Genomic DNA, 288,358 nt, shown 5'->3' on the forward strand with positions numbered 1-288,358 from the left:
GACTTGCCATAAGCTCCTGAAAATAAAATTATACCAGGAACTAAAGTAAGGAAATTGTTGACTACTCTGAATGATAAACATAATTATGTAGATCACTATAGAAATCTTAAAGAGTATCTTTCTCTTAGAATGAAAATGACAAAAATACATTGAGTCTTAAAATTCAATCAACTGGATAGGTTGAAGAAGTATGTAGATTTGAATACAGAAATGAGAACTAAAGCAAAAAATGATTTTGAAAAAGATTTCTATAAATTAATAAATAATTCAGTGTTTGGAAAAACGATGGAAAACATAAGAAATATAGAGAACATATTGTGTTGTGTTATCAAGATATGGACTATATAATATTTATTGTATTACCAAAGTAAAAAAGAGAGTTTTAGGAAAAATGAAAGATGAATGCAGTGGAAAAATAATGCAAGAATTTGTTGGTGATAAAACAGAGAAAAATGTAAAGGAGCTAAGAAATGTATTGTCAAAAATGGAATAAGTTTAAATATTAAGAAAGTTGTTTGTTTAACAATAGAGAAAAGTACAAGAAATGTATATAATACAAAGTGAAAAACATGAAGTCTATACAGCCGAAATAAACAAGAAAGCGTCGAGTCCTCATGATGACAAAAGATATGTTTTGGGAAATAAAACAGGTAGATTACTATATGGACATTACAAATTATAAAAAAAATTTAATACAATTTTTCTGTGTGCATGGAGACTCTAATCAAGAAGATCAACAATGCAAGTATCTCGAAAGAGATTAAAAAACTAAGTGAGTTAGAGAAAAATGTATTATATAATATTACTGGATGTGAATATTTAAATAATAGATAAGTAAAAAAAATTGTGTGGAACTTAATAATGAGTTTAAGATTATTTTACCAGATAGATATTATATTTTAATTACTGACTGTGATTTTCAATTAGCTGAAAAAGAACAGATGAAACTGAAATATAAAAGAATGAAGAAACTTAAAAATAGAAATAACAGATCTCATGATGTGGAATTCACTCTGTGAAAATTCATTAAAAATTTTATTTTTTCCTATTACATTTATAATCTTTAAATAGACAACACCAAACAGCTAAAGCAGTACAGTAACTGTCTAGAGAAAAAGAATATTAATGAATTTTATAAAGATAAATATCGCGAAGATGGATATTGTTGGATTTTTAAAGAACATAAAAAATATTACCCAAAAATTAAAGTTATTTGCGAATGTGATAGAACTGTAAATAAGCTTATCTCAAGAAACGTTTACAAACAACAGTTCATAAAAATCTTATGGTTGCTCAAGGAGATAGAATTAGAAAAATTTTTAGGTAAATAATAGAACTTATAAAATGATTTTTTTCTCTTTTCTTACCTTCATCTTTTTTCAGAACATATTGAATTTATTTTCTTACACTCACTTTTTGTGAAAAAAATAATTGTTTTGTAATAAGTGAAAGTGATAAGAAGAAATATTCATTTTTATAAAATTTTCTAAGTAAATTGTACTAAAACAGACCTTGTAAAATGAAGATATGTAAATTTTGATTTAGAAGTGTGAGTATATTAGATAAGAACTATGGGTCCTGCGTAATTTGTGTCAGTCCTGGCCTGAACTAGGACTCTGAGCCATGTGAGCTAGGACCCATACTTTTTATCTACTGTATTGCTTTGCATCGATTCTGGCTTTTGATTGAAATTACCCGAAAGAAACATCATATGTTACAGTCACATATGAAACAACTAACGTCTGTCAGTATTACAAGGCTACTCAAAAAGAAGGAACAGATTTCTAACGCTTATTGCTTCCAAACTAGAAATGTTAGAAACACAACTCCAAAGTTACTGGAAAGCATCAAGTGTTGCATGAGAAATATCAAAATTGTGGCTCATTACTTGCCATACATGATGGATACATGAGCTGGTCTCTTGTTATCGTATTCACAGCTTCAACAATGCGATGTCACAGACTTTTAAGAGTGTCAGGCATAGGAAGGAGAAAAAGGGGATCTAAGCTCAAGATTAATTATCTAAGCATGTCTGGTGTTACCTGAATGACACCATTTCAAAACGTTGGATTGGAAGAGGAGGAACAGAAGATCAACTTCATAGCCGGTGGCCTCCCAGGTGTCCAGACCTCACATGTTGTGACTTTTATCTGTGGAGTTACGTAAAAGACCGTGACTTAGAACACTATTTACCTACGACCGTTCACAACAAATATCTCCATACCACAATCATCAGAGGACTTCCAAATTATGTGTGATGAAACATGTCCGTCGATTGACAACCTGTTTTGGCACCGTCCTCTAGACAAACGAAGATTTATGCGACGTAGTCCATTCCCTGCCTCATCTTGGGCGTAAATAGAGTCTTTACTTTCACTACGGTGATTCTAAGTAAGTGGCAGGTGTTTGTGAGGTACTGCAATACCTGTGTATACATCTGCTTGTTAGAAGCCCTATTTACAGAGTTAGTGGCAGCGTGGCATGCAATTTTACACACCAGACACTGTCGCTACGCACTTGTCTGTTTCCTCATAAGAGGCACTCTCTGTAGGTGACGATCATTTTGTAAGGCTGATGTGAGAGTAGTATAATATACGAACCGTGATTGGATGTCAACAGTTGGTGCTATACACTTACAGAAAGCTATATTGTGCATGTACCATAAAGAATCGATGCTTCTTTCTTTGGAGTAGATGGAAGTAGTTTTATCATCTTAAAGTTTGTAACCATAGTGAGTGGGATAGAAAGCTCACAAGGTGGATGTACGTCAGATGTTGGACATACATGTCCAGCATTACAGTATTAAGAGCGTTGCACTACCCATGACTAATATTTTGGAAACCACCTGGCATTAACATCACAGTGTGTTTAAGTGCAGAACCATTTAGCCTTAGGACAGCATGTGTTTATGTACTACAACCATTTCTCTCTTACCGAAACCTTCTTGGTACCGACCACAGACACTAGAACAATGCTTTACAATTGATAGTGCAGCTGATTTATGTAAAACGCTTCAAACTCCATCCATCTGGAGCTCTATCACGCATAAACCACACATTTCTTCTTAATCGTCTGTTATATTATCACAACACTCTCGTATCTACTGTTTACCGATAGGGGTGCTAAATTCCTCGACGTCTGTAGAGATCGTGTGCACTTGTATGGGTACGGTGAGTAAGACTGGTGCAGAACAGTCTTTGGTGAACAGTAGTTACAGACTCGGCTCACTCCGTTCCTTCATGAGACATGGAATGTAGCACATATAGAACCTTCCTACTTCTGGTCAGCTGCAAGCTAAATCTGTGACAGTGTTGCAGGGAGGAGGGTTGCTCATGGGGAGATCTTTCAATCTCCAACTTTATCTTAAGAATGTGAGAATGCTCTGTGACTCCCATCAGTGTATTGAAACGTTACAATTGTAATCGATATTACACACTTTGGTCAAAGCACTAGAAATATAGAGATTGGTTAGGACGCTGTCTGGTATACTTTGGTATAAATGTTTGAGAATTAACAATGAATGGACATACTGCACAGTCATCTATCTACATTCTAAATCTAGTTGTAGGTGGCTACTATTGGGAGGTGTGGCAGATGGATGGTATGTCAGGAGGCCCTCGCCCAGATCGCCACTGGCTGGTTCCTCAGGAAAGAGGAGGTGATTGTAACCTGTGTACGCCATTGGGTGCAGTAAAGGAAGAGTGACATTTAACCATTTATTTCTGAAAATACATCTCTCCTTTAGTTATGCTGTGGCGGTCGTCTGCTGCTGCTTGTCTGGGTGTGCCGTGAGTGGCCGGCAGCTACTCAGGAAGTGGATGCTGCATCTCCATCCTCCACATTCGAAGAAGGTGATGCATGTGTATGTGGCTTACACATGCTGGCCTGGGAAGTCCTCGAACCTCTCTCGCAACTGTGGCTCATCTCTTCTCTGAACCACAATGACGGTTGGCATGTGGTCTGCCATGCAGGTAGGCCCCGTGGCTCCGCTGAAGTGTCTGGAATGCTGGTGTCCTGGACCAAGTCGACACAGAAGACCCCCAGGCCTTCCCTACTGCGTTGGAAGCTGTCAGGAACGCCGAACTCGTGACTGGTGCTTACGAAGAGGAAGACATCTCTCCGGCAGCTGTTAGTGGTGTTGAGTACGAGCAGGAAATCTACAAAAGACTTATCCCAGAATTGATACCATGTCAGGGAATCGAGTACGTGCGTCCTGTATTCCATCGATCCTTCTGACCAACTCTCTTTTGAACTCAAATTCTGGAGTATCTGTAGTGTGAAATATCGGCTGGTGTTGACCCTACATCACTTTTAATGACCACATAGGCTTTCCTAATACGAATGTATCAGCGATTCATAGCACGCCCTGTTTGCTTACCACATTTGTTATACCAAGAGGTTGGTCTGTAACGATATTCAGTATGCCTTCTTGTGTTAGCGACACGGCTTCTTACTTCACGTAACTAGGTGACGTGATACTTCTCAGCTGTGTTGCTTTACTAAGCTTCTGCTGATGCTAGTTACCCAGTTTGCGCAAAGTGGTGATGTCCTACTTTCTGCATGACTTGGTAACGTGATGAAGTGCTGTCGTTTCGTGTCGCTCTTGTTGACACTTCCACAAGGAACACAAAGTTAACGAGGTCTCGTAATTATGAAATTCTGCAGCCAGCTGCCTGATATAGGGTTGGTACATAGCATGGTATATGGTACTCGCAAAGTAGTGGAGGCGTCGTTTAGCGATGATAAAGGAACTGGGAGGCATGCTGTTGTGTCATTGGTTGGTGTTGAAATTACAGGAAAACTGGTAAGATTGCTAAAACTGATCACACTATCAACTGTGGAGCTTATAACAGTACATTGTCCCATACCGATGGTGTCTTTTCCATTTTATCCATCCACTGGTAGACTGTTGATTACCACATAATGATTGACTGACATCACTTGTTTGAGGTGGAGAGAGAGTCTTGGTGGTAGGAACAACTTCTGGGGATGGCCAGCTCTGAAACACTGACTGCTTATGTGATTGCAACATGGGGAATCAATCGAAACAGAACACCGAGACATCTGCTATCCTGTCACTGTGAAAGATGAGATTAAATGTAGAAGTCGTCATCTTCTGGCAGCCGTTTGGAAACTCGTTGCAAACACTTTCAGATTCCATATATTGCGAGGTCTTCCGCATTTTTTGTCATCCTGTGTGTTGTGGGAGCAGCAGCATAGTTTACGTTGTGTGATGTCCAGTTTTCTGTGAGAGCTAATCGATTGAAACGTGTTAATGTTGATTAGCACCCGGCACAGACCTTGAAGTCGTGGTGGAAAAACAAAATGTATGGTGGTGTACAAACCTGTAGTTATATACTGCTTGGATGTCTTACAGCACAGAAAACAATGTATCAAATAACAACACAATGACCCTCTTTTCCTACTGTTCACGCTATGATACCTTATGCTGGCGTATGGAAATGACTTCACTGGCCATCTGTTCCAGTGGACCAATAAATGTATTTTTAATGGGATCACCACATATGTCCAATGTCAACATGCAGACAGTATTAGTTTCCCAACATATTGAAAGAGAGAGACGTGGTAAAATCTTATCGAGTTTTTATAGTTCATAGATTTTGTCTGTTGGATGGTACAAAATAACGATGATACAGAGAATGTTTGGGTAACAGACATGAATGCACACTATAGCATGCAGATCTACTTTGGACTGCAGTACCTGTATGTAGTTTGGAGATGCACTGTAATGCAGTAGCAAAATCCTTGTTCTTCTTCCTGCTGCAGTATGATGTGGAGTCTTCCTAATTTTCACAACAAGAAACACCACACCACAGTGTGCTCCCTGCCGCCGTTGGATAAGCAGCTGCCAGCAGCAAGTCGTATACTCTTAGCTCACTTATTTGTTACATAGTTTAATTCTTAATTACTTTGCGTGTTTTTGGTACTTGCATTGTTTAGTTCATTAATTTCTGGCGTATTATAGTATTTGAGAGTGTAGCATCGCGTTTTAGTACCTGAATAATGTAAAATCGCGTAGTCTCCTTCCGCCGCCGAGCAGTGTGTCAGCAGTGCGCAAGTAGCAGCATTACTGCATATATTAGGCAATCTTGTATTTTAATAACCGTTTAAATTTTGTGTCGAATTGTTTGTGCTCTCTGTAGATAACTCAGACGTTCTTTGCACAACAGTTTTTAGCATGGATAGGGACTGCAACTGCTGTGTTCGGATGCAGGCTGAGTTGGCATCCCTTCGCTCCCAGCTTCAGGCAGTGTTGGCTTCGGTCACACAGCTTGAGGCTGTTGCCAATGGGCATCACTGAGGGGGTCCGGATGAGGGTTTGTTGGGGACGGCCAGGTCGTCCCACGCATCCCCCGATCGGACTACGACTGTGGCTGCCTGGGATACTGCACACATTGCGGCTGATCCCTCACCTGTGGTAGAGTGGGAGGTTGTCTCGAGGTGTGGCAGGGGGCCAAAGACATTCCGGAGGGCCGAACGGAAGGCCTCTCCAGTTTGTCTGACGAACTGGTTTCATGCTCTGTCTCAGGGTGATACTGATCTTCGGCCGGGCATGGCTGCTTGTCCTGTTCCAGAGGTTGCCTCTCAGTCTGCAAGATATGGGCGGTCGCAAAGGGTGGGCTTACTGGTAGTTGGGAGCTCCAATGTCAGGCGTGTAATGGGGCCCCTTAGGGATATGGCAGCAAGAGAGGGGAAGAAAATCAATGTGCACTCCGTGTGCATACCGGGGGGAGTCATTCCAGATGTGGAAAGGGTCCTTCCGGATGCCATGAAGGGTACAGGGTGCACCCATCTGCAGGTGGTCGCTCATGTCGGCACCAATGATGTGTGTCACTATGGATTGGAGGAAATCCTCTCTGGCTTCTGGCGGCTATCTGATTTGTTGAAGACTGCCAGTCTCGCTAGCGGGATGAAAGCAGAGCTCACCATCTGCAGCATTGTCGACAGGACTGACTGTGGACCTTTGGTACAGAGCTGAGTGGAGGGTCTGAATCAGAGGCTGAGACGGTTCTGCGACCGTGTGGGATGCAGATTCCTCGACTTGCGCCATAGGGTGGTGGGGTTTCGGGTTCCACTGGATAGGTCAGGAGTCCACTACACACAGCAAGCGGCTACACGGGTAGCAGGGGTTGTGTGGCATGGACTGGGCGGTTTCTTAGGTTAGATGGCCTCAGGCAAGTACAGAAAGGGCAACAGCCTTAAAGGGTGCGGGGCATGGTCAGGACATGCGGGGACCAAGCAGCAATCGGTATTGTAATTATAAACTGTCGAAGCTGCATTGGTAACGTACCGGAACTTCAAGCGCTGATAGAAAGCACCGAAGCTGAAATCGTTATAAGTACAGAAAGCTGGCTGAAGCCAGAGATAAATTCTGCCGAAATTTTTACAAAGGCACAGATGGTGTTTAGAAAGGATAGATTGCATGTAACCGGTGGTGGCGTGTTTGTCGCTGTTAGTAGTAGTTTATCCTGCAGTGAAGTAGAAGTGGATAGTTCCTGTGAATTATTATGGGTGGAGGTTACACTCAACAACCGAGCTAGGTTAATAATTGGCTCCTTTTACCGACCTCCCGACTCAGATGCATTAGTGGCAGAACAACTGAGAGAAAATTTGGAATACATTTCACATAAATTTTCTCAGCATGTTATAGTCTTAGGTGGAGATTTCAATTTACCAGATATAGACTGGGACACTCAGATGTTTAGGACGGGTGGTAGGGACAGAGCATCGAGTGACATTATACTGAGTGCACCATCCGAAAATTACCTCGAGCAATTAAACAAAGAACCGACTCGTGGAGATAACATCTTGGGCCTACTGATAACAAACAGACCCAAACTTTTCGACTCTGTAAGTGCAGAACAGGGAATCAGTGATCATAAGGCCGTTGCAGCATCCCTGAATATGGAAGTTAATAGGAATATAAAAAAAGGGAGGAAGGTTTATCTGTTTAGCAAGAGTAATAGAAGGCAGATTTCAGACTCCCTAACAGATCAAAACGAAAATTTGTGTTCCGACACTGACAATGTTGAGTGTTTATGGAAAAAGTTCAAGGCAATCGTAAAATGCGTTTTAGACAGGCACGTGCCGAGTAAAACTGCGAGGGACGGGAAAAACCCACCGTGGTTCAACAACAAAGTTAGGAAACTACTGCGAAAGCAAAGAGAGCTTCACTGCAAGTTTAAACGCGGCCAAAACCTCTCAGTCACACAGAAGCTAAACGATGTCAAAGTTAGCGTAAGGAGGGCTATGCGTGAAGCGTTCAGTGAATTCGAAAGTAAAATTCTATGTACCGACTTGACAGAAAATCCTAGGAAGTTCTGGTCTTACGTTAAATCAGTAAGTGGCTCGAAACAGCATATCCAGACACTCCAGGATGATGATGGCATTGAAACAGAGGATTACACGCGTAAAGCTGAAATACTAAACACCTTTTTCCAAAGCTGTTTCACAGCACTGCAGTTCCTTCTCTAAATCCTCGCACAAACGAAAAAATGGCTGACATCGAAATAAGTGTCCAAGGAATAGAAAAGCAACTGGAATCACTCAACAGAGGAAAGTCCACTGGACCTGACAGGATACCAATTCGATTCTACACAGAGTACGCGAAAGAACTTGTCCCCCTTCTAACAGCCGTGTACCGCAAGTCTCTAGAGGAACGGAAGGTTCCAAATGATTGGAAAAGAGCACAGGCAGTCCCAGTCTTCAAGAAGGGTCGTCAGCAGATGCGCAAAACTATAGACCTATATCTCTGACGTCGATCTGTTGTAGAATTTTAGAACACGTTTTTTGCTCAAGTGATGACGTGGTCTTCAGTCATGAGACTGGTTTGATGCAGCTCACCATGCTACTCTATCCTGTGCAAGCTTCTTCATCTCCCAGTACCTACTGCAACCTACATCCTTCTGAATCTGCTTGGTGTATTCATCTCTCGGCCTCCCTCTACGATTTTTACCCTCCACGCTGCCCTCCAATACTAAACTGGTGATCCCTTGATGCCTCAGAACATGTCCTACCAACCGATCCCTTCTTCTAGTCAAGTTGTGCAACAAACTTTTATTCTCCCCAATCCTATTCAACACCTCCTCATTAGTTGTGTGATCTACCCATCTAATCTTCAGCATTTTTCTGTAGCACCACATTTTGAAAGCTCCTATTCTCTTCTTGTCTAAACTATTTATCGTCCATGTTTCACTTCCATACATGGCTACACTCCATACAAATACTTTCAGAAACGACTTCCTGACACTTAAATCTACACTCGATGTTAACAAATTTCTCTTCTTCAGAAACGCTTTCCTTGCCATTGCCAGTCTACATTTTATATCCTCTCTACTTCGACCATCATCAGTTATTTTGCTCCCCAAACAGCAAAACTCCTGTACTACTGTAAGTGTCTCATTTCCCAATCTAATGCCCTCAGCATAACCCGACTAAATTCGACTACATTCCATTATCCTCGTTTTGCTTTTGTTGATGTTCATCTTATATCCTCCCTTCAAGACATTATCCATTCCGTTCAACTGCTCTTCCAAGTCCTTTGCTGTCTCTGACAGAATTACAAATGGCTCAAATGGCTCTGAGCACTATGGGACTTAACATCTATGGTCATCAGTCCCCTAGAACTTAGAACTACTTAAACCTAACTAAGGACAGCACACAACACCCAGCCATCACAAGGCAGAGAAAAACCCTGACCCCGCCGGGAATCGAACCCGGGAACCCGGGCGTGGGAAGCGAGAACGCTACCGCACGACCTCGACATGCGGGCGACAGAATTACAATGTCATCGGCGAACCTCAAAGTTTTTATTTCTTTTCCATGGATTTTAATACCTACTCCGAATTTTTCTTTTGTTTCCTTCACTGTTTACTCAATATACAGATTGAATAAAATCTGGGAGAGGCCACAACCCTGTCTCAGTCCCTTCCCAACCACTGCTTCCCTTTCATGCCCCTCAACTCTTATAACTGCCATTTGGTTTCTATACAAATTGTAAATAGCCTTTCGCTCCCTATATTTTACCCCTAGCACCTTCAGAAGTTGAAAGAGAATATTCCAGCCAACGTTGTTAAAAGCTTTCTCTAAGTCTACAAATGCTAGAAACGTAGGTTTGCCTTTCCTTAATCTAGCTTCTAAGATAAGTCGTAGGGTCAGTTTAGCCTCACGTGTTCCAATATTTCTATGGAATCCAAACTGATCTTTCGCAAGGTCGGGTTCTACTAGTTTTTCCATTTGTCTGTAAAGAATTCGCGTTAGTATTTCGCAGCCATGACTTATTAAACTGATAGTTCGGTAATTTTCACATCTGTCAACATCTGCTTTCTTTGAGATTCGAATTATTATATTCTCCTTGAAGTCTGAGGGTATTTCGCCTGTATCATATATCATGCTCACCAGATGGTAGAGTTTTGTCAGTACTGGCTCTCCCAAGGCCGTCAGTAGTTCTAATGGAATGTTGTCTACTCCCGGGGCTTTGTTTTGACTCAGGTCTTTCAGTGCTCTGTTAAACTCTTCACGCAGTATCATATCACCCATTTCATCTTCATCTACATCCTCTTCCATTTCCATAATATTGTCCTCAAGGATATCGCCCTTGTGAAGACCCTCTATATACTCCTTCCAGCTTTCTGCTTTCCCTTCTTTGCTTGGAACTGGGTTTCCATCTGAGCTCTTGATATTCATACAAGTGGTTCTCTTTTCTCCAAAGGTCTCTTTAATTTTCCTGTAGGCAGTATCTGTCTTACCCTTAGTGAGATAAGCCTCTACATCCTTACATTTATCCTCTAGCCATCCCTGCTTAGCCATTTTGCACTTCCTGCCGATCTCATTTTTGAGACGTTTGTATTCCTTTTTGCTAGCTTCATTTACTGCATTTTTATATTTTCTCCTTTCATCAATTAAATTCAATATTTCTTCTGTTACCCAAGGATTTCTACTAGCCCTCGTCTTTTTACCTCCTTGATCCTCTGCTGCCTTCACTACTTCATCCCTCAAAGCTACCCATTCTTCTTCTACTGTATTTCTTCCCCCCATTCCTGCCATTTGTTCCCTTACGCTCTCCCTGAAACTCTGTACAATCTCTGGTTTAGACAGTTTATCCAGGTCCTATCTCCTTAAATTCCCACCTTTTTGCAGTTTCTTCAGTTTTAAATTACAGTTCATAACCAATAGATTGTGGTCAGAGTCCACATCTGACCCTGGAAATGTCCTACAATTTAAAACCCGGTTCCTAAATCTCTGTCTTACCATTATGCAATCTATCTGAAATTTGTCAGTATCTCCAGCCTTCTTCCATGTATACAACCTTCTTTTATGATTCTTGAACCAAGTGTTAGGTATGATTAAGTTGTGCTCTGTGCAAAATTCTACCAGACGGCTTCCTCTTTCATTTCTTACCCCCAGTCCATATTCACCTACTACGTTTCCTTCTCTCCCTTTTCCTACTACCGAATTCCAGTCACCCATGACTATTAAATTTTTCGTCTCCCTTCACTACCCGAATAATTTCTTTTATCTCATCATACATTTCATCAATCTCTTCGTCATCTGCAGAGATAGTTGGCATATAAACTTGTACTACTGTAGTCGGCGTGGACTTCGTGTCTATCTTGGCCGCTATAATGCGCTCACTATGCTGTTTGTAGTAGCTTACCCGCATTCCTATTTTTTTATTCATTATTAAACCTACTCCTGCATTACCCCTATTTGACTTTGTTTTTATAACCCTGTATTCGCCTGACCAAAAGTATTGTTCCTCCTGCCATCGAACTTCACTAATTCCCACTATATCTAACTTTAACGTATCCATTTCCCTTTTTAAATTTTCTAACCTGCCTGCCCGATTAAGGGATCTGACATTCCACGCTCCGATCCGTAGAACGCCTGTTTTCTTTCTCTTGATAACGACGTCCTCTTGAGTAGTCCCCACCCGGAGATCCGAATGGGGGACTATTTTACCTCCGGAATATTTTACCCAAGAGGACGCCATAATCATTAACCATACAGTAAAGCTGCATGCCCTATTGAAAAATTACAGCTGTAGTTTCCCCTTGCTTTCAACCATTTGCAGTACCAGCACAGCAAGGCCGATTTGGTTAGTGTTACAAGGCCAGATCAGGCAATTATCCAGACTGTTGCCCCTGCAGCTACTGAAAAGGCTGCTACCCCTCTTCAGGAACCACCCATTTGTCTGGCCTCTTAACAGATACCCCTCCGTTGTGGTTGCACCTACGGTACGGCCATCTGTATCGCTGAGGCACACAAGCCTCCCCACCAACGGCAAGGTCCATGGTTCTGGGGTGGGTTTGTGCTCGAGTATCATGTCGTTTTTGGAAACCCAGAATCTACTCTGTAGGAATCAACATGGATTCCGGAAACAGCGATCGTTAAGATCCAACTTGCTTTATTTGTTCATGAGACCCAGAAAATATTAGATACTGGCTCGCAGGTAGATGCTATTTTCCTTGACTTCCAGAAGGCGTTCGATACAGTTCCGCACTGTCGCCTGATAAACAAAGTAAGAGCCTACGCAATATCAGACCAGCTGTGTGGCTGGATTGAAAAGTTTTTAGCAAACAGAACACAGCATGTTGTTATCAATGGAGAGACGTCTACAGACGTTAAAGTAACCTCTGGCATGCCACAGGGGAGTGTTATGGGACCATTGCTTTTCACAATTATATAAATGACCTAGTAGATGGTGTCAGAAGTTCCATGCGGCTTTTCGCGGATGATGCTGTAGTATACAGAGAAGTTGCAGCATTAGAAAATTGTAGCGAAATGCAGGAAGATCTGCAGCGGATAGGCACTTGGTGCAGGGAGTGGCAACTGACCCTTAACATAGACAAATGTAATGTATTGCGAATACATAGAAAGAAGGATCCTTTATTGTATGATTATATGATAGTGGAACAAACACTGGTAGCAGTTACATCTGTAAAATATCTGGGAGTATGTGTGTGGAACGATTTGAAGTGGAATGATCATATAAAATTAATTGTTGGTAAGGCGGGTACCAGGTTGAGATTCATTGGGAGAGTCCTTAGAAAATGTAGTCCATCAACAAAGGAGGTGGCTTACAAAACAATCGTTCGACCTATACTTGAGTATTGCTCATCAGTGTGGGGCATAGTCGTTGAGATCGAGTTTTTCAATAGCTGGTCACTTATAAGGCGGTTACGTCTCTTTTCCTAAGACAGTGGTACCACACACAAGAGAAGCAAGCCGGCCGAAGTGGCCGTGCGGTTCTAGGCGCTGCAGTCTGTAACCGCGAGACCGCTACGGTCGCAGGTTCGAATCCTGTCTCGGGCATGGCTGTGTGTTATGTCCTTAGGTTAGTTAGGTTTAACTAGTTCTAAGTTCTAGGGGACTGATGACCTCAGCAGTTGAGTCACATAGTACTCAGAGCCATTTGAACTATTTTGAAGAGAAACAAATGAGGCATATCAATCCATCGCGGATTTTCGCTACATATTATTTGGTGTCACCAGCATTAAGTTATTGGCGAAGTATTGTACTTGGTGGGGGATGTGTGGCAGATTCGCTGTGATCAGCAGACTTATATGTATTGGGGTGTAAAGTTATTGTGGTCATTGTTCTGACATACGTAAAGAAATTGACTATGTCCTGCCATGAAGAAGGTATGGATTTGATATGGGAGCGCATCAATAGCCGTAAATTTGGTCCTGTCATAAGGAGGATATTGATACTGATATTTCCAGTACAACAGCCATCAGAAGGAGGTATTTCCGATACTTCGCTCGTTGTCGAATGTCGTCATATTGGGGCTACAATCGTAATATTTAATTGCAATTACGTTGATAAATATGTGTCTGGCCTCCTAGGACGATTCTGCCTGGCATGCGGGTTTGTGGCAGAGGTAGCCAGTGACCGGAACGAATTACCGTTTCCGGCTTACAGCGAGAGTCATCGCTGAGCAGCCTGAACTGAAGATGTGGGGTACGGGAATGCAGGTGACCTAATCATGTCGCCTTCTAGGTTGGTGAATAGCGAACGATTACTCAGCATGTGCTGGACAGCCTTCGTGATCGCGTGTGTTGCGAGTATTCTCCGTGGAAATTTGAGAAGACTCAATATGGCTAGTGTTTGCGCTGGACAATTATTCCCTCCAATGTAAATTGACCGGTTGACTGCTTGTACTGCCATTCTACACGTTTCTGGTCCTTATTTGGTTAATAGAACAACTGTTCCGGCAGAGGTTCGAATCCTCCCTCGGGCATGGGTGTGTGTGTTTATCCTTAGGATAATTTAGGCTAAGTAGTGTGTAAGCTTAGGGACTGATGACCTTAGCAGTTAAGTCCCATGAGATTTCACATTTTTTTTGAACAACAATTTTGATATGTGTTGTTTGCATCTAGATGGAGAGAAACAGGTGGAACAGACATTTGCTGGTTCTCTAGACGGGAGAAACACATACAATTCTATGTATTAAAGCCTTAGATCACTTTGTAAAGTACAAGAATGATTTGGAATCTGTTACATAATTGACATCGGTATTCGTTAAAAATACGAATGGAACTACCAGTTTCCCCTGTGTTTCGGGTTTTCACGTAAAGATCTTCGCAGACAATATAAATTTATAGTTAGTCAGTGGCTTGCTGCACGTCTCACATAATGACTTCGCTAAAGTTTAGGGTTTCTAGACACACAATCTGCACCCTTTGTCTTCAGAATCATACTGTGCAAGTGACCAGTAGCATACTGCTATATGGTGAATATCGAGAATTACTGCATATGTAGTATGATATTCTGGCAAACCATGTGAAAATACATATGTGCTTGTAACCCAGAGCCTAGAGATGATCGAAGAAACCATTAGACCAAGCAGTCCAGATTTAAAGCAATACCATTAGCAGACGCCTTTTTACTGGGGGAACCAGCCTAGCCCTTGTACACCAGTTCAGAGAATGACTGCTGTCCGTGGAGGGCACTCTGATCGCGCATCAGGCCAGCGTGTGCGGCGGCAGTTGCCTTGTGATTGTTGGCCGCAGTGAATGACCGACCACCTTGAACGAAAGGAAATATCTGCATCGATGTGGTATGTTGGTACAATCATTTGTGGTGATATATCCTGGTTGAAGATCGATTTCCTCGAGAGCAGTGTAATTGAGGAAGTGTCTTTGGCGATAGTTTCCATATTTGATGATCTGCAGCCCATTTTGCAGTGTTTAACTGTCAGTTTAATATGACTGCTGTACAAAATAATTTGTCACTGAAATTCTAGTCGCTTGTCCGTCTGCAGAAAGTGGCGGACAGGCTCCGACACCGGCAGCTGCAATTTGGTTGGTAATTTAGAGTTCTCCACTCACTGGAAGTTCCTTGAAGTGGGAGAGTCACAAGACATTTTATATGGGGCGTAGGAGCCTCTACAGATTGATTCGAACAAGACAGGGGCAAGGTATCCACGGAAAGTTCCATGACGTCTGAGAGTCATGTGAACTCTTCTTTGTTCGAGTGTTCAGAGCCAAGTCCGAGTAGACCAGTCTCTTCTGGTTTAGACAGGTGGAATGCTGCCCCCCATCCACCGTTACGGCTTTAGAGCATCCCCAGACCAGTAGTTGTAGGACATCGAAAATTCACCGAAAATTCCAGCCATCTTTCTCGTCCGTAGGGCAGTGCTTCTTATTCTACTTGTGTTTTCTTTTCACGATCTGTTGTGGGATTCGAAATGTGTCACGAACTTTTAGATACGTAATTGTTCTGATTTTCCCATCTGTGCTTAGACATTAGAATGTGCTTCGAGAAGTGAGGAAAATAACGTCCGTGACTCCAGCTGCTAATATAAACTAAGCCCCACTATGCGATTCAGAAAAGTAACGAACAACACAGGAGCTATAGAACTCAGAAATTTTTGTCTGTTTGGGACTGCCTTCAAACAAGTAGTTAAACCTCGAAATGGGGTGGGCGTCTTGTTTAGAGTTACAGAAATATTTATTTCTACTTTCAAATATCACCGGTTTGGTGTGTAAAATCGGATGTTCCAGCTGATATCGGTAAATTAATTCTCGATTGACAAATCATTTCTGACACTGATATGGCTTAGAAAGTAAATAATCATGTAATTATAGAGTTTGGAGATGTCACAGTTCCAACTACAACTCTCACAGCGCTTTGTGTGGAAGTGTGATCCGATTAGTAGTTTTGTGATACATATTCAATTTGCAAAACGAATTGTTTAATAAAAATTTCCTGTGGTACATCTTCTGAAGCAGCAGAATTTGCAGAGTTTTGTGACATCTACAAGATATGTAAGTGACAATATTCTGCACTGTGCTTAAACACTAGATTTAATGACTCATGAAGCAGTTTGTGTTCAACAACAAGGGGTATCCAACCATGTGCCACAAAGAAAGAAAGAAGGTCTACATATTCCAGCGTGACAGGAAGTGCCTAGCATAGCCCCTGCAGTTGCCAGTGGCCAGCAGCCCGTGTAGAGCAGCCCAGTGCATAGCTTCTTACAGCGACTGTGACTCTGATGCATGAAGCCCATGTGAGAAAGTTTTTAGATATGTTTAGCACAATCAGTGACAGTGTAATTACTTGGTTCCTTTTACTACTGGGATAAAAAAAAGTACCACCATTGTTTAACATTGTCTCAACTCTTTAAACACAAACGTTAGTTTTGAGGCTTACTGCGACTACAGAAATAAATAAACAATATTCTTAAACAAATTGTTTAAATAATACCTTGTGCACGCTATATTAGCCAACTGTTGTGAAGTTCCCCTAGTCCAGCAGCTCGACATCGACTGAGCAAATTTCCCAGCATTTTTTTCCCTGGGCCAACATCTTGGATTACATGACAGGAGGTGTGGGGGAGTGGAGGGGAAGGTGGGAGAGCCAGCAGCGCTCTCTGGTGGTGGTGTCCTGAACTAGGTCGGTTGGTCTCTGGACCTCAAGGTGAACACACTGGAAGGAGCTAGTGTCTAATGCTCGATCAATGGCAACTGAGAAGAGGTTAGTGGAGGTAGCCCAACTGACCTATTTTCCCGCCAAAATTTGAATATATGTGCCCAGTAGAGCACACAGTAGGTGAACAACAATCACTATGGGTGTCGATGGTAGGTAGAAATGAGCAACCAGCAGCAAGACTATGATTAGTGTAGTGACGGGAATGAGGCTGGTACAAAAGAGGAAGGAAAGTATGGCGTGGCACTTCTGGGCGCAGCTGATGACACAGTAGCTGGGATGAAGAAGCATATTGAATGCACGAAGAACCATTGAAAGGAGGAGCCTGTATGCAGGAAATGGGAAACTAGGTGAAGTTCTAGGAGATACCTAATATGGAACTGGAAACGCGGGGTTAGCTCAAGTATTAACATACTCACTGAAAAGCTGAAAGAAGAGCAACTGGAATTAACATCAGAAAATGTGGTAAGGGGAAAGGTGAAAAGGTCGCTGATAATATGCACATAAAAATCAAGAATTTGGAAGTGCAAAATCTTTTAGATTCAGAAAGTGATATTTCTTCCAGTTCGAAAGACCTGTATGAAAAGTTGTTGAGAGTTGGAAGCAAATTTGTACGTTTTCTCACAAATAGAAACAAAATCCTAGTCCCAATTGCACCAAACATATTTGTGAATTGTAAATTAGGAGCAGGCTGGATGACAGGAAGTTGAGTAGAGGTTAACTTTGGAGGAAACGAAGTAAGAATTCGGAAAGATGTGAGAGAGCAAACAGTTACTTTTGAAGAGAAGACTATAGAATCTACTGATGCTTTTATGGGGATATACTGTGTTTAACAGAAGAAGACTATGGAAGGTAGCACAAATGGATTACGTAAAATATTTCACATTTAACCAGCACCGCAAAATAGAAGAACACACAATGGAAGAAAGGTAAATCAACCAGAAAATCGAGGGAATAGAAGCTACCTGTAGCCACTCTGCTGACTGAGTATAAGAAAGTATTTACCGGGAAGTCGCTGTAATCAAAGGACCACCATGTAAAGTAAAATACAGCTGCATCAACATCACTTTACAAAACTGTACCTGACACCACAAGCCAAAAAACTGCAACAGAGAAAGAAATACAGAAGATGCCTAAACTGGGTATCACAGACTCTGCCAGCTAATATAACCAAATATAATTGGCGAAGTAAGAATCGCGTCAGAAGCAAAGGAAGTAAATAAAATGGCAGAAGGGATAGACAAATTTCATACCCTTTTTTGGAGCTAACCAAGTAGCACTGCTAGGGCAAAAGGACTTTGTATGTGAAGAGAAATGAGGTGACTAAGGACACGCTCCCCCCACCCCCCCTCCAAATTACAGTCTGAACTCCGGTTTGTTACCAAGACACATAGGCCCAAATTGTTTTGATTCACTATTTATAAAGAGTGTGGAGCTAAATGCAACTACATGCCCAGACGCTATGCAAGTGTAGGTGCACGGCAGTCCAGTTCATCCCCACTACTACTCCCATGCTTGGGGGGGGAGGGGGTCTCTGGGCACAACTCTATATATGATGTATGGGGTCCCTCCAAGCTGCCAGCAGTAGTCAGCATTGAGAAGCAGTGACTACTTAGTGGTGACATCCCACTAACAGACTGAGGTCACTAACATACAGCTGTGCTTGGCACACTCACACTTTACCACGACAGACAGCTAGAGGAATATCAACACAGCCTCAAATGTAAGTGTTTATGTGATTCCATTGGATTCAGTTTTCGTTCATGAGGTGATTCTCGTGGGCGTGAACATGTCAGAAAGCATAACACAAAAAACGTCAAACATTTGAATGTCTATATTACTCATTTTCCTGACCATTTTCAGGAGATTGTCGAGATATATGAATACATTACAGTAAACTGGAACTGCTAATATTTACAGAACTGACAGACTGTCAGAATGAAACATAGTTATGCACTTTTTACAAATTTATCACACACAAAATACCTAATCTTGACTGTTGTGACCAAGTACTGTCAAAACTGAAATTGAACAGTTATTGTTAATTAAACTAGTCTAACAGTCCCTGTTAAATTATTCATTTATAGAGTAGAGGGAGTTTCCAACCAAAAAGTCTTTCAAACTCTGTTTTAATTGTGCTTTATCTGAAATCTGTTTTATTGGTTGCTGGCAATTTATTGAAAATGTGTGCTCTTGAATGCTGGACTCCTTTTTCGACCAAGGTAAGTGATCTTAGATCTTTATGTAGATGGCTCTTCTTCCTAGTACTAGAATTATGTATTGAGCTATTGTTGGTAAACAAAGACATGTTATTTGCAACAAATTTCATTAAGGAATGAATGCACTCAGAAACAGTGGTTAGAATACCCAATTCCTTGAACAGTTTCCTACATGATGTTCTTGAATTTACAAGACAAATGTGTCTTATCACATGGTTTTGCGCTCTAAAAAGTTTTGTTCATTTTGACGAGTTACCCCAGAATGTGATCCCATATGACATAATAGAATTATAGCAAACAAAGTCTGCAAGTTCTTTACCTTTATATCTCCTACATCTGACAGCATTTGCATTGTACATATAGCCTTCTTTACGTGCTTCAGTAATTCTGTGGTACTCCCTTCCCAACTGACTTTATTATCGAGTTGTAAGCCCAGAAATTTAACACTGTCAATCTCTTCTATCTGCATATCTTCAAATATTATACACATGCTGGAAGAAAATCTCTTACAGTTTCTCAGTTGCATATAGTAGGTCTAAAGTTTCATGACAGTGAATCAGCTTTAAACCATTTATTAATGGTGACAAACTGATTAACAGCCATTTCTAAGTCTGTACTTAACTTGTTATTTATTGCAATGTTTGTATCATCTACATACAAACTTAGCATCTGGCAATGAAACAGACGAAAGGTCATTAATGTAGAAAAAGCAATGGATCCAAGAAAGAACTTTGAGAAACATCATACATAATTAATATCCAATCAGATGAAGACTGATTGCCTACTCCACAGATATTCCACAACGACATCCTTTATTTCCTTTTAGTTAGGTAAGACCAGAACCATTCTGCAGCTCTGCCAGTGACATCATAATATTCTGATTTAAATGAGAGAATGCTGTGATTCATACAGTTAAAGGTTTCCGATAGGTCACAGAAAATGCCAGTAATGTCTAATTTGTTATCTAATGAATTAAGTACATTGTCACTGTATGTGTAAACAGCCTTCTCTATATTGGAAGATGGAAACATAACTGTGACTTGGACAATATCTCATTTTCAGTCAGATGCTCAAAAAGATGCTTGAATGCTACTTTTTCAAATATTTTTGAAAAAGTCAGCAAAAGTGAAATTGGTCGATAGTTTTTTGGTATGTCTTTATCCCTAGCTTGTAAAGAGGCTTAAATTCGACATAATTTAGCCAGTCTGGAAATGTTCTGCTGATAATAGATTGATTACACAAATGACTTAAAAAATAACCTAACTCACATGAACACTCTTTGATTAACTTCATTGATATGTTATCATAACCAATAGAGCACACTGAGTTTGATGATCTTATGATGGCTGTTACTTCTTTGGGAGAATTAAGTGTCATTTCCATTTTACTGAAGTTATTTGTAATCTTTCTAATGCATTAGCTGTTCCTAGATAGTAGATAGAGTTTCCTTTTTGTCCCACATTATATCATTATTCCTTGCATAATCCATAGTTTATTTATAGGCTACTGTTTTATTTGAATTACCTTTAGAGGAAAACGATTTTCAAGTGAGGAAGTAACTTTATTAATGAATGCTTTGTATTTTCCATTTGAGTAGGAAGTATTGTAAACATCTGTCTAGTTCATGACTTCGAGCAGTCTCCTAAATTTGCGTATTTCTGACCGATATTACCCTCTTGTACTCAGATTTAATAGATTTTGTATCCTGACGAGTTTCAACATTTAACATAAGATGCTGCATGTCACGATCCGGTAAGTCACTTAGTATTGTCTTTGTGATACGACTTTTTCCCTAGATTTGTCTACAAAGATACTGTCAATAGCAGTCTCATAGCATTTACATATCCTAGTGGCAAATTTCACAGTAGAAATTAAATTGAATGACAGTGTTACTGATTGCAATAATTGTTCATCGAGAAAATTTTCAATAAATCCACATTAAAATCATCAGCAACAACTATTTCCTGATTTTTCTGTGAATGGGACAACAGAGCTTCCAGATCTTTTATGAAGAGGTTAAAGTTTCCTGAAGGTGCACTGAATGTACTTACTGTTGTCACATGAGCTCAAGTGCCAAAAATGGATGTATTTCATATTATGAGCTTTCTTTTTGCCAGTTCATCTACTGTTTCCTTTCAGTTGATGGATTTTAACTAAAGGCAGAATGTGACTGATAACATAAATGCTGTGGAATTGAAACATTAAGTGACTGATGTGTTATGTCTAGTGGGGTGATTTAATGGTTAACCTCATTTTATTTTTTATCTATTTACTGTATAAAAAATCAGAGAACACTGAATCACGTGACCAAAACAAGTTTAATTAGCACATATCCATGTATGCATTTATAAGGGTTTGTATTAGTACCACACAATTAATGAGTTGACTATAGCCATACTAGTTTGTAATGCTTGCGAAGTAAATCAGTTTGTGGTACTGGTTATATGATTATAATTTTATTACCTCCAAGCTTTCACCTATTTTTATTTGTGTTGTTTTCCAAAATTTTGCCATATTTGAAAAATATGTTGACAGGAAACAGTAAGGTACAGCCATAGTACTTGGCTCTCATGACTATCACGCATACAATTTGCTGCTGTTCTCTGGTGCTTAAACCGAGAAATGATATGGTGCAAGTATAAGGATAAAGCGTATACATATGTACCTATTATATGGAAAAGAGTAAGTTTCAGAATAAGAAATAGTGTTTTGACAAAAGTGCTGCTTACGAAAAATTGTTTCTTTCCGTCTTATAATTGTTATATTCTACGATTTTGTATATAAACATTTGGTATCTACGACTTCCTGAACCAATATACCCTTACATACTACTTTCAGATTTTCTGTTGCTCAGTCACAAGGTGGGACGGACGTACTGGATTCTTCACAGCTGTTCACAGATTCTGTAACATTGAAGGAAAGCCATCTCCAAGCAGAAGATAGATCTCTGACTTACATTGTTTTTTGTAAAGAGTCGCTGCAACTGTAGAATTTATGGGGAATGTCTCCAATCTCATTCCAACTACTTTCAGAATCTGCAACATTGAAGGAAAATGCATGAGTAATCAGTATGATGTCAGCTGCAAGACAGACATTAAAATATAAAGTAAAAAACATTTATGAATTTTCTGATTGTTAATCATAAAATAAATATTTGTGACACTTAAACATTTTGGTTCTGCAGGAGCTAAAACGATGTCAACTGGCACTGTGATGATAATGCTGATGTCTCTGATAGTGCAGCATCAACAACAAACTTGTTAGTGAGTCTTCCAGATCTTATGCCCTAACCTCCTTCCAATCTGCAGAGAGGGGATTCCCAAATTTTCTTATGTGTCAATGAACTCTTGCTGAATCATAGCCTGTTCATGAGAGTTTTTATATTGTGTGAAAGCAGGCATGTTCTGACAAGTGAATCACCCTTCTTCTCTTCCTCATTTCCAAGAAACATGATCTCCAGAGCATGTGTGTCCTCACATTACCTCTGCCCAGTGAGAAGGAGGTGGCATTCTGCATTAAATTTTGAAAATAATAGTGGTGAATCATGTCAGACCAGTTTCAAAACATCAATATTTATTTTTATTACATGAAGAATTATGGATTGTGATGCTTAGTCAGAGTCCAGATTCTAAAAAAAAAGTCTAGGTGTGTCAGCTGAGAAATCTCTTGGTAGGCAGTCTTTGCTTGTGTTCTGCTGGTTTTCAGGAATTTCACATCGCTAGCAATAAAGAAGGCTTTCGTCTTTCGTCTGCAATCTTTTCTACTTCTGTCGTTGTTAAATTGGTGAAAATGTAACACAGCTGATGGGAAATTGCCGAAGCACTTAAAGGAGAGATCTGAGAAAGATGAGATGCTTATATAAGGCAGCAATAAGCACAACCTTTGTAGTAAAAACGAAAACCATTTTAATTTTTTTGAAAGCAGACAATTACGAATATTTATCTATCATGATGATTAAAATCTCAAGAAAGATCTGATCATTCTTATCTTCATGCTAGCTCTAATTACGTGGTTGACATACCACAAAAGATTCATTATGATACAAGGGCATACTGAAAAGTAATGCCTCTAATTTTTTTATGTGGAAACTCTTAAACATTTTAAATAAAACAAACGTTATTAAAATTGTACATCTACATTCTGCATGTCTATGTATTTAATTCTCAATACAGTCACCCTGGCGATGAAGACTTTTTCCCAATGAGAGAGCAGTTTGTTGACGCTATAGAACGTTTGACTTTGTTGATGGTGTCACAACTTCACCTGTACTTGCACCACTTCGTCACCACTGAAGTGAATTCCTCGAAGGTGTTTTATAAGTTTAGGAAACAGATGAAAGTCGGATGGAGCCAAGTCGGGATTGTATGGAGGCCAATTGATGACAGTGAACCCTAGCTGTCCGATTGTTGCAGATGTCACAGCACTCGTGCGTGTTCTGGCATTGTCATGTTGAGGGAGCAGGTGCTCCATGTGAGGCTAAATTCTTCGAATTCCTGCTATGAATTTTCTGGGGGCCTTGAAATATGTTGCAGAGTTTACGGTGATGCCTTTAGGCATGAATTCTAAATGCCACACTTTCAACATCCCAGGACGCCATGAGCATGGCTTTGCCTGCTGACGATATGATCTTGAACTTTTTTGTCATCTGTGATCCTTTGTGAAGGAACTCCATTGATGTGTCCCTATTTTCAGTGTCAAAATGGTGAACTAAGCTTTCACCAATGTCGTTAAGAAACCCATCACACCTACGATAAAAACGAAAAACAAATTGTTGACAAGTGTCCAATCTCCTTAGTTTCCTGTCAGGGGTGAGCACTCCAGGTTCTCATGGTGCACACAGTCTTCTCTACTGCAGTTCTGAAAATATGACCTGTACACACTCCTGTGATACGCTACACTTACCTGAGAGCTGTGCCTGTGTTATGCAACGATTTTCGCTGGTGAGTCTCATTGGCTGCTATTTGTGATCATCCACTCTGAGCACTGTCACACATGTTGAAATTAATGCCACTGTATCCTTCACTACAAGCATGAACAACCCAATGTTGCACATTACTGATGTCGATATAACATCACCATTCACAGGTTTCAGTTGAAAGCATATGTTCTGCAGTTACGCTATTTCTCATGCACTGACATAGTCACATTACACACCATCATGTTGTGTACTACAATTCAGAGTCCTGTAGTGGCAGAAAGCTACAACTCTTGTCAGCAGAGAGGGAAAGTTGACTGGGTAATATACATGAGATGTAACATCTCAACAAATATTGAGGACTGAATAAAAAATTCGAGGCACTAGTTTTCAGCAATTAGTCGCAGACAAACTATATCACACATTTTATCAAGCAGCCTATGTAACATGTATGTATATTTCACTTCCCATTTTACCAATGTCATCTTCTTAATATGTAAAATTCATGATGTGCTACATCATACTACAGAAATTGAGCTAAAGCAGCCATTGAAATGATGTAAACAAATCCAGTTGCTAGTAATCATTGTGTAAATGCTAGTGTTCTAATTTTAAATAGTAAGGAAAAGTGGCAACCGATACATGTTCTAAGTGTAATAGGATGACTGGAGCGGGTGACATTGTCGGGGTTGCAGGGCGTGGCTGGGTAGAAGAAGGTGGCTGTTTTTAGCAATCTTCCTCTTTATTGTTGGTTCTTCCAATACATTTTCGGGTAGCTCAGCCCCACCGCTCGTGTCTTGGTGGAGACATGCTGATGCGCGCAGCCCGGGGAACGTGACGCAGCACGAGGCCTGGCCTAGCCTGCCTCCTGCAGATGCTGCAGCTCGTGACGACCCCGGGAGTCGCTGGTGCAGCAGCGGGCAACGCCTTCCTCCGGCCGGTCCTCGGGGACAGTGTCACTGATGACGACGACGTAACAGCGACTGAACGCCCAATAGGTCGAACCGATGCCGACGCTCACCTCCGCATCGCGCACTGAAACACACTAAATCACAATTTCGCACCATATTTCCTAAAAATAACCCCTTGTCCTCTACATAAGTTTTCGATTGATGCTAATGAAAGTTGGAACAGCAATTTAGTGTTAAGTGCACCTTACCCATAAATTTAATGCCTATGTACAAATGCTTGCACCTAGATTCTTGTTTATTATGCTGTTTAGCTTATGTCAACAAAAACAGTGTATGAAAAGTAATATGTCAAAATTTTGCTTAGTGGCTTTTAATTATATAATGTGCTGGGTATTTGTGTCAAAAAACAATAACATAGTGATCATAAACAATGCTCATGTTCTCTTCTGTTCCCTCTAGTGTAAACACTTATACAAGTGAAGTGTGGTGAATTATCTTCTGGTTTGCTCAGGCATTAGAGGAGTTAGCTTCTATTATTGGTTAAAATTTATGTTGTCTCAATTTCAGTTGCCTGTGAGACATTCCATCAGTTGAGAGACATCTGCAAAAAGTGCATTTTAAAATTATGAAAACAGTTTTTTGCATGGGATTTTGGAGCATGTGTCGGACTTTAGGTGAGATATCATCTTCCTTCCACAGAAAAATTGAAAATATAGCGCAAGTAATAAGCAGTACTACATATGCAGAGTACAGCAAGCAGACTCCAGATGGTTGCCATCTTATTGCAGGAAACAGGAGACTGCAGACTAGTCTTGCCAAGTTATTTGCACACTTTAAGAAGAACAAAAATGCAGCAAAAATATTTTTACTATAAAATTCCATCACAGAGATACGAGATCCAATAATCTGTTCCTTCTTTGGAGAGATTGAGTTTCTGGCCTATCCTGGAGCTTGGATAATATTCCTTGCCAATGTAGATCATTTTGTTTAAGAAACTTACTGACTCATGGTTAATAATCACATTTACCATGCTGAGTCAGTATAATAACTGACACTAGCAGCATTGCCATTGTCCAAGGCGCCATCATCATCATGAACAGTCACCTAGTAAACTGTCCTACCTAATAGAATAAAGGCTTGTCGTGATAACCCTGTAAGCTGGCCATCATTGCCCAACCCAATATGACTTTCAATAAAATAATGAAACTTGTCGCCATTTTTACACATCGTAATACTATATGCTGAATAAATACCGAGGTATGTATATATACAGAAATATCTTTCATTTTCAGAGAAATAATGCATATCTCTGACTTTCAAGTGAAATTTCCATAATTTTTTAATGGATGCCTTTGTACTTAGCCCCAATTTTACCCCCACCTCATTTTAATATTATACTGAGATCGGATGGAGAGGGGGATATGGTATGAGGTAAAAGCATACTGGATAAGTTCCACCATCTTGAATTCTTTGTTATATCTCCTGCCAGCACAATTGGTCTGTGATTGGCTGGAGAGAGGGGAGGTTCTAAATTTCCCTTTAGGACATGTGGGGCGATGGCGCCGTCTTTTATAAGAGTCTGGAAACTATTTCTGTGGTCAGTGAGAAAGTGATGGAGAACATACTGACCATAGTTTCCAGTCTGCAAGTTCATATTCTTGTCCAGCCCACTGAAAGAAATGTTTCTATTCTCTATTTGCTCATCAGGGTCAGGTACTACGATTCTAAATGAAAATTTTGAGTTCTAATAGGTAGATATATTTGATAAATTTTCACTCGCACGACGTGGTAATATGATGTTAATACTAATGATGTTAATACTAATAATAAATTTGTCTAAGCTAAATAGCACTATGAGCAGTTCAGAGGCGACCTCTACAGTAAATTACCATTAAATGGTCTTTTGCCCTGACTTCTGGTAATTAAAATAACTGCTCTCCACAGAAGTGGAAAATAAATGTCACTACTTGCCATGCAGATTTGTTAACATTATGGGTGGAACACACAGTTACTTCTACGAAATCTAAGCGATCCAGGATGGTTTACAGTCCTCACAAGTTCACTTTCAATTATTACTGAAAATATGCGTTTAGTAACAGCCTGCTCTGACACGTATGAGGTAGCATGTACTCCGGCGTTTGACTGACGCGGATTGTACAGTAGCTGGGTGCAAAGTGAAGTGAAGTCTTGCCTCTCAAGCTGTATTTATATACTGGCGCAGGGGATGGCCATGGGAACACCAGCTTTTATCCACACTATGCCCAAGGTAGTAGCCTCTAAACGGCTGCTTTTTTCTGACACACAATACCTTATAACATTGTAATGAATCAATTTAGAATCTTCATAATTTTTGTATGAATGTAACTAAGTTATCTATAATCACAGAAAAAGATTTAGCTCGCCTGCATTTAAACTTTCGCGTCTACAATTTGTAGAACAGAACTAACAGTAGGACATGACCTCTGATCTACAACTTTATGAGGCCTTGTTTTAGTTGTTATTAATATCAAGGTTTTGAAATTTGTTATAGCTCTATTATTTAATAGCTTTCATTATGTGCTCTAATCAGAACTTTCTAGCATTAATATAACAGATACTTAATCTACTACAAGTAAGGACGTTTTTATTCCAAATTTAGTTTTCAGTAAATTACTCTAAAACTATTAGAGGTAGCTTAATGGGGTCATGTAGTTCCTATTTTTATGTTGAACTGAAGCTCTAGACAAGTGTTTGGCTTTCTAGCTTTATTATTTAGCATCACCTATTTTTCGCAAAAATACAGATTCTGACTAAAATTTGTTCCGATCAAGTTGATACTTGTAAGAATTGGTTTTCACATATATTTGCACATTCTGACCAATTTTCGGCCTTATAGCTTTGTTATTTGGCACCACTTGTTTTTTCGTAAAACCATGTATTTCATATATGTATATGTATATTCATCTGATTAATCTAAGATTTGACAGTTTAAACATTAATATACTGAAGCAGATGTTTCAAAATTAAGAAAGGCAACTTTAACTTTTAATTTCATTCTTAAATTATGGTCCAATACTTGTGTGCTATGCACAGACCCTTAAAGGAACGTGACACTAGTAGCAGTGAACTGGGTTAAGTCTCTGCACACTTGGTTGCTTGTGTATCTCTCAAATGATATAGTGCTTGTTTCACCAGAGACACTTGGGCTGGTTCTGCAACCTTGCTTTTTTAAATTTCCTACAAATTTTCAAATTTCCCACGATACATCATCTTGGATTGTTAAGTCTCCCACTGATTACAAGTTTAGAAATATGTTCTGCACATTCCAGAATTTATAGTATGAGAGAGACGAAAAATATCTTTAGAGTACACAGAAGAGCTTCATTACATACAGTCCTGTAAATAAACTGAAATTAGTACATCTTAAACTTGATCAGGAGAAGATAACAGTACAGCTAATGGTTCAAACTTTTAGTGCTTGAGGTAGTAACGCCCTACAACACTTATTTTGTGATTTAAAATTACAAGTATTTCAGGGGACTGAAGGAACATCAATATTTTCTCTTGTTTTTGACCAAATATTTTTTGTCTCCGACTCCAAAAATCCGTTGTTTGAGGAATGCAGATCACTTATACATGACACCAATAAAAGTGTTTCAGAACCTATTCTTGAGGAGTAGGATGCTACTTACCATCTTTCAGAGATTCAAATGGGAAGCTTTTGTGCACAGGTAACAGAAAGATGGCAGTAGTTAGGATTTTAGCTTTTTGGGACTTTGTGAAAGGGTTGTACCATAATGCACTAGAAACAAAAAGGGTGACCCATTTGCTCATGTACAAGTTTAGCCAGGATCATCTGAAAATGCATTTTTCTTTAATTAGTTCTAGATTAGGATGGAATAACAACCCATCTTATCTCCAGGTCAGAGCACTCTACAAATACCTTCTACATTCAAATGACTCTAAATATAAAGCAAATGCTAGGTGTCAGGTCCAGACTAATACTAGTGCATGTCTCCTACCTTGGACTGAGAAAAGTTATTTGGTTTGCTAAAATCATATAAAGTTCTGCAGTAACAGAATATATAACCAAACTGATTAAGGAAATACAGCACCTCTGTTTGATCATTGTCCTCTCATATTGCCCCAGAACTGAACTGAGTGAGCTAGCAATGTAGTTGTGAATACTGCAAGTCTTGTTGTTAGTAGTATCATTAACTTGCATAAATAGTTAACTTAGTGTAAAACACAGTAAGTATTATGATTTATTAAGGACAATTGATAATGATGACTTGAGTATGCCAGCTGCATAAGTTATTATCGTTTACAGGGAAACTAATATTGCAGTCACCAAATGCAAATACGTGCAATGTCAATTTCCACAAAAAGTAACACTGACCAATAACATTCTATTTTATAATCAGTGATATGTGTAACACATAAAATAAGTTAATTTATTAAAAGCAAAACTATTTAAAATTGTAAAACAGTATTGTTCTTCTGCTATTACAGGTCCAGTATTTTACCTTAGGTGTGTAAATAACAGTAATGAACAAAAGTGTAAATAGTGTTTTTCTTTATTGTTTATTTTTTATATACTTGCATAAAATCAGAGAAACTAACTATGCAAACTAATGGCTTGAATGTGGTTGTGCCCCACCCCTCCCCCTTGAACTGAAATATCGATTGTGATGACAGACTGATCTGTAGTGTAGATGAGGTAAAGTTTAGGTTGGAAGGTACCAAGTATGAATGTTAAATTGAAGGTGTGATAACAAATAGAGCAATAGTGTTGCCTAATATCTATTTATATTTGCTATAAAAAAACCAAATCTGCTAGATATACTCACATGCTATTAGATTACAGACATAAAACTTTGATGAGCATTTGATTGCATAGTATGTACATATATCATACATACGCTATGAAAGAACGAAGAAGAGCATTATGTAACTTTCACCCAGATTAACATATATATTCAACGAATAATTAGGTTCATGACATACTATATGATTAAAAAGTAAATGTACAATGTAAAGATAGGTTGAGAAATCATAGCATTAACCCACTTACATAACCGTCTGCCTGATACTGTTTGCACTTGGTACATTAAGTCAAATATCTGGCAACATACTGCATATGCAATCACTCAAGAGATGCAATCCCTATTAGAAACAAGTATGAGAATGAATTGCCTGGTTAAAGCTGTACTGGAGATCGTAATTATTCATGGCCATCAAACCTAGGCAAGTTGAAGAAAAAATATAATATACTGTGGAAAGGAAGGTAGACAAAATGATGCCATATGAAAGTAGGTATACAACACAGACACAGAAAATGTGTCAGGAAAAATTAAATAAGAACTTAAAGTGGAAAACTTAGTGTACCATAAAATAAACTCACTCTGTTCTATTCATAAGTTTCATGTAACTGTCTTGAATCAACAAAGGGCAATTCGCAGTTGTCGTCATGTCATGTCAAAGAATTTCACAATGCTTTTTAAATGGCGACACGCCCTCAATGACACTGAACAACATGTTACACCACATCAATCACCATCAAGGTTTCTCGGGGAGAAAGTTTTCAAGATAATGTTGGTGGGGGAAATATGTGCCATAGTCTCCAAAAATCTGAAGCTGGCTTGTTTTCGCCAACTCACGCATGCTTTAGTAGTGAATTTCGTGCATTTCTGTCTATTAAATGTTTGTTTTATTATTTTGCTTTGTTTGCTTGACAAATTACAAATGTTACTTGACAATTTTTCCCATTGAGTGTTCTTCCATAAATAAGGCGAGGTGTCTGAACGTGAAAAAGACAGAGATTGTACCATAACAGGACATAGCAGGAACTGACACTGCTTATAAATAAGAAAATAAATTCTTGAAGCAATTTTTATTAAATAACAGTTTGTTAACTGAAAAACTGAAAAATACAGTTGTTTATGACATTACACACTATCTAGGGAAAAAAGCATGTTGGTTAAGGTAAACAGGCTTTATGTTTATTTATTTATTTATATTTCTTTCTGTGTGTAGACATCAAACGATTGCTTTTGCAAACATCATATTGTTACACAGATATAGTTCAAATCATATTTGTATTCAATATATATAACAACTACAAAGGTAAATACATAATAAACATAGCTTACAATTCATTTCAGCGAGTACAAACATGTATTTACAAGAAAAGTATTTAATTTTGTTAAAAACTGATTCCCAATATATGTTCTTATTGATTCTAGTAATTTGTTGTACCAAATTGAATCACTGATATATCGACTGTGCTCGGTTGCTTTTAATCTTGTTCTTTGATGGAAATAATGTTCTTATTTCTTGTGTTGTGATAATGTGCTTTATAGTATTTGGATATGTCACACTGATGGATTACAAAAAAGATGATAAGTCTATATACATGCAATGAGTATACACTGAGGTATTTCTTCTTGATAAGGGTATCATGACAGGTTTCCCACTATTCCAGGCCATGTGTCAGCCTAACAGGTCTCTTTTGTAGCACCAGTATTCTGTTCAAGCACACATAAGTGGCAACCTTCACAGCTCTGTCCCATAAATTATAGATGGGAAAATTGCTACATGGTAAACTGTGTTTGAGCTTTTTTACATACAACCAGGCTAAGCAAATAAAACATACTCAATATTTTCCTGCATACATAGCTACCATGGTTTTCCCAGCAAAGAACGCCATCTAAGTGCAGATAAAGGAATTTAAAGTCTTTATTGTCTGCATAAGAAATTCTACAAATATCTCCTACACACCTGTGACATGAGTTGCCTGCTTTGAACACCAGTAACTGCGATTTTGTGGTATTACTGTTAAACCTTGGTTACTAAATTATTTAGTCATGTCAGATATCCTGTGTGTTGAAAAATACATTATCTCCTCCTCATTGGCACCATAAAACAGGAGAGAAGTGTCATCAGTATGAGTAATTATATGGGAATTAGAAGGATGTATCATGTCATTTACATACACAAGAAAAGGAAATGTTCCCAATATTGACCCCTGCACCACACCCCACATTATGGTTTCAGTCATAGATTGTATGTAGATTTTCCTCAGCTCATTTTGAAAATTTATATTTGTGCATTGTTTACATTTTGTAGGTGAGTAGATAGGAATTCATGAGACGTGTGTGTGAAACTGTATACCCCCAATTTCTGCAAGAGAAGTGATGGGTAATGAGATGAAAAGCTTTTATAAGATCTAAAAATATGCCTACAGCATGCTTCCTCCATCTAGGTAGCTATATACTAGATGCAAAAATTCTGTGTCAGCTGTTGTGCTGTTGTTGTCTTTTCAAAATTTGTGTTGGGTTTCTGTGAGGAGGAGACTGTGTTTTGTGAAAAAGGTACTAAACTGTAGTTTGATCTGTAGTTTGACACTTTCTACTTTGATCCTTTATTTATGCACTGATTTGACAATGCTCTATTTAGTGCATTAGGAAACACACCTTCTTTGATGCCACAATTGATGAGATATGTTTTTCGATTGACCACAATATTCGCACACTGTTTAAATTATTGTGCTGGGAAGGCCATTCCAACGTCCTGAGTGTTTCTTAGCTGTATAGTTATCTTGATTATCTATTCTTCGTTTACTCTCCCAAATTCAAAGCCCTTATCTGTTGTGTAGTGTTTTGGGGTGTTGAATTAATCTCTGTCTGAAATTATGGGGCTACAGTTTGTGAAGAATGTTACAAGGAGTTTTTTTTTGTTTGACTTTCATGTCTGACATTTATTGCTTCTCCTTCTACGTTTGTACATGTTTTATTGCATTTGTTAATGAAATTCGAGGAGACATGACTTCCATTTGTTGACAGTGCTATTGTTACACTGTGAACATATTTCCTAAGATTTAGCAGTTTTCTTTGAAAATGAGTGGCCAGTTGATTTGTACACTATAGAGGTCATTGACATTTTTCTAAGCTTGACTAATCTAGCTGGTAGCTTTAATTTAATTCATTTTTTTCTCTCTGACTGAGAATTATTTTTGTTTTAATTCGAGAACAAGTATTAAAATACCTCAACAGAATTGAATAGAATTCATCCACTTTATTATCTGACTTATTAACTGGTAGACACTGTCCCTATTCTCTCTGCATAGTATATTTTTTATTTTTTTCAATTTTATTTCAGGCTTCGCTTATGCTGAGTTGTTTTCACAATGTAGGTCTGATGTGTTTGTATGTATATATTTTGGCTAGCATATAAATGACAGTGTTTCAAAATTTTGTTTCGCTTCTCAGAAATCTACAAGAAAAAAATTGTCCAAGAATATCTGTTATGACGTTTGCTTTGCATGTAAATAAACTTTATCATTGTTATTTTCTCAGTTCCAACAGTATACCGCTACAGATGGTGTCTCTTAACCCTTTTCTGAAGTTCGTTAGGGGCTAAGTGAACTGATGTGATGACATACACTCTAACATGTCGTTGAGGCGACTTGGTGGTAAGTTAATGTCGAATGTAATTTGGCTTTGTCACTTTTCGCTCAAAAATGTCAGAAAGAAACGCTCCATTCTTGAACAGGTAACTGTAAGGGCAAATTCACGCTGTCTGTCATGGTACCATAATGTCACAGCATCATCACCTCAAGGCACCAGCGTATGGAGGTGTATTTGCACTGTCCATCACGTCACAGCGCGTCCAGTCAATTCAAGTTACTTGATCTCAACTCGCATGTCTGCCTCACGTGTTCTTTTCGCGGAAATTGCGCTCTCTTCAAGATGGTTATCGACTGTTTTTATGCACAAAGTGCATGTACACAACATGGTAGTTCATGTACGTGGATGCTGGAGTCCACATTTGTACGAAATAGACATTTATTGGACTCAGATGGTGTACAGTTTGCAGCGATATCACGCATATTAGATAAAGAAAACAGAAAAGCATATGTGAATAAAAAAATGAAGGGTCGCCAGTCCAATCAGGCAAATTAATTTGCAAATATATGTTTAAGAAAATTGAACATTGGTTATTAAAGTTACTTTCCTTGATATTTCCCTTTTGAATAGCGCACAGGACGCTCTGAGCTGTGTGTAGCAGCATTTATCAATAATGCACTCACCAATAATTATGGGAAGGAAATTTGCACCAAGCTCATAGTAACAACTACACTCAAGATGATTACTGAAACCAATACTGAAATGTTATTGCATCAAGTGCAGAACTAAATCTTGACATGAGGGGTTTCTATCTTAACAGACATATAAAAACACAAATAGAGATAAATAATATCATAAATACACTGTTTATACTCCTCTACAAATATCAGTTTTCCTTAGCTGCATTAATAGTCCAATTATCTTTCTAATATGTGGAGAATACGATGGGCACCCATAAACTAGTATACTGTCACTAGTCAAACTCAATGATTATTTCAGTAATCACACAAAGCTAATCCTTCACTTCAATTGGAGTAGTTCATAATTTACTTTACAAGACAAAAAATTCAACACAGCTCAATTAACTTCGAAAAAGGAACCATTCTTGACAGAAATCAAAACACCACTAATTTTAAAATGAGCTTAGCTTATTTGTCTTTTTACCACCTGTGAAGTAGGTGTTTTAGACAATAACATTTACACAATCTTGCACTGTATTCCTGCAAAACTCTACTTTGCAATAAACTAAGAGTACTTTAGCAAAATCCTATCTAACTTCACTTTTGTGGTTATAATTGAACTTTTACTACTTGACAAAAAAATCACTTTGAAACTCTTGAATGCCAGAATTGATCATGCAAAACAGGATACTCGATTTTAGTAACACTTAAGTGAGGACCCTGGATAGGTTCATGATCAGAACAGAAAATATGGTTCCAGACACAGATTTATAACATATCTATTATTATTAAAACCACACACACAACTTAACTGCTCCATGCCATATACATAGCTGGATGCATGAAGTTAGTAGAGCAGTGGCGAAGTTTTGGTGGCAAGTGACGTGATGGCTAACTGTACTCACGGCTCTTGATGTTCGAATGCTCTACAAAATTTCGTCTTGGAGTCAGATTTTCAACTTAATACAGCCATTCCTTTTAGCCGAAAATACGATATAATACCCAGATCCACATTCGTGGCAAAAATCCTTTGCAAAGCAGCTTCCAATTGCCTCTCTTACCACTGTTGAAGTATACCGTGCTATGGCTAGACACTTACTGCCTACCGTTTACACCAAGGGGCCGCCCAGTTCAACCGCCAAAACCACCATTTACATCGCGCCTTGCCACTTCCGTTGCAGAGGGACTTTCTATGTCTTTTATATATATTACAAATACAAGTCCCCTAAACATGAACCAGCTTCCAATAAACATTGCCTTTCTTATAAACATACACATATATAAAAAATTTATTATTTTAGTAAATCATTTTGCTCTTTTCATATATACATTACACAACTCTAAATTTCCTGACACAAATCAATGACTTTAAATAGCAAAGAATACACACTCCATAAATGCAGATACACAGTTACATAATATAAATCTACTTCTAGTCAATATAAGTGTTACAGTAAGACTCCTATAATCTGAGCTATACTGTCCGTGACATGACGTTATGTGAACCAGCCTTAACTTCACGTCTTTTGATGTGGATGTAATAAGAAAAGTAGGAAACTGCATTCATTTAAGAATAAGTTTAAGGCAGCTTTAACCACTCAGTAGGCGTTGTGAATCCAACACGCCTTTATTTTGTTTTTACAATTTTCTTTTGTTGTCTCTCATATCCTTCAAATGACTGGGCCAGTCATTCTGTGTAAATGATGTTGGTTAGATGCTTCAATTCGTGAACAGTTGCCTCGCTTCTCCGCTATGACGTGGTTGGAACTTTTTTCACACATGCACCTGCAGTGCCACAGCAGTGGCGTCACTTAAGTGCTTCCGTGAACAAAGAGGTAGCGTGAAATCTGGAATTTTCTTAGTGAAGGCGAAATTTTAAAAGTGGAAAGAGGAAATGGAACGTGTTACACAATCCAGATTCCTCAAAAACAGTGACATTACGTTTTTTGATGACTGCTCAACGTGTATGTATGTTTGTCATCGTTTAAGTCAGTGAGTCTCCAAACGTGAAGGGATAAGACACCTAAAAATGGTAGGTGGTGACAAAGATAATGGAAAGTGCTCCACAGGGATGCAAGTCCTCCACAAGGAAGGAAGGAAGGTGTCTTTTTAAATTTGTGTTGGCTCATGTTGAACACAATCTAGGCTTAAGTCATTTGAATCTGACACAACAAGAACCTGGGAACAAAGCTACAGACATTGCTGTAGGATGTTACATGATGATCTGTTTTGTTTTTAGAAAACAGCCTCGTCTGTGGCACATTTCTTTCTCTTGTGTCTCCTTTCTGGGCTAGTGAAAGAACAACTATGGGTTCAAGCAGCATCTACTTTTGCCATCGATGATATCACCTTTTTTGGCTAGGTAACATTCCAGCAACCTTCAAATAATCTTTTTCTTTTCATTTGATAGTGCTCCCTGGGTATCGAAGTTAGCATTTACAGTTACTTGATCTAAAACTGCATCCCTCCCATTAATCACAGACATATCTCCAGCATCAGTAACAAGTGCATCTGACAATTCATGATTTTACAAGGGATTATCACCTCTGCTCTTCAATCCATTTGTGAATGTGGTTACTCATGTTTAATACTGTAATTAATGCATGTGCAAGAATGCCAATGAATGGATACTTCACATTTATTGCACACTAATCTACACTTACAGAAGACATTATTGTCTTTCACAAGATAAACTTAAGATGATCTTGAAGCAGGTACTTCCCAACCACTGCGTACCTTAGTAATGAAGTCGCCTACTAAAATAAATTTGTGTGTAATTTAATGTCTTTTACTTTACTAGTTACTGTTCCTTTCACGATCACAATAAGCATATCAAACAGCTTCACTGTTAGAAACATCAATGCAGATATACGTTTGTCCATTCATTTCACTTGCTTTGCATTACCATATATGTATTTCAAAGCCTTGTACATACTCTCCAGGTGAATGTTTGTGCTGAGTGCAGCTTGCATCCCGTGACAATATGCCCAACATTTCGCATTTTTTTCATAGTAAGTCTTGAAATAATGATCAAATTCGGATGTATCTGGATCACTACAGAGCTTCCGGAGTGCTTTTTGCAGGAATTCTTCAAACATAGCAACTTCTCTCACCTGCGTTAATTTCTTAACAAGCTTGTACGCCTCATTTCTGTTGTCCTTGTGCAGAATTTTACTTTTGGTGCTGTTCCTCCATGCTCTATCCACCTGCCAGGTGCAGAGAAGTCTCATTTTAGGAACTTTTATCATCCTGTTCCAAACAATACTGTAGGTCTCTGACAAATCTGACATGAATACCTTCAGGCAAAGCTGTCCAACCGGAGAAATTATATAGTTGAAAAATATAGTCAACACATCCCTGTCATTTTCGTCAGAAATGAGGAAAGTGTATGGAAATCTTTGCCTCATATCATCCAGTACTAGTATCCTGGTAAATTCAGAATAATAGCCATTTAGACTGAGAGTCCCATCAACACAAATATAATCATTTCCGTATTTTGCTAATAATTCATCATGTGCATTATTTATTATTACTAACATGAAATCTTCGCTTCTTAATCCCATATACAGGTTACTATGGCTTATTGAAGCAGTACACATGGATTATGACATTGCTTAACTTGATGTATCTATGCTTTGATGGTATTGCATCATTCATGCGCAACTGACCAAGAAGCCAAATTATAAGAAGCTGCAAAGTTATGCAACTCCTGCATTGTTGTGAGATATAACGTATCTAAGTTTGAACCCTGCATTGCTGATCAAATTTTGTCAAGAACAATGGGAAACAGGAGTCCTACAACAGCATGAGCAGCAACGATCTCCAGTTCTTTTGGTGTCAGATTTAGATACTTAAGTCTAGGTCATGTCCAACATGAGTCAACCAAAAATTATCAAGGCACTTTTGTTCCTTATAGAGGACTTTCATCTCTGCACAACACTATCCATTGATTTTGTTGCTTCGTAACATTTTCAGTTCCCTTCACCTTTGGAGATAAATTGACCTGAACAAAGGCAAACATACTTACAAGTCGAGCAATCGTCAACAAATTTAGTGGCATGCTGTCTGACGAATTTGGGCTGTATAGCACATTCCATTTCCTCTTTCAGCTTATGATCAATCCAAAAATTTTTAGAGTCAGCTTCAAATGTGTACATCACACAGTTCAATGTTTTCTGTCGTGTTATGCCATGAGTGTTTTGATGGTGGCGTTTTAATTTGTTTTACAACTAAAATTCTCATCAATACTCAGCACTAATAGTAATATGAGGATACATTATTTGTAACATGAGTTATGATTTCGTTCAGCTGCTGTGGGTTCACTTTGGAAATATGCTGCCTCAGAGTCTTGCAATAATTGTAATAGTTTCCATAAATTTCACACTTAAAATACTCATTTTAAATGCTTTTCATTACGCAAAACTGCTAAGCAGTATAGGGTGGTGACTCTTCTGGAAAACCTGGAATTCTCGGGGAATTACATTTCACTGGGCAAATCTCAGGGAATTCCAGGAATTTTATAAAATTCCATAGAATTCTGCATTTTAGTTTAGCATTGAAATTGAATTTTATTAATTGCAAATTTTAAAATACTTAATATTTCAAAGTGTGTTAGTTGTATGGATATTATTTCACATAAATTATCGATGATTAAAAACTGTGTTTAAACTACTACTTATGGTTGTATGTAGTGTAACTGAGATAAAAGAAAAGCCATTATTGTTGTTTTCTGACCCCCTTCCTCTCTTACCATTACTTTATCAGCAGTATGTTGACACAATCATCAGTCTCACACTTGGAATTCTCAGGGAATTTTTTTCCAAGTTTGAGTAGCCACACTGGAAGTAGCTTAGCGCTATTAAATTATTATCATCGCTGTCATGCGTTATTTTCTTTGGACTGAAGAGCTGATACTGTTAAATTGAAGTATATCTTCAGGAGTTGCGGTATTCCTCAATGTAATTTGAAATACAACCTGGTGGTGAAATACAACCTTATTTTTAGCATTTGCCTTATACTTTGTTGTTTTGTATGATCTTTACCAAGAAATACTGGTTTTCAGTTTTAGATAATTGTATTTATGGGTTTTGTAATTTGTTTCAACCACACTATTATCTGTGTTTCGCCAATTAAATTACTTGGCTCTCTTCAAGAGTAATCACACCGAATTATCTTCTTTGTTTCAAAGGAAAGCCTTTTGAGAAGGATTCAAATTTTGGATGCAGTGAGAAAAATGGTTTTTGTTGTTGTTGAAGTGTTCAGTGTGTAATATTTCATTTTAGTAAGCACATTTTAGTAAGCACTTTTAATCCTCTATGATAATCGAATGTGAAATCATTCCTAACCATTAAACTTTGTCATTGATAAACTGTTTAGTGCATCACCCTACCAAATCCAGTTGATTGATTATTTTGAACTACAGATATCCGATAGTAGGTCATGTACAACTTATTCTCACATCTGTTTTATTCAGATGTCTATAACAGTTATAAGAATATCACTGTCAATAAAGGTGTAGTCTTCCAGCATTTGTGTCTTGTTGATTCTTTGTCCATTTTACATAATCGGGCGCTGATGACCTTGCAGTCGAGCACCCCACAAACCATACATCTTCATTATCATTTTACACAATAAGTAATTACCAATTGGAAATATGAAGTGGTACCATTGAAAGCCTATCACTTATTGAGGTTGATAAGTATTTATTACTGAAACTGTCATCCTAGCAATGTTATGTAGTGATTTGCACCTTACAAATGGTGCTGCATTGCTTCTCAGTAAAATTACATAATGCATGGTCCCAGCTCTCACTCATCACAAAAATCCGACTTTTGTAGTGTGCTGCCTATATCCTTAACGGTACTTGTGGTTGCCTAAGTTGTGTACCAGTGTTGACAACTTTCAGGGCTATCTCATTGTGTCTCTGCTGTACATAGTTCTTAATGTGTAATTCTTCACGTAATGGCTAAGATTTGATCACAAGGATTCTTTCTGGTTAGCCAGACATGCACAGCAGTGTGAAAATACTTTAGAAATTGAAATCAAACAACAGAAAATTCAGGATGGAATAACAGGATGTAAATGCCCCAGGGCAACCGGGAAAAATCCAGGAATTTTTTCATCCAGAGAAAACCAGGAAAAACCAGGGAATTTTTTAGAATTTCAGAAATGTTCATTGTTTTAGTTTTCAGTTAAATTTTTGTTGTTATGACTGGTAAGAACTGATACTCTAAAAAAGAATTTCACTTTAGGCCACTGAAAAATAATACCGCAGCAATAAAACGTAGATGAGAGGAAAAAAAATAAAACTTATGTTACAAAGGAAATTCACCAATTGGAACAACTAAACACAGTGGACACACAAGCGCCTACCAACAGCAAAATGTGTTAGAGGCTTTAGAATGAAGACTATGCAATACTTCATAACAACGAAGTGCCTCTGGTGAGCTTGACATCACAATGGTTTGCATTAGGTTCGTTTGAGCAGTTGCCAGTTGGCTTATGCATATGTTCAGTAGTGTCGCATATGAGTAGTACCTTCTCCCGTTTCTGGCTGCTTGAACTGCACTTCTTAGCTATATCAGCAATAGTAACAAGCAGGAAGATGCTGGTGCGCCCAAGCTGCCAAACTTGCACATGCACCAAGCAGTCTGAGTTGTAGTGAGGTGAGGAGTAGTCTCACATCAACCATGTTTACGTTTGGTGATTTTGCTGTTTCCTCTTTGGTCACAACTCTCAGGCCAAATAAAAACAAAACCTGTTTCTGTGACCAGAAACTATAAAGCGAATTAAAATACATTCACATAACTGCAGAAGGTTAAAGTATGTTAGTTTCAGTTTTCTGATTTCATTTTATTTTCAGGTTTTTGGCTGTCAGACATTAATTTCCTTGCAGAACAATGAAATTATTTTTGTTGATTTCCAAAAAAATGGCTTTAATTAATCTTTTATGCAGAGGCAGTCAATTTATTTGAAACGCTATTGGCTAGTGTCAACTGTTTGTGGAATTTCAAGTGGACATTTTTATCTTCTGGGACGTATGGCATTATTCCATAAAAAAAAGAGCTAAACATGAAATAATAACAGTACTAGTTCTCCAGGAAAGTTGCATCCCAAAAACCACACTGAAAAGTTTAACATCAGATTGGGGCCTAGTTGTTTGTGAATCTGGACATACAAATGTGCATTTTTCTATGGTTTACGAAGTTTCGATGCTCTTGGAGAATCCTCTGATGTCCTGTTTCGTCTATGACGTAATGTAAGATCTCTTAACGCTATATATGTACGAACATAGGGGCTACCTACATCATCGTAGCTGCGCAAGCACAGTAACGCCGTTTTCTGGCGCCCTCAGACAACTGCTGGAAAGAATTCTAACAGGTCGCGGGAAAATATTGTGATTGGTGGTTTGAAAAGCGTTACTTTCAAAGTACACTTCATTTTATGCAACATGAATTATGCTATGTGTGCAAACGCGCTTTGAACTTCTTAAATCACAGAGTGTTTGATTCTCATTTAAAGCTTAGCACCTTGAGGGCCAGCCACTTAGAAGAATTTCGAGCTGAGAAAACGAGACACTTACGTAATTGTTTAAAATTTCCTGGTACATTTGTGTGATGTATCTAAGAATAACACACCCAAAAAAGATAATTGTTTTATGCGAAAGTTTTCAGAAAGTGCATCGCAATCTCGATTTCAATACTTCAGAAACTAACGTTCTGTGTTTGGTGGCATTCGACAATATACACTATGTGATCAGGAGTATCCAGACACCTGACTAAAAATGACTTACAAGTTTGTGGCTCCCTCCATTGGTAACGCTGGAATTAAATATGGTGTTGGCCCACCCTTAGCCTTGATGACATCCTCCTCTCTCGCAGACATACGTTCAATCAGGTGCTGGAAGTTTTTTGCGTAATGGCAGCCTATTCTTCACGAAGTGCTGCACTGAGGCGAGGTATCGATGTCGCTCGGTGAGGCCTGAGACGAAGTTGGTGTTCCAAAACATCCCAAAGGTGTTCTATAGGATTCAGGCTAGTCCATTACAGGGGCCGGCCGCTGGTGGCCGAGCGGTTCTGACGCTACAGTCTGGAACCGCGCGACCGCTACTGTCGCAGGTTCGAATCCTGCCTCGGGCATGGATGTGTGTGTTGTCCTTAGGTTAGTTAGGTTTAAGTAGTTCTAAGTTCTAGGGGACTTATGACCTCAGCAGTTGAGTCCCATAGTGCTGAGAGCCATTTGAACCATTACAGAGATGTTATTGTCGTGTAACCACTCCGCCACAGGCCATGCATCATGAACAGGTGCTTGATCGTGTTGAAATATGCAATCGCCATTCCCGAATTACTCTTCAACAGTGGGAAGCAATAAGGTGCTTAAAACATCAGTGTAGGCCTGTGCTGTGATAGTGCTGCACAAAACAACAAGGGGTGCAAGACCCCTCCATGAAAAACACAACCACACCATAACACCACCGCTTCCAAATTTTACCGTTAGCACTACACATGCTGGCAGATGACGTTCACCAGACATTCGCCATACCCACACCTTGCCATCGGATCGTCACATTGTGTATCATGATTCTTCACTCAAATGGTTCAAATGGCTCTGAGCACTTTAGGACTTAACATCTGAGGTCATCAGTTCCCTAGAAGTTAGAACTACTTAAACATAACTAACCTAAGGACATCACACACATCCATGGCCGAGGCAGGATTCGAACCTGCGACCGAAGCGGTTGCGCGGTTCCAGACTGGAGCGCTTAGAACCGCTAGGCCACACGATTCTTCACTCCACACAACGTTTTTCCGCTGTTCAGTCGTCCAGTGTTTACGCTCCTTACACCAAGCGAGGCGTCGTTTGGCATTTACCAGCGTGATGTGTGTCTTATGAGCAGCTGCTCGACCAGGAAATCCAAATTTTCTCACTTCCTGCCTACCTGTCATAGTACTTGCAGTGGATCCTGATGCAGTTTGGAATTCCTATGTGAAGGTCTTGATACATATCTGCCTATTACACATTACAACCACCTTCAACTGTCGGCAGTCTCTGTCAGTCAACAGATGAGGTCGGCCTGTACACTTTCGTGCTGTACGTGTTCCTTCACGTTTCCACTTCACTATCACATCGGGAACAGTGGACCTATGGATGTTTGGGAGTGTGGAAATCTCGCGCACAGACGTATGACACAAGTGACATCGAATCGCATGACCATGTTTGAAGTCCGTGAGTTCTGCAGAGCGCCCTATTCTGCTCTCTAACGATGTCTAATGACTACTGAGGTCGCTGATATGGAGTACCTGGCAGTAGGTAGCAGCACAATGCACCTAATATGAAAAACATATGTTTTTGGGGGTGTCCAGATACTTTTGGTCACATAGTGTACTTTCGTAATAGGAAGTATGCAGCATATACGTTGCTGCACATCAAAGATCTTTCCAAAACGCATTTTTTTTTCCTGCGGTTCGTTTCCTAACGTGCCATTAAGTTCTACGCCAGTGTATAAAACTTTAAACATTCAATGGATTGATTAGTTTTACAGTTCCGAGGGAAAGTATAATGTCACTTAACATGGAAAAAGTGTATTTTCACCTGGGAGAACGTGTACTTTTAACCAGGAGACCCAGGAAAAATCCAGGATTCTTTTTCCTTGTCTGCATATACACCCTGAATAACAATGATATTAAGAAAAGGATAGGTTGATGATATGTAGATGAGCTGTTGAGTTGCTGAAAAATACAACAAAAATACTGCTATAGATGTGTACTTGTTGCCGAAATGTCTTCTTCTAATGTAGAAAATACACATATTGATGCAATCAAAACTCTCCCACAAGTGAGGACTATGTCTTTCTGGCTGAGTGCTCACATGTGTAGCAGTCTTTTTGTTGTGCCTGCCTCAATATCTCATCCATGTGGTGAGCTGTAATGTAGCCTTTTCAAAATTAAAATATTAGACCCCATGCAGCAAACAATTTGTAAAATTGGAAGTGTTGTGGAGATATGTGAAAACTCTTACACGAGACTTGAGAACTCAAAGCCGTTACAGTGAACTTGATTTTCAGTGATTATTCAACTGTCAGGAAACAAAGCTAAAAGATTCTTTGCATGAGAGGGGGGACCTTACATTAATGAGGTACAGTAGGTTAAGTGTTTGCCTGTGAGTATTGATTCCGCATAAAATTCCATTCACAATCTGCACAGTTTTTATAGCCACCTAGTGTCACCTTCTGCATCTAGCTGTTGGATATCCTTACAGCATGCTGTTATGAAATACTCTTTTATGTATGCTACAATAATCATTCACCCACACGCACAAATTCGTAAGGCAAGTGAATCCTTAACACAGTGAAGTAAACAATTTTCGCCGGCCGAAGTGGCCGAGCGGTTCTAGGCGCTACAGTCTGGAACCGCGCGACCGCTGCGGCCGCAGGCTCGAATCCTGCCTCGGGCATGGATGTGTGTGATGTCCTTAGGTTAGTTAGGTTTAAGTAGTTCTAGGTTCTAGGGGACTGATGACCTCAGAAGTTAAGTCTCATAGTGCTCAGAGCCATTTGAACCATTTAAACAGTTTTCTCAAAGTACATTCTGTTCTGTATTTTTATGATTATGATGTGTTCTCTGGGCGACATACTATTTTAATGTGGCCATGAATAATGTATTCCAGCTTTTATTAACCAAGGACAAAACACATTTAATTATGTGTTGCAGCTTCTGTTTTGTCTCATTTCTTCAGTGTTCGGAGAATTCCAAAATCTATAAACAAGAGTTTTATTTCACAGTATCAAGAAAACGACTGATTGCAAGTCAATGTAAAGATGACACAATGAGCTGCAGACAGACACACCAAAAAGACTGCTACACATGTGAGCCACCTGGGGACAGCGCATCTGCAGTGATGGTACCCCCTTGCCCGGTACGCTAAAGGTTTCACAAAGACCTTCACAGACAGACACCACCCCTGTGCAAAGTCTATATGGAGGATCTGCCCAGTCCACTAGCTCTGCACTTTCTGTTCCAGTCCTGTCACAGGCTTCTCTTACCCCATAAAAGAGGTAAGGCCTCCTTTGAAAGCAGCTGTTACATATAACAGCTCTGCTGCAGTCATCGTTCAGCTTTTTATATTGGTATGACTGCCAGCCAACTGTCTGCAAAGATAAATGGCCACCCCCAAACTGTGACCCAGAACAAAGTGGATCATCTTTTGGCAGAACACGCAGCTCACGTACATTACTTGATTTCAATAGCTAATTCACAACCCAGGTCATCTGGATCATTCCATTCACCACCAGCTTTTCTAAACTACACAAATAGGAGACATACTTACAACAGCTCTGAAATCATCCCATCCCTGACCTACACTAACCTACTGACCCCACATCGTCCATCAAACTGTTTCCAGCCCCCTCTGACCTGTCACCTCACCCTTATTTTGTGCTGTTCCCTGCTATTGCATCCACTGGTCTTTCTTCCTTCTCTGCCTTTCTGCTTTCTGCTCTCATATTTTCCCTATCTTCTCCCTCCGGTGCTGCATCTGTCATCTGTATCTTGCCACCTCTAGTCATAGTGTGCTCCGCCAGGCATCACCAATTCCTGTTCCCTCACCCATGTCGCACTGTCCCTCACCCTTCCCTGCCCTTCTCTGGATTGTTGCTCTGGTTCAACACGTTTCTTTTGCAGTCTGGCTGGAGGTAGCGGTCATGTGTGTGAGGTGTTCTAGCTCGTGTGAATGTGTGTGCGTTTTTCTTTTCTGAGAAGGGCATTGGCTGAAAGCTTATATGCACACACTCTTCATTGTGTATGCGTGCAACTCAATGTTCTTTATGGAGAGTGGCAATTTACCCTTTCATAATATTGTTGACTTTCCATTCTTAGATTTTTATTTGAAACATGAATGGAAGATCAAAGTTGTGAACTGGCAGGAGTTGAATGCAGGTACCTCATTATCTAGAGCAATGCACTCACCAGTGGGGATACTTCAGTCTTCCCATCAATGTTTTCAGAGAAAATGATTTCATCTGTAGGCAAGAGAACTGGAACAAAAAATGCAAGGATACCAGTACACGAGAGAAATGAAAGAGCTAGGTTAGTGGGAAGAAAAAAATCAACTGAAAAGTGTTTGTGTGAGGGAGTATACACAAGAAAAAAACACATTTGTACATAATCCAATTTAGTTATCTGCAGATGAACTGAAGAAAGCACACTCTACCTTGTTACTTTACATGGAGAATCTGTCAATACTGCAACTTCAGCTTGCTGTCCTCGTGGTAACATATTTATATTGAAATGAGCTATTACATTACGAATCCCCTGACAGCACAAACAAAACTTAGTGTACATTATAAAGCTACACAAATGTGGACAGGTGTTTGTACATTTTTGTGAGAAAGAGCCCTCTTGGACGCAAATGGTTACTAGTGAGTAATGTAATAGCTCTCTGGTTTTGTTCTGCATAAGAAGCTGTTAGAGTGAAAAATATTTTTATTTGAATCATTCGTATGTAGGTGGTAGATTCTATGAGAGCAAAGGTTGATAGCTAGTTAAAATAAGTTTGCGGTGATGGTGATGCGGGTGTGTGTGTGTGTGGGGGGGGGGGGGGGGATTATTTGTTTGATTCTGAGGGAATGGGATGAACAATCGCACATTGATGGGTCATTTTCGTAAACAACACGAAAGGAAAACATTTTCAACTTAAACGTCTCTGATTTGCTACATTCAATGACCCTGGTAAGAGATGGCACACACCTACAAATTTGTAGAGGTGCATGACAACTCGGTGCAAAGTTACAGGTTTGTAAATTCAGAAACAATGAAATTTGCTCATATGTCTCAAGATAAAGTATTAAATTTTGGTTCTAATGCAGGTGCAGCAGCATAAATTCTGTCAATGTAAAATAAATTACTGTAGAGCTTTACATTATCAGGTAATGTGACCTCACTTCCTACAGCTACTTCCTTTCTCTCCCTACTTCAGGCTGTTGCCAGACAGCTGTCAAAGTGGCCTGGGGTACAATGATACCTTTTTTAATATCAGTGTGTTGTCCGCTGGTGACTTCCATAGAATGATATAGAAATGTGTATATATTCTCTTTACAGTTTCAGCTGCACAGTACATACGTCCACATTAAATTATTTTTCTGTATGCAGAAAATCCTCCATATAGTTGCAACATTTATTTATTCCTCCAGGGATCATATTATAACAGGGTGTATATGCTCTGGGACAATCGGGAAATCTGGGAAAAACACGGGAATTTTTTCATCCAGGGAAAATGGGGGAATTTTTTGAAATTTCCGGAATTTTTCATTGTTTTAGTTTTTGGTTCAATTTTTTATTTGACTGTCAAAATGTGTGAAATACCTCAGGACGAAGACTATGCAATACTTTGTATCAACAAACTGCTTCCGATGAGTTTGACATCACAACTTTTACATTAGATTCTTCTCAGCAGTTGCTCATATGCATTCGCAGTTCAATGGCGTATGAGCTGTTACTTCTCCCACTTCTGGCTACTTGAAGGCACACGCTAACGGGAAATTTTTTTCTGGCGCACCCAACCTGTCAGATTCGCGCAGAGCAGTCTGAATTGTAGTGAATGTAGAGGGGGTTAGTCTTCATGCGACCCATGTTTACATTTAGTGTTTTTGCTGTTTCCTCTTCGTTTATATTTCCCACTTTAAATGAAAACAAAATGGATTTCTGTGGCTGGGAACTGACAAGTGAATTGAAATACATTCACATAATTACGGAAGGCTGAAATACATTATTAGTTTAGGTTTTCTGATTTTATTTCCACGATTTTGCCAGGTCAAAATTAATCGCCTTACGGAATATTGAAGTTATTTTTGTCGGTTTGCTAAAGAAATTTGTCTTTTATTAATCTTTTTCGCTGAGGCAGTCAATTTATTTCAAACGAAGCATTTCATTCCATTATATAGGCTAGTTCCAACTGTTCAGCCGGCCGCGGTGGTCTAGCGGTTCTAGGCGCTCAGTCCGGAACTGCGGAACAGCTATGGTCGCAGGTTCGAATCCTGCCTCAGGCATGGATGTGTGTGCTGTCCTTAGGTTAGTTAGGTTTAATTAGTTCTAAGTTCTAGGCGACTGATGACCTCAGAAGTTAAGTCGCATAGTGCTCAGAGCCATTTGAACCATTTTTGAACCAACTGTTCACTCAATTTCTAGTGCACCTTTTCATCTTCTGGCACATATGACATTATGCCATAATAAAGTATCAAACAGGAGGTGCTACAGTAATGGTGTTCCAAGAAAATGTACATCCTGAAAACCACACTTAATGTCAGATTGTGGCCTACTTCATTGCAAATCTGGACATACAAATGTGCACTTCAAGCCGAATTATGGATTTTAGTACAGTTTATGAAATCCTCATGCTATTGGAATATCCTCTGATATCCTGTTTCTTTTATGAAATAATGTATGATCTCTTAATGCTTTATACGTACGAACATATGGGTTTCCTTCACCATCTTAGCTGCACACAAGCAGTAACGTCTGTTTTCTGGTGCTCTCTGGCAACTGCTGACTACATCACATGTCCTATGCTCTGAATATCTGCCGTTATTAGCTGGCGAGATCCAGTAATATGAAAGTATGCAGTGTATCGTTCTACGAATATATGCAGCATACATGTTTCTGCACATCAAAGAGCTGTCCTTTTTTTTTATTTTCCCTGAAGTGCAGGGAAGTTCTACACCAGTGTACAAAACAATAACCATTCAATGACTGCTATGTTTTATAGTTCCATGGGAAAGTATACTGTCACTTGACACGGAAAAAATGTATTTTCACTCAGGCAAAAGAGTATTTTTCACTGAGAAATCCGGGGAAAATCTGGGAATTTTTTTCCTTGTTCACATATACACACTATATAATGATATAGAATTTGTCATTGTAATGCAATGAAACTAAGTAGCTCAAATTTACTGCATAGACAAAATAACAAATATTGATTGTTGTGACCAAGTGCTGACAAAACTGAAATCTAACAAACATTAAAGTACAATAAGATGGGTTGGAATGACACTGACGAAATTATGAATAAATGTTTTAACAAAAGACTAAGAAAATCAACAGATCAATTTGCAAGATCGTTTGCAACGACGTTACAACAGCTACTATAACATTAATTTATCACACAGCAAAATTTACAAATCTTTCAAACACTAAAGAGGAAATCAAAGTAAAATAATCTTGTGGTCTGCACATGGAGTTTACCTCCATGTGTCTGCAACATGCAAGTTATCACAGGGGTTCAGAAGTAAAACTTCACCCATTGCAGATGAAATGTATCATATATAGAAATGTCTTACTTCTTTCATAAGGATTTCTACATTATCTCACACTTATATTCTTTCAGTTTGATGAGATAATCAGAAATAAATCTAGAAAATGATTTTCATGTATGCACAACATTGACTTTAGGCAGTTGAGATGATACATTGGGTCCTTGGCGATACTACGTATAGATTTTCCCAGCAGAATTCCTTATATTAAGTGAGTTGATCGAAACTGGCGCTCACTACAATTAACAAATATCAGATTTTTAAGATACTGCGGAAGAAAGCTCATGAAACAAAAAAGATAGTGTGGATCACAGTTTTATTTTTGTTTTTTTATTGATGAAGTTTTCAATTTACGTATTCAGTATAGATATTTATTTGTTTAATGATAGGCTATTTTCACAATCGTACCACAAAAACTGAAATTCGTAATTACTGATTTTATCCCTCGCTTTTGTGACTGGCGAAAAAGTTGCTTGAACGCCCAATCATAATCTCTGATCCGGAAACCTGTGTGAGTATGTGTACTGTTGTTGTTTGTTGACAGTTAACGAAGGTGCGAAAATGGTGTTATGTGATGAAAATCGACTTCGGCAGCTATTTAGAAGCCTTGGTGTGGAGACGCCTAATTTAAAATCGGATGCTGGAGGAAATGTAACGGTATGCTGTCTATATTTTCTCAGGTGTATTTTCAAGACTTTTCACATTTGTCTCTTAGTACTAGCCCAGGTTCACTTAAGAGCTGGCAGAATGTGTGTGACTGTGCAGTAGAATCCAAACAGGGATAAGTTTTTTAATTGCTTTCCATTGTATTGCAGTTTAGAGAGTGTATTGAAGGGTACTTAGCTTACACGAGTTGAAACCACATGCAGTGTTTCTAATGGAATTGAAGTGTTTTTTACGTTGTATAATAATCACTTGACAGTTAACTGTGAAGTACTCTCCGAAAACAAAATTGCAGATTTTGAGATATAGCTTGATAAGCTCTCTCAGGAACAACAGAGAAATGATTGGGTTATTTGCAGATGCAGTTATTGCTCCCGTACTTCATTCGAGAAGTAACCCCAGTCTGTGGTATAGTGGGAAGTACCCTCTGCCTCGGACTTGGGGAGTCTGGATATACATGAATTCTGCCTCTTAGAATTCTTTCACTTGCGAAGACAGCTTGGATGGGATTGCAGTGTTGTAAAATGTAGACAGACATATGCCTAAGTAGTCTGTGTCGTCGATAAAAGCAAGGAATACTAACTGTCGAAAATAGATAGGTTTCCTTCCAAATGTTGTTAAGAGGAACATGATAACACAAACATTTGCAAAGCGCACTTTCTTCATTGCTGCTTACGATTTGTTGTGCTGCTGCGCCTGACTGTCAAATATAACAAGGCCAGTATTTGTTTCCAGTATTGAAATTTAGGCTATTACTTCTAGTTCTCTCTGTAATAATTTCCATAAGCAAAATTTGTACCCCTTCTTATGTAATAGGGAACTTCACAACAGAATTTCATCTGTGTTTAATGCAGTAAGCTCTACATGCATTTTAGGTACAATATCAGATGGAATTGTTTAGGGTCCAGTTTAACTGTGCAAAAATAAACCCATGACTGGTTTGGATGCTCCAAAGTGTATGTATCCCATATCACAACGAGAAAGTGGGAAAGGCCTCATTTAAGTGTTCATATATTTTAAGTCTCATTTCACATTGTGTTTACTGTAGTGCGTAATGAACTCATGTTGAAAGTAAGGACCAACAGATAAAACGGCTGACTACAGTAAACAGTTTGTGCCTCTGCAGTATAGTGCACTGATTCATGAATAGATAGTTTCTCGGAAGTGTTGTCTGACAGTGAGTTAAAATGGCAGCAAAAATGTTGATTATAGTCCTGCTAAATGTGAATTGCTGTTACTGGTTGAATTTCTCAGTGCAGAAGCATAAATCACAGCTGAAATTCACCTTGAGCTGTGTCATATTTGAGGCTTCAGCAGAGAATGAAGGAAATGTAAGACAATTATGTTATGATGTCAAGGATCTGAGAACTGAGGTGGATGGTAAACACAAACTTCTGAAATTGAGTGTGTTTTTGTAAGTTTCATTTTCATAAATCTGGGTCTTTTGTGATCAATCCTAGTTAGTTTATTCTTCCTTTTTTAATGTGCATTTTGATGTATCATAATAGGAAGCTTCAGCAATATTGACATTTTTAGATTTCTGTTTATAGCTCTTAATTAAATTATGACTCAGCCTATTTTTCTGTAATATGATGGATGGTATGCTGGTCTTTACAGATTAGTGCATCGGATCTGAGCAGTGGAAGACTACCAAATGAACTAGTAACCGGATTTGGAACAATTGCATTGTCATTAGCTAAGAAAGCAGATAATTCACTGCTAGGAAAAACAGCAGAAGAAGAAGCTTGTGTGAGACAGTGGGTTGAATATGCAGTTTGCTACATTAATTTAATGGATTCCCCTGGCGTGCAGCAACGTGTACTAAAGGTGAAATTTCTGCACTGTAGAAGTAGATACTACAAAACATTATGTTGTGGGGTGCTGATTCCTTTTATTGTATATCTTTTGTCTACTTTTTTTCTTTACTTTAGAACATGTTAAACACTCCCCATTTCTAGTACTCCTTGTTAGACTATGCAGCAGTGCAATTTACTCCAGAGACTGTCAGCTGACAAAATGCTGTATAGGGTCAGAAATTTTTCAAAGTGCTGCTGAGACCTAATTGTTTCTTTTGCTCATTTTGTCATTCTTGTATCTTGGATATCGTAGACAAGTTTTTTTGTGTGTGATAACTGTCTTTCACTAACATAGTTGCCAGTACACAGTATAAGATGTCAAACTGAATGTGAAGCATGCTTCTACAGATGCAGTAGTTGTATATAATTAACATAATTTAATAACTTCCCATAAATAACAGGTATGCTCGCGTGCACAGGTCTGTGACTGCAAAGGGGACAGTTTCAACTGGTTGTGACATTGAAACATAAATTGCAAATCATCTGTTATAGATTTTGGCATATGCCAGGACTTAACAGTACTTATTGTGACTTAGAGCATTGGAAAAATCCCGTGTGTGTCATTAACAAGTTTCCATGTGGTGATTTGGGGGGAGGGGGGGGGGGGGGGGAGCCAGACCTCTAAAGTCAAAATTATGCAGATATGATAGAGGAAATGGAAGTAATGGTAGATATGAATATAGGCAGTATGAGATGTTGCAAGAGGAATGTGGGTGAGGTACACATGTAAGCTGCTTTTGTTTTGCAACAGATAACAGCCTGGTAGTCATTGATGGTGCTATCTAGAGAAACTACATAGTCTTCTGACAGAAAGAAACTGTGAATCAGACTAGTAGCCAGACCTATTAAATTGTCTTCCATGTGCAATTACGGGTGTGCTACCTGGCCTTAAAGCACTAATTCTGCTAGTAACACTCTCATACTTTCTAAACATCACGGAAATTCTTCTGCAAGCCTTACTGGGCTAGCACTCCTGGAAGAAAGGATACTGTGGACCAGCACACAGGAAACAGAATGGTCTCCACACCGTACTGGAAAATTAAGTATCAAGTTTACGTAGTGATAATAGTGGTATTTAAAGTTCATGACTGACTGTCAAATATGACAGTATTGTTACAGGAACTGAGACATTCAGCTAATAATCTGATCAAAATAGCTTTTGCACCACTATCATGACCCAGAGAGTTTTCATATTGAAAACTTCATTTGCGATAGTCAATGCCTAAGAAAATCACTATGTTCAGCAACCTGAGTGGTGGAGGTAAAGGGAAACATGCTTTCGTAGAACAGTTCAATAGAATGTAGTGTAAATGATAATTACTTGAAAACCCTCAGCAGCCGATAGGTGTTGTTGACATACCTTGATGGGGTAAGCTGAAAATTTATGCCCTGACTGGGACTCGAACCCAGGATCTCCTGTTTACATGGGAGATGCTGTATCCATCTGAGCCACCGAGGACACAGATGAATAGCGGTATTGCAGGGTCTTATCCCTTGCACGCTTCCCGTGAGACCCACATTCCCGACTGTCCACAATCTACATGGGTAATGTTCCTAATAGATACTTTGCCCATCCACTCACTACTCACGCCCACTTAAGATGACGACACACGTAACAGGACATTGTTATCAGGGGAAAGAAAACTGGCATTCTACGGATTGGAGCGTAGAATGTCAGATCCCTTAATTGGGCAGGTTGGTTAGAAAATTTAAAAAGGGAAATGGATAGGCTAAAGTTGGATATAGTGGGAATTAGTGAAGTTCGGTGGCAGAAGGAACAATACTTCTGGTCAGGTGAATACAGGGTTATAAATACAAAATCAAATAGGGGTAATGCAGGAGTAGGTTTAATAATGAATAGGAAAATAGGAATGTGGGTAAGCTACTACAAACAGCATAGTGAATGCATTATTGTGGCCAAGATAGATACGAAGCCCACGCCTACTACAGCAGTACAAGTTTATATGCCAACTATCTCTGCAGATGACGAAGAGATTGATGAAATGTATGATGAGATAAAAGAAATTATTCAGATAGTGAAGGGAGATGAAAATTTGTCATGGGTGACTGGAATTCGATAGTAGGAAAAGGAAGAGAAGTAAGCGTAGTAGGTGACTATGGAATGGGGGTAAGAAATGAAAGAGGAAGCCGCCTGGTAGAATTTTGCACAGAGCATAACTTAATTGTAGCGAACACTTGGTTCAAGACTCGTAAGAGAAGGTTGTATATATGGAAGAGGCCTGGAGATACTTGAAGGTTTCAGATAGTTTATATAATGGTAAGACAGAGATTTAGGAACCAGGTTTTAAATTGTAAGACATTTCCAGCAGCAGATGGGGACTCTGACCACAATCTATTGGTTATGAACTGTAGATTGAAGCTGAAGAAACTGCAAAAAGGTAGGTATTTAAGGAGATGGGGTCTGGATAAACTGACAGAACCAGAGGTCGTAGAGAGTTTCACGGGGAGCATTAGGGAACGATTGACAGGAATGGGGGAAATAAATACAGTAGAAGAAGAATGGGTAGCTTTGAGGGATGAAATAGTGAAGCCAGCAGAGGATCAAGTAGGTAAAAAGATGAGAGCTAGTAGAAATCCTTTGGTAACAGAAGATATATTGAATTTAATTGATGAAAGGAGAAATATAAAAATGCAGTAAATGAAGCTGGCAAAAATTAATACAAACGTCTCAAAAATGAGATCGACAGCAAGTGCAAAATGGACAAATGTAAGGAAGTAGAGGCAAATCTCACTAGGGGTAAGATAGATGCTGCCTACCGGAAAATTAAAGAGACCTTCGGAGAAAAGAGAACCACTTGTATGAATATCAAGAGCTCAGATGGAAACCCAGTTCTAAGCAAAGAAGAGAAAGCAGAAAGGTGGATGGAGTATATAGAGGGTCTGTACAAGGGTGATGTACTAGAGGACAATATTAAGGAAATGGCAGAGGATATAGATGAAGATGAAATGGGAGATATAATACTACGTGAAGAGTTTGACAGAGTACTGAAAGACCCAAGTCAAAACAAGGACCCGGGAGTAGACAACATTCCATTAGAACTACTGATAGCCTTGGGAGAGCCTGCCCTGACAAAACTCTTATCATCTGGTGAGCAAGATGTATGAGGCAGGCGAAATACCCTCATACTTCAAGAAGAATATAGTAATTCCAATTCCAAAGATAGCAGGTGTTGAGACATGTGAAAATTACCGAACTATCAGTTTAATAAGCCACGGCTGCAAAATACTAACACGAATTCTTTACTGACGAATGGAAAAACTGGTAGAAGCCAACCTCAGGGAAGATCAGTTTGGATTCCGTAGAAATGTTGGAAGACTTGAGGCAATACTGACCCTACGACTTATCTTAGAAAATAGATTAAGGAAAGGCAAACCTACATTTCTAGCATTTGTAGACTTAGAGTAAGCTTTTGACATTGTTGACTGGAATACTCGCTTTCAAATTCTGAAGGTGGCAGGGGTAAAATACAGGGAGCGAAAGGCTATTTACAATTTGTACGGAAACCGGATGGATAAGAGTCGAGGGACATGAAAGCGAAGTCGTGGTTGGGAAGGGAGTGAGACAGGGTTGTAGCTTATCCCCGATGTTATTCAGTCTGTATATTGAGCAAGCAGTAAAGGAAACAAAAGAAAAATTCGGAGTACTAATTAAAATCCATGGAGTTGAAATAAAAACTTTGAGGTTTGCTGATGCCATTGTATTTCTGTCAGAGACAGCAAAGGACCTGGAAGAGCAGTTGAATGGAATGGACAGTGTCTTGAAAGGAGGATGTAAGATGAACATCAACAAAAGCAAAATGAGGATAATGGAATGTAGTCAAATAAAATCGGGTGATGCTTGAGGGTGTTAGATTAGGAATTGAGATGCGTATTAAAGTAGTAAATGAGTTTTGCTCTGTGGGGAGCAAAATAACTGATGATGGTCGAAGTAGAGAGTATATAAAATGTAGACTGGCAATGGCAAGGAAAGCATTTCTGAAGAAGAGAAATTTGTTAACATCAAGTATAGATTTAAGTGTCAGGAAGTCGTTTCTGAAGGTATTTGTATGGAGTGTGGCCATGTATGGAAGTGAAATGTGGACGATAAATAGTTTGGACAAGAAGAGAATAGAAGCTTTTGAAATGTGGTGCTACAAAAGAATGCTGAAGATTAGATGGGTAGATCACATAACTAATGAGGAGGTATTGTACGAGGGTCGGTCAAAAAGTAATGCCTCCCATTTTTTTTCTACTTAAAGAAATTAAGTTAAGTGAAAAATTTGAATTTGGCGCCATTCCTCAAACCTTCTTCTGCAATCCACTGCAGTAGTAACTTTCTGTGTCAACAGGTGGCAGCACAGCAGAAGTTTGTAAGATGGCCGACATCGATGTTCGTTTGAGACAGCGTTGTGTGATTGAATTCTTGAATGCAGAAGGTGAAACGCCCATACGCATTCATGAAAGACTGAAGAAGGTGTATGGTGTTGTGACAGTGGATGTCAGCACTGTTAGACGATGGGTTCGTCGTTGTAAGGAAGCTGAAGGGCAAACACCGTTGACTGACGAAAAGCGGAGCGGCAGGCCGGTGAGTGCAGTGACTCCACACAACATTCAGCAAGTTGATGACATCATTCGTGGTGACCGTCGGGTGACTGCAGATGAAGTGTGTCGCATTATTTCTCTTAGTAAAGGCAGTGTGATCACGATTATTAAATAATTGGGGTACTCAAAAGTTTGTGCACGGTGGGTTCCAAGAATGTTAACCGATCAGAATAAAGAGGCAAGGAAAACAATAGCCTCCCAACACTTGCAGCGCTTCCGTTTGGAGGGAGATGAGTTTCTGAAAAAAATTGTGACCGGGGACGAAACATGGGTGCATTTTTTTGAACCCGAATCAAAGAGGCAGTCAATGGAGTGGCGTCACACAAGCTCGCCGAGGAAGAAAAAATTCAAAACTGTGCGATCGGCAGGGAAAGTTATGGCAACAGTTTTCTGGGATACAGAGGGTGTGATTCTGGTTGATTTTTTGGAGCAGGGATGCACAATAAATTCTGTTCAATACGTCACAACCCTCAACAAACTTAAAGCACGTCTTCAGCGAGTTCGCCCAACAAAATCAATGGCAGATGTTCTTCTTTTGCATGACAATGCAAGACCACACACCAGTCGTCACACCTCTGACGAGATTGTCAAAATTGGATGGGAAGTTTTGCCTCATCCCCCATACAGCCCTGACCTGGCACCATCAGACTTCCATCTGTTCGGGCCACTAAAAGAAGCTCATCGTGGGATTCATTTTGAAGATGAGGAGGCCGTCAAAACATCCGTGCGTCAATGGCTTAGGAAGCAGAGCTGTGATTTTTACCGTGCTGGGATACATGCCCTTGTTCAAAGATGGACCAAAACTGTAGAGATGGGCGGAGATTACATTGAAAAATGACAAAATGATCCTCAATTTTGTGGTTTTCAACCTATGTAATTGCGTTTAAATTTCCTGACAATTAAACGTAGAAAAAAAAAATAGTAGGCATTACTTTTTGACTGACCCTCGTATAGAATTGGGGAGAAGAGCAGTTTGTGGCACAACTTGTCTAGAAGAAGGGGTCGTTTGGTAGGACATATTCTGTGGCATCAAAGGATCACCAATTTAGTATTGGAGGGCAGCGTGGAGGGTAAAAATCGTAGAGGGAGACCAAGAGATGAATACACTAAGCAGATTCAGAAGGATGTAGGTTGCAGTAGGTACTGTGAGATGAAGAAGCTTGCACAGGATAGAGTAGCATGGAGAGCTGCATCAAACCAGTCTCTGGACTGAAGACCACAACAACAACAATATCAAAACGTGTCCGCAGCTAGTAGTGTCACATTTCCAAATCTGTCTGATTCCTCAGCATTGCCTGAATTAATTCGACTACTCTCCATTACTCCTGTTTTACTTAAGTTGATCTTATTTTCAAGACATTATCCAATGTGTGCAATAGAACTTCCACATTCTTTGCTGTTTCTGAGTGAATCATAATCTCACTGGCAAAACTGAAGATTTTTATTTCTATCCCTGAACTTTGACACCCTTTTCAAATTTATTTTACATTTCCTTTAGTACTTAGTGAGTGTGCACGCAGTATAGGCTTAATATTGGGTCTAGTACATTTTTAGTTTATTTGCTGGTATTTGTATGCGCATCTGATAAACATTTAAATCCCAGTGCCACACTAGTGTAGCAAATTGCTTGAGGAACCTAAAAAAGGTAGGGGGGGGGGGGGGGGCACACAGTCCATTGACCATTGATGAAGTGAAGATACGCTGTGCCTATTTGTTTAGGTGTCTCTAGTGACGTGCTAGGCCACTGTCGTGCTGGTATTTTGATGTATACCCAGATTGCAAATATGTATCTGCAAACAAACAAACAGTAATTGCATAACTTTAATTTTTCAAGGTGATAATTAAAACAAAATGTTTATGCCTTGTACAACCCTGTCTCACACCGTTCTCGACCACCGCCTCAGTTCGACTGATATCTATTGTCTGGTTTCTGTACAGTATGTAGATAATCTTTTGCTCCATGTGTTTTATTCGTGCCACCTTCAGTGTTTAAAAGAGTGTATTCCAGTCAACATTGTCAAAAGAGTTACCCAAGTCTAAAAAAATTCTGTAAATGCAGATTTGACTTTCTTCACTCAGTCATCTAAGATAAGTATGAAAAGTTTTCATGTATAGTTTTTGTTTCATTCTGTGTCAAGCTTCTGTGTCTGTTGGTTTCTGTGAACTGTGATTCAAGTTTACTCACCTGCCATTGTTGTAAATTAACATATTTCTTCAAGTGCAGATAGTGTCCCTTCGTCTCTACATTCTGGTTTGTTGTCTCAATGTTTCATATTCCTGATAGCGCGTCTGCTACCAGATTTCTTTTGCCACTTTTGTATACAATCTGATAGTCATACTCAGAGTTTGAGCCTAAATTTTAACAATCGGGATGAAGGATCTGATACACTACTTATCCACAACAGTGGTTTATGATCCGTACAGACAGTAAACTTAAGTCCAAACAGATATGGTCGAAAGTGTTTGACTGCCCAACATATGGCTAACATTTCCCTTTCGATTGTACTATTAATTTTTCTCTGCTTTATTCAAAGTTCTTTATGCATATGCAACAGGTAAATCACTTCCTAACTTACCTTGTCATAAGACTGCTCCAAGCGAGGTCTGATTTGCGTCTGTGGTGACAATAAAGTCCTTACTAAAATCGGGGTATTGTAAAATAGGGGGCTTCAACAATTTTTCTTTCAGCTGTTGAAACGCCTCTTCTTGCTCATTTCTGCACTTATAGACAGTTCCCTTTTTCAACAATTCGTACAATGGCTTTGCTATCTTACTATAATTGTCCAAAAATCGCCGATAATAGCCACTTAATCCAAGGAATGCCTTCAACTGAGTTGTGTTCGCTGGCCTTGGATACTGTTGCACAGCTTCAACCTTACAGGGGTCTGGCTTCAATCCATCAGCTGTAAGTACGTGTCCCAGAAATGTAACTTCTTTTCACAGGAATTCGTATTTGTCTATCTGCAATTTTAAATTATACCGTCTGAGTCTCTCAAAAACCTCTTCTAGCCTGCGATTATGTTCCTCTAATGAAGAACCGAAAATTATCACATCGTTCAAATAAATGAATACCTTCTCACCTTGAAGTCCCATTAAGACAGTATTCATTAACTTTTGAAAAGTATTTGGAGCCGTTTTGAATCCCATAGGCATCCTTTTATACTCATAATGGCCATAGGGAGTGCTAAAAGCAGTCTTTTCTTTGTCTCGTTCATCTAATAGCACTTGATAGTAGCCCTTGGCTAGATCCAGAGTGGAGAAATACTTTGCTTTACCCAATCAGTCTAAAATTTCATCTATCCTTGGTAAGGGAAATACATTATTAACTGTTAATTCATTCAATTGTCTGTAGTCCGCTACTACACGCCATTTTTGCTTTCAGCTGGTGTCCATCTTTTTGGGCACTATTATTAAAGGTGAACACCAGGCACTATTACTGGGTACTACAATGTCATCTTGTAACATCTTATCAATTTCGCCGTGCAATACTTCTTTCTGTGCCTGTGGTATTCGATAAGGCCTCATGTTAAGTACCTTTCCCTTGGCTTCTGAAATTAGCGTAATTTCATGCTTAACAGCCTCTGTATAGGTTAACTTATCTCCGGGCAGTTGGAACACATCATTGTAAGCTAAACGTATCTCTATTATAGCTTTCTTCTCTTCACTATTTAAGTGATTTACGCGCAGTACTTCTTTTAAATTACTGGCTCTGGATTTCCTATCTGAATGTACTTTTTGTACTTGTCTTGCCATCGCTTCTTCCACCAGAGGTAGCTCCTCGGCTAACAATACAGGAACGTCTAGCTCAACTTTCTTTTCATTAGTATTTAAGACACTTATCATACACTTACCTTCCCTTACAGCAACTAATGCATTGTGTACAATTAAACCTGTCTGTAATTCTTGTCTTGGAATGATCACTTCCGATGCATCCGATAAACTTACTCGCACTATTACTATCTTTTCTTCTGTAGGGCCTACAATTAACGTACACTTTTGTTTCATTGTACATCCTTCACATCTCACAGAAGGCTTACTATCATAACAGTTTTCTAATTCCGCAGCTTCAACTGCAGCTAAATCGACCTTCGAATCTGTGTTGTGCAACACCTCTACATAACTTCGTCTAGACCTTTTGCCAGGCTCTACCTTTACTAACTCGGCTTTTACCGAAACTGAATTATTACAATTTTCATTTCTTGCCTTTGCAAAATCTTCTCCTTTTAGGCACCTACGATTACACCTTTCCTTTGTGGGACTCATCAACCTCTTACAAACGTTTTTCTTATGTCCAGCCGTTACCGCCATAGACTTCTTTCTAACATTTTTCTCATACGCTGCTTTTACCACTGTCGAAGTACTCACTCCTTCCTTCGACACATCTTGACTTCGTTTCACGGTTCCAACCGTAAACGGATAAACATTTCGCGGTGTGTCTATCCCGCTAGCACCCGCGGTACTCTTCACGTTTCTAGTAGCGCCTCCGAACACTCTCTTAACGACAACTACTCTTACGCCGTTCGCAACTTAAATCGTTTCCCACAAATCATAACATCTCTTGTACCATAATCTATAATTGCCTTATGCTTTGCAAGAAAATCTCTGCCTAAAAGTCCATCTAATGGCAGATCCACTTCTGCTCCTATTACATGGAATTGGTGTCTTACAATTCTGTGTTCAACCTGTAACTCAATTTCTAGGGCGCCTTCTGTTTTAACATCTTTACTAATACCTTTAATTCTAATACTCTGAGTAGGATCACTTTTCTGATCCCCGTACACTGTTCTTTTTCAACAGACTTATTTGTGCCCCACTATCTATCAAAAGCCTCATTGGATTCCGTATGCCCTTTTCACATCTTACCGTGATATACTCATTTCTGTTAGTGCAGTCTACCTTATATACCTTGCCAAATAGGTCGCAATGCGGCTGCCTCATTGTGCCTCCTCTTAGTTTCCCTGTGCCACATATTCCCTTCGTATTAACGGCCATTTCTTACAGTTTCGAGCGTAATGACCTTTTTGATTACACTTAAAACACATAATATTTGTCATTGGGTCGTGATCTTCTTCATAAACCTTACCTTCTTTGTGCTTTTCTGCAAAACTTTCTTTGTTGCCCTTTTGTTCTTTTCGCGGTTTCATCTGTACTGGTACCGTGCCTACACTGCGTACCATCTTATTATCAGAACACTTGTTTGCTATGTGCCCCAGTTCTCCACAGTTAAAACACTTTTGAATTTTATGAGATTCTATTTTCTGAGCTCTCCTTTCCTTTGGTTTCTCTCATGCAGACGCAATCGCGCTTTCTTCTGTTGATGCAATATCTACTGCTTCGGAGAGAGTTATTGACTCACCTCTGGCCCTTACTGTTGTCTTAATATTGGTGTCATACAATACTGCACGACCTAATTTGAACACTATGCAAGGCTGCCTGCTAACTCTGATTCCGTCATCACCTCTTTTATTGCTTCACGGAACTGGTGCTGAAGTGCATCTATTCCCGAACCCCATTGTGCTATGTTTTCCCATGGTTCCTGTCTGCTCGCGAACATTTTGCAAGCGTAATAGTCTAGCGTTCTCTTGCATGCGTAATTTTCTACTAAGATAGCTCTGACTGAAGGCCAAGTAACAGTTAAATCTCCCACTAGCAATTTGCTTCTAGCAGCCCCAACTATACGTGCTTTTACAAATTTCAACAAAACATCATGCTGCTCTGGTGCTACCAAGTCAAAAGCACTGTCACAATTGTCCAAAAATTCATTTAATTCTGCCTTATTTCCATCAAAAGGATGCGATAGCAATTTGATCACCTCACTGAGGTTAATATATTGCCTTGTAGGTGCGGATGGATTTGCCTGACCATCACAAACATTTTGTTCATTAGACATGATGTTATTATTAAACCTTTGTCTCACCTTCTACTTTAAATTTTCTTCTGTTGTTGTTGTGCGTCATCGGCTGTGGCAGACTTGCAAGTCTGTCTTCTTGGCGATGTAGCTGCTACTGATGGACTATCTTGTCCACCTGATGGCCTCAGATGTCATCGTCTTCCGTGGGTGGAGTGGATGGAATGGCGTGAGGGCGTAGTCAACCTGCGATGCAGGGGCCTGGTCGAATTCGCTCGAAGGGTGGGCCTCCTTAGCCCGTCTGGTCTTCTTCTGCGTGCCTTGCCTCCTAATGTCTGCTCCGACTAATTTCTGTCTCTAAGCCGTCAGTCAATCTCAACTTCGGGTTGAGCTTTATCCGAAATAAGAAGCTTCTCACCTATTCCTCAAGTTTATGGGCTGTAACTAAATGTTTGGCAAACCTATGCCAAATCTTGTAAACCGATGCCCAAACAGCGGCCCAAACACCTGTCCAAACAGTGGCCCAAACAGCGTACACCTGACACCAAATTTTTATGTCGTGTCTGAATGGTTTCCTGCGAGCGGATCAGGAAGAGGGAGCTAGACACTAACCTGGCTGAGGCGGAGTGGGCTTGTCCAGCTTGTAGTTCTGGAGCGGAATCTGTAAAGCTGGAATAACTTCTAAACCAGGGAACTCGGTGTGATTGTGAGTAAGCTTCTAATGAAGAAGAGAGAGAGAGTTAGAGTAAACATTACTCAAGCTTACGAGGCACTGACACCTGAACCAAACTGTGGGAGGTGTAAGTACTACTCTGTGCAACTAGATGCCGTGAGTCTAAGTCCCGCCCCTGAGGCAGAGTAGTGCAGTGACCACGTCAGAGGCAGAATACTAGCGGAATCCTCGACAGGCTGTTAAGCTACTGTTTATATAGTCTCCTGTGACGTTACTATGATGCTTGGGGAATCTTCCGTCGCTCTGGCTGCCTTCCGATCCCAGAGTCTGTCACATAGCCGCTCTGAGTGGAAGTTTCCTGCTACCCCGCGTCGGCTCTTTCTGTTGTGTAGTAACCTTGTGTGGAGGCTTTCCATCTGTCGAAGCACTTTCATGCATATAACAGTGGCTCCTACTGCTATGTCACAGGACCGTAACTTCACAGACAGCTTAACATATGCCTGTTTGTAATTTATTCGCGACACCTTGTTAAACTGATCTACATACATAGTCCGTAAGCCACTGTACAGTGCATGGTGGATGGTACCCTGTACCACTAAGTCATTTCCTTCCCTTTTCCACTCACAAATAGTGAGGGATAAATGACTGTCTACATACCTCCATACCAGCCCTAATTTCTCTTAAGTATGTAATCCTTATGTGAAATATATGTTGGTAGCAGTAGCATTGTTCTGCAGTCGGCTTCAAAAACCGGTCCTCTAAATTTTCTCAGTAATGTTCCTCGAGAAGAACATTGCCTTCCCTCCAGGGATTCCCATTTATGTTACTAAAGCATCTCCATAATGCTTGCATGTTGATTGAATCTGCTGGTAACAAATTAGTGGTCCCCTCTGAATTGCTTCGATGTCTATCATGAATATGACCTGGTGGAAAGCCCAGGTATTTGACCAGTACTCAACAGTGGGCCGCACTAGTGTTCTACATGCGGTCTCCTTAACAGATGAACCGCATTTTCCTAAAAGTCTCCCAACGAACCAAAGTTGACCTTTCTTCTTCCCAGTACAATCTTTACATGCTCGTTCCATTTCATGCTGCTTTGCGTTGTTATATGTAACTATTTATTCTACCTGACTGTCAAGTAGCGTGCTACTAGTGTGCGTTTGAATGTTACGGGATTGTTTTTCCTAATTTCCTGAATTAACTTAGAATTTTCTACATTCATCACACCAACTAGAAATTTTGTTTAAGCCTTCTTGTATCCTACTGTTATCACTCAATGATAACAGCTTTCTGTAGACCATAGCATTATCAATGAACAGCCACAGATTGCTGATGGTTCAGTAATATTCACTGCTGTCAGCATTTGCTTTATTTGTAGATGGAATTATTTCATTCTCTTTGAAGTCTGAGAGTATTTCACCAGTCTTATATGTCTTGCATACCAAGTGGACTAGTTCTCTCTCTCTCTCTCTCTCTCTCTCTCTCTCTCTCTCTGTCTGTGTGTGTGTGTGTGTGTGTGTGTGTGGTGTATTGTTGACAAAGGCATTAATGGCCAAAAGCTTTATTTGTAACAGTCTTTTTGTTGTGCCTATCTGCAACTCAGCATCTCTGCTATATGGTGAGTAGCAAATTGCGTTTTCATAATATTGTTACATTTCATCCTGGATTATTCATTGTGTGATAAATTATGCGTGTGCAAGATACTGCTGGGTGGCTTCTCCTGACACTGCTTGCCCGCAGTCTGTGGTATCCTACTACTTTTCCTTCTCATCCTTTATATACTGTTGAATTCCATGTCTCCATAACTATTAATTTTTCAACTTTCATAATGGTTTTAGTAGTTTCATTTTATCTACCCTCCCCCCATGAGCCATGGACCTTGCCGTTGGTGGGGAGGCTTGCGTGCCTCAACGATACAGATAGCCGTACCGTAGGTGCAACCGCAACGGAGGGGTATCTGTTGAGAGGCCAGACAAACGTGTGGCTCCTGAAGAGAGGCAGGACCTTTTCAGTAGTTGCAGGGGCAACAGTCTAGATGATTGACTGATCTGGCCTTGTAACATTAACCAAAACGGCCTTGCTGTTGTGGTACTGCGAACAGCTGAAAGCAAGGGGAAACTACAGCCGTAATTTTTCCTGATGGCATGCAGCTGTACTGTATGGTTAAATGATGATGGCGTCCTCTTGAGTAAAATATTCCGGAGGTAAAATAGTCCCCCATTTGGATCTCCGGGCGGGGACTACTGAAGAGGACGTCGTTATCAGGAGAAAGAAAACTGGCATTCTATGGATCGGAGTGTGGAATGTCGGATGCCTTAATCGGGCAGATAGGTTAGAAAATTTAAAAAGGGAAATGGATATGTTAAAGTTAGATATAGTGGGAATTAGTGAAGTTCGGTGGCAGGAGGAACAAGACTTCTGGTCAGGTGAATACGGGGTCATAAATACAAAATCAAATAGGGGTAATGCAGGAGTAGGTTTAATAATGAATAGAAAAATAGGAGTGCGGGTAAGCTACTACAAACAGCATAGTGAACGTATTATAGTGGCCAAGATAGACACGAAGCCCATGCCTACTACAGTAGTACAAGTTTATATGTCAACTAGCTCTGCAGATGACGAAGAAATTGAAGAAATGTATGATGAGATAAAAGAAATTATTCAGGTAGTGAAGGGAGACGAAAATTTAATAGTCATGGGTGACTGGAATTCGACAGTAGGAAAAGGGAGAGAAGGAAACATAGTAGGTGAATATGGATTGGGGCTAAGAAATGAAAGAGGAAGCCGTCTGTTGCACAGAGCATAACTTAATCATAGCTAACACTTGGTTCAAGAATCATAAAAGAAGGTTGTATGCATGGAAGAATCCTGGAGATACTAAAAGGTATCAGATAGATTATATAATGGTAAGACAGAGATTTGGGAACCAGGTTTTAAATTGTAGGACGTTTCCAGGGGCAGATGTGGAGTCTGACCACAATCTATTGGTTATGAACTGTAGATTAAAACTGAAGAAATTGCAAAAAGGTGGGAATTTAAGGAGATGGAACCTGGATAAACAGACTAAACCAGAGGTTGTACAGAGTTTCAGGGAGAGCATAAGGGAACAATTGACAGGAATGGGGGAAAGAAATACAGTAGAAGATGAATGGGTAGCTCTGAGAGATGAAGTAGTGAAGGCAGCAGAGGATCAAGTAGGTAAAAAGACGAGGGCTAGTAGAAATCCTTGGGTAACAGGAGAAATATTGAATTTAATTGATGAAAGGAGAAAATATAAAAATGCAGTAAATGAAGCTAGCAAAAAGGAATACAAACGTCTCAAAAATGAGATCGACAGGAAGTGCAAAATGGCTAAGCAGGCATGGCTAGACGACAAATGTGAGGATGTGGAGGCTTATCTCACTAGGGGGTAAGATAGATACAGCCTACAGGAAAATTAAAGAGACCTTTGGAGAAAAGAGAGCCGCTTCTATGAATATCAAGAGCTCAGATGGAAACCCAGTTCTAAGCAAAGAGGGGAAAGCAGAAAGGTGGAAGGAGTATATAGAGGGTCTATACAAGGGGGATGTACTTGAGGACAATATTATGGAAATGGAGGAGGATGTAGATGAAGATGTAATGGGAGATATGATACTGCCTGAAGAGTTTGACAGAGCACTGAAAGACCTAAGCCGAAACAAGGCCCCCGGAGTAGACAACATTTCATTAGAACTATTGACAACCTTGGGAGAGCCAGTCCTGACAAAACTCTACCATCTGGTGAGCAAGATGTATGAGACAGGCGAAATACCCTCAGACTTCAAGAAGAATATAATAATTCCAATCCCAAAGAAAGCAGGTGTTAACAGATGTGAAAATTACCAAACTATCAGTTTAATAAGTCACAGCTGCAAAATACTAACACAAATTATTTACAGACAAATGGAAAAACTGTAGAAGCCGACCTCGGGGAAGATCAGTTTGGATTCCGTAGAAATATTGGTACACTTGAGGCAATACTGACCTTACGACTTATCTTAGAAGAAAGATTAAGGAAAGGCAAACCTTCGTTTCTAGCATTTGTAGACTTAGAGAAAGCTTTTGACAATGTCGACCGGAATACTCTCTTTCAAATTCTAAAGGTGGCAGGAGTAAAATACAGGGAGCGAAAGGCTATTTACAATTTGTACAGAAACCAGATGGCAGTTATAAGAGTCGAGGGGCATGAAAGGGAAGCAGTGGTTGGGAAGGGAGTGAGACAGGGTTGTAGCCTCTCCCTGATGTTATTCAATCTGTATATTGAGCAAGCAGTAAAGGAAACAAAAGAAAAATCTGGAGTAGGTATTAAAATCCAGGGAGAAGAAATAAAAATGTTGAGGTTCGCCGATGACATTGTAATTCTGTCAGAGACAGCAAAGGACTTGGAAGAATGGAATGGACAGTGACTTGAAAGGAGGGTATAAGATGAACATCAACAAAAGCATAACTAGGATAATGGAATGTAGTCGAATTAAGTTGGGTGATGCTGAGGGAATTAGATTAGGAAATGAGACACTTAAAGTAGTAAAGGAGTTTTACTATTTGGGGAGCAAAATAACTGACAATGGTCGAAGTAGACAGGATATAAAATGTAGACTGGCAATGGCAAGGAAAGCGTTTCTGAAGAAGAAAAATTTGTTAACATCGAGTGTAGATTTAAGTGTCAGGAAGTCGTTTCTGAAAGTATTTGCATGGAGTGTAGCCATGTATGGAAGTGAAACGTGGACGATAAATAGTTTAAACAAGAAGAGAATAGAAGCTTTCGAAATGTGGTGCTACAGAAGAATGCTGAAGATTAGATGGGTAGACCCCATAGTTAATGAGGAGGTATTGAATAGGATTGGGGAGAAGATGAGCTTCTGGCACAACTTGACTAGAAGAAGGGATCGGTTGGTAGGACGTTCTGAGACATCGAGGGATCACCAATTTAGTATTGGAGGGCAGCGTGGAGGGTAAAAATCGTAGAGGGAGACCAAGAGATGAATACACTAAGCAGATTCAGAAGGATGTAGGCTGCAGTAGGTACTAGGAGATGAAGGAGCTTGCAAAGGATAGAGTAGCATGGAGAGCTGCATCAAACCAGTCTCAGGACTGAAGACCACAACAACGACAATCCTGTGCTTCAATTGAGCTATAAGATATTAGGACTCAGAGAAGCACTATATTTAACATGGTGTTTGAAATATGGATGTACGTGATATGTTTTCCATTGTTTTCTCTGTTCTGCGTCCCTTTGTTTCTGAACATTTGTCTTTGCTTTTAAATCTGTGCACTACATCATCTCTGGTAACTTCTGACATCATTGGTCAAAGCTGATGCATTGTATCCCATTCTTCAGTAATCCCAAATATGGTTCGGATTAGTAATTCACAACAATAAATATAACATTAGTACGCATTTTTCTGAAATCTCCCAATTATGAGTATGGCATCCATCTTGAAGTAAATAATTTATGATTCTAAATTATTCATAATCTTAATTAACAACTGACTTAATTAGCAAGAGGTGTTGTCTGATTCAGAAAAAATACAGCAATGAAATTATATTGCTGAAGTTCACCAACTAGCATTAATTAAAGCAAAATAGGCGATTGATATTTTGAGGGTCCGAACTTTTAATATCAGTTATTTCATAAGTTAATTAATTTCAGATAATTCCAAATATGTTCTCGGAAAGTCGGGAATGTCTGCTTTTGAATGATTGGTAACAATGCCTCCTTTGCTGCTTATTTGTTCACAATGTTTTATCATCATATGATGATGTCTTAACTTCAGGTAGCTGCATATTTTACTTACTTGAGCTTCTAGTAAAACCAATTGCATCACTGTATTCAGGAATATAAATATAAATAACTGAAATATAAGTGTAATGGAGATTGGATTGGATTGTTTGGGGGAAGAGACCCCACAGCGAGGTCATCGGTCTCATCGGATTAGGGAAGGATGGGGAAGGAAGTCGGCCGTGCCCTTTCAAAGGAACCATCCCAGCATTTGCCTGGAGCGATTTAGGGAAATCACGGAAAACCTAAATCAGGATGGCCGGACGCGGGATTGAACCGTCATCCTCCTGAATTAGAGTCCAGTGTGCTACCACTGCGCCATCTCGCTCGGTGTAATGGAGATTTTGCATAAAAATTTTACATATTCCTGTACAGATTACCTGTAGTTTATGCAGCTATATGAGATAAACAAGTAGAATTGAAGGAGCATAAAATTCTAGTTATTCTTTGGTGCAGAAAACATAACACACGGATTAGATTCCAACTTGCTCGTTTCACATTCTCGATGGACAGCTGCAAGGAAGCTTTGAGCGAGGAGGGGGAGATACGCTATTCAATCTGTCAGTGTGGGTAACATGGTCATTTCATGCTTATATCATTCACACATTGTTGCTTTATGTCACAGAATTTTGAATTACATATATATTTTCACTTTGCATGCCACCATAGCGCATATGGCAGGATTTGTTTTCTTCCTGTTCAATTTATGGATGAGATACTGAAAGGAAAGTTGACAAGACTGCTCAGATTTTTCAGTTTTACTGCTGTAGTCGTTATAAGATCAATATGTTGGAGGAAGCAAAATGATTCTTGAATCATGTTTGAACATGAGCTCTTGGAGTAAAAACAATAAAACTGTGCCTATATTGCAAACTAAAATTACCGCTGTTCATTCATTACATGTTTTGCTATATGCCGTGAAAAATAGAAGAAAAACACTTATAATTTTAGATAATATTATTGGGAAACAGTGATCTGTCAGGTAAGTAAAATAAGAAAAAACAGTCTCGATTACACAGTCATTTATTAAAAGTATGACTGGTTTCTACCTGTAGTAGTAGGCCACCTTCAGATAATACAGGGGAAAGATAAAAACTAAAATTGAAAAGAATATATGTTAAAATGATGTATCATTACCCATCTGGCTGATGATGAAGCTTGGAACAGCTGTGCTGACCCCAGTTGCAAAACTGCTGCTGCTGATTGAGCAGCAGTGGGTGAACAAGATTGAAAGAGAGCACACGTGAGCTGCATGATGTCAGTGTCAGTCAGTGGCATGTGATTTATATCTTGTATGTTAAGATTTGAATGTCAGTTTTTCAAAATGCGCTAAAATGACTAATAGAGACAAGTGAACTGCTGAAACAGCAGCAGGTGTAGTGATTCTTCTCAGAGAAATAGATTATGAGTTTTTGTGGCTTTTAGAGGTGTGGTTTGAAGTGTTAATGAAGTTGGCCTAAGCTAATGAAGTGCTGCAAAGAAAGTGTTCTACCCATGATGTAGCATCAAGTTAGTTATTTGGTTTCACAAAGAAATATTTAACATTTATATGATGGAGGAGTGCAGAACACACAGCCATTTTCTTAGCAACGCCTCTTTGAGAATGGATCGAGTGGTTTTATTAAGATTTTATAAAATACTGATTTTATCTCCTTCAGATTAGGGATGTATTTGCTTATTGTTCAGCAGCACAATCTGTACTATGTTTATTGGACCCTGTATTCTGTGATAAAGACTGTCAAATGGAGCTTTTCATGTGGGCTTCCTCGTGAAAGCACGCATCGCTTGTCTGAGAGTATGACATTCGCTCTTCTTGATCAACTATGTGGTCACTGTCAACCAGCAACTGGAACACGCTTGATACTCCCATTTTGTTCTGAAATGACAGACTCCAGCTGCTTTTGAACCACCTCTGAAACCGTAAACCAGCTGAGGTACCATTTGAGGGCTTGTGTAGAGAACTCCCAACTTCCTCCACTTGCTTGTATGCGAAGAACCACATCTCACTCCCATGTGATATGTTCCTGGCCAGTAATAAGGATGGGCATGCCCTGTGGCACCAAGGGAATTACAGCAGAAATCTGTATACCATGAATATCCAGCTAATGAAATCATATGTACAGGTGGCTCTTAGGTCAGTGACCATGTTTGTTATGGCTGTGTTGATGCAGGAGTTTATGAGCAACACTGTCTTCTGAGTGTGTGTAGTACACTTACTGCAGAACTGACGGCCATATTATGAGATCTCCAACATGAGACTCTCTCAAACGGAACTTCGTTGTATGTAGTGATTCCTTGGGCAGACTACAAGCAGTAGACCAATGCTCTCCATGAAATGTGCTGGTCTCCAACATTCATGACCTGCTCTACAACTGCCATGGAGCAGGAATCTCTCCATCTTTTCTTTGTACACTGAGCCACATAGGTATCTTAGGCAGTGAACTTGCCGACAGACTTGCTGAGCTTGCAACCACAATGGAAACATTGCAACTGAGAGCCTTAGGCACTGATTTTTTGCCACATCTCAGACACTGTATCTTGAGGGCTTGGGACACAGAAAGGCAATATACTGCATGGACAACAAACTCTGGATGGTCGAATAGGCTGCTAAGAGTGGCGAACTTTACTCTAGGCACCTTGCAAATTATCTGTTCGTCTTACATGTTGGTAACCGCCAAACTGTCTTGCAACAAGAGGACTCCCCCCTCCCCATTGTGTGTGTATGGAGCACCTTTGATGGTACTTCATATACTCAAAAAATGCACCATCCTAACTGACCTATGATGTAAACTGAAATTAGATGTACCTCTGTCTCGAATTTTGTGAAAGAAAACATTGTCGGTAGTAGGCTGTGTAGTTATCTTTAATAAAAAAGGATAACTATAGAGTGTATTACAGGTAGTGTTTTCTTTCACAAAATTCTTGGAGACTGTGGACCCACATATGAACAAAATATCTACCTCTAATGCGTGCTGAAGACAACAGCTGTTGGTTTCTTGAGAGAGAGAGAGAGAGAGAGAGAGAGAGAGAGTAGATACTGTAGTAAAATCTAAAGTCTTAGTCATTGGACTGGCATATCAAACTATTTTATGCATGTCCCTCATATATTTTGTGTAGTGTTCGTGGTGGGCAAACATAGAGGGGAGAATAATTTACTGCCCTGAGGGGCACGTAACTTCGCCATGACACACATTGTCCCCTTTCCTTCCAGATCTAACAATCTTCACCACCACTGCTGGGTGTACTGCTTCTCCTTGTAATCAAACTCATGAAAATGAAACTTGAAAGATATTCAGGATGAGAAAATTATTAAGATTAGCAATCGGACAACGTATTTGTACCCTGTTTCACAGACTTCAGCTGTATAGAGATACTATACTCTCGTAGCTGAGTACCTTTAAGTCTTTGTTATCATTGTCGTCGTCATCATCTTCATCTGCAGCATTTTGTGAACTCGGTTTCAACAAGTTAAAAACGATAAAAAAATCTGCTTATGGTTGACTGTGGGTAAAAGAAGACTGCAGAATTTAGCTATATTACTGATAGAATACGACACAGCTGTCAAACTTGACTTCACATGCATAATCAATGAATTTGCTTTGGTCAAAGCAAGGAAATGCCAAGTAAAATTATAATAAATAAATTTTCTCAATTCTTAATTGTAACACATTTTTTTAATTTCTTATTAATAATTGTACACTATTAGTAATTTATGAGGAGCAATTAAAATCTTTTCTTCATTATATGTCATACAAAACCCAATGTAGAGTAGCTGCCATAAAAAATAAGATACAGTTTTTGTTTTAACTTCAACATTTTTAGAAAGTTTATACAATTTTTAGTGTACTAACTGCAATGATATATTTCATTTGCTGCATGCAAATATTTTTTCATCAGTACAGTTGATTTAAGTAATAGTGTTCAGTTTGCTTTGTTTTTATATAACCCATGAAAAAAATTATAAACTTTTCTGAATCCATGTAGTTTTATGAAAGGGTGGGGGTCAGCAGTTTCAGCAGGGGAATAGGATGAGCTCAATACAGTTTTGAGTGGAACACATTAATTATTGCACCAATATGATTCCTAACAAATATGAGAGAGACAAATATAATCTAATTAAAAATAAATGTAAAATGTCTTGTTTGTACTTTTCATTGTGTGGTACATTTGTTAGTCAACTGGTACATGTTGTACACACATATTTATGTCAATATTTTTTCAGGAATTGAATAGTTTCTTGGCAGACAAAACATTTTTTGTCTCATATCATCAAACTTTAGTGGACAAGATGTATTACCATCTGTTGTATGATGTTATGGTGAGTACTAAACAAAAATTACTTTAATTTCATCAGTAGAATAAAGTCCTTGGATTAAATGTTTCGTGCACACTGGCGACGGTCGTGTTACTTTGCATGCTAGTTCTGAAACACTGAAGAAGCTAGTGAACACTGACATTATTTTGTTTTTGATAATTATTACAGATACTGTGTTTGCTTCAGTTGAAATCTTTACACTTCATTCTTGTATCTGCTGTTAGAACAATTACCTGTGCAAAAATAAAATGTTATCCGTAGGATGTATTTTATAGTCAATAGTTGCCGTATCCAGAATAATGTTTTGAGAGAGATGTATGATGAAATAATGGACCTCAAATAAAGCAAAGAGTAAAGCTAACCACTCTACCATGTAGTTGATGTGTTGAGCAGTCAAGATGCACTTAAAAATATGATTGAAAATGTGTCTGAACATTTAAGCAATGGACAATGCCTGTTTTTGGAATTGATAATACCACACACACACACACACACACACACACACACACACACACACACACATATCTGGCTTACAGTCAGGAGGTGACGGTCCCAAGGTAACAGGATAGGAATGTGGTGAGCTCAACCTGGTGCAGACAGAGGGACTTAAGTATGACTAGATATATATATATATATATATATATATATATATATATATATATATATATATATATATATATATATAGAGAGAGAGAGAGAGGTGGGGGGGAGGGAGAGGATGAAGAGGCGGGGGATGAATAGAGTTAGTGCTCATCACAGCGACACTAGATGAACACCGAGCCACATGGTGATATTAATTAATTAATTATAATATCATTGTGAAGGAGAGCTTTCAGGATATAAAACAAGTCACGTTAAATTAATAGACAGAAGGGGCCACTGCCAACTACTTCTGGAAAGTATACAACAAATTATGACCTATACTACCTACTCATACTGATAATTATTATGTCAAGTACTTTCTCATTAATTTACATATTAGCAGAAAACCAGCTACTTTGAAAGAAGGCAGTGTTCCTTCTCAAATACACTGACAGAAAAAAAACTGCAACAACAAGGGGCAGTTGTGATACATAAATGAAAGTTGGTAGGCATATTTCTACAACTAAAAGGTGATGTCTATTCAAATTTCACATAAGAAAGACATTAGTAGCGCCACTATGAGGATGCAATTCAGATGTGTATGAATTACATGCTTTAAGATTGGATATTGTGAGTTGATGTTAGTCAAGACTGCATTTAAGGCGAAAAAGATGTTGTTATCAGCACATCACTGGGTTTGAACAAGGTCGTGTAATAGAGCTATGAGAGGCTGAATGTTCGTTCTGCGATATTGCAGGAAGACTTGGCAGGAATGTAGCGACTGTTCACGATTGCTGGCAGCAGTGGTCACAGGAATGTATGGTTGAAAGAAGACCAGGCTTCAAACGGCCATGTGTCACTACCATGTCACTGCTGAGAGGGAAGACCATTGTGTTCAGTGTATAAGGGCTCTGACACATTGTACTGTATCTGCAGCAGCAGTTTGAGCAGCATTTGACACTCCAGTGAAATGATCTGTTACAAATTGATTACTTCCAGGACAGCTCCGAGCCAGACACCCTGTGGCATGTGTTCCACTATCCCCAAACCATCACCATTTGTGACTTTAGTGGTGTCAAGCAAGAGCTCATTGGAGGGCAGAGTGAAGTCTGTTGTTTTTTCTGATGATGAACGCTGGTTCTGCCTCAGTGCCAGTGATGGCCGTGTTTTAGTTAGGAGGAGGCCAGTCTAGAGCAGGGGGACGGTCTCGGTGTGCCAAACTGCACGCGTGTACAGATGTGCTGCACGCGTGCCGTCCAGGACCCGGACCACCTCGCCACTACTCGGCTTTCCTCGGTCTTTCGCGGCACTGCTCGGCACGGCGCGACATTAGACTAGCTGTGCGATGCGACATCTTTTCATCCGGCATAGGGTGCATTAGTTGATTCGTAGTGGCAGCCATGTTTATTCCTCGCTATTTGTTAGCGATTCGTAGGAAGTTTTAAGTACTGTACAGTGGTTGCTGCAATGGAACACACGCTCACAAAGAGGCAGGGTAGTGACACGACGTCACGAGCCTTCAGAGCTGAATGGGAATTGCAATATTTTTCCGAAGAGAAGGATGAAAATTCTTGGTGTCTATCATGCAGTCGCATACTCGCCGGCCACCGCAAATTTGCAATAGAACGGCATTATAACACCACACACAAAGGACTCAATGATTTAGTTGGGTTCATAGATCAAACAACTTGGCGGAATTAAGAAGACGTAGTGTTATGCAGCGTGACGGACCGAATGCGAGTACCACTTACAAATATTTGTGTTTCTGATTTTTATACTTGTACATATTTGTTGTTAGAATTCGAATTTAGAGTTCACTCAGTTTTTGTTTCCTTTCTTTAGCCTGCAACCAAACGTAGCGACCTGTCTTTAAGAGCAAGCTACAAAATAGCGCTCGAAATTGCAAGAGCGAATAAGCCTTTCAGTGATGGTGATCTCATCAAGGAGGGTATTGTTGAGGCGGCGGAACTCTTGACGCCACTGGAAGTAAAGAAATTTAGTGAAATCAGTCTTTCCAGACAGACAATAGCTCGCTGCATAGCTGGTATGGCAGCGGATGTCTACAGGCAGTTAATTGATAGTGCCTGCAAGTATATTGCATTCTCGATTGCTTCGGACGAGTTGACCGACATTTCGGACACAGCACAACTAGCGATTTATGTTGGTGGAGTCGACACAAATTTGCATGTGACGGAAGAACTGTTAGATTTAGTACCAATGAAACACACAACGATGGGTACCGACTTGCTAAAAGCAGTTGAAGAGGCAGCTGAAGCCGTTGGCCTGAATTGAAAAATGTTAGTTGCAGTCACCACTGATGGAGTGCCAGCAATTCGAGGTGCTCAAAATGGGCTTGTAACATTGTTTTGTAAAAAACTAGGACGATCGACACAAGATTTGTACGGAATTCATTGTTTTGTCCACCAAGAAGCTCTTTGTGCTAAGTATGCTAATTTGGAGCACGTGATGGAGTTGGTAGTCACCATAGTACATTTTTTGAAGTCGCATGGCTTAGTACACCGTCAGTTTCAACAATTTCTCATGGAACTAAACGAAGAGTACGGATATGTTATTTACCACTGAGAAATACGTTGGTTAAGTTGAGGATCATGCCTCGAAAGATTATTCAATTTAAGATTCGCTATTGTTGAGTTCCTGAAGGAAACAGGAAAGGCAGAGCCAAAATTAGAAGATCCAAAATGGATTGCAGACCTCGCCTTTTTAGTTGATCTGACTGCACACTTGAACGCTCTCAATAAGACTTTGCGAGGTGAGTAGCAGCTTATTTCTGATCTGATGAAAAAAGTGGATGCATTTAATAAGAAACTCGCATTGTGGAAGGAACAACTCATGAAAATGAATACCGCCCATTGCCCTACGCTCTCTAAAGTCAAAGAGAACGCAACTTCTGACGAATTCGTTTCTGTGTTGGAGGAACTACAAGCACAATTTTCTAGACGCTTTCAGGACACTGCCAGTCTGACATCTGTTTTTGAACTATTTTGTAGACCCTTTGCCGTTTCAGTTGAAAGTACTCCAGTGCATTTGCAAATGGAATTGATCGATCTGCAGTGTAATTCCGGTTTAAAGGACAAATTTTGTTACGTAAAAACTGCCCAGGAATTTTACGAAGGTTTTCCTCGGGAAGAGTTTCCCCATCTCCACAACGAAGCTGCAAAAGTTATGTAAGTGTTTGGATCGACATACGTGTGCGAAAGGTTTATTTCGATCATGAAACTAAATAAGTCAGGATTACGTGGCAATCCGAGTGACGAAAATATGAGAAACTGTCTGCGTTTGTGTACCGTCAGTTTGTGCCGGATATGTACTTTATTTTGTCTACAGTGAACCAAAAATAATTAAATTAATGGTGATAATTTTGTTGTATTTGTCATATGTTTTGTTGAGAATTGTAGTTAATGCAAATTTTGTACAGTAGTTCCAGAATATAAAATTTGCTTGTTTTACATGTAGTTGGAATCAGTTATTCCACATCATACTGCATGCTGTAGACTACTTTCAAGTCTGTTTCTATATATCAGCTTAAATGTTGTAAGAATTTTACGAGTGACGATGTGAGAAGCACGATATTGTTGGTGTAATGCAGTTTCAAAACCCGCGTTATTGTTATTTTTCTGTAGGTGTACGAACAGCCAACAAAGATTCAGTATTGCTCAACATGATGTGTTGTACAGAGCTTAATATTATCAAATGTCGTAATATGAAACTAAGCCACATGCTAGCAGGGTGGTGTTCCTTACGCGAATGCACTGTCATGTGAGGAGTGTTTGTAGTTCCGCGCATGCGCCCGCAGTCAGCTGGTGCGGGAGTGGGGGACGTGTGACGTCAGAAGGGAGCGATCCGCACGCGTGTGAAACTTCGGCATGCGTGTCGCGTTCTTGGCCGTCCCTGGTCTAGAGCCTGCAGCCAACTTGTCTGCATGCTAACACATACTGGACCTATACCTAGAGTTATGTTCTGGGATGTGATTTCATGTGACAACAGGACCACTCTTGTTTTTATCCCATGCACCCTGATTGCAAATTCGCATGTCAGTCTGTTGATCTGACCTGTTTGCTGCCGTTGATGAACAGTACTCTGGAGATGTTTTCCAACAGGATAATGCTCGCCCACATACCATTGTTGTAACCAAACATGCTCTACGGAATAGTGTCATGTTGTCTTCGCCTGCTTGATCACCAGATCTGTCACCAGTCGAGCACATATGGGACATCGTTGGACAATAACTCCAGCGTCATCCACAAACAGCATTAACTGTCCCTGTATTGACCAATCAAGTTCAACATGCATGAAACTCCATTCCAGAAAATGACATCTGGCTCAGTGTATTCCCAAAATTTCAGTACTCTACATTAATTATTTTTTGGTGTTGCTATTTTCTTCTTTCCATCAGTGTGTTTCTCAGCTGGTATTTTAATCTAGTATGTTAAATAAAAAAAACCATGTATGTAGCTTTAGACAGAATATAATCTTCTGTCTATATGCTGGCAAAGTCAAAATTTCTTTGCTTCAGACATTAGAGTTGTGTGAAATTTACACCCTTGAGTCCAAATATTGTGATAAATTGTAGGAGTGGCTGATGTGGTGCCCACTTATTTTGAATAGCTAGGGATCTGAAATTTCCTGCTCAGTGTGGTCACTTTGAAATAATATATCAACAAAAATTTTTGTATTGTTCGAATAAATTTATTATAGTGTAGTTCATAGAGATTGGTAGCAGAAGAAGGAAGTTGTTTCTTTAGATTGATTGAACGTTAGAGTTTTAGAATCATAAAACAAAACTGTTTTACCTTTTAAAAGAGAAAAAAAAAGAGAATGCAATATATGCCCTGGTGCAGTATAATTGCAATAACTTGTATCACACTGTTCCTCTGTAATCACTTTTCTGGACAGTCACAGAATAAATTTACACATGTGTGTAAAGTGACTTGCAGAATATAGATATAGATGTAGAATGTCACTGTGTATCATCTGCAGTATTTTTGCCACAGATAAAGTGACGACATTTCTGAAAACATGTTTTTCAGTTATATAATTATGGTCAGAATACAAATGTTTTATCCTAGGAACATTTCAGTGAATTTTAATTGCATTGTCATAGATATCAACTCTTCAGGTGTTTTTTGAAGAAATATGTGCACACTGTACAGTTGGAAAACCTCTCTGCTATTGGGATAGAATTAGTTTCTAACTTGCATTATTATGTTCATTCTTTGGCAGTACATTTATGTCTGAGCATTTTAGTACCACTGTATGGGGAAGATTTGAAGCTTTGTGTGTTGGAACTTTTTTTCTATTTTTTTCTTTTTTTTTTTAAAGTTAAATAGCCCTGTGAGTGAATATCTTGAAGATATATTCCCATCATTGTTCATTCTAATCTTCCTCTGCAAATTTATACATGTATGCAGTGAGTGATGTGAAGCAAGACTAATTTAAGTAAGAGAACTGTTCACCAAAAACCATGTTTTCAATGTGATTGTATTTCTGCTATTAAAAGATAACCCTGACATGATAACTATAGCTTCTTAATGTCCTTTGGAAGTCACCCTTGACATTTATTTTGTCTCCAGCAATGCTCATCTCTCATAGATCTCTTAGATTACTTAGACTGTAAAAAATGCCAGAATTTCTTAAGAGATACTCATTATCATTGTGCAAAATGTGCACTCAGAACAGTAACATTCTCTTTTTAATTGTTATTGATTTCAACTTGCTGTATACTTATGTATTGGATTTCAACTGACCTTGTCAGTCAACTAATCTAAAGGTACATTTAGACAGGCTGTAAAAATAGCATATTGCCAATAGTTTATCCCGATAATGTTGTGGGGGAACACTAAGGCAACACAAAAATTGCAGCCACATGTACGACAATAGCCACAGTTGTCTGACAATATTTGCGGCAATACATTTCCACGTCAGAAGTGTTTACGCGGGGACACACTGTTGGCACAAAATGGAAAATCATGAGTGAGTGTGGCTCTCTTGCTTTTACATCACACAGATAATAAATTTATTAGAAAGAAGAACAAGAGAAATCAGATTTTGTGGGAGTGTTGAGAAAGGAAATCACAGAAGCTAGTCAGTTACATGTCTGTATTCTATTTGTCGTTGTGGCACAATGAGACTCAAAGCAGATTTCATAATGTTTTACTAACATAACGAATCATATTTACGTAAAATATTGCATCATAGTACCTAGTAAAATGTTAACACACTGAGGTTAAATAATAGTGTTCGTGTGCAGAATTTTCTGTCATTTTACAGCTTAATTAAAAATTATAATTTGTTTGACAATTTGTTTTCATGCATATCGCACAACAAACTTTATCATCATGTAACTGAAGTCACAACCTGTTTATTAGCATTTTGTTCATGTTAACAGGCCATCCTGGCATTCACTTTCTTCATTGCCAGGTGCATTAGCTGTGGTCTTTCGCCAGTGCCATGCTCTGCCCATGTTGAAGCCAGGTCTCGAGTGCTCCGCTCGTGCTGCAGCTCTGTCAGCCTCTGTGATTCATGTAGTATGGGCATACACAATGAAGCGGCCCTCCTGGTTGCCTCTATATAGCATCAACAGATTGACTAATCTTCTCGTTTTGTCACAGAATAGTCCTGGTCCACTACAGGGTTGAATTAAGGCTTCCACAACACTAGAAAGGATCAGTGATTCCTATGATCATGTGTCAGTTCTACTTTCACAGAAACACAACACAAATGTAGGCTGACAGCCCCATGAAAGGAACGTTGGTCTTTTTACCCTGCAGCGCTTGTCATCCCTTAGGCATTCGAAATACTCATTTGTTCACACTCGTGGCTGACTGCCATGTTATAGTGCCCACAATATTTTCTTTCCTTCTTCTGCAATGTCTGTCCCTCATGCTGGCAGGGTCCAGTGTTTTGACTCTGTCACTATTTTATCCAATCTTGTGCCTGTTCAGGGTGCAGCCCTGATATCTTGACATCTTTGTGGCAGGGTATCGAGCCATCACTGTCTAGGTTGTCCTGCTGGCCAGTTACCATTTACTCTCAAACAAAAACTAGTATTCACCACTGTTGTTGCATCTGCTCTAAGAATATGCCCGTGCCATCATAGAGAACTTTCAAATGTTGGCACTATAGAATCCAGGGAACGAAGCCAATCAGTATGTTTTGACCACACTGAGTATGTTCCTGTAAAGTGCAAGTAGACAATTATTTTTGGTTCTACCTCCAAGTATGTTGTTGGTTCTACCTGTAGTGGTATGGGTCGCCCAGTTGTAAGTGTCCACAAGAGACCATTGAAATTTGTTTTTCAGTGCTTTCGAAAACAGTGTTCTTCAGATTTTGTAATTACATAATTGAGTGGGAGAAGAAAATTAATGTCCAGAAACTCCTTAAATCGAAGTAGCACTCCATTCACTGGGGAGAAAATACTGCTGCTTCTCAACAGAAGCAGTAATTTGTTAAGCCATTAGTCAGAAGAAGAAAATGAGCAGAGACCATTTCAGGAAAAACTGTTGATGTTTGTGCAAAAGCAAACATCCACTCTGGAAGCTTTTATTATAGAGAATAAAAACTATTTATGCTGTTTTATTATTATTTCACCTTCAGTCTGTGTTCTCCTATGTCTCTTAAATCAATTTCATCTTCTGGCCCAACATGTGGAAATCTCTTAAATTTTTATATCTGATCATTTACAAAATCATGTTAATTTTGCCAAAAATATAAGGTACATTTTCAGGTGCCTAGTTACGATCCATTCTGGCAAATTGCTGATGTATTTCATCTCCTCAAAGAATATTTGTTGTAGCAGTGCATCTACGTCTACATAGATACTCCACAAGCCACTGTATGGTGCGTGGTGGAGGGTACCCTGTACAACCACTAGCCATTTCCTTTCCTGTTCCACTTGCAAATAGAGCAAGGGAAAAACGACTGTCTGTATGCCTCCGTATGAGCCCCAATTTCTCGTATCTGATCTCCGTGGTCCTTATGCACAATGTATGTTGGCGCCAGTGGAGTCATTTGGCAGTCAGCTTCAAATGTTGGTTCTCTAAATTTTCCCTACAGTGTGTGCTGTATCTTTAAGGTGGTTGATCTTCGTGATTGCTGAAATGATTTTGGCAAAAATTTCCGAGTCATTGTGAAAGCCAGACAGTCGACAAACGTGCAGTCTTCATTCCCTTCTTTTTTGTTCAGCAGCTTTCTCCATCCTTGGCTTCACATTTTCTCATATGCAGTTAAAATTTGGTGGAGAAAAACCATATCCTTGTTCGACTCCAGTCTTTATCTGAAAGGGCTCTGAAATACTATTCTTGAATTTTACTTTCCTATTGTGTTGGAGAGTGTCTGTTTAACTAAATTTCTGGATGTATCATCAAATGAAACATCAGAACAGTCAATAATGATTCTCGGTCACCAGAATCATATGCTTGAAGTCAACTAACACAACAATATAGTCTAACCTCCTAGTTTCCTTTTATCTGATAATGATCTTCAGGTTGAAAAATTTGTTTTTGATGGGAAAGCTGAACCTTAAACTAACCTGGTCTCAGCAATCTGTTTATCAATATTAACTTCTGATTCTGTTTAGCAGTGCTTTAGAGAGAATCTTGTAAGGGACAGGCATAATTATAATTGGAATACCGTCATAACTATCAGCATTTATTCTTCTCCCCCTCACCCTTTCCCCCCCCCCCCCCTCCCCCTTTTTGCCCCCTCTCCCCCTTTTTGCCCCCTCTCCACCTTTTGCCCCCTCTCCCCCTTTTGCTCCCCGTCCCCCTTTTGCCCTTTTCTGACTGCTGTTATGTAGTCATTATTTGTGGATGGTTTTCTACTTTATCCTACTACTCAGCTATAGTAAAAATGTCTTGTTGGTTAAAAGGACTACAAGTGTAACATTTGTTTTAAATTTTCTCCAGAAGAAACTATGCATTGATTTTAAGTGTTTTTTCTTTTTTTCTTTCTTTTTTTCATGATGTTCAGTGCACTGAACATCAAGGAAAACATACTGAAAAGCTACATTTGACATTTAGGTTTCTCATTAGGTTTAATCTTCTTCTTAAAAGATGGGTTCGAAATCTAAATAATCATGGCGATTGACTACTTGTTGGACTGAGAGTAGATGCTGCCCTTATTGGGACATTTGCTACCAAGTGTGTTATCTGAGAACACCTCACTGATGTTTCAAAGCTGCAGAGTGCCACAGGTGTCCCTACAGGGGTTCTCTCATTAGCTGTTGAACTAGAGAAATGTGCAGGACAAGAAGTTTTTCTTGTTCACAGTCTCAGGGCCACTACAGTCTGTTCTCAGAGCAGTGAGGTTTCCTGGCATGTATGGACATTGCTGGGCTTATAATAATTATCTTTAACCATTATTGGGACTGTTGCTGTCGTGGTACCTTAATAGGTGCGTACTCTTTCATGTATACTGATGTCAAAGAATGACTTTGTCCCAGTAAATAGTTCTAACATGTGTTTTAAATAATTATACCACTGTCACATAAACATATACTCATGATCTTATGAATGGTCTTTCTTAGTTGCTCAGTTAAAGTCCCTAAACATTTGGTGAATTGATTTTGACCATATCACGTAACAATAGCTGCATAGAATTACATGCAAGCTTGGGAGTAATGGTCTCAGTTTTCTCACATATTCTGCTGCTGAAGGCCTGTACTATATGCATACTGGTTATCTTTACTGGTACATGGATTCGTTTTTCTCTGGGACAGTACATTTATTTTTTGGTAACCTTTTGGATAATATCCTTCCTTGTAGCTAGCAGGCTAACGAAAACATACACACTCAAACATGCTTCTCAATGTGTGTCTGCATTGTCCGACACAGGAGCCGTATCGCACAAAAAGACAACACAAGTTTGTAGGACATCTGCTACCACTTCCAAGAATAATTACAGTGCTGCTGGAGTTGCTTAACAAGGATTAGGCTGTACTCAGCTAATATTCTGAAGTTTTGTAGTATGACATATGTTCTGACTGCAGTTGTTTTTAAACTTATTCCATATCCAGTTCCTAGAAAGTACATTGATAGCCTGCTTATACAATGTAACTCAGTTTCCCCTTTCAGAAGTTCATCCTGTATTTTTAATATTGCACAGATTGTAGTTCTATGAGAACTACACTGGAAGACATTAAGTCTTTATGTGCCATAGTACTTATTTATTTGTTTGTTTTGGCCGAACTTTGTGTAGCAAGATGTGGACACAGAAGTACGTGGATGTGCTCCATGTTTTGAATGTACTACATGAGATCCCCAAGTCCAGTATTTACAGTGTTAATCATTCGTTCCATACATTGCATGGGTTTCAATAACATATGACTGCTACACTAGCTGTCCTTATCTGAAGGGTTCAGTGAGACACGTGACCAGTGTCAGTAGGGTAATTCAGTTGAGAAAACTGTTAAATGTAAAGGAGACAGCATGGCTGGCCAGTACCTTCATTCAGTGGCAGAACTCCAAGTACCGCCAATAAGGAACACTTGAAATAGAAAATACTACTTATAATGATCAGCACTAGTATGTTCCTCCTTCAGGAAGAGGGATTGGCTGGTGAAGGTTAAGAGGAACTCACCTGCTATGAGGATAGGTCGATTCAACTGTTGTAAGGGAAGATAAAGGTTTTTATCGCATGCCTTAGAAATTCAGCTGGCAGATATACATGTCTTTTCACAAATGGTTGTTTTGAGAGCACAAAATGCAATGAGCTATCAGTATATTCAGTATATATATTGTCGTGTGGAATTTTATGATTATTTCCTTTCTGTGTGATGTAAAATAAACAGCTAAATACAGCATAACATTTTTTTATATATTCATCTGTTGCTGCAGCCAATACTGTGAATGAAAGTGTCAGTTATTTGTATGTTGTCATTGATGATATGGATTTCCTAAATAAGCTTTGTGATTTGTGTGGATCAAACAACTTGGGTTTTTATTGTGGTGTGTGTGTGTGTGTGTGTGTGTGTGTGTGAGAGAGAGAGAGAGAGAGAGAGAGAGAGAGAGAGAGAGAGAGAGAGAGAATGGAATGTGTTTCTGAAATTTTTTGTATCCCTTCACAAGTGTGTTTTGTTTCTATCTTATTTAGTGCCAAATTATTGACATCTGTAGATGAAATTAAATGTTCGTAAATGTTGTGGCACATTAACTACAGCTTGCACTGATTGTACCTTTCATTGTGCTACTGGGGGTCTGTGCAAAAATGCAGTTGACTGAGTTTGACTGTGTTAGGAGTTTTTATAAATTGTCCCATAAGTGACTTCCTGTTCTTGAATTTAATGTATGGATAGTAGTGACTGACTGCAGTGTCTTTCTTTTTCACTCAATTTGTAACAGTCACAGACTTCGCCTAAGATGTAATGTAGGTGTTATTAAATTATATGGACCAATGTTAACCATTGTCATATATATCTCTTTTTGTTTTTGTGTTTCAGTCCAGTTTGACATTTCAAGAAAAGGAACAATATGTACATCTTTCACGATGGTACAACCATTTGCAGCAAGACACGAAGTTGAGGCAAAACAACAAATTAATCATGTTCAGCAGAAGGCTGTTGTATGTGTAAAGAATGTGAGCAATCATTGTGTTGTGCATCTGACTGTGACAGTTTCGCTGTAAATATATTATTCCGATGGATGTTTGTAATTTCTCTCAGTTTTATGATTAAAATTATATTGTATTGTGGTTGACAGATTGCAGTGCTGGGTGCATTGTTGCCGCATACAGCTAGCCTTACTTCACAAAGCACTGCACGTACGTTCCAAACAGGCAACACAGTGAGCACGTGGTGCTCGAGAAAGAACTGTGATTGGATGAAAGTTGGCCCCTACCACTTGACTCGCTGAGATGTCAGTCACAAAATAATTTTAATCTATGTATAATGACCTCATTGTGAACAGGACATCAACAGATCATTGTTCTTGTTTTTAATTTGACCGCCATTTTATAATTCTTCGATTTCACCAATTCACTTGACTTTTCTATTGCTCATTTTATATTACAGTATCTAGTTTCCTCTCTTTCACCAGATGTAATGAATATCATTTTTGTGCTTGAATTTTATGGTACAAAAACTATACAGTATACACTAAATTATTCCTTCAAAATATATTATGATTGTATTCATCAAAGACCAGAAAATTATTAATTTAGGAAGTTAAAAAGGTCAGAATTTACACTAGATGAAAAAGTGAACAGCATAAAAAGCAAGACTACTGAATCATTAAGAAAACTTGCAACCAATTTACATGGTGAAAAGATAAAGAAAGGTGCATTTTGTCAGTACTTTCTTTGAGATCTGAACAATGTGGTACAGATCTACATCTACGTCTACATGGATACTCTGCAAAACACATTTAAGTGCCTGGCAGAGGGTTCATCAAACCACCTTCACAATTCTCTATTATTCCAATCTCATATAGGTCGTGGAAGGAACGAACACCTGTATCTGTCCATTTGAGCTCTGATTTCTGTTATTTTATCGTGGTGATCATTTCTCCCTATGAAGGTCAGTGTCAACAAAATATTTTCGAGTTTGGAGGAGAAAGTTTGTGATTGGAATTTCATGAGAAGATTTTGTCACAACAAAAAAACACCTTTCTTTTAATGATATTCAGCCCAAATCCTGTATCATTTTAGTAACACTCTCTCCCATATTTCGTGATAATACAAAACATGCTGCCCTTCTTTGAACTATTGCAATGTACTCTGTCAGTCCTATCTGATAAGGATCCCACACCGTGCAGCAGTATTATAAAAGAGGACGGAAAAACATAGTGTAGGCAGTCTCCTTAGTAGGTCTGTTACATTTTCTAAGTGTCCTCCCAATAAAACGCAGCCTCTGGTTAGCCTTCCCCACAACATTTTCTGTGTGTTCTTTCCAATTTAAATTGTTCGTAATTGTAATACCTAGGTATTTAGTTGAATTTACGGCCTTTAGACTGGACTGATGTATTATGTAACTGAAGTTTAACAAATTCCTTTTAGCACTCATGTGGATGACCTCATACTTTTAGTTATTTAGGGTCACCTGCCAATTTTCGTACCATTCGGATATCTTTTTTAAATCATTTTGCCATTTGTTTTGATCTTCTGATGACTTTATTAGTCAATAAACAACAGCGTCATCTGCAAACAACCCAATATGGCTGCTCAGATTGTCTCCCAAATTGTTTATATAGATAAGTAACATCAAAAGTGCCTATAACACTACCTTGGGATATGCCAGAAATCACTTCTGTTTTACTCGATGACTTTCCGTCAATTACTATGAACTGTGACAAGAAATCACAAATCCAGTGGAATAACTGAGTCGATATTCCATAAGCACGCATTTTCACTACAAGCTGCTTGTGTAGTTCAGTGTCAAAAGCCTTCCACAAATCCAGAAATATGGAGTCGATCTGATATCTGTTGGCAATAGCACTCAACACTTCATGCGAATAAAGAGCTAGTTGTGTTTCACAAGAACAATGTTTTCTAAACCCACGTTGACTGTGTGTCAATAGACTGTTTTTTGCTAGGTAATTCATAATGTTCAAACACAATATATGTTCCAGAATCCTGCTGCATATCGATGTTAATGATGTGGGCCTGTAATTAAGTGTATTACTTCTACTACCATTCTTGAATATTGGTGTGACCTGTGCAACTTTCCAGTCTTTGGGTACAGATCTTTTGTCGAGTGAACGGTTGTATATGATTGTTAAGTATGAAGCTAATGCATCAGCATATGCAGGAACCTAATTGGTATACAGTCTGGACCAGAAGACTTGATTTTATTAAGTGATTTAAGTTGCTTCACTGCCCCGAGGATATTTATTTCTACGATATTCATGTTGGCACCTGTTCTTGATTCGAATTCTGGAATATTTACGTTGTCTTCTTTTGTGATGGCGTTTCAGAAGGCTGTGTGTAGTAACTCTGTTTTGGCAGCATTGTCTTCGATAGTATCTCCATTGCTATCGTGCAGAGAAGGCTTTGATTGTTTCTTGCTGCTAACATACTTCACATATTACCAGAATCTCTTTGGATTTTTTACCAGGTTTCGAGACAAAGTTTCTTTGTATAAACTGTTATAAGCATCTCGCATTGAAGTCCACGCTAAATTTTGAGCTTCTTTACAAGATCGCCTATCTTGACGATTTTGCATCTTTTTAGATTTGACATGTTTGTTTCGTTGTTTCTGCAACAGTGTTCTGACCTGTTTTGTTTACCAAGGAGGATCAGCTCCATCGTTTGTTAATTTATTTGATATAAATCTCTCAATTGCTGCTGATACTATTTCTTTGAATTCAAGCCACATCTGGGCTTCACTTATAGTATTAAGTTGGAAGGAGTGGAGATTGTCTCTCAGGAAGGTGTCGAATGAATTTTTATCTGCTGTTTTGAATAGGTATATTTTTCGTTTATTTTTGGAAGATTTGGGGGTTATAATATTCAGTCTCGCTACGACAACCCTGTGTTCACTAATCCCTGTATCCATTTTGATGCTCATTATTAACTCAGGATTATTTGTTGCTAAGAGGTCAAGTGTGTTCTCACAGCCATTTACTATTCGTGTGGGTTCATGAACTAACTGCTCGAAATAATTTTCAGAGAGTGTGGATTGATTGTATTGATTGTGCAAGTGGATAAGTGGTGAGAGTGGCTTACTGCTAGAGGGTGGGGGGGGGGGGGGGGAAGGAGAGGCAACATTATTTTTTAAATTTCCTGATCGTACTCGAGTAACAGTTGCTAACTGCATACAGGGTAGACCTACTGACCTGTAGATTACAGATGTAAACTTTACATACTTGATAATTGTACTTATTGTCAAAATAAGTAAATGTTTTCTGAAATTCATTTGCATTAATCCCCTGCCTCCATCATGTGTTACTCATTGTGAAATTAAATCAAACAACGGAAACTCCAGATACGAATTGTGGCCCGAGATGCTGGAGTTAGCAGTTTTTTTTTTGTGTGTGTGTGTGTGTTTTTTTTGCTGATAAAGGCTGTGGCCGAAAGCTTTATGTAAGTGTCTTTTAATTGTGCCTGCCTGCAACTTGACCTGTTTTCTTTACGGTAAGTAGCAATCTGTCTTTCCTATATCATTGTAAAATTATGTTGATACTAAGAGCTGTTAATTATGTTTGGATGCATGTTTACATACACGTTTCCTAACTAGTTTCATCAGATACTGTTCTATGGGTGGATACTACAGTGTGTTCATTCCACTTTAATTGTTTTGTCTAATGAACATCATCATCTGCTCAAACAATGGAAAATCCAGGACAGAATGTAACAATATTAGAGAAGGAAAGTTGCTAGTCACCATATAGTGTAGATGCTGAGTTGCAGATAGGCACAACAAAAAGACCCTCACAATTAAATCTTTCGGCCATTAAGGCCTTGTAGTCTCAAGCAACTGAAACCACACTGCAGTCATGTGTGCGCGCGCGTGTGTGTGTGTGTGTGTGTGTGTGTGTGTGTGTGTGTGTGTTTTGTTGATGAAAGCGTTAATGGCCAAAAACTTTAACTGTGAGAGTCTTTTTTTTTTGTGCCTATCTGCAACTCAACATCTCTTCTATATGGTGAGTAGCATCATTGTCTGCCCACATACGCGAAGAGATGCATCAGTACTTTTGTTACCATTGCCAATGGAATTAAAACGTATCTGTGTTGTCTAGTACAAAAATTTTTCCAAAAAGCAAGTTACTAATGTTTGTGCAGCTGTCCATCTTACAGATCATAGGTAACTGTGGGGGAAGCCTTTACATGTATGTTGTTAAAGTGTATGTGTAACATTCACTCTATTCAGTCAAATAAAAATATAAAGCAGTTTGTTAATTGTTAAAAGTTTCCTTTGTGTGATATGAAGATAAACGCATGACATCGTGGAGTGTAATATACAAGAACTGTTGTTGCAGCCATCACTGCAGTCACAATAGTAGCAAAAATGGTGCTAGGAGGATATGAACAAGTTGCACCAGAGGACTATGGAGACTACAGTATCAACAAAACTGACAGCTATGACTCTGTTCGGTATTGAAGTTTGCTTTATCACAGTTGCCAGTTGGTTAGGACAAAGAGACTTTAGATGATGTATTTTGACAGCAGTTAATATATCTACTATATTTAAGTTACATATATTTGTCTCCATTGTTGTGCAGAGAAATTAAAGTCTTTTTACATAGGGGAACTTTTGTTTTTGAGCATGTCAGAGACATTTGTAAAACATGGACTTAAATGTGCCAATAGTCTGAAGTCTCAGGATAATTAAAATTAAGCATGGTGGTAACTTTTCCAGTCATTCTTCTTTAAATATGGTAGGATATATATATTTACAAAGTATTTCTGATTAATTGAAACTTCAGTCTGATACTGCATCTGCATATTTGGCAACAACCAAGTGGTGCTTATCAAAATTCCAGTGATATTCATTGTTGCAATTTAATTTAGTGTGGTCATACTCAAAGATAGTACTGAATAATAATTTAAGAATTTGCCCATGATTTAGCTTCCATTGCCCAGTCCTATGTAAACAAGGCCTCAGTCTCCTCTCACCTGTTTGCTTCTCCTGATTCTCCTCTGCCCAATGTGTCACCTTCCTGGACACTGACTTCCACCTCTCTGACAAGCTTGATCCATACTTCTGTCCATATCATGCCACTATCAGCAGTACCAGCATTTTGACAGCCATAAACACAACATCAAAAAGTCAGTGTCATATACTGACCAATCATGGATGGTCCATCTGCAGTGATGAGAATACCCTTGGCTGCACTGTATCCTCACACTCACAAGAACCAGCTGCATATGACCACTCCACTCATTGCCCAGTATTGTCCTAGATGGGATCAACTGAACCTTGTCCTTCACCTGGGAGTTGACTATTTACCATTGTATGAGGGAACAACAAACATCCAATCTAGAATCCTCCCCACCTCTCCTATAGTATATTCCACTGCCCATCAAATCCACACAATATCCTGTTAGCGTATTTCCTTTTCCTTTGACAATAGGAGGCAGCAGTGCCTTGAACACTCTTGGGTTTGTAACACGTATTCCCTTTACAAATTTGTGTTTAGTTTAAGATGTGCTTCCTCCAATCGTGAACTGATTTGTAATTGCCATGTGCACTGACTGAGAGCTGCAAATCCATGTTTGTTTTGTGGCATGTTTTGTGTGTGATGAATGGACACGAGCAATTGATTTAGGTGGTACATTAATTTTTTTTAGCTTTTCACTGGTTATTTTTTTGACAATAAATTATGTAATACTCGACGGAGTTTGTAGCTTTGACAAATCAGATCCAAATGTGGTGAAAAATTTTATATGTTCAGCATTTGAATTCTTTTCAAATATATCAGTACTTCGTTGCCAGTGGGCTTTAGTATTGTGAACAGAATTGTCAGGGTTTTCAATAATGATAGTTATGCTGGTTTCTTCTTGATTTGTTGGGAATTTAAATGTTTGTGCTCGTTTAATAAACCAGACATATTGAATTTGGCGTCTTGCATTGTATTGACATACATTACAGTTTGGAATTTTCTCATAACTTCATAACTGGTCATTGATCGTCTTAAATAACGTCATAATTGCTTTCCCACTACCAATGCCAAAGAGTTTAACATGAAATATGCAGAGAAGTAACCTACTGTCAGCAATTACAATTCGTAAGGCTGTGGTCAGAGTAACACCGATATTTGTGGACTCTGCTGCCAACTGGCATCGTCCAATTTTGTCAAATTAGAACACCACTACTTGCACGGCCATAATGTAGCTGATCTCATCACCAGAACGTACAGATTTTGGACAACAATCGGTGAAATTTAAGTCAGTTTCTTTTTTCAGTCATAATGGGCAACACAATATTAAACATGACTGTGGGAAACTGGTAAGTTTGGTCAAAGGAGTAGTTTGTGTCATCCTGAGGATGAAAAATATAATTGGAATATAGCTCAGAATCTATGGACTGAAATCGCAGTTTGTTGGAAACCACAAGTAGGCAAAATCTTTATAGGAAATTTTAGGTGTAGATTATAACCTAGAAACATAATTTGTGAAGTGACGAGGATGGTGCATCTTATGACTGAAGTGTATTGTAGTGGATCTTTTGGTTTGTGGTAGGTGGACATTAGCTGTCTACAAGTTATTGTTGCTGCTTACTGGCGTTTTTATGCCAGTAGGCTGCTTATTTTGTTCCATGAAGTGGTTTTCAAATCTGGTGCATGTATGTGTTTCCACTTTACAGTGCTTTAGGTGTTCAGAGTTTCATATTCCAGACTTTGTGTTCGTCTTTCACACCTCTTCTGAATGGCAGTCATTGACAGTTAAGTGAAATATGTCTGCACAGTTTGAAATAAATTCAGCAAAATAGATTTCTGGTGCTTACCTGGAGGTGATTGGAGATGTGTTAAAAAAATCAGATATTCGCATTAAAGATGCCAGTCTGGCTCAAGTAAAACTATAAGTGACACTTTGATATTTGACATCTGGTGATTACGTCTTTCCAATGATTAGGTCTGTACTGCATTCTGAAAAGCACAGTTTCAAAGCTTTTGTGTGATGTATAAGATGTTATTTTCCGTGTCCTAAATACTAATTTAAAAGCCAATTTATTCACTCGTGACCCCAAATACTATGAAATTTTTAATTTATTCTACATTGAATTTTGGAAGTGCAAGTGCCCTAAAAGGCACTGTAATATAGTTGATTTTTTTAAAATTAAAAGCTACACAGAATCTGAAATAATGTGGCTACCAGAAATCTTATTACTTCGTTTCTCAAATCCACTGGACAAGTGCTCAAAGAGCAGTGAAGTTTCCAGCACTAGACTCTGATTATCTCAATACACCTACTGCCAGTATTGCATTAATATTCAGTTTTTAGAATAAAGTGAGCTACTGTGAAACTGCAAATCTACTTTTACTTAATTAAATAATACTTGCATACTCACACACAAATTGTATCCATTCATAATATAACAGAACCTTTATGCAGCAAAGTCGCCACCGTGGCATGATAAACCATACTCTGAACAACATGTTTTGGAGAGATCCTTAGTGCGGTGTATCATTGAAACTACATGTTTTTGTTATACGTGAGTACCTCATAAAACTTCTCTGGTAATTCCAGCAACTGAAGACAGTGTGTACAGTATTCAGAACGTTCTTTTAGGGAAAGATATAGCTCATTCGGCATCTGTTTAATAGCAAGTGCTGCATTTTTTAATAGTAAGCACCGCATTGAGCACTTGTCTCCAAGCACAGGGGCATCGTGGTATCCATGCCACCCAAGGGGGTTAAAATCTAACCTACTTCATAAATAGAGCAAGGACGCTGACTTTCCAAAATGTCGGTGGGTGCTTATCAATGGTGGAGTGTAGTATATGTTTTCTGGGGAGTCTCAATATTGTTTAAAATGATTTATAATATTTTATGAACATTGCCTGTGTCATGCAGATCTGTGCTGTGATAAAGTAAAATATACCACTACTATAAGCATACGTTGAATGCCCTAGCTTAGTCGGTAAGACAGCTTACTAGAAAGCAACAAAAATGAGATCAGTCTCTTGTTTGAATGTGCTAGGACGAACCCACAGACCCATAGGTGTAATGTATGCGATACAGGCCTTGCAGAGTTTTTGGGTGTTGGGTACAGGTGTGTGTGTGTGTGTGTGTGTGTGTGTGTGTGTGTGTGTGTGTGTGTCAATTGATCGTTGTAATGAAAAATTGCTCTGATCTAATCTAACAGTAGATGTCAGGAATTTTTTTTGAGAGAATTGGGTTCTATGGGTGGTGGTAGAGGGAAGGGGCCTTCTCTCAATATTAAACAATGGAAAATCCAGTCTGGAAGAATGACAGTATATGAAACAGATAGATTGCTTCTCACTGTATAGCATAGATGTTGAGTCGCAGACCTGCACAACGAAAAGACCACTAAACATGTTAAGCTTTCGGACATAAGACTTTCTTCTGAAATAGACAACATACACACACATTCATGCTAATGCAGCTCACACACACACACACACACACACACACACACACACACACACACGACCATTGTCTCTGGTTGCCGAGGTCAGACCTGTCGATATTATTTATTATTACTGAGGAATGGGTCATTTTGCTGAGACTGCAGTAACATTGGCTCAGAATCGATGGAGCAAACTGTTGGGCAGCTAGATAGGTTTCACTGTTCCACACAATTTTGATGAAGCTGCCAGTTATCCATGGTGCCTTGACATTTTGAATTTGTCTTCTTTGGTGTAAACAGGCGAAAGCATAGTGAATTCCTCCATTTAACCCACCGCTGGTGCATTCGTGGTGTATTCACAAGTAACTGTGTATCTGACTGGAATAAGCTTTTACGTAACTATGCCCTCCGTAGTGATAACACAGATTTTTTATATTGGATTGATGATTCTTCTTTAATTAATTAGCAGAAAAATGCTGATTACATAGATGATATATTCTGTGTTGTGGTATCCAAGTGAAACCTGTCCTGTTTGATGTTTTGTGGCAGTCAAATTTCTACAGATACCGGGCGGGGACTACTCAAGAGGACGTCGTTATCAGGAGTAATAAAGAATGCTGAAGATAAGGTGGGTAGATCATGTAACTAATGAGGAGGTATTGAATAGGATTGGGGAGAAGAGAAGTTTGTGGCACAACTTGACTAGAAGAAGGGATCGGTTGGTAGGACACGTTTTGAGGCATCAAGGGATCACAAATTTAGCATTGGGGGGCAGCGTGGAGGGTAAAAATCGTAGAGGGAGACCAAGAGATGAATACACTAAGCAGATTCAGAAGGATGTAGGTTGCAGTAGGTACTGGGAGATGAAGAAGCTTGCGCAGGATAGAGTTGCATGGAGAGCTGCATCAAACCAGTCTCAGGACTGAAGACCACAACAACAACAACCTTAACCCATGGTGTCTGCAGAGTTGTAGGTTTCATTGTGGGACATCAAATGACTCACAGAAATGCAATGTTCTTAAGCGGATTTGTTGGATAGGAGACTAGTATGTCACTGGTGATCTACAACACACTTGTGAAGGGTATATGTTCTTTTGTCCTGTGTAAGACTTGTTGCATTTATCTGGAATCCTATAAATTCTTGGTCTGTGTGGTTGCTATGTTATCTTTGCTAGAGCTCAAAACCTCTGAAGTTTTGACTGGAAGGAGAAAACATTTTTTGAACTTAGTGTATCCTAATTACTCTACTTATCCTAGTGGAAACTTTCCGATTCGTGACTGGACAGGCTGTTGTTGTGAAACTCTTATCATTATCTTCTTCCTTGTGGTTTATATGTATTGGTAGCACCCTCTTTATCTGATAGCACAAATTTAGTTTGGAGATGTTACTATTCTGTTTGCAGGTTATCTGTGTTTGAAATGCTTTGAGCTCCATGTACCATTGTCTGGAGAATGGTCGTTGTCTGTCAGTAATGCTAGTTGATCACATGCGAGTATGAATTATCAGTGTACTTTAGATGCACCACATGCCCCATAGTACTGTGATCTGATACTCTTATGTTACACCAAGACTTGTAAAAAGGGCTTGCAGCCACATTCTTCCATCTCCATTGTAAATATTATGTTACAATGTATCAAATCAAGAAGATGTAAAAACCACTGCGACCATCCTTACTATAAAATATACCTGTACATGTGTCATTAACATTTCATGAAAATACCATGGGTTTTAAAAATAATGATCAGAGTGCCTGTTTCACAAAGCCCTTCATAAAAAGTTTTACCATTGTGTGGAACAAGTGTGATACATAAAATCCATTGTTAAATATAAAATTTGTAATGAGAGGTGATGAAATGGTAGGCCAGAATTTGAGGTACTTGATATTTAATGGCAAAAGAAAATTCTATAGACCTACTTGATGTACCTACTCAAACACCAACTTCTGCCACTTCAAAAGTTAGTATTTCTCTCGCCAACTGACAATCTACAAATCTCAAAATGGGATCCCGTACTCTTGGTACCATTAACATGACCAATCATAACAGAAATGAAAGATTCTCACATTTAACACAACAATGAAACACAGGATGTACCAAAACTCAGTACTTAATGTTCTTATTGTTACTAATAAGATAAGTGTTCTTTTACTTGCAATACTTGTTGATTAATGTCATACTGCATTCTGTTATTGAATATCCTGTGTTGAAAAAGCTAGGACCAGGATACTCAGAAAATTGAAATTAATATTACACACTTTTTGCTGTAGATGCAGTTGCAATATATTCAAAACTTTTTTCTGTTATAACACCAAAAACTGAGATAGCTTCTTCACATAACAATTAAACTTTCTACAATTTGTCATTACTGAAAATCCACAAAATTAGTAACAATTTCTGTGATGTGAAAATGAATTAAGTCACACTCCTCATCTCAATTTATACAAACCAAAACCTTACTATTTATCAGTTCATAAAAAGTAGCACATTAATTCATCATCCATGTAGTTTCAATTATCCTTACCCCCACTCCACTCGACTGTGCGTTAGTCTGTAATGGCTGCGCTGTCCATAATATGTTAAACTGTAACCTCCTTCCTTCCTTCGACTTGACTCCTGCTTCTTCTTCTTCTTCTTCTTTTGATAACCCAGTCCACTCTCAATATTTCTCATCCAGTAGCTCTTGTCCATCACCTGGTGCTGCCCTCTAGTGGATGAATGGAAGTCATCTAATATTCGATTTGCAATTATCTCTTTCTGTTTCACCTGCCTCTATATTTTTACCAGGGTCACACTCTTGATCACTTGAAAAAAATACTTTATTTAACTGGTTCCTCTTCAGCTACACTTTTCGAATAGTGTGTTCCACACTTCACCTTGACTATACAAGTATTGACCTGAAGGAATGATTATGTTTCATTGTCCGCCCCACCGTAGCTGAGTGGACAGCACGCTGACTTGTCATGTTGCGCGGGGGGGGGGGTTGATTCCCATTTGGGTTGGAGATTTTCTCCACTCAGGGACTGAGTGTTACTGTCATCTCCATCATCACCATTTCATCCTCATCGATGTGCAAGTCGCTGAAGAGTGATGTCACCTCAAAAGACTTGAACCAGGCGATCAGGTCTACCCGCCGGGAGGCCCTCGCCACACGATGTTTCATTACATTGCATGAAAAGCTACTGAAGCTCCCTCAGCAGTGAGATGATTTTCTTCTTCTTTTGCAGTGACACTATTCTCATGTTTTGTGCAAAAAGACATCATACTTTGTGACAAAGTGTATTGCAGAACATCATATTGACTCCCATTGTAGACTCAAGAAGTACTTTTACACAATGTGCAAAATACGTTATCGCTTTACTATTCTAATTTCAGAAATGGAAACTTAGCTTTAGTCAGTAAATATGTACTTTCTTTTTGGCATTTATATGAAATGTTTGCAATATGCAACATCAAGTAAGGTTAGATGTGACTCTTTAAATCCATTAAAACCACATTTTTAAATGTGGTGAGCTGAAGCAATAGGCAATGCACAAAGAAAGTGGAAGTGATGAACTGCTTGCCATGTGAAAGCTTTAAGTAGTACCAACAAAAGGATTTCAAAAATCATCCATGGTTTAGTTTGGTTTAATCAACAGGAGTATTTTCTTTATTCTTTGGGTATGACCACGTTTATTCTCCTTTTGGTTATGCTACATCTCTCTTGAAAATGCACCTTTCAAAATATAAGGGACAGTTAATGAGAAACAGGACAGTATATGCCCTGGTATGTATTTTGTCAGGACAAGGGAACACTTGAGCTAAAATAAAGGATGATCTGATAAAATGCAGGACATCTTCACACAGTGCCAGATATTATTTCCAGGCAAAATTTGCACATACGTAAAGTCACTTAAAACAGAAATCTTACTAAACTGTACACTCAACTCCAAAAATGGCAGCTTACTAGATACACAGGAAGCATATACAAATAAAATAAAGAAGGAAAAATTACATTTACCTTTACATAAAAAATACATATATCTCTACATAAAAAGAAATTTGAATTGGCAGCTTCACGTACACGTTTCTGCAACACTTATATACTCGTACAACATGACTTCTCAATTACTAGCTTCACATTTCTTTTTTTAATTTTGCTTTTCATATGCACAAAAACTAGTCCAAATTGCGTAAAGGAAGTTGATTTCAGTAATATGCATGTTCGTCCAGTTATCTTCAATTACTTCATCTAAAAGACACTTGCACTACAAAACCATATTTCAGTGCACTTCAAAACAGCCATGCCCTCATTTGCAACCTATGGCAACAAGGAATCTGTTGTTTAGCTCTCACTGATTGCCTTGGTTCACTGGTCACTTCTTAAATTTTTCAGTTGTTATTATACATAATGGAACAGAGAAAAAATCAAAAAGAAAAATGTAATTTATGTTTGCTTGCACAAAGACATACAGAACAAATTCAGCAAAAATGCTTCCCCATACCCATTCTACTCCTACATTAGTACTTTTGAGAAGTCAGGAATTGTTAACAGTCAGCAACAACATGATTTCAGCGAATATTGTTTATTGTCAACCATTTCCATTAATTTTCATTATACCAACACATTTTTTCATTTACATAACTATTGATTGTAACTCTTATATTTTTCTTATATCCATCAGGTTCGCAGTCGGAACATCTCAAAGTTATCTTACCCCTTGCTGTAAATAAGTACTGTTCGGCATAATGAATATAAACGGTTGTGAAATGAATATGGATGTGCAGAACTGAAAACATTCATATTCAGTCCACACATACAAAATTTTCAACTTCTTATCAAAGGCATTTGAAACATTAATACCCATGTTGTGGAGATAATGAGTTGTAGATAGGCACAACAAAAACCCTTAGCAAATATGCGTTTTATATATAGCTTGAGACACACAGCCCGTAAAAATTTTATTACTGGTGTGGTCTCATAAACATCCACTTTCATTTACCTATGTACCTGTAAACTGATAAACAGTTCGCCTCCTCTGATCAAAATCCATTTCAAAATGTAATGGAGACAGTAAGTAAAGTTTTTAAAGTATATGAAGTTCCAGTTTGAAGTTTTCTATTCACAACAATATTAATTTTATGAATAGATTTTCCATAATAACCACTGTCCATTTGCTGACAATAGGTTTACACTATGACAATTCATCAATCTTAACATTCTAATTTTCATAAAATAATCTAGGGCATACCCACTTTCTTATAAATAAAACATAATTTTTCCCATATATGACCATAATTCATTAATAAAGCATAATAATTCCTTAAATACAGTCAGTATTCAAACATGTTACTCTCTATTGAAGTAGAAAGAACATGAATATGAAACACATTAAATGTTGTTACTATCAGAAGTACTTTCTATTTTGAAACTGTAAATTTCAACTTCATGTAAGAAAACTTGAGATTACTTTTCACTTCCCAGTAATACATGTGAATAAATTTTCCATGTTACAGTGATATTATTCTGAATAAAGTTTAGCACTTGTGCCCTTATTACTGAATGGAGAGAGAACAGAATGACAGAAGAAGGTAACATGGAAAGATGAAATGCAGAAGAATGAAAAACAGAAAATAGTTCAGTACCTTGTGATAGCCAGATAAATATCTTGAAAAGGATTCATGAACCCCTTAGGGCTCACATGCTAATGTTCATTCAAATCGCCGTCGCCTTTTGCATCATCTGTTTCTATTAAAGAAATGATATTTGCATGTACTTGTGATACATCTTTCCCTCAAAATTTTAGCAAAATAAAGCATTGACACACAAACCATTTTCCTTTTAACACATTTCTTTGCAACTTTGCATGTAAACCTACTGCCTTGTATGCTGTACACATATTACCCCACATTATAATTTCCAGTATCCTCAAACAGTTAACAAAATAATAATGATTTCCAATACCAGTAAAGTTAAATAGAACTCAGTCATTATGAGACAGAATCAACATCATGAAACTTTCATCATTTACCTTACAGATGTTTTTAATATGTCCATCTGCTAACTCCTTACGTTTGCTGTCATACTCTTTCTTTAGTAACATTAAATGGGTTCTCTTCCACATTTTGTTACTTTCAGCAGCATATAAGCCTACATTAGGTGGAATCTTCTCAATGACAGAGCTATCTGTCTCTTTACTTGACTTTTTTGTATAAGTAAATTACTGTCCTCACATAATGATTCCTGTATTTGGGTGTTCTATACTTTAAAGATTCACATCCTCTTTAAACAAACCAGTAGTTTCTAATTTAACCAGTCCCATATATTCCTCATCCCATATATCAAATATATTTTTGCATGGTCTCTTTGTACTAACGTACCTTCTACTTTCTTTTAATTCAAACACCTTACCATTACTATTTTGTACTACACATGTACTGTTCACTCTGTCTCTGTTTACTAAATCATCTTTCTGCTTTATCATTTTACACAACCTTTCATTAGCTTTTTCAATTTTGTCCACTACACTGTACATCTTCTAATTGATTGCTGCAGCATTTGCATAATTAAATGTTGTTTCCTCTTCACACAGCTCCCCACTTATAAGCTTTCCATTATTGACACAGTTTTGCTTCATATTAAATTACTTTCCAATCACCACTAATCAATAATATTTTATTCCAAGATCAGGTTTGAGTCATGGGCTAAGTATTACTAAACACCTAGCCACCATGTAATGGAATATTTGTTGGCAAAATAATCCTATAGAAAAACTTGATACAACCACCCAAACAACAAGTGTCAAGAATACGTTTTCAGTGCTTTCACAAGCTAGTCCACTTCATGCCACAACAAGTAGCATTTTATATCAAAAGTTGCAAGCCTGTTAAACTTTCACAGGATCAAGGTGACATTATTTGTATGATGTGACGTGACATAATGGTTAGGGCATTGAACTTTTATTTGAGAGGAACTTCATTCAACCATCCAGCAACAAAGATTTAGATTTCTCGTGGTTTCTTTAAATTATATGAGACAAATGTTTTGGTTCATATGAAAATGATGTGACATGTTTCTGTGCCCATCTTTTTACAGTCTGAGCTTTTTCTCCATCTATAGTGATAATGCTATTGACAAGATGTTAAACCATAATCTTCCTGTTCATCTGGTGAGGTTAGGTGTATGTATTTTATTTATTTATTCACCAGACCCATGAACATTAGAGTTGGCTGTTTCCTGTCATGGTAGAAATATCTCCTGCTTCAGATACATTGCTGTTTAAAGTGATATGTAGTTATTGCATCTGAAACTCTTAATGATGACATATTAACTGACTGAAAACAGTTGATGAGCCACCAATCTATTACTGTTTACTAATAACATTTGGCTATGTGTGATTTCTTTGTTGCTCTGCATGCATATTTGTAACTTAGTTGCAGCTTGCCAATTATGAGTTGAACGATTCAGGCGTTTACAGGATATATATCTTTAGTAGTGCAGGGTCGTAAGGATGTAAGTCACTTTTTGGTCAATTATGGTTTGTTAAATGACAATGACAAGGAAAACCCAAGCTTTAGTGTGGTATAAAGGGCTTACATCAGGGTGCAAAACAAGGCCTACTGAATCAAATGGGCACTGTGCCTTAAGTCATATTTGCTAACATTTGTTGTGAATTAAGGGCTTATGTCGACTTATGCCCTTAGTATCAGCAGTGTATTATAAGCTGAATAAGTTTTATGTTGACGTATGCCCTTTGTAACACACAAGGTGCCATTTTAGGCCCCTTACTTTTTCTTGTGCATATCAGTGACCTTTCATCAGTAACATTACCAGAAGCCAAGTTTGTTTTGTTTGCCGATGATACAAACATTGCAATAAATAGCAAATCAAGTGTAGATCAGCTAATAAAATATTTTTGGACATTAATCACTGCTTCCTAGCCAATTATTTGTCACTAAACTTTGAAAAAACACACTTCATGCAGTTCAGAAATTGTAAGGGGTGTCCCACGAGTATATGCCTAACATATGATGACAAGCAGATAGAAGAAGTGGACAGTGTTAAATTCTTGGGATTACAGCTTGATAATAAATTCAACTGGGAGGAGCACACCACAGAACTGATGAAGCGTCTTAACAAATCTCTATTTGCAATGTGAATTGTCAGACATAGGGGATATAAAAATGAAAAAGCTGGCATACTATGCTTACTTTCATTCCCTAATGTCATATGGAATTATTTTTTGGGGTAATTCATCAAGCCAAGCAAAAGTTTTCCGGGCACAAAAACGTGCAGTAAGAGTTATATGTGGTGTGAACTCAAGAACATCCTGCAGAAGCCTGTTTAGGGAACTATATTTATTCCTTAATGAAATTTGTCATTAAAAATATAACTTTTTCAAACCAACAGCTCAATTCATGGAATCAATACTAGAAATAAGAATAATCTTCACAAGGATCTAAAGTCACTTAGTCTTGTACAAAAAGGTGTGCATTATTCAGGAACACACATTTTCAATAACTTCCCAGCAGCCATAAAAAGCTTAACAACCAATGACATTCAGTTTAAGAGAAGCCTAAAGGATTTATTGGTGGCCAACTCCTTCTACTCAATTGAAGAATTTCTCAGTAGAACCAACTGATAACTTCTGCACAATTTAGTACAGTAATGCAGTAATGTGTTCATTGTAAATAAGTGTGTGTGTGTGTGTGTGTGTGTGTGTGTGTGTGTGTGTGTTTAAGTAAGTAGAGTCTAACTTATGCACCATTTCAGTGAAAAATAAGTATTGTAGTAGTTGTATTACACATTTATTACCTTATAAATTAATAAAAATACTTCTTTTATTTTAAATTCAGTACATAAGTATTTGTAAAATGATTCTTTCATATAGCATTCATTAAAAAAATGCTCATTCCACTTGGGACCTGTGGAATGGTACATTAGCTTATTTGTTTGAGTTGTAAATATTTGTCATGTATTGTTGCTTTTCTGACATGTTCTACATCCTGGAGGACCTCCTCACTATGGATAAATTGGAACGAAAGTAAATCTAATCTAATCTAAAACATTATTAATTTATATTTGGTATTCGGTAATCTTTCCACGTTTTGGCAATACTGTATTATTTGGGAAGTTTGTGCTATAAATATGTGCATTGTTGTTGCATTGTGAAAGAGGGAAGATTTAACATTCACTCATTATTGAATGTGTTCGATAGTGTTTACCCGTGGGAAGGAAATGGTTCATTCACTGCAGAAACAGACTGGCATTAACACAAGTAAGTGGATCTTTAAACTGATATAGTAGCTTCCATTTTGCAAGACTAAATAAACTGTAGTCATACAGACTGCTTTATAAAAGTTGTGTCAAATTGCACTTCCTGTAAAACTACAGAAACAATAATTGTGGATACTTAATACAAAACACATTAAATATATTATTGTTTATTTTTAGATGAAAGCAGTGATAACAATTTAACATTGTCTTCACCATTATCCGAACACAATAAAATACGGTATATAATGGAGGGAGCCCCTGACAAACTATCAATGAACAAACTAGCATCTTCACTGTTAGATATTTTGGATTATGATTGTGACTGTCATCAAGACAAGATATATGTACCAGGTTCAGAAAGTCAGAGCTGCCTAGATGATGAAATAATAATGAGAAGAAAAAGTCATGTTACTAAAAAACTGAAAGTCCCTCTTGATGATTCAGATCAGCAGCAAGAATACATTGCACAAAATATTCCTGCGAACCCTATGGTGGAGACATCTCTTTCAAGATATGGAGTTGAGCAGCCTTCTACAAGCAATGGCAGTGGTGAAGGTATGGCTATTCAATATCGTTGGGTTAGAGCACTGCGCAAAGAACGAGCTGTTCTTCTACATACTGGACAGTCGTACATTAATGTTAGTGGGAAGGGAGTACGTGCTAGAAAGATGAAACCTCTTAAATAGTGCAAAAATAAATGTTTTTTCATACTGGAAAATGATATTCCCAAAACTATTTTTTCGGAATACTGGGGTCTCGGTATCAATGTTAAAAGAGTTGCATTTATAGCAAAGCGTGTCACTACTAAACATGTGGCAACCAGGAGACCAGAAAGGAAACATGTTCTAGAAACAGGAATATTACCCATGAATAATGTTTTGAAATCAATGGTCAAAGGAAACCTGTATGCAAACACTGTTCCCTCAGCACACTGGATAAGCATGAGAAATTTGTTAGACACGCCATTAAAAATAAGACGAAGCGCTACTGGAATACCCCGCCAGTAAAGGGCATGGAAAACATACTCTGAAACGTAATATGAGTGAGGAAGAATTGAATGAAGTAAGAGCTCATTTATTGTCTTTCCCTTCGTATGACAGTCATTACACCAGAAGGAGCAATGACAAGAGATATCTCCCTTCTCATCTGAATTTGCAAATTATGTACCAGTTATACACAGAGAACAAAGCAAAACCTGTATCCAGATTTATCTACGAAAGGGAATTTCATGCCTTGAAACCCTCCTTCAAAAAACCCGAAGTAGATATATGCCACAAATGTGACGTCTTACATATGAAAATAGAAGTTGCAAAAGAAACCGGTAATGCAGCAGATCTACAAAGGTACTTGGCCGAACAAAAACTATATCAAGAGGCAGCTGACTTTGCTTATTTATCAAAAGCAAAAGACAATGATATGTGTGAGCAAGATGATTCTAAAAAAACATTTCAGCTTTTATCTGCAGCAATGCGTTCCTACACCATGCCTTGATTCTTCTGTAGCTTTCTACAAATGTCAGCTGTGGACATTTAATTTGACAGTACATGACAATTGTACAGGACAATCCACCAACTATGTGGCATGAAGCTTTAGCTGGTGGGGTAGGAAATGAAATTGCTTCGTGCTTATACATGCATTTGGCTACACATGTGGGGGTCAAAATAAAAACTCCCATATTGCAGCAATGTTCATTAAGGCTTTGAGAGACTTCCATCACATCAAGGTCATCAATCATAAATGCCTAGTTGCTGGACAGAAGCACATGGAATGTGACATTAACCATTCCACGATAGAGAAACAGAGGAAAAAAATTCAAGGTTTGAGTTTACTATCCTCATGATTTGTACCAGTTGCCAAGGAGCACTGGCAAAAAACTACAATTAAATGTTATTTAATTAAACAAGATCAGTTTTATGACTTTGCTGGACCGCTCAAATCTTGTTTGATTTCTAGAAAGAAAAACACAGATTAATAACATTACTCATGGCATGCTGTTCAATGGCTCCAGTATACTAACAATGAAGGAATGGTCAACTACAAGAATTCCTTGGGTGACGAACCTTTCAAGACGTTGAGTTTCAGAAGAAGGGGCAGGCCATCAGTGGACCAAGTGGAAAGGAAATACAAATTACTCATGTCTGTATCCAGTGAAAAGGAGGAGGATTTACTTGACCTACTGCCTCTTACACCACCAGTGTTTCATAACTTTCATAAAAGTCTTCCTACAGATCGTGATACAATTGCACAAGATCCAGATCTAACTGAAATTGACTAGGAGTAGCATTCTTGTCATATCCTGTTTGATTTATTTATAACATCAGGCTGATTTCTGGAATAACTGAATCCACAATATTGTTCTTGTTCATAAAATTCATAATGTGTTGTTATAGAAATATTTACACAGTATATACTTCCTTGTTTAATATTTAGTGTGCCTCATATAATGTTGTCTGAATGTGGTAACAATTTGCAAATAAAGTTGTTTCATGTCACAGTCATTGAGGTCATAAAATTATTATGGAATGGGCTGCAGCACATATCTACATTTACGGGATGGAAAGAGGGGAAAAATAAACTTACGAGCCCAAGGAAATTTGGGCCATAAAATAGGGAATATTTACTATGTAATAATGTGCTGTTAGTTTAAATACATACCTATTTGGATTTTAGAGTGGATTGTGGTCTTTGCTGTAGCTCTCCTCAAAAAAAAGTTTATAGTTTTGACGTGAGCCCCTTTGACCCTGCACCAAAGATATGCCACAGTCTTACAGCATGTTAGAAGCAACAGTGTTTTTCATTCATTCTTCGTCTGTGAAGACTTATTTATTTATTTATTTATTTTCAGCCAGTGGCATTTCAAGCTCTTCTCTGATACAAAGATTCTCATCAGTCCAGCTTCATATATTGGTTACCAAATAATTTGCATAATGTAACAGCATTCTCCTGTTTAGAGAGAATAATAATTAGAGATTAACATATCTTCTCTAATTGTAAAAATCATAAATTAAAGTAAATCCTTGCCGGGGGACCACAAAGGGTAGCTCAGGATGCTAATTGGAAAGGTTTTCTTTATTGATCATATTGGTGCCTATCCTTCCTAAAGAATATGTGCAGCTGGAAAGGATTGTGATTAGTAGGTATAGAGCATTTTTTATTCTGAAGGAAGGATGAGGGTGAAACTCCTCTTGCAAGTAAAACCAAAAGAATGGCCAACTAGGTATCCATTTGAAGGACAGATTTGTCAATAGTGATTAACACCCTACTTTCCTTAAAGATTGAGAGAGTTAATGTAGGACTTCACCTCACAGACGGGTGATCAGAAACCATTCACTACCATTTCTTCTTTCATTGCTGGCCATATATTCGACTGGAATATCACTCTACCACCAGGAATCAAACTAGCTCACTTCCGGTCAGCAGCCTCCCCTCTATTGTCAATCAAAAATCTCAGCTATGGAGGTAACCTTTTTTAACTAAGAGATTATAGCACAGCTGACAATGTGATAGAAATGCTGTGTATTTGGACTATTTTTTCATCTTTCTGTCTCACTAGACAGGCCTTACATAAGCTCCTGCTTCAAGCCAGAAAATATTTTACAGTTACTGTTAGTTTCACTAACTTACATTACATCTGATGAATCTCATTTTCTTATAAAAGTTTCGACTGCAACCTGAAGAGGAACTGCACTGCTTCCACCACCTCTGTATCCAACTGCACTGTCACATCCAACTTCCTGTGGAAATTGAGAAGAACTTTGAACTGATTTACTTAGGTTGTTAAAGGACTTACAGTTTATCATGTACTTCAAAACAGAGCGTAAAGGGTGTACTACTCTTTCTTGATGTGAAAGAGTGTAATAAGCTTACTGACATCCCTCCCAAGCAGAACAATTGTACGCTGTGTGTATTAACCATGAAGCCATATGTTACAAATCATGCAGGAATCTAGAGTTCTAACTGTGTAAAGTACATTATATGTTTAGAGACAATAGCTTTTAGAAAAGAACAGTTCTAAGAACGGTGGTGAATGACCTGCACAAGCAGAAATGCTTCAGGAAGAAGAAGAAGAATTATGGCAACATGTAAAAAAGCCAACGGCAAAGAGCAGTTGGAGTAAAAGCACCTCCATTATGCACACATGCAGGGAATTGGTGAACATGTGGGAAACATTCTCCACCAATTGGTTATTAGGTCAGTCTATCAAAGACAGGGCTGTACTGAAGGCATGGCGGGACCCCACCAAGGGTGCAGGCAAAGAGGGGGCATAGCTCTGGCAGTTCTGTCAATGACAAAGGGTCACTTCAGTATGACTCTGTTCAAAGCATGAACAAAGCCAGAGGTGTATTCACCTCCATGAAAGATGCTGTTGACAAGATGCACATGGGAGGAAACTATGAAGTCCATGTGGACTAGTATACTAACGAGAAGCACACTGTCTTGTGTGAACATTGTAATGCTTTACTAAGCAGGGCATTGTTGTGCTGTGGTGTGGGGGTATTCAGCTGGGCTACTGTGGGGCCTGGGGCCTATAGTAGTAATCAAAGGCACCATGACAGCCATCTATTACATGAATATTATTGCGGGCACCTGCATCCCACCATCCCTGACAGCAATGGCATCGACTATTAGAACAACTGTCCATGTCGCTTGGCCAGAATTGTGCTACAGTGGCTTGAGAAGCTGGAGAATTCTGACCAGTGCGACTGGATATTACAGTGTGTGTGTGTGTGTGTGTGTGTGTGTGTGTGTGTGTGTGTGTGTGCGCGCGCGCGTGTTCACTAACATTGTGGACTTACAGAAAGAGGTTCCTTTTTTTGGATCATCAGTGAAGTGGCTCCCATAAGTGACTGTGAATCCAAGATCGTGCCTAGTTTTACATCGTAAATAAAGAAGACTTCCTGTGGCTTCATGATAAGGAAATTTGATGTGTTAACTCTCGTGATTTTCTTCGCTTGCCTTCTCCTTTGGAGCTAGGGGAGCCTTGCAGTCAGTTATACTGAACTTTTACAGTATTTTCTTCTCATACAGTTCTTATTCCAGAAATATTCATCATCTGTCCTAATCATTTGTATCCGTTGGTATATATCTGGATTTTATACCACGGACGTTTCAAAGTTCTTCTCAAGTTTCTTCAACATGATTCCCATTTTCTCCACACTTTTCCTGTAATTATTCCATCACCCACATGTACAGCTATGTACATTTCTTCAGTTATGTTTCTAGATAGGCGCTGATCTGACTACAAGTTCTTCTGTTTTTAGGAAACCTGAATTTACTTTATAGGCAATGTCATTTGATTCTTCACTAGTAACGGGAGTTTCCTTTGAAATTTCTTTTGTCACTCATACAAGACATACTGATACAATACTTCTTCTTTCTGCATCAGACAATCTGTAGACAAATGGATTATAACCAGCCAAAAATTTTTGATTTATTTCTGTCTTCAAATTTCTTCAAATAGTGTAGATTTTTTGTAAAAACTCCGAAAGCTTGAAGTCTTAACAGTTCTGATCTTGTCCCAAAATATTTTTCAACAGGTGTGACACGTTGATGTTAGTTGGGCTTCTATTGATTAACTTGTAACTTTAAGCATGTCTTTTCCCCATAGCTCTTTCTTCAGTTACTGCAAAGATCATAGCTCGCGCGTTGTTCGTTATTGTTAAATTTAGTTGCTCTTCTTCCCAATTGAGTTGGAGTACTATATTCTAGGACCAGTGATGGCTGCTGTATAAGAGCAAAAGAGCATGTATACACCCTAATGTTCGACAACTTGCAGAGTTACTTTTCTTTGAATGTTGTTAAACATAACGTAGATGCTGCAATCTGAAAGATATAGCACTTAAATATATTGCATTGCAGCTCCTCTAGACTCTGTGAAAATTGGCATCAGCATCGCAAACACATCATCATTTGTGCACATTTTAAGGAGCTTTTGTGCATGTGCAACTCGCGTGATGCATGCCTTACAGCCCAAATGCAAACAGATTTGATAAACTACGTGCACAGCTCATGATGTGCACAGCTGGCCCTTGTCACTCAACTAGAAGTTCACATCAGTGCCACCAGGTGGTAGTGCACTGCAGCAGACTTTTAACCCCATTCACTCAGCATAAATCCTGCTAGATGATAGCACACTCCTCATATATGTTAATTCACTCACTACGTACTGTAGTAAAATTAGATTGGACATCAGTGTATGATAAAGTTGTACTGACAGTAAACCTATCTTGTGGGTATCTGAATGAGTTGTGGTATATTAAGCATGCATTTTATCATACAGTAATTCGCTTGAAGAACTCAGAATCATAAGGGCCTAAAGCACATCACCATCCATTGTGAAATTTTATCATTTATTCATGCTTCAGAAATATTTTGATCTTCTGGTGAGTCACATTTACCTCTGCTGTAGGCCCACATTTTATATATGAAAATTACGAAAAACTCTATCACTTATTTTTCTGATACTCATTTAAATGTGTAATTAATGGCAGTGTGCTTTAGACTTTATGGATCTCAGTGCCTCATTTGTGTTCTACTCAAGTGTCCATGTTGGTAGATATTACTACTTGAGTTTAATCATTTCCGCAAATGGCACTTTGTTTGTGGAGTTAGTTGTTTACTGTGCGAGGATTGGCACCCATGTGCAGTGTAAACATAGACTGTGTTGATTGTATTTTAAATGTCAACAGTAAAGTAAAGTTGTGAGGACAGGTCGTGGGAAGTGCATAGGTAGTTCAGTTGGTAAGAGCACTTGCCTGCAAAAGGCAAAGGCCCCGAGTACAAGTCTCAGTCTGGCACACAGTTTTAATCTGGCAGGAAGGTTCATATTAGCGTACACTCTGCTGCAGTGTGAAAATCTCATTCTGGGAACAGAAAAGTAGATTATCATTAAAAGTTAGCAGCAAAGGCACTAGGGCATCCGAGAACAGATCCTTTCATTGAGAGAGTGACAAAATTGAGTAAATGTGACTATAAGTAAACATTTAACAAGGAAGTGTACATTTAGCACAAGTTGCTGTGTGGGTGCAGCGTACGAATATCTGATTTTCAGCCCAGAAGTAACTTTGTGAACTAATACATCTGTTCAGATGTTGTGCATTTGTTAAAAAAAATTGGAAAAAGCGTGAAAACTCCCACTTACACAAAAATGCGAAATGGAGAGTTGTGAAAGCTTACATATTATTTCATTATTGCTCCAAACTATTCTTAATTATGTACAAATCAACAAAATTCCACAAAAAATTCTTTCTTTTGTCAGGTAAGTTATGCATGTTATTATTATTACTGGCAGTGGCTGTAGTATAAACTTGTTGATAAACACAAGTGCTATACAGTGAAAACTATTAATTTCACACTTTCTAATTTATCTGAATCTAAAAGTTTGTGAACACCCAGAATGTATACTCTCAAGCCACAAGTGTCTAGTACAATTGCTTTTCCTACACAACAATTCTTAAACCCATGACTGGTGTTCTTGTCACCACCATCACATCTTATTTTTAATAGTTTGAGATTGAACTGATTTTCACTTTCCAACACACATTTCCTTATGAATCTTTCAACCTCTGACCTATATCTTACTCTCTCTCTCTCTCTCTCTCTTTTTCCCCAACATATCAATATGTATTATTTGGAATGGTATTGTTGCTCTTTCTCTCATGATGAAAAATGCCTTTCTTGTTAGCTTAACTCTCACACAAGCTTCACACAGTTTCTCAGCTAAGCATGAACTATAAGGAAAACCATTACACATTTTCTTGGTCTTTGAACTTCAACTAATGGCTGGATAACCTTGCTCCTGATTTCTTGTTAATTTCTTAGAATACATTTATGGGTTTATGTTACTTTAGAATGAATATTTTTCTTTACAAATTTGAACAGATTGTTTAACAAAACTGTGCAATTTTTTCAGTAATAACATTCATGGAAATCAGATTTTTGTTCAGTTTAGAAACACAGGTAAGGTCCTTCATAATACAGTTTTCACCCAAAGAGTTTTCTCTTGCCACTATCTTCATTGGCCGTCTTGTTTGGCAACTTCAACAACAATGTCATAACCTCTCACATATTTTAACTTGTCTACTTCATTACAGACATGACCTGTGCATGCACTATAAGGAACCATGCCCATTTCTTCCTTCTCATTAAATTCTTCTGAATTTTTTTCTTCGTTGCAATCATATGTAATAAGTACACTGTTTTTTTCTTACATTCTTCGCTGATGACTTCTTTCTTGTTCTCTTCAGTGACATCATCTTTCTTGTGCTCTTGAGTGATGTCTTCTTTCTTGTTTCCTTCAATGACTGGATAGTTTTCGATATGTTCTAATGGGAAAAATGCTATTTTTGTGTTGTCTTTGTTCTTAAAATAATAGTCTTCTGTGGTTGTTCTTTTACAGAGAGGACAGGGCTTGAAAGGTCTCATTCTTCGTTCTGGAAGTTTTGTGTGTGTTAAGTATCACTACTCTTCTCTGTGATAATATTTTTTCCATTTAGAACAGTGTTCTTTCTTCGTAGGGTTCTTGTTTTATTTTGGGAAATGTCTATGTCCACCACAGTTGTTACAGATCAGATCGATTCTTTTGTTTTTGTTAAAATGAACATCAAAAGTAACACTCTCTTCTTGATAGTTATTTTTAAGTCGTTTCTCTTCTGTTATGAGCGCTGCAGCTTGACTTTCCACAGTCTTCTCACCACTTGATGACGAATCCTACGCTAGAGATAAAAGTTTGAATTCACCTGGCAAAACAGACAGTACCTTGTGTATGAGGATAGTGGAAAATCTCTTCTCACACAAGATGGTTCAATTGAAATGTTATATTCTCTAGAGCTCTGACACTACTAGGTACCTCTCTAGTTTTGTAAAATTTGAAACTATGAAATTATTGAAGCATCTGCCTAGTTCTTCGAGAGGTATCTATTTTGTATGTTACTTTGTATGTTACATGTATACCCATGGAAGTTTCACAACAAAACACACAGGACTTTACTTTATTGACAATTGTTTTTGTTGTGTAACGTTTTACCTTGTTGACTTTTCTTCTTTTTTTTCTTTTAAGAATAGAAATAATGTTGTCAGCTCCACAGTTTTTTTTATTAAATTAACTTTTTGAAACTAGCCAAGAAATTAATTTAATAAAAAATTGTGCAATTGACAGTTGATTGTTTCTATTCTTAAAATGTGCTTCACAGCTGCTGATTGACAGCCTTGAATCAAACTCATTTTTTTTCTGTCACATTTTTCTTGTGATTCATTTCCATGCACATCACACAGATCTTGTGTAGTAAATAGTATTCTAAACAAAAGCGCTGGCAGGTCGATAGACACACAAACAAACACAAACATACACACAAAATTCTAGCTTTCGCAACCAATGGTTGCCTCGTCAGGAAAGAGGGAAGGAGAAGGAAAGACAAAAGGATATGGGTTTTAAGGGAGAGGGTAAGGAGTCATTCCAATCCCGGGAGCGGAAAGACTTACCTTAGGGGGAAAAAAGGACAGGTATACACTCGCACACACACACATATCCATCCACACATACACAGACACAAGCAGACATTTGTAAAGGCAAAGAGTTTGGGCAGAGATGTCAGTCGGGGCAGATGTACAGAGGCAAAGATGAAGTTGAAAGACAGGTGAGGTATGAGCGGCGGCATATTGAAATTAGAAATTAGCGGAGATTGAGGCCTGGCGGATAGCGAGAAGAAAGGATATGCTGAAGGGCAAGTTCCCATCTCCGGAGTTCTGACAGGTTGGTGTTAGTGGGAAGTATCCAGATAACCCGGACGGTGTAACACTGTGCCAAGATGTGCTGGCCGTGCACCAAGGCATGTTTAGCCACAGGGTGATCCTCATTACCAACAAACACTGTCTGCCTGTGTCCATTCATGCGAATGGACAGTTTGTTGCTGGTCATTCCCACATAGAACGCTTCACAGTGTAGGCAGGTCAGTTGGTAAATCACGTGGGTGCTTTCACACGTGGCTCTGCCTTTGATCGTGTACACCTTCCGGGTTACAGGACTGGAATAGGTGGTGGTGGGAGGGTGCATGGGACAGGTTTTACACCGGGGGCGGTTACAGGGGTAGGAGCCAGAGGGTTGGGAAGGTGGTTTGGGGATTTCATAGGGATGAATGTCTTTCCGCCGTCCACCTAACCTTCGCAACCTCTTAGTTCATCCCTATGAAATCGCCAAACCACCTTCCCTACCCTCTGGCTCCTACCCCTGTAACCGCCCCCGGTGTAAAACCTGTCCCATGCACCCTCCCACCACCACCTATTCCAGTCCTGTAACCCGGAAGGTGTACACGATCAAAGGCAGAGCCACGTGTGAAAGCACCCACGTGATTTACCAACTGACCTGCCTACACTGTGAAGCGTTCTATGTGGGAATGACCAGCAACAAACTGTCCATTTGCATGAATGGACACAGGCAGACAGTGTTTGTTGGTAATGAGGATCACCCTGTGGCTAAACATGCCTTGGTGCACGGCCAGCACATCTTGGCACAGTGTTACACCGTCCGGGTTATCTGGATACTTCCCACTAACACCAACCTGTCAGAACTCTGGAGATGGGAACTTGCCCTTCAGCATATCCTTTCTTCTCGCTATCCGCCAGGCCTCAATCTCCGCTAATTTCTAATTTCAATTTGCCGCCGCTCATACCTCACCTGTCTTTCAACTTCATCTTTGCCTCTGTACATCTGCCCCGACTGACATCTCTGCCCAAACTCTTTGCCTTTACAAATGTCTGCTTGTGTCTGTGTATGTGTGGATGGATATGTGTGTGTGTGCGAGTGTATACCTGTCCTTTTTTCCCCCTAAGGTAGGTCTTTCCGCTCCCGGGATTGGAATGACTCCTTACCCTCTCCCTTAAAACCCATATCCTTTTGTCTTTCCTTCTCCTTCCCTCTTTCCTGACGAGGCAACCATTGGTTGCGAAAGCTAGAATTTTGTGTGTATGTTTGTGTTTGTTTGTGTGTCTATCGACCTGCCAGCGCTTTTGTTTGGTAAGTTTCATCATCTTTCTTTTTAGATATATTTTTCCCACGTGGAATGTTTCCCTCTATTATATTCAAATAGTATTCTAATTTTGACATCCCACATGACAAAAGTACAGCTGTCCTTAAGCACTTGCATATCAGGAAAGCTTCATTTTATGACATTTTAAAGTTTTTTGTTAAAATTTGCACCCATTGTTCTTTAGCTTGGATGTATTCAATTTATTGGAAAGCCGGCCGGTGTGGCCAAGCGGTTCTAGGCGCTTCAGTCTGGAACCGTGTGATTGCTCCGGTCGCAGGTTTGAATCCTGCCTTGGGCATGGATGTGTGTGATGTCCTTAGGTTAGTTAGGTTTAAGTAGTTCTAAGTTCTAGGGGACTGATGACCTCAGATGTTAAGTCCCATAGTGCTCAGAGCCATTTGAACCATTTTTTTTAATTGGAAAATTATAAGATACTCTCTATTGCTTTCTTCTTTCGCACAGACCAAAGATACAGACAAGCGCACACACTAAATGGACACCAAGAACATTAACCAATCAACTGATATGCTAGTGATAAATCTTTGAAGCACTGTTGACTTGGAATGGCATATTGTCAAAATATGCTAGTTATAAAACGAAGACAAAACATACGATAAATCCAATAAGGAGTACCCATAGTTCTACATTTATTGATTGCTATTGAGTTTCATCGTCACACTGAATGCCACGTCATTTTGACGTTACTTCTGGATAAGCCAAGTGTGATCTTAGATAGCCCCCCAGGAAACTTCATAGCCATTGATAAATGAACTTTGGAAATGTTATATTGGATTTCATCGCATTTAGTTGTTTTCATTTGATAGCTACCATGTTTTGACAGTATTCCATTTCAAGAAAGTGTCACATTAAAGATTTATCACCATTTTAAGGCAACGGTGCATTGAAGATTCATCACAAATGCATCACTCTTGGAATGATTTCTTACAATTAAATGTGAGTTATTGGCACATCACGGTAAAAACCTTTAGGAGATAAATAAAATTGCTGGTCATGTAACTCGCAGGAATGATATTTGTATCCTCGCTTGTCACAAATACACTACTGGCCATTAAAATTGCTACACCTTGAGGATGACGTGCTACCGATGCGAAATTTAACCGACAGGAAGAAGATGCTGTGATATGCAAATGATTAGCTTTTCAGAGCATTCACACAAGGTTGGTGCCATTGGCGACACCTACAATGTGCTGACAAGAAGAAAGTTTCCAAACGATTTCTCATACACAAACAGCAGTGACTGGTGTTTGCCTGGTGAAACATTGTGATGCCTCGTGTAAGGAGCAGAAATGCGTACCATCACATTTCCGAATTTGGTAAAGGTCGGATTGTAGCCTATCGCGATTGTGGTTTATCGTATCTCAACATTGCTGCTCGCGTTGGTCGAGATCCAATGACTGTCAGCAGAATATGGAATTGGTGGGTTCAGGAGGGTAATAAGGAATGCCATGCTGGATCCTAATGGCCTCGTATCACTAGCAGTCGAGATGACAGGCATCTTATCCATATGGCTGTAACGGATCGTGCAGCCATGTCTTGATCCCTGAGTCAACAGATGGGGACGTTTGCAAGACAACAACCATCTGCACGAACAGTTCGGTGACGTTTGGAGCAGTATGGACTATCAGCTCGGAGACCATGGCTGCGGTTACCCTCGACGCTGCATCACAGACAGGAGTGCCTGCGATGGTGTGCTCAACGACGTACCTGGGTGCACGAATGGCTAAAAGTCATTTTTTCGGATGAATCCAGGTTCTGTTTACAGCACCATGATGGTTGCATCCACGTTTGGCGACATCGCGGTGAACGCACATTGGAAGCGTGTATTCGTCATCGCCATACTGGCCTATCACCCGGCGTGATGGTATGGGGTGCATCTTGGTCACTTCTTGTTCGCATTGACGGCACTTTGAACAGTGGACGTTATATTTCAGATGTGTTACGACTTGTGGCTCTACCCTTCATTCGATCCCGATGAAACCCTACATTTCAGCAGGGTAATGCACGACCGCATGTTGCAGGTCCTGTACGGACCTTTCTGGATACAGAAAATGTTCGACTGCTGCCCTGGCCAGCACATTCTCCAGATTTCTCACCAATTGAAAATGTCTGGTCAATGGTGGCCGAGCAACTGGTTCGTCACAATACGCCAGTCACTACTCTTGATGAACTGTGGTATTGTGTTGAAGCTGCATGGGCAGCTGTACCTGTACACGCCATCCAAGCTACGTTTGACTCAATGCCCAGGTGTATCAAGGCCGTTATTACGGCCAGAGGTGGTTGTTCTGGCTACTGATTTCTCAGGATCTATGCACCCAAATTGCGTGGAAAAGTAATCACATGTCAGTTCTAGTATAATATATTTGTCCAATGAGAACCCATTTATCATCTGCATTTCTTCTTGGTGTAGCAATTTTAAAGGCCAGTAGTGTATTAGGCTGTTTATTCAAAATACGTAGCGATTTGTGAGTCTGTTGTTAGGCAGAAACCTAAAACTGCAGCTTAAATTACTATGAGTGAAATAAGCAACAATGGAATTTATATTCCTGTTTGTCACAAATAATTGACTTCTTTTACCGTATATGTTGTGATTTCTTATGGTCCACTCACACACAGGATAGCCTTGCATCACTTGGGGCTTACACTGGGTCAACTGCTATCAAGTTTTGTAGTCACATTGAGTACCGCAAAGTGGGGTGAAGTGATACAGTTTGCAAATTAAAAACATATTAACACACATAATTAAAAAAAAAAAATCTCTTTGTACCAGTGGCTGATTAGATCTATGTTTGGAGTATCTGTCCATATAATCCTTTTTAATTTCCTTATTTTCCTTAACTATTATTTTTTTTTAAGAAACTCCTTTATCACTTCACCCCAGGTAAGGGGGTGAAATGATACAGTATATGAAATGGCTGCTTTATCATGTTCTAACAGTTCTGGTCTGAACTGAAACACAATGTATGTTTTTAAAAAACTATTTATCCACAATAAAATTAGAAAACATTTTTGGGAACTGAAGGCGACCATAGCGAAGCGTCACTGGCTTTGGAATACATGCGATAACTTCATGAGGGTATACAATACTTGACTCCTTGATTTCTGGCCATACAAAAGTCTCTTTATGGCATCTACACTGTTTAAAAAAACTTGCTTCTATAACCCTATTACTACCACTGCTGGTTTCTGACACACCTGAGACTTGTGAACAATATAACTTATCCTTTTTTGTTATTTGGTCTTAGTTTTACAAGCAAAAAGTTTCGTACAGTGAGGTTCATGTAATCAACTTCTGTGGTTGGCTCAACTACTTCACAGTTTCTTTCTCACTTTCTTCTGGGCCACCAATATAGTATTCCTCATCTTCGTCATTGCTGTCATGAGATGTCTCCAGTTCTTCTTCTGATTCTGGTTCATCTTTTCCAGCATTCTTCCTGGTTCAACATGGAGCTTTTCCATCCACCTGGTTCTTGGTCTCGGTTTTTCTTTCCCATAGCGTAGCTCCCAAAGCAGACTTTTTACAGATTCATCCAGGTTTTCTTCAATACCAACAGGATTTGCATCCACACGTTTGTTAGGCAGCAGATTCAATATTTCCTGGCGATCTAATGGAACAATGCCAGTTTTTCTGAAACCATTCCTAATGTTGTCTCCACAACTTTCGCTCAGCTCTTCCAGGAGAAAGTGTTGTAAGAATAATTTCTGTCTGTGCAGTTCAGAGAAGCTGAAGGTGGAGGGGATTATCCAGCTGACTTGGCTAATGAACCAGCCGCTAAAATCAAACATTGTGTTCAGCTGAATGTTGTGACACAGGGTGGTGTACATTCCTCTTGGTCTCAGATGGCTGTTCGTCCTGTGGGCAACTGGTTGGTAGTCATACTGATGTAAAAAGCTGTGGAATGATTGCAGCAAAGCTGTTATATGACATGGCTGGTATCACAGGTGGCCCAGCCTCTGATGAGGTAGGATAAGCCTCTGCCAAGACTGGAATAAGAAGTGCTGGTGGGTGGATTGGGCAGATCTTGGACCTTTTGTCTTCCACAGGGATATGATCCCTGTGGCAAGGGTTTGGGATTGGAAGTGACATAGCGTTTTACTAGAATGTTGTGTGGATGACAAACACACTTTAGAAGGGGCAGCAAGAATCTTGGTTAGTATGTCCCTCATTTCAGGACACAGTGATAGGTAATCAAAGCCCTGATGGAGGTTGTCATTCAGTTGTTCCAATATTGTGTGACAAAGGGGCACCCCTGTGTAGCTGGTTCTTGGGGGTGGTGGGAAGATTGGGGGGTGTAAGGGGAAATGGCACAGGAGATTGGTTTGTGAACTAGGTCTGGTGGATACTGCCTGTCTGTGAAGGCCTTGCTGAGGCCACCCAGCATACTGGTCACAAGGGAGTTCTTGTCACTGCAGATGCATTATCCCCATGTGGCCAGGCTGTCTGGGAGACTCTTTATGTGTGGAAGGGATGCCAGTTGTCGAAATGCAGGTACTGTTGGTGGTTGGCGGATTTAATGTGGGCAGGGATGTGGATGGAGAACCACTTCTGAAAGAACAGATAGTTTGTATTCATATAATTGATTTGCTTTGATGGGCAATGAATTCACCATCTTCAATGCCGATGCACAAGAACGTTCGACTTCCTGTTGGAATCTCAAATAGGCAAACATGGAGGATATGGATGGGGACTGCAGATAAGTGGTGGTAAGTGGGAATGTGGGTTTGCCACCAGGCGTGCTGTGACAGTCCACATAACTGCAGTAAACACTGTGTCTGTATGGCGCAACTGCCTAGTGAGCAGGAGATCACAGTTTTGAATCCTGGTCCAGCACGCATTTTTACTCATCGCCCATGATTCTGCATAAAGTTTCTATGCAGCTGACATCAATAGTTTCTCCCCCTCCACCTACAATTTATAGAATACTTTTGGTCTTTTCATCATCTGCAAAAACAAATAAATTCTCCTGCTGTACCACTAGTGAGGCAAATGAGGAATAGATAGCGCTTCCTACTTTTAACTAATTGTAGGAAATAATTACCAATAGATGCAATAGGTGGTTACACTCTCTCTCTCTCTCTCTCTCTCTCTCTCTCTCTCTCTCTCTCTCTCTCTCTGCGTGATCCCTACAGGTGAAATGTCATCACAACTGACTCCATAAAGTCAAGCAAACGTGAAAACTAGATTCCATACTAATATAGTACATTCAAAAGTATTTTTACATGTCATGTCGTCCCAAACCCACAATGTTTTTATATGTATAATTGTACAAATAATGACTCATGTACATATAAAATTTGATTGAAATTGTGCCAGGCATTCCTGCGTTAAGCTTCAATGTCACCTGTCTACACCCCCACTCCAGTGGGTGGTAGGTGGTTCTTACCTCTACAGGGACCTTTGCAGACATGCGTCCACCAACTTATCAAAGTCTCATTATAATCAGATGAATGTTACAGGGATGCATAGAAGACGAACAAACAAACAAACAAATATATATTCATTTTTATGTATGAGATGATAATGACCAGTTAGCTGAGAAGCTAGTTATTAAACAATATGTATGAGTGTTTCCTGAAATAAACTTATGGTAAAATAATTTAATTCATTCAACGATTAATTTCAGTAGCATTGTTGTCGTCTTGTCAACATAAACAATATACCATTGTAACTGTCTAGTTAAATAAGTTTTTTTAAATCCCCACCAAAATGTTAATTTCCCATGTGAAAACTAGGGCAATGAATCTCAAACTATGAGGCGTGGCGAATCAGAAGGCATCACAATGTAACTGAAACATCTGAAATAACGTCTCCTCGAACGTTGACTGACCTAGAACCGACCGTGCCCAACTTCTCGAACAGACAATACTCTGATTTGTCTCCCCTAAATATACGTCGTCCGGAAATTTTAAGTTACCTGGAACCAGGTGTATTCTAATTTTCTTCATTTTCCCTGAATTTTACATTCACGCATGCAAATAATTCACGAAAAACTGTGACATCAATGATCACCCTTTAGCCCTGTTCAGATTACCAATGATAAAATGTTCTCCTAGACAAGCTGAACAACCCGTGGCGGATTTCTACCTACTAATGCGGTGGTGGTTAATGCACAATGCCTAAAATTCAATGAGAGGCCACAAAATTTCGTACAAAATTAAATGCAGACCCACAAAACACGCAAATCTAAACAAACACCAGCTACAAACTATTGTTCGTAAAAAAATGACTGTGTAGGAAATTAATAAGTTTGCAAAGTTATTACAGTTGTGAAAAGAAATAATTAAATGAAAGAAACCAAGTTTTAACTGCTGCTTCGAATGTTACTGAAAATAAAGCTGAATAGTATTCCAGTATGACAATTTACAATTAAAATGAATGAGCAGTTATTGTAGTTCGTGGTATCTTTTTGCCAATTTTTCTAGGAAAGAGTTCTCGTTAGCTGATGCTGCTGACGCATCGTCAACAGCTGCGTCATTAGGCCAAGGTCCTTGAGCGTGTAATTCAATAATTGCTGTCGTCTTGCTGATCTCCTTGATCGTGAGGGCCAGTTATGCGTGTTACAGGTGCGCTCTATGTTAGCAGAATTAATTCCAGTCTGCACATCTGCATGCAATGACGAAATTAAAACACACTTCTTTCCATTAAGCCGTGACATAATCTGACCTCGTAATACAAACATCAAAAAAAGTTTTACATCACCTCGGTTCCGAGAGTTATGGAACCTGTACAGAAAATTGGGAATAGAGATCAATATAAACATCATTTCAGCCCTTTTTATTGCTCGTGAAAACCACACACTGCACGTTGTATCATCATACAGCGAGACCTTCAGAGCTGGTGGTCCAGATTGCTGCACACACCAGTACCTCTAATACCCAGTAGCACATCCTCTCACATTGATGCGTGATTCGTCTGGCATACTATCCACAAGTTCATCAAGGCACTGTTGCTTCAGATTGTCCCACTATTCAACGGCGTTCGTCATAGATCCCTCAGAGTGGTTGGTGGGACACATCGTCCATAAACAACCCTTTTTAATCCATACCAGGCATGTTCGATAGGGTTCATGTCTGGAGAACATGCTGGCCACTCTAGTCGAGCGATATCCTGAAGGAAGTCATACACAAGATGTGTAGGATGGGGGCGCGAATTGTCGTCCATGAAGACTAATGCCTCGCCAATATGCTGCCGATATGGTTGCACTATCGGTCGGAGGATGGCGTTCACGTATCGTACAGCCATTACGGTGCCTTCCATGACTACCAGCGGCGTACATCGGCCCCACATAATGCCACCCCATAACAGCAGGGAACCTCCACCTTGCTGTACTTGCTGGACGGTGTGTCTAAGACGTTCAGCGTGACCGGGTTGTCTCCATACACATTTCCGACAATTGTCTGGTTGAAGGCATATGCGCCAGTCATCGGTGAAGAGAACGCGGTGCCAATCCTGAGTGGTCTATTCGGCTCGTTGTTGTGCCGATATGTACTGCACTGCATGGTGTCGTGGTTGCAAAGATGGACCTCGTCATGGACGACGGGAGTGAATTTGCCCAATATGCAGCCTACTGCGCACAGTTTGAGCCGTAACATGATGTCCTGTGGCTGCGCGAAAAGCTTTATACAACATGGTGGCATTTATGTCAGGGTTCCTCTGAGCCATAATACGTAGGTAGCAGTCATCCACTGCAGTAGTTGCCCTTGGGCGGCCTGAGCAAGGCATATCATCGACAGTTCCTGTCTCTCTGTATCTTCTCCACATCCGAACAACATCGTTTTGGTTCACTCCGCGGCCGGCTGCTGTGGCCGAGCGGTTCTAGGTGCTTCAGTCCGGAACCACGCTGCTGCTATGGTCGCAGGTTCAAATCCTGCCTCGGGCATGGATGTGTGTGATGTCCTTAGGTTAGTTAGGTTTTAGTAGTTCTAAGTCTAGGGGACTGATGACCTCAGATGCTAAGTCCCATAGTGCTCAGAGCCATTTGAACCATTCACTCCGCGACGCCTGGACACTTCCCTTGTTGAGAGCCCTTCCTGGCACAAAGTAACAATGCGGACGCGATCGAACCACTGTATTGACCGTCAAGGCATAGTTGAACTACAGACAACATGAGCCGTACCTCCTTTCTGGATAAGTGACTGGAACTGATCTCGCTATCAGACCCCCTCCGCCTAATAGGCGCTGCTCACGCATGGTTGTTTACTTCTTTGGGCGGGTTTAGTGACATCTCTTAACAGTCAAAGGGAGTGTGTCTATGACACAATATCCACAGCCAACGTCTGTCTTCGGGAGTTCTTGGAACCGGGGTGATGCAAAACTTTTTTTTGATGTGTGTATTTCGTCCTTGGAATCGTATTAGACTCTTCGCTACATAGTATTTCGACAGGATCATAAAATTTTTATTAAAATATTTGCTCAAATGGCTCTGAGCACTATGCGACTTAACTTCTTAGGTCATCAGTCGCCTAGAACTTAGAACTAATTAAACCTAACTAACCTAAGGACATCACACACACCCATGCCCGAGGCAGGATTCGAACCTGCGATCGTAGCGGCCGCTCGTCTCCAGACTGTAGCGCCTAGACCCGCACGGCCACTCCGGCCGGCCAAATATTTGCTCAGTTTGTCTATGATGAACTGAAATTTTGAGACACGGTCTAAAGCATCGACTTTTGTAATGTATATGAAATGCAGCATTCTCAACAGCATTTCTTAACCATCTCTACTTACTACCTTGTGGGGGAATGTTTGAAAAAACATTACATTCTGGAACCAATATAAATATGTGGATGAAAATTTCATCAGTCCCATCCACAACATTCATTAATTTCATCCTCGCTTGTTGGTACACATTGATTCAAACGTTTGGAAATAATTGTCGTTTGTGTAGTAGAAATATTTTTTTGTTCACTCATGTATTCAAATATTTCATCTGTGGAAAAAAGTCCATAAAACTCTTCAACTTTGTTACGCTTTTGCACATTTTCGTCGCACAAGATTGGGGTAGTTTTTGTTTACCTCTCTGCATCTTATGGCACTGTGTGGTGCGAGTGCCTAATATTGAAATTTAGGAAAGCAGTATCATGTAAAACTATAGGTAACCTCTTAAGAAAAATGTTGAGCAAGCGGAGGTTTAAAGGACACACAATCAGAAAGAAGTGTAGACGTCGTGTACTCAGTGATAGGTTGCCTCAAGGCTCTTTTCTTCTCTGGTGTTTTTCAATCTCTACACAACAGAGCTACTGGAAATTCCAATATGCAAACGACCCTGCAGTTTCATATGAGAATGTAGATCTTCCTGAGTGGGAACAATACCTGCAAACAACCTAACTAAACTTTATGAATATTTCCGGACATTGCGACTTATACCTAGTATTTCTGAAACAGAAGTATGTCTTTTGCACGTCTCTGATCATATAGCATCAGCAAAGATCGCCCCACAATTTGATCATATAGTCAAATACAACGACAAACCAAAATAGTTTCTAGGTTTCACATTAGACAGAACGATGATGTTATCAAAAACTCCTTTCCAGCACAGCTAACACCCAAACTTCCAGGTCGTAGGCACTCGGATCGGTACAAAATGTTATATGTCGACAGAGTATCAACCAAGACTCCGATGTAGTTAATACTACGTGCTGTCGTCCAGCAGAACGGGCGTAAATGTTAATTAAAAGTAAATCCGGAACTACGGAGCGCAGGAAAAGCATAACTATGGGTAAGTACCGTAATAGGTATAGCTTCCGTGGGGAAGTTGGTAGATCGTTATATCGTCGTACCAAGGGTCCTCAGTTCGAATGCTTAAGATGGCAATTCTTTTTTTACTGTATTATGTGTGTAAGTTTTGTATAGGACTATTAACACTTCCACACATGTGATGCAATTGTTTCTTTCTTCTAATGTTTCGACTGTTTATGTTTATTCTGTGTAACTACAAATGCACTAGCTGCTTCACCACGAGTGTTGTCTGTTTTCTGTCGCACGTGTCTGACAGAACCCCACACCTAGCTGTACAAATATTCCCTATATGTTCGCTACTTTTAACTAATGAAGTGAAAGCAGACTGCAAAAAGAACATGGCTTCAAACTCTGAGAAGTCCTTTTACTCGTCAGGATAATGTTCTCCCATATAACACTTCCACCGTAAACATTTAAAACAGTGGTGGGGCTTGAACACGGGACCTTTGGCATGACGACCTCACACACTACCAAATCACTCACCCGAGATGTGCAAAACACTCACTCACAGATACGCTTTCCTGTGTTCCATAGTTCTGGCGTTACTTTTAGTTACTCCTTATGCATGTTCTGTTTTGGTTGATAATCTATCAACATACACTGTTTGGTACCGATCTGAGTGTCTGACATCTGGAGGTTTGGGTGCAAGAAGATACATACAAGGGTGAACCTGTTGCGGAAGTTGCCAGAAGTACATGGGTAGCAAAGACATTAGTTCTCCTTGGAGCACTCGTTGCGTTGGTATACTCTGCAGCAGAATATTGCACACCAGTTTGGCCCTGCAGCGTTCATGTGAAGAAAGCTGATGTTCAAGGGAAAACAACTGTGAGAACCTTTAGATCTACACCTACATGCTTGCTGCAATACTATCGACCATCTGTCCGTCTTCCTCTAAAAGTGGGTCTCCACAACCTTTGTCAGCAATTTCCTAAGAATGAATCAATTCCTCTTCACGAAGATTTACTCCCGCTGCCTAGGAAACGCCTGAACTCCAGAAGACCAGCCTATGAGGGATGACTCCAAACGCTCTCCACTGGGTTCAACCACGACGCTGAGTGGAAACAGGAGTGGCAAGTCAAGGAAACCCAGAACCATCAATTTATTGACAGCCCAGCTGTTAAAAGTTCCAGGCTTTCATCATCTGAGGGAGGTAGGGATACAACTTAGCAGATACCGGACGTAAGAAGTGTGTAGATACAACATGCACGAGTGGGGCTTTTGCACTGCAGCACATGTGGCTGTGGTGACATTCAGACACTGAGTCCTGTTGTAAATGAAAGTCGTAGCAGACGTTAACCCGGTGCCATCAAGAGTCAACGTCCGTGGTCGTTAAACTGCGGCTCGAATTTGCGCAGTCCGCGTTTCTCAGCTGTATTTTAGAATAGGGTACATCTAACCACTAATAGCCGAAGCCATAAACGTCAACTAACGTTAAAATCTTCTTGAGGCTGTTGGTTTCTTGCTCAGTAACAAATAAAAGTACATACAGAGAGAAATATTTTCAGATATGCTCGGTTTTAATTGATGTTAGTGAAGTCTGCCTGCTTACGTCAGGGGCAGAGGGGCAAGTAGCGTTTCCACTGCGGGCTTAGGGGATGTGAGAGGGGGGGGGGGATTATTATTGTTTGTTTTCCAGTATCGACAGCTCGCGAGCTTACATGACTCATACTAGTCAGCTGATATGGTATAAATGACACAGAAGTAACATGGATTCAATATTGCAGTCACAGCTACGACAGTGTACTTATGTGTAACAAGGAACATTAAATTAAAGCCACTGTAATGCAATGCAATGACTCGAAGAAAAATGACATTCGAAACATTTCGTAAACTTTTATGACGGTCTGTCAAATTGCATTATGGTCCGCCCCCGGTAGCTGAGTGGATTGCTAGCACGGTAGCTCAGCGTGTTCGGTCAGAGGGCTAGCTGCCCTATGCAATAAAAAAACTGAGTTAATGGATCAACAACGGACTGGAACGGGTGTCTTTCGACGTCCGCCCAGAACGGATACAACGAACGAAAACGAACAAAGTAAGATTAAAAAAAAAAAAAAAAAAAAAAAAAAATGGTCAGCGCGACAGAATGTCAATCCTCAGGGCCCGGGTTCGATTCCCGGCTGGGTCGGAAATTTTCTCCGCTCAGGGACTGGGTGTTAGGTTGTCCTCATTATCATCATTTCATCCCCATCGACGCGCAAGTCGCCGAAATGGCGTCAAATCGAAAGACTTGCACCAGGCGAACGGCCTACCTTACGGGAGGCCCTAGTCACACGACATTTTTATTGCATTATTAATTTAGATACAAGTCCAATTATTGTTATTAATCAATTAATTATTCGCTCACACAGACAACACAACAACACTTAGTCAACAATTCCTATGCCACAAGTTTGGGGTCGATGAGAGTGGCAATAATCTGAAGCGGAGAACGCTAACACGAAGCTTTCCGGATGGTGCCGACATTTAACGATCAGTACGCGGCAGCTGGTGGACAACTTGACGCACCGTTAGTCTATTGGAGGCACTTAACATACTAATTTATGTAGGTTCCCAAATGTTCAAATGTGTGTGAAATCTTATGGGGCTTAACTGCTAAGGTCATCAGTCTCTAAGCTTACACACTACTTAACTTAAATAATCCTAAGGACAAACACACACACCCATGCCCGAGGGAGGATTCGAACCTCCGCCGGGACCAGCCGCACAGTCCGTGACTGCAGCGCCTTAGACCGCTCGGCTATGTAGGTTCCCAATTAATAATAAGACCGGTGCATAGACAGCCTGACGTGTCGCCCCACAATGTCTGCATAGGATCTCGCGCAAAAAAGTTTAACGACCACTGGACTGTGCGTGAAACATCGAATGAGACGCTCCACTGGAATGAGTCTTCCGAAATTCATGTGCAGTCTGGGCCGTTTTATATTTACATAGTGTAAATAACTGACATGTGTATTTTTTTGTTTAAATGTTGTTGGATTTGTTATAATCGATGCACATGATATTAATAATCACTCACTTTGGTACCACTGGCACTCGGAAAAAACACAATGCTCGGCTGGTTGCCTAGAGGATCAAACAACGTACTGAGCGGTTCTAGGCGCTACGGTCTGGAGCCGCGCGACCGCTACGGTCGCAGGTTCGAATCCTGCCTCGGGCATGGATGTGTGTGATGTCCTTGGGTTAGTTAGGTTTAAGTAGTTCTAAGTTCTAGGGGACTGATGACCTTAGATGTTAAGTCCCATAGTGCTCAGAGTCATTTGAACTATTTTTAGAATTATCACGTTCGGATGATGGCAGTCGCATTACACGGTGACGCTTACTCTATTGAAATATCGCAGTGATGAATCACTGCGTTCTTCTCACTACATTTTTGCTACTGTGGGCAACAAAGCTTTTTGAAAATAATCGCTGTGAAACTATTCCCTCCGTGCACATCTGTGGCTTTCTGTAACTGGTTGTCCCTTGGATGTTGTTCTCTTACCGTATCACGCCCGTTTGTCCGTCATGTGTTATACTTACATTTTGTTTACTTACTCAGTTCGGTGATAGTTGCCGAACGAACTTTTTCCACGATGACACCTGTGTGCAGGGTGGCAAGCATTGCGCGGATGTCAGACGGGTTGCTAGCAGGCAGGCGCCAGATGCGGTGCCTGTAATATTACTGAATGAATATACACTGACGGAAAAAAATATCACTACACGAAGAAGAAGTTTTGGAACATAAACGAAAGTTGGTGGGCGTGTTTGTACATCAGAAAGGTGTTGTCTATTATAATTTCGTGACAGTCTCATAATAGTAGCCCTAGTGGTGCCACTATGAGGATGCAAATCAGGTTTGTTTTAAATACCCTCTGTAACGGTCATGAGCATTAATGACTTTTGAGATTGGACGTGGTCAGTTGATTTCACTCAAGAATGCATTTAAGGCGACACAGACGCCATTATCAACAACTCACTGATTTTGCACGAGGTCATGTAATATGGTACGAGAGCTGGACGTTCCTTCTGCGCTATTGCAGAAAGACTTGGCAGGATTGTACCCACTGTACATGACTGCTTGCAGCAGTGGACACGAGAATGTACGGTGGCAAAAATGCCGGGCTCTGGACAGCCACGTCACTACCTAGAGGGAAGACCATCGTGTTCTGCGTGTGGCTGTGGGGCATGTACTGTATCTGCAGCAGCTGTATGAGCAGCAGTTGGCACCACAGTGACACAACGAATTGTAAAAAATCGGTTACTTCAAGGACAGCTCCATGTCAGCGACCTGTAGCGTGCATGCCATTGACCCGAGACCACCGCCATTTGCGATTTGGTGGTGTGAAGTGAGAGTTCATTGGACGGCAGGGTGGAGATCTGCTGTGTCTCCTGATAAAAGCTGGTTCTGCCTCGGGGTCAGTGATGGCCGTGTGTTGGTTAGAGAGGGACCAGTTTATGGCCTGCAATCAACTTCTGCGTGCTCGACACACTGTATCTACACCTTGAGTTATGGTTCATATGACAGCAGGAGCACTCTCGTGCTTATCCCACACACTCTGACTGCAAATTTGTACGTCAGTCTGGTTATTAGACCAGTTGTGGTGTCAGTGATGAGCAGGATTCCAAGGAACGTTTTCCAATAGGATAACGCTCGCCCAAATATAGCTGTTCCTGCAGACTTGTCTCCAATCGAGCACATGTGGTTTATCATCGGAAGACAACCCCAACGTCATCCACAGACAGCGTTAACCGTCCCTGTATTGGTCGACCAAATGCAACAGGCATGGAACTCCATCCTACGAACTGACATCGGGCACCTGAACAACACAATGAATTCACGTCTGAGTGCTTGCACTCAATATCCAGGGGTTACACCAGACATTAATGTACCAGCATTTCACATCTGCAATGGCATAACTCGCCCTTACATTATCCTCTTATCTTGCAACTTTAATCACTTAAATATGTTAGCCAGACAAGTGTGTTCTCGAAATTTCATTACTCTACGTTCATTACTTTTTGCGTTGCGATTTTTTTTCGGTATGTTTACAGTTCAATGGTCAAGTAATTTGATTTGATTGATTGATTGATTTTAGCAGGAGAGCTAAAACAGATTATGTCTAACCCGCCACTGCCCGCACCGAAACTAGGTTTATTGTGCGGAATCGCTCCCTGTATATCTAGTAAAGCCAACTAGTGCACTTAAATAGTGCAAGGAGTCCCTCTACCAGTTTTTTGTTAGACACAATTTCTTCAGGTCTAGTTGTCCCGAAAATTCTGTATCTTTTACTCTCCAATGCCATGCATTCAAAGATTAGGTGTGATGCAGCTTCTTCACCCTCATCACAGATCCTACATTTAGGGCCCCCTTCCATTATACCCATTGTGTGTAGGTGTTTTTTGAATTTCCCATGGCCAGTCATCAGTCCAGTCATGAGTTTGATCTCTTTTCTGTTCAATCCCAGGATTACATAGCTTCTTATAAAACATGGCTTGGGCGTCATTACCTTACCGTGTTTTTGTTTATGGACCTTGGTCCAATATCGTACGTGCTGTTTCCAAATCCAGTTCCGTAGTTCTAATTTGATCATAGCCTTGGTGATTGTCAAGACAGGTTCCGGTCCAATAATGGAGTTGTTGCTCTCCATCCTAGCCCATCTATCGGCTTGTTCATTGCCACAGATCCCTGAGTGGCCAGGAACCCACACTAGGTACACCCTATTGCTTCCCCCTAGCTCCACCAGAGCCCTGTGGCAATCTGCAACGATCTTAGATCTTGTTGCAGGAGCTGCCAGTGATTTCAGGGCTGCCTGTCTGTCTGAATAGATGTAGATGCTACGGTCATTGTAACACCTACTCCTATTCTCCTCCACACATGCCCTGATTGCAGTAATTTCGGCTTGGAATACAGAGGCCAGTTTCCCTAGAGAGATGCTGCTCTCCAGTCTTGGTTGAACCCCATACAACCCTGCCCCAACGCCTTGATCTGTTTTCGACCCATCGGTGAACCAAACGATGTCCCCTGTACGGTGTCGAACTGTTTTCTGCCACTGCTCCCTACTTCCAATTATTATGTTGTAAGGCTTGTCGAAGCAGTTCGGAGTTATTATATAGTCAGCGGGCATTTCCCCAGCCATACCTATATTTACCTCACTCACTATGTTAGTGTGTGATTCAGGATATCCGAATGAGACCCAGTTTTGGCCAGTTTTAAATCTGTATGCCCCAGCTGCTGCCTCCATCTTAGCCCAAAGGTGAAGTGGAGGCATATCCAGCATGGCTTCCATTACAGCGGTTGGTGTGCTGCTAATTCCACCCGTTATGGCTAAGCAGGCCAATCTCTGCACCTTAGCAAGCTCTTTAGCAGCAACCCGCTGTTCTACCTTCTTCCACCACACTGTGGCCCCATAGGAAATCCTAGGTCTAGCCACTGTGGTGTATATCCAGTGCATACCCCTGGGGCTTAAGCCCCAATTAATGGTCAAGTAACTTATATGATGGTGCGCTTACTTATCTACACCAGCTTTGTGCAGTGTGCAATTTTTAAATCGCTACGTGACACCAAGAAGAAAGACATTAATACTTGTTTTAGCATGTTTGTGTTCAATTATTTTGTTAGCGGCGGACCCTTTTTTAATGCTAAATCTAGGGCATCTGTTTTGTTTGTTATTCTGGTACCTTAAATTTTTCGGATAGTTTTTTTTTATTTAACGCCTTATTGCGGCGGTTCGCAGTGTAACAACGAAAATGCAGATAAAATATCTTCTGCACATCCAAAATTTTTCTCCGTTTAATATAACTCGATAACTTGTAATATAGTGCTAATTCTGAATCTGTAAGCCTCATTACAGGAACAATATTTCATACTAATATATGTAATATTGTACTGATGTCTAACTGATTATAATTATAATGTAAATATTGTAAATTGCTGGGTAATCGTCAAGGGAATTCTGTTTGGATGTATCGATAGCATCGACGAAGGGCAGTAGCTGTGTTGTTGTTTATCTTCGTATATGGAGAGTATCAGTTGCGCTTCGAACGCAGAGCAGAGAGAGAGCAGCTTGAGTCTCAAAAGACTGTGGAAGTGTTTTTGTTGGGCGCTTCCGCAGACGTGGCGTGCAGTTATGATCGCGCCAGTGTAGGGCGGGACTTTGTTAGCCTTCGGGTATTGAGAATGCGGTCTGAGTGGTCAGGTGGAGGAAGCTGTAGTTCTAACCATTGCCAGTCCCATCATTATCCGTGGCTCTGGAAACGACTTGTGATTCGCAACCAGCAGCAATAGCAGCACCTCAGCATTGTCGTCGCCTACATTTTTCGTCATCGGCACAGCTACATCATAAGACTGTTAACTGACAAAGTATAACTAATATTGCAGGGATTACCCAGTATAATTTCTTTCACAAACTTGAGTAACTAACTTTTCTTGAGTAATAACCCGCAATAGTTTAAACTTGTAGGGCACCTCGTGGTCATTGTCCTCAGACAATATTACCAAGCAGGATCCCGTTTCCATTCCATGCAATCACCAAATGTCGTAAAAATATGAGAATTGTTTAACTGTTTACTGCCATACTTGCCGAACGGCGTGGCAGCGCGGTTTAGGGCGCCATGTCAAGGACTGCGCGCTCCCTCCCGCCGGAGGTTCGAGTCCTCCCTCGGGCATGGGTGTGTGTGTGTCGTTCTTAGCATAAGTTAGTGTAAGTAGTGTGTCAGTCTAGGGATCTATGACCTTAGCACTTTGGTCCCTTAGGAATTCATACACATTTGAACATTTGTACTGCAGTCTTGTTTGTTTGCTAATGACCAATTTCAGTCTAAATTTTGCTGCCTCAGGAACTGTTCATTCTTGTACTGCATAACAGAGGCGTAACTAACATGCGATTTTGAGTTTTAACTTCACTCACCTACAGTACCGTAAAATTTCACTGGCAAAACTAATTACTAAAGATAAAGCGCAAATCAAGAGTGCGAAATTTCATTTATACTGTATTTACCTTAGCGAGTCACTTCTGGTTGCTTGGTATGTATTTTATTGTTCTGATGTTAAAAGTGCATCAGTTGCTGATTTGTTTAAAGTAAATTCAATTCCGTCTTTCAGTAATTAAAATTAAATTGCTTACGTTTTTCCAAATTTCCCATTCCGTTACGCTGAGGCTACTGAAAGTTATCTTTTACGTAACAAAGTTTCAGTTACAGTCAGTCATTCATTTTACCAGCAACTTCATTTAACTTTACTTTCAAAATTTAGTATTTCAGAATAAATAACTGCAAACTCAGTGCTTTCTGATTCATTTATTTTCTCGTGAACATTGTGTTGTGGAAGAGCGTGATAAACTTCTGTTGCCATGCCAGTGATTATTTGATTAATTTTCTTCGCCGTTACCTTTCTTAGGTGTCTGGATATTCATTGCCCTAGTGGCCTGACGACCGTTTAATTATCCTTTTCTTTTTGCTAATCAGTATCTTTTGCATTAAATATTATGTGACACCCCTCGCCCCCCCCCCCCCCCCCCCCCCCCCATCGTTGTGTGGTTCGTGAGCGATTGCACTATATTCCACCGTTTCAAAATTAACAGTATTTAGATTAGGTTTAGAATAGATTCTTCCTTCAGAAGGGTATGTTGTACACTTGCTTCCTAGTAACTGCTATTATTTCTCTTCGGTAACGATAGCCATATTCATTGTAACATTTCATTTGGCATACGCGAACACCGTCGTTTATATCGCAATCCCGTAGGCCGTTTAGGAAGAGGAGGTTACACATGGCAATGCTAGTGGCAGGACACGATTTAGTTTTGTTCTTAGCACGAGTTTCTCACTGTGCAGATTCGTAGCGAATTAAACCCTTTTGCTCCGCATGAAATCGATCATATACGGCTTAGTAAGTGGTGGAAATAAGCCACAAAATTTCTAAATTTGCATTGATCAGTAAAACAGGCAACATGATGAACATAAATGAAACTGATAAATTGATTGTACTTAATGGGGAACAATAGATAGAACAAAGGGGAGCGCTGAAGCGGAACCAATTGTTGAAGAATCGGCGGCTAGCATCGCAGACGCTGCCACTGAAAAACAGGAAGTGACAAAAATGCAATTCCTGGCATTTGCAGATGCTACGGAATTCGGAATAAAAATCAAAACCGAATCCAGTGACGGCGGATACGCGGAAACCATTAAGAAGAAACAGAAAGAGGCAAAACCAGTAATATCTGGAAATATAAACGATTTGTTGAGTATGATGATCAGTAAAATTAATAATCAAAATATCCACTCCTGTGAACGTGCCGGCACGTTCACAGGAGCACAGTCCGTCAGTTCACCTGATGATGGCGGCATGTATGATCGCCGAAATATTGCGCCCGTTGGACACTGTAGACCGGCAGTACAGCCGTGGATATTTTGATTATCAAATATGCTGGGAGAAACTCAAGAATCACAGTAAAGTTAATGATCGGTTCGAATTAATAAATACTCTGTCCGAATCAATTAACAGTAAAATTGATTCACAAGTGAGTAAAATGGATGATCAGGACAAAACAATCAAGATTGTTAACAGTAATATTTGAGTTGTTCACACGAAAGTAGATGCAATCAAGAAAGGAATAATTGTAATGAATAACGAAATCGGTAATCTTAAGCAGGGCATGAAAGAGGTACAGTCAAAAATAGGAAAAACATAAACAGTCGTTTTGAGACGAAGTAGAGAGGATCGAACAGAAACTGGATCAGACTGTTGATCCCATTATTGAAAATAAAGTAATTCAAAAGGTAGAATTAGCGCGAAAAGACAATAGGGAAAAGATTAGAAATTTGGAAAAGCTTACAAATTTGCAAGCTTTAATATCAGACTTAGATAGTAGAGTGAAGAAACAGTTGACTATGTGTGATGAGAAAAAGAGGGAAGCGGAAACGTTAGCGATGGCCACTTGCCAAGTAGCTACAGAAGTAACCAAACTAGAAGAGAGATTAGACGAAAAGCTGCGCTATGTGTCATACCACGCACATAATATTGAAATCTTATCGAAGGACAAGCGTAAAGGCGGGTTGGATTGCACGCTGCCGACTTCATTAAAAATTGTGAAATGGTATTGCCTCAATCATGGATGGATAAGATAAAAATTAATGCTCGACATTCTAGAGGGCGAGGCTAAGCGCTGGGGCTTAAACCTCGATGTTGTGAACTTGAGTTTTCAAGAATTTAAGAATGCATTTTTGAAAGAATATTGGTCAGACCAGTAGCAGTAGAGTGAATGGCGCGATTTCGTGGCGTCAAAACACTCGCATCTCGATGAAAGAATTTTGTGAAAATTGGATCCGCAAATTAAAATATCTGCGTAATCGACGGACTGAATCAGATATTGTCTGGGAGTTGTGGAAGAAGATTCTAGTTGATTCCAAGAGATACATAGACAGTAGTTACAGAAGTATTACTGCATTCTTCGAAAAGGTAGAAGATGAAGATAACTGGCGGAATAGCCGCGAAAATGTTAAAAGCCGTGGTAATAGTAACAATTATCACAACAGGAACAACCATAATAACAATAACCATGGCAATAATGGTAACAACCACCATGATAGTAACAACTCACACCACTATAACATAACAATCATAGTGGGAACAACAGTAACAGAAATGACAGAGGCCAGTGCCAGGTGAATATGCTTCGTGGTTCTCAGCGGAGAGGTGGCAGGTGGGAACAGAATCAGTAATTGCAACAGGCTGATAGAAACGGGCTTGCAGTACTTAATCAGGGAAACGATTAATCGCTCCGGTTTGGGACCCATCGGGCGTGGGAAGATCTTGGCGGCCCAGAGGAAAGCTTAGTTAACGTCGCTATGACAGGTCGGAATAGGTAAATTAGCGATGGGAGAATGTGCATTAAGACAGAGGCAGTAACGCAGTTAGGTTAAGAATAATTGAAGTTGAAGCGGCAGTAGAAAAAGCGCTCACTCTTCATAATAACGATGAAAATAGAGTACCGGTTATTAAGGAAGGGGCGGTCGCTGTTAAAACAATAACAATACCGCAGGCTCCAATACAGCGTGATTCTCCGGCGGAATTAAAAAATCCGATATTGGATAAAACTTCCGTTATCGCTCAGGGCAACACGGAACGCGAACAGCTGTGGCTAGGTCAGTTCGGTCGGATATATGACGGACCAGAGACTTATAGAGGATTGTATGGGAGATGTGCTAATGGGGATAGCGGACAATATTTGATGCTTCTCAACCGCACGAAATTAGCGTTTGTGGAAAAACAGAAAGCTCTGTACCGAAGAGGCAGGCTTGTCCAAATGATGTAGTAATTGATGTAGCCGACCCCAACGTTGGTCCTAAAGAAAACCGAGCCCAAATTTCTGAAGAGGGGCACGACAAGTTTGCTGAAGATGACCGTGCACAACTAACTGAATGCCAAGTAGATTACGACATCTACAAGGTTAAGAGTGACGTCGTACACTCAGAAGATAGAGGTGTGGGTTGCGTAAGCTCTGCAGAAGAATTAGAAGCAGAAACAGAGTACATTCCTCCAAGCAATTTGGAAGATGATAACCATCTTTCCGAAGAAAATGTACCTGACTTGACAGTCAGCGAATTGTTGGTAATACAAGGTTCGTAAATCGAAGAAATTGATAAAAAGGTAACCGTGTTGGGGGTTGAAACGGCTTCAACAGACGCAGAACAGGTAGATAGAAATTAAGAATATCCAAGAAAAGAAAATTAGAAAACCACCGGATAAACCGCTGTCGGTATCAGACCCGGACGGATTTTTCTGGAATGACGTTGATATGGATGAGGAATTGTTATGGGGAAACGAAGAACTAGACACAGATAAGGTTAGACAAATAATACTGCCCGTCGATAAGCAACGGTGCACAAATGCACGTTTTAATTGATACTGGTGCAGAGCCAAGTGCTATGTCTGGAAAAATTTTCCATTTATTAAAAGAAAGACTAGGAGTAGCAGTAATGCCCATAAGGGGAGTTAAAATAATCGATGCTACTGGAAAGAGTAGCAAATCTGTATCCCATCAAATATTTGTCTGTTTCGAAATTCAATGGAAACAATTTGAAAATGAATTTATCGTCGTGTCAGATTTGAGCACCGAGATAATAACTGGCTTAAACTGATTAATGAAATACCACGCAGTAATTGACTGTGCATTTCAAAGGATAAGACCGAAATTAGTGAGAGTTTTAAAGAAAAAGGTGATGGTTTGAGTAGTCAATGCCAAGCTACTCACGTTGTTACTTGGTCTGGTGAGATTGGTTTTGGCAGAAATGTGGAATACTACTGTATGTGGAATCTAAATGTTGACAATAGGTTGGAAGACGAGTTAGAGAGTATTGTAGAAGGTGTACCAAATGCTACACCTGGACAGAAACGAGACTAGTATAGCATAATTATATAAAAAAAGTGTTTCCGGATAATTCAGGGCTTTTTACTGGAGGCTGTACAGCAAGAAATAGATGGAATGCTGGAAATGAATGTTATAAAGTACCTATAACAATCTCTTGATTGTAGTAGGAAAGAGAGATGGTAGTGTGAGGACAGTGATAGATGCAAGTACACAATAGCGCCTTTCTTGGCAATCATATACAACCGCTCACTTGACGAAAGGTCTGTTCCTAAAGACTGGAAAGTAGCACAGGTCACTCCAATATTCAAGAAAGGAAATAGGAGTAACCCATTGAATTACAGGCCCATATCACTGTCCTCAAATTGCAGTAGGATTTTGGAGCATATGCTGTACTCGAACATTATGAATCACCTTGAAGAAAATGGCTTATTGATATACAACTAACAACGATTCAGAAAATATCGTTCTTGTGCAACACAGCTAGCTCTTTATTCTCATGAAGTAATGAGTGCTGTCGACAAGGGATCTCAGATCGATTCCATATTCCTAGATTTCCAGAAGGCTTTTGATACCATTCCTCACAAACGACTATTAATCAAATTGCGTGCATATGGAGTATCGTTCAAATGGTTCAAATGGCTCTCAGCACTATGGAACTTAACTTCTGAGGTCATCAGTCACCTAGAACTTAGAACTACTTAAACCTAACTAACCTAAGGACATCACACACATCCATGCCCGAGGCAGGATTCGAACCTGCGACCGTAGCGGTCGCACGGTTCCAGACTGTAGCGCGTAGAACCGCTCGGCCACTCCGGCTGGCTATGGAGTATCGTCTCAGTTGTGTGACTGGATTCGTGATTTCCTCCCAGAGAGGTCACAGTTCGTAGTGATGGACGGTAAATCTTTGAGTAGAACAGAAGTGATATCTGGCGTTCCGCAAGGTAGTGTCATAGGCCCTTTACTGTTCCTGACTTGCATAAATGATCTAGGTGATAATCTGAGCAGCCCCCTTAGATTGTTTGCAGATGACGCTGAATTTACCGTCTAGTAAAATCATCAGATAGTCAATTCCAATTACAAAATGATCTAGAGAGAATTGCTGTATGATGCGAAAAGTAGCAATTAGCACTAAAAAAAGAAAAGTGCGAGGCCATCTACGTGGGTACTAAAAGAAATGCGATAAATTTTGGGTATACGATAAATGGCGCAAATCAACTAAATACCTAGGGATTACAATTACAAACAACTTAAATTGGAAAGACCACATAGATAATATTGTGGGGAGGCGAAACGAAGACTGCGCTTTGTTAGCAGAACACTTAGAAGATGCGACAAAACCACTAAAGAGACAGACTAGATTATACTTGTCCGTCTTCTGCTGGAATATTGCTGCGCGATATGGGATCCTTACGAGGTAGAATTGATGGAGGACATCGAAAAAGTGCAAAGAAGGGCAGCTCGTTTCGTGTTATCGCGCAGTAGGGGTGAGAGTGTCACTGATATGATACACGAGTTGGGGTGGCAGGCACTGAAACAAACGCGGTTTTCTTTGCAGAGGGATCTACTTACGAAATTTCAATCACCAACTTTCTCTTCCGAATGCAAAAATATTTTGTTGACACCCACCTACGTAGGGAGAAATGATCATCATAATAACATAAGAGAAATCAGAGCTTGCACGGAAAGATTTAGGTGTTCCTTTTTCCCATGCGCCATTTGAGAGTGGAATGATAGAGAAGTAGTATGAAAATGGTCCGATGAACCCTCTGCCAGGCACTTAAGTGTGAATTGCAGAGTAACCATGTAGATGTAAATGTAGACTGAATAACGTTGTTCAACGTCAAAAGGATGGCCCAGAAAGTAAGGAGGAGATACTGCAAGGATTTCGTAATGTAATATTTGACCAGCCTGGACCTCATGTAAAGCTACTGGCAGATCACTGTCAAGGAAGAATCTAAGAAATACACTGCTTTTCTGTATGCAGGTAGATGTTACAAGTATAACGTAGTGCCATTTGGACTGAACATATCAGTGTCTGTCTTTATCTAGGCACTCGATAAAGTTGTAGGTGTGGCCCTGTGTTACAAACTGATAGTGTACGTGGACGATTTGTTGTTGGCGAATGCGACGTCTACATCCACGTCTACGTGATTACTCTGCTATTCACAATAAAGTGCCTGGCAGAGGGTTCAATGAGCCACCTTCAAGCTGTCTCTCTACCGTGGCAAGTACATTACGACCTTTTAGACGAGGTTTTCAATGCGTTACGCAAAGGTGGAATGACTGTGAAACTGAAAAAGTCTGAGTTTGTGAAGCAAGAATTGAATTTTCTTCATCGCGTGATTATTACTGCAGGAATCGCCAATTGTCCACCTCCTAAGACTAGAAAACAATTAAAAAATTTACTGGATTAGCCAGATTTTATTGCAAATTTGTGCAGGGGCAAGCGTTCCATGATTCAAACTTAAACAACTTGTTATGTAAGAATACACCGCTTGTGTGGACTAACGAGTGTCAGGCCACACTTGAGAGACTGAAAAGCGAGTTGTTACAGAGTAATATATTATACCATCCTGACCATTCGTTACCATTTCATATGGGAACGGATTCGTCAAATTATGGTTTAGGTGTGGAACTGATCCAGGAGGTAGGAGAAGGAGAGAACAAGGAACGCCGGACGGTTGCGTTTGCATGTCGGACACTGACGAAAAGTGAGCGAAACTATAAGATTTCTGAGAAGAAAGCTCTCGCAATCGTATGGAGTTTTAGGAAATTTAAAGGTTACTTGTGGGAGCGAAAAGTACTAATTCACATAGAGCATAAGGCTCTCTCTTATCTCAAAAATTGTCGTTTACTGCATGAAAGACTGACAAGATGGTCTGTTTATTTACAGCAGTTTAATCATGATGTATGTTATGTAAAACGTACAGACAACTGCATAGCGGATGCACTGTCCCGTTTACCTGCAACTGATCAGCGAATAGTGGAAGACGAATCTGAAGGTGTTCTGAGGTTGTACTACTTTCAAGACGTTGAAGGACGAAAGAGGGTAGAGAGTATTTGTAAAAATATGCGTCGTTATCAGAGCAAGGACGAATGCTTGAAAATAGTGAAGACCAAGTATAACAAAAAGAATAAAGGCGGAGAAAAGTTGAGAAAGTGATACAGGATGTACAACAATATCTTGTATATGTCCAAAGATGAGGATAGCTGCACTTGGTGGGTGTGTTGGCCCTCCAAGTACATCACCGAAATAGCAGACTATTATCACTTAGCCTTTGGTCATTGCAGACCGGAGGAATGTTCAGAGAAAATGGCTGAAATTGTGTATTTTAACAACATGTTAAAGAGAATAACAGGCAGGATAAAGACTTGTGGTAAGTTCAGAGGGTGAAAGTGACCAACTGCACAAATTGTGGTGCAGAAACCGAATCACATCTTTCTATCTGTTGTGTCGGCAATAAGGAACATATATAAAAGCATGCATAAAAAATGTAACCAAGGTATATAAAGAATGCTTATATGTTTTTATATATGTTCCTTGATGCTATCACAACAATACATAGACGTGATTCAGTTACTCTAAATTGTCAATCAGTGTTCAAAATAATCACATACAATGTGTGCATTTCTGGACGTACAATGGTATTATGCTTCTATGAAAAAGACTTCTGATAAACCAATACTAAGTAAGTTTCCGTAATATACTTTTTATACTGTACTAAGAGTTAGTGTGTACTAAAGTTAGTATGCGGTTGTTTGCTGAAGATGCTGTGGTGTACAGTATGGTGTCGACTTGAGTGAGTGTAGGAGGGTAGAAGATAACTTAGACTAAATTTCTAGTTGGTGTGATGAATGGCAGCTGAGTCTAAATGTGGGAAAATGTAAGTTAATGCGGATGAGTAGGAAGAATAAACCTTGCTAGTGTCCTGCTTAGCATATGAGGATTAAGGTATGGAAGATGAATGGTGGACTTCGGTTTATTGGGAGAATTTTGGGAAAGTGTGGTTCATCTATAAAGGAGACCGCATGTAGGATGATGGTGCGATCTGTCCTTGAGTAATGCTCGAGTGTCTGAGATCCGTACCAGGTCGGATTAAAGGAAGACATCAAAGCAATTCAGAAGCGGGCTGCTAGATTTGTTACCGATAGGTTCGAACAACACTTAAATGTTACAGAGATGCTACGGGAAGTGAAATGGGAATCCCTGTAGGGAAGGCGACGTTCGTTTCGAGAAACACTATTGAGAAAATTTAGAGAACCGGCAATTGAAGCTGACTGGCAAACGATTCTACTGCGGCCAACATACATTGCGCTTAAGGAGCACGAAGATAAGATACGAGAAATTAGGGCTGATGCGGAGGCATACAGGCAGTCATTTTTCTCTCGTTCTATTTGCTAGTGAACCAGGATAGGAAATGACAAATATTGGTACGGGATACCCTCTGTCACGCGCCATAAGGTGAATTGCGGACTATCTACGTAAGATACAATGTAGACGTGTCTGTATCTGGCGGTCGGCACAAACACGGAACTCCAGTTACCTTTGCCCATATTAGTTTGCAGTTGGAATCATTTTGCACCTCGCAAGATGCAATGCTTCTGCCTGTTTCTATAAACAGTCCTCCTGGAGAGTCTAATCCATTTTTACAGTATACTTTCCAAGTGTTGTCGAAAAGTTCCCTACTTTCCACTTCGGGTTTCAACCAACCAACTCTCAGTTCGTAATCCGTGGGGGCGACTGCTTTCTTTGAGAGACATTGCAGGGAATACACTGACAATTAATAACTGATGTTTTGAGATTCTCACTGACAAGATCTGCTAAAGTGTAACGTAACTGTAGCTTTGGGATCTTTAGGAATAGTTCACCAGCTCTATTGGAGGAGAATGCTGGAGAGAAGCGGTCCCGACGTTGTTTTGGGTAGCCTTCCAGCACCGTCTTAATGGGACTCACAAGATTTCTAAAACAGGTTGATCAGATTCAAGGTCAATTGCTAATAACAAAATAAACTAATTATACGAAAAATCATAGTGCTAACTAGCGTTAGGCTCTCAGCTGTTGTGGCCTTCGGGCATAATCCACTCGGTCAGCATTTGACACATGACTTTTTTCTTTTCTTTTTCTTTCTTTTTTTTGTCATCAGTCTTCTGAATGGTTTGTTACCGCCCGCCACAATTCCTTTCCTGTGCCAACCTCTTAATTTCGGAATAGTACTTGCAACCTACGTCCTCAGTTATTTGCTGGATATATCCCAATCCTCTACAGTTTTTACCTTCTACAGCTCAATCTAGTGCCATGGAAGTCTTAACAGCTGTCCTATCATCCTGTCCCTTCTTCTTGTTAGTGTTTTCCATATATTCCCCTCCTCTCCGATTCTGCGCAGAACCTCCTTATTCCTTACCATATCAGTCCATCTAATTTTCAACGTTCGCCTGTAGCAGCACATCTCAAATGCTTCGATTCTCTTTTGTTCCGGTTTCCCCACAGCCCTTGTTTCACTACCATGCAATGCTGTACTCCAAACGTACATTTTCAGAAATTTCTTCCTCAAATTAAGACCCATATTTGATACTAGTAGACTTCTCTTGGCCAGGAATGCCCTTTTTGCCAGTGCTAGTCTGCTTTCGATGTCCTCCTTACTCCGTTCATAGTTGCTTATTTTGTTGCCTAGGTAGTACAGTTCCTTCATCTACTTCGTGACAATCAGTCCTGATGTTAACTTTCTGGCTGTTCTCATTTCTGCTACTTCTCATTACTTTCATCTTTCTTTGTTTTATTCTCAGTCTGTATGCTGTACTCATTAGACTGCTCATTCCATTCAGCAGGTTCTGTACTTCTTCCTCACTTTTACTGAGGATAGAAATATCATCCGTGAAGCGGTTCCGGACTGAAGCGCTAGAACCACTCGGCCACAGCGGCCGGCAACACATTCTTTGTACACCTTCCTAATCATAACGAATCCTACTCCTGTTTACCACTTTCTGCTGCTGTTGATATTACCCTATACTCATGTGACCAGAAATCCTTGTCTTCTTTCCATTTCACTTCACTGACTCCAACTACATCTAAAAAAATGGTTCAAATGGCCCTGAGCGCTATGGGACTTAACTACTGAGGTCATCAGTCCCCTAGAACTTAGAACTACTTAAACCTAACTAACCTAAGGACATCACACACATCCATGCCCGAGGCAGGATTCGAACCTGCGACCGTAGCGGTCACGCGGTTCCAAACTGACGCGCTTAGAACCGCACGGGCACACCGGCCGGCAACTATATCTAGGTTGAGCCTTTGCTTTTCCCTTTCATGTTTTGTAGCTTCCACAACACTTTCAAACTTCTGACATTCCACGCCTCGACTCGTAGAACGTTACCTTTCGTTGGTTATTCAGTGTTTTTCTCGTGGTCACCTCCCCTTTGACAGTCCCCTTTCAGAGATCCGAATGTGGGACTATTCCGGAATCTTTTGCCGAGGGAGAGATCGTCATGACACTTTTTCAATTACATACCACGTGTCCTGTGGATACACGTTATGTGTCTTTTATGCAGTGATTTCGATTGACTTCTGCATTTGACACATGATGAGCTACAGATTAAATTACGTATCTGCACACACATACACCCATGACTCGCATAGAATATTTACTTTGTTTGTAAACATGTAATTATCTAATGTCGTGTCGAGGCATTAAAAAGTTATATGCAGAGTGGGTCTCCTAAAACTTGGGCCGCAGATACTGCGGAAATTGAAAGTGCTATTGACGTGCTGTTTTCGCAGACTAGATTAATAGGCAGGGGACGTATTTTAAGCCAGCAAAAAGATTATAATAATACTTAGAAAGTTTATTTTTTGGGCAAACATACACTTTTTTAAATGAAGCAGTGCCTGTTGACCCTAACAGGTTAAAAGTGGAGTAAATTAGAATGTCAGTGGCATTTGTTGCATTATTCTAGTGCGAGTGTTTACCAGATGTCGTATTTTGAAAAGTTCACGCATCGACACTTGTGCAATACCTGTGGAAACACAAACTAAAGATCAACACAATTGCATACACCTGTTATGTGTAACGAGACAACTGACCATCACAGGTTGGGTTCCAAATGACTACCGGCAGTGGCAGTACAGGATTCCAGTGTGGCATGGAACGAGTGCTGCACACGTGTTAGAATTTCAGCGGAGATATCCGAGCGGTGTAGTTAATATCTCCTTCTGGACAGCGTCTTTCAACTTTCCCCAAGGAAAAAAGTCTACAGGGTTGAAATCCGGGGAACGGGACTGCCAAGGTCCTCTGCGTCCAATCCAGCGATTTGGGAACAATTGGTGAGGACATGCTGTAGTACTTCGTCCTCTATGGGCTGGAGAGCCATCTTGTTGGTACCATAGGTTGGTCCTAGCCTGCAGAGGAAGGTCTTCTAGAATCCGTGGAAGGAGATCGTTAGGAGGCTGCGATACCTGGGCACGTTCGTTGTTCCGCCTCTGAAAAATGGCCTATGAGCTGATGGTTCTCCATCCAATATCACACATTTACCCTCCATGGATCTGACATTCCACCTGACGAAACCAACAGACCAATAGTGCATGTTACGGCAGTTTACCTATCCATGATTGGTAAATGTAGCTTCCTCACCAACAAGATATGTGATACATCTGGAGAATCCTGTCTTAATGCTCATGTACAGAAGCTAACATGATTCTCCTTGCAGCTCTTGATGGAAAGAAATGTGTTAAGGTTAGAACCTATGTCGATGGACAATGCTTAGAACACTTGTCTGTCTCACGCCACTTCCTCGTGCGATTGCGCGAGAGCGAACGAGTGGATCAACTGCAACAGCACCGAGAACATTAATTTCCCCCTCTTCTGTCGTCACTTGTTTCCTTCTGTTACGTTGACTAAGTGTTACTCTACCTCTTTACTCTAACTGGTTGAAGGGGTTGATAAATAATTGCCGAGATGGTGGACGTCTATTGGGATATCTTGTCGCATACAGTGTACAAGAATGAACTGCATTCTTCCTACACTCTCCATACACCAAGAGGAAAAAACCCATCGTCCACTCACGACTACTGCTTGGATTGTCACACACTAACTGAATAGCAAGTCACAATGCGCTCAAGGAACACATAAGACCACTGTAAGCTAACATAATAACATTTTAGCTAGCAACTACGCAGGTTGAATGGCACAAACAAATGTCGGTCTGGAAACTTAAAAAAATAGGATATCTCGTAAATGGCTTACTCTAGAATTCTGCAACAATCAGCTCTCACATTCTATTTTGTTCTAATTTTAGTTTGTTAATGGATTTAAATATCTTGAAAGCACAATAACTGAAGACCTGAGATGTCACCAGGAAGTGAAAACTCGAATTGACATAGCGAAGGAGGCATTCAACAGAAAGAGGAGACTCGTGTGTGGCAAATTAGATAAAGGTATAAGGAAAAGGCTTGGCAAATGTTTTGTCGGAGGGTGGCACTATATGGGGCAGAAACACGGACGCTGAGACAAGAGGATGAAAATAGGTTAGAAGCATTTGAGATGTGGACATGGAGGAGAATGGAAAGAATAAGCTGGATGGAAAGAGTGAGTAATGAAAGAGTATTGGAAAGGGTTGGTGAGAGGAGATGTCTGCTGAAGGTTGTAAGAGAAAGGAAAAAGAACTGGTTGGGACAATCATTGAGAAGCGAATGCTTGCTAGAAGATGTTTTGGAAGGATTGGTTTGTGGGAGAAGACTGAGAGGAAGAAGGAGATACAAGACGATAGACGACATAAAGCGAAGAGGAAATTATGCAGACCTGAAGAGATGGCAAAAAACCGGACACCCTGGAGAACTACCATGTGAAAATCTGCCTTTTGGCAGAACACTGATGATGATGAATGTTAATAGGCATTGTTCTATTTTAAAAATTGTTTGTTTATACAAAAATATACTTTCTAGGTACTATTACAATCCATTTATTGGCTAACAATACGAGCTCCTGCCTACCAAACTACACTCCTGGAAATTGAAATAAGAACACCGTGAATTCATTGTCCCAGGAAGGGGAAACTTTATTGACACATTCCTGGGGTCAGATACATCACATGATCACACTGACAGAACCACAGGCACATAGACACAGGCAACAGAGCATGCACAATGTCGGCACTAGTACAGTGTATATCCACCTTTCGCAGCAATGCAGGCTGCTATTCTCCCATGGAGACGATCGTAGAGATGCTGGATGTAGTCCTGTGGAACGGCTTGCCATGCCATTTCCACCTGGCGCCTCAGTTGGACCAGCGTTCGTGCTGGACGTGCAGACCGCGTGAGACGACGCTTCATCCAGTCCCAAACATGCTCAATGGGGGACAGATCCGGAGATCTTGCTGGCCAGGGTAGTTGACTTACACATTCTAGAGCACGTTGGGTGGCACGGGATACATGCGGACGTGCATTGTCCTGTTGGAACAGCAAGTTCCCTTGCCGGTCTAGGAATGGTAGAACGATGGGTTCGATGACGGTTTGGATGTACCGTGCACTATTCAGTGTCCCCTCGACGATCACCAGTGGTGTACGGCCAGCGTAGGAGATCGCTCCCCACACCATGACGCCGGGTGTTGGCCCTGTGTGCCTCCGTCGTATGCAGTCCTGATTGTGGCGCTCACCTGCACGGCGCCAAACACGCATACGACCATCATTGGCACCAAGGCAGAAGCGACTCTCATCGCTGAAGACGACACGTCTCCATTCGTCCCTCCATTCACGCCTGTCGCGACACCACTGGAGGCGGGCTGCACGATGTTGGGGCGTGAGCGGAAGACGGCCTAACGGTGTGCGGGACCGTAGCCCAGCTTCATGGAGACGGTTGCGAATGGTCCTCGCCGATACCCCAGGAGCAACAGTGTCCCTAATTTGCTGGGAAGTGGCGGTGCGGTCCCCTACGGCACTGCGTAGGATCCTACGGTCTTGGCGTGCATCCGTGCGTCGCTGCGGTCCGGTCCCAGGTCGACGGGCACGTGCACCTTCCGCCGACCACTGGCGACAACATCGATGTACTGTGGAGACCTCGCGCCCCACGTGTTGAGCAATTCGGCGGTACGTCCACCCGGCCTCCCGCATGCCCACTATACGCCCTCGCTCAAAGTCCGTCAACTGCACATACGGTTCACGTCCACGCTGTCGCGGCATGCTACCAGTGTTAAAGACTGCGATGGAGCTCCGTATGCCACGGCAAACTGGCTGACACTGACGGCGGCGGTGCACAAATGCTGCGCAGCTAGCGCCATTCGACGGCCAACACCGCGGTTCCTGGTGTGTCCGCTGTGCCGTGCGTGTGATCATTGCTTGTACAGCCCTCTCGCAGTGTCCGGAGCAAGTATGGTGGGTCTGACACACCGGTGTCAATGTGTTCTTTTTTCCATTTCCAGGAGTGTATTTTGTGAAAACCGCACATCAATAGCAATATTTGCGTTGTAAGTTTCAGGCGATTCACCCAGTATATGTTCAGAAAGTGACACATCATGCTTTGTAAGCAGCATCTTGATTCTGGTGGGAAGCTGTTACTCACTAAGCGTTAAAAACTGCAGGGACTTCTTTGTCGCGTAGTATCACAGTGGGCAACTGAAAGTGATTTGGTCGATGTCATCCTCCACGACATAATTGCGTAGGGATGAGTCAGTCAACTGCAGCTGATACAGGTGCAATGAGAACCATTTGTAGTTAAAGCGGAGGCGGAACATGGTTCAAATGGCTCTGAGCACTATGGGACTTAACATCTGAGATCGTCAGTCCCCTAGAACTTAGAACTACGTAAACCTAACTAACCTAAGGACATCACACACATCACGTCCCAGACTGAAGGGCCTAGAACGTCTCGGCCAATACGGCCGGCGGCGGAACATGGTGACCAGAAACTTTCTGTGGTACATACCAAGGGAGTACCACGGCCATGCAGAGATGGTTGATAGTGCAGCTGCATAATGTCTTCCCAGTCTGATTGGTTGATTTGGAGAAGGGAACAAAACAGCGAGGTCATCGGTCCCGTCGATGAGGGAAGGATGGGGAGGGATATCGGCCGTGCCCTTTCAATGGAACCACCCTTGCATTCGCTGAAGCGATTTAGGAAAATAATGGAAAACCTACATCAAGCTGACCGGACGTGGGTTTGAACCGTCATCCTCACGAATGTGAGTCCAGTGTGCTAACCACAGCGCTACCTCGCTAGGACCTTCCCCTTTTGTTGGTACAAAATGTCCAACGTATTGTTCTACAAGGTTCTTATCTGCCGCCGGACGTCTAGCAGGAGGTCCGGTAAGGATGAGGTTCGTACGTGTTTGCCCCACGGTGGATGGCACACGTAGCGAGAGCGTCGACAATTTCATTGCCCGTGATGCCATTGCGCTCCTTCACCCACAGCTTGGCGATTTTCTTGTTACACGCTGTAGTTCTGCTATACGGCGTAAAGTCTGGTGCATCAAGTAACTTTGATATTATTGGTGACTTGATTCCGTATGAGCTGTCCGAATAACCATTGTATCCATATCTGTCGTCAGCATATTTGAGTCCACGTGGTATTACAGAGAGCTCCGCAAGTACCGACGCTTCCAAAGGGTGCTGGAATTGGCCGCTATGACGTATCTGCTCATCATAATATGCACTTCCGACACCATACTAAATATGTTATCCATCTGTGTAGAGACAGTGTGCACGTTCCTGCCCACTTCAAAAGACCTTTACAGGCGCAGGCACATGTTAGTTCCACATATGGCGCGTCTCGCACAGATGCACGATACGTGGAACCTAACATGTCTAAATATGTTGTCGTATGCCCGTATTCTATCATGAAACAATGGTAGCGCGAGACTTTTGCAATTCGATGACAGTGGTGAAATATTATAAAAGATATATAGTAGTGACGGAAGTTGCTTTATAAATCAGTACCTGCTATTGAAGCATTTATTGGCCAACACACCGAGCGAGGTGGTCAGCACACTGGACTCACATTCGTGGGGATGACAGTTCAAATCCCCGTCTGGGCATTCAGATTTAGGCTTTCCGTGATTTGAGTAAACTGCTCCATGCAAATGCCGGAATGGTTCCTTTCAAGAGGACACGGCCTTTTTCTTTCCACATCCTTTCGATATCCAAGCTTATGCTCCGTCTCCAATGATCGGACGGTGGACTGGACTTTCTACATCTGCATCTACGTGATTACTCTGCTATTCAAAATTAAGTGCCTGGCAGAGGGTTCAATGAACCACCTTCAAGCTGTCTCTCCACCGTTCCACTCTCGAACGGCACGCGGGAAAAACGAGCACTTAAATTTTGCTGTGCGAGCCCTGACTTCTCTTATTACCGTGATGATCATTTCTCCCTATGTAGGTCGGTGTCAACAGAATGTTTTCGCAATCGGAGGAGAAAACTGATGATTGAAATTTCATGAGAAGATCCCATTGCAACGTAAAATGCCTGTGTTTTAATGATTGCCACTCCAATTCACGCATCATGTCTGTGACACTATCTCCCCTATTTCGCGATAATACAAAAAGAGCTGCCCTTCTTTGTATTTTTTCGATGTCAGCCGTCAGTCCCACCTGATGCGGATTCCACACCGCACAGCAATACTCCAGAATAGGGCGGACAAGCGTGGTGTAAGCAGTCTCTTTAGTTGACCTGTTGCACCTTCCAAGTGTTCTGCCAATGAATCGCAGTCTTTGGTTTGCTCTACCCACAATATTATCTAAGTGATCGTTCCAATTTAGGATATTCGTAACGTTGGGAATCACCACAGAATTCATCAACCGACCACGGCATAACAGCCCGGATAATTATAATGGACATGATGTTCGTAATTGTAATCCCTAAGTATTTAGTTGAATTTACAGCCTTCAGATTTGTGTGACTTATCGCGAAAGAGAAATTTAGCTGATTTCTTTTAGTACTCATGTGAATAATTTCACACTTTCCCGTTTTCAGGGTCAATTGCCACTTTTCGCATCATACAGATATCTTATCTAAATCATTTTGCAAGTCGTTTTAATCATCTGATGATTTTACAAGACGGTAAATGACAGTAGCATCTGCAGACAATCTAAGACGGCTACTCAGATTGTCTCCTATGTCGTTAATATAGATCAGGAACAATAGAGTGCCTATAACACTTCCTTGGGGAACGCCGGATATTACTTCTGTTTTACTCGATGACTTTCTGTCTATTACGACGAACTGTGACCTTTCTGACAGGAAATCACGAATCCAGTCGCACAACTGAGGCGATACTCCGTAGGCACGCAGTTCAGTCAGAAGACGCTTGTGAGGAACGGTGTCGAAAGCCTTCTGGAAATCTAAAAATATGGAATCAATTTGACATCCCCTGTCAAAAAAATGGTTCAAATGGCTCTGAGCATTATGGGACTTAACATCAGTGGTCATCAGTCCCATAGAACTTAGAACTACTTAAACCTAACTAACCTAAGGACATCACACACATCCATGCCCGAGGCAGGATTCGAACCTGCGACCGTAGCGGTCACGCGGTTCCAGACTGAAGCGCCTAGAACCGCACGGCCACGCCGGCCGGCATCCCCTCTCGATAGCACTTATTACTTCATGAGTATAAAGAGCTAGTTGTGTTACACAAGAACGATATTTTCTGAAACCATGCTGACTATGTGTCAATAAATCGTTTTCTTCGAGGTACTTCATAATGTTCGAATACAGTATATGTTCCAAAACCCTACGGCAAATCGACGATAGTGATATAGGCCTGTAATTCAGCGGATTACTCCTACTCCCCTTTTTGGGTATTGGTGTGACCTGAGCAGTTTTCCAGTCTTTAGGTACGGATCTTTAAATTATAATTTTCCTTTTTTCCTTTTGCCAACAGATTTATCCTCGAGAAAGAAGGCTGTTGCCCGCCCACACTGTGCGTATTTGAGTTCGTGTGGAGGTTCATTATCTCCGACAAGAGGAGGCGTTGACTGCAGGGCGTCTGTTCACTTTGTACTGGCGTCTGTCAAGCGTTTGTAGGGCAGAACCATAACAAAGGCAAAGGCAGTCCATCTACAACCATATTAGAGTATTATATAGAGTGCACTTTCGGGTTGACCCCCACCAAACTCCTGTAATTGAACGTGTAATATTAATACCATTTTCACTTTTTTGTTGAATGTATGTCATATGCATGGCCTAAGTGAGCTTCTGGTCGATACAGAGGTCAAATTACATGACAACTTGTTTGACTAGTATATGAAATGGGGTCAATAAAATCGTTCTTGTTTCTTGCTGTATATGTTCATAACGTGTCATCGATTTTGCTGGTGATATGTCTAGAAACTTCCGATGCAACCAATCCTGCAACTTCTCTATAGTGAGAGACATCCGTAATAAAGTGAAAACTAGTAATGTGAAAGCATAGGTCGTTTGTGTATTGTACCATCTCGACATTGTCTTGCAGATGTGAATGTAAATCTACAGTGTAAAGGTTAAGTAATAATGGGGGTGAAGTCGAACCTAGGGGCAAACTTTTGCTCTAGTTTCGGGGCAGTATGTATCCCTTATCTTGACGTGCAATTAATGCTCTGTTGCCCAGAAAATTATATACACTACTGGCCATTAAAATTGCTACACCAAGAAGAAATTCAGATGATAAACGGGTATTCATTGGACAAATATATTATACTAGAACCGACATGTGATTACATTTTCACGAAATTTGGGTGCATAGATCCTGAGAAATCAGTACCCAGAACAACCACCTATGGCCGTAATAAAGGCCTTGATACGCCTGGGCATTGAGTCAAACAGAGCTTGGATGGCGTGTACAGGTACAGCTGCCCATGCAGCTTCAACACGATACCACAGTTCATCAAGAGTAGTGACTGGCGTATTGTTACGAGCCTGTTGCTCGGCCACCATTGACCAGATGTTTTCAATTGGTGAGAGATCTGGACAATGTGCTGGCCAGGGCACCAGTCGAACGTTTCTGTATCCAGAAAGGCCCGTACAGGATCTGCAACATGCGGTCGTACATTATCGTGCTGAAATGTGGGGTTTCGCAGGGATCGAATGAAGGGTAGAGCCACGGGTCGTAACACATCTGAAATGTAACGTGCACTGTTCAAAGTGCCGTCAATGCGAACAAGAGGTGACCGAGACGTGTAACCAGTGGCACCCCATACCATCACGCCGCGTGATACGCCAGTATGGCGATGACGAATACACGCTTCCAATGTGCGTTCACCGCGATGTCGCCAAACGCGGATGCGACCATCATGATGCTGTAAACAGAACCTGGATTCATCCGAAAAAATGACGTTTTGCCATTCGTGCACCTAGGTTCGTCGTTGAGTAGACCATCGCAGGCGCTCCTGTCTGTGATGCAGCGTCAAGGGTAACCGCAGCCATGGTCTCCGAGCTGATAGTCCATGCTGCTGGAAACGTCGTCGAACTGTTCGCGCAGATGGTTGTTGTCTTGCATTCGTCCCTATCGGATCGAGACGTGGCTGCACGATCCGTTACAGCCATGCGGATAAGATGCCTGTCATCTCTACTGCTAGTGATACGAGGCCGTTGGGATCCAGTTTTTTTTTTTCATTTATTGAATTTCAATTCCCCCCGAAGGGGGCGGGCTGGCAGCAGCTTAGTATGGCGCTCTTCAGCCGACAGATTTTGTGACAAAGATCAAGAGAACAAATAATAAAAAACAGGCGATAAAATCGGAGACTTAGAGAGTAACAAGGCGAAAAGAAATCGTGGAACTTAAAACAACAACAGAGGGATGATGATGCTAAGAAAAATACATACGAAGCAGACAGGGAAAACAATAGACAATTAAAAAACACGGCGACAGTCTGGATTCTGTTCGCAAAGGACATAAAATTCACACCTAGCGACAGCATGGTTTCTGTTCGCAACACGAGAAAGACAAACAACACTGAATAGTCACTGGAACACTGCACTAAAAAGTTGGCAAATGTGACACCACAGTCGAGAGCAGGTGGGGGGAAACTGGACAGAAGAGGGGAAAACAAAAAAGGGGGGAAAGGAGAGTAAAAGCGAAGGGGGGAGCCGGGAAAGGAGCTGAAGGAGGATGAGGACCCATAAAAGGGGTGGGGGGCAGACGCAACAGGGAGTGGGGTAGGCAGAGGAGGGGAATACAAAAGGACTGGGGGGGAGAAGGGAGGTAGGGAGAGGTTTAGTGGGGAGAAAACAGGACGGAAGGGGGGGGGGGGGGGAAGAGGGAGCCCAGGGAAAGGACAGAGGAAAGGAGGGGGATTGAGGATCAGAGTTGATAGGAAGGATAAATGGAGGGAGAGAGGGCATCATCTGGGAGGGGGAGTTGACGGAAGCCACCTTGGGAAAGGAGATGAAGGGTGTAGAGGTGGAGGGTAGGGGGGACACAACGGTGAAGACGTGGCAGGGGGCAGGGACGGGAGAGGAGAGGAGCAACCAGGGGGTGAGGGGGTTCGAGACGGCGGGAAGTGTAGAGGATGCGGATATGTTCGAGGAATAGGAGCAGATGGGGGAAAGGAATGGGGTCATAGAGGATCCACGTGGGGGACGGGAGGCGGATACGGAAGGCGAGGCGGAGTGCATGACGCTCAAGGATCTGGAGGGACTGATAGAATTTGGGGGGGGGGCAGATATCCAGGCAGGACTGGCATAACAGAGGATGGGACGGATGAAGGATTTGTAGGTGTGGAGGATGGTAGAGGGGTGCAACCCCCATGTCCGGCCAGAGAGGAGTTTGAGGAGTCGGAGGCGGTTGTGGGCTTTGGATTGGATAGGGGATCCAGCACGGCGTTTCGTATTACCCTCCTGAACGCACCGACTCCATATTCTGCTAACAGTCATTGGATCTCGACCAACGCGAGCAAAATGTCGCGATACGATAAACCGTAATTACGATATGCTACAATCCGACCTTTATCAAAGTCGGAAACGTGATGGTACGCATTTCTCCTACTTACACGAGGCATCACAACAACGTTTGACCAGGCAATGCCGGTCAACTGCTGTTTCTGTATGAGAAATCCGTTGGAAATTTTCCTCATGTCAGCACGTTGTAGGTGTCGCCACCGGCGCCAACCTTGTGTGAATGCTCTGAAAAGTTAGTCATTTGCATATCACAGCATCTTCTTCCTGTCGGTTAAATTTCGCTTCTGTAGCACGTCATCTTCATGGTGTAGCAATTTTAATAGCCTGTAGTGTATGTAACATACAGATGTATGTAATGAAACAAAAACACTCACTCAATTCATTCGTTCACCGTATTCTGATAAATTATATCAGCAGACGGCTTCAGCAATGTGGAACGAGTCAATGCATACGTACATTAACAAAGTGAAGATAATGTCAGAACTCCAATGACTGTTAACTATCGTTAGAATGCTGTGCAATTTTTATTGGGTGCTACTGCTAAATTTAAGATAGTAAAATTAACAGAACAAAACTGCTGCTTCCATAGTGCTTTGAATATATATATTTTATCTACCATTGTTAGATTAAGATCTATAAGACTATGTGCTGTTTATCATATAACGAGAACAATCTTGTTTAAAATGAACAGTGTTACTAGTCTCGTAGGTAACAGTAATCTAGAACCTAGATAATCGGCTAATTTGTGTGAGTTGCTAATAAGGTATGTTTTTAATTGTGCTTTGCATTTGTAAAGATTCTTGATTTCTTTCATCGGTCAGCTTGGATATGTGAAAGTCTTCACACTATAACAGAGAGCAACACCCTGAATTCCAGGCAAGGGTTCAAAGTCTAGATGTAATTTTTTTCTGTTTTGTGCTGTGGTTGTGAAATTCGCAGTTCAAGTGATCCATTTTTATTATTAGCAAGATATAAGTACTGAATGTGGTGGTGAAGAGGCTTCTGCAATATGTGTGGTCATATGCTTTACAAAGTATTCTTACTGCCTGCTTAATACTTTCTTTAATTTAGCTGTATTATCCCAAGAGATTGTTTCGTAAGGCAACGAGAGTGAAAGTGTAAAATGAGCAGTCGCCTCTGGTCAAAGAGTCAACACAAAGGCAGATTCTTCAGAGTGTAGAACATGTAAAACAAAGTTCTCTGATTACTTTATCTAAAGCAGGGTTGGCCATGGCGTTCCAAACTTCAGGCGAGCACGATGTTCTGTCTCGATTTTGCTCGGTACTCCTCGTAACTACTCCGTACAGCACTACAAAATGGCTCTGAGCACTATGGGACTTAACATCTGAGGTCATCAGTCCCCTAGACTTAGAACTACTTAAACCTAACTAACCTAAGGACATCACACGCAGCCATGCCCAAGGCAGGATTCGAACCTGCGACCGTAGCGGTCGCGCGGTTCCAGCCTGGAGCGCCTAGAACCGCGGCCGGCCCTACAGCAGTATATTTCATTTAGCCTTGTGGTGCGACATTGTTCGGTCGGCACGACTTTCTTCAGTTTGGCAGGATCGTGATGTCAGCGCTATTTGTTTGTGGCGTAAAAGAAGTTCACAGGTGCAGTGGATGTTTGCACAAAGAGAAGGAGTCTAGCGATCTATCGTCACAGGCGTTCAAATATGAATGGGAGTGGCAGAACAGAAGGATCATAATTCTCAATATTTATTACGCGATATACAATTGTTACGTAATCGAAGGCTACTGTGAATTTGCCACCACGCAAAAAAAAAGAAAAAAAGAAATATCGTTAACGATGAAAGGGAAAATTACAGCGTTTGAAAGACGGGATTCATTGTTTTGTATAAGAAGAAGCACTTGGAGCTAATTCGCAGACATGATTTGCAGCACGTGATGAAATTGATGGCACAACTTGTAAATTTTCTGAATTCGCACACACTATTTCGCTGTTGCAAGAATTTTCGATGCAATTGACCGAAGAGTATGGAGACTTATATATCATCGCAAAGTAAGTTGGTTAGTCAAGGGGCATTCCTGGAATGAATCTTTGATTTAAAACCCGCTATTACTGAATTTGCGAGGGAAAAAGAAGAGGAGGAACGAAAATTAGAACATCATTATTGGAATGCAGACGTCGCTTTTTAGGTGAGATTGACTGCACACTGCCCTCAGTAAGACATTGCAAGCTGAGAAATAACTTATTTCTGATTTTATGAGGATGCATTTAAACACAAAATCGCAATGAGGAAGGGACAAATTGTGACAAAAAACACCGTCCATTTCCCTAAGCTCACTGGTGTTAACGTAAACGCGAGGTTTCAAGAATTCGTTGTGGCCCTGAAAGAATTACAAGGATGCCAATATTACATCCGTTTTCGAGCTGTTTGAAAGCGCCCCAACGCTTGTTCAGATGGAACTAATTGATGTATAGTGTAACTCGCATTTAAAAGATAAATTCTTTTACGTTAAAACTAGACTGGAGGTATACGTTGTTTTCCTTGGGAAGACTTTCTATGTCTCCACAATGAGGTTACAAACATAATATTTTGATTAACATACGTTTGTAGAACGCTTTTTTCGATTTTGAAACTATGTAAGTCAAGATTACATGGCAACCTGAGTGCAAAAATGAGTGAAATTTTCTGCGTTTGTCCGTAAGTCGGCAGTTTGTATCAGATAAAAAGTATATCTTCAGCGCACCAAAAATAATGAAATAATACTGAAATTTTGTTTTGTTTGTGATTTATGTTGGTGAGAAATACGAAATAGAAACCAAGTCGCATTCAGTGCCGAGTGCGTTGCCATTTAAATGCAGCACGTTCACAGTCCCCCCGCCCCCCCCCCCCCCGCTCTCTCTCTCTCTCTCTCTCTCTCTCTCTCTCTCTCTCTCTGTCACGGAGCCTTGTGTGGTGATGGGGCATATGTGCAGCCAGGCGAGAGAGCTGAGGTCAGTACTCTCGCGTGCCGATTTCTTGACCAGCCCTGATCTACGAAGTGAACCCAAACACCCACCTGCAAAATTTCGGAGGTTGTTCAAGCATATTTTCAGAGTAATTTGGTATGAGGGATCCGTGGTCTTTGTTGGATCGTCATAGAGTAATGTTGTAATTATGACGTATTTGGTTTGTTACCCCAGCTACCTGCGTTTGTGTGAAAATACCTTCACGTCAGTTAGAAAGCCCGTAATATGCAATCACCGAAATGTACAACACAAAACATGGAGTAATGTAACATCTTCAGACGAAAAATGTATACTTTTGTCACAATGTGTTCGACCTGCTCTGGCAGTATACAATACAGTATGAAACAAATGCAGAACTCTTCTTTTACTGGTGTTGTTCGAAATGTCGACCATCATGATCACGACAGAGTCTACCGTGACTTCATCTACAACTAAGACTGCCAGAAAAACAAATTGGAGACAGAATTGAGCAGAACTGAATGCAAGTTTGACGGTTAAGAGTAAAATGGGCATTGCCGTTGTCGACAGCTAGTACCACTAGCAAATGGAACAAGTTTGTTTCCACACAATACGGAGCATACCGTCGATCTTTCCGCTGTTGTGCAGAAACAAACATAAATTGGAGTGAGGAAATTAAAAGACATGCAATTGCTGGGTAACGTGCCACGGGACACCACTCGTTGCTTACACTAAAATACCCAACAAACGTCTGGGAACAATCTCCGAAATTTTGTCAGTGGAGTTCGAGATCAGCCTGTATATGCTGAATATTATTTTCCCGTTATACACATTGACCTAAACGAATTACCCTCATACTGTTTTATTTACTGTAGACAGAGTGTTACAGTTCCCTTAGGACTGTGACTATGAAAAATAGGAGTCACAGATTATGTTCACAAAATCACGGTAGTTATCCAAAATAGTTTCTTCCTGAAACAATACACCACTGAAATTGTTTTAAAACTTGTGAACTCCATCAATAGTCCTAGCTAGAAAATCATCAAGAAACTTAATGATATTATCCGCAAGGCATATGCATTTGAAAATAACTTCTACATCAAAAACAGTTATGAGCTCATCAATAGCATAAAAGATATCCCCATCCCAGCCACAGCTATATTTGCATCTCTTGACGTAGTCAATCTATATACAAACATGCCTGCCAAAGAAACAATTATTTTAATAAGAAATAACTTACTCAAACGTGGAACAATGTGTGAAGCTGAAATCTACGAACTCATAGAGATCATGGAGCTTATATTATCACACAACTACTTCTTGTTGAACAACAAGTTTTACATTCAGGAAGATGGACTGGAAGTGGGTAGTAGTCTTGCAGACTTGCTAGCAGACATAATCTTGGAAACAACTTTTTTAGATCCCAAATCCAACTAAAAGATAAGCTGCTTTACTATAAACGCTATGTTGATGACACTCTCATTCTGTTCAATGGAACAACAGAAGAAATAGATAATCCAGCCAAAGAACTTAATAAAATACACAACAAAATTCAATTCACAGTAGAATATGAAACACCAAAAGGCATTAACTATCTTGATTTAACAATCTCAAATAAAAATCAAAAGCATAAATTTCAAATTTTCAGAAAGCCATCAATCACCAGTGCTACCATACACAAATCCTCTTGCCATCCAGACCAACATAAAAAAGTATTCTTCACAACAATTGTTAAATGCATGCTTAAAATCCCAATAGACACAAGTTGAAGACAAAAAGAAACAGAAATTATTAAATCAATTGCCTCCATCAATGGGTACAATCATGCAGTAATAGATAAACTAATCCATTCTGCAAAATTAAATCAACCAACTGCTGAACAACCACTCACAAACAAGAAGACCACAGTTATAAGCCTGCCTTTCCTAGGGAAGATTTCTCACCAAATTGCCAACCTCTTCAAGACATACAACATAAAAATAAGCTTCTTCACCAACAACAAAATACAAAATAAAATCATACACAGCACCAAAACCACTATACAACAGTATCAAAAGTCAGGTGTGTACAAGCTCATTTGCAACTCATGTCCAAGCTTCTACATTGGACAAACTGGTAGAAGTTTCACAACAAGATTTAAAGAACACATAGATGCACTCCATCTTAACAACTTGAAGAAGTTCAGCTTTGTCTCACATCTTCCCCAACACAATCATTCTGCAAACAACATAGAACAGAATCTCCAAATACTCCATTTTGCCATCAAAGGCACGATACTTGACGTTCTTGAAGAAATTGAAATATTTATGTGCACAAACACAGCACCTGGCTACCTACTCAATGACCAAATTGAACTGACGAACAAATTTTTCCTTCAAAACTTTGAAGATCTACTAGTTCAAAACAAGTAACCACTCAACCAACCCTACACCGCCTCCCCATCACCCCCCCCCTCCCTCCCTTACGATTCCCCCAATCCCTCTCCTTACACCCTAACTACACTGATGTCAATGTAATATCCGACTACAGAAAAAACCTTTACTATATTTCTAAATGGTAAAGCCCTCTACTGTTAACATAAATCAGTACTTTTATACATATTACTTCTAGCTGGAACAAACAGAAGCTGCCTTTACCAATATCCCAGATCACTCTAATGTAAGGAAAAAAAAATCAATAGTTCACTTGAACTTTTGTTCTTCGTTTTTAAATATAAAGTTTATGGTCATACAAACAGCTTTAGTCCATTACAAACACCACAACTTTTATAGATTTACCTTTAGCTAAAACAAACATAATCTACTCTTTTTATTTCCCAGATCACATCAACGTAACAACAGAAATAAGTCAACAATTCATTTGAAGGTTTCTTATTACTTTAAAAATTCAAGTATAAAGGTCCTAGTCATACAAAGAGCTTTATCTCATTGAAAATACTATAACTCTGTATTATTGATTCCTGGGCATTTATGTTAATACCAGTCATTATTAAAATATTTGCTGTAAGCTGCCTGTATTATATGTTAATATACAAATAGAAATAAGACATCAGATCACCTAAAGTTTCTTCTTGTAGTAATTTATTTGTTCCATTTTGTGCTCTCATGTTATCGCCAGTCTAATTAAAATATTTGCCCTTATACCGACTTTAATACATGTAAAAACGATCAAATTACATCTCTTGCAAAGTAGGCCTGTGCTATATCTTTTTGTCAAGATCTTTGTTAAAAGGAACAGTCGTAAAGCGCATGTTGGATGCTGTCAAAGTCTCGCTGTCAGAGAGTAAATTAATATAGTTTGTGTGAAAAGGCGTGTACTGATACAACAACTGGACATCAAAATGGAGGCAGACAGATGGGCACTTAACGAAAAAAACCGCCCATACTGTCACAGTAAGTAAAAAACTAAATTTACATCCATATCGACAGATACTCAATAGTCATGGTGATACAGTAAAGCGTGTTCCATCTTTTTGTCATAGAACCAGCACCCAGCATTATGCTAGAAATAATGATGTAACTTCCAGAAACCTTCTGAAGATGAACCTGAAAAGGTTCGAAAACCTGTTCATGGAATAAAACACAATTATTCAAAAAAAATGACTGGTTGCAGTTTTATATAATTTATTTACTTGTTTTATAACTGTTTTCAAACAGTCACTGTATTCATTTTCTGGAATTGCATTCAGTACTGCAGTACAATTTCCTTGGATGTCTTTAACTGCGTCGTAACGGTGTCCTTTCATTGCCAACGGCAATTTAGGGAACAACCAGTAATCGTCTGGGGCCAAATCCGACGAATACGGCTGGTGATCCAGGATGTGATCCCTTTGCAGTCCAAACACTCACAAATGATCTTCACTTACTGGGCTGGGCATTGTCGTGGTGGAGCAGCCAGGGACCTGCCTGCCAGTATTCAGGACGAATTCGACGAATTCTCGCCCTCAAAAGATGGAGGACTCAAAAAACTTGATGTTATCCCGCTACTCTACCGCCATTTTCCGACGGGTGTCAGACACGTGCTGTTAGGTTCGCAACCAGGACGCTTGGTGCAGCGGTGCTAGCATTTTGACCTTCTACATGGCTGTTGATGAAACATAAAAGGATCGTAACGCCGCAGCTCGCCACGAGATAGCATTACAGCTTGCAACTTCGCACAAGCAGTCCTGACGAAACTGGAACACACTGCATGTAGTTATTTAAGTCTATTTCTGATACCTGCAGATTACTTTTATTTATAAATCTGTATTAACTTCTTCCATCTCTTCTCCCGGATGTGCCTGCTATGGTTGGGTCTGGGTTGTCCATTAATATCCTTACATCATCATAAAACGTTATAGTTTTTGAATACACGTTTTAAACACAGGAATGTGATTTATGTAGATTAGGAACAAGAGCAGACCAATACCAAACTTTGAGCGACTTCAGATTTTATGTTTCTTTATTGTGAGTTTAATTTTACTTATATATCGGGCGTTAGCGAATGTAATACTTCGTGATCTGCCGCGAAGATAAGAATCCGTGGAACTGGGTGATTTATATTGTTGTTTTGTTCACTGGACAACTTTTGGTGTTCTGAAGCCTATGCACATTCTTTACATCTCTTACTTTCTGGCCGTTGCCTGCGTCGAATGTAGCGAAAGCCGTTATCTTCCGTTAATTGACTGGTGTTGCCGACAGGTTTCCTTAATATGGCCCAACAGGAGTATCACGTAACGTAGCGGGACCCACGTACTGCCTATTTTTGAACTTGTTTCCTACTTTTTCTTGTTTTTTTTTTTTTTTTTGAACTATGGCGCTCGCGACTAGGTCATTAGAGCAACTTTTTTTCCTTCGGCTGTTGAAGTGGTTGACATTTCTACATGTTTCATTACTGTCTTATCGAGAGCCTGAAATATTGTAAGATGTTTGAGATTCTGATAAACATAGGTATAATGCTACAGGAAAAAGTAGGTAATAAACAGTATGTACAAGGACCAAGAGGAAAAACGAGAGTGGAAAACCATCTAAAAAGTGCTGGCGTTAAGAACAGCATATGGTAGGGATGGCGAATTTTGCTGGATTCGATGTCTGCTATCTTACTTTGACGTTATCAGTTTTTTTCTGCGTCCTATGTATAGAGTGTTTACTTGATGCTGATACAATCTTCCACGAATGACGGAGAAGTGCTAACTTACTAATCCGAGATAAGAAGTCCTGGTACAGAAACGACTGAATCGAAATTTAAGAAATGAAAAGTGAGACGAGAAACTCGACTGAAAATGCTGTCTACACATTTACCCATCAAATAGTACAAGCCCTAAATAACAAATTATCGCCAATTGGTGTTTTTTGTGATCTTTCCAAGCCATTTGACTGTGTGGATCATGTCACACTCTTAGAAAAACTCAGGTTTTATGGAATTGAAGGCTATACACACAGCTGGTTTGAATCATATTTAACGAACAAAAGCAAAACGCTGTGCTGAATACGACAAATAATGTTGGGGGGGGGGGGGGTGATGAATTCTAGTGAATGAGGGGTTATCGCAAGGGAGTCCCACAGGGTTCAATTTTGGGTCCTCTGTCGTTCCTTACTCATGTGAATGACCTCTCACTTAACGTTCAGCAAGCAGAACTAGTACTTTTTGCAGATGACACGAGTGTTATAATAAATCCCATTCCAGAAAAATCAGCTCAGGATATTGTTAAGGATGTCTTTCAGAGAATTATTAAGTGGTTCTCAGAAAATGGACTCACCCTTAATTCTGAAAAAACTCACTATATCCAGTTCTGTACACTGAATAGAGTCATGCCGACAATTGATGTAGCACATGAACAGTGCTCAGTTGACAGGGTAGATTTCTTTAAATTTTTGGGTGTTCACATTGATGACAACATGAACTGGAAGAACCATATTACTGAGCTTCTCAAACAATCAAGTTCAGCTTCTTTCGCTCTTTGTATAGTCGCTAGTCTTGGTAATAAACAGATCAGCCTCCTAACGGACTTTGCGTATTTCCACTCAATAATGTCTTATGGAATAGTTTTCTGGGGTAACTCACCACTTAGACATAAAGTATTGATAACACAAAAGAGAGCAGTGAGAATAATTAGTGGTGATCAACCAAGGACGTCATGAAGGCACCTATCCAAGAAGTAGGCATTTTAACTGCACAGTCAGGTTACATATATTCACTAATGAAATTCGTTATAAATAATCCATCTCAATTCGCGAAGAACAGTGATCTTCATACGTACGACACTAGAGGAAAAAATGACCTTTCCTATCTGTTATTGAAGCTGTCAGTTGCTCAAAAAGGAGGAGATCATTCAGCAACAAAAATCTTTGATCATTTACCCAACAACAAAAAGTATGTGGCAGGTAGCAGATCTAGTTTTAAATCTAGCTTAAAATCATTTCTTTTGTACAACTTCTTCTATTCTATGGACGAATTTCTGTTTCAGAACTGGCAAAAAAAAAATAATTTGCATGAGTAGAACTAAAAATTTCAGTAATATTAATACTAACACTATTCACGTGTGTGTATGTATTTATCTTGTAATCTGACTTGTTTCACATCATATCGATAAAATAATCGTGAAAATGGTCTAAGGAACATGACATAACTAAACTAAACTACGAATAGTTGTCTGCACGAGGTCATATATTGATTTAGGCTATTATGTGCGTAATAACTAACATTTTGGAGTGAGAAACTCCAACCAATATATCTAAACGTAATCGACGAGGAGTGGGGACAGGCAACGCTATTAATACACTACAGATGGCGTGACCTTCCATGAATGTATCTGGTTAAAAAAAATGATGATGGCCAACTAAATGTGCACATTTTGTTTGTGAACATCTGGGGAGACGTTTCCCGAAAGACAGAACGAATATGAGGTCTTACTTCGTGAACCTCTCGTTCACCTGATATGACTCCTTGATTTCTTGGTGTGGCGTCATGCGAAAAGCCATGCGCGGTACACTTGTCGAGGCTGAAGAGCACCTCGTGGCAAAAATTCGAGCTGCATGTGACATTTTTCGAATGACACAGTTTCTTTAAGTTAACATTTTCACCTTTGATCGTCGGTTTTAGTCATTACGACTGCAGCTTCGACGGTAGCGAAAACTATTGGAGTGCATATACACTCCTGGAAATGGAAAAAAGAACACATTGACACCGGTGTGTCAGACCCACCATACTTGCTCCGGACACTGCGAGAGGGCTGTACAAGCAATGATCACACGCACGGCACAGCGGACACACCAGGTGCACCTTGGTGCCAATGATGGTCGTATGCGTGTTTGGCGCCGTGCAGGTGAGCGCCACAATCAGGGGAACTTGCTGTTCCAACAGGACAATGCACGTCCGCATGTATCCCATGCCATCCAACGTGCTCTAGAAGGTGTAAGTCATCTACCCTGGCCAGCAAGATCTCCGGATCTGTCCCCCATTGAGCATGTTTGGGACTGGATGAAGCGTCGTCTCACGCGGTCTGCACGTCCAGCACGAACGCTGGTCCAACTGAGGCGCCAGGTGGAAATGGCATGGCAAGCCGTTCCACAGGACTACATCCAGCATCTCTACGATCGTCTCCATGGGAGAATAGCAGCCTGCATTGCTGCGAAAGGTGGATATACACTGTACTAGTGCCGACATTGTGCATGCTCTTTTGCCTGTGTCTATGTGCCTGTGGTTCTGTCAGTGTGATCATGTGATGTATCTGACCCCAGGAATGTGTCAATAAAGTTTCCCCTTCCTGGGACAATGAATTCACGGTTTTCTTATTTCAATTTCCAGGAGTGTATGTATTTTAATATACACTGACAGAAAAAAATCGCTGCCCCAAGAAGGAGTTGTGCGACATAAACGAAAGTTGATAGGCGCCTTTATACATCTGAAAGATGATGTCTATTGAAATTATAGAAAATGATAGGCACGAATAAACGTAATGAACAGAAATAAAATAAAAAATGTAAAAAAAAGATGGACACCTGCATGGTTATGATTAGACTCGAGTGTTGCCGAGGCACGCACATACCACTGTGGGAAATGTAGAATAGTGTAGCAACAATAGGTCTAGGAGTAGTTATCCTCGTAATTAGTCGGCTAAACTGGAGCTCTCCCGAGCTTGCCAGTAAGAGATGAAGTAATATAACACTGGAAGTTATTCGCTTAGAACTAGAATTAAATTCCGTTTATTTATATTGTTTTTATTTTGGTTGTTTTTTCAATATTGTGTTCTGTTTCTGCATCAATATAAACAATGGTTGCTGTCAACAAATTTGTAATTATATATATGATATAAAACATTGTATGCCACCATTCGTACTAAATATGTACGACTTGTTTAGACTTTCCAGATAACAGATCTAAAATTAATGGGAAAAGTACTCTCCACGCAACTCCTTCCTGTGCAAGCCTCTTCATCTCTGGATAATTACTGCAACACACGTCCATTTGAGCCTGCACACTGCATTCGTCTCTTGGTCTCTCTCTACAATTTTTACCTTACACACTTCGCTCCATTGGTAAACTGACGATTCCTTCATATCTCAGAACGTTTCCTATCAAGCGAACGCTTCTTTTTGTCGAGTTACGCCACAAATTTCTTTTCTCCCAATTCTATTCACTAATTCCTTATTAGTTACCAATCTACCCATCTAATCTACAACATTCTGCTTTAGCACCACATTACAAAAACTTCAATTCTCTTCTTGTCTGAACTTCTCATTGTTCACTTTTCTATCCTGTACAAGGGTACACCTTCAGAAAAGCCTCTTTAACACTTAAATTTATATTAGATGTTAATAAATTTCTCTTATTCAGAAACGATTTGCTTGCCATTATCAATGTACATTTTATATCCTCTCCACTTTGGCTATCATAAGTTGTTTTACTGACGAAATATCAAAACTCTACGTTTACTTTTAGTGTCTCATCTTATAATCTAATTCCTTCAGCGTCACCTAATTCAATTCCACTACATTCCGTATTGTAGCATTCGTGACTAAGGGGAAACACACATTACGATTAACCTTCCCTGGTGGCCAGTAGTAATGCAACTTTATTGAACCTAATAAACTAAATACAATGAAACTTTCTTGGAACGTGAGTCTGTACCTCTCGATTCAGCCTGATAACAAATCAATGGATCAGTGGAATGTCGTACGAGATAATCACTACGTTACACTGGAATTTCCTAGCAGATAATCACTGTCATTGCACTGGAAAGTCCATATTGAAACTTCTTAATATATTTTTGCTTGGAGGGGAATAACTGAGAAGGTGAAACTTCTACGTTATTTAATTCTGAAACTGCTAAATGAAATTGAATGCAAGTGTCACTTTGCCATTTTTTAATCATTTCATTTCTGACCTACAGAGTTTTCCCTGACAAATACAACTCAAACTTATCCTATTCATTTATGACCCATAATATACAAACGCAACGCAATCTGATTATTACGCAACACAAAAGAATGGCCCTGAATGAGAAGAAATCCTAACAATAACCCATCCATTTCATAACTCACTTACCTCATAGAAAATCTTCATAACACGAACTACAGCGATGCAGCAAGTACCATTAGAGCCAGCTAAATAAAAGATTCTAACCACTGAAGTGCCGGGAAGACGTTTCTGAAAGTATTTGTGTGGAGTGTAGCCATGTATGGAAGCGAAACGTGGACGATAAATAGTTTAGACAAGAAGAGAATAGAAGCTTTCGAAATGTGGTGCTACAGAATAATGCTGAAGATTAGATGGGTAGATCACGTAACTAATGAGGAGGTATTGAATAGAATTGGGGAGAAGAGGAGTTTGTGGCACAACTTGACAAGAAGAAGGGACCGGTTGGTAGGACATGTTCTGAGGCATCAGGGGATCACAAATTTAATATTGGAGGGCAGCATGGAGGGTAAAAATCGTAGAGGGAGACCAAGAGATGAGTACACTAAGCAGATTCAGAAGGATGTAGGGTGCAGTAGGTTCTGGGAGATGAAGAAGCTTGCACAGGATAGAGTGGGATGGAGAGCTGCATCAAACCAGTCTCAGGACTGAAGACCACAACAACAACAACAACAACAACAAACCACTGAAGGCTCTAACTACTAATAGGCATGTGGTTAGCAAAGAAAAGATTTTGTTGCAGAGCAAAGAATGTATTTAGCAGATTTTACCTTAATCATGTGACAACCAGTTCGAAAAATTATATAATCGTCAATAATTCCATTACCCACATTAAATCTCCATGACGGACACACGTCCAGACGGTCCACTCCCGCTAATATTGCAAACCTCCAACACTGCCAATTATTAACCTCCAACCTCCAGCACTGCTGACTACTCACTTCCAGCTGCCATCACTGCTGGCTATTCACTTCAAACTGCCATCACTGCTGGCTATTCACCTCTAACTACGAGTCCGACCAGCCGCAGAGTCTCTTACAGAGGCCGCACACCTCTGTCAGTGATATTAAATGCAGTGTATAGCGCTGCCAACTTACAAACACATAAACAGGCAACTTACAGTATGTTGACGAAGTCCGTGGTGATAGTGGCTCATGTGGTGCCGAGCCTGGAGATGAGTCAGAGACAAAATCCCGAAAGACGTTGAGTGGCAGTGAAATCCGACTGATGGGCCACTGGGCGTGGCCGCGTAGGGCATGGAGCATAGCGAGTATTCGGCAGAAGAACTCCGATTGATTGACTACTAGGCCAGCATAGAGCCCGCTCGGCGGAAGAACTCCGATTAGGCGCGGCTGGTGTAGAGTTTGGAGGGCGAAGTCACTGCAGAGCAGGCTGCTGGGACCTGAATACTCGTCTGGTGGAAGGATACCAACGGAGGCCCCGTGATTCGTGGAAGCAAGGGAGCGCCGCGATGGCTGCGCTGTTTGTGACGGTGCTTACCCACCTGGCAGGAAGGCTGGTCCACACAGTTCTTTTTCGGTGGCTGGAGGTTCAGTTGTGAACAACCTTGCATGTTCGTGTTGTTTCCATCTGATCTCCACAGGAAGCGTCGCTAGTAGGCCGGAGCTGCGGCAACCCATGGAGCGGCACTGTATGGTTGGTGGCTGTGTCGCCAGGGAATACATTATCCATCCATCCATCCCTCCCCCTCCCCCCCCCCCCCCCCACTCCCGGCGGAAGACATGGTGTAGCCGTCTCGAAGAAGATGTAGGGAGGAGAAGCCTCAGAGTCGGAGTGGCAGTTCCTGGGATGAGTGCTTATGAAGAAGAAGCGATGGCTGAAGGCAGATGGCTTCAATGTTCCCATGGGGCTCGGATGAGACTGATAGGAGCAAACCTGAAAAAGATAGACATGCAGTCTCGTCATCTTGGGAGGTCGATCTGTCCGCCGAAGCCAATGGCCAGATAGTGCCACCATGGCAGTGCAGATTGGCGGCGAGACTGGAAGCTCACGACACCTTGGTGGCTGCTGGATATTCGGCAGTGAGTACCTGGCGTATCTGTGTGCTGCTGCGGATTGTTTCGTCTAAGGCTCAGGCGACATGTCGTTAGTGGGCTGGAGATGCGGCAACCGGCAGTACACAACTGTATGGATGGTGGCTACGTCGCCAGACCGCAAAGACTCTATAATATTGGTAGCCACGGTAAATGTGATAGTTTCTCCTCGTACCCACAAAATCAGTCCTGGCCGATGGGGGACTGTGTGAACAAAGGCTGGTCAACTTGGAGCACTGAGTCACCATTGGGGAACAAACACTGTACAATGCTATGGACATGATCAGCTTCCCGCGCCCGGGTTCCCGGGTTCGATTCCCGGCGGGGTCAGGGATTTTCTCTGCCTCGTAATGACTGGGTGTTGTGTGATGTCCTTAGGTTAGTTAGGTTTAAGTAGTTCTAAGTTCTAGGGGACTGATGACCATAGATGTTAAGTCCTATAGTGCTCAGAGCCATTTGAACCATTTTTTGACATGATCAGCGACAATGGTCACGTAATCCTTGGCAGTAATGCGATTTTGCAGAGTAATCGTGGGGTCCACGGAATACCACGATATGGATGCCCAAATCATCACCAGCCTCTCGCCATCCTTCACTCTTGGGACGTAAACACGGACGGAAATTGGAAACAGTGTGAAACAAGACTCATGCGACCAAATTACATTCTTCCATTGCTGCATAGTTCGGGTTTTATGGCTTCAGCAACACGTTTTCCTGTTACAGGAATTTCTAGCACTGATGAGTGGTTTTAAAATTCCAGCTCGCCAAGCAATTCCTGCACATAGCGCTCCCTTTGTGTTGTTTGGTTGTTAACAGGGTTTGGGAATACGACGTCCAGTTCTGCAGGGACATTTGCAGCTGTCGTCCTCTTATTTTTCGTGACGATCCTCCTCAGTGACAGCCCGTCACGATTGCTCAACACACACATTCGTCCGCGTTGTGAGTTAACGGGTGTTGTTTTCCTGCCTTTCCTGTATGTGGTATAAATCTTTGATACGGCGCCTCTTGAAACACCAAACATTTCTGCCCACATTCGGATTCACTTAGGTCCGACATAATGCACTCACAACTAGACAGAACACTTTTGTGACCGCGACTTACAACGTTTGGAGACATTCCACAGGTGCCATTCGTGGTCAGATACAATGACACAACACGCAGGCTTGGTTAGAATCTACATTTATGTTCAAGTATGCAATTTTCGACGTATTTCCATATTTTTGTCCAACACCTGAAGTTGGATAATATTCGCACCTGTCACGCACCTGACAGCAACTGCTTTCTTTAGAATTGGATTTATTACGTGTTCTTTGAAGTCTGAGGGTATTCTGCCTGTCTCACACATCTTGCACAACAGGTGGAATAGTTTTGTCACGGCTGGCCCTCCCAAGGCTATCAGTATTTCTGAGGGAATGCCGTCTACTACAAGTCCATTTAGAAATACTTGATGTTTTCGGAGATAACTTTGGAAAAAATACCTGACTCGAAAGATGTAGAAAAATCGGAGAAACACTGGAAACAAACAATGTTATTATAAATGACATATTTTTATTTAAGTAAATAATCGCAGTGAAAACCATTCTAACGTGTGAATTACGGTCTCCAGATTGGAAAAGCAACACATCTTCCCAAAAAAATTGATAGTTATATTTTCCAAACTAGAAACAGAATTCCATGAGAAATATAAATATTTATATTGAATCTGCAAGAATCTTTTCTCCATACCACGCCACAGAGGTAATGTAGAAAGAATATTTTCCGTGATAGATTACAGTGGTCGAACGAGTGGAATACACTTTCAGTCGACGCTGTTCAAAGTATTCATCTGTGCTTGGAAAATTATGATTTTGATTGTTCCGAAATGCACGATTACTTATTAAATAATGAGGCTGTGTTAAAAACGGCCAAGTCAAAGGCAAAGCACACAGAAAAGGGCTAAAGGGTCAGGATTATTTATATGATATTGTAGTTAGCCTGTAAAATACATGAGGTTATATTAAGCTTTTTGTTTTTGCTCCTAAAGACATATATACGTGATGTCTTTATAAGTGCAGTTGACGTGTGTGTTCGTATGTACATATGTGTAAATTTTGTTTGTATCTTTAGTGTTTATTCTTAACAAACGTAATTTATGTTACAATTTGAGATGCGTTTTTTTATTGTCTGACGGTTTGACGACCACGAAATCGGAGACGTTCCGGTTAGGCGACTGAGAAATCTGGCAAGCAATGTCCTCCCTATTATACCAAACGTAAGCAATCACGTAACCCAGGTGTTTATTGTCACTGCTGTCATACCAAGTGAGTAAAATGTTGAAACTGAGCAGTGCTACACGCTATAAAGAGAGTCTGGAGAAACAATACTGAATGTTGAATTTAATCTGGAGTTAACAGCAGCACACATGCCTTTGGGAGTCGTCGGTGTTTCCTAATAGGCGTCTTGTTTTAATTTCCGCTGCAGATAAAAGTACAGAAGTATTATGTTTGGTAAGCTTAAGTTTCCTGAACGACCGTTCCAATACTCTCTAAATTTTCTCTTAAGAGGGTCTGTCACTACATGTCCGGAATGGGAGGGACATCCTTTATGTTGGTACAACACTGATAGCCTTACGTCCAGTGGGATGTCTACCAATAACTGCGGCAGCAGCATCTCTTAGGAACTCGAGATACTTGAGTATATTTAGATTCACGTCAATAAAACTGGGACCAACGACATGAAGAGCGTTGTTTTTATCCACTTCTTTGAGTCAGCATGATTGTTTAACTGACGATTAATGCATATTGCGAAAACTTAATTACCCTTGATTTGTAGACGACGCTTCTTCCTTAAACAAAATTTTGCATAGGTTTGCCGCATCACTTTGTACTTTTCATAGATAACATTGCCGGCCGAAGTGGCCGTGCGGTTAAAGGCGCTGCAGTCTGGAACCGCAAGACCGCTACGGTCGCAGGTTCGAATCCTGCCTCGGGCATGGATGTTTGTGATGTCCTTAGGTTAGTTAGGTTTAACTAGTTCTAAGTTCTAGGGGTCTAATGACCTCAGCAGTTGAGTCCCATAGTGCTCAGAGCCATTTGAACCATAGATAACATTCGGAGAACTTTAACTAATTTTTGAAGTCATTTGCTTGAAGCTGTAGGTCAAACGGGATGTGAAGAGATCGGAATGCGATGGAATGTACTATTCGCAGAACACTCGTTTGGTCTATCCCTCTCGTACTTCCGAGACGCCGCTTAGTGACATTTCTTTCGTCAGTTGCTCGTCTTTTTCCTTCGCGTATTTTATTTTCGACACTTCAAGTTTGTAGAACTTTTATTTGCGGAGACAGATCATGAGTGCTACGATCGGGATATTCTTCGGCATACAACCACACCGCTGCTCTTATACACTGAAGAGCCAAAGAAAGTGGTACACCTGCTCCGCGAGAACGCAGAAGTGCCGCAACACAACGTGGCATTGACTCGACTAACGTCTCGCAGGGAAGCCAAACACGACTCACAACAAAGTCCCAACATACAGGGTGATTCAAAAAGAATACCACAACTTTAAAAATGTGTATTTAATGAAAGAAACATAATATAACCTTCTGTTATACATCATTACAAAGAGTATTTAAAAAGGTTTTTTTTCACTCAAAAACAAGTTCAGAGATGTTCAATATGGCCCCCTCCAGACACTCGAGCAATATCAATCCGATACTCCAACTCGTTCCACACTCTCTGTAGCATATCAGGCGTAACAGTTTGGATAGCTGCTGTTATTTCTCGTTTAGAATCATCAATGGTGGCTGGGAGAGGTGGCCGAAACACCATATCCTTAACATACCGCCATAAGAAAAAATCGCAGGGGGTAAGACCAGGGCTTCTTGGAGGTCAGTGATGAAGTGCTCTGTCACGGGCTGCCTGGCAGCCGATCCATCGCCTCGGGTAGTTGACGTTCAGGTTTCATAACTAACCTTTTTCGTAGGACTCTCCATACAGTTGATTGTGGAATTTGCAGCTCTCTGCTAGCTCTGCGAGTCGATTTTCCTGGGCTGCGAACAAATGCTTGCTGGATGCGTGCTACATTTTCATCACTCGTTCTCGGCCGTCCAGAACTTTTCCCTTTGCACAAACACCCATTCTCTGTAAACTGTTTATACCAACGTTTAATACACCACCTATCAGGAGGTTTAACACCATACTTCGTTCGAAATGCACGCTGAACAACTGTCGTCGATTCACTTCTGCCGTACTCAATAACACAAAAAGCTTTCTGTTGAGCGGTCGCCATCTTAGCATCAACTGACGCTGACGCCTAGTCAACAGCGCCTCAAGCGAACAAATGTACAACTAAATGAAACTTTATAGCTCCCTTAATTCGCCGACAGATAGTGCTTAGCTCTGCCTTTTGTCGTTGCAGAGTTTTACATTCCTAAAGTTGTGGTGTTCTTTTTGAATCACCCTGTATATCACACAGCCAGTTCCTTTGAGGACCATAGAACTGACAAACCTACAACGACAACGACATGGCTATGTTACAGGTGCAGCAGCTGGCCCAGGAGACATTGTCGGCCCAGCAGCAGCAGCGCTCAACACCTCGACAGGACTGACCAGTCTATGACAATCTGGCATTGCTTCTATGGTACTGATGCATAATACCCAACCGCTAACATAACCTTACCTTGCACGATCTGTCGCAGATAGCAAGAAACCGCTACTGCCCGTACTACCCAACCTGACGCTGTCGCAGAGGTTTTTTCCCTTGGCACGTGCCTTGGCACTTTTTTCCCTCTGCCCTTCAAACCGCTCTTCTTTCAAGCTTGATTCTGTCAAGCTTTTTCGACCACTCCTATCACCCAGATGCGCCCGTATTAATGGGTAATCTTACCCAGACGTACGGATAACATCGCAGTTCCTCGCTCCTGCGACTACTCGATTCTAAATGCTAACAATGCAGAGGTGACAGTAGACCTTTTAAGTTGGTCACCATGCTTATTCGAGCGTGTGGAGGGGCTCACACCCAAAAAAAAAAAAAAAAAAAAAAAAAAAAAAAAAAAAAAAAAAGTGTGAAGTAGTGCTGGAGAGTGTTGACACCATGAATCCTGCAAGGCTGTGCATAAATCAGTAAGAGTATGAAGTAGTGGAGATCTCTTCTGAACAGCACGTTGCAAGGCATACCAGATATGCTCAATAATGTTCGTGTCTTTGAACCATTTTTGTCTGAGGAGTTTGGTGGCCAGCGGAAGTGTGAAGAGTGTTCCTGGAGCCACTCTGCAGCAATTATGTACGTGTGGGGTGTCACATTGTCCAGATGGAATTGTCCAAGTTCGTTAGAATGCACAATGGACGTGAATGGATACAGGTGATCAGACATGATGCTTACGTAGTGTCACCTGTCAGAGTCGTATCTAGGCGTACCAGGTGTCCCATAGTACTCCAACTGCATACACCTCACACCATTACAGAGCCTCCACCGGCTTCAATAGTCTCCTGATGACATGCAGGGTCTACGGATTCACGAGGTTGTCTCCATACTCGTACACGTCCATCCGCTCGATACAATTTGTAACGAGACTCGTCCGACCAGGCAACATGTTTCCAGTCATAAACAGTCCAATGTCGATGTTGACGGGCCCAGGCGAGGCGTCGCGCAGTCATCAAGGATACACGAGTGGGCCTTCGGCTCCGAAAGCCCATATCGATAATGTTTCGTTGAATGGTTTGCAGGCTGCATGGTTCCGCAGCAGTTTGCGGAAGGGTTGCTCTTTTGTCACGTTGAACGATTCTCTTGAGTGGTCGTTGGTCCCGTTCTTGCAGGATCTTTTTCCGGCCGCAGCGATGTCGGGGATTTGATGTTTTTCCGGATTCCTGATATTCACGGTACATTCGTGAAATGATCGTACGGAAAAATCCCCACTTCATCGCTACCTCGGAGATGCTGTGTCACATTGCTCGTTCAAGGATTATAACACCACGTTCAAACTCACTTAAATCTTAATAACCTGCCTTTGTAGCAGCAATAACCGATCTAACAACTGAGCCAGACACTTGTTGTCTTATAGGCGTTGCCGACTGCAGTGCCGTATTCTGTGTGTTTACGTATCTCCGTATTTGAATACGCACGCCTGTACCAGTTTCTTTGGCGCTTCAGCATAGTTTGACGACATTCGCCGTAGACGATACTCACATTTTCGACTGTCGTATGCATTTTGAAAGTCTCAGTACCTTTACTAACAAGTCATCTGATTGCTACAGCAGCAGAGCACAGACTGATTTTCTTCAAGCGCACAGATTAACACAAGAACCAAACCTGACTTACGTGTTTCGTGGAACCTCTTCTCCTGACGGCGGGACAGTGGTTTGCGGTGCTGTTATCTTGATGCTGTGTGGTCAAGTCCCATACATGGTATGCCGTTGAAAATCATAATTTTAGATAAAATTATTGGGAACAGCGATCTTTCAATAAAGGAATATTATTAAAAAACGGTCTTGATCACACAGTCATTTATTAAAAATGTGAACAGATTCGGCCTCTGGTTGTAGGCCATATTAAGATAAACGCTCCATCTGGCTGTCGATGATGGCGCTTGGGAAGTTTATAGTTCCATTCATTAGAAAGAAACGAAGTCGCTGCCGTAATTCTGCGATTACAAAGTGATAAAAATTACTTGAAAACGTCAGGAAATTCGCCATACTATTCGCTACAACGTGGCGAAAACCACACCTCGATGTATTTATTAATTCCGGATATACATTCTATGACAAAAAAAAAAAAAAAAAAAAAAAAAAAAAATCCACTTCGAAGGAATAATCCGAATTCGATGGAAATCGGTAGATGTGATATACATGTAGACAGAAACAAATGATTGTAATTTCAGTGAAAATATGGCTCTAAGCGCTATGGGAAGTAATTTCTGAGGTCATCAGTCCCCTAGAACTTAGAACTACTTAAACCTAATTAATCTAAGGACATCACACACATCCATGCCCGAGGCAGTATTCGAACCTGCGACCGTAGCGGTCGCGCGATTTCAGACTGTAGCGCCTAGAAACGCTCGGCCACCCAGGGCGGCATTGTAATTTCAGTAAAACTGAATGATTTATTCAAGAGAAGGAGCTTTACAAATTGAGCAAGTCAATAACGCATTGGTCCACCCCTGGCCCTTATACAAGCAGTTACTCGGCTTGGCATTGATTGATAGAATTGTTGGATGCTCTCCTGAGGGTTATCGTGTCAGATTATGTCCGACTGGCGCATCAGATCGTCAAAATCCAGAGATGGTTGGAGGGCCCTGCCCATAATGCTCCAAAATTTCTCTACTGAGAAGAGATCATGCCACCTTGGTGACCGATTTACTGTTTGGCAAGCAAGAAGACAAGCACCAGAACCTCTCGCCATGCGTGGGGAGCATTATCTCGCTGAAGTATAAGCCCAAGATGGTTCGACATGAAGGGAAACAAAACGGGGCACGGAAAGAAATGGCACCAAAGACCATCACTCCTCGTCGCCAGGCTGTAGGCAGATAATAGGCAGGCTTGTCTCCCACTACTTTTTGGAGCGTTCGAAGTGGGGCTCATCACCGATTACAACTGTACTCCAGTCATATAGATTTCAGGCCAAAGAAGTTTCTGGAGACGTCCCAGACGATGGTGGGATAGTGCAGGGTGATACTATTCTCACACAACGCACCTGTCGCGCAGGGCAGCCTATATGGCTTGTGTTTAAAAAGATTCACGTCAGTATCTCCTTAACTATTATAGACTCCCCTCCCCCACTCCCCTATGTTGGTCGCCTCAGGACAAGAAGTTTGTGTGCCAAATTTAGTCCACTTCGCTCCAGAGGCGTGGAAGAAGGTCCCAGTATGCATAGATATTCTGCGCTTTCCGTATTTTAAGACTAGCCTTTTGCCTGCTGCTTCGCCTGCATACGTGTATGTCACGTACACACTGATAAGCGAAAACATCACGACCACTTGCTTAATAGTTTGTTTGTCCGTCTTTGGAACGAAATACAGCATTGATTCTGCGTCTCAGGGATCCGAAGGTTTGTTGGTAGTTTTCTGGAGGTATGTGGCATTAGATACCTGCCCACAGGTCATGTAATTCGCGTAAATAACGGGCCGCTGATTTGCGTACGCGGTGATGGCTCCCAATACTGACCCTGATGGATTCCGTAGGATTTACGTCAGGCGCATTTGGTCGCCGAGACATCATCGTCAGTTGCTCCTCAAACCACTGCAGCTTATTCCTGGCTTCGAAAGATGGACAGTTATACTGCTGAAAGATGACTTCGCCGTCGGGGAAGACATCAATCATGAAGGAACGCAGATGATTTGCAGCTGTCAGGGTGTCTTCGATTACTACCACAGGTTCCATGCAAGCGTAGGAGAATGTCTTCCATAATATAATGCTACTCCCGCGAGCCTGCATCCAAGGGCGCTGCATGTTTCGAGCCGCCGTTCATCTCGATGACGGCGTTTGTGGAGACGACCATCGACCTAGTGTAGCAAAAATGTTGTTCACCTGAAGAGCCGACACGTTTCCATTGATCGACGGTCGAATCCCGATCGTCCTGTGCCTACTGCAATCGTACTTGACGATGTAGTTGGGTCAACATGTGAACACATAAGGGTGCGGAGCTGCATTTTCAACAATGTACTATGAACAGTGGGCTCCGAAACATTGGTACGTGCACAAGCATTGTGCTTTTTCGGCAGAGATGCCACAGATCACCATCTATCCTACTTTACAGAGTAGACAAGCCTCCACACCACAAATTCTATGAGGAGTCGTGGACGTCCAACCATTTAGCTCCTAGTGGTAGTTTCACTGTCCTTCTACCTCTTTCTGTGGAAGCTTACGACAGTAGCACTTGAACATTCGACCAGCTTCGCCGTTTTCAAGATAGTCGTTCACAGACTCTACGTAATAATAATCTGCCCTTTGCCAAAGTCGCTTATCTCTCTGGATTTCCACATTTGCAACCCATATCTTCGTTAGGGTGATACCAGATCCGTGCCTGCACTGCTTACATACTTTTGTTATCGCGTCATGTACCCGCAACGCCACCAGGCGTCATCGAATATCATGGTGGGCAGTGGTCCTAATGTCTTAGCTTATCAGTGTAATGTGCACATCTCTTCATCCATCTTCTATTTGCCCCTCTCTGCTCATAATCACCTTGCCTCCTTATCCGTGCATCTCCTCCTCCCACCTCTCAGTTTATCTCCTCGTTTCTCCCCTCTTTCTGTACATCTCTTCCTCCTCCTTCTGTCCATCTCATCCTCCCCTCTTTCTGTCCATCTCGTGTTACACCCTCTCTCTCTCTCTCTATCTGTCCAGCTCCTCCTTCTCCTCCCTCTCTTAACATATACTCCAGCCGCCTCTCTTCCTACCTATGCCTCTCATCCCCCTCTCCATATCCATTCCCTCCTGCATCTGTAAGCAATCGTCGATGCATCAAAACTATGCAAGAGCCCTCAATAGTTCCCTGTGGTACTCATTTTACTCTTTAGATGTCATACCTTTACTCTCTCAAATTGGACACCTAATCCATTGTAACTGTTTTATACTTTTATTAATTCCAAATAACTGCTTTCAGCTTTTATTTTTAAAAGCATGCAGTTGCAATACTGAGACAAGTCAGAATGTAACTACTCGTATTTTAAACCAAACCAAGTTAACAGATTTTCGGATTGCACGTTTTTATAATATTACGACACGCCCAATTTCTCATGACGTCACTGGGCGTAAATGTTTTAAAACTCACTTGACTTTGTTGCGTTATTGTTTACTTTTATCATATAATTTTGAAATACACCAGATAACCGTTTTAAGCTAAATCATGTCAACAGTTCTAAAGTATCGGACTGTACAATTTTTATTAATACGACAAGCTCATTTTTCTGATGACGCCATTGGGTGCGATGCTTCTTTAATACTTCTACTGTTTTTATCATTTGACGTTGCTTCTCTACAGCATAACGTAAGTTGTTTACTATTTCTGCAATTGTACTGTACATGTACACTATGTGATCAAAAGTATCCGGACACCCCCAAAAACATACGTTTTGCATATTAGGTGCAGTGTGCTGCCACTTATTGCCGGGTAATCACATCAGTGACTCAGTAGTCATTAGACATCGTGAGGGAGCAGAATGGGGCGCTCTGCGGAACTCACGAACTTCGAATGGGGTCAGGTGATTGGGTGTCACTTGTCTCATACGCCTGTACGCGAGATTTCCACACTCCTAAACATCCCTAGGTCCACGATTTCCGATGTGACAGTGAAGTGGAAACGTGAAGGGACACGTACACCACAAAAGCGTACAGACCGACAGTCGAACAGTGTCGTAACGTGTAATAGGCAGACATCTATCCAGACCATCACACAGGAATTCCACATTGCACCAGGATCCACTGCAAGAACTATGACAGTTAGGTGGGACGTGAGAAAACTTGGATTTCATGGTCGAGCGGCTGCTCGTAAGCCACACATCACGCCGGTAAATGCCAAACAACGCCTCGCTTTGTGTAAGAAGCGTAAACATTGGACGATTGAACAGTGTAAAAACGTTGTGTGGAGTGAAGAATCACGGTACACAATGTGGCGATCCGATGGGAGGCTGTGGATATGGCGAATGCCCGGTGAACGTCATCTGCCAACAATAAAATTCGGAGGCGATAGTGTTATGAGGTAGTCGTGTTTTTCATTGAGGGGACTTGCACCCCTTGCTGTTTTGCGTGGCACTATCACAGCACAGGCCTACATTGATGTTCTAAGCACCTTCTTCCTTCCCACTGCTGAGCAATTCAGGGATGGCGACTGCATCTTTCAACACGATCGAACACCTGTTCATAATGCACGGCCTGTGGCGGAGTTGTTACACGACAATAACATCCCTGTAATCGACTGGCCTGCAGAGAATCCTGACCTGAATCCTATAGAACACCTATGGGATATTGAATTCCAGCATTACTGATGGAGGGCGCCACAAACTTGTAAGTCATTTTCAGCCACGTGTCCGGATGCTTTTGATCACATCATGTATCTTCCTATAAGTCTTATAGGCTGTGGGTCCACGTGAAGGAAAAAATCGTAGATATTACAATGGTTACATGTTCCCTGCGTAACTTTATGTCACAAGTTAAAGCAAGTAGCCCCTCATACTTCCCTGGGATCGACAGATATATCTCAGCTGCCATGTGAGGCCGGCCGTTGTGGCCGACCGTTTCTGGGCGCTTCATTCTGGTATCACGCGACCGCTACGGTCGCAGGTTCGAATCCTGCCTCGGACATGGATGTGTGTGATGTCCTTAGGATAGTTAGGTTTAAGTAGTTTTAAGTTCTAGGGGACTGATGACCTCTGATGTTAAAGGGGGTAGGACGTCAAACGGGCCGTCTTGGAGCAAGAGAGACACCGCAGGACATTTTAATTTCCACTGTCTATACTTTTACGAATAAATTCATAAAACTTTCTCAGCATGACCAGGAAGGATTCAGGATTCACAATCATAGCACTGGAAGTTCAAAAAAATAAGAGAATAAAACAGAAAACAGAAAAAAAATTTTACATATGAAAGTTCATCATTTTTTCACTTTATCGGCTGCGTTTGTTGCTATAGGTACACGTTTCTTCATAAGTAAGAGAGATTCTTCGATGAATTTTGCACAGCATACAAACCATACTTACAGGTGTATGAAACTCTAGAAATTTATGAAAAAATGGATGTGCTGTTACATTTTAAACTTTATGTTTAGAAGAAACTCAAATTATTAATTATCTCAATGTTTACCACAGTTTTTAATAGATTGGGAAAATTCTACTTATGAAGAAAAGTGTGCCAATAGCAACAACTGCAGCGAATGGTAAGTGAACATAAGGTGAAATACAAATGTAAAAAAAGAAATTATTTTCTTATGTTTTTGAACTTCCACCACTATAAGTGTAAATCCTGAATCCTTTGTGGTCATTCTGACAAAGTTTTATGAATTTACTTTTAAAAGAATAGACAGTGGAACTTAAAAATTCGTGTGGTGTCTCTCCTGCTCCAAGTCGTCCCGTTTGACGTCCTACCCCTCTTAAGTCTCATAGTGCTCAGAACCATTTTTTTGCTCATGTGAGTTCACTCCAGTTGCTACGTACTGTTTCCTATCTGACCTGAAATTACGAAACCAGTATCATAACTTAGGCGATTGTCCATAGGCTAGCAATTCGATTAGAAACCCTTTTCGAGGAACAAAACTATAGGAACATGGAATGCCCTTGAGTTCTTCTGTGTTTGAGTGTCGATAACACTCGTCAGACAACAAGCCTTGTTTCACAAGAATATTTTCTCACATTCGTGAAACTAAACGCTAGAGAGATATCAAATCAGCAACAATTTCCCAATAAGTAGACTAGTAGTGTCTGATTCTGTGCAGTGTGATGGTTCCAGCGAATGACAAAGCTCCGTTTGGTGGTACGGTAACAAAAACCGGAACAAAGAGCTGGCCACTTAGTACCCGGCGGACGTGTCGGTGGGCGGACTATTTTGGGCCGGTGCGTGGCTGGCGCGTGACGCGCCACTTTGCAATGCCAACCGCTGCGTGCCGGCGTCCGCCCACACACACACACACACACACACACACACACACACACAGATACCTGCCCGGGGCCAGGGCGTGGCGGCCCGTGCGCCCCTGCCGGCCCGCGGTAGGCTGCCCGCAGCACACGCGACCTCCTGCTTGGTCCGCCCTAATGTCGCATCCGGCAAGAGACCTGCCCGCTCGTGGCCCTGCCGTCTGCAGTTACGAGGGCCATTCAGTAAACAATAACACACAGTTTTCTTCTCAGGACGTTTGGGGACAATGTCAATCAACATTTCTTTTAGATGTACCATTCTTCGACATAAGTTCCATCGTGTTCTATGGCCATATGCCAGTGGCATGTAAAAGTATCTATCCTCTCATGGTAAAAGCACTTGTCCTTGCTCATAGCCACGTTTTCACTGCATTAACAACATCTAATCACCTTCACGTGTTCCACGGTGTAATGTAACGGACTACTGAAACTACCGATACCACCAGCTGGCGAGGTGTGCGTTGCCGTCAATCAACTTGAAGGAGCAAGTGAACTTTAACTACGTAAACATAAACATATTATTTTGTTACAAAACTGTTAATACGAGGACAATCATGAGGTATATTGCCACAGAACTATATTATAAACACTTTTCATTTTTCATACTATGTTTTTCATATATGTATACGTGCGATGTGTAAAATATCGATATACAACCAAGGCTGGCAGTACTGCACAGTTAGTAAGCTCTGTGAACAGGAGCCGGTGGTTGGCGGATGTAGAGACAATAGGCAGTTGGTGTTGAGACGTCTTGTAATACTCTTGCTTTGAGAAGGTCAAGGAAAGAGGGAACGAAATGATGTTTTGGAAAAGCTGTTGCATTGAAAATTATTGAACATCGTCACGATCAGCATTTATAAAATAAAAGTTGGAAGTTCAAATATGTGTCAGTTCTTACGCAGCAGAATACACACCCTAGACCTCAAATTGATTTAACAAACAGCGGATGGCGAGACTCATCACTGGATCACGAGCGTGCAACAACGACCAATAAAGGTAAGAAAGTTATATTACTCTAAATTCAAACTGTGACGATACCTTTCTTTCTCCATGTCTTCAATCCTGTATGTACTCTGTTGTTAGAATGAACAGCTTGACGGGGACTTGTGGTCAACTAGGCACACCAGGGAGACTACACTGGTTTAAAATGATAATTTGTAGCTTAATATGCTACTATTGATAATAATTAATACTTGTCCCCCGGAGAAAGAGGTGCATTACAACGGGGAGAAACCTGAAGTGGGCGAAACCGCTGGAAGTCTGAGGGCGCCAGGTCTGGGCTGAATGGTGGATGAGGCAGTGATGTCCATTCTATTTTAGCAGCGTGTCCTCACGTTCTGAGATACATGCGTGGACGCGCATTGTCGTCTTGGAGCATGATATCTGTTGGATTCTTTGCAGACCGAACACGTCAGAAGTGGCTCTTGAGTTTGTACAGAGTCTTCACGTACGTCTTTAGACTAAAGAGTGTTTTGGCAGCACATCTATGAGAATGGCACCATCACTATCTCAAAAGACTGTCACCATGACATTACCAGCAAAAAGACCTGCCTTAATTTTCACCTGTTTTGGTGATTGTGGGCGGTACCGCTCTACTGACTACCTTTTTGTTTCTGGCTCAAAGTGCCCAGGTTTCGTCATTTGTAACAACGCGTGGCAGAAAGGCCCCTCCACTGACCTGAAACTGCTCCAGCACTTCAGATGAAGCGGTTTTTCTTTGAATCTTGTGGGCTGTTGTGAGCATTGGTGGAGCCCTTCTTGAGGATACCTTTGAATATCCAAGAGTCTCTGTCGTAGGAAACGCGCTTCCAATACTCACCGACAGCTTAGCGCCAATTTCCGAGTTGTGATGCGCCTATCTGCACGAATAATGGCACGATTCACCATTTCGTGACCGGTGACTGTCACAGGACGTCCAAAAATAATCGATCAAGTAGCTCAGTTTCTACACCTCCACCTACCTTCATCCATCGCGCAACAATAGTTCAATTAACTGTATACTTACCATGTAGTGCGCACGATCATTTGTGAATGTTCACAACGATTTCCTCTTCCGCAACTAAGAACTTAATTATAGCACGTTCCTTCTAACGAGTTCCTTGATGCTTTACCACGGCACAGCCATCTGTCGGAATTGTTCGAAATTTCGCACATGTGCAGCAGAAATGTCAAATTTGGAGCACGTAAAGAGACGTTTCGCTAGAGATATTGACGCCTCTAAAAAACTTGATGCGTTATTTACTGAATGACCCTCGTATTCTCATAACTGACGAAAGGGTGAGGCTATGCGAAAGACCAGCCTCATGTCTCTACACTACAAGATTCTCTCAGGCCAGATTGTTGAGCGCTATACAAGAAGGAAGAAAAGATAGAGGGGCCAGAAGTGCATTCCATCACACACCGTAAGGTTGCTTGCACAATGGTGACGTACGAGATGTGTCTAAAGGTAATGGGAGTATTTGATATATCCCCTGTTGTGTTAGTCCGATACGCGCGATTTTTTCTTTGTTATATTGGTGAGAAAGTTAGTTAAGTATCTATACAAGGTTAGCCATACCAGGTATTTAGACGTCAGGTGTCAAAAAATACACATGTTTTGGTAGTATCTGCGGTTACTTATTTTGTATAAAAATGAATCACAGAATTTGTATCAAATTTTACTGTAAGAACGGAATAAAATGCAGCAGAGTTTTAGAAATGTTAACTACTGGTGTTGGTGAGTCTCCTGTGAGTAAAATAAGGGACTACGAGTGGTATAAGCGTTTCGAAGAAGGCAGTGGAGACGTTGAAGATGGCGAAAGCACCCGCACATCATCAACGTATGAAATCGTGGAAGAAGTGGAAGAAATGGTTATGAACCATCATCGAATCACAGTCAGAGACGACACTGATGATGTTGGCATATCATTGGCTCATGCCATACAATTTTTTCTGGTGTTTTTGATATGTGACGTGTGTCAGCAAAATTTTTGCAAAATTGTTGATTTTCGAACAAAAACAGCGATGAATGCAAATTGCTCAGAAGTTGCTAGATGAAGCCAGCGAAGATGCAGCTCTAATATATCGTGTCATAACAGGCGATGAAACAACAGGTGGCGTGTTTCTTGCTGTTTGTAGTAGTTTATCTTGACACGAAATTGAAGCAGATAGTTCCAGTGAGTTAGTGTGGGCAGAAGTCATTGTTGGCAACCGGAATAAAATAATAATTGGATACTTTTACCGACCTCCCAATTCAGATTATACAGTTGCTGAAAGGTTCAAAGAAAACTTGAATTTGATTTCAAACACATGCACGACTGATACGATTATAGTTGGTGGTGACTTTAATTTACCCTCGATATTTCGGCTAAAATACATGTTTAATTCCGGAGGTACGCATAAAACATCATCCGAAATTGTGCTAAACGCATTCTCTGAAAATTATTTCGAGCATTAGCTCATGAGCCCACGCGAGTAGTAAACGGTTGTGAAAACACACTTGACCTCTTAGGAACAAATAATCTTGAGTTAATAACGAGCATCAAAACGGATACAGGGATTAGTGAACACAGGGTTGTCGTAACGAGATTGAACATTGTAACCCCCAGATCCTCCAAAAATAAACGAAAAATATACCTATTCTAAAAAGCAGATAAAAATTCACTTGACGCCTTCCTGAGAGACAATCTCCACTCCTTCTAAATTAATAAGTTTAGACCAGATGTGGCTTGAATTCAAAGAAATAGTATCAGCAGCATTTGAGAAACTTATACTAACGACGTATACAAACGACAAAGCTGATCCTCTTTGGTACACAAAACTAACCAGAAAACTGTTGCAGAAACAACAAGACAAACATGTCAAATTTAAAAAGACGCAAAATCCCCAAGACTGGCGATCCCTTACAGAAGCTCGAAATTTAACGCGGACTTCAATGCGAGATGCTTATAACAGTTTCCACAATGAAACTTTGTCTCGAAACTTGGCAGAAAATCCAAAGAGATTCTGGTCGTATGTGAAATATATTAGCGGCAAGAAACAATCAATGCCTTCTCTGCTCCATAGTAATGGAGATACTAACGAAGACAGTGCTGCCAAAGCAGAGTTACTAAACACAGCCTTCCGAAGTGCCTTCACAAAAGACGACGAAGAAAATTTTTCAGAATACGAATCAAGAACAGCTGCCGACATGAGTAACGTAGAAGTAAATATCCTCGGAGTAACGAAGCAACAAATCACTTAATAAAAGCAAGTCTTCTGGTCCAGACTGTACACCAATTAGGTACTTATGAATAATATACAACCGTTCGCTTGACGAAAGATCCGTACCCAAAGACTGGAAAGTTGCACAAGTCACACCAATATTCAAGAAAGGTAGCAGGAGTAATCCAATAAATTACAGGCCCACCATATCTTTAACGTCGATATGCAGCAGAATTTTAGAACATATATTGTGTTCGAACATTATGAGTTATCTCGAAGAAAACGGTATATTGACACACAGTCCTCATGGATTTAGGAAACATCGTTCTTGTGAAACTCAACTAGCTCTTTATTCGCATTAATTTTTGAGTGCTATTGACAAGGGATTTCAGACTGATTCCGTATTTCTGGATTTCGGGAAGGCTTTTGATACTGTGCCACACATGCGGCTCGTAGTGAAACTGTGTGCTTATGGAATATCGTCTCAGTTATGTGACTATATTTGTGATTTCCTGTGAGAGAGGTCACAGTTCATAGTAATTGACGGAAAGTAATCGAGTAAAACAGAAGAAATTTCTGGCGTTCCCCAAGGTAGTGTGATAGACCCTTTGCTGTTCGTTATTTATATTAACGGTTTGGGATACAATCAGAGCAGCCGTCTTCGGTTGTTTGCAGATGAAGCTGTCGTTTATCGACTAATAAAGTCATCAGAAGATCAAAACAAACTGCAAAACGATTCAGAAAAATTATCTGATCGGTGCGGAAAGTGGCAGTTAACCCTAAATAACGAAAAGTGTGAGGTCATCTACATGAGTGCTAAAAGGAACTCGTTAAACTTCCGTTACACGATAAATCAGTCTAATCTAAAAGCCGTAAATTCAACCAAATACCTAGGTATTAAAATTACGAACAACTCAAATTGGAAGGAACACATAGAAAATGTTGTGGGAAGGCTAACCAAAGGCTGCGTTTTATTGGCAGGACACTTAGAAAATGTAACAGACCTACTAAGGAGACTGCATATACTACGCTTGGCTGTCCTCTTTTAGAGTACTGCTGCACGGTGTGGAATCCTTACCTGATACGACTGGCGGAGTACATCGAAAAAGTTCAAATCGCGAAATATTGGAGAGAGTGTCACAGAAATGATATAGAATTTGGGCCGGACATCATTAAAAGAAAGGCGTTTTTGTTGCGATGGAACTTTCTCATGGAATTCCAATCACCAACTTTCTCTTCCGAATGCGAAAATATTTTGTTGACAGTGACCTGCATAGGGAGAAACGATCACCACGATAAAATAATGGAAATCGGAGCTCGTACGGACAGATATAGGTGTTCGTTCTTTCCGCGCGCTATATAAGTTTGGAATAATAGAGAATTGTGAGGGTGGTTCGATGAACCCTCTGCCAGGCAATTAAATGTGATTTTGCACAGTATCTACACTCCTGGAAATTGAAATAAGAACACCGTGAATTAATTGTCCCAGGAAGGGGAAACTTTATTGTCACATTCCTGGCGTCAGATACATCACATGATCACACTGACAGAACCACAGGCACATAGACACAGGCAACAGAGCATGCACAATGTCGGCACCAGTACAGTGTATACCCACCTTTCGCAGCAATGCAGGCTGCTATTCTCCCATGGAGACGATCGTAGAGATGCTGGATGTAGTCCTGTGGAACGGCTTGCCATGCCATTTCCACCTGGCGCCTCAGTTGGACCAGCGTTCGTGCTGGACGTGCAGACCGCGTGAGACGACGCTTCATCCAGTCCCAAACATGCTCAATGGGGGACAGATCCGGAGATCTTGCTGGCCAGGGTAGTTGACTTACACCTTCTAGAGCACGTTGGGTGGCACGGGATACATGCGGACGTGCATTGTCCTGTTGGAACAGCAAGTTCCCTTGCCGGTCTAGGAATGGTAGAACGATGGGTTCGATGACGGTTTGGATGTACAGTGCACTATTCAGTGTCCCCTCGACGATCACCAGTGGTGTACGGCCAGTGTAGGAGATCGCCCCCCACACCATGATGCCGGGTGTTGGCCCTGTATGCCTCGGTCGTATGCAGCCCTGATTGTGGCGCTCACCTGCACGGCGCCAAACACGCATACGACCATCATTGGCACCAAGGCAGAAGCGACTCTCATCGCTGAAGACGACACGTCTCCATTCGTCCCTCCATTCACGCCTGTCGCGACACCACTGGAGGCGGGCTGCACGATGTTGGGGCGTGAGCGGAAGACGGCCTAACGGTGTGCGGGACCGTAGCCCAGCTTCATGGAGACGGTTGCGAATGGTCCTCGCCGATACCCCAGGAGCAACAGTGTCCCTAATTTGCTGGGAAGTGGCGGTGCGGTCCCCTACGGCACTGCGTAGGATTCTACGGTCTTGGCGTGCATCCGTGCGTCGCTGCGGTCCGGTCCCAGGTCGACGGGCACGTGCACCTTCCGCCGACCACTGGCGACAACATCGATGTACTGTGGAGACCTCACGCCCCACGTGTTGAGCAATTCGGCGGTACGTCCACCCGGCCTCCCGCATGCCCACTATACGCCCTCGCTCATCAAGTCCGTCAACTGCACATACGGTTCACGTCCACGCTGTGGCGGCATGCTACCAGTGTTAAAGACTGCGATGGAGCTCCGTATGCCACGGCAAACTGGCTGACACTGACGGCGGCGGTGCACAAATGCTGCGCAGCTAGCGCCATTCGACGGCCAACACCGCGATTCCTGGTGTGTCCGCTGTGCCGTGGGTGTGATCATTGCTTGTACAGCCCTCTCGCAGTGTCCGGAGCAAGTATGGTGGGTCTGACACACCGGTGTCAATGTGTTCTTTTTTCCATTTCCAGGAGTGTAGATGTAGATGTAGAACAATTAGTTATGAGAATGCTCAAGATTCGAAATCCAGCAGCACATACTTTCTACCGCATTAATCAAAGGAGGTACACATATACAGGTCCAAATCATACCCAGCCTCAGGAAACGATGCAGGAGTCCCTCACGGTCGTCCTGAGCATTACCTCTGTGTTCCTCCATTATTGCCTTCGATCAGACGGCTTAGTCGTTCCAGTGGAAACGTTTAGTGTCGCGAAGACGGTAATGAAGTCGCAGCCTCAGTATTCGTGATACATAACCCTATGTTTCCAAAAATAAAGAACACGGTAAAGAGCCATCTTGTTACAAGCATAGGTGAGATTAAACGCGCATCGCTGAGAGAGCTAACGTTATCCCAAACATCGAGGTTGTAATATTATTGGATTTCAGCTACTTTGCACGTGAGATATTTGTCATTAAAGAAAAGGACAGCCAACGAGCTGTAGTTCGTAAAGATGCTAAGCATCACAGCGCGAGAGTAAAGAGATGAAATATTTTTTTAATGTGCACCTATATCAAAATGCGCGTCCAGCGTTTAAATACTCTAAATAAACACTATGACCCGCTGGACGCAGATATTTAAAATCATTGCCGCAGCCCTTGATAGCAAGAAACAGCGAAACAGAAGAAAGAACAATCTGTCTATTGTTAAGAAATATTCTAGAGCCTTCATTATCCGTTGTACTTTTGGTCGACATGTTAAGACGTACTACATAGCATTGCTAAAAGTTGTATTTTTATTTTGTGTAAAAACTATGTGAAACGACAATCAAACAGTTCGGTAACTCGGGTGGGGATACAATGTACTTACGCACACGCAAGGACATTTAATTTTAAGAAGGAACGGACTGACAAAGCAGCGATTGAAACTCCCTGGCAGATTAAAACTGTGTGCCGGACCGAGACTCGAACTCGGGACCTTTGCTTTCGCGGGCAAGTGCTCTACTGACAGAAGTAAAGCTGTGAGGAGGGGGGGTGAGTCGTGCTTGGGTAGCTCAGTTGGTAGAGCACTTGCCCGCGAAAGGCAGAGGTCCCGAGTTCAAGTCTCGTTCCGGCACACAGTTTTAGTCTGCCAGGAAGTTTCATATCAGCGCACACTCCGCTGCAGAGTGAAAATCTCATTCTGAAAGCAGTGATTATTGGACTGCGCCATCCACAAAATAAGTATCACATATAAGTCATGCATTTATTGTGTATTTGTCAATGTTCAGACGTTTAAAGCCAATTTGTTCAAAATATATTAATATTTAACGATGCAGTAATTTTCTTCTTATTCTTTTCTTTCACTAACCAAAAACGATGTTAAAATTGAATATGAGCTTCGTTACAGGTTCGCTCTTTATCGCGGTGTCTGGATTGTATTTGGGAGACTACTAATGTGTTCAACTTCCGATCTGTTAATTCCACTAATTGGCTTTCATTTTCATTTTTATATTCAAATAGGTCCCCTAGGTATTTTCATCGAAGATTATGATTGCGTGAAGGCAATCCGGGTCAAAAGTCAATTATTCGCGTAATCAATTCGTACGTCTCCTGACCACAATCGAGAACCGACGCATCGGTGATCAATTAATAATCTCTCTCTCTTTTAAACTTGTACTAAAAAACGGCCACAGAGGATAGTCGTAAGTATGCAATCCAGCGTTAGGTTGCATTTTATCAGTAAATATTACCAACCAACAGTTACAGCATCACTATTATTAATAAGCAAGTTCCTAACGCCAGGACTTCCAGAGCTGGGTCTGGACAAGTAAATAAAAATCTTTCCAAAAACAAACATTCCCGCTTTATTTGAGTATTCACTCGCGTCAGCTTCGGACACGGTTGTAACCTGTCTCATCTCTACAGGGGGAAAATATTTCCATCACCGTACTGCGAGTCTCACCCACAGAAAGTTTCAGATCCCAATCACTGGAACGCTCAAGATTCGAAACCCATCGGGACATACTTCCTACAGTATTAATTAAAGCAGGAATACACACACATGTCCAAATCAAACCCATACTCAGGAAACGATGCAGCAATCCAGAATTGACGGCCTGAGCACTGCCATTCCATTCCTCCATTATGTTGCCTCCAACACATCTTTCTAGTGCGGATTGTTGTGATGGAGTGCTTATAGAGCGTTGTGCAGTTACCGTGTTGGTGTGGGTGAAGGGAAGGAAGCGGGTGCTTAAAGTACCCATCCGACGGACGGATCACTGTCAACCGCCTCACGGGTCACTGTAACGACGTGTGGAATTTAACCCAGGACATTGGCACAAAGTCTGGTGATTACACACTTCCTGCCAAATTCTAATGCTGAACAGCACCAAGGTTGGATACAGGTACCTCCGAGTCGAACGTCACAGCACACGCGCGCGTTAGCGATTTCGTCATGAACAACTCTACTCACGAGCGTTACGACACTGCCCCTGCACCTTCGTCCGGCGGAATACGTCGTCCTGGCTAGACTTTCGGAAGAAGTGTAACTTTGTCTTCCAAAAATGTCGTCCAGAGCTGCGTTGGACATCGAAGAGGTGCTTCTGGATGGACTGGGAAAGTCGACAAGATTTAGCGGAGCCAGGGACACGTCTGAAGACGTCCAACGCAGCTCTGGACGAAATGTTAGAAACGATAGTTCGTGGAGCACAAGCGTACAACCCGAAAGATTCGCCAGCAACTAAAACAGATGGTGAGAGTTCAAATGGTTCAAATGGCTCTGAGCACCATGGGACTCAACTTCTGAGGTCATTAGTCCTCTAGAACTTAGAACTAGTTAAACCTAACTAACCTAAGGACGTCACACACATCCATGCCCGAGGAAGGATTCGAACCTGCGACCGTAGCGGTCTCGCGGTTCCAGACTGCAGTGCCTAGAACCGCACGGCCACTTCGGCCGGCGTGGTGAGAGTCTCATCGTATAAATATACATTGTTATGGCCACACTGTCTCATGCAAAAGCTCTCCTTGTTAATAACCAACAACTCTACAAAACTTCTCTTCCCATCAACATTTATGATGGAGAAGATTCTGTCCATCTCATAAATAAATTTAATAAGTTGTCAGTATACCGCGACGTGCGCTGCGTTATATTTCAAGAACAACGACGTGTACTATTTTCCACCTTCTTTCCATAAGTGGCCGCAGTCACTCAAAGTTTATGATTGTGATGTTTTTGCAATGTCGTGACGCACACATTCACACTACAGGCTGGTTTCTTACGCACAAAGCTGTGTTCTTGCAGATAATTTACGACGTCTTCCCATTTGTGTCAGTGGTAGTTACACGTCGACCTGCTGTAATTTTATCGTTCTCAGGCAGAAATTGCGCACTACAGCCGAGCCCACGAACGCACCCTTTTAATGTGGCTCTCAATCCTGTTCGAATCGCAGTGGTGTAACTGATTTTCAAATGGTTCAAATGGCTCTGAGCACTATGTGACTTAATATCTGAGGTCATCAGTCCCCTAGAACTTAGAACTACTTAAACCTAACTAACCTAACGACATCACACACATCCATGCCCGAGTCAGGATTCGAACTTGAGACCGTAGCGGCAGCGCGGTTCCAGATGGAATTGATTTTCAGCGGCAGTATAACTGGTGTGAAGCCATCACACAACTGTCATCCACCAAATATTGAGGATTTGCAGCTCAGTTGTCAGTTGTGTGATTATAGCCACAAACTGTTCCGAGACAACGTTATCCCATTTTCAAGTGCTTAAAACTTTTTATGTGATTAGGCCTCGTCACAGTTGTGACTGCACCTCGGGAACGGTGGATGCACTGGTTTGTGATGTTTCATGTGTTATGGCTGAGTTGACAACGCACCTGTGCAGCTTGTTTTTACGTTGTGACGAGGCCTAATGGCATTAAAAGTTTTAAGCGTCTCAAAATGGAATAACGTTGTCCCGAAACATATTGTGGCTATAATCACACGATTGATAAATGGGCTGAATATCCTAAAATTGCTTTCATCGGCAGTATTTGGTCTGCAAGAGCGTTGAGGTGGTCATGGCGGCGGCGTAGAATTCCCGACTACCAGACTTTGCACCCGTGTTCTGGAATAAATTCCAAACCTCTCCGTAGCGTCTAGAGGAGTGAGGGCATGGGACACTGTTGATGGCGACCCCTTTGTCAGGTAGAGGCGTTACGTTTGGCTGACCCTTCGTTGTTACTATAGAGAAGTATGTTTATGCGCAACCACCTGATATCATCCTCGGGCTTTCTCATTATCAGCAAGAACATGAACAAGACAACAACACTGCACTGCACACACTTCCATTAGTCACACACTCGAGCGTTCCTTTTAACACACTTAACAGTCAGGCTTCCCCAAAAGGGTCAGTTATGAAAAGAAAAAAGAAAAATTCGTTGCCAGCTCCCGAGCGACACGTCTCATTGGTTCGTCAGATAGAATCTTGTCTGTTTCATGGTCAATTGGGGACTCATGTAATGACGCCAAAAATTTTGAACTTTTGTGACAGTTTCAATACCAAACGAAGCATTTTTTGAATTATTTGGTGTAAATTCATATAAATGAATGTTAGATAGGTCGACTGCAAGCTAACAAAAGTGGCCATAAATTGCCACGAGGAAAAGAAACTAACGACAAACTGGCTTCTAGAAATTACAAAGAAGTCCAGCAATAAATGATATTAAAGAAATATCAGCAGAAAGAAATGCTTTCAGAATCAAAGTATTGAAACTAAAGACGCTGAAAGACAGAAAGATTAAAATAATAGGCGTTCGAAGGTCAGAATCAAGGGAGAAAAGAGGAGTGTTTGAGGGAAAGATAACAACCAATGTGGAATACTTAAAATTAGTGTATAGTCTTCAGTGTGGCTTAGTATGTAAATGTGTAAGAGAGTAAGTGGCATGCTAAAAGCCCAGTCGTTCTAGGCTAAATCCTCATCCAGACGTCGGATTTTTTAATCTAATGTATCACGTCTTTCGACTCTGACAATGATTTGAAGATGTAAAAATAACAAATCGGACCGTGATTCGGAGCCAATTTGAAACTATTAGTGCCTTATAACTGGTTGGGCATGTGAGTTCAAAGGTCGGAACTAGCCACAGCGTAACACACCCGATAGGAAAATTTGAAAATTTGTGGTAAGGTCTTATGGGGTCAAACTGCTGAGGTCATCGGTCTCTAAGCTTACACACTACTTAATCTAACTTAAACTAACTTACGCTAAGGACAACACACACATCCATGCCCGAAGGAGGACTCGAACCTCCGACGGGGGAATCCGCACGAACCGTGACAAGACGCCCCAGGCCGCGCGGCTACCCCGCGCTGCCTCCGATAGGAAGATGATTAGTGAAAGACTGTGATGCTAGGAACAACTAGTTGGGGCAACAGCCTCCATAACTACATCTGCACACGTACTCGCCAAGCCACAGCGCTGTGTGTGGTGAAGGGTACGTACTGTATCACCAGTACCGTTTCCTCCAATTCATTTCAAATACAATCTGCGGAAAGAAAGGTTATTGACCACCTGTATGAGCCTGGTTACTTTAAATTGTCTGGGTAACTACGCTGGATTTAAGTTGGAGGAAGTGACATGTTCCTTGACTCTTTTACGTAAGTCCAATCCGCCACGTCTTTCTTGTAGCGGCTCCCACTCCTGTTGGTCGAGCACCCCTGGTTACTATCACGCTCACTGGAAAGGAAATGAGCGTCTGGCGTCATTGGCCGGGAGGCCCCTCGCGGGGCAGGTCCGGCCGCCATATCGCAGGTCTTATTACATTCGGCGCCACATTGGGCGACCTGCACGCCGGATGGGGATGAAATGATGATGAACACAACACAACACCCAGTCCCTGAGCGGAGAAAATCTCCGACCCAGCCGGGAATCGAACCCGGGCCCAGAGGACGGCAATCCGTCACGCTGACCACTCAGCTACTGGGGCGGACATCACGCTTACTGAAGGAATACGTGACGAAGCTAGAATGTCTTCTTTGAATTTTTTCATTAATTTAATTTTCTTAGTTAATTTATCTTTGTAACGGTCCCAGACCTTCGAACAGTATTAAAATGTTGACCGAACGAAGTTGGATTACACTTCCTTACCACCACTAAATGTGAATCTGGCGTTAGTCTTCCTCATGAATGTAATTATGTTTTCGCTTCACATTGAAAAGCCCAGGACACACACCTCTAGTTACTTGAAAGTTGCGACTGATAACAGCAGTTGATTGTCCATTTGCATAATCAAACTGCACGGATCCTTTCGTCTCTTTTCGCGCGTAACAGTGCGTTGGTTTATGTTGAAGGGAAGCTGGCAATCTTTGCCGTGGTGCAAATCATCATCAAGTACCTCTGAATTTCGTAGCAACGTTGCTTCGCTGCAAAGTAAGTAGAAGAATTTTCGGAATTCGCGAGCAACGTATATTTAATAATGTTGCGATTACAGCGCTACTAAAGCGTAGTTACTAAGCAAGGTTTTCCGAAATTTCCACATCAAAGAAGACGTAGTAAATGTTTTAAAATGCAAGTCAAGAACAACTACCAGCATGACTAACTTTGAAGTAGAGCTATACCCCCGGTGTAGCGAAGCAATTTAAGGCACTTAATAATAGCAAATCTTGCAGTCACTTAGTAAAGGTAAATCTTCCGACCCGAACCAATTTGGGTCTCCTTAATGATGTAGGAGTTACATATTTAACAATCCTATACAACCACTCGCTCGGCGAAAGATGCATACCTAAGGACTGGAAAACTGCAGAGGTCACATCAATACTCAAAAAAGGAAACGGACCTAATAGGCTGAATTGCAGACCCGTACCACTTACATAAATTTGCAGTAAGATTTTGGTATATATACTGTGTTCGAACATTATGAAATATTTCAAAGAGAACGTTCTGTTGACACATAGTCATACGGATTCAGAAAATATCATTCTTGTGAAACACAACCAGCGTTTTATTCGCACAAAGTAATGAGTGGTATCGACAGGGGATTCCATGTTGATTCCATATTTCTTGATTTCCAGAACGCTTCTGACATCGTTCCTCACAGGAATATTCTAATCAGTTTGCATGCCTATGGGGTATCGTCTCAGTTATGCGACTGAATTCGTGATTTCCTGTCAAACAGAAAGTGACGGAAAATCACTGAGTAAAACAGAAGTGATATCTGGCGTTCCCCAATGAAGCGTTGTAGCCCCTCTTCTGTTCCTGATCTATATAAATGATTTAAGAGACCATCTGAGCAGCCATCTTACATCGTTTGCGTATGGTGCTATCATTCACCGTCTAGTAAACTCACCAGAAGATCAATGTGAATTATATAATGATTCAGACAAGATATACGTATGGTGTGAAAAGTGATAATTGGCTAAGAGGGATAAAAAGTGTGAGGTTCTCCACACGAGTTCTAAAAAGAACCCGTTAAATTTCGGTAAAACGATAAATAACACAAATTTAAAAAGATTACAGTTACGAACAACTTAAATTGGTACCATCACATAGAAAATGTTGTGGGAAAACGAAGCAAAGACTGTGTTTTATTTGCAGAATACTTACAAGAAGCAAAAGAATGCGCTAAAGAGAATGGCAAGACTACATCTGCCTGTCCTTTGCTAGAGTACTGCTGTGTTGTATGAGATCCTTACCAGATAGAATTAACGGAGGACGTCGAAAAAGTTCAAAGAAGGGCAGCTTGTTTTGTATTATCACGATACAGGGGAGTGAGTGTCACGGATATGACGGATGAGCTGGGATGGCAGTCATTAAAACAAAGCCCTTCGTCCGTTGCACCGAGACCTTTACACAAAATTTCAGTCACCAACTTTCTCCTACCCGAAAATATTTTGTCGTCTCCCATCTATATAGGGAGAAATGACTATCGTAATAAAAAGGAAGGATTGAAGATTTGTGTTTAATGCCCCGTCGACAACGAGGTCATTAGAGACGGTCATAATAAAATAAGTGAATTCAGAGCTCGCACAGGAAGACTGAGCTGCTCATTTTTCCCACGTGCTGTTCGAGAGTGGAATGATCGAGAAGTAGCCTGAAAATGGTTCCGTGAACATTCTGTCATGCACTTGGATGCGAATTACAGAGTAGTGATGCAGATGTGTATGATTTCGTAGATCGTAACTTTACCCATCTTTTACGTTTTGACTTTATGAAATAATCATGTGATATTGTTCATTACTACCGAAGAAGATACGGAAAAATGAAGGTATTTAGTGAAATAAGAGTAATTCGTAGAAATGGTTCGACGAAGAGACCTTTGAAGAATTTGAAGAATTCTCAGTGGTACCAATATTATCTAAAAGGTATCAGATAGATTATATAATTGTAAGACAGAGATTTAGGTTTTAAATTGTAAGACATTTCCAGGGGCAGATGTGGACTCTGACCACAATCTATTGGTTATGACCTGTAGATTAAAACTGAAGAAACTGCAAAAAGGTGGGAATTTAAGGAGATGGGACCTGGATAAACTAAAAGAACCAGAGGTTGTACAGAGATTCAGGGAGAGCATAAGGGAGCAATTGACAGGAATGGGGGAAATAAATACAGTAGAAGAAGAATGGGTAGCTTTGAGGGATGAAGTAGTGAAGGCAGCAGAGGATCAAGTAGGTAAAAAGACGAGGGCTAGTAGAAATCCTTGGGTAACAGAAGAAATATTGAATTTAATTGATGAAAGGAGAAAATATAAAAATGCAGTAAGTGAAACAGGCAAAAAGGAATACAAACGTCTCAAAAATGAGATCGACAAGAAGTGCAAAATGGCTAAGCAGGGATGGCTAGAGGACAAATGTAAGGATGTGGAGGCTTATCGCACTAGGGGTAAGATAGATACCGCCTACAGGAAAATTAAAGAGACCTTTGGAGATAAGAGAACGACTTGTATGAATATCAAGAGCTGGGATGGAAACCCAGTTCTAAGCAAAGAAGGGAAAGCAGAAAGGTGGAAGGAGTATATAGAGGGTCTATACAAGGGCGATGTACTTGAGGACAATATTATGGAAAAGGAAGAGGATGTAGATGAAGATGAAATGGGAGATATGATACTGCGTGAAGAGTTTGACAGAGCACTGAAAGACCTGAGTCGAAACAAGGCCCCCGGAGTAGACAATATTCCATTGGAACTACTGACGGCCGTGGGAGAGCCAGTCCTGACAAAACTCTACCATCTGGTGAGCAAGATGTATGAAACAGGCGAAATACCCTCAGACTTCAAGAAGAATATAATAATTCCAATCCCAAAGAAAGCAGGTGTTGACAGATGTGAAAATTACCGAACTATCAGCTTAATAAGTCACAGCTGCAAAATACTAACACGAATTCTTTACAGACGAATGGAAAAACTAGTAGAAGCCAACCTCGGGGAAGATCAGTTTGGATTCCGTAGAAACACTGGAACACGTGAGGCAATACTGACCTTACGACTTATCTTAGAAGAAAGATTAAGGAAAGGCAAACCTACGTTTCTAGCATTTGTAGACTTAGAGAAAGCTTTTGACAATGTTGACTGGAATACTCTCTTTCAAATTCTAAAGGTGGCGGGGGTAAAATACAGGGAGCGGAAGGCTATTTACAATTTGTACAGAAACCAGATGGCAGTTATAAGAGTCGAGGGACATGAAAGGGAAGCAGTGGTTGGGAAGGGAGTAAGACAGGGTTGTAGCCTCTCCCCGATGTTGTTCAATCTGTATATTGAGCAAGCAGTAAAGGAAACAAAAGAAAAATTCGGAGTAGGTATTAAAATCCATGGAGAAGAAATAAAAACTTTGAGGTTCGCTGATGACATTGTAATTCTGTCAGAGACAGCAAAGGACTTGGAAGAGCAGTTGAATGGAATGGACAGTGTCTTGAAAGGAGGATATAAGATGAACATCAACAAAAGCAAAACAAGGATAATGGAATGTAGTCTTTTTAAGTCGTGTGATGCTGAGGGAATTAGATTAGGAAATGAGGCACTTAAAGTAGTAAAGGAGTTTTGCTACTTGGGGAGCAAAATAACTGATGATGGTCGAAGTAGAGAGGATATAAAATGTAGGCTGGCAATGGCAAGGAAAGCGTTTCTGAAGAAGAGAAATTTGTTAACATCCTGTATTGATTTAAGTGTCAGGAAGTCATTTCTGAAAGTATTCGTATGGAGTGTAGCCATGTATGGAAGTGAAACATGGACGATAAATAGTTTGGACAAGAAGAGAATAGAAGCTTTCGAAATGTGGTGCTACAGAAGAATGCTGAAGATTAGATGGGTAGATCACGTAACTAATGAGGAAGTATTGAATAGGATTGGGGAGAAGAGAAGTTTGTGGCACAACTTGACCAGAAGAAGGGATCGGTTGGTAGGACATGTTCTGAGGCATCAAGGGATCACCAATTTAGTATTGGAGGGCAGCGAGGAGGGTAAAAATCGTAGAGGGAGACCAAGAGATGAATACACTAAGCAGATTCAGAAGGATGTAGGTTGCAGTAGGTACTGGGAGATGAAAAAGTTTGCACAGGATAGAGTAGCATGGAGAGCTGCATCAAACCAGTCTCAGGACTGAAGACCACAACAACAACAACCAATATTATTGAAGAAGTGATGCATTAACTAAGAACTTAGACTTCCTCTAATACGAAAGGAGGAAGCGGAGACGTTGAGGATTCAGAAGCGCCACATGCATGTACAAAGAGATCTACAATGAAATAAAGACAAGTTGTTTAAGTTGGAATTTTACGCAATTCTAGAAGTGGAACAAATCGACCAGAACTAAGGAAAACACTAGAGAAAATTTTCGCCACATTAACGTAACTACTTGTTTGAGAACATTCGTCGTAGCAGAATACTGTGCCAAAATAAAGATACTCGTAATTCTTGGTCTGTTCCAAATAACCACGAAAATATATCTTATTCTTACAAATACATCGAAAGTAAAATTTACTAGAGTAAAATCTGACTACGTCAAAATTTAATTCATACGAAAGTGAATACTGAGGACAATACGGACATAATATTGTTATCCCTAAAAGGTTCCAACACGAACGAGGTCACTTTTTAACTGAGTACTCACGTTTTGCACGAAGGAAAAGACTCACTTCGTCGAAAACTAATCGGTGATTATGCATAGAGGCGTGTGCAACACTTGTGGCGACGTCTCATTTTCCGTTGTAAAACAACTGATTTTCACTGAACACCTGAGGAAATATAAATAGTTCATACAGCTGTTAAAGGTTATACCGCTCGACGTTTACACATTAACTTGAATTGTACGCGTCAGTAACTTCTGCCAAGCTAAGCGTCACACGCAATACGTAACTGCTTAGAACACTCGTCCCGAGCTTTGTTATTGCCACTGGATGCACAACTCACTTGCACGTCGTATCCTTATGGTAGACGGACTAACTATGAGAGGTGACTGCCACTTCTGTCTGTGCGTAAACGCACGGCTGACGCAATTTTCTGCCGAAACAGTGTCATTCTATTGAGTCATCCGAGGCTAACAGAGCACCAGGTAGTTTAACTCTTTGAAATATGGTGGTGCGAGAATCATACCAACTCTTTTAAATTTTCTCAGAAAACAAAATAGTGCTCTATCTTCTTAATCAAACTTTTACAGATTGATTTGCGGAAGGGGACCAAATAACTAGGTCACCGGTTTCATCGGATTGGGGAAGAATGGGGAAGGAAATTGGCCGTGCCCTTTCAAAGGAACCATCCCAGCATTTGCCTGAAGCGATTTAGGGAAATCAAGGAAACCTAAATCAGGATGGGCGGACGCGGGATTGAACCGTCGTCCTCCCGAATGCGAGCCCAGTGTGCTAGCCACTGCCCTACCCGGCTCGGTTTGTATTTGTAGTGCCTACAGGGATTACCTCAAACCGTGCTGACGACTGCTCTTGTTTGTGATATGGTACTTTTTTCGATCTGTAGATGATAGTGGTACGTATGAAACATATCCAAAGTAGTCATGTATTCATCGCTGTTATTCAGTATTCTCACTCGAGATGTTTCAGTTCATGTGCTTTGTTCACTAACATGCATGTAGAAGAATTTGCTAAATTTTATACGTAACCTACAAACTACTGACAGTATGTTGTTTGATTTTTGTAAGCATGTTTCACGTTCTCATATCCCCCATCGATTTTCTTTCCTGAGTTTTATAATGCTGACTGGAACATATTTTTTGAATTTCTGAAAAAAGTGGGGATAAAATGCCGAGAGCAAAAGTTATCTGCTGCTACGAAGGGGGGGGGGGGGGGGGGTTGGAATAGTTGAGACGAAAGTGAGACACGGTTGTATCCTACCTTCCATGTTATTCAAGCTGTACATTGAGGAAGATGAATAGGTAACCAAAGAGAAATTTGAAATTCAGTTAGAAGAAAAATATTAACGTTTGGCGATGACGATGACGATGTAATTCTATCAGAGACGGCAAATGACTCCGAAAATCAGTTCAACGGAATTGATAATGTCTTGTAAACAGGTTATAAAATGAACGTCGACAAAAATGAGAATGTAGTCGAATTAAGTCAGGGACGCTGAGGAAATTAGGTTCATAAATGAGACAGTAAAAGTAGTAAATAAGTTTTGCTATTTTAGACAACAAATAACAGACGGTGGGCAAGGGACAGAAGATAGAAAATCTAGACTGGCAATAGCTAGAAATGGTTTTGGAAAAAGGAAAATAGTTTAACATCTAAAATAAATTTACGGTTACAATAGTTTTCCACAATTTGGATAACAATACAGTTTATTATTTACGATGAGCGGTTTGCTTCGCTTTGAAAACCATTGTCAGAGCTCGTGGCTTGTTTGTCATGTTTGTTTAACTGCACATGATAAAGAGACCTTAAGTGCCGGTTATGGTTTCCGAAGAGAACCGTAACTAGTCACAATAAATAGAAGAACTTTCGTGAATCAGATGGTGAAGAAACTGTTATGAAGATCGGAAAGCGCAAGTCGCTATATCACAGCTTAATAAATTTGAGGGAGTGTTTTCTGAACCTATTTGTGAGGAGTGTTGCTTGTACAGAAGTGAAATGTGGACGATCAGGACAAACAAGAAGTGAAAAGAAGCTAGAACGGCCAATGATCCCTTCAGTGCAGATGCATACCAAGCTAAGGAGCAATGGCACTACATCAGTAGTGTGTGGTGTAAGTTGCATGGGGGCTTAATTATTTAGAATGCAAATATCTTTAATTTTAGTAGCTGACAGTCCGGTTACGCAGTCTCGTATACGGTTGGCCCTGACTAGTTTTAGTACGCAATCTGACTGCATAGAATAACAACAAAGAATGAAAGAAAATTTTCATTAACACAATTAATTAATTAAGTCCCCAGCAACTATAAAACGTACGAAACCAAAACACAAGTGTAATTGTTCTGTGTGTGGAAGTGTGATTCAACGTACACATCTGGCACGGTTCTTCTTCAATAAGACAAGAAATTTTAAATACCATTTATACTGAAGTAATTAAAAAAAATAGAAATACTATAATTGCGTAAGGAAACCAGAATTACGCTTTAATACAAGAACACGAGCCAGATGCTTTGTTGACTGAACCTGTAATGACGCATTATTTAAGACACTGAAATAATAAAAAAAGGGAATTTTTTTACCTTCATATATATTGACGAAAAGCACTCTGATCATTACAATATCTCCATTCGAACAACATCTGCTGTCTAGCCCATCAAACAACTGCATAAAACATGGGACAAGCACTCCGTACTACAACATCTCAACACCGACTCACTACTACCACATCTCAACAAGCACTGCTACTGCCACATCTCGACAAGCACTCTCCACCACGACTTCTCGACAAGAACTGCCAGTGGAGGCGGCGGAATAAAACTCTTTGACGCAAACTCTGGCGCTGTGGCTCAGTGTAGCCACCTTTCAAAGTTGAGAATTTTGGTCTGACAATCAACGCGGTTCTGGTGACCACTATGTCCAGATGACATAGTGGTCAGTGTATCTGGCTAGTACACAGAAGACTTGAAATCGAGTCCCGGTTGGGCTTAAATTTTCAACTTGCCCCGTTGATATACGATTACATCGACGCCCACTGGAGACTAATATCTTTAATTCCTTTGGGTCTTGATTCATAGTGACTGCAGGGTCAAACATGGTGTCTGACACCACAATATCATATATAGGAGTTTGTATGTTTTTATACTTCAGATGTGTTGCCATCTTTGTACAGAACATCATGAACATGGTCGTTGTTGGCTAAGTACATCATGATGTACCCATAATGCAGATTTGTGAATAGGACAAGGGAGTTTATTATACATTGGCAGTAGGTGTATAGTTGTAAAAATGAAAGTCAATGAAGTAAAGAGAATGTTAACCTCTGAGTTTAGGTAAATAATTTTTATCTGCAGACTCAGATGAACATGGTGCCTAGGCTGGCAATGAATTATCATTAGTGGTTTCCATGACTACACTTCGTCTTACTGATCTCTAGAGAACAGTTTTATTCCATTTATCCTAAAACATAAACGTGATTCCGTCTATAAATAAAAATTATTTTAATTAATACAACAATTATGAAATTATGGTCGGCTGCAAACTATTAAAATGATACACTTCGTAAGAGCTTACTCCCCTACAGTTTTTAAACTTTCTTTGGTTATGTCTTTCAACAGAAAGTTAGTCTCACCCTATAAATACTAAAACCAGACGGCTCATGTCGGTTGTAAGACTTTCTTTCTCAAAATTCCATCCTTATTTTGATATCCTCATCGTCATCATGTGACACTTACGCTCGCCAAAGCTATCTGCCCGTATTTTAATTCTGCAGTAACTGGGTGTAGTTATAAATTTGGAGCCAAAATTTCGTGATCATACTGATCAATATGATTTACTTTTCATTTTGTTTCATTTATTCTACTGTTGGTGGCACTCGTTGATGTTAGGCAGGAGGGATATTCCACAACAGTAGTGCGGCAGTGAAACTTGCAACTGCTGCTAGCAATCTCCGTATACAAAGGGCAACGTCCTGACTCACTGACTGATTGACTCTTCATCGCCCAGCCCAAACCGCTAAGGATAGAAACTTGAGGTCTGGTGAGGGCGTTGATGTTATGCTGTAGGCATCGTTTAGTAAGGGATGCTTCGAAACCCCATCGCTAAGGAGGTGAAGTAGGGGATCAGACTTTTTCTTTCCTTCAAATTTGAAGCTAAAATAGGAAAACTGGTATTTCGTTTCTCAGTCACAAATAATTCAACCACTAAGGGGGTAGCATAGTGGCAGAAAGTTTTTGAAAATAAATGATTATTAAAGTACCGGTACTAATGACGCTTTTTTAAAACTACATGTATGAAAGTTGCTATTGGACTTCAACATCTAAAGAGATGATGGAGGAAGCAGGGATGAAAATTTAAAAAAATCATAAAGAAAGCATTTCTAAAGATAATTTTAAGAAAATTTCATTTGGCTTCTCGGTTACAAATAAAAAAATATGCGTTTCAGTGTTTTTCGAAATTTAGCCCTTCAGGGGGTAAAATAAGGGATGAAAGTTGTTATGTAAATGTGTCATTACAAAAGCATCTTCAAACTAAATCTCTGAAAATTTATATTTGGTTTCTCGGTTACAAATATGAAAATATGTGGTACAGTGGGTTTTGCAAATACAATCCCTAAGGGGCTGAAATGGAGAATGAAATTATTTCGTTATATTAAAACCATTTTACAGCTAAATCTCTAAAAAATTGTATTTGACATCTAAAGAAATGTGTGTTAGGGGATGAAAGTTTCTATGGAAATATTACAACTCAAAGGCAGGAGTAACGGAGACCTACGACTTTAGAGACCAAATTGTTCAAATGGCTCTGAGCACTATGGGACTTCTTCTGAGGTCATCAGTCCCCTAGAACTTAGAACTACTTAAACCTAACTAACCTAAGGACATCACATACATCCATGCCCGAGGCAGGATTCGAACCTGCGATTGTAGCGGTCGCGCGGTTCCAGACTGTAGCGCCTAGAGCCGCTCGGCCATCCCGGCCAGCCTTAGAAACCAGAATTGCTTTTTGGTCAGAAGTGCATTCGGAAAGGACAGTGCTTCTAAGGACTTAAATAGCGTGCAAAGTTCAGAAGCTGTTGCAATTAGGGTACAACATAAAAATTTGATTAAAGAACGACAAACAAAAGTCTGTGCAGATCATATACTGACGTGAAAGAAGTCATGGGATACGCCTTTATATCTTGTCGGACCTCCTTTTGCTCGGGTCTGCAGCTCGTGGTATCACGGTCGCGTTCTCTCTCCCCGAGCACGGGGTCCCCGGTTCGATTCCCGGCGGGGTCAGGGATTTTCACCTGCCTCGAGATGACTGGGTGTTTCTGTTGTCCTCATCATTTCATCATCATTCAGGAAAGTGGCGAGACTGGACTGAGCAAAGGTTGGGGATTTGTACGGGTGCTGATAACCGTGCAGTTGAGCGCCCCACAAACCAAACACGATCATCATCATCCTTTTGCTCCGCGTAGTGCAGCGACTCGACGTAGCATGGACTCAACAAGTTGTTGGAAGTCCCCTGCAGAAATACGGAGCCATGCTGACTCTATAGCCGATTATAACTACGAAAGTGTTGCCGGTGCAGGATTTTGTGTACGAACTTACCTTTTGATTATGTCCCACAAATGTTCGCTGGGATTCTTGTCGGGCGATCTGGATGGCCAAATCATTCGCTTGAATTGCCCAGAATGTTCTTCAAACAAATCGCAGACAATTGTAGCTCGGTGACTTCGCGCATTGTCATCCATAAAAATTCCATCGTAGTTTGGAAACATGAAGTCCATGAATGGCTGCAAACAGTCTCCAAGTAGCCGAACATAACCATTGCCATTGAATGATCGGTTCAGCAGGACCAGAGGATCCAGTCAGTGCCATCTAAATACAAGCCACACCACTATGGAGCCACTACCAGCTAACACAATGCCTCGTTGACAAGTTTTGTCCACGGCTTCGTGGGTTTGCGCCACACTCGAACCCTACCATCAGCACTTAACAACTGAAATTCAGACTCGTCCGCCCAGCCCACGGTTTTCCAGTCGTCTAGGGTGCAACCGATACGGCCACTAGTCCAGGAGAGGCGCAGCAGCCGATATCGCGGTGTTAGCAAAAGCACTTGCATCCATCGTCTGCTGCCATAGCCCACAAACGTCAGATTTTGCCACACTGAACTAATGTGTACGTTCGTCGTGCGCCCCACATTGATTTCTGCGATTATTTCACGCAGTGTTGCTGATCTGCGAGCACTGACAGCTCTACGCAAACGCCGCTGCTCTGCTCTCGGTCGTTAAGTGAAGTCGCGGTGTCCGTGGTGAGAGGCAATGCCTGAAATTTGGTATTCTTGGCAAGCTCTTGACACACTGGATCTCGGAATATTGAACCCTCTGGCGATTTGCGAAATGCAATGACCCATGCGTCTAGCCCAAACGCGTTCAATGTTTGTTAATCCCCCGTCGTGCGCCCATGATGACGCCGGAGAACTTTTCACGAAAATCACCTGAGTACAAATGGCATCTCCGCCGATGCACGGCCCTTTTATACTTTGTCCACCATCGTCTGTATGTGTGCATATCGCTGTCCCATCACTTTCGTCACTTCAGTGTATGATCTACGGGAGCAAAGCAGCGGCCACTAATGTATTTTGAACTAACAAGGCGCGCTGAGCAAGGAGTGCACTAGCACAGGTAGAAGAAGTGGGGCTACGCTACACCAATAGTGTTGGACAGACATCGTATTTAGCGTAATGGACTCTCTGCCCCTCATCTCCCTCTTTACGTGGAAAGGTCAGTTTTCCACCTAGTGTTAGAGATACGGGTATCACTGTTCATCTCAAATTCAGATGGACTATTTACCATGAATTCCATTAGCGAACGTATATATTGTGTTGGTACAGCTAAAACTAGCCAAGCGGTCTAAGGCGCTGCAGTCATGGACTGTGCGGCTGGCCCCGGCGGAGGTTCGAGTCCTCTCTCGGGCATGGGTGTGTGTGTTTGTCCTTAGGATAATTTAGGTTAAGTAGTGTGTAAGCTTAGGGACTGATGTGCCTTGGCAGTTAGGTCCCATAAGATTTCACACACATTTGAACAGCTAAAACACCCAAGTTCTCTAAGAGGTACCTACATGACTAACCAGGGTGATCATCACCTGTTATTCTTACTACTCGCTTTTGTGCAATCAATTCTTTTTTCCTAAGTGTTGAGTTGCCGTAGAAAATTATTCCGCAAGACATAAATGAAAGGAAACATACAGAATATATCGGGAGATTGAGTCATCTGTTTCCGAGACCAGCAATTATACGAAGAGCAAAAGTACCTGAACTTAATTGTTCGAGAAGCTCAGTAGTGTGCTTCTTCCAGTTCAAGTTTTCATCAATACGCCAAAATTTTGGAACATGCTGCATCGTTCAGTTACTCCTACTCTTTTATTATATCAACTGCTGATATGACAGTATTAGTTGTAGACAACTGAAAGTAGTGGTTTCTCACAAACATCAGTAACACTTTCTTCTATTGCTTTCCCTCTAATGGGATTTATTATAATAGTATCGTCTGCAAGAAGTAGCAACTCTGCTTGCTGAATGTTAAGTGGGAAGTCATTCACACATATAAGGAATAGAAATGGACTCAAAATTTAACCCTATGGGATTCCCTTTGTGATTTCTCTCCAGTCACTAAACTCTCCTACTTTCCAACATTGTCTGAATTAATCAGCACAACTTTCTGCATTATATTTATTAAGTACGATTCAGACCAGTTCTGTGTAAAGCCAAAAATTCTATAAAACTTATGTTTTCCTTTGTAAGAGTGCAACATGATCCAGACAATGAAACGTCTCGAGAAGTTCACAAAAAACATCAACTATCGATGTTTTATTATTTAAAGCTTGAACTAAGTTGCGAGTGAATGTATAAATAGCATTCTCAGACGAGAAACCCTTCTGAAATCCGAACTGTGATATGGTAAGTAAATTGTTTTTACTTAAATGAGAGACTGTTTTAGAGTACATTACTTTTCGAATATTTTCAAAGAAAATGTGACCAAGGAAACAGTGATGGACGTCTTTCGTGGTGCGATAGTGTACGTGACGTGCTATTTCCAGAATTCTGGAACTGTGGATTTCTGAGCGGGCGGCACAGGGCGTGTCCACTCGGCCCACCTTGTAGACCTCCAGCCAGGGACCTGGCTCGATGCCCCGGCGGGCCAAACACGCAAGGCCGACCAGGTTCGCTACTTGACCCGCCGTCGCGGTATCTGGGAACAACAGGGAAGTAGCCCTCTCCTCTCTCTCTCTTTCTCTCTCTCTCTCTCTCTCTCTCTGTGTGTGTGTGTGTGTTTGTTTGTGTGTGCGTATGCGTGCTCTTTCTCTGTCGTTTGCTCGCGTCCCTAAACGGTGGTAATTGTTCTTGATATGACTGTAGACAGATATGCCAAATAAATTTCATTGCGGACAGAGTACACTGTATGTTGAACCTCAAGTTATCGGGCTGTTGCAACAAATGTGCCAAGTGTCTGATCCGAATATGTTGCTCACAAAAGTTTTATCATCAGTGTGCTAACCACTGCGCCACCTCGCTCGCTTTATATGTAGTGCAATGACTGCAGAATAAGTGGTGACGAAATGGACTTGGTTCAGTATTCCGGTAAGAAGAATAGCCACAGGTCTTTCCAAAAGAACTACTTCACGAGAAGACTGTAGGATTGTTCGACTGGCTCTGACAGACAGGTGATAATAATTGAAATCCAGGAAGAGGTTCCAGTCGGACTGCCACTGTGAACCTCGCGAATAGAGTACTGGAAGTTCTACATCTATATCAGTTTCTGCATACATACTCTGCAAGCCACCGTATGCTGCGTGGCGGAGGGTACCTTGTAATACTCTGTAAAACTACTTGTCGTTTCCTTTCCTGTTCCACTCGCAAACAGAGCGATGGTAAAGCGACTGTCTGTGTCCCTCCCGACGAGTCCTGATCTCTCTAACCTTATCTTCATTGTCCTTATGCGAAATATACGTCGGCGACAGTAAAACTGTTCTGCCGTCAGCCTCAGGTACCTGTTCCCTAAATTTTCTCAATAGTGCTCCTCGGAAAGAACATCGCCTTTCCATTTGAGTTTCCGAAGCCTTTACGTAATACTTGCACATTATTCTAAATACCGCTAATAAATCCAGCAGTCTGTCCCTGAACTGCTTCAATGCCTTCCTTCAATCCGACGTGGAGCGAATTCCAAACACTCTAACACAAGTCAACAATGGGTCGCACCAGTATCATAAGTGAAGTCTCCTTTACAGATGAACCTTACTTTACTAAAATTCTCCCAATAAACCAAAGTCGATCATTCACCTTCCCTACCACAATCTTAATATGCTCATTCCATTTCATATTGCACTGAAAACGTTGCAGCTAGATATTTAACCAATGTGTCTGTGTCAAGCAGCACAGTATTAATGCTGTGCTCGAACAGTGTGGTTTTGTTTTTCCTACTCATCCACATTAATTTACATTTTCTTCCACTTAGATTTAGGTGCCATTCATCACTCCAAGTAGAAATTTTTCCTGTCATCTTGTATCTTTCTACAGTCAGTCAATGACGATTTTGGACATTGTGGTCTTCAGTCCAGAGACTGATTTGATGCAGCTCTCCATGCTACTCTATCCTGTGCAAGCTTCTTCGTCTCCCAGTACGTACTGCAACCTACATCCTTCTGAATCTGCTTAGTGTATTCATCTCTTGGTCTCCCTCTACGATTTTCACTCCCCACACTGCCCTCCAGTACTAAATTGGTGATCCCTTGATGCCTCAGAACATGTCCTACCAACCGGTCCCTTCTTCTCGTCAAGTTGTGCCACAAACTCCTCTTCTCCCCAATTCTATTCAATACCTCCTCATTAGTTATGTGGTCTACCCATCTAATCTTCAGCATTCTTCTGTAGCACCACATTTCGAAAGCTTCTATTCTCTTCTTGTCCAAACTGGTTATCGTCCATGTTTCACTTCCATACATGGCTACACTCCATACAAATACTTTCAGAAATGACTTCCTGACACTTAAATCTATACTCGACGTTAACAAATTTCTCTTCTTCAGAAACGCTTCCCTCGCCATTGCCAGTCTACATTTTATATCCTCTTTACTTCGACCATCATCAGATATTTTGCTCTTCAAATGGCAAAACTCCTTTACTACTACAAGTGTCTCATTTCCTAATCTAATTCCCTCAGCATCACCCGACTTAATTCTACTACATTCCGTTATCCTCGTTTTTCTTTTGTTGATGTTCATCTTATATTCTCCTTTCAAGACACTGCCCATTCCGTTCAACTGCTCTTCCAAGTCCTTTGCTGTCTCTGACAGAATTACAATGTCATCGGATAACCGTCAAGTTTTTATTTCTTGTCCATTAATACCTACTCCGAATTTTTCTTTTGTTTACTTTACTGCTTGCTCATTATACAGATTGAATAACATCGGGGATAGGCTACAACCCTGTCTCACTCCCTTCCCAACCACTGCTTCCCTTTCATGCCCCTCGACTCTTATAACTGCCATCTGGTTTCTGTACTAATTGTAAATAGCCTTTCACTCCCTGTATTTTACCCCTGCTACCTTCAAATTTTGAAAGAGAGTATTCCAGTCAACATTGTCAAAAGCTTTCTCTAAGTCTACAAATGCTAGAAACGTAGGTTTGCCTTTTCTTAATGTAGCTTGTAAGATATGTCGTAGGGTCAGTATTGCCTCACGTGTTCCAATATTTCTAGGGAATCCAAACTGATCTTCCCCGAGGTCGGCTTCTACCAGTTTTTCCATTCGTCTGTAAAGAATTCGTGAAAGCATTTTGCAGCCGAGACTTATTAAACTGATAGTTCGCTAATTTTCACACCTGTCAACACTTGCTTTCTGTGGGATTGGAATTGTTATATTCTTCTTGAAGTCTGAGGGTATTCCGCATGCCTCATACATCTTGTTCACCAAATGGTAGAGTTTTGTTACGGCTAACACCCCCAAGGTTATCAGTAGTTCTAATGGAATGTTGTCTACTCCCGGGGCCTTGTTTCGACTCAGGTCTTTCAGTGCTCTGTCAAAGTCTTCACCCAGCATCATATCTCCTATTTCATTTTCATTGCCCGCATCTCGTGGTCGTGCGGTAGCGTTCTCGCTTCCCACGCCCGGGTTCCCGGGTTCGATTCCAGGCGGGGTCAGGGATTTTCCCTTCCTCGTGATGGCTGGGTGTTGTGTGATGTCCTTAGGTTAGTTAGGTTTAAGTAGTTCTAAGTTCTAGGGGACTGATGACCATAGATGTTAAGTCCCATAGTGCTCAGAGCCATTAATCCTCATTTTCATTTATGTCCTCTCCATTTCCATAACATTGCCCTCAAGTACATCGCCCTTTTATAGACCCTCTATATACTCCTTCCACCTTTCTACTTTCTCTTCTTTGCTTAGGACTGGGTTTCTATCTGAGCTCTTGATATTCATACAAGTGGTTCTCTTTTCTCCAAAGGTCCCTTTAGTTTTCCAGTAGGCAGCATCTATCTTACCCCTTGTGGGATATGCCTCTACAGCCTTACATTTGTCCTCTAGCCATCCCTGCTTAGCCATTTTGCACCTCTATCAATCTCATTTTTGAGATGTTTGTATTCCTTTTTGCCTGCTTCATTTACTGTATTTTTATATTTTCTCCTTTCAACAATTAAATTCGATATATCTTCTGTTATACAAGGTTTTCTACCAACTCTCGTCTTTTTACCTACTTGATCCTCTGCTGCATTCATTATGTCATCCTTAAAAGCGACCGATTGTTCTTCGACTGTATTTCTTTCCCCCATTCCTGTCAGTCGTTCTCTAATGCTCTGCCTAAAACTCTCTACAACCTCTGGTTCTGCCAGTTTATCCAGGTCCCATCTCCTGAAATTCCCACATTTTTTGCAGTTTCTTCAGTTTTAATCTACAGCTCATGACCAACAGATTGTGGTCAGAGTCCACATCTGCCCCTGGAAATGTCTTACAATTTTCAACCTGGTCCTAAATCTCTGTCTTACCATTATATAATCTATCTGATACCTTCTAGTATCTCCAGGCTTCTTCCATGACGACACGTTCCTATATACCACAGCATCATCAGCAAACAGTCGCAGGCTACTGCTTACCCTGTCCGCCAGATCATTTATGTGTATAGAAAATAACACCTGCCCTGTTACACTTCCCTGGGGACCTCCTGACGATACCCTTGTCTCTGATGAACACTCACCGTCGAGTACAAGACCGGGTTCTGTTACTTAAGAAGTCTTCAGGCCACCCACTTCTTATCTGGGAACCTATTCCATATGCTGGTAACTTCGTTAGCAGTCGGCAGTGTAGCACTGTTCAGGCGTTTTACGGAAATCTAAAAATAGGAAATCTGCCTTTTGCTCTTCATCCACAGTTCGCAGTGTATCATATGAGAAACGGGCAAGCCGATTTTCGCACGAGCGATGCTTTCTAAGAAAGTGCTGATTTGTGGACGGAAGCTTTTCTGTCTCAAGGAAATTTATTATATTAGAACTGAGAATATGTTCAAGGACTCTGAAGCAAACGGATGGTAAAGATATTGGTTTCTAATTATGTGGGACCGTTCTTTTACCCTTCTTGTATGAAGGAGTGACTTGGGCATTTTTCCAGTCGGTTGGAACGTTGTTCAAGGCGAGAGATTCATGATAAATGCAATCTAAGTAAGGTGCCAATGTTCTAGAGTATTCTTTGTAAAACTGAACTGGGATTTCATTAGGGCCTCGGAAGTCGGAATCGAGCTACCATACGTCGTTTAACTCTGACACTGTACTGCAGACAACAGAAATTTGCATGATGTACAGCCAGTGTCATCTAAAACACTGAATGGAATTCTGCGGTGTTTAGCGGTGAGTCTACCTGTGGCTCTCAGATGGACGTCAACGAGTCCGTAGACGACATGGTGAAAGGTCATGGGAAGCAGTGATTCTCAAGACCTATACCAATTCAGTTCCATAGTGTGGGAACCTATTGAACATGATAACAGCACAGATTTGGTAATTGTTGAACATGTTGTTCTTATATATCATCACTAGTGCACCAAAAGGCATATTAAAGCAGGAAAAGCAAGCTAACAGCTGCAGCTGCAGCTAACACCACAAACGCCTTGAGGGATGTGCGGAGGTTTGACAAAACTGCCTAGTCACTTCATTTCCTTAGAACATGTCGGGAGTAGAACGGAAAGATGTAGGTAGTTAGCTGCATGTTCTATACATCATTTGAACTATCGAAATGATGTTTCACGAGTCAATTTACAGGATATGTATACATGATTAGTGTTAAAATTAATGAACAAATTGTTATTTTTAGCCCTACTCAAGCACTAGCTAGCAGTCTTTAAGTAGAAATTCATCAATGAAGTAGTAGATGTTGCCCAGGAGAAATGATGTTAAATTAGATTTAAGACTTGCTCCACTATCTGTCAGATATTTTACGATATTGCGCAAATGATCAAAAATTTTTGTTGCATCATATTGAACTCCTTCCTGACCCACTGACTGAGTTACCAGTGGGTAATAAAGATCACTTTCCCCTCTAGTGTTATAGGTGTGTACATCACTATTCTTCTCAAATTTTGATGCATTATTTATGAGGAATGTCTTTAGCAAAAATATGTATTGTGACGGAGCATCCGAAATGCCTAGCATCTTGAAGAGGTACCTACGTGACGTCCGTGTGTCAACAACACATATCATTTTTACTTCCAACTTTTGTGCAGTCAGTACTTTCTGTGTAAGTAATGAGCTATCACAGAAAATTGTTCCATAGGAAATACGCAAACTGTGCCAGGAATTGGTACGTTTGTTTTCAAGAGTAGCAATTATACTAAGAGCAAAAGTATCTGAATTTAATTGTTTGTAAAGGCCAGTAACATGCTACTTCCAGTACAAGTTTTTATCAGTATATAAACCTAAAAATCTGGAGCACTCTATCAAACTTACTGATCGCTGCTCTTGTGCTACATCAATTATTAGTATGACTCTATTTGTTGTACAGAACTGAATATTGTCTGTTTTTTCATGATTTAGGCAGAGTCCATTTATAGAGGACCACTAAGTAATTCTTTGGAAAATATCATTCATCAAATCTTCTGTTGCTTTCTAATGGGATTTATCATAACACTAATATCGTCTGCAAAAAGTACCAATTCTGCTTGTTGAATGTTGAAGTGGAAGCTAATTGACATATATAAGGAATAGGAGTGATCCCAAAATTCAGCTCTGAGGGATTCTCTGCGTTTTCTTTCCCAGTCACTAAAATTCATACCTGCCTCCGGCCAGCGATCTTCATAAATTGATACAGCTATATTTCAGGCGCTGCAAGAAATTCCTCAGGATGGCATCTGGGGGCTTTCATCGAATGAAATGAAAGTTTAATAATTTGGCACTTGTTATCTGAAGAACGTCTACACAAAGTTAGATAGACATCCTGCTGGTGCTTCAGGGTGTGACACTTTCCGTTTCCGTCAGTGTAGCTTTGGTGCACGAAGGTATTGGAGATTGAGAAACCGTGTGCCTTGTTTGACCAGTAACACAATGAACGACTCTGCATCAGACTGTGTATTCAACCTCATATCTTCGCCCATGTTTTGAACCGTAAATAAAGAAGCAGTTGATCAATGAGATTTCGGGATTGCAGCCGGATCATGTAGACTTCTTGCCACGATATTTCGGCTGGCAATCGTCCAGCCATCTTCAGGTGAGTGTCCGTCACTGGAGACTGCAAGTTCCCGGAGTCAGCTTTATAGCAAAAATTGGCGCGAAGACGCATGCGCATTGGCCTCCGTCACAGGAGCGTCCTCTCTCGAAATCCGCGCCCTTTGTAGCTACTGTTCTATCTGTGGCGCGCAGGCGCATGCGTAAAGGTGAAAACTACATGTCCGACCTCTGTCGGAATGCGCGTCTGGGGCACTAAAAACAGACGTCAGATGTCTCCAGACGTGTCACTATGAATAAAATGTGTTCTCTCAGAGGAAGGTAGTGAGATCACCGGATCCCAAGACTTGTCCAGTTGAAAACCTCCATCACGATTTATGAGATTTTGCGCTAGGCGTATCTCCACAGATTCTTTAATTACTGAATCCCAGAAAGTTTTCGCTGGGGCCAAGATTTTCGTGGCAGAAAAATCCATAGCGTTTCCTGTGGTAATACAGTGCTCAGCTACGGCCGACTTACTGGGCTGCGAAAGGCGAGTGTGGCGTTCGTGTTCAACGCACCTTTCATGTGCTGTGTGTGTCGTCTGACCGATGTAAGCTTTGTCACACTGGCAAGGAATTTTATAGATCCCGGCCTTCCACAGACCCAGATCGTCCTTTACTGAACCGAGAAGGGCACTAATCATCGCCAGTGGCCGGAAGATTACTTTAACTTATTGTTTCCTTAGGATCCCGCCTATTTTAGATGAAAGGTTGCCAACGTATGCAAGGAACGCCCTGGACTTGAATAGCTACTTATCTTCTTCATTTTGTAGGTGGTCACGTTTCTTCCTTCTTAGCGCTGATCTAATCTGACGTGGAGAGTAACCATTGCCTCTGAACACCGACTCTAAATGTTCCAGCTCCTTTGTAAGGCTGTCTCCATCAGAAACAACAAGAGCCCGGTGCACCAACGTTCTAAGGACGCCGGTAGTTTGTGCAGGATGATGACAACTCGACGCTTGCAGGTAAAGGTCCGTATGTGTTGGCTTACGGTAGACAGATGTCCTAATGACCCCTCCACTCTCTTAGTAACCAAGACGTCCAAAAACGGCAAGCAACCATCCTTCTCTACTTCCATCGTAAACTGGATGTTCTTGTGGATTGCATTCAGACGTTGCAAGAATCGTGACAGTTCTTCTTCACCATGGGGCCACACTAAAAAGGTGTCATCTACACATCGCCAGAAAACTTTCGGTTTAAGTTCTGCCGAGTCTAGGCCTCAGTCCTCTCTCGCCTTTGGTAGCAAACCTTTTTATGGAAGAGTTTGAGGAAAGGACACTAGACTCGGCCCCAGTAACATATGGTGGTTGCCAGTGTCATACGCTGCTGATAAGTCGACAAATACCACTTCTTTCACGTTACGAGCACAATTCTGGTGCACAATCTTTTTTCGACTTGTAAATATCACTGTCATCACATTCATTTTCTGAGCTGCTCTCTTGTTGCAAATATTCAAGAACGGTAGGTCGAATTGGAACCGGGAGAGATTCACTATGCCTAACTTGCTGCAAGGCCGAAGAAGTGTTAGAATATTTTATACCTTTCATAGTGTGTGTGTTATGACGTTCGACGTTAACCATACAAAAATAAAAATCATAAATATGGTTTTGCAGCGCCCCTAAACCAAGGCAACTGCAAAAGGCATTGTTTTTCTCTTCCCATTTTTCCACAGTTTCAGTCCCTCAACATACATACGGCTTACCTTGGGCAGCCTTATACCAACATAAGCATAGTGGACATTTTTCAAGAAACTATAAATGTCTTGCCTTTGCTTATCAATTACATGTCTACAACAAACACAGAATATGTTTGGGGTATTCAAACGGGTGTGGGAACTCATTTCTGAGAATCTGCAAAACCACATTTAACGGCACAAATTAACCTTACAGAACTATAGTATGCCATAAATGAACTAAATTTTCCTGCCTAACAGCCAGTTTGTTTTGCAAGTGTGGCCAACTGATTCGTCTTACTAAAATAAAATTGACCTTACTGATAATAAGATTTCTCTCTGTGGATCTTAGGTTTAAATGAAAAAGAGTCTACTTGATTTGTGAAAACAGCTGCACGTGATAGAAAAAAACTAATAACAGCTCTGAAAATAACGCAAAAAACTACTTCATGAATAGCAAAAATTACGTAAACGTCAAAAATCGTGTTGTGTAGCAGTGTAATAAATCAGTTTGAAAGCCAGTGATTGCGGATTTGTTCTGCAAGGACATTGCGAAAATGTATGGAAACTGTATCAGTTGTGTGACAAGTCAGTCTATTCGATTCCCCGTGGGGACAGCAACTGCAGTTCGATTCCTCGTGACAGCGTCCATCGTCAGACTAACAGCACTTGTTTGGCGGTAGGAGAAAGTACGCGGCTTGCACTCTTGTTATGCTCCCGAGGCGGGCCATTACGCATCCTTGACAGTGACCGGTTTGCACTTCGCTGGTGGCGAGGGCAGGTCCTCCTGTGAACTGGTTATAACTGGTAGCTCCACCTGGCTGTTGCAACAGCTTCAGCCTTACGTATCACGTGTAGGCGTGGCCCCCCTCTTACAGAAAGCCGCAATATCGTGGGACCTGTCTGGCAATTCTTGCGCCCGAAGGGAGAAAGCGGTGACCGACTAAAACTAGTAACAGCGAGCAGTTCATCTACATCTACATCCATACTCCGCAAGCCACCTGATGGTCTGTGGCGGAGTACCTATATCGTTTCTCCCTTCTATTCCAGTCTCGTATTGTTAGTGGACAGAAAGATTGTCGGTATCCTCTGCGTGGGCTCTAATCGCTCTGATTTTATCCTTGTGGTCTCCTCGCGAGATATACGTAGGAGGGAGCAATAAACTGCTTGACTCCTCGGTGAAGATATCTTCTCGAAACTTCAACAAAAGCTCGTACCGAGCCACTGAGCGTCTGTCTTGCAGAGTCTTCCACTGAAGTTTGTCTATCGTCTCCGGAATGCTATAACGATTACTGAATGATCCTGTAACGAAGCGCGCTGCTCTCCGTTGGATCGTCTCTATCTCTTCTATCAACCCTATCTGGTACGGATCCCGCACCGGTGAGCAGTATTCTAGCAGTGGGCGAACAAGTGTACTGTAACCTACTTCCTTTGTTTTTGGACTGCATTTCCTTAGGATTCTTCCAATGAATCTCAGTCTGGCATCTGCGTTACCGACGATCAACTTTATATGGTCATTCCATTTTAAATCTCTCCTACTGCGTACTCCCAGATAATTTATGTAATTAACTGCTTCCAATTGCTGACCTGCTATATTGTAGCTAAATGATAAAGGATCTTTCTTTCTATGTATTCGCAGCACATTACACTTGTCTACATTGAGATTCAATTGCCATTCCCTGCACCATGGGTCAATTCGTTGCAGATCCACCTGCATTTCAGTACAATTTTGCATTGATACAACCTCTCGATATACTACAGCATCATCCGCCCACGGTAGCTGAGTGGTCAGCGCGACGGACTGTCAATCCTAAGGGCCCAGGTTCGATTCCCGGCTGGGTCGGAGATTTTCTCCGCTCAGGGACTGGGTGTTGTGTTGTCCTAATCATCGCCATTTCATCCCCATCGACGAGCAAGTCTTTCGAAAGACTTGCACCAGGCGAGCGGTCTACACGACGGGAGGCCCTCGTCACACGGCATCCGCAAAAAGCCCCAGTGAACTTCCAATGTTATCCACAAGGTCATTTATGTATATTGTGAATAGCAACGGTCCTACGACACTCCGCTGCGGCATACCTGAAATCAGTCTTACTCCGGAAGACTTCTCTCCATTGAGAATGACTTGCTGCGTTCTGTTATCTAGGAACTCTTCAATCCAATCACACAGTTGGTCTGATAGTCCATATGCTCTTACTTTGTTCATTAACAGTTACCATAGTTTGGAGCCACTAGCATAGTCTCGGGGTCTCAATCTCAGTCAGAAACCTTCGGACGAAGTCAGCCTTTGCCCGCCGTTTGTTTCGACAACACGAGTGGCCAGACACTGTCAAAGATTTATCCTCCGCCACTGATAGTGAACTGTGGATGGTGGATCTCTCACAGTTGCCATGTGCTGGTGCTGCCGAAACGCCATAAAATCACAAAGATCATCAAAGGAACTCATCCGAAGATCACAAGATGAAAGACAGCAGTCAATAAGTCAAAAACTGACCACATGTGTCTCAAGAATTTTATACTGTATCAAAGGTCAAGGGTGGGTACATGAAATCCAACCGACATGCGTGCGACATTATGGTAAGAGAAGTTAACGCAGTACCTCACTTTTGTGTATGACTTGTTCTTAATCTCCTCAGAAAAGTCTTTTTTGTTATTTTAAAAGATCGTTTAATTAAAAGGGAATTTTTACTAAGCCACTTTTATGAACTTTGCCAACTCTGCGTCCAGGCGTCGCGCGCCTGCTCTTGAGAAGTGTAATAGCTCTCAAATAACATATTTAACCTACATTTTATCCAGCCTGACAAAGCATTACTTGGTACCCATCTGCTGCTGCTTTCTACAGGTATGAAATGTAATTTTCATTTTTCTTCATGGTCAAACGTTTGAATAGAGCGAAGACAAGAGTCCCAAGAAATCACACACTAGATTTTTGTCCGAATTTTCATAGGCATACGAATGGCGGGAAATTGACAACTCTGGTGTCTAACTGACCTGCGTGTGGTCTAATTTTGCAAAAAAGTAATCAGGGTAATGAAGAAAAATTTAATCAGTGATTTGAGGGAAAGTTACACAATGGATGTTTGCTCGAATTTTCATAGTGAACTGTATCTGGTCCGGTGATCCAAGCTGAGCGTGAGCTTTTTCAAAAATAATGCTGCAGGACGAGCTGATGAAATGCTCGTTACTTTGACAAAATAATAAGCAAGTTATCCTTGTAGTAAACCACCGTGCACAAAGACAAGGCCGACACAGTGAAGTGAACCAATTGGGAATACAACTCGGTATATTTGTTTTTAATGGTTTGCCTAACCAGAAAAAGTTCCAAGACTAGTTAAACATCTTCAAATCTAATTTAAGCCTGAGATTAACAGTTATTTATTTACGTATTCCCAACATGAAGTCAGGAAAAGACCAGCAACTTTGCTAACATAAATAGTGTATCGTAATTCCGTCATAGTTGCGTTTTATTATGCTGACGACTAGTTTCGAACCATGAAGTTCAATTTCAAGGCAGGCCTGTTAAACTGCACTAACAGTGCTTGGCTAGGCAACAACCAGTTTACACGTGGGTAATATACACATAATAGTCACGTGGAATGTCAGACCAATTTCACAATATAGATGTGTTCACAAAATGCAGTTGAACTAGACTAAAGACTAGTGCTGAAGACAGCTCCCTAGAGCTCTATCAGGTTTCCCAGTATGAGGTCTAGTTCACGAAAAATCAAATTTCAAAATAAGCTGAAACTTCCCTGTTTCCTCTTGATCTATACTAGTATGTTTTAATAATAGTAGAATACCAATTGATATTTAAATATGTTTTATTTCATGCTTTCTGAACAAAACATGAAGGTAAAAAAATTAAAAAAAACCAAACAATCAACAGTTTTGTAACATTATTTGTCTAAAAGTGTGAAATGAAATACAGTAGATAAACATTTGATGCTCCTCATTTGCTCTACATGTTTTCGAGCGTTATTCACAGGCACATCAATTGTTTCTCTAATGTATTTTATTTCTTACTTTTAGACAAATTATTTCGTTAAGCATTTGAGAGATTTTCAATTTTTTTATTGTGTTGTCTTGTAAGTTAAAAGTTGACACATAAAATAGATATTTTCGCCTTTCTCTAGTTGTGATGATACCAAATGGTGGCCGATACCGGTTATGGATATAAAACGTTTTCCACGATTGAATCAACGAAAATATTAAGTGTGCAAATAAAATAAAAGAGAGACGTTAAACTTGATCGTGTCGTAAAACCAGAATATTTTCCTGTCCATGCCACAGAAAAAAACAGGTATTGACAGTTTTAAAACACTCGTGTTCAGCAGCTTGAATACGCTGGATGAATGTCCCTTTGGGTATAATATCAACGAAAGCTGCGTAATTTAATATTTTTGTACTCTCTTGACTATCTGGTAAAGCCCCTTAAGTCTGCTGTCAGCGACATAATAAAATATTCATACTGTATGATACGCACTACACATACATATTTTATCAGATGCCAACAAAATATATGGGGAATGCCCTCAAAGATGGCAATAATCTACTAAGAAAACTGGCGACTTGAAAAACTATTGAATATGTTACTATGCGCAGAACTGCAGTAAATACAAGGAAAAGAACAGGGAACATATTATTATAGTTAACCCTGTGTACTTATTATTCAAGGAATTCATGCCTTCTTTCATTACAGTCACAGCTCACCTCAAATGAGAGATGTGACTATGTGCATACCTTGTACAACGTATGAAAAGAAAAGAAAATTTCTTGTGGATCACGCTTAAGCACGCCACACATATACAGGTTATTCAGAAACGTGCCTCAGATTGTCACAGGAGCACTGCCCAAAAGTAGAAAAGAAGTCTAATAAACACGAGTCCCAAAACAAAGTGTGGAAATGTCAAACGTTCTAAGTGCTATTTTCGCACCAAACCAGTTTTCAGTGCTTTTATGTTCTCGGTACTCTTTTGCATATTCCTCGATTTGTTCCATGTGCCAAATCAAGGAGAAAGTATTTCCAACATTCATTATTAGTTGGCGCCTGTTCTTTGTTCCCTGTGGAGTTGCAGTTGCCACGCACTAAGATCTCTAACATTTTGTTTTTGGTTATGTTTATCGTTAGCCTGGGATGGTTTGAGGAAATACACAAGTTTTTGGCGATTGGGCGCAGGGTTTTTAGCTGTACAGTGTTTTTTTTATGGAGAAACGAAGAAATATAAGCAAGACATTTGTTACGCAAAATTTACGCAATATTGTTTAGTCAGTTAAAGCTATGAATCGATTCCATGTAAGTCCAAGCAAGGAGGTGCTAAGTGTGGTGACCACCCAGTGTTACACATCCTTCAGTCCTTTTCCTCCGAGAGTCATGAACTCCTGCGCACAGACTTTCTTTGAGTTTAGATACGCTGTTGAAATTTCGTTGTCAGTGCAGACGTGCAAGTTCTACAAGCGTAGTGTGAACGAAGTGTCTCACACTCATACTCAATAGCTATAAAAGTTCTTATTCTGAAAGAGAGTAGGTACATGTCAGTATGCTGAAAAGAATAAAGGCCATGTCCAATATATGCCACGCCATTCTTCATCCTTAAGACCAATCTTGTTTATCAGTTGGAATACAGAAAGAGCTTCCTCAACAACACAGGGAGCTCTACAGTAAATTTAGCAACATATGATCCCGAGAAGGGAGTTGTCTAAGAAACATATGTCAATACTAGAAGATTTTTTCATTGAATTCAGTATTGTCATTCCCGTATAAAAAATTCAAAAGATATGAGAAATGGTTTTTGTGAGTAGAGTTCACTAGTTAAAACGTTAACGCTGTATTTATGTGCTTCTACTATCATAAATAAAATGTAGTGTCTCAGTATTAATGGCACTTGAAAAAAATTTTTTTTAACGGCACTTAGAATTAATCAGTACGCAGGTATGGCACATAGGAAGCTCTTAACACATTTTTAATTTTCTAATTTGTCTCATAATTTTTCCAGTGATGAGTTGAGCATTTTGTATACAAATAGATCGTGCATATAAAGAGATACATTGTTTTATGATTATCCTTCCAAATTTGAGATTGGCTCTTAGAACATTTGACATTTCCACTCCTCAAATACTTTCCGACATATGAGGCATTCTGCCTTATGGTAACCGTCTGTCGACGCTACAGGGGGTGCTAAGGGTGGTGACCACCCGGTCTTATACATCCTTCAGTCCTCCTTCTCAGAGAATCATGAACCCTTGCGAACATACCTGGTCCCCCTTGCATTTTGTCACATACATGGGACAGATGCTCCTGTAACATGTGCACATTCTCCACGAGTGCGCAGTACGTGAATGGCTTTAAATGACCCATTAGCTAGAAACCTAAAAGATTAAAGTCAAGTGAACGGGGGAGCCATGCCTGAACCTCCTCAACTACTTCACGCTCAGTAAACACTAATGTCAGGCGCTGTTATTCGAGGCGTAGAACATGAGATTGTGTCGGGCATTTAGCTAATCCGTCATCGTTTTCCAAGGGTAACATTCTACCACATCGAAGGTAATTTGTCACAAGAAATCATTGACAAAAAGCACCTGTTAATTGTTCCAGTTAAGTATCCGGCCCTTAGAGTCTGTCAGCCACAGTTCCTCCCGACACATCAATTCTAAAGCAAATGTATTGCGGGAAACATATAGCCAAGAATGGTAATAACAAATCACTCAGCTACAAAAATTTTCATAGGGAATTATTAACGAAAAAAAGGATTAATACAGATATTGAGCTTTCAAGGAAATAAATATTTGCACTGGCTGAATAATTTAGTTTCTTGAAATGATGGATAATTTTGAAATAATACACTGCAAAATAGCTGACAACAGCAGTAGCTTTCATAATTTACGATGGCTACTACATCTGGGTTACATAACATTGTATCATGTCTGCTGATGCAAATTTTACCCAAAATTACTGAATTTATCATGTCTGAGTCATTGTGTTTAATAATGTTGACAGGAACATTTTTAATACGATAAAACGTACTGTGAGTACCGTAACACTGAAATGAACACGATTCATAGACGTCGCAGGACACCAGCAGCTATATTTACAAATTTTGTTTTTAGATGAATTTAATTAGATCAGAAAATCATACTTTCAAACTAATGAAATTCTTTATGAAGCACTGTACACCAAGCGATCGACACACGATGATAATATAGAAGCGTAAACGATTTTTCTTTCAATATTTAGCTTGTTTATTGCCTGAATTCAAATTAAATGAAATTAAATAATAGGTTCAAATAAAAGAATACTTGGCTGAAGGATTGTTTTAATGGAAAGTATCTGTTAGTTTATTTAGATTTGCTCATGATTTTTTCAAAGGGACAACATTTTATTTAACTGTGTTAAATTCCCTTACATATTTATTGTAATTGGTCATGCAAATAGGAATTTTGGAATCAGGAACCTATCACAGGTAATAATGCAATAGGTTAAAAATGTAATATATCACTGAATGGGATTTACAATGCAAATTACTAATTACTGTTTGTATCCCTCTCCTAGACTCGTGGAGCTGCCGCCGTCGAATGTCGTAATCTTGTGGAGAGGTTGAAACTCCCTGGCAGATTAAAACTGTGTGCCGGACCGAGACTCGAACTCGGGACCTTTGCCTTTCGCGAGCAAGTGCTCTACCAACTGAGCTACCCAAGCACGACTCACGCCCCGTCCTCAAAGCTTTACTTCTGCCAGTACCTCGTCTCCTACCTTCCAAACTTTACAGAAGCTCTCCCGCGAACCTTCTCTGGAAACATCCCCCAGGCTGTGGCAAAGCCATGTCTCCGCAATATCCTTTCTTTCAGGAGTGTTAGTTCTGCTAGGTTTGCAGGAGAGCTTCCACCTCCAACTGCGCAACGCTACGCGCTGTTCACATCCAACTGCCCAACACTATACTAGCGAATATTCCAACAATGAGTCCAACCAGCCACAGACTGCACACAGCACAGTCAGTGATTTTCATACAGAGCGCTACGTGGCGTTACCAACATGAAAACTTGAGCCGCCAGCAGTTGTGGATGTGGGGAGAGAGAAGCCAGAGTTTTGAGATGTTAATATGAGCGGACGATCTGGACGTGTGTCCGTCAGAAAAAGGAAATTTGTAAAGATGGATGTCAGGAACTGATTTTGTGAGGTAAGTGATTCATGAAAGGTATAGGTTATTGGTAGTCACGGCCATTCTTTTGTAGGGATTATTGAAAGTCAGATTGCGTTGAGTTAAAATATTGTGTGTCAGTTTAGTGATGATCAGAATCAGTAAACAGAGAAATGTCTGAGTATGTTGAGGTTTACTAAGCTGTTTCTGTATAAAATAACGTAAGAGTTTTTCCAGCAATGTCATTCTTAATTTTCTAAGGGGACGTTTCAACTGTAAAACTGTAGTAGGGGAATAGGTAAATGAATAAGTGTTGTTGTGGTCTTCAGTCCTGAGACTGGCTTGATGCAGCTCTCCATGCTACTCTATCCTGTGCAAGCTTCTTCATCTCCCAGTATTTACTGCAACCTACATCTTTCTGAATCTGCTTAGTGTATTCATCTCTTGGTCTCCCTCTATGATTTTTACCCTCCACGCTGCCCTCCAATACTAAATTGGTGATCCCTTGATGCCTCAGAACATGTCCTACCAAACAACACCTTCTTCTAGTCAAGTTGTGCCACAAATTTCTCTTCCCTCCAATTCTGTTCAATACATCCTCATTAGTTATGTGGTCTACCCATCTAATCTTCAGCATTCTTCTGTAGCACCACTTTTCGAAAGCTCCTATTCTCTTCTTGTCCAAACTATTTATCGTCTATGTTTCACTTCCATACATGGCTACACTCCTTACAAATACTTTCAGAAACGACTTCCTGACACTTAAATCTACACTCGATGTTAACAAATTTCTCTTCTTCAGAAACGCTTTCCTTGCCATTGCCAGTCTACATTTTATATCCTCTCTACTTCGACCATCATCAGTTATTTTGCTCCCCAAATAGCAAAACTCAGTTACTACTTTAAGTGTCTCATTTCCTAATCTAATTCACTCATCATCACCAGACTTCATTCGACTACATTCCATTATCCTCGTTTTGCTTTTGTTGATGTTCATCTTATATCCTCCTTTCAAGACACTGTCCATTCCGTTCAACTGCTCTTCCAAGTCCTTTGCTGTCTATGACAGAATTACAATGTCCTCGGCGAACAAATAAAGAAGTGAACATGTATTTTATATAAAATTTATTTGAAGAAGACAACGGAGAAGTAGACAAAAAACGAACTAGGCGTTTCTAGAGCGGCTTTCCAACATAGTCCCACACGTCCACACTCAGCGGTAGAAGTATGGGTAGGGGAAGGCGGAGTAGGCGCTGACGGCGGGGTAGCCGAAGGCGCTGTAGGCGTAGGGGGCGGCGTAGGCGTAGTAGGCCTCGGCGCCCTTCAGGGTCTCCTTGGCCTTCTCCTGGGCGAACACAGCCGCCACCAGCAGCACCATCAGCAGAGAGCACATCTGCAAACACAGAACACACCCTGTAGCAGCAGCCGAGTTACGTAGAGGGTACCAGTAAACCTAATTGACTCGTTAATGATTCTTGTCAGAGGGTGAAAGATTGGGCCTTGGGGAAGGGGATAGTAAGTTTTGTTTACTGTTGTATTTATCCAGTCTGTAGCCACTGTCAGGTGTATTACAATACAGGATGTAACAGGCATAAGTGCAAATATTTTTATATGTGGTATTCTAATGTGCTGTTTGTTTTTCTCTGCATCGAATAGTCTTCCCGTAAAAACGCCACAGAATTTATTACCTGATGTTGTCTGCACGGTCGTACCTGTACCACTAAGTGGACTACCCCTGTCAGATAGGCTCACCATTGTTTTTCTCTGCATCGAATAGTCTTCCCGTAATAACATCACAGAATTTATTACCTGACGTTGTCTGCACGGTCGTACCTGCACCACCAAGTGGACTACCCCTGTAAGATAGGCTCACCATTCTGTGTCCCTGCATCACCACTTCAACATCTGACCTAATCCCCAGCGGAAAATAAGCATTAATGCCTTGCTCTTGCCACATGCACTTAGATGTACTACGCAACCTAAAAACATGTAATGGCTCTAATTATTAGTCTGCAGCCGGCCGTTGTGGCCGAGCGGTTCTAGGCGCTTCAGTCCGGAACCGCTCTGCTGGTACAGTCGCAGGTTCGAATCCTGCCTCGGGCATGAATGTGTGTGCTGTCTTTAGGTTAGGTTTGCGTAGTCTAGGGGATTGATGACCTCAGATGTTAAGTCCCATAGTGCTTAGAGCCATTTGAGCCATTAGTCTGCATATGACGTAAATAATGAATAATGTTCTACAGTGCATGGTTCTCAGTCGCCAATAGAACTATCTGAACTGTGAAATATTCCTTGTGTCAAGCAAGAAGACGGAATATCATCATTCTTGTTCATTGTAATAACACAGGAAGTAACAGGCGAAGCAGATGAGGGAATCAGAGTAGGAATACAAATGAATGTACAGGCCTTTGCGAAAGATGTAGCGTTAATTGTTGAAAATCTAGATGACCTAAAAATAATGACAAAATCTAGTTCAAAAAGCAAAGGCATTTAGATTAGAGGTATGATGAGAAAACAGGACTCATGACGTGAGCCGAAATTACAAGACAAAAAGGCGTGAAACCATGCATAGTGATGACCACGTGTTTGAAGACAGAGAAGAGTTTAAATATATGTGAGTCGGAGTAAATAATAGAAATGATGAGAAATAAGAAGTACAAGCGAGAATATGAGCGGCATCAAGAGCATCACATTCAGTTAATAAACTACTTTCGTCCAAAATTTTATCAAGAGGAACCAAAGTAAGGATATCCGAAACTAGAAACAGAACAGTATTACGATATGGGACATAAATATGGAGAACAGATAATTACACAGAGAGAAAGAAAATGTTGCGGAAGATATTTGGACCAAATTATGACGGAGGAAAATGGGGAAGAAGAAAGAGCAGCCAGCTCAGGGAGTATACTAATGAACCAGCCATGTTGCAGAAGCCAAGACAAGGAGGCTGACCTTGTCACCGCCCTCGCGGCTCCTCCCGTCGGGGGTTCGAGTCCTCCCTCGGGCACAGGTGTGTGTGTCGTCTTTAGTGAAAGTTAGTTTAAGTTAGATTAAGTAGTGCGTAAGCTTAGGGACCGATGGCCTCAGCAGTTTCGTCCCATAAGACCTTAAGACAATTAAAAAAAACAAAAAATAAAACAGCCTGAGATTGTCCGGGCACTTCTGTGGAAGAGAGAAGCAATCAAGATTGAGAGAAACGTCGGAGACAAAACTCAAAGGGCGGAAGCCTTTAGGCAGACCGGATGTAAGATAGATGTACTAGGTGGCCACGGATCTCTTCACATACTAAGAGGAAGGTAAGAAGATGTCAAAGAAAGAACGCCGCGGAAGGGGCTGCTTGATGATGCCAAAAACCGACTGCGGTTTCTGGGACCAGGCGAGTAAGAATAAGAAAGTATCTGTAAAACGTGCTTGTACAGTGAATTGTTGTATGTTTTTGCAGATTATTGCAATATATGGAGCAGGATGGGAGGAACTCATTGCCAGACGATAATATACGTCTGTCGTACGTAGGGTACAGACGCATTTGATGTCACATACGGTAGCAAAACCACCGACATTTTCTTATGCTAGACGATTGTGTACTGTTTTCCAAGCCAGAGAGCCACCAATTTTGATGCAACAGGCAGTCGTTAGTTAAAAAACATAAATTGTTTACGGAAAAATCCGTTACATGCATTCGTCATCCAAGACCTCGTGCTGCCAGAAATATTCATTTCCCACCATTGCTTGCTTATCTCAAAATACTGTTTAAGACCGGATAGCATCTGCATACTTTTTCCGCTAAAAGTTCTTTCATACTGCGTAGAACCTAGCGTATCGAATATGAACCGATAACTACCAGAAATCGGGATTTGGGAGTGCTGATGACATAAGCAGAAGATGGATTGTGGATCGCAACGCAGCTAATCGATTTGTAATGGTGCTTGTTACCGCACTGACAAATTACAACGAAATCTGAAACATTAATGGTTAACAGCGAAAGTTTCGTGTTTAGAAACGAAAACTGTTGTATCCTGTTCGTGTGCCTGCCATCCGACAGTGGCTCCTGCGGTGCAAGCAACTCGTGTTGCAAAATAGTGCGTTGTAGATCAATACTATACCGCTCCCTGTGTGGTTGTAGCAAACAAAATCTTTGATTGTAACTGTTAAACGAGGACTTATCTATCTATAGCTTGTAACGATACAGCCTTCCCCAAAATTCATATGAAATGTCTGATTCCACCTTCTTTTTATATGCATCCGGATAGTTATTGGACAATTCAGTGCTTCCTAAGGCCTTGTATGTATGTCTTTATGTATATCATTCTGTCGTATTTGATAAAAAACTTGATATTCATTGCGAAGGCGTACGTAATGTTCTAGAAGATCGTTCGTTGTCATTGTTATCAAGAGATTGTTGTCATTAACAAAATTCCGTACAAATGCTGGATTCAATGTATAATAAATAAATAAGAGGGATAAATATTTGGCAGAAAACATTAAAATGCTGCGAAAGTGTTGGCCAGCACCTCTATATACCATAATTACAATTGAGTAACGAGTTAACACAGAAAACACCTTTATCTTAAGTAACAGCTTAAAAGTTACTACCAATGTATTTTCATTTGTTATTTATTTTTATGTCTTCCTCTGCAATCAATTGTCCTTGTAATTACATTTCTAATTAACTCTCCAATTGTTTACATCTCACAGTTTTGCAATTTCAGAATTTGACATTCGTATGCAGTCGGCTAAAGCACAAGATTTGTAATACCATTACCTGTTACTAACAAAATCCGAAATGAAATTAATTACATAACTAAAATAATACGAGAAACATTATTGTAATTAAAGTTCAGAATGATTTTGTTATGGAAAACTGAAGATATTACTAGAAAAGATTGTTATTGAAATATTGTATTTTATACCTTATTAGACTGTAACATCAGTTTCTTTACGTTTTGTAAATTTTAATTGCAAACATTGATATTGTAGAAATTTAATAATGCTTTATTTTGGAATTTATTGTTAAAATCCTATATAAATCGATACAGCGAGACTGCGAGTTTGTTGTTGAGTTGTTGTTGTTGAGTCTGCTTGAGAGTCTGTTGGTCAAAGAGATCAGTGATGTCTGAATGGCTCTGAGCACTATGGGACTTAACTTCTGAGGTCATCAGTCCCCTAGAACTTAGAACTTCTTAAACCTAACTAACCTAAGGACATCACACACATCCATGCCCGAGGCAGGATTCGAACCTGCGACCGTAGCAGTCGCGCAGTCACAGACTGTAGCGCCTAGAACCGCTCGGCCACCCCAGCCGGCTGTGATGTCTGAGAAGTGCTTTGTTTAAACGTGTCTGTTGTCAATAAATAATGAGAAGTTGCAAATGTATGTTCTTTCATCAAAATGAACTCCAGGAAAAAGTTAATAAACTCTAAGTAACGATTAAGAAAACTGTAGCATCGTTACAAACTGCTTATCAGCGTAGTTGGGTGGTAAACGCTACGATGTCGACTACACGAAGTCCTACTCTTACCATGATCGTGGCCATAGTCATCATCATCATCATCATCATCATCCTCATTAGCAGGATGCGGAATATCTAGACGGCTCGTGAAAATTTGTACCTAATGATAAAAAAATTGTCATGCAGTCTTTTTTTGTACTCTCGGAGGATGTCTCACCGTAATCCAAGAAGGAGATGAAACTGAGAGACACACCACGCTTTTCACTTAAGTCAGGACACCATAGACTGTCAACTCATTCGGACAGTCGGTGGTGGTGTAGACTTCTGAATTTTCTGTGAATCTGGCTTTACTGATAAGTTTAAAAGCGCCATGCACAGACCGACTAAGATAACCGTTCACTGTGTGTACTCCGTCCAGGACTAGTATGGAAGAGTGCAATAAACAGCACCATTTGACAGATTTCTTAATCCGTACGTTGATCTGTGGAATATAAATGTTCCTTTACAGACGTGGTAGACTGGTATGTAGCAATTTCTCTGATTGACTATCTTCACCACCTTAGAGAATAAATCAGATGACGAAACAGCTACTGAATTGTAATAGTGTTTCGTTCAGGAGCATTGTGGGTAGGTTCTGTCTGCGGTTCAAGATGTGGTAAAAAATAACGTCAGTAGATTTCCGAAAAGCTTGCATCAACATTGCGTCTATACTCCACAAGACGCCTTACAGTGTGTGGTAGAGGCTAATTCCGTACGACATACATCCACCCCGCCCCCCCCCCCCCCCCGCCCCCTCTCATCACCATTTGTATTTCCACTTGCGAACGGCATGTGGGAAGAACCGTCTTCGGCAACCTTGCATATGAATTCGAATCTTCTCTTTTACAAAAAATGGTTCAAATTACTCTAAGCACTATGGGACTTAACATCTGAGGTCATCAGTCCCCTAGACTTAGAACTACTTAAACCTAACCAACCTAAGGACACCACACACATCCATTCCCGAGGCAGGATTCGAACCTGCGACCGTAGCAGGAGCGCGGTTCCGGACTGAAGAACCTAGAACCTCTCGGCCACAGCGGCCGGCTTCTCTTTTACATTCATGGTCTTTCCGTGAGACATGCACTATCTAGCATTTGTAGACTTAGAGAAAGGTTTTGACAATGTTGACTGGAATACTCACTTTCAGATTCTGAAGGTGGCAGGGGTAAAATACAGGGAGGGAAAGGCTATTTACAATTTGTACAGAAACCAGATGGCAGTTATAAGAGTCGGGGGACTTGAAGGGGAAGCAGTGGTTGGGAAGGGAGTGAGACAGGGTTGTCGCCTCTCCCCGATGTTATTCAGTCTGTATATTGAGCGAGCAGTAAAGGAAACAAAAGAAAAATTCGGAGAAGAACTAAAAACTTTGAGGTTCACCGATGACGTAATTCTGTCAGAGACAGCAAAGGACCTGGAAGAGCAGCTGAACGGAATGGACAGTGTCTTAAAGGAGGATATAAGATGAACATCAACAAAAGCAAAAGAGGATAATGGAATGTACTCGAATTAAATCGGGTGATGCTGCGGGAATTAGATTAGGGAATGAGACGCTTAAAGTAGTAAATGAGTTTTGCTATTTGAGGAGCAAAGTAACTGATGATGGTCGAAGTAGAGAGGATATAAAATGTAGACTGGCAAGGGCAAGGAAAGCCTTTCTGAAGAAGAGAAATTTGTTAACATCGAGTATAGATTTAAGTGTCAGGAAGTCGTTTCTGAAAGTATTTGTATGGAATGTAGCCATTTATGAAAGTGAAACGTGGACGGTAAATAGTTTAGACAAGAAGAGAGTAGAAGCTTTCGAAATGTGGTGCTACAGAAGAATGCTGAAGATTAGTTGGGTAGATCACATAACTAATGACGAGGTACTGAATAGAATTGGGAGAAGAGAAATTTGTGGCTTATCTCGACTAGAAGAAGGGATCAGTTGGTAGAACATGTTCTGAGACATCAAGGGATCACCAATTTGGTATTGGAGGGCAGCGTGGAGGGTAAAAATCATAGAGGGAGACCAAGAGATGAATACACTAAACAGATTCAGAAGGACGTAGATTGCAATAGGTACTGGGAGATGAAGAAGCTTGCACAGGATAGAGTAGCATGGATAGCTGCATCAAACCAGTCTCTGGACTGAAGACCACAACAACAACAATGCACTATCTGATCAAAAGAATGAGGACACCTACACTTGCTGCAGTGTGTATCTATCCTTCCCCTTTATGACGGCTTGTCCACAAACCATTGCTTACAGATGCTGCTTATGATAGGGTGATTGTCTCTGAACTGTTCCTCTACTATATGCAGTAAACTGTTCTGTAAAATTTGTTCATATCCTTCCGTGTTTAGCATTTTATTAAGCACAATAAGGAGACCACACCGTTACCCCGAAGACACCACGATACCGTAACACACACTCCTTCGAATTGTACTACTGGCATTACACATGATGGCAAGTAATGTTCTTCTGGCATTCGCCAAATCAAAATTCGTTCATCGCTGCCACACTGTATAGCGTGATTCAGCAGTCCAAATCGCTCCTTTCCAGTCATCCGCTGTCAGATGGGGTCGCACGTTGTATCACCTCGAGCGTCGTGTAGCACTGAGTACAGAAATGTGTGACTCATGAGGAGCTGCTTGATCACTGTGTACCATTCTTTTTAACTCCCTACGCACAAGCTCGTGCTGTCTGGACTGCAGGCAGCACTTTGGAACTCACGAGAGTTTCCTTCCGCTGATTTGATGTCATTTTTCACAACCACCGTTGGCAGCGCTCGGCAATCCCTGCCGTCATAACAGGAGTTGTGCCTCGTTTTGGCTTAGTTTTGAAGTATGTAGCAGGTAATTCACATTCAGCGACGCATGTGTCTATAATTCGCAAGATACCGTTACAGTGCTGTGCTTTGCGGAGCGCTGTCGTAAGTAGGTCCGTTTCTTCTTTAGTTCGCATATGGTACGAGAGAAAACCCACTATTAACACACTCTTGTAGTGACGTCTCTGTTGTCTTGTGCTATGAATTTTATACGAAATTTACGATGTAACGTACTGTTCTCCTTGCTGGGATGTTTCGGACTTAAATACCCCTTGACAGCACAGTTGTTTAATATTTAAGTGCTCTAGCTTGTCGCTGTGTGCATCATATCAGCGACCAAACAGCTACGAGTACATACCCATGATGTTGCTTTTATCGCGTACAGGGTGACAAAAATGAAACTGACCTAGCTCTTTTCCGGATTTTGTATTCTATTGTATGTTAACCGGGGGCCTAGAAACGACGGAGAGGCTCCGTCCCTGCCGCAGCCGCAGTGGTCCACAACCTCACGACGACTACCGCACGCGTACGTGGAGAACTTGTTTGCACAGCAATCGCCGACATAGTGTAGCTGAGGCGGAACAAGGGGAAACAGCCAGCATTCACCGTGGCAGATGGAAAACCGCCTAAAAACCATCCACAGACTGGCCGGCTCACCGGACCTCGACACATGTCCGCCCGGCGGATTCTTGCCGGGGACCAGGCGCTCCTTCCCAGTCCGGAAAGCCGTGCGTTAGACCGCACGGCCAACCGGGCGAGCTTTTTCGGATTTAGTTGCAACATTATCTAAGTAGCAAAGAATTCATTAGGCAACACGTTCTAACATTACAAAACATTCTTCCGGTGGAAGGTTGTTTGCCGAAAAGTATGACAAATTGTAGATTGTAATCATGTGTAAGATCATTATAAAAAAGGATCTCCACCTTTACTCTTAAACTTTTCTTTGGTTTTACATGATTGAAAGCTGTTAGACAAACTACACTTGTTAAGTAGTGCCAGTTTTTAGATAAGATATCGGTATGTTTGAATATTTACTTTTTCATTTTTTCAGATGAGTCTGGGTCAGCCTACCGGATACTTGAAAAACCGCTGAATAACGTCCATACTGTCATCTCTGAAAGTTGATTACCCTTGCAGAAATTCTACTGATGGAGGTATCAGAACGGTTTTAGCTTGTAGGTTTCGACTCGGTCGTTTCCGGAGCAGGGTACCTTACCTAAGACTGTTTTATTTATCTCTATAAAATTTCCTCGGTGTTCATGTTTGAACTCGGGCTTTCGAAGATATGCACCAATTTCTGCTCAGGGGCTTATTTCTGGGAACGAAGTGTTTGTGTACGTCTCCTTAACTTACCATATTTGTGGAGTGACTTCCCCTATGGCTAGATTTGCGTCCGATGTGGGAATCGGAGAAGAAAGCATTTTCTAGCACCCAGCCCCAGGCTCCGTTAACTCTATAGTCACTGCATGATTTAAATGTAGTAGTGTACGTACGATATTCTACAGCTTTCTAAATTACAAAGTCCTTATAAGATGAGTTATAAGATTTTCGAATTTTCAGAGGAGTTCTTATATCCTATTGGAAGCCTTTGTTTCGCTGTCGCTGAATTTCCCAAGTTTCTGTACTTAAACGACTTTTATGTCCAATACAGGGCTCAGACACGTTTCGTACTGCATACCCTAAGTACTTTTTGTGACATGTACATCATCTGTTGAAAGCGCTATGTATAAAAAAAGGCAGTGTTCAACTGAAAGCAGCATTTATATTATCTTCCGCGGCCGACGAAACAATGATGTGATATCATATTTAACTAGTATGGATACCATTTTTTGCAGGTATGCGGCAATCGGGAGCTGGATTATAAACGAAAACCAGTGTTTATCGTCCAGGCGAGGTCATTACAGATGGAGCACAAGTTTGGATTGAGAAAGGCTGAGAAAGGCTGAGAAAGGACATTGGCTGTGTCCTTTATAAAGAAACAGCCCCGTCATTTAAATAAGATCACTCGGGGAAAAGACAGGAAAACCTAAAAATGGGTGGCCATACGGGGATCTCAATCACCGTCTTCCCGGATGCGAGCCCAGTGCCTTTCCATTGCGCCACGTCGCTCCGTCGTAGAATGGAATAAATGCCGTTGTACTATAGTATTCGGATAGCTGAATCATTCGGTCTTTCATTAACAATGAACGTGGATATAATCTAGTGCGATTTATATGAGTTTTTTTTCTGAAAATCTACTTCAAATATTCTGATAATGACTGCACATTATCGTCATCTGAATCTATCTTAGTTCTATGTGTTGAGCACGGTACAGGACACAGCTTGAAGACACAGAAAAAATTTTGTACGTAGCTGCGGTCGCTACTTACTCCGTACCCAGATTTATAGTTTTTCGAACATGTACTTGAAGAAAATCGTTCCTGAAACACTGAAACAGGTTATGTAATTTAAATGGCACGATGACATATTGTAAAAAATAAAAATACAATTTACCGAAGAACTTTTCCAAAGCTTTTATCAAATAGCAAACGGAATGAAAGTATGTTTAGAATAAAAACATATGTGGCACATTTCCTAAAAATATCCAGACAGCGTATAAAATATGAACTAGAATCTCTTACAAATTCTTTTTAATGTTAATTTAACGCTAAATTGATTATATACAGCAGGGGTTCCCAACAAAGTTTTCTCGAGGACCCTCTCATCGAACATGATTGGTACCTTGTCATATCACAGCATCAAGTACCTAAAAAAGCCAAATTAAGAGTCTTAGAAATAAACATTGACATATTCATTATTGAAAAAATATGCAGGAAGCGGCCAAGATAAAAAATTTGTCATCATACGAAATATATTTAATATATTTTTTATTCTAATAGCATCTTGCGGGCCTCCCTGGCATAGCTCGCGGACCCCTGGTGGTCCGCGGACCACCTGTTGGAAACCACTGATATACAGCATATGCTGTTTCTCCCACTGGTACAAGAATAGTTAAATTCTTGAGGAAGAAAGATAAGGCCGTCCGTAAGAGCAACATAGTGGTCTCAGATGCTGTTGTCTTCAGTGCGAAGACCGGTTCGATGCTGCTTACTACGCTGCCGCATCGTGTACAGGCTGCTTCATCTACAAATAACTACTGTAACCTACATCCACCTGAATGCATTTACTGTATTCATATCTTGGCCTCCTTCTACAATTTATACACCCCACACTTCCCTCCAATACTAAACTGATAATTTCTTGATGCCTCAGAACATATCCTATCAACCTATCGTAACCTAAATCCATCTGAAACTCGTTGCTGTACTCATATCTTGGCCTCCCTTTACAACTTTTACACCCCACACTTCTCTCCAGTACTAAACTGACAATTTCTTGATGGCTCAAAACGTGTCCTAGCAACCGATCGCTTCTTTTAATCAAATTGTGGTTCAAATTTCTTTTCATCCTTATTCGATTCAGTATCTCGTCATTAGTTATGTGATCTGCCCATCTAGTCTTAAGAATTCTTCTAGAGGACCACATTTCAAAAGCTTCTGCTCTCTTCTGGCCTGAACTGCCTGTCATCCATGTTTCACTTCTATACAAGGCTACACTTCAGGCAAATACTTTCAGAAAAGACTTCCTATCACTTATAATTTATATTCGGTGTAAAAAAATTCCTGTATTTCTGAAAAGATTTTCTTATTATAGCCAGTCTGCATTTTACACCCACTTTACTTCGGCTATCATCGGTTAATTTATTTTCTCGCGTCCGGAAAAATTTTAAAGTTTTTAAACCCAACATCGGGCCAAGTCCAATACCTCTTTCTTATCAAACCCGTGGGGCAGCTGAAAGCTGGTAGAAGATGTCCCACGCTCTGAACTTCAGCGTAGTCGCCTTTGTTGTTTGCTTCGTCTTTTAGGTCCCATTTAATTAGATTTGTTTTGACAGGCGCTACGCGTGTTCTGATGGTATTCAGTGTCATCCAAATCTTTCAGCTTGATGTACTACCGATGAGCATCTCTTGTGAGCCAGGGTAATCCTTCGGGGGTTCATATAGCTCGATACTAAGGAATCTCTTGCGCGGTTTAAGTCTGGTAGGTTCTCATGATGCGCTCGTCGAGATTCTATTTATATTTTTCTTTGTTTTCATGTGCAGCTCTTCGGGATTCAGTGTCTGAGAATCTGACCGCTTTATGTAGCTTCCTAAGTGAAGTGGGTTTCATGCACGCTATTCTTAGCCTGCACATGTTTAGGCTTGTACTGACTTTTTTGACACGTGCGGCAATGAAGCGTACGGGACACGCATATTCCGCAGTGGAAAACCAAAATGCTTGGACAGCTATTCTTAATATAGTTGGTCTGGCTCCGCATTTACTATTCGAAAGCTATTCGAAAGTTGCCTCAAGATGTTGTTCCTGGAGGCAGTCTTTCGGCAGGTCTTTTCGCAATGATATATGTATGTCAGTGATCTGCCCAACACGACACCTAGGTATGTTGTTTTGTCCCTACGTTCCAGCTTATCATCAGTTATTATGCTACCTCAATAGGAGAACTGAACTATTACTTTTAGCATCTTATTTGCTAATCTGATTCCCTCTGCGGCACCTGATTTAATTCGATTACATTCCATTACTCTTGTTAATTCTGTTGATATTCAGAAAACTTTTCAAGATACCGCCCATGTTGATCAACTAGCCGGCCGAAGTGGCCGTGCGGTTAAAGGCGCTGCAGTCTGGAACCGCAAGACCGCTACGGTCGCAGGTTCGAATCCTGCCTCGGGCATGGATGTTTGTGATGTCTTTAGGTTAGTTAGGTTTAACTAGTTCTAAGTTCTAGGGGACTAATGACCTCAGCAGTTGAGTCCCATAGTGCTCAGAGCCATTTGAACCATTTTTGATCAACCGCTCTTCCAAGTCCTTTGCTGATTCTTACAGAATTACAATGTTTCTGGCAACCCGCTAAGTTCTTATTTATTCACTCTGAACTTCAATTCCTTCTCCATGTATTTCTTTGGTTTCCCTGACTGCTTTCTTATTGTACAGACTGCATAACATCGGGGTAGGCTGCTCTCACTCCATTCTCAACTACAGCTTTCCTTTCAAGTCCTTCGGCTCTGATAACTGCAGTCAGGTTTTGTACAAAGCTGTATATAACATTCCGCTCCCTGCTTTTTTTTTTATCTCTGCTAGTTTCAGAGTTTCAAAGAGTCTCTTTCAGTCAGCACTGTCAAAAGCTTCCTCTAAATCTACAAGTCCTACAAGCATAGGTTCGTTTTTTCTTAACCTGTCGCCTAAGATAAGTTGCAGGGCCAGTATTGTCTCGCGTGTTCCTAAATTTCTCCGGAACCCAAATTCCCTGAGGTCAGCATCTGCCCGTTTTTCCATTCTTCTGTATATAATTCATGTCAGAATTTTGCAACCACGACTAATTAAACAGATAGTTTGGTAATATTCACTCATATGAGCACATTATAGAAATCAAAGAATCCTAGTTTCATTTTATATTGTAATCACTTGAAGTTAGAATGGAGATCCATCGGAATGAATGGTATCGAGTAAAAGCAGTGTTTCATTCTCTCCCTCTCCGAATTAAGATTTTCGGTCCTGATCGAACTTCCACAGCCATACTATATTCATCATAACTCTCTTCAGTCGGCTTGGCAATCCAGTATAAATTCGACGTTGGTATTTGTCGTTTTCGAAAAATGGTTCTAATGGCTCTGAGCACTATAGAATTTAACATCTGAGGTCATCAGTCCCCTAGAATTTAGAACTACTTAAACTTAACTAACCTAAGGACATCACACATATCCAAGTCCGAGGCAGGATTCGAACCTGCGACCATAGTGGTCGCGCGGTTCCAGACTGAAGCGCCTAGAATCGCTCGACCAAAACGGCCGGCGTCGGTTTCGAATATTTGAAAATAATCTTCTCTTTTTCAGCCTTGCACGTACTACGGTTGTTGTGTCCGCACAATATTTTTTTCCTTAATATTAAATCGTATGAGAAGTTTGGGTGACATTTATCCAGGCGTTCCAGAATTATCCTTACGTGTCACTCCTCCCTCCCGATTTCTTCGTCCCCTCTCACTGTACTTGAGTTCTCCCTTTCCCTCTCGGAGAGTGTCCTGGTCTCATAGATCTTTTTTTTTTTAGATAATATGCAATCTATTGGTTAAAAGTACTCTAAAAATCCACAGTTATGCTTGACATGCCACCACTTCCTATAGAACCTCTCACCTCTAAAATTAATGTCTGTGCTGTCACCAGTTCGCCGACTAACGTCGAAAACTATTGATACTACAGTAATATATTTAGTTTTACCTATTTTTACTTGTCACGTCCTTCACACTCCCATCCGACTGTCTAAATGTGCTTGGAACGTCTTATCCCAACTGTTAATTTTTTAGCATACGAAGTTACATACAGGTAAGTGTCATATTTGATTGCAGTTGCTCCATGCATTCAAGAGATACGCTGGAAGGCACACACATACACATAGCCACTGTGGCAGAGCGGTTCTAGGCACTCCAATCCGCAATCGCTCGACTGCTACGGTCGCAGGTTCGAATCCTGCCTCGGGCATGCATGTGTGTGGTGTCCTTAGGTTAGTTAGGTTTAAGTAGTTTTAAGTTGTAGGGGACTGATGACCTCAGATGTTGAGTCCATAGTGCTCAGAGCCATTTGAACCATTTGTACACACACACACACACACACACACACACACACACACACACACACACACATCCCTTTTTGTATGTGTGATTTAGACAGGGGAGGACAACAGAGCGCCTAGCGCAGCAGAGATCGCCACTTACGAAAGCCTTCATGGTGACGTCGGTTGTCAGCGGCGGTGACAGCGATGTGACTGATGCCCCCTCGAGGCTACGGCGGCGTTTTATAGGGCTGTGCCGGCCTTGGTGGCTGCAAGTTTGGCGACGCGCGCCTCCCCTGGACAACGCCCGTTCCGCGTCAGCGTATGCGCCGTATGTGTTAACTTAGGCCCGACCCGGAGATTGTGAACGAGCGTTGGTGTCACGGCGCGCCTGGAGCCATAGGTCGATGTCCCCGGTCCCTGCCTTAACCGACGTCGTGCGGCGGTACGCCTTGCTTTTATGTGACCGACTGCACGCGTATCGCGAACATCATGCTTCATGTAGTTCCACACTTAAGTATGTAACTGTATCTGCATGTACTATTAATCTATTTGTAGGCTCCAGCCAGGAATATTTATTACGAGGGTGAGTCAAATGAAAACCTTAAATATTTTTTTAAATATTACTTATTGTGCAGAAGGGGTACAAAGCTGTATCACTTTTCAACATAATCTCCCCCACACTCAATGCAAGTCCTCCAGCGGTTACAAACTGCATAAATTCCTTTAGAAAAAAATTCTTTTGGTCGTCCGCGCAACCACTCATGCACCGCGTGGTGTACTCATTCATCAGAACGAAACTTCTTTCCTCCCATTGCGTCCATTGGTCCAAACACATGGAAATCACTTGGGGTAAGGTCTGGTGAGTATGGTGGATGAGGAAGACACACAAAACGCAGGTCTGTGATTGTTGCAACTGTTTTACGGGCAGTGTGGGGCCTTGCATTGTCATGTTGCAAAAGGACACCTGCTTACAGCAATCCATGTCACTTTGATTTGATTGCAGGCCGCAGATGATTTTTTAGGAGATCTGTGATGACAGTGGTCCCTCTAGGCATGTAATGCTCCAAAATGACGCCTTTTTTGTCCCAAAGAGAGTCAGCTTAACCTTCCATGCTGGTGGATCTGTTCAAAACTTCCTCAATTCTTTGGTTTTGGTGATGGAGGAATAGCGCCATTCCTTGCTCACTCTCTTCGTTTCCGGTTGGTGGAAGTGAACCCAGGTTTTGTCCCCAGTAACGATTCTTGCAAGGAAGCCATCACCTTCAAATTGCCGAAGAAGTTCTTCACAAGCAGCAACACGTCGTTCTCTCATTTCAGGAGTCAGCTGCCGTGGCACCTATCTTGCAGACACTTTGTGAAACTGGAGCACATCCTGCACAATGTGGTGTGCTGACCCATGACTAAACTGTAAACATGCTTCAATGTCATTCAGTGTCACTCGGCGGTTTTCCTTCACTATGGCTTCAACTGCTGCAATGTTCTGTGGAGTCACAACTCGTTGTGACTGACCTGGACGACGAGCATCTTCCACTGAAGTCACACCTTTTGCGAACTTACAACTCCATTCGTAGACTTGCTGCCGTGACAAACATGCATCACCGTACTGAACCTTCATTCGTCGATGAATTTCAACAGGTTTCACACCTTCACTACCAAAACCGAATAACAGAATACTGTTCTTCCCTGGTGCAAGTCGCAAGTGGGGCGGCTATGTTTATACTGATACTGGGACGGTATGTGTGCATCTGTACTATGCTGCCAGCTACAGGCCATTCTGCACACTGTTTGTAGCACGCTTACCAACTTACAGGATAACGGCGCGAAATTTGGATTTGTTATTACAAATTTAAGGTTTTCATTTGACTCACCCTTGTATTAGCACCAAGATATTGTGGCACTTGGCTCGACGGCGTAGCATATCGGTTGTTGATTATTTTATAATGTTGCTGTAGCGTTATCCAGAGATGTACTTTAGTCACTTGTCGCTTGAGATACCATTCAGTTTTAGGCTTCGATTAAAAAACTATTCGTAATCTTTGACAATATTCAGTAACTGCATTTACAGTCTTTTTTCCTTTTAAATAAACCTTTTAATGTTACGAAACTTTGTAAGTGATTTCAGCGTAATATCTTTCTATGTTAATAGTTTTACAACAGATTAACTTTGACAGTTTCATATCTCGTAACTGTATGAAACACTTTCCTCTTTTCATCCGTTGTTTAAAGCTTCCAGAAAATACGGGAAATCTTTAAAAATAAATTATTTACGCAGTGTAGTTTGTTTGCACACTTCATCAATAAAATATTTGTGTTAATATTTTTCAGAAGTACAAGTTCACGATTAAGAAATGTCTTCATTTCCTAAGCAATAGTGCAATAGTTTTCAGTAAGTTGCAAGCCAAACAACATTACGGTACCAGTTACAAGATGAAACCTGTGATTAAAAATGTTAAATGTGCACAATTTTTCATGTCATTAATCTTTGTTTTACAAGTGTAGTACCACAATAATAGTCTCGCGGAATGAGACGAAAACGGAGGTATCTGCTTGCGGTCGCTCTTATCGTTACCGCAGTGGCCTGCTCCCAACTAAGTACACTATCTGATCAAATGTACGAGGCTCACTCCAAAAGAAATGCACACTATTTTTTTAAAAATCCATCTTTTATTCTACATGTTTGAAAGTTTTACAGTGTGTAGATACATCCTTTAGGAACAATATTTTCATTTCTCCACATAACTTCCATCTCTCTCAACTGCCTTACGCCATCTTGGAGCCAGTGCCTGTATACCCGCACGGTAAAATTCTGGACCAACCTGTTGGAGCCACTGTTTGGCAGCGTGCACAAGGGAGTCATCATCTTCAAACCTTGTTCCACGAAGAGAGTCTTTCAGTTTCCCAAAGAGATGATAGTCACATGGAGCCAGGTCAGGACTGTAAGGCGGGTGTTTCAATGTTGTCCATCCGAGTTTTGTGATCGCTTCCATGGTTTTCTGACCGACATGTGGCCATGCATTGTCGTGCAACAGCAAAACATCCTGCTTTTGCCGATGTGGTCGAACACGACTCAGTAAAGCTTGAAGTTTCGTCAGTGTCGTCACATATGCATCAGAATTTATGGTGGTTCCACTTGGCATGATGTCCACAAGCAAGAGTCCTTCGGAATTGAAAAACACCGTAGCCATAACTTTTCCAGCAGAAGGATGGTTTTGAATTTTTTTCTTGGGTGAATTTGCATGATACCACTCCATTGATTGCCTCTTCGTCTCTGGTGAAAAATGATGGAGCCATGTTTCATCACCTGTCACAATTCTTCCAAGAAATTCATCTCCACCATTCTCGTACTGTTCCAAAAGTTCGCTGCATACCGTTTTTCTCGTTTCTTTGTGAGCCACTGTCAACATCCTGGGAACCCACCTGGCACAAACCTTTTTTAACGTCAACACTTTCAGTATTCTGCAAACACTTCCTTCCCCTATCCCAACGTAGCGTGACAATTCGTTCACTGTGATGCGTCTGTCAGCAGTCACCAATTCATTAACTCTCCGCACATTGTCTGGCGTGTATGCAGCACGAGGCCTGCCGCTGCGAGGACAATCCTCAATATTGCCGTGCCCGCTTTCATCACGTAACCTGCTTGCCCACCGAATAACTGTACTGCGATCGACAGCAGCATCTCCATACACCTTTTTCAACCTCTTGTGGATGTTTCCCACTGTCTCGTTTTCACAGCACAAGAATTCTATTAGAGAACGTTGCTTCTGACGAACGTCAAGTGTAGCAGCCATCTTGAAGACATGCTGTGACGGCGCCACCCACGGGAACAGGTTGAACTAAGTTTGAAAAAAAGCGGAAAGGATGTATCTACACACTGTAAAACTTTCACACATGCAGAATGAAAACTGTATTTTTACAAAAAATAGTGTGCATTTCTTTTGCAGTGACTCTCATATGGGGACACCTTTTAGTGGACATTGTTATTGAATGTGTCCATAGTTCATTTTTATGACGGCTTAAACGCTGCTTGGAACTCTTTCAATGAGATGTCTTAATCTCTATGGACGAATGGCAGACCGAGCGAGGTGGCGCAATGTTTAGAGACTGGACTCGGATTCGGGAGGACGACGATTCAAAACCCGCGACCGGACATCCTGATTTAGGATTTCCGTGATTTCCCTAAATCTCTTCAGGCAAATGCCGGGATGGTTCCTTTGAAAGAACACAGCCGACTTTCTTTTCCATCCTTCCCGAATCCGACGGGACGGATGATCTCGCTGTTTGGTCCCCTCCCCCCAAATAAACCAACCAACCAACAAATGGCAGCCCATTCTTACTCAAGGGACAGCGGCCAACATTACAAATCATCCCAAAGGTGCTCCAGTCGGTTCCGGTCGGGACTCTGGGCAGGCTAGTCCCATTCAGGAATATTATTGCCCACTAACCATTGCCTCACTGACGCTGTTTTATCATAGGGTGCATTGTTATGGCAATACAAACGATTATCGGCTCCGAACTGTTCCTCTACAATGCTGTAAAATGTATTGATATATTTACTCATTTAGCGCTTTTTTGAGTGCTATAAGGTGACTACACCCGAACCACGAAAAACACGCCCATTCTGTGACACCAATTCCTCCATACTTCACCGTTGGCACTACGTTCTCCGCGCATTCGCCAAACCCAAATCCTTCCATCGGATTGTCACAGGGAATAGCGTGATACGTCAGTCCATATCACTATTTATGGTCACCCACTGTCCAATGGCGTCGCTTAGCGTTGACTGCAGAAATGTGTAGCTTACGAGAAGCTGCTCGAAAGAAGTATTCCATTCTTTTTAATTGCTTACTCAGAGTCATTGTGCTATCTGGACTACTAGTAACACTTTGAAACTCACGAATGACTCCTTCCGCTGATTTCGTGTGTCTTTCTACAACCACTCTCCGAAATGCTCGACGGTCCATGTCCCTCAGTATAAGAGATTTGCCTGATTATTCCTTCGCGTTTCCAATTTACAATCAGACTACGAAAGGTCGACGCTGGCGCTTTAGGAGACTGAAACGTTCCTGACTCATTTATTACTCAGGAGACATCCAATGCCTAGTCCACACGTTCGGAGTCATCGAACTCTCCTGGCTGCCCCATTCTGTTGTTACTGCTTCTCTACTGATAACAAAATACTCCATCCCTCCTTTTATACGAGGGCTGTTCAAAAAGTTGGGAACGTTTCCGTCCGACGCCGCTAGGCGCGGGCCGATCGCGTATATTTTGTTATGTGCGTGCTCGGCGGCTCAGTCGGCATCCATCCGTGACAGCGGGAACATCTCAGCACGTCCGGTTTTTTCGATATTTGAAATTGAAATGTGCGCTGCAATCGAAAAGCCCGCCAGTTGTGAGGTGCGGTCTGTGACACGGTTTTTGTTGCCAAAAAACCTAAAACCCATAGAAATTTATCGTGAACTGTGCGAAGTGTACGGAAACAACGTAATGAGTGAATGTTCCGCCCGGAAATGGTGCATTCGGTTTAAAAATGGACGAACCAACGTTCATGATGAAGAGAAGAGTGGACGCCCGAGCATTGTGACTGACGATCTTGTCGCTAAAGTTAATGAAACGATTCGTGAAAACCGTCGTTTCACAATAACGGAGCTTTCGCTTTCTTTTCCACAAGTTTCATGGACTTTGTTGTTTGAAACTGTCACGATGGGTGCCCAAAATACTTACAGAGCACCATAAAGAACAGCGAATGGGGGCAACGTTGGCATTTCTGGAGACCTACCACAAACATGGTGATTCATTACTGGATCGAATCGTAACCAGCAACGAGACTTGGGTGAAACACGTCAATTTCGGGACAAATTTACAGTCCATGGAGTGGGGGCACACAAGCCCCCCCCCCCCTAAAACCAAGAAAATGTTTGCAAACCTTGTCAGCAAGGAAATGGATGGCGACAGTATTTTGGGGTAGGCAAGGTATGCTTCTTATTGATTTTCTCGAATGTGGAGTAACCATAAATTCTGCCCAGTACTGCCAAACTTTGAACACCCTTAGAAGAGCAGTTCAAAACAAACTCCGAGGTAAGCTGACGTTCAAAATTTTGTTTTTGCACGTCAGTGGCTGACCTCACACTGCAAACCGCACGAAAGAACTCATTAATTCATTGAAATGGGAAATTTTCCCTCATCCGCCCAATAGCCCCGATCTTGCACCAAGCGACTTCCACTTGTTTCCCATGATGAAGAACTGGCTTGCAACGCAGCGCTTTGATGACAACGCAGAAATCCAGGCCGGTGTGACTCAGTGGCTGAAGTCTCAGGCGGCAGAATTTTACGACGAAGGTATTTCAAATCTTTTCCACCACTATGATAAGTGCCTCAATGTGTTTTGTGACTATGTGGAAAAGTAGTATGTCAGTCGCTCTTTCAGATATATATGCATTGCACTCCGTCATCAGGGCACAAGTGGCCCATCGGGACTATCCGACCGCCGTGTCATCCTCAGTAGAGGATGCGGATAGGAGGGGCGTGTGGTCAGCACACCGTTCTCCCGGTCGTTACGATGGTTTTCTTTGACCGGAGCCGGTACTATTTTCAGATGTATATAATAAAATGTACTTCTTGTACTTTTTTTTAAAGCCAAATCGTTCCCTACTTTCTGAACAGCCCTCGTACTAGCGGATCCGCCTATCGTGACATCTAGTGGCCAATTCTGCGTTACAGGCGAGTGTCCAGATACTTTTGATCAGAAAGTCCATATTTACACAGAAAAACAAAGTGGATGTTGTACCTACTCTAGAGAGTCTCGTGCCATGAATATTTTGCACTGAGAGTTCTGTATGTTTGTTTTGCCAGAATTAATATCGCGGCATTCCATTGTCTGCGTCGTGCATTGGTACCAAGTTCAGAGCTTAGAGAGTCATCTATGCTTTGATTATCAGACACAATTTCCAATGTACCAGCGACCGTGCAGTTCATGCAGATGAATAAGTTCCACAGTATTGGGTGTTGGGTGACAACTAATTACACACACTGAAGGAAGAAATCGCAACAGTCTGTGTACGATTTCATAGAAAATCATCCACTCCCTCTCCCCGAGAGTCAATGGCTATGGGTGACAACCTGTTGATGACTACGATCGCCACAGTTTCTAGCAGCAAATAGACAGGATACATAGCAGTACGTCAATCTACATTTCATTGCTGGACTGTCATCGCCTCATCACTGCACTCATGCAGGTCTGCTCATTACGTGTCACAGGGCACAGCAATTAGTATGGGCCGACAGAAATCTGAAAGACGGATAAAGGACACATATATTGACGAGGCGTGGAATACGTTGGTTCTGGGCTTTGGAAGAGTGATGACAGAAAGCGTATGAGGCATGCATGCCCTCAGTAGGACAGTTCATAATGGAAGAAATCGCCCATGGTATATAGTCACTGTAAACAAGAAAGACGTACTACCTCATAATGGTATAAAACAAAGCACAGGGGCTACAGATATACGCTGAATGATACGTGTTCGACAGTCAAGAGAGTACTGCATGAAGCTATTAATGACTGTCGTGGCAGGATACCGTCAAAAGATTTTTCACAAAACCCAAAGAAATTCTGGTCATATGTATAGCCTATTAGTGGCGTCAATGTTAGTGTCCAGTCACTAATGGACCGTACTGGAACTGAAGTTGTGAGTAGAAAAGCAAAAGCAAAAATACTTAAATCTGTTTTCAAATGTTCCTTTGCAAAGGAAAACCCAGCAGTATTGCCATATTAGTGTCAGTGTTGCAGAGAAACAGCTGAAATCGTTAAAACTGAACAAGGCTCCAGGGACTGAGGTAATCCCTATCTAATTCCAAACCCAATTCGCAACTGAGTTATACCCTTTGTTAATTGTAGTCTATCGTAAATTCCTCGAACGAAACACTGTACTCAATAGTTGGAAGAAATACAGGTCCCACCTGTGTACAAGAAGACTAGTAGATGTGATCCACAAAACTACCGTCTAATATCCTTGTTGTAGAATCTTAGAACATGTTCCGAGCTCAAACATAACGAGGAATCTATAACAGAACAACCTGATCCATGCCAATCAGCAAGTTTCGAAAACAGAGATCATGCGAAGCCCAACTCGCACTTATCTCACATGCCTCCTGAAAGCCATGGATCAAGGCAGTCGGGTAGATGCAATATTTGTAGATTTCCGAAAAGCTGTTGACTCAGTACCACACCTACTCTTATTATGTCGCCCTGGATACGGTAGATATTGTTTTCAGCCATTTCTCATCAATAGTGTAGTTGCGCAGTAGTGGATTTCTTTTCCTATGTATGAGCAGTATGTTACATTTATTTACGTTCTGGGTCAACTGCCAGAGTCTGCATCATTCATCATTCCTCTGCAGGTCTTTCTGCCAATCGATACTGTCTGTCTTCTGCGTTCCTTCTTTCTTATGGACAACCGTATCATCTACGAACAGTCTTAAAGAACTTCCGACGCTTTCTACTAGATCATCTATATACGTTGGAAACACTAATGGTCCTATCACACTCCATTGGGGTATTTCGGAAATTACCTTAACAGCTGTCGATTTTGTTCCGTTAAGATTGACGAGTTGAGTTCTTTATCAGGTTACCTTCCATTCAGAAGGCTGTTGCACTCGGCGGCTGTTATATTGACTTGTAAATAATAGATTTCAGTTATCAGTCGTCCTTTTTAAATTTTTTGGCAGATCTAGATTTCAGCTAGAAGCTATCCATTCTCAACGCACTATCATTTTTGATCAATGCATGTAATGCCTGTTGGTCGGGCTTCATCCACAGTTCATAGGCCTATAGTTTTGTGCCCCTCTCCCATGAGGTTTCTTGAAAACGAGAATGACCTATGCTTTGTTCCAGTAACTTTTGCTGCTCTAGCGATCTATGATAAACTGCTACTAGAAGGGGAGCAAATAGTTTCGCATAATCTTTGTGGAATCTTCTAGGTATTTCACCTGGTCCTGATGCCTATTGCCGGCCGGAGTGGCCGTGCGGTTCTAGGCCCTACAGTCTGGAGCCGCGTGACCGCTACGGTCGCAGGTTCGAATACTGCCTCGGGCATGGATGGGTGGGGAGGCTCGCGTGCCTCAGCGATACAGATGGCCGTACCATAGGTGCAACCACAACGGAAGGGTATCTGTTGAGAGGCCAGACAAACGTGTGGTTCCTGAAGAGGGGCAGCAGCCTTTTCAGTAGTTGCAGGAGCAACAGTCTGGATGATTGACTGATCTGACCTTGTAACCCTAACCAAAACGGCCTTGCTGTGCTGGTACTGCGAAAGGCTGAAAGCAAGGGGAAACTACAGCCGTAATTTTTCCCGAGGGCATGCAACTTTACTGTATGGTTAAATGATGATGGCGTCCTCTTGGGTAAAATATTCCGAAGGTAAAATAGTCCCCCATTCGGATCTCTGGGCGGGGACTACTCATGAGGACGTTGTTATCAGGAGAAAGAAAACTGGCTTTCTACGGGTCGGAGCGTGGAATGTCAGATCCCTTAATCGGACAGGTAGGTTAGAAAATCTAAAAACCGAAATAGATAGGTTAAAGCTGGATATAGTGGGAATTACTGGAGGTCGGTGGCAGGAGGAACAAGACTTCTGCTCAGATGAATACAGATTTATAAATACAAAATCAAATAGGAGGATGCAGGAGTAAGTTTAATAATGAATAAAAAATAGGAATGCGGCTAAGCTACTACAAACATCATAGTGAACGCGTTATTGTAGCCAAGATAGATACGAAGCCCACGCCTACCACAGTAGTACAAGTTTATACGCCAACTAGCTCCGCAGATGACGAAGAGATTGATGAAATGTATGATGAGATAAAGGAAATTATTCAGATAGTGAAGGGAGATGAAAATTTAATAGTCATGGGTGACTGGAATTTGGTAGTAGGAAAAGGAAGAGAAGGAAACGTAGTAGGTGAATATGGAATGAGGGTATGGAATGAAAGAGGAAGACGCCTGGCAGAATTTTGCACAGAGCATAATTAATCATAGCAAACACTTGGTTTACGAATCATGAAAGAAGGCTGTATACATGGAACAGGCCTGGAGATACTGCAAGGTTTCAGATAGATCATATAATGGCAAGACAGAGATTTAGGAACCAGGTTTTAATTTGTAAGACATTTCCAGGGGCAGATGTGGACTCTGACCACAATCTATTGGATATTAACTGTAGATTACAACTGAAGAAACTGCAAAAAGGTGGGAATTTAAGGAGATGGGACCTGGATAAAGTGACTAAACCAGAGGTTGTGCAGAGTTTCAGGGAGAGCATAAGGGAACAATTGACAGCAGTGGGGGAAAGAAGTACAGTAGAAGAAGAATGGGTAGCTCCGAGGGATAAAGAAGTGAAGGCAGCAGAGGATAAAGTAGGTAAAAAGACGAGGGTAATAGAAATTCTTGGGTAACAGAAGAAATATTGAACTTAATTGATGAAAGGAGAAAATATAAAAATGCAGTAAATGAAGCAGGCAAAAAGGAATACAAACGTCTCAAAAATGAGATCGACAGGAAGTGCAAAATGGCTAAGCAGGGATGGGTAGAGGACAAATGTAAGGATGTACAGGCATATATCACTAGGGGCAAGATAGATACTGACTACAGGAAATTAAAGAGACCTTTAGAGAAAAGAGAACCACTTGTATGAATATCAAGAGCTGAGATGGAAACCCAGTTCTAAGCAAAGAAGGGAAAGCAGAAAGGTGGAAAGAGTACATAGAGGGTCTATACAAGGGCGATGTAATTGAGGACAATATAATGGAAATGGAAGAGAATGTAGATGAAGATGAAATGGGAGCTATACTGTGTGAAGAGTTTGACAGAGCACTGAAAGACCTAAGCCGAAACAAGGCCCTGGGAGTATATAACATTCCATTAGAACTACAGATAGCTTTGGGAGAGCCAGTCCTGACAAAACTCTACCATCTGGTGAGCAAGATATATGAGACAGGCCAAATACCCTCAGACTTCAAGAAGAATACAATAATTCCAATCCCAAAGAAATCAGGTGTTGACAGGTGTGAAAATTAGCGAACTGTCAGTTTAATAAGTCACGGCTGCAAAATACTAACACGAATTCTTTACACATGAATGGAAAAACTGGTAGAAGCCGACCTCGGGGAAAATCAATTTGGATTCCGTACAAATGTTGGAACACGTGAGCAATAATGACCCTACGACTTATATTAGAAAATAGATTAAGGGAACGCAAACCTACGTTTCTAGCATTTGCAGACTTAGAGAAAGCTTTTGACAATGTTGACTGGAATACTCTCTTTCAAATTCTGGAGGTGGCAGGGATAAAATACAAGGAGCGAAAGGCTATTTATAGTTTGTACAGAAACCAGATGGCAGTTATAAGGGTCGAGGGGCATGAAAGGGGAGCAGTGGTTGGGAAGGGAGTGAGACGGGGTTGTAGTCTCTCCCCGATGTTATTCAATCTGTATATTGAGCATGCAGTAAAGGAAACAAATGAAAAATTCGGGGTTAGGGATTAAAATCCATGGAGAAGAAATAAAAACTTTGCGGTTCGCCGTTGCCATTGTAATTCTGTCAGAGACAGCAACGGGCCTGGAAGAGCAGCTGAACGGAATGGACAGTGTCTTGAAAGGAGGGTATAAGATGAACATCAACAAAAGCAAAACGAGGATAATGGAATGTAGTCGAATTAAGTCGGGTGATGCTGCGGGAATTAGATTAGGAAATGAGACACTTAAAGTAGTAAAGGAGTTTTGCTATTTGGGGAGCAAAATAACTCATGATGGTCGAAGTAGAGAGGATATAAAATGTAGACTGGCAATGGCAAGGAAAGCGTTTCTGAAGGAGAGAAATTTGTTAACATCGAGTATAGATTTAAGTGTCAGGAAGTCGTTTCTGAAAGTATTTGTATGGAGTGTAGCCATGTATGGAAGTGAAACGTGGACGATAAATAGTTCAGACATGAAGAGAATGGAAGCTTTCGAAATGTGGTGCTACAGAAGAATGCTGAAGATTTGTTGGGTAGGTCACATAACTAATGAGGAGGTTTTGAATAGAATTTGGGATAAGAGAAACTTTTGGTACAATTTGACTAGAAGAGGGGATTGGTTGGTAGGACATGTTCTGAGGCATCAAGGGATCACCACTTAGTACTGAAGTGCAGCGAGGAGGGTAAAAATTGTAGAGGGAGACGAAGAGATGAATACACTAAGCAGATTCAGAAGGATGTAGATTGTAGTAGTTACTTAGAGATGAAGAAGCTTGCACAGGATAGAGTAGAATGGAGAGCTGCATCAGACCAGTCTCTGGACTGAAGACCACAACAATATAACAACAACAACGATATTTGGAAGGAGGGACCGTGTTACGATCTTACGCGATGACACAATTTTGAAAGACTGAATTCAGTGTTTCTGCCTTCTCTCTGTTATCTTCCGTTTCGGAGCCAGCATGGTCACGGAGTTTATGAATAGACAATTTCGAACCTCTTACTGATTTTATGCTGCGCGGGGTAGCCGTTCGGTCTCAGGCGCCTTGTCATTGCCTGCGCGGCTGCCCCTGTCGGAGGTTCGAGTCCTCCCTCGGGCATGGCTGCGTGTGTTGTCCATAGCGTTAAGTTAGTTTAAGTTAGGTTAAGCAGTGTGTAGGCTTAGGGACTGATGACCTCACCAGTTTAGTCCCTTAAGAATTCACACACATTTGAACATTTTGAACTGATTTTACGTACGACCGAAACCTCTTCGGTTTTTTACTCGGATCAGTTGACAACATTTTACTGTCAAAGTCATTAAATGGCTGTCTCATTGCTATCGTTATACACATTTGCGTTTCATTTAGCTTTTGTTCGTCAGCTAGGTTGGGATGGAGCTCTCCTTGTTTGGGATGGAGCTCTCCTTGTTTACGTAGGAGTGATCTAACACGGCTATTAAACCACTGTGTGTTTTTCCCATCCCTTAAGATGTTACAGAGTGGACAACCGCTGACTTCTCCGTTATGTGTTGAGGCATGGGAGTCCAATAGCTTGCGTCTAATTGTGGCTTCACAGTCTGTCAGTCACTTTTCATAGACTCCCGTGAGAGCAGCACACAAAGAACGGACCAGTTCCTCCATTTACAAGATGGCCCTTCCCAGGCTCTGAGCCACAGCAGTCTGCTCTTTGTCAACGAAGATTATGACAATACAGTTTCGCATTTGCGACCCGTATCCTCGCTACAATGATTCTCCGTTCGTCTGTGCTCCATTTAGGTGCTGTCCTTACTGCGTCACCTGGACGCGATGCCCCCAAGTGTCACCTAGAGTCTCACAGTAGGTGGAATTAATTGCATGGAATTTATTTGTTATTTAAAAAGTAAATTACTATTTGACGTTAGTTTTTGGGATTTATTTATTGTTATTGATGTACTTGTCCTGGCAAGCGTAGGGCTATCAGGTTCTCTCTTTAATTCTACGTGTTTTACGTCATGTTCATTGCAACACACGTTATAAAGTGTCATACATTAAATATAGGATATAGCACTTAGAAGTCACTGTATCATAAACAGTGGAAATAGGTAGCTATAGTAGAGAAACACAGTTCATTAAAAGCAGATCGAGATAGACAAATTACAGGCAGTTAGATCTAAACTACGGGAAGTGGTAGCAGTGAATATGAGGGAAGAGGGAGAGAAAGACGAACATTATTACGCAGAGGGAGGAACGAATTTGGTGTGAATGACAGTAGATGGTGAGTGGACAAGAATCTTACTTTTGTTTGTCCCGTTATTTTTTTTTTTAACAGTATAAAGTTTTATAGACTAGGGATAGCGTCCTTGATTAGTAATCAAAACGTCTTCGGTCCTGGGTTCGCGACCACTTAAATTTTGATTAATAGTCAGCATTGGCAGCCGAAGACTTCCGGCATAAGGATTCACACTCATTCTGTCAACGACCTTCTCAAAGAGGGCTGAGGAACGGACAGAGGTTCATGGCACACTCTTGTCCTTGGGGTGGGAAACTGCCCCTAAAGGAGGAAGAATCAGCAATGATCAACGACATAAGGATGAAGAAGGCAATGGAAACACAGGAGATGTGGCCTATAATTGAAAAAGTGTCAAGATGATCGCTCCATTCTGTGACTGAGAATGCAACGGGAATTCCACTGTTAAAAGCAAAGGAGAGAGCGAATAGGTTGAAAGAGTACATTGAAGGCCTCTATGAGGGGAAAGATTTGTCTGATGTGATGGAAGAAGAAACAGAAGTCGATTTTAAAAAGATAGGGGCTCCAGTATTAGAATTTGAATTTACAGGAGTTTTGAAGGATTTAAGATCAAATAAGGCAGAAGGGATAGATAACATTCCATTAGAATTTCTAAAATCATTAGAGGAAGTGGCAACAAAACGACTATTCACGTTTGTGTGTAGAATGTATGAGCCTGGCAATATACGATATGATTTCGGAGGACTGTAAGAGCTGACAAGTGCGAGAATTATCGTACAACCAGTTTAACAACTCATACATCCACATTGCTGACAAGCGTAAGTTACGGAAGAATGGAAAAGGATACCTGATGATATGTTAGATGACGATCAGTTTGGATTTAGGAATGGTAAAAGCACCAGAGAGGGCTTCATCTGAAGTGAAAGAGCGGTACCCGTGATTATAATTTATTACAAAGGATTCTACATGGGGAACAGAACGTTACAAACGATCTGATAATTAGCTCACTCACACACCATACATGAATATATCATAAAATGGACTCTGTACGACTACACAGTTGCCAGAAACTGAGCGATAAATTCCGCGGGAAGGACAAGAGCATTATCTGCTAACTAAAACACGAAAGCACTCACGCAAATTAAATACACGGTTATTTCGAATATGATGATTGCGTCGTTCAGGTGATATTAGGTACATGTATGCAGGGAAACAAATAACGGAGTCTTGGTTAGGCCATCGTTTGCGAGAGTACGTCTTAAAACATGGTGCGCCATGTCTAATTCAAGATGCGCCTATCGCTGCCTCATCACTAGCATCTCGCCTCGTTCTGCCGTCAGCACTAAACAAGACGAGCTGCGATCTCGCTGCAGACGACATGGGCGTGACAAAAGCTTCCATGATCCGCACAATGAATGAATTCCGCGCCTCTGATCACGATCTAGAATCTGTGCTGGTCCGCGTTCAGACCGACAGAACTTCATAGTTTCACGTCCCGTCCCAGAGTACCATCCCGCTTCGTGTTACGTCCGAGAGTAAAGTCAAGAACGACGATCTGCCGAGTTCTCTGCGAAAAGTCCGGCAAAAGTTACTGAGTGCCAAATCTTGCTAAATGTTCTAACCACCACCAATGAGAGATCACTTATCAGTCATTTCCCTCTCTCTTACGCAAAGTTTGTTGTTACGCGGGCCAGTCACCTAATCTTCTGCTTCAAACAATCTTACAACATTTTGCTCTGAGAGTTCCACCCCGGGAAATGGTGACAGTCAAAGCAACCTAAAATGTGAGAGTTAGCGCCCCTCTGAAAGAAGACGCCAGCTTGCCCACTAGTGCTAATTTTAAGAGAATTGTCCAATCACAAATGTGGAACTTCCCGCTTAGGACGCGCGGGTCGATGAACTATAAGCGGAGGCGGAGATGGAAAAACAGGAGTGGCCTAATCCGATCGTACGATATTATTTACAGACCAAACTGAGGCCTAGAAATTCAGTGAACATCCGCCTGCTGATCGGCCCGGCGCCAGCCTCGGTACTATCGAATTCCCAGTTCAAATGGCTTTGAGCACTATGGGACTTAACATCTGAGGTGATCAGTCCCTTAGAACTTAGAACTACTGAAACCTAACTAACCTAAGGACATCGCACACATCCATGCCCGAGACAGGATTCGAACCTGCGAGCGTAGCGGTCGCGCGGTTCTAGACTGAAGTGCCTAGAACCGCTCGGCCACAACGGCCAGCTCGAAATTCCCAGTCTGACCTATTGTGCAGGGACTGCCTCTCAAGGCCTACAGAAAATTGTACCTGCAACAACCCAAATGTCCAAGAATTTTAGGACAAGTCTGAGCTCAGTATCACCCCTGATAGGAAGACCAGCCGTACATTACACTCTAAAGGATGGCTCCCGTAGTGGAGAGCGCTGGCAGCTTATCCACTGAACAATCGGTTAAGTCAGGCATGCTGCACGCCTCCACACTCTGTTGTCAGAAATGCTTGGCTGCCCACGCCCTGATGAATGTCGTGCCAAGACTCAGAAAAACCACTAGGAAGCCCCTAGTGTGAATCGACACGCAGTTAATGGAAGAACTATTGTGTTAGAGGGCAATAATAGCCTTCGCAATAATCATACAAAACAGATTTGCAGATCAATACCAGTGTATTACTGGTACTAATGCCGAAAGTTTCATCCTACTGAGTAGCAATCTCAGTGAGAACGGCACGGGCAGGCTGCCTCGAGCCTGACGCGTTTCATCATAGGCGTCTCAGTATGTTGATACATCTCTCGAATCCTTTCTAATTTAGGCTGTTTGCTCTTACCAATAGTTACACTCCTAGGAACGCGGCACTACTGCGTTCCTTTCGCATTCGCAAGATTTACTGACTCATTTCTTCTATGCCTTTACTTTTGGTACTCGTCTTGTTGCAGACAAGCCCATGTTCCTACTGTGGTGTCACCGCCAGACACTACACTCACTAGGTGGTAGCCTTTTAAATCGGCCGCGGTCCGTTAGTATACGTCGGAAGCGCGTGTCGCCACTATCAGTGATTGCAGACCGAGCGCCGCCACACGGCAGGTCTAGTCTAGAGAGACTCCCTAGCACTCACCCCAGTTGTACAGCCGACTTTGCTGGCGATGGTTCACTGACTAAATACGCTCTCATTTGCAGAGACGACAGTTTAGCATAGCCTTCAGCTACGTCATTTGCTACGACCTAGCAAGGCGCCATATTCAGTTACTATGAATGTCTTCTGAACAGATAATATTGTGAATCATGTACCGTCAAGAGCGACGTTCATCATTAATGGATTAAAGTTAAGTATCAAAGTAATTACGTCTGCTTTCTGAATTCTAATACCTTGTCATGTTCCAGACCTCACGCCAGCCTGCGTGAGCTAAAACGCGTGCATTTCGGCCTCCACTAGTAACACGGTGTTGGCTCTTCTGCCAACACAACACCTACAACTTACGTGCTGGACACTAAGATTCTGCACGGCCGAGCGAACAAAACTCCTGTTCTTACACGCACTACTGGCGTGAGGCCGTTGAGGTCTGGCGTGGCAAGATCACCCTCCTCAATGCTTCCATACGATATTCAAATGACAGTTTTGGGATACCGACCAATACGGGCAGAAGTATTGCGGAACAATAAACTGCCCGATCCCGATAGACCAACAGCCCTCTAGTTTCAAATTCTGGCACTTCCCGATAGAAGTTTCTCCTTTTTACGCGAGGAAAAACCCCGCTTCTCTCACAAACTAACTACGTTCAAATGCGATGTATCGGTAAGAAACTCGTCGCATGATCTTTGTTTGTGCACAGAATATAAGCGCTGCTGCTCCTACCCACTTCCTGCAGTTCCGGTGAAAGACTAAAATACGCATCATGCACTACACACTAGGTGTCTGTGATTTACCTGTATTCCTTTTCCCAAAAAAGAAGACTGGTATTGCTGAACGCACTCCGTTTACCGCTATTTTGTAGTTTTAACGGTATTCAACATTTAGTTTTGCAGCTCCTTGTATTGGCCGTGTCTGCAGTTTATTGGATGAGAGGTCCACCAGTCATGCAAAACACGGTTTTTTTCTCAGTACCCAAACAAGTTTCGGCACCACTGTGCCATCATCCGTGGGTTTTCGTTTTTATTTATTCTGCAATGTGAACATTTTTGTTAAATGATTCTCTTTAGTTCAAACAGATCGTTTCTTTTTGTAAATACCTTTTCATTTGGTGTGCATGAATTTTCTGGATCACTTGTGTGTTAATTACTGCAGGTGGCTTCTCATCTGCAACAAAACGATGTTGATGAGAAAGTTTTTTGCTGGGAATTAACCTATCTTCCAGAATGTAATTTAGTTTATCGCGATGTTTTCGCGCGTATATTCGTTTTTACTTACGTTTTCGTGTGGCAAGCACTTCCATTCTCCGCATCATACTGAGGTGTTTTCATGCACACGTAACTATAACAAGTATTTTCCACAAATAACGTAGTAAAAACACTTTTCACTTCACCAAAACACAGTGTGATACTTGTGTGTCTCAGCCCAGTCAGTGTTCATTTGTTCACCAGAGAGTTCGGTGCCAAATTTCAATTTTGTTTACATTTCATCTTTGTGTGTGTGTGTGTGTGTGTGTGTGTGTGTGTGTATGTGTGTGTGTGTGTGTGTGTGTACCCGTGTATGTTCTCTGTGCGCTTCTTAGCTGTGTGTGTAGTCTTTTATATGGTATTCCTTTTGTGTGTAAATGGTGCGTCCTTTTTTTTTTATTTTACGAAAGCCCACTGATGATGGCATAGTGGTGCCGAAACATGTTTGGTGTTTGGGTACTGAGAAAACAACGGTGTTTTGCATAACTGGCGGACCTCACATCCAACAGTTTTAACGGTACTTGTCTGTTCCTGATTTACCGACACTTAAAGATTAGTTCCAATTTAGAAAAGAACCGAGGATTTACCAACACTGCTAGTTTAAATAACGTGAAGATAACATTATGATGGGTATGATTCCACTGCGTGTTTCACCCTTTAAACCGTCTTTACATGTTTAGTTGCGGTGTGGTCTACAGCCAAATCAGTTTTTCTGAAAGATAACGCTTTGTCGCACGTGCTGTCGTTAGACAGGTTAAAATATCCTTTTGTTTATATTTTCCACTAGTTCTCTGATTCTCCTATGTAGCTAAAATAATGAGTGTGAAATACAGACCAAATATAGCATACTGAAATACAAAGACATGAGTGAAACGACAGTTTGTATTTTAGTCGAAAGATTGAAAAAGAAGATAAAAAATAACACTTAGTGTAACATATTTAGATTAAAGTTAAAACGTTCGTCTACTCATCCATTGCTCAAATGCAGTCGGTTCGCCTAGTATGTGATAAAATTAAACACTAGTAGGATTAAAAAGCGGTAGGGATAAAACACGAGGAAAGATCAGTCACATTAATGCGACCACCTGTTAAAAGCCAGAACAACTACCTTCTACAGCGGAGACCGCTGCGAGATGTATGGGAAGAGCTTCTGAAAGGTACCGAGAGGTATGCGGAATCACGCCGTCTCCAGCGCCGTGACCACCTGCGCTACGTTTCTCGTTTGACGATCCATGGGGTGAACGGCCCGATCGAGGTAACCACACAGATTCTCGACCGGGTTTTAATCCGACTTTGGTGCCCGCGGGTGTACAGTAAACTGATCGCGCTGTTCTTTGAACCATGTACGTACACTGCGAGCCGTGTGACGCGTTGCATTGTCCTGTTGGTAGATGCCATCTGCCGAGGAAAAGCACAGTGCACGTAGGGGCGGACATGGTCCCCAAGCGTAGGTGCATACTTGTATTGATCCATCGTACCTTCCAGAAGCCGGCCGGTGTGGCCGTGCGGTTCTAGGCGCTTCAGTCTGGAACCGCGTGACCGCTACGGTCGCAGGTTCGAATCCTGCCTCGGGCATGGATGTGTGTGATGTCCTTAGGTTAGTTAGGTTTAAGTAGTTCTAAGTTCTAGGGGACTGATGACCACAGATGTAAAGTCCCATAGTGCTCAGAGCCATTTGAACCTTCCAGAATGACAAGATCACGCAGGAAATGCCTTTGGCCTGAACCCTTCCGACGATTATTGCTGGGTGTTTAACTTCAGACGTTTCACTCCGTACATGCCAACGGCGATCGGTTCGATAGAGCACAAAATGGTATTCATCTGAAAAGGGCAGCTGCCGCCACTCAGTGGACGTTCAATTGCCGTACTGGTGTGTAAATTCCGTCCTTCGTCAGCGATGAACAGCGATCAGCGTGGGTGCCTGCTGCGGAGGCCCATATGGATCAACGTTCCCCAAACGGTCATTTAGGAGCCACTGTTGGTATAGTCTGTCGGTATACTGAAGAGCGAGCTAGCGAGTCCCCCACTCTGCCAACCCAACTACGTCACAAGGCTCTTCTACAGGCTGTTTCACAATGTAGTACCTCCCCTTCCGCGGCGCGCGCTATAAATCTGTGGCGATGCCGTGTACAGATACGTCCCGGCTGCGTTCATTTTTAGACAAATGTATTAAGACCATCAGGAATACAAAAACCGATACCTTCTTCCGAAACACAATATTATAGAGTAAATAATATTAAGAAAAGAATGGAAGTCAGGATTATACTACAAACATAGAACCGAATGCCTGTTCGTGTGAATGTATTGTATGTTCTTCTATTGCTATTCGTAAAACGAACCCCATATAATGCAATCAATCTGTCGAATTTGAGGCTTGTTCTTACTTTGTGTTTCTACTAAAACTTAGAAGTTTTCTTTGAAGGACTGCATTGAAACTTAACAATTTTTGCAACTCGAAGAGCGTTTAAAGAGTAAGCAGAAATTTATATTTTTGCGTGTCGAACTAGTCCGATTTGCACTACTTTTTGTTACTGTCTTCGTAAACATGTCTCAAAAGTATGTGTACAATGTTATGCATATTGGGTATTTACTCTGTTGTCAGCTGTCAAAAAGGTTACATGTGTTTTGGTAGCATCAATGATTATTTGTTTTGTATAAAAATAGATTAGAGAATCTGTATTAAATTTTGTTATAGGAATGAAATGAAGTGTATGAAATTTTTAGAAATGTTAAATATCGCTTTTGGCGAGCCTGTTATAAGTGAACAAATGGCATACAAGTGGTATAAACATTTCAAAGCAGGCCTTTACGGACAGCGGTTTTACAAGCATGGATGAGATTAAAAATGCACAGTTAAGAGACCTGTAAACTACCCCGAAGAAACAGTTCCTAAAGAATTTCGGAAATTGGAAAAAGCACTGGCGCAAGTGTATAGTATGTAATGGGGAATATTTTGAAGAGGATAACATTGCTGTAGATTAACAAATAAAGCTATTACGAAAAATTAAAAATTAAGACGTGAACGCATCTCGTATGTCAAGCTTTTTGCTTAGAAGTCCAGAATCCACGTACATGTTTCGAAGAAAATTTCAGCAGTGTTTAGAATACATATTGCGCAGAAATTTCAAGCAATATATCTCAGAATCAGGTGAAGACTGACCGAGATAGAGATTTAGTGTTCCATAAGCGTCAAAGATTTTACGTGATTTAGAAACTGTCTATAACGATCGGTTTCATCCCAAGATTATTAGTTTTCCTTCGTGGCATATTTTCGCTTTCCTTCCTTATGCGTCCTATTGGATGAGGATGACGTTTGCATAAATTGCAGCCCTTTGATTGGGACTGGGAATATTAGCCAACAGTTCTTTTTGGGTGGCCTCTTTATTACACGATGTAATAACATTAGAGACGATCGAACGCTCGTTACTCCGCAAATACCTCCTCTTCCTCGTATTTTGCACATTTTCTTGCAATGCTAGACGATTATCCATCACTTCCGGAAATCGACGTATATCAGTAAGTATTCAAAGTTAACTGACTGACACTGGCAACTAAGATCATACGAACAGAAACGACGTATTTACTGCACGCCGATCTACACCTCTAGACAGGTAACGGGCAACAGATTTTGGGTGCCCCCGTAGGCCGGTGGCAGCGTTCTTCCGGGAAAGACCACTTCCCCCACCAAAAGCGCTGCTCGCTCTTCAGTTTACAGACAGACCCCTTGGTTCATCTGGGCGGTCCACTGCTAAACAGTTACACGTCTGTCTCTCCGTACACATTTCTGCAGACCCATTCACACCTGTCATCCATGGCCTGTGGTGTATCTTACTTGCCTCGGAACTTGTTTTGGATAGCACCATTGGCAGTCACTTTGACCAAGCCGTTTAGGCGCTTCAGTCCGGAACCGCGCTGCTGCTACGGTCGCAGGCTCGAATCCTGCCTCCGGCATGGATGTGTTGTAAGCCTACTGTCATATCGCTGGCTTAGTTGTGAAGTATCTTTGTGGGCAGCCGCGTCTGTAGAGAGTCGAGCACGGGACACGGAACTGTTATGTTGTGTTGTGGGTAGCTCTGCATGTAAGAAGCATTGTTAGTATTCAGACTGAAGTGTTGCTACAAGTGCTATTACATTAAAGTGACTAAATATGGAAGTAATTCAGAGGAAAGTGCGCCAAGATGTAATTAAAAATGAGCAGTGCCGCCGATAACGTATTTGTGTATCCTCTCGTTGCGTGTCGCACAGTATCAATCATCCGCGCCGTGTTCGGTCTCCCAGAATGAACTGATGTGAATCAGTAGGAATTAGTTACCATAAAAGAGTGCAGTCAAGTGCCAGTGTCTTGTAGCGAGCGTGAGAACGTGCGTTCGGTCATCGCGTTTCCGCATATCAACAATCAGCCGCGCCGCGACGGTTACGCGCACGCTCGTACAATTGAGAACTGTGAATTGTAAATTTAACTTTGTGAACAGTGTTAAAAATAATTACTAGTGTCAAGGAGGACTGGTACCAAAAGAAATCTGTGTATGTGTGACGAGCATAAGAACTTTCGTTCAATCATTCGGCTTGCGCATCATCAACAATCACCCGCGTCGTGTCGGTTACGCGTACGCTCGTCCATGTGATATTGTAGACAGATAATCATCAAGAATGTTAATTGGGATAAGCAGTTATTACTTAGAATGTAAAAAGTGCAACCTGTGATTTCTTATCGTCTCAGAATATAGTTGTTCATACCAGACGTTGGACAGTGTTGTGTTTTAACTTACCGTAGTGGTCGCGTGGTTCCAGACTGAAGCGCCTAGAACCACTCGGCCACTTCGGCCGGCAGTCTGCCAATGTAATCGTATTCTTAATGACTCAATAGTAGCGGTTGAAAACACTTTTATGAAAATGCTCACAAGAATGTTTTTAATAGTGCGATATCTTTTAAGTTAGCCCCACACAGATCAGTAATTAATAAACTAGCTCAGTACTCAGGGTAGTAACGTAATAGTCGATAGTTAATTGCACTTTCCTTCTTTACCCAACACCACAGATATTATTCCAGGCTCGTGAGAAGTCGTGTTCTGATTGCACCAGAGAATATTTCACAAGTCTGTGCGATGAAAACTACAACAAGAGTTGTTGTTGTTGTTGTTGTTGTTATGGTCTTCAGTCCTGAGACTGGTTTGATGCGGCTCTCCATGCTACTCTATCCTGTGCAAGCTTCTTCATCTCCCAGTACCTACTGCAGCCTACATCCTTCTGAACCTGATTAGTGTATTCATCTCTTGGTCTCCTACTATATTTTTACCCTCCACGCTGCCCTCCAATAATAAATTGGTGATCCCTCGGTGTCTCAGAACATGTCCTACCAACCGATCCATTCTTCTAGTCAAGTTGTGCCACAAGCTCCTCTTCTCCCTAAATCTATTCAATACTTCCTCATTAGTTATGTGATCTACGCATCTAATCTTCAGCATACTTCTGTACACCACATTTCGAAAGCTTCTATTCTCTTCTTGTCTAAACTATTTATCGTGCACGTTTCACTTCCATACATGGCTACACTGCATACAAATACTTTCAGAAACGACTTCCTGACATTTAAATCTGTACTCGATGTTAACAAATTTCTCTTCTTCAGAAACGCTTTCCTTGTCATTGCCATTCTACATTTTATATCCTCTCTACTTCGACCATAATCATTTATTTTGCTCCCCAAATAGCAAAACTCCTTTACTACTTTAAGTGTCTCATTTCCTAATCTAATTCCCTCAGCATCACCCAACTTAATTCGACTACATTCCATTATCCTCATATTGCTTTTGTTGATGTTCATCTTATACCCTCCTCTCAAGACACTGTCCATTCCGTTCAGCTGCTCTTCCAAGTCTTTTGCTGACTCTGACAGAATTACAATGTCATCGGCGAACCTCAAAGTTTTTATTTCTTCTCCATGGATTTTAATACCTACTCTGAACTTTTCTTTTGTTTCCTTTACTGCTTGCTCAATATACAGATTGGATAACATCGGGGATAGGCTACAACCCTGTCTCACTCCCTTCCCAACCTCTGCTTCCCTTTCATACCCCTCGACTCTTATAACTGACATCTGAGTATTTGAGAGTTGTAGCATCGCGCCTTAGTACCTGAATAGTAGATTCTTATTTACATTGCGTGTTAGTTGCGTATAGGAGGTGTAATTGCGAGTTTTAGTTACTATATTCGTAAATTGAGGCAGATTGTAGCGCAGTCGTTAGGCATTTGTACAGGTTAGTTAATACATTTTTTGCGTGTTTCCCTTGCATTATCTAGGCACGGACTCGTGTTTCAGTAACAGTTGTTCAACATCGATTAGAATGGACAGGGACTGTGATTGCTGTGTCCGGATGAGGGCTGAGTTGGCATCCCTTCGCTCACAGCTGCAAGCAGCACTGACTTGAGTAGCGCAGCTTGAGGCCGTTGCCAATGGGCACCACTGTGGGGAGACGGACTTGGGTATCACGGGGATGTCAACCTCTTCCCATCTGTCCCCATATCGGTCTGCCGCTGTGGTTGCCCCGGTTGCTGCCCGCAGTGGGGCTGAGCCCTTGCCTGTGGTTGATTGGGAGGTCGTTCCAAGGCTTGGCAGGCAGTGAAAGACGTCCCCAGAGGCTGATCAGAAAGCCTCCCCGGTGCGTCTGACAAACAGGTTTCAGGCACTGTCTCTGGTTGAGCCAGATGCAGCTGCCTGCCCTGTTTCAGAGGATGATTCTCAGCCTTCAAGGTCCGGGCAATCACAGAGGGTGGGCTTATTGGTAGTTGGGAGCTCCAATGTTAGGGTGTAATGGGGTCCCTTAGGGATATGGCGGCTAAGGAGGGGAAGAAATCCAGTGTGCACTCTGTGTGCATTCCGGGTGGGGTCATTCCTGATGTGGAAAGGGTCCTTCCAGATGCAATGAAGAGCGCAGGGTGCAGCCAGCTGTAGGTGGTGGCACATGTCGGCACTAATGACGTGTGTCGCTTTGGATCTGAGGGAATTCTCTCTGGATTCCAGCGGCTATCTGATTTGGTGAAGGCTGCCGGTCTTGCTTACGAGATGAAGGCAGAGCTCACCATCTGCAGCATTGTTGACAGAACCGACTGCGAACTTTTGGTGCAGAGCCGGGTGGAGGGTCTGAATCAGAGGCTCAGACGGTTTTGCGACCGTGTTGGCTGCAGATTCCTTGACTTGCGCCATAGGGTGGTGGGGTTTCGGGTTCCGCTGAATAGGTCAGGAGTTCACAACACTCAGCTGGCGGCTACACGGGTAGTGGACGCTATGTGGCGTGGACTGGGCGGTTTTTTAGGTTAGAAGGCCTCGGGAAAGTACGGGGTGGGCTGCAATCTCAAAGGGTGCATGGCAAATACAGGACGTGCTTGGATCAAGGAACAGTCGGAATTGTAGTTGTAAATTGTTGTAGTTGTGCTGGGAAAGTCCCTGAGCTTCAAGCGCTAATAGAAAGCACAGAAGCTGAAATCGTTATAGGTACAGAAAGCTGGCTAAAGCCTGAAATAAGTTCTGCAGAAATTTTTACGAAGTCTCAGACGGTGTTCAGGAAAGATAGATTTGGCAGAATTGGTGGTGGAGTGTTTGTGTCTATCAGTAGTGGTTTATCTAGTAGTGAAGTCGAAGTAGATACTCCGTGCGAATTGGTATGGATGGAGGTTATACTTAACAGCCGAACTAAGTTAATAATTGGCTCCTTCTACCGACCCCCAGACTCCGATGATATAGTTGCTGAACAGTTCAGAGAAAATTTGAGTCTCGTAACAAATAAATATCCCACTCATACGGTTATAGTTGGTAGGGACTTCACCCTTCCCTCGATATGTTGGCAAAAATACTTGTTCAAAACCGGTGGTAGGCAGAAAACATCTTCCGAGATTGTCCTAAATGCTTTCTCCGAAAATTGTTTCGAGCAGTTAGTCCACGAACCCACGCGAATTGTAAATGGTTGCGAAAACACACTTGACCTCTTAGCCACAAACAATCCAGAGCTAATAGAGAGCATCATGACTGATACAGGGATTAGTGATCACAAGGTCGTTGTAGCTAGGCTCAATACCGTCTCTTCCAAATCCACCGGAAACAAACGCAAAATAATTTTATTTAAAAAAGCGGATAAAGTGTCACTAGAAGCCTTCCTAAGAGACAATCTCCATTCCTTCCGAACTGACTATGCAAATGTAGACGAGATGTGGCACAAATTCAAAGATATAGTAGCAACAGCAATTGAGAGATTCATACCTCATAAATTGGTAAGAGATGGAACTGATCCCCCGTGGTACACAAAACAGGTCCGAACGCTGTTGCAGAGGCAACGGAGAAAGCATGCGAAGTTCAGAAGAACGCGAAATCCCGAAGATTGGCTAAAATTTACAGACGCGCGAAATTTGGCACGGACTTCAATGCAAGATGCCTTTAATAGGTTCCACAACGAAACATTGTCTCGAAATTTGGTAGAAAATCCGAAGAAATTCTGGTCGTATGTAAAGTACACAAGCGGCAAGACGCAGTCAATACCTTCGCTGCGCAGTGCCGATGGTACTGTTACCGACGACTGTGCCGCTAAAGCGGAGTTATTGAGCGCAGTTTTCCGAAATTCCTTCACCAGGGAAGACGAATGGAATGTTACAGAATTTGAAACACGAACAGCTGCCACCATGAGTTTCTTAGAAGTAGATACCTTAGGGGTTGCGAAGCAACTCAAATCGCTTGATATGGGCAAGTCTTCAGGTCCAGATTGTATACCGATTAGGTTTCTTTCAGATTACGCTGATACAATAGCTCCCTACTTAGCAATCATATACAACCGCTCGCTCACCGATAGATCTGTACCTACAGATTGGAAAATTGCGCAGGTCGCACCAGTGTTTAAGAAGGGTAGTAGGAGTAATCCATCGAACTACAGTCCTATATCATTGACGTCGGTTTGCAGTAGGGTTTTGGAGCATATACTGTATTCAAATATTATGAATCACCTCGAAGGGAACGATATATTGATACGTAATCAGCATGGTTTCAGAAAACATCGTTCTTGTGCAATGCAGCTAGCTCTTTATTCGCACGAAGTAATGGCCGGTATCGACAGGGGATCTCAAGTTGATTCCGTATTTCTAGATTTCCGGAAAGCTTTTGACACCGTTCCTCACAAGCGACTTCTAATCAAGCTGCGGGCCTATGGGGTATCGTCTTGTGCGACTGGATTCGTGATTTCCTGTCAGGAAGGTCGCAGTTCGTAGTAATAGACGGCAAATCATCGAGTAAAACTGAAGTGATATCAGTTGTTCCCCAGGGAAGCGTCCTGGGACCTCTGCTGTTCCTGATCTATGTAAATGACCTGGGTGACAATCTGAGCAGTTCTCTTAGGTTGATCGCAGATGATGCTGTAATTTCAGGTAATCCGAAGACCAGTATCAGTTGCAAAGCGATTTAGAAAAGATTGCTGTATGGTGTGGCAGGTGGCAGTTGACGCTAAATAACGAAAAGTGTGAGGTGATCCACATGAGTTCGAAAAGAAATCCGTTGGAATTCGATTACTCGATAAATAGTACAATTCTCAAGGCTGTCAATTCAACTAAGTACCTGGGTGTAAAAATTAGGAACAACTTCAGTTGGAAAGACCACATAGATAACATTGTGGGAAAGGCGAGCCAAAGGTTGCGTTTCATTGGCAGGACACTTAGAAGATGCAACAAGCCCACTAAAGGGACAGCTTACACTACACTCGTTCGTCCTCTGTTAGAATATCGCTGCGCGGTGTGGGATCCTTACCAGGTGGGATTGACGGAGGACATCGAAAGGGTGCAAAAAAGGGCAGCTCATTTTGTATTATCACGTAATAGGGGAGAGGGTGCGGCAGATATGATACGCGAATTGGGATGGAAGTCATTAAAGCAAAGACGTTTTTCGTCGCGGCGAGATCTATTTACGAAATTTCGGTCACCAACTTTCTCTTCCGAATGCGAAAATATTTTGTTGAGCCCAACCTACATAGGTAGGAATGATCATCAAAATAAAATAAGAGAAATCAGAGCTCGAACAGAAAGGTTTAGGTGTTCGTTTTTCCCGCGCGCTGTTCGGGAGTGGAATGGTAGAGAGATAGTATGATTGTGGTTCGATGAACCCTCTGTCAAGCACTTAAATGTGAATTGCAGAGTAGTCATGTAGATGTAGATGTAGATGATTTCTGTACAAATTGTAAATAGCCTTTCGCTCCCTGTATTTTACCCCTGCCACCTTCAGAATTTCAAAGAGAGTATTCCAATCAACATTGTCAAAAGCTTTCTCTAAGTCTACAAATGCTAGAAACGTAGGTTTGCCTTTCCTTAATCTTTCTTCTAAGATAAGTCGTAGGGTCAGCGTTGCCTCACGTGTTGCAACATCTCTGCGGAATACAAACTGATCTTCTTCGAGGTCGGCTTCTATCAGTTTTTCCAATCGTCTGTAAAGAATTCGCGATAGTATTTTGCAGCTGTGACTTATTAAACTGATAGTTCGGTAATTTTCACATCTGTCAACACCTGCTTTCTTTGGGATTTGAATTATTATATTGTTCTTGAAGTCTGAGGGTATTTCGCCTGTCTCATACATCTTGCTCACCAGACGGTAGAGTTTTGTCAGGACTGGCTCTCCCAAGGCTGTCAGTAGTTCTAATGGAATGTTGTCTACTCCGGGGGCCTTGTTTCGACTCAGGTCCTTCAGTGTTCTGTCAAACTCTTCACGCAGTATCATATCTCCCATTTCATCTTCATCTACATCCTCTTCCATTTCCATAATATTATCCTCGAGTACATCGCCCTTGAATAGACCCTCTGTATATTCCTTCCACCTTTCTGCTTTCCCTTCTTTGCTTACAAAGGAACCTCCCCATCGCACCCCTCTCAGATTTAGTTATAAGTTGGCACAGTGTATAAGCCATGAAAAACTGAACACAAATCAATCGAGAAAACAGGAAGAAGTTGTGTGGAACTATGAAAAAAAAAGCAAAAGATACAAACTGAGTAGTCCATGGTAAGATAGGCAACAAGGATCATGTGAGCTCAGGAGCGTCGTGGTCCCGTGGTTAGCGTGAGCAGCTGCGGTACGAGAGGTCCTTGGTTCAAGTCTTCCCTCGAGTGAAAAGTTATCTTTTTTTACTTTCGCAAAGTTATGATGTGTCCGTTCGTTCATTGACGTCTCTCTGTTCACCGTAATAGTGTCTGTATTTTGCGACCGCACCGCAAAACCGTCTGATTAGTAGACGAAAGGAGTACCTCTCCAATGGGAACCGAAAGCATTTGATCGCAAGGTCATAGGTCAACCGATTCCTCCACAGATAAACACGTCTGACATATTCTATACGACACTGGTGACGGCATGTGCGTCACATGACAGGAATGTGTTGTCGACCCACCTAACTTGTACACTTGGCGAATGGGTAAAAAGATTCTTCTACATTGCCCGTTTTAGGTTTACTTGTGGATGTGATAATCACTCTCAAGAAAGTGAGAAAACATAAGAGTTTGTCAGATAATAATTGTCTGAAAATAAAAAATTAAACTTTTCCCTTTAGGGAAGACTTGAACGAAGGACTTCTCCTTCCGCAGCTGCTCACGCTAACCACGGGACCACGGCGCTCCTGAGCTCACAGGCTCCTTGATGTAGCCTATCTTGCCCTGGACTTCTCAGTTTGTATCTTTTGCTTATTTTTTTCATAGTTCCACACAACTTCTTCCTGTTTTCTCGATTGACCTGTGCTCAGATTTTCAAGGCCTATCCACTGTGCCAACTTATAACTAAATCTGAGGGGGGTGCGATGGGAGGTCCCCTTGTTAGAACTGGGTTTCCATCAAAGCTCTTGATATTCATGCAAGTGGTTCTCCTTTCTCCAAAGGTCTCTTTAATTTTCCTGTAGGCAGTATCTATCTTACCCCTAATGAGATAAGCCTCTACATCCTTACATTTGTCCTCTAGCCATCCCTGCTTAGCCATTTTTCACTTCCTGCCGATATCATTATTGAGACGTTTGTATTCCTTTTTGCCTGCTTCATTTACTGCATTTTTATATTTTCTCCTTTCATCAATTAAATTCAATATTTTTTCTGTTAACCAAGGGTTTCTACTAGCCTTCGTCTTTTTACCTATTTGATCCTCTGCTGCCTTCACTATTTAATCCCTCAAAGCTACCCATTCTTCTTCTACTTTATTTATTTCCCCTATTCCTGGCAATTGTTCCCTTATGCTCTCCCTGAAACTCTGTACAACCTCTGGTTCTTTCAGTTTATCCAGGTCCCATCTCCTTAAATTCCCACCTTTTGCAGTTTCTTCAGTTGTAATCCACAGTTCATATCCAACAGATTGTGGTCAGAGTGCACATCTGCCCCTGGAAATGTCTTACAATTTAAAACCTGGTTCCTAAATCTCTGTCTTACCATTATACAATCTTCCGATACCTTTTAGTATCTCCAGGGTTCTTCCATGTATACAACCTTCTTTCATGATTCTTGAACCAAGTGTTAGCTATGATTAAGTTATGCTCTACGCAAAATTCTACCAGGTGGCTTCCTCTTTCATTTCTTATCCCCAATTTATATTCACCTACTATGTTTCCTTCTCTCCCTTTTCCTACTCTCGAATTCCAATCACCCATGACTATTTAACTTTCGTCTCCCTTCACTACCTGAATAATTTCTATTATCTCCTCATACATTTCATCAATTTCTTTGTCATCTGCAGAGCTAGTCGGCATATAAACTTGTACTACTGCAGTAGACGTGGGCTTCGTGTCTATCTTGGTCACAATAATGCGTTCACTATGCTGTTTGTAGTAGCTTACCCGTACTGCTATTTTTTTATTCATTATTAAACCTACTCCTTCATTACCCCTATTTCATTTTGTATTTATAACCCTGTATTCACCTGACCAGAAGTCTTCCTCCTCCTGCCACCGAACTTCACTAATTCTCACTATATCTAACTTTAACCTATCCAGTTCCCTTTTTAAATTGTCTAACCTACCTGTCCGATTAAGGGATCTGACATTCCACGCTCCGATCCGTAGCACGCCAGTATTCTTTCTCCTGGTAACGATGTTTTCTTGAGTAGTCCCCGCCCGGAGATCCGAATGGGGGAATATTTTACCTCCGGAATATTTTACCCAAGAGGACGCCATCATCATTTAATCATACAGTAAAGCTGCATGCCCTCGGGAAAAATTACGGTTGTAGTTTCCCTTGCTTTCAGCCGTTCGCAGTACCAGCACAGCAAGGCCATTTTGGTTACTGTTACAAGGCCAGATCAGTCAATCATCCAGACTGTTACCCCTGCAACTACTGAAAAGGCTGCTGCCCCTCTTCAGGAACCACATGTTTGTCTGGCCTCTCAACAGATACCCCTCCATTGTGGTTGCACCTACGGTACAGCTATCTGTATCGTTGAGGCACGCAAGACTCCCGACTACAAGAGTAGCATCTACAAATGAAATCATGTAATGGAACTGGAATCCTGTGACCAGACCTTTTCTGCCTGGGGTGTTATTTCGGTATATGAAGAAAAGCTGTAAGTAAAAATTGGTAAATTATTATCAGCGGCCGCCAGGCTCGTAGGATGTGAAAGAAAGTTAATTGTCCTAATCGATGGCACGTCTCGTAGATGGGCTAAAAGAAAAATGTTAAAGATTTTCTAAGATGGCGCCTAACAATGAAAATTCTTTGCTAAGGCCCATATCTACTTAGGACAATCCAGGTATCAGATTACAAATTGATTGATCGCATACACAAATTCTTTTGACAAAATAACCATCATATTTTTCTGGTTTTACGTACAACTTACATTATTAGCTGGTACAGCAAGATGATCTTTACACTACAACGTCCTGTTAGGTCCGAATCCAAGCAGATAAGATAAGCGAATGACAGAGGAAAGATAGTTCATGCATAGAAGCGCAAGAGTCCATGGAATAACATGTCCATTGTAGTTCTATCTCTTCTTCCTTGGTTTAACTTGTCGGTTCTTTATAAAATTTATCGTAATATTTAGTTTACATTTTTTAAAACCCAAGACCAACCAGGAGAAACAGTACAGTCTGAGAACCTGCATACGTTGGAGGAGATTAATGAGATTATCTTGTATACATTTTATCTGCATGTGAGTATAGCAGAAGTATGTATACACTGACCGGCATTTTACTCAGAGACACTAGCAAATGTGTCTGTCACTTGCCTCGTAAACACATGGCCATAAATTAGCAGAAATAGTCCCTACAATATAAGAGTTTATAATACTGTGGCCGATATTTTTCTACATATAAAGTGCCTCATATCAATATGACATTTGTTATTATTGATTTGTTGTACATAGCTGTGAAAAGTAACTGCTCATGCTTTCACACACTTCTCTTTACATCAGAAGCATCGAAAATACTGCACCACAGCTGTTGATAGTATTATAGTTATCTCTGCTCACCAACGAACGTGACACAGTGCATTTATGACTGGTGGGATGTGAGAGAAGTGTTGTCATTTCTCTGTTATGCCAGCAGAGTTCAAGGTGATAGAGTTTAACATTTATCTTAACATAGAAATCACTGGTAATTGTGTTACAATAATAATGAAATGTGCAAACATTTTTGTAAATTTTTTTTTTGCGTAGCATGTATTTGAAACTCACTTGGTTACGGAGCGTAAACTATACGTTAGTGGAGAATCAAAAATAAAAGGTTACTTTAATCCTCCTAACGAAAGGCAATACAGCATATTTTGTCGATTAGAAAAATAACCTTTAAAGTGAACTGCAGTGTGTCCTCACAGGACGAAAATTCGAAAAAAAGGTTGATGCATGTCACGAAGTTAAATTCGTGTTGCGTCATTTGGCTATTTTGTTATATCATGTTCTTAGGCTGCGTGGAGGTGGCGAAGTGTGTCACAGGCGTCAGCTGGCAGCGTGTAGGTCTACTGTGTAGGTCGCAGCACACCAGCACACAGCACATGGTAGTTGGTTGTGTCGCGGTAATCAAGTGATCGGCAGTAAAACGTCACCAGATTCGCCCCGTCCTCCTATCTTCCATAATAGCCACTTTGTCGCAGTTACTGCCCTCTCACTTAGCCAGATAATAAACATTCACTAATGAAGCTCTTTTCTGTCAAGAATCCTAACAATCTTACCTTTTTAGGGTTCTGTACCTTAATCGGTAAAAACAGAACCATTACAAGGATTTGTTCTCCATGTTTGTTTACCTGTCTATCTGTCCGACTGTTTAACACCATTTTTCTTAGGAGCCGTGTCAGGTTGAAATTCATGTTACACATTAAGGTCTACGGCCTCTTTGCGTTGTAAAAAAATGAAGCTTCTGAGTCAATGCAATCCATCATTTATGTCACATATTTTGATACAAACTTACTCATAGAAACCTGTAAGGTACTTCCTGTTGATCCAGAATCATGAAATTTGCAAGAATTAAAGTTTCACAGAATAAGAACAGGAAAAAATCCAAAAATTGTTAATCTGTAATTATACGAAAAAGATATGGCTTTGTCGTTTATTATCTGTTCTTCTGTTAAAACCCATTTTTCTCAGCAACCGGTTGATGAATCAAGCTCAAATTTACGTCACACACTAAGGTCTATAGTCCCTTGGCGGTTCAGAAATTTAACGTCCTAAGACAATTCGTTCAAAAGATAGGGCTAATTATCTGACTTCTTTCGATACTAGAAAGCTCACTCATCAAAACTTACAGGGTATTTCCCACTGAGCTAGAATCAAGAAGTGTGACAAGTAGCAAAGGTGTCACAATACGGGTAAGGCAAAAAAATTCGAAAATTGTTAATTCATTATTATATTTATATATTTTTGTTATTTTTATCCGACTGTCTCTCCTTCTGATAAGACCACTTCTTCTTAGGAATGGGTAGACGTATATCTTCCCTGTATCGGTATAGATGACAGGAAAAAATCGTCAAGATTCTAGATTCCTGGGATGGATGAGATATTTATACACAAAATTAAGTTTGCAACGATACCTCGCTGCACGAGTACTCGCAGTTACCTCGATTTTGACTTTAATTTCGTATTCTTATTTTTCCTTCCATTTTAGGAGGATACAACCCGCTAGGTTCCTTTTTCTTATCCATCGCATTCGGGCAACAAATGTCTCCCTACACTTTATCCAACAGCTTGTAATGTGACCGTTTATTAAACATAATAGAAAACTAGTCCAGCTCGGTTTCAATTGAGGTACCAGTGTAAACAAAGCACATATCTGACATGCAACGTGTATTTAGTATACTAGTTGTGTCGCACTTCCTTCCATTGCCTGTAGCTAAAATATCATTGTAAGGACAGGCCACAACATAAAATGTTGGAGAGGAGAAATGCCTTAAATGTGATGCTGAAAAGCTACGCTCCAGCTGGACTATGGCAATTACAGTAGTCTCGAGTCTCTGACTTTCGAATCAGTTTATGTGGCTGGCCAAATGGCTCTTAGTGTTGGAAAATTATATAATAAATTCACATGGCTGCATAATATTAACGAATGACTATGGCTAGAAGAAAGGAAATTTTATTGTTATTTGAGTCGAGTAATATGAAATGCTTACGTATTTCCAGGATTTGTAAAAGTTTATTCTGAGGTCACTGGGTTGAACGTATAATACATTTGCGTCTGTTGCTTTATTGCAAGTTTTGAGCAGACTGTCAACAGTTGCTGACTTAAGATGTTGATTTAGGCGGAATGCAGCATTTTGTTCCTTGAATAAAGTGCACAAATTCCTCTCTGATCGTCCTAAACAGAAGCAGTAATAGTTTAGGTGAGGGATTTTATGGACAACAAACGGACTTATCATTCTAGTATTAGGAAGTCCTGTCGGACAGTATTTGTTTGAAGTATAGCCTGAAACGAAACTATACTTTTGTGGTGTCCATACAGTAGTAGATGGCGATATAGCTGTGTCACGTGAAGCTCTCGATACCATTCTTATGCTAACGATATTTCTTGGCCTCTGTAAAGTTTATTTTCTCCGTGTGAATTTGCGGATCCATTTTATTATATTATATTCTTTCCATTATCTTTTGAAGACTTGTTTCTTTACATTTTCGTCTTTTTTCCAAAAACGATAATTATCCTATGTCATTAGACTTGCTTTCTATGCTAGCTAAAGTCATGTAGAGAGGCGGCCCAATTTTCAGCCGTTCTGCGCATCTTCCTCCATTAACCGCTGGCGGTCCAATAATATTCGTTGTCTGTACAAGAGGCAGCGGGTTACAGTTATACGGCGTGACTCTCACTCCTCTATGCTGCACTGTTGCTGTACTTTGCGACAACCGAAGTTTTCAATCAACTGTCAGTTTTGTTTCGTTTTTCTGTTTCTTTTGTTTTTCTTGTAGCAGTGTAGCTGTGAAAGTGTATCAGTAAATGTTTTAGTATGTTTAAAAAAAAGTCAGGTGACGGCAATAAACGTGAAGTGCTTCACAAGCAGGCGAGCGGGATTATTTACCGTATTCATAACATTTTCAGACCTGAATTTGAAAGCAGATAAACTTACTCTTCAAAGACACAAATGATTAAAAACCCGTTATAAAAGTTATACGTAACAGCTATCTAACAAATTATATCTTACAAAACGTGCTAGGAACTCGAATAACATTTTCTACATAAAGGTTATCATAGATCACATCGATATGTGTGAACTGTTGAAATGTAATATCTTTATTTTACTTAGTGTTATTCAGTAGTTAGTTTGTTGAGAGAGAGTCAGTACGAAATGCTTATGACGGACAGACGTGGGGAGACAAATCTGGGACGTCTCCATGACAACTGTATATATGAATTTGTAAAAATTCAACAATTCATGCAAAATGCTTATATTGAAGAATTTACTGTTTCGACTGTGGTTAAATACAGGAAGTTTAAAAAAATTTTAGTCAAGAATATTACTTATTTATCCAGTTGCGTTATTTCGTAAACGAACAGACACTAATTATCGACAGTATTGTTTCATGAAGGCATTATAACGATTCATTGATCATAGAGAAAAGAAATTTCTTCGTAAAACATGTGAACACCTTGGCATCTTGCAGAAAGAGTAACCCGTTTTATTAAAGGACAACGAGAAAAACCATCTATTACGACATCAAGAAAATGAAAGCGAGTGCAATTTTTTGAACCTCTGGTTTCTGCAACAGTCAACATAGGCTTTGCCTATCTGCATTCAGTGTCCCATAAAATGAATAATATACATTCCTACGCCGGTTTCTCTAGACAAAAATATTGAAGAAATAATTTTTTGTTTATTATTTATCAACATTTTTAATTAGACTGTGGGACTGGTATGTTTAGAACCCTCATATAAAAGTTAAATGTAGACAATAAATAGTACATACAACAAGAGAAGAGAGGCTTTTGATATGGTTCTGCTAAAGAATACTGAAGGTGGGTCCACCGGCTACGTAAAGAAGCGGTACTGTATCAGATCGGGGAGAAAAGTGCTTTGTGACACAACTTGACAAAGAGGAGGTTTCAAGGGATATTTAAACTAGTAATGTAGGATAGAGTGGGAAATGAAATTTTTGAGGCAAACACGTGGCTCGACTACAGTAAGGGCAGTTCAGTTAGATACAGGTTGCAGTAGTTGTTCAACGATGAAGAGATTTGCACAGGATAGATCAGCGCGGGGAGCTACATCAAACCAGTCTTCAGGATGACGACTGCAGCAATAAGCCAGGCAATACTCAAACCGAAAGAAGCCTCAGCGTAAACACCGACTATGGAAGCTTAGCTTTCATGTCAGCCATCGCACAATTTCGTACACAACTTTACCAGCTATGTATAAAATTGTGGTCGTTTATTCATCATTACCAGTGGGTTGGTGCTGTAGGGAGGTAAGATGTTGAGAGATTTCAGTTTCCCACGTACTGATTAGAATTACGTACAAGGATATTTCAGTGGAAACGACGATCAGTTCCTTATTGGCTGCGTTTGGCCTACAGTGGTGGCATGCTCATTGCACTTAGTGTTCATAGTATTGGGTTCACATACCCAATCGCCGAAGCACTAGTTACCCGTTCGATTTAGTCACTCTTCGTCAATATTATTCCCTCTTCCCCTATTTTCACCTCGTATATCTTTTCATTATCAGAATTTGTGTAGTCGTTCGCTACACTCTAACAACACTTTCTCCATATGAAAGGCTTTTAAAAAAGTTTCAGTAAATCTCCTGCTCCCTTCTCCCTCCTCCAATACATCACAAAATCCGTATCTCTGACGGGTGTAACGTTTAGTTCGTGGTGCCGTGGAAGAGAGCGAAACGAAAGGATAGGTGAGGTAAAACCACAGACAGACACACAGACACTCCCGAGAAGCACCAAAGGGCCCGACAGGCTTCGTGTCATCACGCAGGCTGTCGTCTGTTTTAAAGAGACGGCTGGTCCCGGCGGAGGTTCGAGTCCTCCCTCGGGCATGGGTCTGTGTGTTTGTCCTTAGGATAATTTAGATTAAGTAGTGTGTAAGCTTAGGGACTGATGACCTTGGCACACACATACACATTTTTTAAAAAGAGACAGAGCGCTTAGTACTATGGATCCCATCTCATTGGTTGCCCTTGCTCCTGCTTATAGGTAACACGCACATGTGATGTTATGCAGATGATAATGAGCTGCATGTGTTCCAGCGTGAGCGTTCCAGATTGGTCAAAATGCGACAAGTAGTAAATTGGTATACTATCCATGAGGGATGGATAAATCAAAATTCCATTCGAGTCATGAATAGTAATAAGACACATGACTCCAAATTTCTTGTTCTACTGGTTATCATAGTAACCAGCGTTCACAACTACCTTAGAATCATCTAACGATGCTGAAGTAATGTAGATATATAGTGACCTTCACGTAATTCAGGTGCTACCTACAAGAAGTGAGTCATGAACAGATCCCATTTTCCCACATTTAGTCAATTACGTTATTGAACAACTGACTTTAAATAAACGTGAATTATTAATCAGTCCTTTTTCCGTCGAGTTTACATTTCTCTAGGCCTTGTCACACATAACCGGATGAAACGAAAGACTTGTTAGGATTATCATTAATGACCAAATAATGCTCAACATTACGAATTACAAAAATATTCTACTTTCTGAAATACCAAAAACGTATATATCATATTAGCTAAATAACTATAAAATTGTTTACGCAAAGCGTAGTAGTAGTGCGACCTCAGTAATACCACTTGTGCTTACACAAACGAATGAGAAAAGAAACTCAATTCAATGACTTTATTATCTACTCATAAAACATATCTGAAACTTTTTAAAAATAATTATGGAGTGCAAAGCGTTAACATAAGGAATGATCAAGAGAACGTCGAACAAATAACTTAGCTGAAGTCCACGTGGGCTCGTAAGAAACAAGACGACGGTGTCTGTTAATTAATTTCATAAATCTGCTAGCAAGCATTAGTAAAAGCATTCATCTTAGGAGACAGTGCTAACTGAACAACCCGAAATATGATTTTATTTAATTGTCCTCTTCTAACATTCTGCGTGGTGTCTGTTTGTTCTATATCGTGTCTCCCTACCACTTTCGCGCAACGACGCTCTGAGCGTGTTTGTTACGGAATTGACTAGTTTGAACCTGGGATCTGTTGCTGGTAAGGAGACGTCAGACCACACATGACATGTAGAGTTCAGAAGAGTTCAGTGAGACTAGCGATGATATAACCAAATACTTAATGATTTCAGTGTCAGCTCCACTGCACTCCCTGTAAAAGAGTCTTAATACTAACTAAATTTAGTGGAAGGGGTTCAAGGCTTTCTTATTTTTAGTTAGCTGGTAAAATAACGTCGAAAAAGCAGTTAAGTTTACCATTGGAAATTTTATTCTACCCACAAAACATTGTTTATAAATTGCATTATTAATAAAAGGAAACGTTTTAATACAGGATGGTAAAAACCAACTGCGTTCAACAAAAATGTGAACGAATATTCCCTGAATGGGTTTCCAAGTTCTACAATGGATCAAAGGATGACCTATGCCATATCACATCTATAATCTAGGTTTAAATTAAGTTTCACAAAAGAGAAAACTATCAAAATGGTCTACAGTGACCCTCAATTATCTTTAATTACTTATCTAACTTGTCATAAATCACAGTGGCTGATGTGGCTTCTCAATAACTATATAACAGAAAAATCATCGCATTTCATATTTTTACTTCAAGTGGCAAGTATGAACACCATGAGCTATAATTGCCGATCGACACTAGTATTACGCAAAAAGGGGGTGTAACAGATGAGACTTCTGCAGTTCTGAGTGAAGCTTTATGCGCTGTTATGTGGCATCGCGTGCGTTCATTACCTTGTCGGTGTTCGTCAGGGGGCGGCGGGCAGCACAGCTCCGCACACTTCGCCGTCTCCGAAGCAACTCTCCCCTAACTTCTCCTTACTACAATTTACCGAAGTCGGTTTAAAAAAAACTATCTGGCTGTGTTTTCATCTTGACCAATCAGGGTCTCAATGTTAACCTTAAGCTCCGCCTACAAAAATTCTGTCTATACAATGAGAAGCGTTATACTTTTCGCGGTGGGGCAATCTTTTTTAAAGTTTGCAATGTAACAGAGACACAAAGTCTCACGCTAAAACTTGCAGCTGGTGTGGTGCTTTTAGCATTATCGTAAGATCTATACTATTCTTCTGGAGGGCTCTAGCTTTTGACATTGGCTGGGGATAGTCCTGACGTAACAGAGACGTGAAAAAGTCTCACGCTAAAACTTGCGGGTGGTGTAGTCCTAGCGGTTAGCTGGCGACGTGGGTGTCCGTCTGTCCCTTATCGTAGGGCCTTCCAGCTTAACACGGTTCTGCTCTCGGCTTCTGTTCTCGTTTCTTCCCTCGGAACTGCGTCTGTCTCACGGTGGGAAGGCATGACATGCATTTAGGCATTCTTGTGTTAGTCTGTGGTATTCCATTTGCTCACTCGTTACTCGTATTACTTTGGTTAATTTAATGTCATGATTTATTCGGAGCTATGTGACATACTACTGGATTTGCTTATCATGTCAGGGTTTTCATGGAAGGTATTGGATTTGCCTGACACTTAACATATCACCACCCTTCGAACTTCATTTTTGTACTGAAGTTAGGCAATGATTGAATCGTTGTCTAAGCTAGTCAAAAATTATTCCGTTATCTAAATTTTGTTGCCTACTGTTCAGCCATGTTACTCTGTTCTATGCTAGTTTGTATTACTAATAAATATTTTTATATTCTTCCACATTATTCTTAAAAATGACAAGAGAAGAATATTTTTTTGCTATTATTAATTTTTAATTATTTTCTTTCTTTTTTTAAGTGTGAAGTTTGTTTTTTAAGAAGTTTGTTATCGAAAGTGATGAGTCTTTCACATCGATTTTCTTAGAAATATATTTTTTTATAAATGTAGTAATTAAGTAAAATCTATTCCTAACACATTTTCTAAATATCATGTACAAGTGCAACATTGTTGCACTAACAAATAAGAATTATTTCCAAGAATTGCTTTGAAAAAAGAAATATACATACACAAGTATTAAGATATTATCCTAACAAATGGTACAAATTTTAAAAAAAGGAAAAACATCCAACAAGATAATTTTTTATTCTTTGTTTTTATAAGAAGAAAATAAGTAAACTATAGTTATTCTTTTATTTTTATGAGGAGAAAATAAGTGGCATATAGTTTTGGTGTTTATTATGCCTTACTTTTGTTCTTTATATATTGTCCTTTTCAGAACTAATGACTTATTTTTATCGATAGACTATTTTTTACTTAAGTCCATAGTCAATGACTGTTATTTTGTAGTTTATTAGCTGTCTGGTGTGCTTAACTTATTTAGTTTTTCACACGTTTCTTTTGCAAAATTCCTACATCACATAATTTGATTTCACACATTCACCCCGCCGAAGTGGCCGTGCGGTTCTAGGTGCTGCAGTCTGCAACTGCGAGACCGCTACGGTCGCAGGTTCGAATCCCGCCTCGGGCATGGCTGTGTGTGATGTCCTTAGGTTAGTTAGGTTTAACTAGTTCTAAGCTCTAAGGGACTGATGACCTCAGCAGTTATGTTCCGTAGTGCTCAGAGCCATTTCACACATTCACACAATCCTATGAATGTTGAAGCATGAGGTTGGCGAATGTTTTTGCATGAAGGTGATGGACTTGAGCGAGATGGATGTGGGCAAGTATTTGATGTACAGCTTCGTTCGTCATTCCTTGTTGGCTTTGCAAGTGTGTGTTGCTGTTGTGGAGGTCCCATAATGGAATGGAGCTGTGAGTGCAGAATCTCGTGGTTTACTGGCTTTGTATGCGTGAAAGTCAACGTTATGTGTCGCTGAAAGCGGTCGTTTTTCGTTGTAATACTTTGCAGGCGACTAGTTTACAATAGAATAGGGATTTGGGAAGGTACGTCGTCTATTCTTCACCCATCTTCTTTCTTGGTCTCAATCTTGCGAATCTTCAACTTCTGTTCTTCCTGCTTTTTCTCTGCTTCTTACTTGCTTCTTGGTTCTTCTGTGGGCAGGATATGGAAATATTTATTGATAACTAGTCACTTTGAAGATCTCCTCTTAGTAACACCTTGATAAATTGTTTGGGCATCTCATTTCTACTTTGTGGATGTTTTCTTCAGTTTTTTTTTTTTTGCTGGTGGTGGCTTGCCCAAGCCGTCTTCTCGTCAGGCCGTTTTTTGCTCGCTCCACTGAGTGGGAGCGCTCGGAGACCCTTCCGGTGTTCGGCGTCCCGTCGCATCTCTGCAGGGTTCCGTGTTCTGTCCCAGCAGATATACAGCCCACTTCAGCCACAAGGGCCTTCTGTTGGTCTCGCTGTCCTTTCCCTTCTCTCGATGCTTCTGCCTTGTAGGAATTGTGTCTTGCTAATTACGTCCTTTTCTTTCTTGATACTTCTCTCGTTGCAACTAGTGGGTCGTTGCATCTCGTCCTTGCTGGAGTTTTTGTAATGGTTCTTACAAAAAGTTTTACTTATAATCATCTAACATACGTCTAGTACCTACATTGTTTTACGCCTTCTTAAAAAGCTTTACAAATTTCGGCGCCGTTTCCATGTTACAATTCGAAGATATTTTGAGTCTTAACTTCTACAAGAAACCTCAAATTCGTTTTTTATTTTTGTGTAGTGTCCTGGTGTATAGCATTTTAGTATTTCATGCTGTTAGACTATCTACATCTTATCCCTTCACCTTAATCTACGGTACTATTGGTGTTATTATTGAAACTACTTTCTTTTTCCCACCTTTCTCTCTCTTCGTTCTTCTTTCTCCTGACGGTCTTATCTGCAACATAATCTTGAAATATTGTGCTGATTATTTACCAGTAATAAAATTAATCTTCAAATTTGTACTGAAAGGGTTTAATACTGCCAGTCTTAGGTAAAAATACCTCTGCTTTATCTCGTAAAATACCATCTAATTCTCTTTTACTGTGTTCCAAAATACCTTGAACTTCTTGCAATTTTTCATCAATTTCTTTATGGACTTCTAACATGAGTTGAGGCGATTCCCCCTTTTATGCATACCATTCTAATTCTTCATCCTCTTTATCTCGCATCATTCTTAATTGTTTGTTTATAACTGGTATTTCTTCTAATTTTAGCTTTTGCTCAAAGAGAAGTGTGACATTCCCGAATGTTACGCTACCTTTCCCCATATCTATTATCGCTCGTCTCTCATTTAAAAAATCTGCACCTATAATCAAATCTACAGTTAGTTTAGGTATAATCACGAATTTGGCTTCGATCTTTTGACCTTGACACGAAAGAGTTAACCTTGGTTTTCTCGTAACTTCCGCAGCATTGTTTCTAATAGGACCTCTTACTTTAATCTTCCGTGTTTTCAGAACTGGCAATTCCTCATTGGCATTACACTGCATGAATAAATTTTCTGAGATCGCAGTCAGTTCACTTCCGCTATCAATTACAATATTGACTGGGATATGCTTTACCATGGCCTTCACAATTGGTTGAATTTGAAAGGGTTGGTTCTGTTCTTCTTCTTCTTGCATCAAAGAATCCTCCACTGAATCATACATGAGTCTTTTTAGGAATTTCCCTTGTGAATTCGAACTTTCTGTAGGATAAGCTTCGACTGCTACTTCTCTCTCTTTCATTTCCTCTCCTCTATTTCTTCCTTCATTTACGCTTTCTTCAACATCCCTTACTTTTTTCCCATCCTCGTCTATCTTCTCCTTCTTCGTCGCTACTTCCACATAATCGCATCTAAATGCTCTAATTATCGCTTCATAACTTCCTTCATTATATACGTTGGGTTGTGTGCCCACTCATAACTTATTTTCAACTTCTGCTGACTGCGCATTATCCTCATTGAATTCGCTTTCCCTGGTTTCCATCTCAAATAGCTCTGCAATACTCATTACTTCGTCCTTTCCTCCTACATTCGCTGTGCATGCCTCTGGTAATTCATCTTCCTCGTCAGTATTCTCCCAATTAATTTCGTCCCAGCACGATATTGTTATTTTCTTGTATTCGTTTTCATCTGGTCCCTGCGGATTTGTTTCTTCCTTCTTCTCTTCTCGTGATAAGATTTTTACTTCTCTGTTCAAGGTGCTGCAATTGTCCTATGGTCAGTGCGTCATTCTCTTTGGCATGGGCGCTTAGCTGTCAATTCGAACGTTTATCGGGGTTTGGTGGTCTTACCTCCACCTCTTCTATCTGTATTCTTTTCTTGTTCAGCTTGTTGATAGTGGTTTCTTTGTTGATAATTTGTCGGTCTATTGGTTCCCCAGTACCCATTCCGGTTGTCGTTATTCCCTCTGTAATAGTTGTTGCCGTTCCTGGGTGAATTATAGTTATTGCCATATTCTCTTCTAAATCCATAACCGTTTCTTTGTTGAAATCTATTGTCGTTTCTTGGTGCGTAAGTTATCACGTGGTTCGTAATTATTGTTTCTTCGTACTGTGTCTTGTGGATTCCACTGCTTTTTGCTTTCGTTTTCACGTGCGCTTCGTCTTTTTCTTGCGTCATCTTCCGAAAATATGAACTCTAGTTCCCTTAGAATACCTTTAAATGCTTCGACGTCATTGCCTCCGCGACCTACTAATGATTGCTGGTATTTCAATGGTAGCTTCATCGCGCATAATTTAATCAACTCTCCGTCACTGTATGGTACATCTAAGCATGATTTTTCTTTGCCATTAATTCGAAAAATTTCACGGAACTCTTCTCTCCTGAATTTTCAAAATATGGGTTCTGTAGTAATTCGTACTTCACTCTGTTCTGTGCTTCGCTGGACCAATATCGTGAGAGAAACTTCTCTCTGAAATCTTCGTACGATCGGCATGTCGCTGCAACATTCTGCATGGTTTCTGCGACTGTTTCTGACATGTGTGCACATATAAAGTCTAATTTGTGTGCTATCGTCCAGTGTTCTGGTAATCCTACTCGGAATTGATCAATAAAAGTTCGTGGATGTAATGAGTTTCCTTCTCGAAAGTGTTGAAATTTTCTGACTGTGAGGAAATGATCGTTGTCGTACTTCGTCATAGTTCCATATGAAATTCGCGATTCTTCGCCACTTTTGTTTCTGATCATTTCTCCCGTCGTTCTTTCCGGTTGTGGTAGATCCATTGGATATTGTCCACTGTAACTTTCGCCTACCCTTGCGTAGTATCGTTGGAGTGGTAAGCAATAATTTTCTTCCATCGGTTGTGAACGTGTAGCTGAATGCATTGCACTGTACTCTTCACGACCTGGCTTTACATTGTCATGTATTGGTTCGGTATCTTGTCTGGCTAACCTTGCTACTACATTGCACGATCCAAACTGTCTTGAAACATGTATTTGTGGTTCCGCATGTGTTTGTGATGACGTTTGTTCATCAAGAATTTCGAAACGTGTTTGTTGCTGTGCAGGCTGTCTGATTTCACGTATGTTACTTTCCGCCTGTGATTGGAATCGCAAATGTGTAATATCTTCGTTAATTGCTTGTTTTTCCGGTGCTGTTACAGATACGGATGTGGTTGCAGACTCCGTGCTTGTTCGATCCTGTTCACTACGCTCTTCAATGGTTTGCAACAACTCTGTTCGCAATTTCTGAAATTGTCGCTTCGTTTGCGCTTCTATTTTGGCTATGCGGTTATCGTATCTTTTCAGCGCTGCTTTTGTGATACGTTTGTGTAACACACTGTTTTCAACCATTTTACGCGCTGTACCTGCTGCTTGTCTAGTAATTACGTTTATGTGTTTCTCTAGTTTCTTGACTTCTCCCTGGCTGTTGTTACGCAATGTTTTGATCTCGTCCTGAGTGTCATTACGCAATGTTTGTACGTTCGCTTGTACCTTGTCAATGTCTGTTCGCAATTGATTGTGACCTGTTATTAAGTTTCCTATCACTTCTCGAGATTCTTTTGCCTCGTCTTCAATATGACTTAGGTGTAACTGAATTTATTTGTTTGTTCTTTAATCTCACGCATTTGTCTCGTGGTTTCTGCATTCTGAATCTTAATTTGGTTCGCAATTTCTTTATTTTGTCTTGACATGGTTTCCGTCATTAATTGTAATAATTCTGCCAGATTGGTGGGCCCTATTGCGTTTTCTTCCGACGTCCTACGCTCTGTGTTTTCGCCCAAGTGTTGGTTTGCAACCGATTGCATTGAACTGTGCTGTGACACGTTTCTGCTCGCATTCCTTGTAGTTTGTGGTAAGGGAGCTCTGATTACTTGTACTATGGGTTCTACGTATTCAAGACGCATGTTAGAATCCTCATCGACTGTCTCTCTACTTTCCTGCTCCTCTGTCGTATGCTGACTTACGTTTTCTATGCCTTGACGTATATTATCCTCGTTATGGTGCGTTATATGTCCTATTTCTCGCGATACTGCATCGTCTGTTGTACTGTCCTCTATTCTCTGTCCATTTTCATGCTGAGTCTCTACCTCAATTCGGTCAAGGTCTCGATCTGCCATTGCTAATCTTTCCGAATCCTTTATTATCTGTTTTAAAAGCAATTCACGCGCCCTACTTCGCGTCAACATGTGCTTATACGATCTCACACATTTCATAAACTTTTTGCACACACGACTTGACAATCAATTCACTTACTTGTTGGGTCAGAACCAACTTGTCAACGATGTATCCGCCACCTGTGCACTTGCGTTGGAGAGGAAACTTAATTTTAACAATTTTTAAAATTCATAACTTAATTATGCTATTGTCCCTGCTAGAATGTCTATCTATTGAATACTTTCTTACTATCTATCGCTGCAGCTACTATTTTCGACTATTTATAACGCTCAAAAAAAATTTTTTTTTATTACTAAAATTTTTCAACAGGATATTTTGCTGACCTAGTTAGGCATGTGGTCGACCTTCAATCATGGTATTTTACCATCCTGGCAGGGTCGCCATTTTCTAACATTCTGCATGGTGTCTGTTTGTTCTATATCGTGTCTCCCTACCACTTTCGTGCAACGACGCTCTGAGCGTGTTTTTAAGGGAATTGACTAGTTTGAACCTGGGGCCTGTTGCTGGTAAGGAGACGTCAGACCACACATGACATGTAGAATTCAGAAGAGTTCAGTGAGACTAGCGATGATATAACCAAATACTTAATGATTTCAGTGTCAGCTCCACTGCACTCCCTGTAAAAGAATCTTAATACAAACTAAATTTAGTGGAAGGGGTTCAAGGCTTTCTTATTTTTAGTTAGCTGGTAAAATAACGTCGAAAAAGCAGTTAAGTTTACCTCTGGAAATTTTATTCTACTCACAAAACATTGTTTATAAATTGCATTATTAATAAAAGGAAATGTTTTAATACAGGATGGTAAAAATCAACTGCGGTCAACAAAATTGTGAACGAATATTCCCTGAATGGGTTTCCAAGTTCTACAATGGATCGAAGGATGACCTATGCCATATCACATCTATAATCTAGGTTTAAATTAAGTTTCACAAAAGAGAAAACTATCAAAATGGTCTACAGTGACCCTCAATTATCTTTAATTACTTATCTAACTTGTCATAAATTACAGCGGCTGATGTGGCTTCTCAATAACTATATAACAGAAAAATCATCGCGTTTCAGATTTTTACTTCAAGTGGCAAATGTGAACACCATGAGCTTTAATTGCCGATCGACACTAGTATTACGCAAAAAGGGGGTGTAACAGATGAGACTTCTGCAGTTCTGAGTGAAGCTTTATGCGCTGTTATGTGGCATCGCATGCGTTCATTACCTTGTCGGTGTTCGTCAGGGGGCGGCGGGCAGCACAGCTCCGCTCACCTCGCCGTCTCCGAAGCAACTCTCCCCTAACTTCTCCTTACTACAATTTACCGAAGTTGGTTTAAAAAAAAACTATCTGGCTGTGTTTTCATCTGACCAATCAGGGTCTCAATGTTAACCTTAAGCTCCGCCTACAAAAATTCTGTCTATCCAATGAGAAACGTTATACTTTTCGCGGTGGGGCAATCTTTTTTAAAGTTTGCAACGTAACTGAGACGCGAAAAAGTCTCACGCTAAAACTTGCAGCTGGTGAGGTGCTTTTAGCGTTATCGTAATATCTATACTGTTCTTCTGGAGGGCTCTATCTTTTAACATGGGCTGGGGGGTGGTCCTGATGTAACAGAGACGCGAAAATGTCTCACACTAAAACGTGCGGGTGGTGTAGCCCTTTTTGTGTTATTGTAAGATCTATACTGTTCTTCTGGAGGAATCTAGCTTTTAACATTGGCTGGGGGGTGGTCCTGACGTAACAGAGACACGAAAAAGTCTCACGCTAAAACTTGCTGGTGGTGTGGTCCTAGCGGTTAGCTGGCGACGTGGGTGTCCGTCCGTCCCTTATCGTAGGGCCTTCCAGCTTAACACGGTTCTGCTCTCGGCTTCTGTTCTCGTTTCTCCCCTCGGAACTGCGTCTGTCTCACGGTGGGAAGGCATGACATGCATTTAGGCATTCTTGTGTTAGTCTGTGGTATTCCATTTGCTCATTCGTTACTCGTATTACTTTGGTTAATTTAATGTCACGATTTATTCGAACTATGTGACATACTACTGGATTTGCTTATCATGTCAGGGTTTTCATGGAAGGTGTTGGATTTGCCTGACACCTTACTCTCTGTCACTTATATCGCCCAACCGCCACTCAGTGAGAAGTCGACCGCACGGTGCTGCAACAGAAATACAAGTGTGTCGCGAGTCTTTGTTCAGCTTCCGCTGACTAAGATCTCTAAGATGTTCCACTTGATCTATGGTCACAGATCATCCTAAGTCGACCTTTCCTTGTTTAGGTACATTTTTGTAAAGTGTAAAAGCTGGTGGGTATCAGTTACTAAGTGACACTAGTTGTTTAAAAGGCAACCATTTGTAAATGGTCAGTATGTCGCTGTATTTACACATGAATGAATAATGTGAATGTAAAATTAGTCATTCCACATCATTATGATTAACCACACAATTGATTCATGGAACATGAAACTGCCTAAATAACTAACCACTGATGTGCTGATATTGTTACATTGTCTTTGAGCAAAAAGACTATGAGTATGTGACCGAGAGCTGAAAGCTCTTTACGTGAATAGAAGATTTTCCTGTTAATGATGTCAATTTGACATGAAAATGATGCAGATAGGCACGAATGATAATGCTAATAATGAGAAAGGCTATTTTATAATGAAATTATGTCAGTTTCTTGCTGTAGGTACTTTCAAGACAAATCATTACCTATTTTACATGCCTTCAGTTCATACACTGTGGAGTGGTTACTAATTTAACCTTAAGAGTCCTTCACACCGTCTTGTAGAAGGGCGTTTTGCATCACTAGAGACGGCTTCTAATTTTGAAACCATTCTGAGCTGCGCATTTATGCTGTTACTGTTTCAATGAATCATTTGACTTTTATCCTCCTCGGTGTACAAGGAGTTTTCACTATTCATGTTATGATTATTTTTCTTTGCGTCATAGGTCATTAACACCTGTTAGTGCGTTGGTGCACAGCCCAGAGGGATCCTAAACCTCTCTGCACAGCATAATTAGGTGGCACTGGATACAGACTTACATTATCGTGATGGCTGTAAGCATTGTGCAAGATACAATAATTTAACTATCTATTTAGTGAAGTTGTTAGGACAGTCTCTTCGTAATGGTAAGCATAGGAGCTAAATGTAAAATCCTACTGATTCAGACTTTTGTATTTTACATGGAAAACGCCACGTAATTCCCTCAGTGAGACAACAATGTCTTCTGTCATCATTGTTTAGCCAACCTAGTGTTCCACTCATACGCACAATCAGGGTTTTTGGAATTTTCTTGTGTGGATGTTCTCAATTCAGACATAGTTTCATTACTAGTATTTCGTTGACAACGAGAGGAGAGCTGTTTACTTGCATTTGGGACAACATAGTCCCAATCACAGAAATATTAGTTGCTAGTGTGCCCATAGCTGTTTCTGTGTTTAAATGGATAATGTGAGACACCTATTCGAAATATAGTGAAGTATACTCGCTAGACCTGTCACATGTTGATTCCAATTTTTTATAAAGTACAATATTATTGTATGCTCATTTAATTAATTCACTTGTAAGATAAATAGTTTCCACTTAAATATATTATATTTGTCACTGGTATGACTCATGGAAAAAATTTACATTAATTATACCTTTTGTTTGAAATCAAAACAGTTACTTTTTAATAGAAACATAGACTGCTCTGTTACATAATTTTTTAGAACTTAATGAAACGAAATACGAGGGTTGTTCAGAAAGTAAGTTCCGATTGGTCACGAAATGGGCATCTCGGTGAAAACCCGATGAAGTTTTGCGCAGATGTGTTGGGTAGTGTCTCTAGTATGATCGTCGATCGCATCAAGACGCTCTTTTCAGTTGTGAGCGCACTGTGAGCGAGTAAAGGTGCCTAGAACAACAATGTCTCCCGCCGAGTAGGAGGGCCTGCTGAGAGGCTTCGCCTTAATGAATGCAGCCCACCTAACACATCTGCCACGCACTTCCTTCTTCATGACAATTCTCAGCCACACTTGGCAGGGGCAGTGAAGACACTCCCGCAGCCTTTTCGATGGGAAGTGTTCGATCATCCACAATCCAGCCCTAATTGTCTAGTTCTGAGTATCATCTCTGTTCACATGAAACACTGGATACGAAGACAACACTTGCGCACAGGCTATGTGCTATAGACCAGCGTAGAGAATTATCGGAAAGTGCAGGCGGCTGCCTTCTATGACGATGGTGTTGGAAATTTGGTATAACGCTCCGATAAATGTCTACGTCAGAGTGGCGACTATGTAGAGAAGTATCTGGAAAGTGTAGCTAACTCTTGCAAATAAATTGTTTCTGATTTTCACTGTGGTTTTCATTTAGCGATCGATCGGAACTTAATTTCTGGACAAGCCTCATATTTACTGCGTTATAGGCATGAGTACTACATACAGTAGATCATGTTATTCCTTCCCCACTGAAAGATGCAATCCCTTTAATAGCTGAGAAAGTGGACTTTATATTCGTCTGGTCAGGTTGCAGTTGTTTCTCTCTCCCCTCTTCTAGCTCTCGCTTCCATCCAACCATCTTCCCTCTCACCATCCACCCCTTCCTACCCCACCTCCCCCCTTCCCCTCTCTTTGAGTGTGTGTGTGCGCATCTGTGTAAATCCGGTGGCGCGCACCAAGGAGTTAGGTTTAACAGGTGACGGTAAATGAAAGGAAGTAGTTGTTGCTATATACACATTTATTTATGGCACTGGTGATCTGAAATACAGTAGGCACGGCTTCTCAAGTGTGATGCATAAGCCCAGTGAGGCGTGTTCAGCGGTAGTAGTAGGGGTAGCCGACGGCAGCGTAAGGGTAGGCGGAGTAGGCGCTGACGGCGGGGTAGCCGAAGG

The 288,358-nt window shown here is 40.9% G+C and overlaps 1 protein-coding gene and 3 long non-coding RNA genes across 7 annotated transcripts in view; 1 reads left to right on the forward strand and 3 right to left on the reverse strand.

Annotated features, from left to right (window-relative positions):
• Positions 1–49,841: 49,841 nt before the first annotated feature.
• On the forward strand, positions 49,842–85,360 carry LOC124606652 (eukaryotic translation elongation factor 1 epsilon-1). 2 transcript variants are annotated; one of them, XM_047138654.1, is made up of 4 exons: positions 49,842–50,023; positions 51,647–51,856; positions 73,028–73,123; positions 85,158–85,360. In XM_047138654.1, exons 1-4 carry the CDS (start codon positions 49,928–49,930, stop codon positions 85,287–85,289), a joined length of 534 nt encoding a protein of 177 aa, XP_046994610.1. In that variant the 5' UTR covers positions 49,842–49,927; the 3' UTR covers positions 85,290–85,360. The 2 variants fall into 2 exon arrangements, with proteins under 2 accessions (XP_046994610.1, XP_046994611.1); XM_047138655.1 differs by having other exon boundaries at positions 49,908–50,046.
• An 11,349-nt stretch (positions 85,361–96,709) lies between these two features.
• Positions 96,710–198,307, reverse strand: LOC124607269. 3 transcript variants are annotated; one of them, XR_006978797.1, is made up of 5 exons: positions 197,995–198,307; positions 106,563–106,672; positions 105,594–105,881; positions 99,308–99,410; positions 96,710–97,982 (listed from the first exon to the last, which is right to left on the reverse strand). It is a non-coding gene; the product is annotated as an uncharacterized LOC124607269 (long non-coding RNA). The 3 variants fall into 3 exon arrangements; XR_006978799.1 differs by lacking the exon at positions 99,308–99,410; XR_006978798.1 differs by lacking the exon at positions 99,308–99,410 and having other exon boundaries at positions 96,710–98,043.
• Positions 198,308–223,597: 25,290 nt separating this feature from the next.
• LOC124606947 lies at positions 223,598–237,640 on the reverse strand. The gene is made up of 2 exons (XR_006978751.1): positions 237,586–237,640; positions 223,598–223,880 (listed from the first exon to the last, which is right to left on the reverse strand). It is a non-coding gene; the product is annotated as an uncharacterized LOC124606947 (long non-coding RNA).
• Positions 237,641–288,186: 50,546 nt separating this feature from the next.
• Positions 288,187–288,358, reverse strand: part of LOC124605143 — a 3,189-nt gene continuing 3,017 nt past the window's right edge. Inside the window, exon 2 of the long non-coding RNA XR_006978607.1 lies at positions 288,187–288,358. This exon is cut by the window's right edge and continues 118 nt beyond it. This is a non-coding gene — a long non-coding RNA (uncharacterized LOC124605143).

The sequence above is a fragment of the Schistocerca americana genome, chromosome 3 (assembly GCF_021461395.2).
Source record: "Schistocerca americana isolate TAMUIC-IGC-003095 chromosome 3, iqSchAmer2.1, whole genome shotgun sequence".
Classification (NCBI taxonomy): domain Eukaryota; kingdom Metazoa; phylum Arthropoda; class Insecta; order Orthoptera; family Acrididae; genus Schistocerca; species Schistocerca americana.

What these genes read in the sequence shown, in the direction of transcription:
- LOC124606652 (XM_047138654.1), top strand. Translation starts at nt 49,928, where the DNA reads ATGGTGTTATGTGATGAAAATCGACTTCGGCAGCTATTTAGAAGCCTT. An exon ending in ATGCTGGAGGAAATGTAACG is followed by an intron (nt 50,024 to 51,646) that starts GTATGCTGTCTA and finishes TGGTCTTTACAG; the next exon opens with ATTAGTGCATCGGATCTGAG. An exon ending in ATCTGTTGTATGATGTTATG is followed by an intron (nt 73,124 to 85,157) that starts GTGAGTACTAAA and finishes TTTGTGTTTCAG; the next exon opens with TCCAGTTTGACATTTCAAGA.